We start from the raw sequence: 288242 nt of genomic DNA on the forward strand, positions 1-288242 counted from the left end.
AATGCTGCAGAGCTGCTGCCCATCAGTGCAGGCAATATAGAGCTAGATAGACCAATGGGCTGATGTTGTATATGTTCCTTCCTATGTTTCCTAGCTCAGTGGAAATGCATCTGCTTTGCATGCAGAAGGTCCCAGGTTCAAGACCCTGCATCTCCTGGTAAGACTAGAGGAGAACATGGTCTGGAGCCTCAGACAACTGATGCCTGTCAGTGTAGAAAATACTTACTGGTTTCATCTGGTATAAGGAAGCTTCCTGTGTTCCTGTACTATCATGTGAGTACCATCTCACTACTTTTGACTAAAGGAAAATCAAAGTGCTAGTTTACTAGCAAAGTTGCTTGGAGCCCTTTGTTTCCCTGTGAGATCTTAAAGACCAACGATCTTATTATGGCACAAGCTTTTGTGAACTAGAGTCCACTTCATTAAATGTGTGGAAGGTACTCCTAAATAGGCATATACTGTAGGTAGATAAATATAGAGTTTCCCCCACAGAGGGGAATGGATGGAGCGAAGTGATGTCACAGGAAAATGAAATGCGTATTCATTTATTGCACTTACACCCCCCTTTTCTACAAGAAACTCACAAAGTGGCCTACACGGTTCTCCCCCTCCGACCCAAAGTCACCTAGTGAGCTTCATGGCTGAGTGAAGATTTGAACCCTGGTCTCCCAGGTCCTGGTCTGACATTCTAACCACCACACCACATCGACTCTCCAGACAGCCCATAAGGATTCAAAATAGTTAAGGTGACCATATACAAGGTTGGAGATGCCTGTTTTTCCCCAAACTGAGGTAATTATAGGTAAGTATAAAGTGACAGAGTTTGATGGCTAGTTATGCTGGAGCACCAGATCTGTGGCACTACCATAGAGGTTGACATGGCTTCACAATCTGCTAACTTTTTCATGGCCAGCTTGGAACTACCATTTGCTTTCTCAGTTCCTGTCTCCCATCCTTATCATTTGGACACAGTGCTTATGCTGTTCCACCAGAACTTCCACCTCACCATCCACCTGAGCCTAGACCCATCCAGGTGGCAGCCTCACTTTCTGAACATGACTGTGCAGTGACCTAAAAATGGATATATAAGCTCAACTTTATATCAGAACCCTACTAAGGATGTGTATCTACATGCATCTAGCTCCCATCCAGAACATGCTACAAAATCCATTGTCTGCAACAAAGCCCTAAAGTACAACTGCATCTGCTCTGACTCATCAAAGAGAGGCTCACAGCTTAAGGATTTGCATCAGTCATTTCTTAGGCTGCAATCTCCACCCATTGATGTGAAAAAGCAGTTTAGTAAGAGCAGGCAGGTGCCTAGGAATAATCCACTGTAGCACAGACCTATAATGGAAAATGGCAGAACACCTCTCTGTCACCCACCGGCTTTGTTGAAACCACTCCAGTGAATAGTTACATGCCACCCCAGTCTCTGAGTGGCAAGAGACTCCAGGGATTCCAGTGCTTACCCAAATTTGGGTTCCTTGGAATGAAGGCCAGTAGAGACTGTGCTGTCCTTAGGATATATTGTTTTATTTACACATATATACACAACCTGATCATAAGATGGAGGGGCTCACAACACTAACACCCTGAAAAGATAATGCTTCTACATTATTTGAAGCTTTAGATCCAGCACAGAGCAAGCATGTCTGTGTCTCCCGCTTCCAGCCTGCTATCAAGCTCAGTTCACACAGCCCATGCAGGCTATTGTTCTCCTACATAGCAGCTAGGAGAGGTGGTGTGGAGGAAAGACCCATCCATTAGCTTGGAAGGCACAGCCACTTGCAACCTAGCTTATTATTTTGGGATGCTGATGATGACACTTAAGTGGCTGGCTAAGGTCATTGTCTTACAATGAAACTTGTCTGACCAGTCCAGCAATCTCCTACATTAGAGTCTAACCCTCGCTGGGTACATGACCCCAAGAACTGGAAGGGACTTAGGGCATCATTCAGACTGACCCCCCAAGCTCATAATGTCATAATCAAGGATCTACAGCCCACCCAGGATAATGATTCTTCCCTTTTATAAGCCTTTGGGGGAAGGTATTACAGATGTCTCCCCCACCTCTAACTTAAACTAGCTATTCACCAGCAACAACAGGCCACATAACAGACACACAAAGACAAGGACCAGGCCCTGCAATGGACCCAGATTCCAGCTCTGTCCACATATCTACTCTGGCAACACTGCTATAGAACCTAGCAATAGAACCTAGTTATAGAACCCACAACATCAGAGTGTTCATTCACCTGCTCATCTTCCAAAATATATGGTAGATTATATGCAATATAATCTGCCAGCAAAGCAGATTACACAAGACCAACAAGTCAGGCTTTCTGCAAAACAATAAGTGGGCACAAATCACATCAGAAAGGCAATATTCAGAAACCAGTGGGAAAATATTTCAATCTCACAGAACAGTCCAATTCGTCTCTTAAAAGAGCCACGTTAGAGCAAAGGGAAACTCCAGTGTGAAAGGACTGATTTGCAGTTTAACAGGAAATTCAATTCTGTCACCTGTGGCTTGAATGGAGATTTTCAGTTTTTATTCCACTGTTCGTGTCATTCAGTTTAGCCATGCTAGAATGATTGTGTCATCACCACCAGCATTTTGTTTATGGCGACTATGACTATTTTGCTTGGATATAATTATCATTGTCTTTTCTTTAGGCATTATGTTGTCCTCTGACCTCACTCCTCAACATTCCCTCCCTGCCTCAATGTATATCTATGTCTTCCAATTTAGGATTACACTGAATGATGAACATAAGAACATCTAGTCCAGCATCTTCGTCTCACAGTGGCCAACCAGGTACCCTAATGGGAAGCATGTAAGCAAGACAACTTTGGCTGAGGCTTTTAGTCTTCATAATGCAAAAGCTCAGTCTGCATACTCATTGCTCAGCTTCATCCCTTCCTATCCTGCTCTCTCCCAGGTACCCTCTCTCTCAGGTGTTTGTTACCCTTCTAGCTCCCACACTGTCTTCAAGATAGGTTATTGCATTGCTCTTGCTTACTAACAGCTGTCTGCTTCTACCTAGGAACCAGCTCTTGCATTTTGGTCTTTTGCTCAAGTGACGCCATGAAAAAACACCATAAAAACACAGCCCAATTCACAGGTGCCCTGAACGGGGCATTTTGTGGCACTTGCCCTCTTTAATGGATGGTATCTCTCCAGCCGAGTTTCCTTCTGGATGTGCTTCTATGGTCGTTAGATTTCTTAAGCTTCCTTTTGCTGCTGTTTGGATTGGATTATGACTCACGTAACCTTTCAAAATGCATCTCTGCCAAAACCGCTCTAGAATTAAAGGGTTATTTTAAACCTGCATGTATGTGATATGAAAGCAAATTATTTACTTGGCCATGGTATGCATTGTGGAAATTACAGATAGGCATGGATGCAGAATGGTTTCTGCTTTGACAGCAAAGCAGAAACCAGACTTTCCTTGTTTGGCTTTGTGACACCCTTGTGAGTTAAAGGGCACCATCATTCCCATTTCACAGCAAGGACAGTGAAGCTGAGAAACAGCCTTGATAAAGGCCACCAAAAAGCCTCTGGCTGTATTGGGATTAACACAGTGATTCATTTCTCTGTGGGGCTCAGGCCAGCCCTGGAAGTCTGGCTCTCCAGATGAGATCAGGGCTATGGGTGACTCTATCCAACTCTAAACTTGGAGAGCATGTTCTCCAACAAAGGGTTGGCATCAGAACTTGCCCCACTGGATCATACCAAAGGCTCATTCATCCAGCACCCTGTTATCACAGTAGTCAACCAGATACCTCTGGGAAGCCTCCAAGCCGAACCTGGAATATCAGAACCTGAACATGGAACAGAAGGACCTGGGCACAACTGTTATCTTCCCTACTTGCTATCTCTCCAGCAACTGGTACTCAGAGGTACACCACCTCCAACAATGGAGGTGGTAGATGGGCATCATGGCTCGTAGCCCTATCTTCTATGAATTTTCCAAACCCTCTTTTACAGCCACCTGAATTGGTAGCCATTACTACATATTCTGTGAGTTAATTCCATAGTTTAATTACGTGCTGTGTGAAAGAGCACTTTCTGTCGTCTGCCCTGAATAATGGGACATTAATGGGTGTGGGTGTGAGAGAGAGGAAGCGTGAGAACTTCTCCCTTTCCACTCTCCCCACACCGTGTATTATTATCCTATATCCAGAACCCTTTTCAGACCCAAGACCCACTTTTAACTCAAAAATGCATTTGAGAATCCACTTCTTAATCTTTCACCATATATTTGTATGGCAGTAGTGCTGCTGTTGAGACCAACCTTAGATCAGACCATGACCCACTAGTGAGTCCTAACCCATCAGTTGAAGACCACTGTCTTGGACACATGGCTGTTGCCCCCCCCCCCACTTTTATCTAAATTTTAAAGCCTGAATTGTTGTAATCTTTCCTCATAGGGGAGCTGCTCCAGTCCCTTGATAATTTTAGTGGCTACCGTTCTGTGTCTACAATATCCCTCTTGAGGTGCATCAACTAGGACTCCACCGTCACACCACATATAAAAAGGCATTATGATGTCAGCAGTATTATTTTCAATTTATTTCCTAATGTTGCCTAATACGGAATCCACCTTTTTTTCACAGCTGCTGCAAACTGGGATGACTGTTTCATTGAGCCACATCCATCATGGCCCCTGGTCAGTCTCTGCCAGTTCAGACCTCATTAGTGCATATATGAACTTAGGGAATATATCTAAATATATATCCTCAATGTGCATCAATGCCAGATTAATTTGTGCAGTGAAATACTTCTGCAAGAAAGGAATTGCCGTCAGTGTTTGCTCAAGCACTCACATGAGGAAAACTTTGTCTTGAGGGAGCAATGCAGGCTATGCATGCTTCCAGATCTTATGACCACAGAGGAAAAGGAGAGGTGCCTGTGAAAAAGCCTGATCAACCCAGCTGCAAGCAAGGACTTAAAGTACTTTGCGGGTACAAAGTGTTGGAGCTGACAGGCAGTCGCTCCATATTGCTCACCTGTTCCACGACCTCCAGTTGTACACCCCTTTCATTTTCTGTACCAGAACAGGGCTCTGAGTCCCAGGTAGGTCCTACTAGATGAGGGTCCCGCCTGAGCCATCAGGGTTCCTGGTTCGAGCAACAATCCCTGATACTGGTTGAGATTAATCAGTGGAGATGAGGAAAAGTCACTCTGCACATGTTCATTCCTTACTTCACATTTTCCAGGAGGAGTTCTTGACCCTGAAAAGCAATTCTAGGAGCCTGAGCCCCAGTAAGCCCCAGCTCAAATATATTAAGACATTAATTTCTATTTGCAGCTGTTTATTTAATTTAAAAATAATAATCACAATACTGCAATATCAACAAAAGCATTTAAAACGTGCCTACATGCCTGCCAGTACTCATAAGCCCCTTTGCAAGAACATTGTGGGTGTACGTGATTTGTATGGAAGTTAAGTTTTGTTGTTGTTGATTGACCTGCAATAGTCAATCAAGCCAGAAATGTGTGATTCAGCCAGGAGAAATCTGTTTGCCTTGCCAAAACTTGGTTTTCCTCAGAAAAATCCTCAGCTGCTTCACCTCAGCTGAAGCTTCTGAGTTTCAGTTTAGGAAGTTGAAAAATACAACTAGGGAGTTGAAAAGTGCTACAAAATGTTTATATTTATATACCTCTTTGCATCCCACCATTCTGAACCAACTTCTCATCACCTGAGCAATTTGTCCCAGACCCCAACATATCCTTGCTTGCTTGACCTTCAGAATTCCCAAATTGTCTCTCCTAAGACTGTGGTTGCTCTGAGATTGCCCTGCTGCTCCAGAGGGCAGGACCCAAACCAATGGACCCAAATTACAAAAAAGAACAAAGAAAAAAAGATATTCTGACTAACACTATTAGGAAGAACTTTCTGATAGGAAGAACTATTCAGTAGTGGAATAGCTTACCATGGAAGGTGGTCGGCTCTCTTTCATTCACGGTTTTGCAACAGAGGTTGGATGGGCATCTGTCAGGGATTCTTTAGCTGTGATTCATGCATTGCAGGGGTGTTGTAATAGATGACCCTTGGGGCTACTTTCCAACTCTACAATTCTATGCTTCTACGAAAGTAGAGGTTGGCAAGGACAGAGGCATGAAGGAACAACACCTGTGTCTTTTAGCTTTGCACAGAGGACTTTGCTCTAGCCATGAAGAAGACAACCTGCCTATCCCCACATGTCCCCATCCAGACGAACAAGAGGCATTGTTACATATCCAGGACACTTTCCAGTTAGGGAAAATAACTCAAGAGGAGCATGGAGCAATGTGAAGGTCACCAAGGAAGAGTTGAAAGTGGCATTTATTTTCCCAACCATCTATAAATGCTTTAGAGGCTCAGATGGGGGGAAATGGTTCTCATTGCCGGCTTGGGGTGATGTATTGTATCAGGAGCCCCTTCTGGACAGAGATAGCCTGGCTGTGGCCATAAGTGGCCTAGCTATGCTACTGCAATGCATTGTATGTGAGGTTTCTTTGAAGATGGCTTGGAAACTTCTCCTGGTGCAAACTTTGTTGTTGTTGTTTAGTCGTTTAGTCATTTAGTTGTATTTGACTCTTCGTGAACTCATGGACCAGAGCACACCAGGCACTCCTGTCTTCCACTGCCTCCCGCAGTTTGGTCAGACTCATGCTGGTAGCTTCGAGAACACTGTCCAACCATCTCGTCCTCTGTCGTCCCCTTCTCCTTGTGCCCTCCATCTTTCCCAACATCAGGGTCTTTTCCAGGGAGTCTTCTCTTCTCATGAGGTGGCCAAAGTATTGGAGCCTCAGCTTCACGATCTGTCCTTCCAGTGAGCTCTCACTTCCATACATCACTACTGCAAACTAAGGTTGCAGAACTGCTGACTAGAAGAGGTTGGATGGACCATCTCTCACCACTTTTGGAAAAGCTCTGCAGTGTCTCTGGGCAGAATGCGAAGTGCTACAAAGCCCTGCACTTCTTGGGACCTGAAGGCCTGCCTCTTCCTCTGTAAACCTGCTTTGCCATTGAGATTTCCTTCTGAGTTCAGAATGCTTTTGCTGAGCCAGGTGAGGAAGGGGGCAAGATGGGAATGCTCCCAGAGTTGCCCACCTGGTACCTACCTCGCCCCCCTGTGCACATTGCTTTGAGGCAATGACTACCCAAAGTCACCCCATATGGCTTCCTAGCCAAACTGGGATTTGAACCCATATCATTCTGATTCCTCCTAGCCCTGTGAGTTAAATCCCAGTTGTATCTGCTGAAGGAACTGACTTGCTGCAGTCTCAGCCAGTCCCGTTCTTTAATTGATTTGCTATACATCCTCTCAGGCCTAATGAAGAGAATTGTAATGCAAATGAGATGAATGAAAGGCAGCCTGAGGAGAAGGTTTGGGAAGGTCATTCTGTTGCCTCTCCTGGTCACTCTTCCCAAACATGAAGGAGGCGGCCACATCTTCTCTCTGATGAGCAAGACCAAAGTGACAGGGAAGGCTGAGCAATCATTCTGTTGGATGCTTCCCATCTCAGCCCAGCCTGGCCGATGGCATAGAGCCGCTCACTGCCCGTGTCGTGCCCACGCAAGCAGATATACCTTAGGAAGTGGAGGAAGCTGGCTTCAGGCTTCCTTTGCTGCACCCTCGAAAAAGAGCTGAGTCATTTGTCACGATGGTTTTGTCATCAGTTGCCATAATTAAGGGAAGTGTCACAAAAGCCAAACGTGTCACTAGAGGAAGCTGCAGCAAACGAAATGAAGGGAAATTACTCCCCCTCCCCCATTCTTAAGGGCTGGAAATGGCTTTCAGGGATTCAGAATTTGACATGCAAAAAAGGAACCTGTTCCCCCACCTCTCCCATAGGTCTTGGATGCTGTTGTGGCAATGTTTCAGGCTGACACAAAATCGTGGCAATTTCCTAGCTCTGAGCACTATGTTGGCCAACATGGATACCGCTGTCTGGTCACATCAGTGCTTGTTGTGCCTTATTAGAATTGTAGCAAAGGTGGAGGATGTTGTGGGTGGGGATGTGGACTTCCATATGCTGAGCATTGGCCTTAGTCAGTATGGCCAATGGTCAGCAATGATGAGAGCTGGAGTTGCCCCCCCCCCAGGTTCTCCTCCCTAGTAGATGCCAATAACTGCATCTGAAAAGGTCTTTTAAGCTAGCCAGGTGCAGCACTGAGGGGGTGGAACTTTTAGGCTGACCAGATAATAAAATATTGTAGTTGTTTCAGGCCTATGCTGTCTTTTTGCCTCAGCTTTGAGGTCGCTAGCCTTGGTTCTGAAACCAGCAACTCCAGAGCTGTCCTGACTGTGCCCCTGCTTCAGGTTAGCTCCAAGACACACCAGGCCTCCTTCCTTATCACGTTGGTCTTTGCATCTCCGTGATGACAAAATCCAAGATGGATCAGAACACCCTTAGATGCCATAGTTGTTCAATGTTGCTTTACACACCATGAATTTCCTATGAAGTAGGGACTCTATTTAGGAATCTGGACACTTGGTATGTGGACTGTCACATTTCTGCAGCAAAGCCAGCATTGGCCATGATTTCCAAGGTTTGTACAAGCTGTGCATTTGCACCCATGGTTCTCTACATGCCAGTGTCCCAGTATCTCTTTTACTGACATGGCATCCTCTTGATTGTTGTATTGGCACCAAAGACCACAGACAGTTGGCCACATTCCAAATCAGCCTTCTCCAACCTTGTGTCCTCCAGATGTGTTGGTAGGCAGCTTCTATCAGGCCCAGCCAGCACAGTGGGAGCTGTAACCAAAACTAAAAGTTGGGGTTGGTTTGGAGGCTGCATCTAGAGAACACAGTGGCTAGGTTGCTTGTGGGGAAACTACTGCCAACATATAACACATTGTCTCCAGGATTTGCACTGGCTGCCAATTTGCTACAGGGGCAAGTTCGAAGTGTTGGTACTAGCATAGAAGTTTCTGTACAGGACCAGGCCTCATCCCTTCTACACCCAGTAGATCACGGTAGTCTGTAGGCGTCTCACTCCTGCACAGTTGAAAGATCTCAGAGGCCCGTTCCACCATAACTCAGAGCAGGGCTTTTAGTGTGACTGCCCCTGTTCTCTGGAATAGCATTCCTATTGAGCACTACCTGCACTTCTGGAAACAACTGAAAACATTATTGCTCCAACAGCTTTTCTCAGCTGGATAAATGGATCTTTATCCCAAGTGTCCACTTGCTAGTGTTAGAGTTTTGTTTTAAATGTATTTGTTGTTTCTGTGTTTTTAATTATTTACTTGTCTCATGTGCAAATTGCCTCAAGATGATGGTTTGGAAGGCAATTAATAAATAAATTATAATAATAATCTGGATAGCAGAATGTTGTGGAAAGCTATTCTAAATTGCCCCATCACCTTGCATAAAAAATGGACAAGAGACAAAGCTTTGTGTCTTTTGAGATGATGCTAATCTGGTGGCTACGTAGACAATCTATGCCCAAATCTTTCAAACATTCCAAGAGTTGTGATTCTGTAATTGGCACCTTGTTTCATCACAGTCCCACTGGCGATGCAGTCCTGCTTTGGAAAGAATAATACAGTGATACCTCGAGTTAAGAACTCAATTCGTTCTGGAGGTCCGTTCTTAACCTGAAACTGTTCTTAACATGAGGTACCACTTTAGCTAATGGGGCCTCCTGCTGCCGCCGTGCTGCAGGTGTGCAATTTCTGTTCTCATCCCGAGGTAAAGTTCTTAACCCGAGGTACTATTTCTGGGTTAGCAGAGTGTGTAACCTGAAGTGTATGTAACCCGAGGTACCACTGTAGTTATTGTTAATTTATCTTGAGTCTGAAATTGTGCTATATAAGGGAGCAGGATTAAGGGTGAGGGTGTGGAGACTAGTTTCTTATACCATCTGTTTCACAACCTATAGTACAACATGTGAAAGAGCTGGATAAAGACTTCCAAAAGAGCTCTTTTGATGCAAGAAGGGGATCACAGTAGCCATAGCTCTTGATCTTTTAAGTTATGGTAGCCAGAAGGAAAGTGAGGTGCTGCTGCTGTGCCTATAAGAGTTGTGTAGGAAAAGGATTTGGGTTGGGTATGGCTTGCCACTGCAGGAATGGATAAAGGGGCAGAGCTGCAGCTCAGTGCTTAGAGCAGCTGCTTTGCATGCAGAAGGTCTCAGGTTCTGTCCCCAGCAGCATCTCCAGGTAGGGCAGGGACAGACTTCTGCCTGAAACCCCAGAGAGCTGCTGCCAGTTAGTGTTGACAATACTGAGCTTAGATGACCAATAGGTCTGACTCAGTATAAGGCAGTTTTTTATATGGCAAATGTTGAAAAATCCTGTTTTGCACAACTAGGAATGGCCTGGAGCCCTGCTAGTCACCCTATTTTATGGTCCAGAGAGATCCCATAAAAAAACCTCTTCTGTTTGAGGAGGGGGAAGGCTATGTCCTGGAAGTCAGTCATTTCCTGGCAAAAACAGGTATGCTCTTCCCATGCAGAGCTGGAGGGTTTAAAAAAGAGCCAGCATGTGGGGAGCAGGCTGAGATTTCTTTAGCTCCTTTGCTTGCAGCATGGCAGCTTAATCTTTCTTTGGGGGGGGTGTGGTTTGTGTCACTGGATGCAAGGGGATAAGTGAGAGCATATTTTGAGCAGCTTTGACACTTGATGGACAAGTGGGGGGCTCCATGTGCCTCTCTTTTCTCCCCCTTTTTCAACTGGCTGGGAGGAGGTGGAGTCCCTCCCAAATTCCTCTACAATTGGCTCCTTTCCCTGCATCATGTGACCTCAACCAGCTATGGCAAGAACTCCAGGGAGATTTCCTTGCATAATGTGCTGGAGGCTCAATCAAGCATTCGCCCTGAAGTGTGTCTGTGTGCACAAGGTCAGAGGGGGCAATACCTCCTTATCTTCAGAATGAGCTCCATTGTTCAGTGGTTGAAGCTGTAGTTTCAGGTTTCATCCTTGCACCTATTTCTATATGTATTATGGGGTAAGGACAATACCTCAGTTCTCTTAGGAACGTAAGAGTCTGCTGGATCAGGCCACTGGCCCATCTTGTAAAGCATCCTGTTCTCACAGTTGCCCATCAGATGCCTGTGGGAAAGCAGCAAGCAGAGCATGAGCACAAGAGCCCTCTCCCTTCCTGTGGTTTCCAGCAATTGGTAGTTGGAAGTGTTGCTGCCTCTAGCTGTGGAGGCAGAGCAGAGCCATCATGGCTAGTAGCCATTGACTGTCAACTCCTCCATGAATTTGTCCAATCCTCATTTAAAGCCATCCAAGTTGATGGCCATCACTGCCTTTGGTGGGACAGTGAGAGTGAGTTCCACAGTTTAACTGTGCGCTGCATGGAAGACTTCCTTTTTTCCACTTGGAATCTTCCAACATTCAGCTGCATTGAATGTCCATGAATTATAGCATTATGAGAAAGGGAGGAATTTTTTCTTCTATCCACAGGAATAGAAAAGGTTGGTGGTAACTGGATGTCTGGGGCAAAGATAACTTGTGGTGGAATTGTTTTTTCTCTTCCAGTCCACTGTCCTTCTTCACATGATGAGAGCAGGAGAAGGGAGCTTTTCAGAATACCTTGCAATAACTTTATAGAGCCTGCAATGTTGGCAGCCCCCAAAACACAGACACTTAATCAAAGGGATTTATATGTTTAGCATGCAGGGGATCATTTGAGTGTTTTAATTGTACTCACCAAGAGTGTATGACCAGTGAATTGGCAGAGAGAGAGTGTGTGTGTTCTGAAAAATGTTGACAAGGATCTCCTTCCATATGGAAGCTGTGTCTGAGCTTTATTTTTTGCCCCAAGCTTTCCCCATGAAAACCTGCTCTTTAAAGATGAATTGGAGCAACCGTCAGTTTGGGTTTTCTATGGATTGACGTTTGCTCTAAGTGAGCTTTAAAGAATGGGTTTTCATGGGGAAAGCTCTAGAGCAAAAACACACACAAAAGGGCACTGAGACATGGAGCTCTAAATCATGGACCATGCCTGGAAAGAGCAGAGGAAAGGTAAGAGTGGGTAAATCCCAGGTTAGGGAAGGCTGCCATAGATGAAAAAAAATCACTTTTGGGGAAGAAGAACAGCGTTTTCTACCTAAGCAGCAATTGCAGACCCTCTAAGTGTCCCTATTTTCCAGAGACAGTCCTGAATTTACAGAAGCCGTCCCAGTTTCAGATTTGATCCCAGAATGTTCCACTTTTCCTTAAGACGTCCCTATTTTCATTGGAGAAATGTTGGAAGGTTTGGAGTTATGCGACCCCCCCAAGTCAAGGACATAAGTAACCATACAACCTTTAGAAGACATCTGAAGACAGCCCTGTATAGGGAAGTTTTTTAATGCTTAATGTTTTATTATGTTTTCATATATGCTGAAAGCCATCCAGAGTGGCTGGGGCAACCCAGTCAGATAGACGGGATATGTCGGAGAAATGTTGGAGGATATGCAATTGCTTTCTGTTGCTGATTAGCAAGAGATTAGCAAGAGAAAGGAGACCCCTGGGTAGATTGGTTTTCCTGAAAAGGAGTGGAAGTGCTTTGAACAGATGTCGATGTCACTGGTTTCCTGCTTGTCTGGTGTAGAGGCAAGTGTTGTAATCCTGTGCACACTTACCTGAGAGGAAGCTCCTTGGACTACCACTGAGTGGCCATGCACAGAGTTGCACCATTAGCGTGCGAACTCTGAAATCCCAATTTCAAGACTCACAAATCCACTAGGTGGGCCTGATGCAAGTGGCTCAACTTTCAAACCCTGCCTTAGCTTTGCAATATGGGCTGCCTTACACGGCTGTTGTTAGGATCATTGAGACGATGTCTGTGAAGTGCCTTGAACTTTTGGAATATGCTATATACCACTAGCAGGGGGCTTGTGGCCCTCCCAGCTGCTGTTGGGCCCTAAATCCCATAATACCTGACCACTGGTCATGCTGGCTGGGGCTGTTGGGAGTTGGAGTCCAGCAACACCCAGAAGGCTGGAGCTTCCCCATCCTTATTCACACCAAGTCTTCATATGACTTACAGTGCTTCAGCAGCTCTGTGTGTGACTTCTCATCACCCGGTACTGTTGCAGCAGGTTTGTCATGGTCTTTGGCTAGACCAATAAACTTACACTGATTGTTTGATTAAGCCCCACTCATTCCCAGGCATAGGAGCCAGCTCCTAGGGGCTGAGGTCCCTTCGTGCCCCCCCAATAAAATATTTGATGGGTCTGCCCCCCCCAGTTGGTGGAAATTGCCATTCAAATAGTGTGTGCTCACCACATCTTCTGATTGCTTATGTGGGGTGGGGCTTATCTGCCCCTGCCGTATTTAATTCACATTGGCACCCCTGTTCTCAAGTAAGTGTGTAGAACAGAACTTTCCAAACTGAGTGTCATGAAACATTACATACCCTCCAACATTTCTACGATGAAAATAGGGACTTTCCATTCCATAATGATAATTTTACTGTTTATACCCCACACATCATACTGGGTTGCCCCAGCTTCTCTGGGCGGCTTCCGAAATATATAGAAACATAATAAAACATTAAATATTTAAAAAAAACCCTTCCCTATACAGGATTGCCTTCAGACAGTTTCGGGGGTTAACTCCATACTCTCCAATTTTCTTCAATGAAAACAGGGGCATCATAAGGAAAAGTGGGACATTCTGGGATCAAAGCTTCTCTAAATCAGGGACATGCCTGGAAAATAGAGACTCTTGGAGGGTCTGCATGCAGTGGCGTAGCGTGGGGGGTGCAGGGGGGGGCGGCCGCACCAGGCGCAACATCTGGGGGGGCGCACTCGCACTCGCAGCTCTCTGCCCCTACCTGGCTCACTCACTCTCTCTCACTGCAGTGCTGGCTGTGCGAATCCAATCCGAGCTGCCAGGTCGCCGCCAATTGTGGAGGGGGTGGGTGCCAGGTGTGCGGTGCGGAGAGAGAGCGAGGGACTATCTGGGGGAGGGACAGTGCAGCGGCCGCCCAGCGCAGTGCTGAGCGCGGGAGAGAACCACACCAGACCAGGCAGCAGCAAGAAGAAGCTGGCAGTGGCGGCAGGTTAGGGGTTAGGGGGCACAAATTACTTGCCTTGCCCCGGGTGCTGACAACCCACGCTACGCCGCTGTCTGCATGTTAGTGTGTTGGCTGCAATGTGCAGGTGTGTCGTGCAAATGCTCCCCGCGTTCCTCCTGAAGCTAGAAAGGGGTTAGTTTAACCTCTGGTTTGCTAGTAAAACTGAAATGCTGTGTTGTAAAAAGTGTGCCACCAGCATGAAAAGTTTGGAAAGCTCTGGTGTAGAGGATGGCAATTGCTGAGTCACTGAGATGCAGATGGCCTTCAAGGCCACCTAGTCCCCAAAAGATAATCCACAGGTTGAGGCTCTGTGGTTCTGTGCACACTTACCTGGGAACAAGGCCAGCTAGCACACAGTAGGATTTTATGCAAATCCTGATACAGAACTCCATACACCAATATGGAGCTCCCTGGTGGCCAGGAAAAGGGGTTAGATCAAAGGGATGTGTGCTTTGATCTCCATCATCAATTCACTGCTGGCCTGAACGTCTTTGTACTCCTCCAGGAAGGGGGATATCTCAACAGGAAGGGCCTTTTAGGTGGCAGGAGAGCTTCATGTCTGGAGGGAGCCTTTGTTTTCCCAAAGGACTTCTGGGACGGGGATAGAGAATGAGGTTTTGCACAGAGGATCCACAATATATCTCCTGTCTTTACACTCATACACATGCATGGTGCCTTACTTTTAAAATTGGAAAAGAAACAAATATTTATGTTTGTGTGTATGAAAACCACTTTGAATTCTAATTTGGGCACAAGCTCAATTTTTACCCCCAGATGAAGGTCCACCTCATTCTTCTGCTAGACTTTGCCATATGGTACCATCTTCTTTGCATCTCCACCATAAGGATTCTCAAACTGATTATTAAAAATACCAGAAGGATTTTTTTAAAATAACATTCTAATTTTCCTTTTAAAAAATGCATAAGGTTTTGTATTACTAAAAGAGCAAGCCCTGAAAAAGGGAAAATTCGAACCTGTAATGGTTGCAGGCCAGTGCGGTGTAGTGGTTAGAGTGTTGGACTAGGACCTGAGAGACCATGGTTCAAATCCTCACTTGGCCATGAAGCTCATTTGGTGACCTTGGACTATCTCACTCACAGCCTAACCTACTTTGCAGTGTTGTTTTGAAGGTAAAATGGGTGAGGAGAAATATGTGTGCCACCTTCAGCTCCTGGGAGGAATGGTGGAAGAAAAATTTAATAGAATTAATTTTAAAAAATAAAACTAATTAATTTAGCCAACAATTGATCCAGGCAAGCCACCAGAATAAGCTCTCCTTCCTCTTGCGGAGACAGCGTCAATCACTTGGTCAAATTCTGAAAATTCTTCCATAACTATTGACTTGCAAAAATTTGTCTTAAATTAAAAAACAATTCTTCATAGGGCACTGTTAAAACTGCCAATGGTTCCAATGATTTGAAAAGGCCATCTCCATTTTTTTCCTTACAAAAATGAAGAAGCAGAAGCAACATTTACAAGAACATAGACAGAAATTCCATTTTTGGAAGTTTCCTGCCTGGATATTTGACAGGCAATTCCCAAATGTGTTGACAGAAACTAACGTGGAAGACAGATAGATTTCAAAAGATAAGCAAGTTTATGAAGCAGATGTCTTCACATCAACAGGGTTGACTCGGTTCAGTTCTGGCTTAAACAGAAACAAACGAACAGAAAGAATCTTGGGAAACAGGGTCACAGTCATTGCAAAACGCTGTGGCACGACGGCTGAGGATATTGTCCATGCTTTGCATTCAAATAAGACAAGAAAACACTGGCATTTCAGTTTCATTTGAAAATACAAAGACAGTAGTAAAGTTGACATTTCGAGACAATACTCTTTGACATGTTTCAAAACTCTATTGGTAGTTTAGCCAACTAGCTAGAGATTCTAGAAACGCTATTCCTTTTGCAGACCAGTCAAAGAACAAACCATATATTGCACACACAGAGGAGAAGTGGCCAAAGACAGACGTCCCTCTCTTCTCCAACGAGGGCATGTGGATGTCGGAACGGATGCACCATTAACTCCGGAAGACTCGTGTCCATATATACAAGGCAATCTGGAATTCAGGACTGTGATTACAAAAGCAGAGGACCAGAAGGATTTGCCACGTCGCCTAAACATGAATGATAAACTCAGGGTTAGTGTAGGAGAATCCTGCAAACTCGTTCTGGTCCAAGTTCATGATGAAGAGCTTGTCAGTGGGCGTGAGTTCCACAGGCTGCCTCGTGAACTCCTTATCGAAGTTGGAAGTGTCGTGTTTGTCTTTCTGTTGGATGAAAAGCACAGGGTTAAAAAGGGAGGCCGAAAGAATGGAGCGGGGGAGCAGGGCAGAGAACTCCCCCCCCCAACAAACCAGCCACCAGACCCATCAGGCAGCTCAGAAGAGGAGAGGGAAGGAATAGCCATTCCGATTTCAAAGGAGATATCTTGACGTGCCATCACCGTGGACCTGCAGCAATCACTGGGAGACAGTGGGCTCTGTGTCTCCGCAGGGATAAATATCCCCTTGTTTTGGACCAGTCTTTCTACTTCCAAAAATGTGAGCAATGGTTACAATCCAAATGTGTGCACACAACAATCTAGGAAGAGCAGATTTCTACTGCTGCTTCTGCAGCCTGAGTTCTCAAAGCATTTTTAAAGGCAGGGATAGGGAACCTCAGGTCTGGGAGCCAAAGCACTGCCCCCCCAGGTCAATCTGGCCCTCAGGACTCCCCCCAAACTATGCTCTTCTTGCTGGCCCTGTTCTACATGCTCCTCGAGTACTTTTGCCGGGCTGGAATTTGTCCAAATTGTGATAATGCCTCTTGCTCGTCTGGAGTCAGTGGGTGCAAAAAACTTGTGTGCACCTGGAATGTAGCCTAAGTGTACACAGGTAACGGTCATACCCATTGCTCCTCCCACTTTTGACTCTGGTCACGCCCACCACTGACATGTGGCCTGCAGAAAGCTGCCCACAAGTAAAGGTGGCCTCACTAATTTTAAAGCTTTCTAAGCTGGTGAGGCTTGTGGTCTGATCCCAAGCATATGCTCATTTACTCAGAATGGATATGATCTTCAGTGGCAAGCAGGTACGAAGCATGAGCTGGGAGTTCCCAGCTGGACACGTCATTACGTGGCCTCAGGTATACCTTGGTTCCCGCAGCCTCAGTCGCCCCTTCTGTAATTTGGGGGCAATAATCTGCTGGAGTGGATCATTATGAGAGTTACAGAGACAATATATGTGCAGCACTTTGAGCAAGCTAGAAATTTATAGCAATAATCGCATATAAGAGTGCTACTTATTTTCTATTCGTATTAACAATACTATTAATGTAATGCATTTTTAATAGGAAAAAGTGGGCTAGGAGTTTGGTGACGAGAATTGCTGCTCAGTTAAGTGTCAGACTCACTCCCATCCCCTTGAGAGTGTGTGCACTCAACCCATTTCTCCAGCACAGCCTACAAGTTTTATGTTTTATATATCAATTTTCAAACATTCTTGGGAAAGGCCATGCATTAAATTGGACATCTTACATTCCAGGTAGTGACATATTTATGCAGGGAGTGTATTTGCAGGAGGAAACAGTGGACAACAGCAACACAGAGAGAAACATTTTTTTCCATCTTGCATTGTATTGAATATCCCTAGAACGATGCTACTGCCCTTACAGAGGGGACAAGAAGTCATTCTCCTGTATGTGGTGATGAAGATGAAAATGATAGCAGTAGTAGTAGGAATAATAATAATTATAATAATAGCAGCAGTCACAGTAGTTTCTTATCATGCAAACGTTTCATTGAAACACAGATTTGCAATACAGAGTTAGGAAATGACTTGGTGAAGGAAGCATTCCTGTAAAACACAGTAAACTAGAGCCAGAAAATAAGGCATAAATGCTTCTGTTGCAGCAAGGGGAGCATTTTGCATGGTGAGGGCAGAGCTCTCTTCTTCTGCAGTACCAAGGACAGGGAACCTGTAGCCCTTTGGGCATGGCTGGGATTCCACAGATGTTGGTCAACATCCAGGGAAAATAATAGGAACCGTAGGCCAATAACATCTGGATGTCTACAGATTCCCAGTTCTTGCACTTGTGGACAGAAGCACTCTTGTGTAACTCCCTTTCATATCAATGGCGCTGGTGCAAAAGGACATCCTAGTTAATGGTGCTCATTGCTTGTTTTGTTATGTATATACAGTCTACGAGGAAGCCAATCCAGGGATTCCTTGCCCAAATTCTAGTTATGCAATTAATAATGGTGCTGCAGTGAAAGGGGAACCCTAGATGGCATCCAACCTTGTGCCCACCAGATGTTTTGGGGAACATGCTTGCTGGCTTCCCACAGGCACTGGTTGGCCTCTATGAGAACAGGACTAGAAGCTCTTCTGATGTTCTTAGGAAAGTCTCATAGTCCATATGGCTTCCCTTCCATTAGAGATTGGGTGGACAGGATGGTGAGTGCATGCATACACACATAGCTCAGTGGCAGAGCATCTGCCTTGCATGCAGAAGGCCTCAAGTTCAATCCCTGGCAGCTCCAGGTAGAGCTGCAGGTAGAGCTTGGAGGGAAATCCTGGAGAGCCACTGCCTATCTGTGTAGACCAGGCTTCCTCAAACTTGGCCCTCCAGATGTTTTGAGACTACAATTCCCATCATCCCTGACCACTGGTCCTGCTAGCTAGGGATCATGGGAGTTGTAGGCCAAGAACATCTGGAGGGCTGAGTTTGAGGAAGCCTGGTGTAAACAATACTGAGCTAAATGGACCAGGGGTCTGATTCAGTATAAAGCAGCTTCCTATATTCCTATGCAGGAGAACCCTTGAGTGTACATTCTCGGGATCAGAGCTAGTTTGTTTAAACAAACAAACAAACAAACAAACAAACAAATATTTGCCAAACAATAATCACTTTCTATAATTTCTCTTGGATTCTATAGCCATTAAGGTTGTCAGAATTTGGAAGCACGCCAGAGGTTCTGGCCCTCCCAGAGAGGCCTCTGCTAGATGATTGCATCATAGTAGGTCTGTCACCTGCCCACATCTAAACTATGGGGGCTGGAGCAGCTGAACCAGCATTCACAGCCTCCGGCATTACTCCTGCCTGGCTGCTGATTAAATGCCAACATGGCTGAAGTCATTAGGACCATATGAATGAGCAAGCTTTTGTGGGATGAACTTCTTCACCAGCCTACTAAAGTGTGGTACAGCATGTAGCAAAATGGCCACCTATTAAGGACCCTGAGATGGGTGAAACATCCAATCACATATTTAATGTAGGTGTTTTCTGACACACAGCTGAGATGATGACGGACTCAAGACACAGCTGCGATGATGACAACTCAACTGATGTTGCAAAGGATTGACTTTTCAATGAGAAGTTGTGCAAGCCACAACTCATCACTTAAGTTTCTTTTTGTGATGTGGCCCAGGAAGTCGGAAGCTGCGATCTCACCACTTGCCTATGATTGACATGAGAGCATTCCATGCAAATGGATTGGGAGGGGCCATAGCTCAAAGGAAGAACAGGTGCTTGGCATGCTGAAGGCCCCAGGTTCAATCCCTGCCACCCTCAGGTCAAATAACCTTTGATAAAAACTAAGTGAGCATAGCAGGATGATGTTGTAGTCCAAAACATCTGGAGGGCACCAGGTTGGAGAAGCTGGTTGAAAATGACTGGCTTCCCCATGAAATTATTTCAGTCATAAAGGAGTCTTGTAACAGGGCTCTGTCCCCTGACCACATAACTTACCCCTATGAGCTCCATCCCTTTAGTAGCCAAGAGTAGTTTTCTCTTGCAGCAGGGTCCTCTTACACCCTCCAAAGCGTCATTCATGCAGTAGGAGCTGAAATACCTTGGAGGAATGTCATCAACCCCAGTAGGCAGAAAGTGGTCAGATGAGCCAATGACTTGAGTTGATTGACGGCCAAACCCATTTCTTGGTGGTTTCATCACTCTCTGGTTGACCTCAGCTATTTGTCCCAAGCCATCCCCATTACCACTAGCGCTTAAACAAGGAATTGGCTCATCTCTTTGCACATTCAGTATCTTATAAAGGTTGGATCTGGGCTGAAGCAGGCTATATTTTGATCCCCGATGAGATTCTAACCATTTTAAGGGATCCCCACCTTAGGTATAATAATCCTGTCTGACAGACCCTTAAAGAAAGAAATAAGTTTCAGGCTGGCTCTATATCTTCCCAGACTCAGAGAATGAGTTAACATATACCTTACAGATTTACCAAATGCTTGTTTAAGATAATAAGGGAGACCAAGATAAAAAGAGAAGTTTGTTTCAAAAGCGATGGCAGGCATGTTTAGGTCTTCAGTGGGTTGGCTGCACCAGGGATACTGAGGTTACTGAGGACTATTGCCCAGTAACTTTTTTTTGGCAGCACCATCTGTTTCATGTTTACTTGAAGCTGCCTTCTGCCAAGTTGAATCAATAGTCCATCTATCTCTGTAAAGTCTACACTGACTGGCAGCAGTTCCCCAGCGTTTCAGGCAGGGGAGGCTCCTAGCCCTACCTAAAGGTGCCAAGGATTGAGCCTGGGGACCTTCTGCAGTGAAAGCAGATGGTCTACCACTAAGCTAAGATTCTAGTCCTCATGATTTTGAATAGAAGGCTGATTTAAATAGGAACACTGGAAGCTACCTTATCCTAATCACCGGTCTACCCAGTTCAGTATTGTTTACACTGACTGGCAGTGGTTCTCCAGGGTTTCAGGAAGGAGACATTCCCAGCCATACTTAGAGATGCTTCCAGGGATTGAACCTGGGCCCTTCTGCATGCAGAGCAAGTGCTCTGCCACCAATCCATGGTCCTTACTCAAATGCAATGAGACTGACTCCCAGCCCCAAACTGCAATCCAAGTCAGACCCATTGACTCCTAGGTGAGTGTAAGATTGCAGCAACGGTCAGCTCATTGTATTCCATGGGAAAACCCAAGTAGCCATTTGTTCAGCTTTAAATAGCAGCTTTCATGGGGAAAGCTCTGGAGTGTGTGTACTCAGACATGGAGCTTTAAAGTGAGGACTTGTACCTGGAAAGAGTGGGGCAAAAGGTAAGTGCAGATAAGTCCATCACCAGATACATCCCAAGGCTGCTATTTGCTCACAAGGACATCTGCCTCCAGAGCAAAACCACAGGCTGCTGATGTCTCATGCAATGACCAGGTGGGACCTGATGGGGCAAACACTTTGGGGGTGCCTCCCCATCAAAAACATCATCAACAGTTTTGAAATACCTAGCAGAGGAAGGCTGCTTCCTTTGCGGAGAACGAGAGAACAAAGGTATGATATTCCATTCTTTGGCTTGAGCGAAGTTAGGCCTTATGGCAGGCATAGGCAAACTCGGCCCTCCAGATGTTTTGGGACTACAACTCCCATGATCCCTAGCTAACAGGACCAGTGGTCAGGGATGATGGGAATTGTAGTCTCAAAACATCTGGAGGGCTGAGTTTGCCTATGCCTGCCTTATGGCTTCTTATGCTGGCTGTTCAATAGTTGGGCAGGAGACAAAGTCACAGCACCTTCCCTTTCTAGTGGGAAGCCCACCCAATTTTTGCATACATTTACAGGGCAGGGAGCATAGAATTCAGTTCAGCAAAGGAGCAGGCTAATTGGACCACCCAAATCTTTCCACCTCACTCAAGAAGGGTTGACTAGTGACACACCTATTGTGCAAACCTGGTCCACTTGATTGCCAGCCTCAGAGTTGCTGCACTGGATCAATGTCAATGGTAGGGATGGAGAATGGAGACGAGAGTGTTCATCTGGATCCATCCAAAAGCATGTTAAGTCCAAGTGGCTTAAATTTCATTGTAAGATGTGAATTCGTGGCTCCCAGACCAGGCTGCTCCAGGTATGTAGATGCTACAGATAGCTTGTACCCTGTTCTGATAGGTTACGTTCTCTCAGAAGGTCCCAATGAACCCAGAAGCTCAAAGGGTCCACCGCTGTGATGAGTTTCCTGGAGGAAGGCTTTTAAAGATTGGGCTTCTCATCAGTACCTGTTAGGCTCTTCCACCCAGATTATCTAGTGTATAAAACTGCTTAGATAGACTTTCCCACAAACTGAAATGCAGAACTGAAATTTCAGTCTGGAGAGGGGAGCACTTTCCTTTCTTTTTCCTTAAAAAAACACAAACTGATCACATCAAACAATTTTATAAAAGCAGTAATAAGGCCTTGTTGAAAGAACACTTTCAAGCTCACAACATTAAGGACTTCACATGCTAAGTTTAGTAGTTTAGTTCATACTTCCCCAAACTTGTGCCCTCCCAATGTTTTGGACTACAATTCACATTTAACCCAGAATCATATGGCCATGCTAGCTGGGGCTGATGGGAGTTGTAGTCCAAAACATCTGGAAGGCACCAGGTTGCGTTGGAAAGCTGGCTGAGACCCTGGAGTATAATTCTGAGCACCCACACCTGGAAATGTTTTCAAATTTGAACTCTGTAAATTGTTTGCAAACAGATTCGAGCCGTGATTCTGCTTGCAATTTTCTTCTGCAGTAACCCCCATGCCTATCACCATACTGTCATGTAGTCTTGTTTACAAATAAATTGAGTTTTCCTCCAACCAAGATTTCTGACTCTTTATTTTATAATTGTATCTGGAAAAAAATTGGCACATGAACAACTCAAAGTGAACGGTAAGTGAAGAACCCCTCCCCACCCCCAAAGAGAGAATAAAAGGTGTCTGAGCAGCATCAGAGTCTTAAAAGAACCCATTTCATTTTCCTTCAAGGTTGCCAGCCCTACTGGCAAAGGAGAATTCCAGTGGCAAGTCTTTGTTACTTTCAGAAGATTAGTTGAGACAATAAAATAAAATAAAATAAAATAAAATAAAATACAGCTTCAGTCAAGTTACACAAATACTGTTTGGACTTTTAAATATCAGCTTCATTTTAGTAAAAATACTCAGGTTTTTGACACACGTAAAGCGCAGTGGAACAGACAGGAGTTTGTCGATTTGGCAACTGGACAGACAGCACCCCACCCCACCCCAAATACTTTTAAGGAAAGAAACCCACAAAGGTTTGATAGGGTAACGTCGACACCGTGACATGAGTGGTAGATACTAGGGTGACCATTGGTTCCAAAGCATTCACAGGAAATCCTGCCATCTTGTTCAGCTTTGCTGGACCAGATTGTAGCCGACTGATGGGTTATGAGCAGGGAATTGACTGACACAGCCCTGCCTGCATGTGATACTGTTCTTTCTTCCCGGGAGCTCAGGCATCAGTCTGCGTGTGGTTAGAAATTAGCCTGAAACTCTGGGAGCCCACGCTGAGCTGCAGCCTCTGCTTGGGAAGAAGCCCCTGGTCAACCTGCTTGCCACCAGCTCAGCATCAACCTGGGCTGAGAAGCAGGATGTCGCTGGCCCCTTTGGCTGCAAACCACGAAAAATGGATAGCGAGAAGTTCTCTCTCTCTCATGCAACCCAGAGCTTTGCAACTTAAGGAAGAGCATATGGGGCTGCCTGGCAAAGAGTCAGACCCACCGGGACCAGCTAGCTCAGAATTGTCTACACTGATCAGCAGCAGTGGCTCTCTGGGGTTTCAGACAAGGGAATGTTTCCAGCCCTTGCTGCAGATGCCATTGGCAACTGACCTTCTGCATGCCAAGCAGATGCTCTACCACTAAGCTACAGCACGGCAAATCTGCCAGTTTCAGTTCGCCTCAAGTTCTCATTTATCCAATCTTAAGACGACTTCTCCACATTTCCAAATCAGTTTGCAATTTTTATTTTTAAAAGCCCTCAAGAAAATTCACCACCATTTAAAGCCTCATCCACACTTATTTTTTACCCTGCTCTTTCCAGGCACAGCTCTGCACTTTTAAGTTACGTGTCCGAGCGTCCTTGTTTGGCCATGAAGACTTCCCTACCCAAAAACCCCTGCTCTTTAAAGCTGAAGTGCAACAAATGGCAATTAGGGTTTTCCATGGATTGTGGGTTTTCATGAGGAAAGCTCTGGAAGAGACAAAAGGACACTCAGATATGTAGCTTTAAAGTATGGACCGTGTCTGGAAAGCACGGAGGAAAGAAAGGTGAGTGTGGATATGCCTTGAGTGCTAGTATCTCCTAATATGCACATTTTTGTATGCAATTTTCCCACAGTGTGGGAAGCAGGATATTGAACTTGAGGGACCTCTGGTATGATCCAGTTTCAGGGCACTCTTTAATTTCTTATGGGCAAAATGAACAACACAGTGTCTCCAGCCATGTGTTAAAATGCAGGTCCTCTCAGATTCCTGTCAAGTTATCTCTGGGAATGCATGTGCACAATTTAAAGTGAAGCATGGGGTGGAAGTGGGGAGGTTGGACCTAAGAATGGCCTCCTGGATCAGGCCAATGGCCCATCTAGTCCAGCACCCTGTTCTCACAGCAGCCAACCGGATGCCCCTATGGGAAACCCTGAAGCAGGACCCAAGCACAAGAGTGGGTCTCCTGTCCTGTGGTTTCCAGCAACTGGTATTCAGAAGCATTGCTGTCTCTGATCATGAAGGCAGAACATAGCCATCCTGGCTAGTAGCCATCAATAGCCCTCTCCTGCACGTATTTGTCTAATCCCCTTTTAAAACCATCCAAGTTGGTGACAATCACTGTCTCCTGTAAAAGCAGAGTTTGCCTATGTGCTGTGTAAATAAGTACTTAATGCTGACTCTTTACCTTGCTCTCCCTTTCCCCAAAGCATCCTGGGAACTGTAGTTTGATGAGGAGGCTGAAAATGCTCTGTAAGAGATTATCCCCTCCCCAGCAATTCTCAAGGGTCCTTAGGGGTAATGCTCATAAGAACGCTGCTGGATCAGGCCAGTGGCTTATCTAGTCCAACATCCTAGTGGCTCATCTACTCGATTTCCCATAGGCCAACCAGATGCCTGTGGGAAACCAGCAAGCAGGATTCGAGCACAAGACCCCTCTCCCCTCCTGTGGCCTCCAGAAACTGCTATTCAGTTTGTGTTTGTGTAGATCCAGGCATGCCCCACCCCCAAATCTCCTTCACTTCATGGAGATTTATGGGGTCCTTCATCCTGGCTGTGCTTCCCGCACCCCCACATGCAAGACCACAGGGAGAAAACTCAGCACCGTCAATTTGCAATGCAAAGGCAATCTGCAGCCGTTCCTGTGCAGCTGCAGTAAAAAATGGCTGTGGGCTGCATCTGCATTCAGGCTGGATTCGGTCGGGTTGCAAGGACTCGAAAGGAAACTGGTTCACGTGTGCTGAATGATCCCTCCCCCAAAGGTCCCCCAACTTCTTCTGGAGATAGCACCCTTTGAAAAAATGCGGGAGGGATTCCGCAATGAATTTTGCAAAAGTGAAAAGGCAGTAACAGCCGGTCCTTTTGCAAAGCACGTAATAGAGGCAGAGAAGGATGGCAGCATCTGCAGGATTTTTACAAGTTATTAAATTAATCCACTGCTTGTCCCCTAATCTAAGGGTGGGGAACCTGTGACTCTTCAGATGTTGTTGGACTGCAACTCCCAGCAGTCCCACCCAGCATGGGCTAAGGTCAGAGATGATGGGATGTGGAGTCCAGCCACATATGGAGGACCACAGCCCCCCTGCTCTAAATAAGGACTAGGTGGGTTTTCTCAGGCTGATTTTGAAGCAAATTGGCTTTCTTCCCAAGCCTTGTGTCCCATCCCAAGTGTTATTAAGCCTACAGAAATGAGGATCTTTCTTTTCCCCACAGTCTTTGAAACATGGTCATTCTAGTATCACCACAAAATAAATTCAGATCATGACGGCTAATGGTTTGCAACAGAGGATGTCACCACAACAGCTGCCGGGAGCAGATGGTAATGGATGCGGGAGGGTGATGCTTATGGTCTACAATGGCTACTTAGCTCTTGACTTCAGCTTTAAAAAACTCAGAGTTACAAAAGGAAAATCCTTCGAATTCTGATTGGTCAATGTTCCTGATGACTTCCTGGTCGGGTGGTGTTAAGACAGGTGGGTGGCGAGTGAAAAACCGGTCGAAGTTTTCGGCGTTTCGTCCGCACTATGAAAGGGGAAAAAAAGAACTCATGGTAGGTGGCGAAAAGGGGGAAAGAAAAGCGGGAGGAGGAGGAAAAAAAAAAAACCAACCCAAATGCAAAAGTCGGAGGTGGTTTTTGCCACATCCCCACCCCGTCCCAGGCTCCAGCCCTTCCACCCCAACCCCTGGTGGTCGGGCAAAGTATCTCCAAATGAGCAAAACAAGGTGAACGAAAAAAGAAACAATGCAAAATACTTATGACTCCTTTGGCAGGAGGGTGGATCTGATTGCAACCGCGGAGTATTTTGTCATGGAGGTGCTGGGGAACTGATAAGCTGTCAGCCAGCCACCCGGCAAGTAATTGTAGGAGAAGGATGAGATGACAGGGCAATTACTTGCAGAACTCCACCAGCCGCATGCAATACCGTACCTGTCCCAGAATGTGCCACATGCATGGGAAGGTGTGTGTGTGCGGGGTGGCATCTCTCTTTTGGAAAAACAAACACATTATACTTGTATATCCTGCTCCTGCACAGAGTTCTCCATCGTCTCCCATCCAAGGGACAGATCAGGTTCACACCCGCTTAGCTTCAGCCAGGCTGCAGCCTCAGGTGTCCCCAGACCGCACCCTCTTGCAAAAAAAAGAGAGACTGGAATTTCAGCAACATGCTTCCGGGGACCTGTGCCCCCACTCCATTTTAAGCCCAATCAGAAGGTCGGTGGTTTGAATCCCCGTGACGGGGTGAATTCCCGTTGGTCGGTCCCTGCTCCTGCCAACCTAGCAGCTCGAAAGCACGAAGTGCAAGTAGATAAATAAGTACCACTCCAGCGGGAAGGTAAACGGCGTTTCCGTGCACTGCTCTGGTTTGCCAGAAGCAGCTTAGTCATGCTGGCCACATGACCCGGAAGCTGTATGCCGGCTCCCTCGGCCAATAAAGCGAGATGAGCGCCACAACCCCAGAGTTGGCCACGACTGGACCTAATGGTCAGGGGTTCCTTTACCTTTACCTTTTAAAAAACTGGCTGCTCAATCTGACAAGGCACCAAGGGGGTACCACTACTGAGAACCACTGCCCACTTCCGGGCACATAGGTTCATCCCAATCTCCCCTCAGCAAGGCCAGGAAATCTGCTGTGAGAACAACAGTATTTCAATTACCAAGGTGTCCAAACTAGGCACTGTGACACACCTGTCTGTTTACCCCTCTTCTCTTCCAACTGTAACATTGAGTCATAAGCCCTCATTTTGCATATTTTCCAGGCCCTTCCCCCACCCCACCTCACATGAATGGCTGCTTCTGGAAGGGAAGGAAACCAAGAAAAGGACGATGTCACACATGGCAGGGAGGACCAAACTGGTCGAGATAGCAAGCCAGGTGTGACTGCAGTTGTGCGATCCCCTCGCCCTCACAGCAGATCGCAAGTGCAGACGCTATAATGTCTACTTTGAGGCTGGGTTCCTCGGAGGAAGAGTTTGATCAACCAGTCATTACAGTGATAGCTTGGTGCATCTGCTGAGTCATTTCATTGAGCAGCACCACTTATGCAAGTTCTCAAGATTTCATTTCATGAAAACACTTACGGCACACCCATTTTGAGACAAATCAAGTTTTGGTGGCTGAGGGCCATTGCTTGTAAGAACCAATGATTAAAGAAGAATTCCAGCATAGTTTCAGTTTCCCTCTGTTTCCCAAGTTTTTCCCATTAATTTGTGATTTCCTCCGTCCCCCCAAAAGAAGTCTGCATGAAAATTTGTTTGCATTTCCCCGAGAGTGCGCATTTTTGCACATGATTCTGTCTAATGCAAGCATTATTATTTTTTGCAACCAATTTTCCCAACACAAGGTAGTTTTGAACATTATTGTCACCAGGATATGCATTTTTAGAGAACTGCACCATAAAATTCAGAGCAGTGTGGAGTTCCAAGGATAGCCATGTGCTTCAGTTTGTTCACTGGCCGGCAATTGCAAATTGAGTACATCCAAAGTAACAAGAGAACAGGAAAAAATTATCTCCCTGCCCCCCACCCAAATCCCTATAATCCAAGCCTTTGCCTGCGCCTACTGGGCTGTTTGGGTTGCGATCTATCAGCTCTGAAAAGAGGACCTTTAAGTGTCTAGCTCATACATTGCAAGCTCAGAGAGGATGCTTTTAAGGGAACACAAGAACATCTTCTATGGGATTCGACTCTGCCAATCAAAGGGCCTGTCAGTGTCAGCATTAATGGCTTTCCTTTAATGGTGACTGAACTGTTGTTCATATCAAACGGACCATCTAAGCCTTGCTCTCTTGGCGTGATGTCCTCAGAGGAAATGGAGGCGCTTAGAAGTACCGTACATCCCTCCTTCACGCACACACAGAGTTTTTAAAAAGTAGCCACTCATCCCAGGCAGTAGCTTTTTTCACCGCTTTTTTTTACCCCCTGCATGGTATTTAACTTTCATTTGCTAAGAAAAACAATTTGCATTTTTAATAAACGTAACAGCAGGCTCTTAAAAAAAATTAATTATTCAAGGCAAACACTTGCAAACTGTCAAGCCTCTTCAGCTTCTCACAACTGGGAGCTTGTAGCGGGGAAAGGAGGCTACTCTGGGGTCCACGTATTCCTTCCCCAAATCCCACGACCACCGCATGATCTTTCAGCAAAAGGTGCCACACCACCAACCTTCCTTTCCAGAGATCCAAGCAGAAATTTGTTCCCATCATGCTGAGTCCACTGGAACCCAGAAAGTGGCCTCGTACCAGGTTCCAAAATTTGCCCATCAAGCAGATTAATGCCACTTCTGAGGGGTATTGGTCCTCCAGTGTCATGGGCAAAAAAAGTCTCTCTCTCTCTCTCTCTCTCTCTCTCTCTCTCTCTCTCTCTCTCTCTAACTGGCCATAACCAGAGATTGAACTCACAACCTTTTCCATGAAAAACATAATCATTTTGTCTACCAGTGAAATATAGTCCCTCCTCATAACCATTGGAGGTAGTGTTGACTGAGGTCTGATTTCAGCAGAGACATTTACCATGGGCTAGAGTTGGAAGGTACCCAAGGGTAATCTAATCCAACCCCCTGCCGTGCAGGAATTGCAGCTAAATACCGTATTTTTCGCACCATAGGACACACTTTTCCCCCTCCAAAAATGAAGGGGAAATGTGTGTGCGTCCTATGGTGCGAATGCAGGCTTTCGCTGAAGCCTGGAGAGTGAGAGGGGTCGGTGCGCACCGACCCCTCACGCTCTCCAGGCTTCGCACACCTCTCCGCAAGCAGCGGGAGCCCAGCGCTGGGCTCCCGCTGCTTGCGGAGAGTTGCCTGCATGCTGAAGCCTGTGCGCGCTGAGCTCAGCGCGTCCAGGCTTCGCGGACCTCTCAGCAAGCAGTGGGAGCGCTCCCACGGCTTGCAGAGAGCTGCCTGTTTGGGGGCTGGGGTCGGGGGAAGCTCGAGCTTCCCCCGCCCCAGCCCTGCGCCTGGGGGAAAAATAATTTTTTCCCCTTTATTTCCCCCCCAAAAAACTGGGTGCGCCCTATGGTCCGGTGCGCCCTATGGTGCGAAAAATACGGTAATTCCTGACTGATGACCATCCAACTTCTGCTTAAAAACCTCCAATGAAGGAGAGTCCAACACCTTCCAAGGAAGTCCCTTAGATTCTTTTGGAATCTTAGGAAAGGTTGGATTTTTTTAGAACCTGCAGCTGTATCCAATCTAGCGCTAGGTTAAGGTCACTTAGCGGTATACTTGTTCCACTGGTTTTGCATCAGTGAAATGTTGTTGCACGAGATAACGCACAAGCAGGTTGCTGGCAACTTTGTGGCACAACGGATTGTGAAATCCGTGGTGCAATTAGTTTCTGTTAGCGCAGGTTTGGCATCGGATTCATCTGTTGTGCAACATTAAAACTCACTTTGCACTAGAGGAAGGGGAGTGTTGGATAGAGCCCTATGCCTGGAAAATCCAAGAGCTAATTCGCATCACCAAAGAGGCCTATCGAAAATATGAGAAGAGCAGATATGCTGTGTTTTGGCTTGTGGTCTCTGGAAGCACAGATAGCCTGAGACCTGGATATGCCCCCTGCCACAAGGAGAACCTAATTTCCTAAGGCCAGTGGGGGCTGCTAACTTCTAGACATCTGGTCCTGCTGAAATAAATAAAAGGAGAGGGGCCTTTTCAGGGGTGGTCTCTCCTTAGATAGGCTCCTAGGCAAGCCCTGGTTCAAATCTCAATCATGCCCCAATTAGGAACATGGGAAGATACCATATACAAAGTCAAACCAATGGTCCATCTAGCCCAGTGTTGTCTACACTGGCTGGCAGTGGGTTTCCAGGGTTTGAGGCAGGGACTCTTCCTAAGCCCTTCCTGTAGATGCCATTGGGGGTTGAACCTGGACGTTCTGCATGCAAAGCAGGTTGTGCTGTATTGAAGGCGAGCTGCTCCAGAAGCTGTGCTTACGCCATGTTGGCACTCAAGATAACCCTTTCATTAATCAAAAGCTGCTGTGGTTCTGGGCTCATACATCTTCAGATATGTCTGCTTTGATATACTAATTGGCTTGCTTTGATGGTACCCTTATCCATGGGAACTGGGATGTTGGGCTCCAAGCCCAGAAGAGGAACTATCTGTAATGTTTTGGGTACCGGCCACCTGCAGCCTGGCCATCTCCTTGCTGTGGAGCCTGTCCCATGGAAGGCTTTGAGCTGGGCCAAGGGGAACTGACAGGCTGCTGTGCTGTAAGCCAATGCCTTTCTTCAATAAAAGCATCAGAACTGGCCATTCTGGTGTCTTTTGGAACCTCCCGCATCTCACAAACTCCCACAAGCTTTCCTCCAGCTCTGCAACTGTGGTTTGGGTTTACAACATGGGTGCCCTGTCAATGGCCTTTCCCCAAGCTGGGCAAGCTCTCAGCCTGCACTTCTTCCCTCTTCAATAATGATCTACCAAAGAGTGTTATCGGGAAAATCTCTAAAACCATGTCAGGGAAACGCTTTGGAGATTCTGCAGCGTTCTATAGTGTGACAAGTGTCACTCTTACTCAGGGGCCGGTGGGAAAGCAAAGCATGTTTGGGGAAGGAGCAAGAGCCCCTCTTTATCCCCCCCCCCTTTGAGTGCAGGAGCCAAACAGCAATCCTGTAACGAAGGTGCAAGGTTGCTCTTGCCATTTTCATTTTGGATAGTGGAGTCTGCAGCTCACAGCTGCAAGAGGAGGAGTTTTATCAGCACGTGCACTGAAGCTTATCTTCCCAAGAAACATGCACAGGGTCTCTAAGAGCTGGATGTGCAGAACGGCTGTAAAAGGTAGCTAGCTGCCTGCCTGGATGTCTGTGTTTTTCTTTAAGCAGCTATTTTTTGGGGGGTGGTTATTAAGCCTTGGACATTTTTGAAAGCTGCTTCAAGCGCCTTCTCCACAAGCCACAAGTCTGCAACTGCGGAGAACTTCTTTTCCACATGATTCACGTCCCAGAAGACAGCTTCAAAGACATTCGTCTCCTCTAACCCGACCTGACAGCAGCAAGTCTCACGGAGAATGACATTCGGAAATCAAAATGATTGAACAGCTCATGTGCCCCCGCGCTTTTCCCAGGAGCCCTTGCTTCCATGCAGGCATGTGTGTGTGTGTGTGTGTGTGTGTGTGTGTGTGTGTGTGATATACTCATCATAATCATAGAATCACAGAACTGTAGAGTTGGAAGGGACCCCAAGGGTCATCTAGCTCAATTGCCTGCATTGTAGGAATCAACCCCCTTAAGACAGACGGAAAGCAGCTACTTAGCAGCACCATCCATGGAGCAAATCTGAACATGGGGAATCACTTCCAAGAGGTATTCATGGTGGCTCTTTATGTTTGCTTACTGCCTTGGAGGTTCACCAAACTAGCTGACCTGAAAAAGGTTTGTTGTTGTTTAGTCGTTTAGTCGTGTCTGACTCTTCGTGACCCCATGGACCAGAGCACGCCAGGCACCCCTGTCCTCCACTACCTCCCGCAGTTTGGTCAAAGAAAAAGGTTTACCTAGCAGCAAAATGGGCAAGTGTTTCTGTGGACAAGCATTTGTAGGTCGGGCTTGAAGAGTGGGAAATGAAATGCAGAATGGTTATTTACTGGCCATAATAAATGATCATCCTATAAGATTCTTTAGGCCAGTCCCCTCCAACCTATTGTCCATATTGTTTTTTTCCAGTAGGACAGCATCTACACTTTGGAACTCCCTGCCTATTGACATCACGCAAGCACTTTTGCTGTGCCCTTTCTGGTGCCTGCTACAAACATTCTTGTTTAGACAAGCCTACCCAGATGTTTCAAAAGTTGATGTGAGTTTTAATCTGTTCTCAGTCTATTGTTATTTTGTTATTTAAGTTTTACATTATTGTTAATTCTTCTTATTGTTTTGTCTTTTTTTGTAAACCATCTTGAGGTTTTTCTACATTTTAGTGGCATATAAAATTTAAGAATTGGCCAGGTGGGCTCCTCACTGCATGGGCAGGCAGGCAGACAGGCTGTGCAGTGCAGTGCAGTCTTGTGAACCCTCCACGCCTCATTCCTGTTCTCACCCAGTGTGCTGGCAAAGGACGCAGCACCACTGGATGCCCCAATGGTCTGATTCAGTATAAGGCAGCTTCCTATGGTCCTATGCTCCAAAACCACAGCCCTCCTCAGTCATGTCTTGATACTGGCTTTAGCATCCGAAACAGAAGAGGAAAAAGGCAAGCCTAGGCCAGGCAGCAGTGTGGCAGGAAGCTCTACCTGCTTCTGTAAGCCTCACACGCCTGCCAGCTCAGCCTGCTCCTGGACGTGCAGCTAAACCTTTGAAAATACACTTGTCACTGCCTATTAGCTTCAGAAGCACCTGGTGCAGCAGAGACATCAGGCAGGGCGCCTGACAACACTGGCAGTAAAGGATGAGGGCTGTGTCTCTCCTCCTCCTCCCTGTTTCAGAATGAGGACTGTACTAGGTAAGGCTTTCTGCACTTGCAACACAGCCTTCACCAACCTGGTGCTGCCCAGATGTTCTGGGAAGTACAGCTCCCAGGTGTTTTGGATTACTACAGTGCCATCATCCTGGCTGGGGCTGATGGGAGTTGTCGTTCAAGACATCTCAACAGCATGAGGCTGAGGGAGGCTGGCATGATGGTTAGGTATTCCAACAAGATCCACCATCAGTGGTTCTCAATGTGGGAGGCAGGATTACTTAGGGGGCAGGTAAGAGGCAAGGGGGTGGCCGGGGGAGCTGTAAAGGACTATCAGACTTTGAAAAGTTGGCATCACTGGATCAAGTACATGAGTCTTGTTGAATTAGTTAAATTAAATGGTTTTAGCAGTATTTTGAATAAGTGTACAATTAATTGTCACGTTTGAATTTTATTGGGTTATTATCTTCTTTAGTGGGTCATGCAAACCACTGTTCTGAAGAATGTTGGGGATGAGTTTATGGAACCGGGGTGTGTGTGAAAGAGTTTGGGAACTACTGTGATACACCCCCCACAACAGCACCTGGCATTCAGAGATGGAGTGAAGCATTTAGCTACCAGGACTTCAGCTGTTAATCCTTAACCAAACTCCTGGAAACGGCTGAGATTTCTATGACCATCTGAGATGCAGAATGTGAGGGCTGCAAGTGCACAATGACGGCTGCAGCTCCAGCGCCATTGCCTGAAATGACCTTGATGGGGTGCTGTAGTGCATATTTAAAAGAACCGGACCCCTGGGGTGTGCGCGAGCATGTTTCTGCTTTCCCACAGAATGTAATTCAGCTTTTGCCCTTTGTATGGATGAGATGTGACCACTGACCCTTGTTCCTCAAAGCGTTATGCAGCTCCATCCAGAAATAAACACTTTCACTCGCCAGCTGCACCCCATGCAAGCTGCAAACTCTTAATTGTATTGATTGATTGATCCAGCAAGCAGCAAGCCTGTCATGGACTGGTTGGTTGGGAGGAACCAGCTGTGGAAGCCCCGAGGGATGAAGGCTCAGAGCCTGGGGAGCAGTGGTGGGACAACTATGAGTGGCCAGAGGGAGAAGAGAGGGCAGACAGGGAGAAGAAGGTGTTGGAAGCTGAAGAGGTAACAGTAGTGAGTGGGGAGAGTCTGTGGCAGAGGGCAGTCCAGAGATAGAAGCAGAAGCAGAAGGGGAGGAAGACCAAGAGGCAGAGATGGGCCATGCATTGTGAAGAGGGACGCATGGCTCTCCCTCCTGCTGCAACAAGCTCCCCATTCCACTTGTCTCCCAGAAACAGAAGAGGCATGGCATTTGGTGATTAAAACAAGCTTAATCCCATGGGCTTCAATAGGTTTACTCTGAGTATGATTTCAAAGAGCCCCCCCCCCACATTCCTTCTGGAATTTTGGCCAAGATGTGGCTGTCCTTAGTTGATGGATTTCCCTCCCAGATTTCATTATTTTAGCACTGTTGCCTCCGTGATTGATGCTTTCTTGTCGGAATTTGGTTTCTTTAGTCATGTTATATTGGATTTCTTTTGAAGGCATTGCATTTCATTTTATCACGGGAGCCACTTTGGAATCGTTTCATAAAGGAAAGAGGGATCTAGGCCACTTCATATAAATCAATAAGTCTGCATATTGCTGCCTTTGGGGAGATAATTTACAAATTAATAAAAAGCCATCACTCAGTACTATCAGGTCAGGACTGTTGTGCTTTTTCTTTCTTTCTGGTGGCTTTGTAATTAGGAGTGTGCCTTTGACATTCAGCCCCCACTAATAAGAGTTTGCCCTTGCCCATTAAAATTGGCCCCTTCTGATTAAACAACTAACACATGAGTTGATTAATCTGCCCATTAAAGTGATTACAGCTTGCAGCCCCACTAATTATATAGCTGAGCAATTAAAAAAACACCAACCCCTTGCAAAGACAGAAGAAAATCTAGGGATATCTCCAACTAAGCTCTACTCAGAGTAAACCCACTGAAATTAATAAGAGGGCTTCGGAAACTTCTGCCTTCAAGATCCACCTCTAACCTTAGGTGTTTGACCAGCATTTGTTGGGGAAATGGGGGTGGGGGAAGCATTTTCCTGTTTGCAACTTTAGATGAGGTCAAAGATACCTCTTGGGATGCAAATACATGAAACTCCCAAAAGAGGATTCCCCCAACCCGGTGCCCTCCTGATGCTTTGGACCATAACTCCCATCAGCCCCTGCCAGCACAGGCAGAAGGGATCTGTAGTCCAAAGCTCTTAGGTGGGTTTCCATGCCTTCTTCCTTATGTGTGTGTGTGTATGTGTATGGAGGTTACAGTGTAAAAGTGTAAAAAAATAAGGAGGACACCAGGTTGGCTGGCACCTATGGGTTTTTGTTGATTAAGAGGCATTTCAATCTTGTGACATCAAGGAATGCTGCCAAAAGTTAGCATCCCTGGGCTGAGTCACTTCGCCCCATAACACCTAGGGTTACTCACCTTGCACCCTGACATGACCAAATCCTCCCTTTCTTCACCAGCTGCTGCCAAGGATGTAGCAGAGAAGGGAAGGGCACAAAGTAATGGAGAAAGGGATGTCAGAGCACATGATTAGTGGCCCCAAATGTTATGGGGCAGAGCGGTGCAGGAGTCAACACAGGGGAGGCCCTGTTGGCTGGGGGCTGCCTCTGGCTGCTGCCTGGTTGGCGTTCAGCACGGTAGGGTCTTCTCAGTGGTGCTTCCCACTGTCTCCCTCACTACTGGCTTTGAGGAGTAGCGGAAAAGCGTTCCTGCTTCATGGGCACGGCAGCCATGAAATTAAATAAAAAGAACTGAGGGGATGCGATAGCTTTTGATTTTCCCTACAGATGCTCTAAACATTTTGAGATGGTTTTAAATTGTTATAAAGTATGTTTTATTTTGTTTCTGTTGTACTGTACCCTGTACACCTTTAGGGAGGAAGGCTGGGGGGATAAAAATTTAATAAATCAATAAATCAATAAAAACACAGGCCTGCCATTTTCAGTGGGAGCAATTTAACATCCCACCCTTTGAAACATCTAAGCCCTACATCCAAAGAGGCCATTGCTCTGTAATGAAGACTGCAATCCCATGTTTACTTACTGGGGAGTAAGCCCCACAGAACGCAAAGGCACTTACTTCTGCGTAGACACCTCTAGGATTGCACTATATATTTTGCAATTATTTGTAAGAATGTGCTGCATCCCCCTTGCCTGAGCTTTGGCTTCAGATCACACAGGCTCTCCAAGCCCTGGCTTCTATGTAAAGAAGTAATTTGATTTTTAAAAAAAACAACCACCACCAGCAGCCCATAATTATCTCAAGGAGAGCTGGCGTCAGGTTTGCTCCAAGCCACTTGGTATGCAGGGATGGCCGCGAAAGATCAGCCATGCACGACCCTGTCAGAACAGCCACTTCTACACAAACACAACCAATCTGTCAGATTATTGGGGAGAGGAGGGGTTGGGGGTGCTTCAAGGAACAGCGCTGGCCGCTCTCAGGTGCAGCACAAGGAACCAGGCACTCAAAGTAAAAAGACTGCAGGAGCGAGAGATGCAGGGAGTGCTCGACTTGGGAACAGGAAACGGAAAAGTCAGAAAGAGGAAAGGAAGAGTCCAGCAATAACCAAACCAGCTCATGAAAAAAGAGAGAAACATAAGAAGTTGCCTTATACCTAGTCGCTGATCCAGCCAGCTCAATACTGTCCACACTGACTGGCAGCAGATCCCCAGAGGACCTTCCCAGCCCTAACTGGAAATATCAGGGTTGTGAACCTAGGACCTCCTGCATATAATGCAGATGTCCTCCACCTCTGAGACATGGCTTTTCTATGTAGGAACACAGGAAGCTGTCTCATACAGAGGAGAGCCAGTGTGGTGTAGTAGTTAAGAGCAGTAGACTCGTAATCTGGTGAACCGGGTTCGATTCCCTGCTCCTCCACATGGGGCTGCTGGGTGACCTTGGCCAGTCACACTTCTTTGAATTCTCTCAGCCCCACTCACCTCGCAGAGTGTTTGTTGTGGGGGAGGAAGGGAAAGGAGAATGTTAGCCGCTTTGAGACTCCTTCGGGTAGTGATAAAGCGGGACTCATCTTCTACAACTAACTTAGTGACTGGCAGTGATTTTCAGTTGCGAGTCTCTTAAAGCCCTACCTGGAGAATGAACGTGGGACCTTCTGAATGCATAGCAAGTACTTTGCCACTGAGCTGCAGCTAGATGACTGGAAGTTGACAATAAGGACATAAGAAGAAGCTGCTGGATCAGGCCAATGGCCCATCTAGTCTAGCATCTTTTTCTCATCACAGCCAGGCAGATGCCTGCAGGAAACACACAAGCAGGATTGAAGCACAAGAGCAACATTTGCCCCTGCTGTGGTTTTCAGCAACTGGCATACAGAAGCATTCTTGCTTCTGACAATAGAGGAAGAGCATAGCCATCCTGGCTTTTAGCCATCAACAACTTTTTTGTTCAAGAGTTTGTCTAGTCTTCATTTAAAGCCATCTAGGCTGGTGGCCAGGGACGCAGGTGACGCTGTGGGTTAAACCACAGAGCCTAGGACTTGCCTATCAGAAGGTCAGCGGTTCAAATCCCCGCAATGGGGTGAGCTCCCGTTGCTCAGTCCCTGCTGCTGCCAACCTAGCAGTTCGAAAGCATATCAAAGTGCAAGTAGATAAATAGGTACCGCTCTGGTGGGAAGGTAAATGGCGTTTCCGTGCGCTGCTCTGGTTCGCCAGAAGCGGCTTAGTCATGCTGGCCACATGACCTGGAAGCTGTACGCCGGTTCCCTCAGCCAATAAAGTGAGATGAGCGCCACAACCCCAGAGTCGGTCACGACTGGACCTAATGGTCAGGGGTCCCTTTACCTTTACCTTAGGTTGGTGGCCATCACTGCCTCATGTGGGAGCAAGTGCCATAGTTCAACTATGCACTGCATTAAGAATTACTTCTTTTTATGTGTCCCGAATCTCCCAACATTCAGCTTCAGTAAGTTCTAGTATTAGGAGAGAGGGAGAAAAACTTCTTTCTATCCACTATCTCCAAAGCATGCATAATTCTACAAACTTCCATCATGTCGCCTCTTACTTCCCTTCTCTCTAAACTAAAAAGTCCCATCGGCTGCAAACTTTCTTCCTCAGGGAGGGGCTCCATACTCTTCATCATTTCAACTTTCCCTTTCTGAACCTTTCCCAACTCTTCAGTACCCGTTTTTGGGCGAGGCAACCAGAATTGTACACTAGGATCCCAAGTGTGGTTGTACAAAGTTGGGGAGCGCACTCCCTTTCCTTTTAGAAGTTTGCAGAAAGTGCCATTTTCCGGGGATCGGGCGCAGAAACGCTGGCCGAACACCAGGTCCTCTTTGGGATAAGAATTCTCCCTGGCTTTTGGCGCCTGCTCATAAACTATTCAAGCTGCTGCCTGCCTGCCTTTTACCTGCTGAGTGAATTACCACGTCATGAATGATTCAGGCGTACAGTGCAGTTGCTGAGCTAGAGGTTCTGAGAGAGCAAAAAGGACCTTTTTCTCAGCCCCTTCTCCAAGAGAAAGAGAGAGGCATGGGAGGGGGGCATGGCTCCAACTCAGGTGCTGGTGGCAGAGATGGGACCCAGGATAGGAGACCCCGACAGACAAGCCAGTGCGAAAAGCCAATGGTGATTTGAACATTCAGAAGTCTAACAGTCTCAGTTGGGTGCCAGTTGCAAAACTCTTAAAAAAAGGAAGGACCTTTTGTCCCTGTCCTCCCCCCCCCCCCGGTGAGCAGAGCATGGATTAAGGCTCCCATGTAGCCTGAGTTAATGAAACCCCACTTCTGGTACCGGGGCTGCTCCTGCCTCTCTGCAGGCTTGTGATTTAAGAATGGCATTTTGGCCAGACGGAAACCAGCAGAGTGTTTTCCACAGACTGGCTAAAGGTTATGTTGTCTATGCCTCCCATGGGTGACTTTCAGGAGACCTTGGCATCGCCACGTGGCCTTCTCGAGCTGAACGCACTTAGAGCTAATACAAGAAAGTGATCACAGGCGCATCTTTCTCAGAGAACAGGCACGTATCAGGCAAGCTTTTCGGAGCGGGTACAGGGACATCCCATGCCTTGCCTTGGAAAAGAGAGCCGGGAACTCTGCTCCCCACATCACAGCCGTTTTGTGGAGTTGCAGAGAACTATAAATCAGCCCAGGCCCAGTTCTTGCAAACAGCAGCGGTTGAGGCCACCAACCTGCATCTCAGCTGCAGGTGGGAAGTGAATGAATCAAAGCTCATAGGATGCTGCCAGCATCTCTGACTGAAGGCCTCCCTCAAAAAGACTCCTTCATTAGGATGTCAAGGAGAAAACTAGGGTAGACCTTTTCTACTCAATATGTACTGGGGATTTATTTTATTTTATTTTTGTATGAAGGACATAGGAGCCAACTCCTAGGCGACGAGGTCCCTTCGGCCCCACCAATAAAATATTTGAGGGCCCCCCCCCATTGATGTGCATTGCCATTCAAATGGTGTGCATGTGCCGTGTCTTGTGATTGATTACGTGGGGCGGGGCTCACCTGCCCCCCCTCCAATATTTTATTCAAGTTCACACCCCTGATGGAGGATATTCCCATCATGTGAGCCCCCATCCTGCAGTCTGCGCACCCACAGGATGACCACCTCACATCCTGCATGTGTGAATCAGTCAACAGAAAGCAGCCCTTAATGCAGGACACCGACATAGTCACGGCTATAAGAAAGGGGACATGTTATTGTCCGGCTCAAGAAGGGGCTGTGATAACTGGACTCATCCACACCCAGCATTCCAAACACCCTGGTGCCCCTTTAAACAGCCACGGCTTCCCCTAAAGAATCCCGAGAACTCTAGTTTGTTAAAGGGTGCAGGGAGTTGTTAGGAAAATCCTTTGCAGAGGTGCAATTCCCAGCGCCCTTGACAAACTGCAGTTCCCAGGTGTCTTTGGGGGAAGCGTCGAAAGTGGCACTAGAGTGCTGGAAATGTATGCTGCAGATGCGAAGCGAGTGTCTCTGCTGGAAGAAGAGAATTGTGGCAGTGAGACAGGAGGGGAGGAACTTACAGCTTTGGGCTTGAAAGGAGGCTGGATCTCTTTCCGTTCAAGTTTGTCCCAATCGATGTAGCGGAAAAAGGCGTGCTCCCTGATATCGCGCTCTCCTTCAGGGCCACACCCCAAACGCTTTGCTGGATGCTTGGTCATGAGCTAGGAGAGACAGAGACGGGGGGGGGGGACACATTTATTTGTTAAATAGCGAACCATTTGAGTTAGGTAGGCGACATTCATTCCGCTTCACCTGACACTGCAATGTCTTAACTGGATATATAGAACAGTCAGGGATGCCTACAAAGCTGCAAATGCTGGGATATGGCAAATATTCTGGGCATGTTCCAAAAGCAGAAAATTCTGGGGAGATATAGCAATGGCAATGGAAGTAACAGCAGGCTATGCTTTGCCCACGGAGTCACTAGTCTTCCTATTTGGCTATGATAAAGAAACTGAATTAATAGAGGACAGGGAATTAATGCAACATCTCTTAGCTGCTGCCAGAATGATTATTTGTCTGAAATGGGGAAAAATGAAAACATAATCAATGGGAGAATGGATAACAACAATTTGGGACATAGGATGCATGGTTAAGTGAGAAACAGAGAGGGCAGGCAACAACACAATGTTTTTATCAAGAAATGGAGTAGTTTCACAATGTACTGGAATAATGTAAACCCATTTGTGTTACTTGGAACCTTGTAATATTAATTTATTATGTTCAATTTTAGTATGGAAATTTGTTCCTCTATGTTGAGTTCTAGTCATCCTTTCTTACTCTTATTTTTTGGGGGTATCTGCTATTAATACATTGTTGTGTGTGTGTGTGTGTGTGTGTGTGTGTGTGTGTGTGTAAACGAAACAACAACAACCCCGTTCTGGTTCATGAATGCTTTTAAAGAAGGCACAAGTGATAAAAATGGATGCAAACGACTCCCATTCTACAGCTGAAAGTGGATCAGAGGTTAGGGAAGATGTGGAGCTGCTTTTACCCGGCACCATGAAGAGGTAAGAAAGGCAGCTTTGTACTTTGAGGGCAATCTCTGCAAACCTGACGCTGTAAAAGCAATTAAGTGCAAAGACTGGCCACCCGGTTTAGCACGGAGCCATCTCCATTCAGAATCTCTTTTTCATTAACACCAAGAACAGGGAGGGAATTGGCAGCGTCCGGCTCCGAAGGCTTCAGTTAATGAAACGGCACGTTCCGCGAGAAAGGGACGAGGCATGAATTATTGCTCTTTATCGCTGGGATGTGCCTTCCAAGCAGCCAAGCAACATCTCTTCCCGCCCCCAACTCTCCAGCAAGCGGGGCAGGAAAAATAAAAAGTGAACCCAGAGACTCGGAAGAAACATTAATATCCTGGTGATGGTGGTACACGGCTCTGGCCCCAAGATAAGAGACAGATAGCAAGGGACGCAAAAGGCTAGATAAACCAAGGGGATATGAAAGAGAGTTCTGGTTTAAAGGCTGAGTGGGTAAAGCAAGCCTCTTTCTGGGTCCAGTGACACTTATAGGAACTTAAGTGCAGTGAAGTGGCTAAAACGACAGAGACACAAGCGAGGAGGTCTCCAGTGCAAATCTCACCTCTGCCCAAAGTGCTGTCAGTAATACATAGCCCTTGACAAGTAACACTGGAAATTTTCTATGGCAAGAGACTACAGCTGCCTCCCTTGTGCTCCCAATCTGCTGCCCTCCAGATGTTTTGGACTACAACTCCCATCAGCCTCAGCCAACACAGCTGTGCTCCCATCAGCTTCAAAATTGCTGGTGTGGCCTGATGGGAGTTGTAGTTGAAAACACTGACACTAGAACAGGTAGACGTCCAATGAAGCTGAATGCTGGAGGATCCAGGACCGAGAAAACAAAAGTACTTATTCATGCAGCACGTAGTTAAACTATGGGACTCACTTCCACAGGAGGCAGTGACAGCTGTTAACTTGGATTGCTTTTAAAGAGGATTGGACAAATTTATGGATGATTAGGCTATCAATGGCTTCTAGCTACAATGGCTATGCTTCTGCCTCTATCATTGGAGGCAGCAATGCTTCTGAATACCAGTTGCTGGAAATCATAGCAGGTAGGGGGATGTGCTCTTCTGCTTGGGTCCCACTTGTGGTCTTCTGTTGTTGTTGTTTAGTCGTTTAGTTGTGTCCGACTTTTCGTGACCCCATGGACCAGAGCACGCCAGGCACTCTGGTATTTCACTGCCTCCTGCAGTTTGGTCAAACTCATGCTGGTAGCTTCAAGAACACTGTCCAACCATCTCATCCTCTGTCGTCCCCTTCTCCTTGTGCCCTCAATCTTTCCCAACATCAGGGTCTTTTCCGGGGAGTCTTCTCTTCTCATGAGGTGGCCAAAGTATTGGAGCCTCAGCTTCAGGATCTGTCCTTCCAGTGAGCACTCAGGGCTGATTCCCTTCAGAATGGATAGGTCTGATCTTCTTGCAGTCCATGGGACTCTCAAGAGTCTCCTCCAGCACCATAATTCAAAAGCATCAATTCTTTGGCGATCAGCCTTCTTTATGGTCCAGCTCTCACTTCCATACATCACTACTGGGAAAACCATAGCTTTAACTATACAGACCTTGGTTGGCAATGTGATGTCTCTGCTAATTGGGGCATTTGGTTGGCCACTGTGAGAACAGGATATTGGACCAAATGGGCCATTGGCCTGATCTAGCAGTCTCTTCTCATATTCTTATGCTCTTAACACCTGGAAGGCTGAACTGCAATCTACATTTCAACAAGGGCAGATGATGCATAGAAGCAGCTGGTTACCAGCACTCAATTGCTCATGACTATTGCTGTGTTGCAATAGGGACAGAAATTATATTTTCCAGGCTAATTCTAGCTGCCTTACCATTACTATTGTATATATACTATAGTATGTTTGCAAGGACAGCACAGCAGCATTTTATATGCACCGGGGTCTTGAGTTTGTGTTGCTTTGTAGAATAAAATATCCTCATTGTGCATAGATTTGTAGCACTGGCACACCTAACTCAGTATTGTCAGCACTGGCTGGCAGCAGCCCTCCTGGGTTTCAGGCAGGGGGCATGCCAGGGATTGAAACAGGGATCTTCCATGTGCAAAACTTTTGCTGTGGCCCGTTCTTCAGCTGAAGATGAGGGCTGAGGGCATGAACCGGCAGCCTCATGCCAAACATGGGGACCTGAAGAGGGTTTTGGAGTCAGGTGGCTCCTGCATGTGTTTGGACTTCAGATCCCAGGGCAGCAAGAGGGAGTGGGCAGAACCATGGAGGGTGATGCATTTGGAGCCCGTGAGCTTGCAATGCATAGAACAGACACTGCATTTCGAAGATTATGGATGCCAGTTCCCTCTTGGTTGAGGAGGATGCCCTAGAGTGCCTCTAGGCTGCTCTGCTTTGTCCCCTACAGCTAACAATTTATTCACAGTGCTTTAATTCAGACTCTAACTCAGAGGCATCATTTGCCCCCTGCAAGATAGAGCCCATCCATGCTTCTGCACCACTTTGCATAGCGTCAGGAAACCAGCCCTGTTTCACCTGACAGCTGGAGCTGCAAGTCTCCAGTGCATCGCTGACTGAGTGGTGCTTGACACAGAATTCAGCATCCTTAAAGTCCTTTGTTAGAGCTCTTATGGCTCAGGAAAAAAAGCTTGCAAATATGTGGGCAGAAAGAGAGAGAGAGCGGTCAGTGTGTGTGTATTCCATTATTTTATTTAAAAGCAATTATTTATAGGCTGCAAATGCTCCCATAAGACATTCCTCATTCTCAACCATAGCTCAGGGATGTTATGTGAGACACTCTTCATGCAGTGCACAGTTAGCCTACAGAACTCTCTCCCACAGGAGGCAGTGAAAGACACCAACTTGGAGGGCTTTAAAAGGGGATTAGGCAAATTCATTGAGGAGGGGGCTGTCAATGGCTACTAGCTATGATGGCTACAATCTCCCTCCATAGTTGAAGGTAACAGTCCTTGTGGCTTTCACACTTTATGGGCCCGTGGCCTGATCCAGCAGGCTCTTCTTATGTTCTTACTCCTTGCCTGAACTCTGGAGAGACACTCAGGGTAGACAAGCATGAGTTGGGTGGACCAATGGGACTGATGCAGCATAAGTCAGTTTCCTATGACATTTCACGTGACATTAAAACACTGCTACAGATCAAAATGGCAAGGCACAAATACATGGCATCAGTCTTCATTCAGACAGGAGCCAGCCAAATGTAGCGGCAATATGAGGCCAGCACCACACCACTCTGAACTGTGTATAGCTCTGAATTTGTGTCTAGGAGAAGTAGGATACATTGCACACAACTGACAAGTAGATACAAACCAAATTAACTTGCACAATTCACAGCCGGGCCCAGGAGCTGTTTATTGGAAGTATCTGCTGCTAATTCAGTTATTCCTAGGCTAACGTAGGAGTGCAGCCTTGTGCTGATTTTGACACATGTCGCAGAATGAGGCAGTAAGAATATAAGGTTTCCCCTGCGGGATCAGGCCAAAGGGGCCCCATCTTAGGCCAGCCATCTTGTTCTCACAGTGGCAACCAGGTGGGAAGAGGCCCTCAAGCAAGCGGGCAGAGTCTTGAGACAGTAGAATGGACTGGAGTACCTGAGGAGAGATTGTGGGGTCACAGTTTTGATGCTCCCCTATACTTTATAAAAAGATAACTTCAAGTAGAAAGCTAGCATAGGCACGAGAGGCTGTACAGGAACCTGTCTCCCTGAGGTGCTACCCCCTTTCCCTCACATGAATGAGCTTGCTGGGAGTCCCCATTCCACTGTCAAACAGCTGTTAACTGCCAGAAATTTCTTCCCATGTTTAGTCGAAATCTCCTTTCTTGTCATTGAATCTATTGGTTCTGGACTGGTCCTCCCCTCTGGAGCAGCAGAAAACGAGCTTCCATCACTTTTTATGTGACAGCCTTTCAGATATTTGAAGATAGCTATCATATCAACTCTCAGTCTCCTCTTTTCCAGGCTAAACATACGCAGCTCCTTCAGCTGTTCCTCAAAAGTCTTAGTTTCCAGATAATCTTGGTCCCTCCTCAGCACAGCTCCCAACTTGTCAACATCCTTCTCAAATGGTGGTGCCCAGAAGTGGACACAGTCCTCCAGGTGGGGTCTTACCAAGGCAGAATAGAGCGGCACTATAACTTCTCTTGATCCAGACACTAGACTTCTTGTTGATGCAACCTAGAATTGTATGAACTCCACCCCCAGCCCCCTGCTGCACCACACTGTTGACTCATGCTTGTGGTCTGCTAAGACCCCTTGATCCTTTTCACATGTCACTGCAAGCAACTCTCACTTCCTCTTCTTCCCTTTTCGCTCCCCAAAGGAAGGTCAGATCTTTTGCACCTCCTGTCTCCCCTACCTAAGTAAGGCTGTGCAATCCATCACAGGAGACGAGTAGAAACAGGAAGCTGGGGATAGTCACGTTTGCTGCGGCTGCTCCAAGAGGGAATGAAGAAAAGAGTGTTTGTGTTCTCATCCAAATGTATTTGCCGACATTTCTGAGAAGCTGAAATTAAAACATCATGGGGTGGGGCTGTGATCAGCAGCTTTAGAATATCACAGATGGTCCACAGTGGCCTTGCCAGAATTAGGAAGCCGTTTCCAGCTAGTTTTGACGTAGTTCTAGAAAGGCAGGCTGCACATTGGTTCAAAGGTTGATGCCACCCAAAGGTCAGAGGCAGCCTTCAGCATCTCCTTGCCCGCTGAGATCTCCATCCCACAGCCTGCCTGATAACCGGACATCATTCCCTTTTCCTGGGCATTGTATATATTGCAGAACACATTGAGAAAGCCAGCAATTTCGTGCCTCCTGCGCGGAGAGGGGCATGCTATGTGCCAGCAATCTGTGCACCTGGAAACAGCACATTGTTCAAAGCTCATTCTAAAATCCTCACATCAAGATGAAAGAAAGTGTTTCTATTTATGTGACGCCACCAGCTCTGCTGAAAGCAGGCTTTGGAGATCTTCACAAAGGCCTCTTCCAGCAAGCAACATCCTCCGCATGATCATAAATAATGTGGGCTCGCCTTTCTGGGCACATTCCCAATATAACTGAAAGGACGTGGGAGCTCCTTCCACATGGCAGGTAGCGCCTGGAGGGAGGAGTCATGTGGGACCCAGTTCAGATGCTTCCCAATGCTGCTGGCATTCAAGAGCCTTCCATGGAGCTGGATATCTTGCCTAGAGCACCCCAGCAGCCACACCCATCATTTCTGAGTTTGGGTAAATTTTACTTGTGATTCCTGCAAAAGGGTTGGACTACACTCACTCATTCACTCACTCACTCACTCACACGCACACACACAACACACACTCAAATGGTATCTGGATGTGTTTGTAGGTTTTTCATTTTCTTTGGGTTTTTTAATACAGTGGTACCTCTGGTTGTGAACAGGATCCGTTCCGGAGGCCCATTTGCAACCTGAAAGGAACACAAACTGCATCTGCGCGTCTGCGGGTCGTGATTTCCCACTTCTGCGCATGTGCGTGACATCATTTTGCGCGTCTGTGAGCAGCGAAACCTGGAAGTAATCCTTTCTGGTACTTCTGGGTCGCTGCAGAATGCAACCTGAAAACGCTCAACCTGAAGCAAACGTAACATGAGATATGACTGTACTTGGTTTTCATGTTTGTATGTTTTTGTAAATTGCTTTGGGTCACATTTCATTTTTTTAAAAGGGACTGTCAAATGCAGATCATGATACAAGACTTGCTGGGCTTCCAGAGCCAGTGTGGTGTAGTAGTTAGAGTGTTGGACAAGGACCTGGGGGAGACCAGGGTTCAAATTCCCTGACTTGGCCACAAAACTCACTGGGTGACCTTGGGCCAGTAGCTGCCTCTCAGCCTCATCAGCCTCTCCTACCTCGCAGGGATTAAATGAGGAGTGGGGAACCATGGACATGCCACTTGGAGCTCCTGGGAGAAAAGGGGTGGGAGATAAATGCAAAGGCATTCAGGGATTTAAAGGTAAGCACCACCACCTTCTTTGATACCACTTTCTTTGAATCAAAAAATTGTAGAGGGAAATTGTAGAGGGAAGTGGGAGGAAGGAGAAAAGAATAATATGATGGATTGAGGAAATATAAATGTAAATGTTGGGGGGGATGGGGAGGAAATGGTGTTGGCTTTGGTACATTTGTATTGTAATGTAATATGTGAAAACCAACCAACCAACCAACCAACAACCAACCAACCAACCAACCAACCAACAAACAAACAAACAAACAAACAGGAGAGAGCAGTTTATTTTTTTAAAAAAACCATTTGTAGAGCTGGAAGGGATTTCAAGGGCCATCCAGCCCAACCCCTTGCAATGCAGGAGGATTTCTTCCCTATGTCTCTGCTGTCACAGTTTCTGATATCTCAGCACAATTAGCAATGAAGGAGGATTAGATTTGCTGTCCAGGGCTGCCTTGAACCCAGGGCCAGTGGCATTCTGGTAGAAGTCTTGGCACCTTGGCCTGAACTGCCCACAGTTTTCATCTCCTGCTAGGAGTCCTGGCAGGGCAGGAAGCTGGGGGCTGGCTGTGCCACTGCTCTCTGCACACACTGGACTGAGACTCCATGCTCATGTGTCACCTGTGGTTCCTGCATTGCAGGGGGCTGGACTAGATGACCCTTTTGGTTCCCTTTCCAACTCGACAACTCTGTGATTCTATAAAACCCCTCTTGACCACACACAGGCACAATGGCTCTCTATAGAACCCAAACACCGGCTTCCTTGCCTGGGTCCTTTTAAGACACAGATCTCAAGAGCCAACGCAGACAGCTTGTCCTTTGCTGTCTAAGCCTGCCCTAAATGACACCTGACTTTGGCATTCACGAGGCAAATTGGGTAGAGAGAAGCAAATCCCTCTCCAATTGTTCCTGGAACAAGGGGCTGCAGAATAAACAGGCCGTTCTGTGTTCATATGCAAAGCCCTGTCCAAAGATGCAGTTTTCATCGCCCCCTCCCTTTCCACGGGCCAATTCCCTTTCAAAGCCTGACAAACACCAATGAGGCAGTTGGGAAGCTTATTAGCAGAAAGATCTCTGCCCTTTCCCCATCCTGGATACACACACTGGCTGACACTGTTCATAACATCACAGCAAAAGCTTTCAGGAGCAAGAAAATGTCACCATCTCTGCATGTTTGTGTGCGTGCACATATAAATTTCTACCTGCGTGATTCTAAAGTACGTTGTGTATGCTACTCTAGGCTGCATCAACAGAAGTCGACTGTCTAGATCAAGGGGTGTAATAGTCCTGCTCTAGTCTGTCTTGGGTAGAATCCACTAAAGGACTGTGCCCAGTTCCGGGCATTGCAGTTTTAGGATATTGACAAGCTGGAAGGTGTGCAGAGGAGGGAGACCAAGATGACAAAGGGTCTGAAAACCAAGCCTGATGAGGAACAGTTGATGCTGTTTGGGATGTTTAACTTGGAGAAGAGAAGACTGAGAGGTGGCAGTAGAGCCACTTTCAAATATCTGAAGAGATGTCACAGGGAAGGTAGAGCAAGCTTGTTTTCTACTGATTTAGGGGACAGGACCAAAACCAGTGGATTCAAATAACAAGAAAGGAGATTCTGACTAAATATTTTTTTTGGGGGGGGGGGGATTCTGACAGTTGAGAACTGTTCTACAGTGGAACGGATTCTCCAGGAAGACAGCCTTTGGTCATCTCCCCATATTCCCCGCCCGACAATTGCTTGGTTAGCTTATCAATTGGTAGCCTTCAATCCGGGACCGATGGGAAAGGAAATAAAACTGACAGGAAGTTTTATCGCTATGCCAATCTCCAAACCCGCCTCCCTCCTCTTCCCAGACACAATGGGCAAAGTAATGACTCTTGGGTATAGCCGACTTCAACGCTAACAGCTGCCGTGAGGGGGGAAAGGTCATTCTACCCCACTCCCCACACCAAAGCATCACAGCTTAACCTCTTTTAATGGACACGGAGCAGTGCTGGCATCAATATTTGGGGGGTTGACTTGTGCAAGGCACCCTCCAGGTGGATCCGTAGCCTGGAAGAGAGGAGCAGGCGGGCAGGCAAAATGATCTCAGGCTGCCCCCTCTGACTTTCTTGGCTATTCTGCATACAAAGTCACCTGTCACTTGGGGGCAGCCATTCTGGCAGACTGCCTCAGTGCAAGAGAGATGGGGAGCAAAGCCCATTGCATCACCTTTGCTAAATGAGGAACCTCCTGTCCCTGAACTTTTGCCCCAGCTGGCCATGACAGGCGCAACTGTTTAGAAATCAGTGCCTGAGTTTAGATTTGGATTTTCTCCTTCCCGCCCAGCCTTCTCCCCTTGTGTATCATTTTGTTGTTGTTGTTTCTGTTTCTCTTTTAGCTTGCTTCATCCTCCATGTGGCAGCCCTTCTGATATTTGAAGATGGCTCTCATATCATCTCTCAGACTTAGAATCATAGAACTGCAGAGCTGGATGGGACCATGAGGGTCATCTAGTCAGAGGTCTTTTTGCCCAATGTGGGGCTGTAACCCGTGTATTCTCTTATGCAGGCTAAACATCCTCAGCTCCCTCTGCCATTCCTCATAAGGCTTGGTTTCCAGACCCTTGATCCTCTTAGTCGCCCTCCTCTGCTCACCTTCCAGCTTGTTGGGTTATGCATATGCTGGTGCTGGTGCTGACAGGAAGGAGGTTAAAGACCATTTTGAGCAGATCCAGCACCTTCTCTGCCTTGGCTTTTAAGAAAGAGGGTCATATCAGACAAGAGTCAGAACACTGCTGATGTTTAAGTGTGAGGGTTAGAGGAATTAATGCCTCAGAGGTGGAGAAGGAGGCTGAAGTAACAGGAACACGGAGACACACTTTCAGAGCAAAGTCAACTCCCAGGTGACCTGGAAAAGTACCTTCCTCCCCCTCCCACCATCCGTGGCCCATTAAACCTGGAGCAGCTGAGCAACTTTTCCTCCAATCTAACACGCAGCACTTTGGCCAAATGGCAAGGCAAGCAAAGAGGACATCAGAGATGGAAAGCGGCAAATTGACGAGGTAGTCTCAGCCCCCAGCAATGCTCCCTGGGCCCCAGAGAATAATCCCAGTTGTTAGCCTGGAGCCCTCTCCTCCACGCATCCCAAACAGTACATGATGATGCATGCAATGCAAATGATCAATCCTGAGGTTAAATTGACATTCAGGGCCCTGTGCAGCCCGAGATTAATTTTTTCAAGAGGGAGAATCACATTCTGCTTGCAAAAATTGCCTTTACACTGTGTGCGGAAGTCTCCAAAGCCAGAGGAGAGCTCAGCAGTTTTCCGGCAGTGAAAAGGCAAGGTCAGGTTGCCCTTTGTATCTCTGATTGCGAGCAGAAGGAGAATAAATTATGCCAAACGTGTGCCCCATTTGGCCGGACTTAGATGGGCTGCAGAACTACAGCCATCCTTTGCGCAGGGAGGAAGTTTGGGCAGAAGACCCATAGCCCTGATTTAAGTCAATGGGCTCAGCCCAACACAAGTAAACTTGGTTCTCAAATCAGAAAGCCTTAGAGATGTTGAGAAGGCAGCAATTTCTGTCCTGTCCCGGGTTCATTGCAGTCAGTACTGTTTCTGTTCAGCTACAGTTCAGCTTTGAATCAAACCTATTGCAACTCTCTCACTCTTCACTACAGGTGAAACTAATGCAATTACTGAAGGAATTAGCTTCAGTGCATCTCAGTGGAAGGCAAACATCAAAAACAATGCAGAAAATAATGTAATCATTTATGTAACATCTGTGGACTACAGAAACAATAGAATAATAGAACCATAGAGTTGGAAAGGACCCCAAGGGTCATCTAGCCCAACCTGCTGCAATGTAGGAGTCATGGCTAATACTGGAAATATTGCTGGCTTTCCCTTGTGTGGTTTCTGTTCAGACCTCAGATGAACATGCACACTGCAGCAATTTCAGTAGCCTGAAAAGGAAACTGCAGGCAAATTAGGATAACCTCTCTGCAACCCAGAATCTTCCTGACCCTGTGAATTAGATGATGGCAGACATCCGAAGCCAAGTTGCTACCTTGTATGAAGAACACAAGCAAAGCCCTTCTGGATCAGGCCCATCTAGTCCAGCATCCTGTTCTCACAGTGACCAACCAGATGCTTCAGTAGGAAGTCCTCAAACATGACTTAAGTGCAACAGCAGCACTCTCCCCTTCTGTGCTTCCCAGCAACTGGTATTATTACTCAGAGGTAAACCGCCTCTTTGTGCATCCAACACACCCAGAGCAGCTCTTACCCCTTTGCAGATGGCCACTGCTTCCTTGGACATAGATTTTGGATAGGCTACATTGTGCTCCATGATGGACTGGAAGAGTTCGTCTTCATCTTCACCTTCAAATGGTGCCTACAGCATTGGGGAACAGAAGGAGGAAAAGTTTTAGGGCTACTCAGTTCTGGTGCGCTGCAATCCATTTCTGTATCACGGAGATAGGGAGCTGTCTGCAGGCCATAGAACTGACTTTGCCAACCTGATGCCTTCCAAATGTTTTGGATGGCAGCTCCCATCAGCCCCAGCCAGTGATGGGAGTTGTAGTTCAAAACATCTGGAGCTCACCAAATTGGTGAAAGAAGGGCAGGTGATATAACGGGCAAAGCAGAATGTAGTAAGCAGACCAGGTGGCATGTATATGCTTCCCCCTTCTTTTTTGCCCAGACTTTCTTCAACTGATGCACCCTGATCCTCCTTAACTTTTCCTTTTAATTTCTCCTTCATCTCTTTCCCCCTTTTCCCTTTCAGAATTCAAGAATTCAGGTGGCTGCATAGTTTGCAAAGCTCCTAATGACAGTCCTAAGTGCTTACCCAAAGATGCTGGTGGGATTCTACCCAGAAGCCAGGCAACCAACACACAACCCCCATTTATCGTGATGCTGTGTCCCATCCAGACTTGGAGACAGGCTGGGGGTTTGGCTGGGACAAGACACTGACCACCAGACCTCAATCCCCAGCTTGGAAGGCTGTTAGTCTTTGCTTCACAACCCCCCCCCCTTCCACAAGCTCAACCAAACAGGCCATTCCAGAATCTGGGTTGTGCTCAATCCCTTGGACCTCACTGAAAACCCCACAACCTCTGCCCCCCCAAAAAACCCTAGTCCGATTTCCTTACCTGCCCAGCCAGCATTTCATAGAGAAGGACACCAAAAGCCCACCAGTCCACTGATTTCCCATAGGGCTGGTAAGCGATTATCTGCAAGACATTGATAACAACATCAGAGCTACAGGATTACACACACACACACACACACACACACACACACGGTTTTTGGCCCACTGTCTGTCACAAGGCAAAAATTATTCTAACTGTTGCAGCGACAACAAGCAGATTTCCTGCTGACTTCCCAGGGATTGCAAACAAACAATAGGATTAGACGCTTATCAAGAAAGACCTGAGCCATTCCTGAACCTCCAGCCTCCTTTCTTGTGAAAGACCAACGAGAAATTCACATCCATCGCCACTGCAGCCACACAGCCCACCGTGCTGCCTCTGCCATCAGCATCAGCGCCAATTTCCGGCAACATTCCATGAAATCTCATGAGATCCATCACGCTCCATAAGATCTTGTGAGATTTCGGCGAGCTCTCGCTAGAAATCGGTGCTGATTCTGGTGCTCCTTCTCTGCTGGTGGTTGAGCTGGGATGGGTGGGTCACCCATGGGGTCACCACCTCAGGGACTTCCACTGCCTGAAGCCACTGCTTTAGCCTGCTTCATGGCCAGCCCTGTCATTTGCCCACCTGCCCACAGAACTGAGTGCTTCCAGACTGCCGCTACTTCTCGGTGTGATTCAACCACATACTAGCAAATCCAGGTTTTGCAAGTATTGTTGATTGGGAGGTCTTGTGCAAAACCCCTACTTTCCCCAAAGCGTGGACTTTTTCCAACAAGAAAAGTGACAGTGAAATGCACTGGAAAGTGTGGGATGAGTACACTGGCTTTGATGCAAAATCGTCTAACCTCCCTGCAAGCAAATCAGAACAAAGGCTCAATAAGCAGGTCATCTGGGATCATGCAATATGGCAGGCGTTGCTATTTTCTGTTTAATTTCATCTCTCTCTCTTCTGTTGCAATGTATCTGTGGCCTGGTGCTGCCTGTCACATAAATTGCAATATGGGTGTTCATGTAGGAAATGTTAATGGATCACAATATGATTTTGAAAGGGTGAAGGTAGGAGCAGGAGGTGGGCGAATGTGAAAATCTACTGTTTTAACTCATTTGCCCAGAGTGGACAAATGGTTGAGTTTGGGGAGGTCACTTCAAGTGCCCACAGAGGATCCCTATTTTCTTTGCCATTGTGCAAGGAAGTTCCCATTGGGAGAAACATTGCCTCTTTTCGAGAGAGAACTAGAGTACTCCATGCAGCTGTCAAACTCTTGTGCCCAGATCAGAGCTTTTGGGCCACAATGAATGGTCTGGGAGAAGCTTCTCTTGGTGATGAAGACGATCGAGGCTGTGTATATTTTTCAGCAATTACCGTGCCATTTGCATTTATGTTTGAATATATGAATCTTTTCGGAATAGAAATCTGTAATTAGGATGAATAAACGACGAAACGGTTTTGCATTAAGTAACAGATGGCAGTGCCTCGGGCTTGTCAAACCCCATACGCTTAAACGAGGCAAACAAATGGGGAGGGGGAAGGCAGAGTCCTTCAAAATGCAGGCTCTTCCTCCTCCTTTTGTGTGCTTTGGGGCATTCTATGTTGGCCCTTAATATGTTTTCCTGGCAAAACTTTGTCTGATTTCTTGCTGCTTATTTGTGATTTCTTCTCCACTTACATAACTCTCTTTTTCTGCCCTGCAGTTCTTTGGGCGATTTGTAGCAGAGACTCGGGTCAACTGCTTTGGACATCTCAAACCTTTATTTTCCATTATTTATTCATCACATTTACCTCCCATCTCCTTCAAGGAGCTCAAGGTGGTGTACGTGGTCCTCTGCCTCCCCTCACAACAACCCTGTGAGGTAGGTCAGGCTGAGAGATACTGGCTGTCCCAAGGTAACGGCTGAGTGGGGAGTTGAACTCTGCAGGTGTTGGCAGGGGGAGGCCTCAATGAAGCTCAGAAGTAAGGCTGGGAGAAGGCACTGGTTTCCATTCCGTCCTCTGTTCGTTGCTGTGCTGGCCCGGGGGGGGGGTTACCGTGAGGCGTGGTCAGAGTCCGGTCCTGGGCCAAGGGTCTGGAGACTGTCCACCAAGGGCGAAGCGGGGTCCAAAGCAAGAAGCTGGGCATGGTTGGGAACTCTGGAAAAACAGGTCTGGGTGCTGGCAGAAACAGGTTTCCAACGTCGTTGCTCCCGCAACCTGGGACTGGGCCGACTGGCCTTTATCTCCTCTGAGGCCAGGGGCAATCCCGGCCCACAGGTGACCCGCCTCTCCTGGCCTTAAGGCAAGCACTCCTCCTGAGAGAACCCAGTTCCCTCCGCCTCTCTGCCCTGAGCCTCTGCAGCTCAGGAGAGGCTGGAGGGTTACTGGACCCAGGGGCAGCTTCCCCTTCCCCTGACAGGACTGGGAGAGGTGCACCTGCAGGCAATGGGTCCTCAATCACGTCCGGAGCCAGAGTGGATACATCTGGTGCCTGCTCCTGAGGATTCAGATTCAAGCCCCTGCCCCGGCTCAGCTGGCCCTGGAGGCGGGGACTCCTGTGCAGGCTGGGACTCCTCAGGTTCAGATTCTGAATCAGATTCCCAGGCCATCACAGTTGCATGCTGTTTTGTTTCTGTTCTGCTGCAGTCTAGCTTCTGAGGACCTTATTCATCTCCTTTCAGCATTCCCTCCATCGATGCTGAGCTGGACAAGTGTATTGGCAAGGCAACTATGGCAATGGCTCACCAGGCCTGTGTGCTGAGCACACTGCTTTATGGAAATGAGTGGTGGGAAGCTTACAACTGTCAGGAGGGACACCTCAATGCCTTCTACATACACTGCATCAGGAGGATTATGGGTAACATATAGCAGCACAGAAGTCCAAACAAAGATGTGCTCTTCCAAGCCCACATTCCCAGCATGTTCACACTCCTGTCTCAGGAATATCTTGGTCATGTCTACAGAATGGAAGATCCCCAAGGATATACTTTGTGGGGAACTGGCTTCAAGCACCAGGCCCATTGGCAGACCAACTCTGCACCACAAGGATGTCTGCAAATATGACAGGAAGGCTGGCCACATCAACCCTGCCATATGAAGATCCCTTGCTGACAACCACAGTCCCTGGAGAGACAAGTTGTGTATCCAAAGCAGTGACCAGAGGAGAAATGCCTGTTGGGAGGAGCGCAGAGAGAAGGAAGCCATGGTGCATCTGCAGCCACAAAACTGGGCACCTTCACATGCCCCAGCTGCAACAAAACATGTCTCTCCCGCAGTGGTCTCTATGGCCACAGCAGGCTCTGCAACATTCCAGCAGCTTGACCTCACTCCCAAAGGTGCACTCCTTCATTGTCTCCCGAGACAGACGGATGCCAACCAACCAATGGGGCAATTCTATGTAATTCTGTAATTAATTGCATCCTCCAACACCATTCATTTCAGTGCAAAGGAAACACAATGTAAATAGGTTGGGGAATAACCAATTATGTGTCATTCACGGACTGTAAACAACAGCAGCAAATACTGATTGTATTCGCCAGATTGATTTCCATTCTGAACATGGGATGAATAAGTGAACATCAGCAATCTCTGCTCCTGTTCCCATTGGGATTCTCCAGCTTCTCTACTCAGAAGGCAGCAGAGCTGTTTGACATTGGACTCTGATCTCAGAGGGCACCATACAACCTCTGGACTGGCCAGCTGCAAAGTTTTTCTGTTGGAGTAGCAGCATGGGCGTAGCCAGGATTATTGTGGGGGGGCATACCTTTTCTTAGGAGGAGCAGGCATTTTTAGGGTGGGGCAGAATCTCAATTTGCTATGGATTTTATTGATTTGGGGGGCAGTTGCCCCCCTGCCCCCCGGGCTATGTCCATGACCAGCAGAACAGCAGTGTGGTCCCCATACATTCATGCCTCCTGTTCCAGCTGTTTTAATGAAGCAGCTGTACTAAGTTGGACCTTCATAGAATCCACCCAGCTTAGATTGGACTGAGGGAACTCCATTGTCCAGGCCACATGGAGAGGCCAAGCAAGGATGGAGGGGGAGAGGTGTGAAGCATCATCACCTCTGCATTTCCTCGCTTGGAAGAGTTCCTGCCTCTTATCTAGCTTTGGGGGGAAACCAGGTGCAGATCTGCCCACCCCAGAGAAAAATGCATTAGAAGCACTTGTAGGAAATGGAGGACTGTTTGTACACCAGTGGGGTGTGAAGCTTTAATCCCTCCAAACAGCCCAGATAAAAGTTTATGGAGCTTGCTGCACTCCTGGCTGTCATTAGCACTCAATTTAGTCATTTTGGCACCAAGGAGAAATCCCCAGAATCAATGAGATCAAGGGAAGGGGAAGCATGAGATGCACTCATGCTCGGAAGTGCAAAACCTGTTCATTTGCTGCAAAGTGTTATTCCTGGCCGCCTTCATCTCCGGAGCACATCTGTGATGTTGGAGGAACAATGGGCCACTCTTTTGTGTGTATCAGAACAATTATTCTCCACTGAAATGAATGAAGAGAACTGAGGGGTGTGCAGTTTGGAAAACCTTTGATGGGGAGTTATAATTGCCTCTGTCTCTAGTCCCTACACCTCCAATCTACGGCAGGGTTTGGAGTAGTTGCCTACTTGCCCACCACCACAAACCCTCTCGTCCCAAACACATTTATAGTGTTGGTCCAGTGTTGGCAGAGATCCCCTCATTTGACAACCTTTCAGATCCCCAGGGTTGTCACCAACCATGTTCTCCTCAAGAGCAGACCCCTTGAAATGGATGGCTCCAAGTTACTCCTCTGCATTGATTTCAGTGGGCCTCCTTTGAATAGGACTAACATGAGATCAATGAGCTGCAGAATTGTATAGTTGGAAGGAACAAAGAGGATCCTCTAGCCCAGCGGTTCTCAACCTGTGGGTTCCCAGATGTTGTTGGACTGCAACTCCCATCATCCCTGAGCTCTGGCCTTGCTAGCTAGGGGTGATGGGAGTTGTAGTTCAACAACATCTGGGGACCCACAGGTTGAGAAAGGCTGCTCTAGCCCAACCCCTGCAAGGCAGGAATCACAACTAGGTGTCCTTTTGAAACTGATGTTTGTCTGCAAAGGTTTGGGAGATCTGAGTCCGTGCCCATCAAGGGCGTTCTGCTTGAGCTTCACAAGAGCGTAAGTATGGCATTATTTCAGAAGCTAGGCCAAAGTTTGCAATTTAGTTAGTTCCTTTAAATATTCCTAGGTCCCTTTTGCACATTGCTCCAGGTGGCTTATATACCAATTTCGCATCTACTTTCACAAACACTGCAGTCTGTGGTTTTGTTCTCTGTTCATTCCAAAGTAAAAATGATGAATTAAAAGCCAAGAAAACAAGCACTTTGGAGATGATGCCCAGTTGCTGACCAAGGGGGGGGGGGGAGAGAATGATAGTTTGTTCTACTCTGAAAGCGCATTAATCATGTGCAGAGATCCAGCCACATGCTGGCCAGGCTCCCATATTAATCTTGGCAGAACAAGGGGAAAATAATGCACATTAGCCTAGTAATTAAACGTCTCCCTGGGAAGGAGGAACACACAAAGTGGTTTAGCATTCACAGGCACTCCTCACAGAGACAGGAAGAGAGGAGCGATGTCCTGATATGCTACCAGCCACGGATATCAATATAACATTCCGCAGGAGCACAGCACTCCATATCTATAGAGCCATGGCTCCCAAATCTTTTTGGGCCCTGCCACTTTCGTTCCATAAATTCATCAGTGGTGGACTTTGAAGAAGAAGAAGAGTTTGGATTTGATATCCCGCCTTTCACTCCGTTTAAGGAGTCTCAAAGCGGCTAACATTCTCCTTTCCCTTCCTCCCCCACAACTAACACTCTGTGAGGTGAGTGGGGCTGAGAGACTTCAAAGAAGTGTGACTGGCCCAAGGTCACCCAGCAGCTGCATGTGGAGGAGCCGAGACGTGAACCCAGTTCCCCAGATTACGAGACTACCGCTCTTAACCACTACACCACACTGGCTCTCAATGTAGAAGGTCCCAGGTTCAAACACCTCCAGGTACGGCAGGGAAAGTCCCTGTCTGAAACCATGAAGAGCTGCTTCCAGTCCGTGTAGACAATATTGAGCAAGCTGGACTCATGGTCTGACTGGGTATGAGGCAGCTTCCTAAAACAGAGACCCAATGACGAATAGGAGAGATCCGGTACAGAGCAGCATCAGGCAGCTTCCTTTGTCTTCCCATCACAGAACTGTAGAATTGGAAGCAACCCAAAGGGCCATCTGGTCCAAACGCCTGCAGTGCAGGAATCACAGCTATCTTCCATAGCTCAGGGGATGGGGCACCTGCTCTGCATGTAGAAGGTCCCAGGTTCAATCTTGCCAGGGACTGGCTGGATGAGGAAGAGTTCTGGGAGCTGCCTGCCAAGAGCCCCCCAGAGAGGGCACAGGAGAAGAAGACTTAGATCCCGGATCCTGGTGGTGGGATACCGGCCACACCTCAGAGGAGGGGACAAGCTGGGAGGTACTAGAAGCAGGAAGCATGAGGGATCACGGGGAGACAGAAGCAGGCAGGTGACTCAACACAGAGCAGGGTGATGAGGTTTCCAGTTTGGATGCAGAAGGGAGCTAGACCCTGCATCTTTCCCATAGCACCAATAGAACAGCCTCTCAGCTGAAGGCTCTCTGGACCCATTGACTCCCAGAACGCAAAGGATGTTACATGTTGCCGAGCAACGGGCCAGACAGGCACAGAGAGAGGCTCCTGGGGTTTGCTGCAGCAGAAGATTACAAGAGAGGAGCCCTGACTCAGAGGGGTAGAGAGAGAAGGAGAGGCTGCACACCAATTCGAGCAACTTCTTCATGGGGAGGGGTGTTACTCTTATGAGCCTTCTTGTATTTTTTCCCTTTCCTTAATAAAGAAACTGAACTGCATGTTATCCTCGCATCTCCCTCTCTGACTTGTGAATGACCTGATCGTCCTGTCAGCCCCTTGACAAATCTCTAGCATCTTCAGGTGGGGCTGGGAAAGATTCCCTGCCTGAATTGCCGGAGAGCTGCCAGCCCGTGTAGACAATATACTGCAGGCCAGAGTCAGGCCAACAGTCCATCCAGATCAGTTCTGTCTACACTGACTGGCAGTGGCTCTCTAGGGTTTCTGGTGGGAGTCTATTCCCAGCACTACCTGGAGACACCTGGGATTGAACCTGTGACCTTCTGCATGCAAAACATATGTGCTCTGCCCCTGAGTCACAGCTACACAGAGCAACTTGTGATTCTGCAGCCAAAATCTTGGCACTTCTAACTCATTTAAAAATGAACTTTGTTGTTCATCAAGCACACATGCTTTGATAAGGAAACCATGGGCTGTAACTTCTAACAATTTAAGCATCCACTAAATTGTTGCAGAGGATCAATTGTCTTTATTCCCTTGGTAACGGCTTGTTAAGGTGCTAAAAATAAAGCAAGCCTGCTCCTTTCCTTCAGAGCACTTATGGAAATTTAACTGATGCATTGATTAAGATTTCTTCAAGCCCAAGCCTTTAAAACAAACAGCATTTGCCTAAACTATATATTAAGAAAACTGAAAGTTACAGAATCGCATTATTAATACTAAGGGTGATATCCAACACATGTCATACTCAAGAGTAGACCCACTGAGATTGTAGTAGAAAAATTTGGGGTTGGCTTCTGCAGCCCAACTCTCCTAGGGACTCTGAGTCCCCTAAGTCCATGATCGGTCAGAGAAGAATGGACGGAGGCAGGAACCAGTAGAAGGAAAGCAAGGAAGATATTTATTTTCATGCTGCAACAGAGACCCCTGTATCCTCAGCAAAGAGGACCCCGAAAAATAGTGTGTAGCACCTTTTAAAGACTTTAGAAATTCCCAACCTCTTAGCCAAAGACCACCCAAAAGCATCACACGCACATCACAGAAAGAGGAAGTCTACAACAGAAATTTGAGAGTGTGATCTGTCTCCTGTTTGTCAAGATACCTGATAATGTTTGCCCATGGGCATAGCCAGGATTCTTGTGGGGAGGGGCAGGACTTTTGTGGGGGGGAGGCAGAACCGACATGATTGATCAGTTAAGTATTTCTATTATTTTACTTGATCTGGGGTGGGGGGCAGTTGCCCCCCTGCCCCCCCTCCGAGCTATGCCCATGCAATCGCCCCACCTTGGCTGGTCTGGATCATTCTTTTTGAAATTGTAAATACCCCAAGTTCTGAAACCATCGTCACAGACCTCCCCTATTCATACACAAAATGTGCTCTTTCGGTCAGATTTGAAGGGTAAGTGAAAAGAACTATTGGGAAAGGTTTCTCCAAGATGGCTTTTGGGATTGTTCCGTGCGCTAAGTGTATTTTTCTCAGGGAATATTTCCTAAGTTTTGAAAGGTGGAGGATTGGCTTTCTGTGGAGTGTGTGTCTGCTATGTGTGTGCACCCTTAAAATTTAAAACAAGTTCAATGGATGTAAGCAAGGGGACTGGGTCTCTCTCTCTCTCTCTCTCTCTCTCTCTCTCTCTCTCTCTCTCTCTCTCTGTTACTCACCTCAGGCGCAATGTAGTCTGGAGTGCCACAGAAGGTCTTGGTGGTGACACCATCCCAGATATTCTCTTTGCACATGCCAAAATCAGCAATCTTGATATGCCCCTCAGAATCCAGCATCACGTTGTCAAGTTTCAGGTCGCTGCAACATTGAAAACAGACCGTGGTTATGAAAGCCTAATGGAAGGTAGAGAAGGCTGGCAGGTAGTTTAAGGTGGGACAGAGCAGAGAAGGCGACCCCCAGCAATGAGAGTACCAACCCCCTTGAGCTGAGCAAGCTTTTTATTTTACTATTATTATTATTGTTTGTTTATTTGCTAACAACAGCAAAAGTGCAAGCATGGCAAAAGGAAACGAAGACTCCAAAACATAAACCATAAAACAGCACAACCTGGAAGGACAAATGTGCAAAGAAACAGCGCGGTTCCAAAAGGATAATAAAGTATTAACTCATACAAAGATTCCCTATACAAATAATAAAAGCAGGGGCCAGCAAACATTTTCAGCAGGGGGCCGGTCCACTGTCCCTCAGACCTTGTGGGGGGCCGGACTATATTTTGAAAAAAAATAATGAATGAATTCCTATGCCCCACAAATAACCTAGAGATGCATTTTAAATAAAAGCACACATTCTACTCATGTAAAAACACCAGGCAGGCCCCACAAATAGCCCAGAGATGCATTTTAAATAAAGGGACACATTCTACTCATGTAAAAACATGCTGATCCAGGACCATCCACGGGCCGGATTTAGTAGACAATTGGGCCGGATCCAGCCCCTGGGCCTTAGTTTGCCTACCCATGAATAAAAGATTTATACAGTGAGTGGAGAATAAAGGTTCTAGATAGGCTTAAATGAGCCAGGCATTTGCATGTACTGGAGGCACTGAGTGACCAGGTGCCTTAATATTTGTATAAGAAATAAAACCATGCCATTTATTTGTTATACATGGTCATTCGAGCTCTGCCCTTTGGATACTTTTAAGTTCATGAGCTATCTTTTCAAGAAGGGCAATTTGCTGAGCAAACAAAACGCACCCAGCTACCCTTTGAAAGCTGCACATCTATGAACTTTGCAAAGCACGTAAAATCGAAGAGCTAGGAGGGGCTCCCCAGAGTCATTTAGTTCAACCCCCTGCAGGAACCCCTTTTCTGAACAAAAAGCGTACACCAAAAATAAAACCTCTGAAAACATAATGCCGTGGTGTAACCGCACTTGTAATGCTGTGCGCAGTTCTGGCTGCTGCACACATCGAAAAGAATGTTATGGAGCTGGTTTGGAAATAGGCAACCGAAACTGTTATTATTATTATTATCATCATCAATTAAATCTCTGTTCTGCACTTCCTCCAAAAGGAGCCCAGGGAGGCAAACCCCAAAGTGATAAAACAAAACAATTAAAAATAAAAACATATTTAAAGCAATAGAAAACATTTTTAAGCAATCTAAGCACATTTTTGATAAATTAAAATCATGTTAAAAATGATCAAGGGGTTAGAATGAAAGGAAAGGAAAGACTTCAGTGTTTGGGCTTTTAATTTAGATTAATGATTGCTAAAAGGAAAGTGAAGGAAGTGGGGGAAATTATGCACGCGTTGAGCTAAAACCCCAAAAGAGAAAAGTTTTCTTCATGTCTCAAAAGACTAGAAGCTGTGGGTGTATGTTTTTAGGACCCACCTTGATTGGAAATGATTTTAAATTGCTTTCAGTGCTGTAATCTACCCTGGCACCTTATGGTAACAGGCAGGAAATCAGTGAATGAAGGAATCATCCATTGAGTATTGGGCAACTCAGAACAGACAGAAGAAGGAACTTCTTTGCGCAGCACATAGCTAAGTTCCAAAATTCAAAACAAGAAGATGCAGTGACTGGCCCAAACTAGACACATTCATGAAGAAGGCTATCAATGGTAGGGTTGCTATATTTTGAAGAGCTAAAAAAAAGAGGACACATTTGCCAACTTCTACTTTTAACTATGGATCTCTAAGATGACTTTCATCATGAAAAAAGAGGACGTGTCCTAGAAAAAGAGGGCATATGGCAACCCTAACAATGGCTATGTGCCTCTGGATATCAGTTGCTAGGAATCACAGGAGGGAAGAGGACTGCAGTGCTCAGATCCTCAGTCCTCTGTTAGAAGGGATCTCACAGGGAAGCCATCTAGGTGAGGGTGTCCTCTACTTAAGGAGAAATAAGCCTATACAGGGAGAGCAGGGAAAGGGGGTCTTGCTCCCCACTGTGGCAGTCCCTAGTGTATTTCTGTTTAAATGTAATTTACATCTAGATTAGCACATTTCACATTTAGATTAGCAAGCACATGCAAATTATATGCAAATTGGTGCCCTTTCCCCGTCTTGGGTTTTTTTTTGAGTGACGCATTTCCGCATTTCCTCTTTTTCAGGGTTGGCCACACTGTCACCCTCCCATCCTTCAGCTTTCTCCTTCACTGATGTGGCTGTCTGCTTTGCATAAGTGAATTGATAGTTCTCCAAACTCCCTGCTGGGTTGTGGAGGCAGCACAGAGGATCCCTGGCTGTCGGACAGCTGGATTTCATACCCCTAAAGCTACATCCCCAAATTTGGGGGTGGGGCAGGGAGGAGGTCTCCCAGATGGCTTAGGGGAGACAGACAGGTGTTTGGAGAGGGAGGGGGACTGCTGGAGCCTTGGAATGATCTGCTACTGCCAGGAGGCAAGTTTAAAGGGGGAGATCATTCCCTCCTTGTTGAGAACTCTCTCTCTCTCACTCACCCATCTGCTGCTGCAAGTGCATGCAAGGCGGCAGTTATGGGCAGAGACAGCCCTTTTTAGGGGAAGGAGGAAGCAGTCTTTTTCTGCATCCAAGGAAAGTGGCAGTGAGCTTGTTTGGCTCTGGCAGGAAAGCAGCAACCATTGCTTTCCACCCGTGATCAGCTACAGGACACAGCTAAATGTGTCCTGAGTAGATCCACTTGATGAACAGCCTGAAGGACCGGACTTCCGGGTTAGCGCCAGCGCTGAATGGTGGATCTCTCCCGGAGCTCCGGGAGAGATCTGCTTCGCGGGTTCGGGTCCCGTAGCTCACGGCGGAGCAAGGACCCTCAAAAGTCACAGGCGCGTAGCCTGTGAACCGGAGACTCGGCGGGCACCTTTGCCCCCCCCGACGTTGTGAAATAGCCTTTTTAAAGGCTATAGATCAGCGGAGGGTGCGTGGAGCGGTGCTGAGAGTCGCTTTCACCCAGCCTGCGAAGCGAAGCCGCGTCGCCATTAGCGGAGAGCGCTGACTTCTTCCGAAGATTTTGGATTAAAAAAGAGCAACTTTCCGTGAGTAGGATTGAGCTTGCATTAATAATTGGACACTAAAACTAAAGAAATTGGGCACCGAGACGGATAAGCATTAAAAAGGAAGTCTGCTTTCCGTCCTGCAGCAAGATTAAAGCGAAAGGCATTTAAGCTGTAACTTTTGACAGGAGAGTTTATGAGCCAAGAAACCCAACACCAAGTAAAGAACTCCCCCCCCAGAAGGCAGGAGGGGGGGGGGGGGAAGAAGATTTTAAAGGGATTCCCTGCCTGTTTTTAAAGGAGATTGAACTGTTTACCGCTGCTCATCTACCTGGGGGTCGGACTGCCGGAGGAAAGGAACCGGCCAAGGACGGTCGTTACAAAAAAGGTTAGAAAGTAACTGTAATATAGACTCTGGCTACTCTCAACTTGAAACATCGTATTTTGCTATATAGTAAGTTACTTGCAGGACCCTATTGATTTGGATCTTTTACAAAGAAAGGGACTTGGAGGGCTTTTGCCTTTTGGAAGTGTGGGAACAATTTAAAGTTTAAGAACTGACTTTACGCCCTCTAGAGGATTTGGACAGTTTCAGCAACAAGTGGAATTTAAAACCTGAGAACTTTTATATTTTGACAGCTTAAGAGTGTGGGAATGACCTTGAGTGAAAGACTTTGTTATGGCAGATGGTAAACAGAAAGAAGATTCACAAGAAACGACTTTGAGATCTGGTAGACAATACAAAGTTGATCTTTCTATGCAAAGAAGGGCCTCTGTATCAGGGGCCTCGGGAACTGCAGCTGTCACAAAGGCAAAAGTGAAAACAATGTCTTCTGAAGAAGCGTTTGCAAAGGCATTGGGAAAAATAAATGATTCTTTGGAGGAATTAAAGAAGCAAGGCGCTGAAACAAATAAGAAAATTGAAGAAATCTCTGGGAAAATTGACTTAAATACTAAAAGCATAACTGACCTTGGGAATAAAGTGAACTCTAATGCAGAAGCAATTGGGAAACTATTGGAAGATTCATCTACAACACGAAAGATAGCTGAGGAAGCCAAGGAAATTGCTACTGCTGTTGAAGGGAAACTTCCACCGGTGTACAGGAAATTGGATGAGTATGAACTGACACTTTCTATGCAGGATATGCAACGCAAGGAGAAAAACTTAAGGATTAGACTTGTGCCGGAAAAGGAAGGAGACAACTTGGTGGATTACTTGACAAAAGAGTTTTCCGACTTCTGGAAGCAAGATTTGAAAGAAGAAGAGTTCAAAATAGAGAGTGCATTTAGGTTGGGAATAAGGCAGAGGAAGAATAGACCCAGAGATTGCTTGATAACTCTAAGATCCAAAGAAGAGAGAGATAAAATATTGAACCTGCATTACCAAACAACCCTTCGAATTGAAGATTTTCATATTGAGATCTTTAAAGATATTCCCAAAAGTATTTTGGATGCAAGAGGTCCTTATAAGGATTTGGTGACACTACTGAAGAGGAACTACATACTATTCAGGTGGGAGTTTCCCCAAGGCCTGTCTTTTAAATACAAGGGGAAGAAAAGAAGAATAAAAACAGTGAGTGATAAAGACAAGTTCCTGGGAGAACACGAAGAAGATCTACAGAAAGAGACCTATCCAGGAGAAGGACATCCTTCAAGACTAGACACGGACACAGAACCACCGACAAAGGACGAACAACAACTGGGAGCTGTAGGAGGAATTAAATAACCCCATCATGGCTTTGCAACTTCTAACCTGGAATTGTAATGGTCTAAACAATCCCCGAAAAAGGAAAAATATATTTCATGCTTTAAAGAAAGACCAATTGGACTTGATTTGTCTACAAGAGACCCACGTAACAAGAGCACACAGAAAACTATTAACAAATAAGAGATTGGGACAAGAATTTATATCTTCAGACAAAGTAAAAAAAAGAGGAGTGGTGATCTACGCAAAGGAAAATCTGCAGCCGAAACAAATTTTTAAAGATGATCAAGGAAGATATCTGGCAATTGAAATTCAATTTCAAGGAGAAAAACTTTTGATAGTGGGGATATACGCACCAAATGAAGGGAAAGCAGAATTTTTTAAGAAGTTGCATGAGACTTTAATGGACTATATGGATTATAAACTAATTATGATGGGAGACATGAATGGAGTAGTTTCAACAAATATGGATGAAGCACAAAGACAGGTAGTCACAAAAGATGGAAGACTACCAAAAACTTTTTTTGAAATGACTGACAATATGGATTTGATAGACATCTGGAGAACAAAACACCCATTAGAGAGAGAGGGAACCTTCTTTTCTGAAGCCAAAATGACATGGACTCGGATTGACCAAATTTGGGTGACTAGCAACATGGCGTCGAACATAAAGAAAGTGGAAATCTGCCCAAAAACTCTCTCCGACCATAACGCAGTAAAGATGGTGATGAAGCAAACAACAACTGGTTCCTTCAGATGGAGAATGAATGACACCTTATTCAGAGACGAGGAGATCTGTAAAAAGGCCCAAAAAACTTTGAAGGATTATTTTGAAATTAATCTAAGATCTAAAGTAGAAAAAAGAATAATATGGGGCGCAAGTAAAGCCGTGATGAGAGGGTTTTTGATACAACAAAATACATTAAAGAAAAGAAAGCAAAATGAGAGGAAAGAGAAAATTCTGGAAAAGATAAAGGAAGGGGAAAGGAAACTAAGATTGAAGCCAAAATCGCAAGTGGTTTTAAGAGAAATTAAACTGTACCAAACACAATATATGGAACTGATGAATCAAGAAATAGAATGGAAAATCAAACAAATGAGACAAAAGACCTTTGAATCTGCAGATAAATGTGGCAAGTTACTGGCTTGGCAAATAAAGAAGAGACAAAAACTCAACACGGTAACAAATTTAGAAGTGGAGGGAAAGAACATATGCAACCCAGTGGAAATTAGGAACTGTTTCCAGAGCTACTTTAGACAATTGTATACACAAGGGCCGCAGAAAGATAAAGACATACAACAATTCCTCGAGAAAAATGGGCTGAAAAAGATTTCTCAGGAAAGTAAGACAATTTTGAACCAGGAGATATCAGCACAGGAAATAGAAGATGCCATTCAAAACATGACGTTGGGCAAATCACCTGGACCGGATGGATTGACTTCCAAATACTACAAAGTTTTGAAGGAAGGGCTTATACAACCTTTGAAGGAAGTCTGTAACGAGATCATGGAGGGGAGAAGGGCACCCGATACGTGGAGAGAGGCCTATATTACACTTATACCAAAGACAGAGACTGAAAAGACCCAACTTAAGAACTACCGACCCATCTCCTTACTAAATGTGGATTACAAAATCTTTGCTGATGTTTTAGCAAAGAGACTGAAAAGAGTTTTGATGGAGGAGATTCATGGGGACCAGGCGGGCTTTCTCTCGAAAAGGCATTTGTCGGACAATGTAAGGAATATAATTGACATTTTGGAGAAGTTGGAAGTGAATATAAACACTAAAGCTGTTTTGATATTTGTGGACGCCGAGAAAGCCTTTGACAATATTTCTTGGAGCTTCATGTTGAAGAACCTCCGGGGGATGGGGGTAGGCCAAGGGTTTGAAAATGGTATAGGTGCAATATATTCTGAACAGAAAGCAAAATTAATTGTAAATAATGTGGTAACAGAAGAGTTTAAGATTGAAAAAGGGACACGTCAGGGGTGCCCTATCTCCCCATTACTTTTTATTTCGGTCCTGGAGGTTTTGCTTAATATGATTAGGAAGGACCAGTCGGTGAAAGGGGTTCAGGTCGGAGTTAAACAATATAAACTGAGAGCATTTGCAGATGATCTAGTACTTACTTTACAGGAGCCAGAAGCTAGTACGAAAAGAGTTTTAGAGATAATTCAAGAGTTTGGCCAATTGGCAGGATTTAAACTGAATAAGTCAAAGACTAAGGTATTGGAGAAAAATTTAACACAGATTGAAAAAGAAAGGTTTCAGAATGAGACGGGGTTGACTGTGGTCAAAAAAGTGAAATATCTGGGTGTGAATATGACAGCTAAGAATGTGAACCTATTTAAAGACAATTATGAAAAAACTTGGACAGAAGTGAAAAAAGATCTGGAGATCTGGTCAAATCTGAAGCTTTCCTTGTTAGGTCGAATTGCAGTTATAAAAATGAATGTATTGCCAAGAATGTTGTTTTTGTTTCAAGCATTACAAATAATGGATAAAATGGACTGTTTCAAGAAGTGGCAGAAAGATATATCTAAATTTGTCTGGCAGGGCAAGAAGCCCAGAATAAAATTTAAGATATTAACGGATTCAAAGGAAAGAGGGGGGTTTGCCCTGCCAGACTTTAAATTGTACTATGAAGCGGCAGCTTTCTGCTGGCTAAAAGAATGGCTGCTTCTTGAAAACACAGACATTTTGGATTTGGAAGGATTTAACAATATTTTTGGGTGGCATGCATATTTGTGGTATGACAAGTTGTGGCATAAAAGTTTCAAAAATCATATTGTCAGGAAAGCACTATTAAATGTCTGGGTTAGATATAAGGACTTGCTGGAAAATAAGACTCCAAGATGGCTATCACCAATGGAAGCTAAGGCAGTTAAAAAGCTAAATATGGAGTCGAAATGGCCAAGATATTGGGAAATTTTGGAAAAGGAAGGGGACAAATTGAGATTGCAGAGCTTTGAAAAACTAAAAGGGAAGGTGAGAGATTGGTTACATTATCATCAAATAAATGAAGTGTTTAAATTAGACAGTAAAATAGGCTTCCAGGTGGAAAAATCAAAATTAGAGACTGAACTGTTAGAATCCAGTACTAAGAATTTGTCAAAAATGTATGATCTGCTGCTGAAATGGAATACACAAGATGAAATGGTAAAATCAAGTATGATTAAATGGGCTCAGGACATTGGTCATAACATCATGTTTGCTGATTGGGAAAAGTTGTGGACCACCGGGTTGAAGTTTACGGCGTGTAATGCCTTAAGAGAAAATATAATGAAAATGATTTATAGGTGGTACATAACCCCAGTCAAGCTTGCAAAGATCTACCACTTGCCTGATAATAAATGTTGGAAATGTAAAGAAAAGGAAGGTACATTCTTTCACCTCTGGTGGACGTGCCCGAAGATTAAGGCATTCTGGGAAATGATTTACAATGAACTGAAAAAGGTATTTAAATATACTTTCCCCAAGAAACCAGAGGCCTTTCTCTTGGGTATTGTCGGCCAGGGGGTGTTAAAGACAGATACAACTTTTTTTATGTATGCTACAACAGCAGCTAGAATACTTATTGCAAAGTACTGGAAGACACAGGATCTACCCACACTGGAAGAATGGCAGATGAAGGTGATGGACTACATGGGCTTGGCAGAAATGACGAGCAGAATCCGAAACCAGGGAAGAGAAGCGGCGGAAGAAGAATGGAAAAAGTTCAAGGACTATTTAAAGAAATATTACAAAATTAATGACAGTTAAAATGATGTTGGATTAAAATAAATGGTTACTATTAGTATTGGTTAAGACAAAGAGAATAAGGATGATTAACATAAATTTATAGTAAAATAAGGGAAAGATTCGCTGAATAATTATAAGAATTTGGAATACAGAAACGGGAGGCAAGAGGAAGTCGAGGAAGAAAGGTTAAAGAAATTAGGATATGAAATGGTACTTGTTTTTTGTTGTTATTGTTTGTTGTTTATTTATGTATGTTTTGTTTGCATTAATATAAAAATTGTTTAATAAAAATATTATTAAAAAAAAAAAAAACAGCCTGAAGGACCCTGTGTGAAAGACAGGGAAGGAGAGATCTCTCAGTGTGAGAGGCTGGGAGAAGATAGGCAAGGCGTGTTCCCAGTTGAGAGCTGGGGACACACATCTTTTTCCATCAGGGAAAAAAAGTTAAGATACGTTTCTAGAGAAGATCTTGTATCTATCTCTTTTCCTTTCTTTTTATTATTGTTTGTGTAGATTTGTTGTTGTTGCTGCTTAGTCGTTTAGTCATGTCCAACTCTTCGTGACCCCATGGACCAGAGCACGCCAGGCACTCCTGTCTTCCACTGCCTCCCACGGTTTGGTCAAACTCATGCTGGAAGCTTCGAGAACACTATCCAACCATCTCGTCCTCTGTCGTCCCCTTCTCCTTGTGCCCTCCATCTTTCCCAACATCAGGGTCTTTTCCAGGGAGTCTTCTCTTCTCATGAGGTGGCCAAAGTATTGGAGCCTCAGCTTCACGAACTGTCCTTCCAGTGAGCACTCAGGGCTGATTTCCTTCAGAATGGATAGGTTTGATCTTCTTGCAGTCCATGGGACTCTCAAGAGTCTCCTCCAGCACCATAATTCAAAAGCAGCAATTCTTGGGCAGGTAAAGGTAAAAGTACCCCTGACTGTTAGGTCCAGTCATGGATGACTCTGGGGTTGCGGTGCTCATCTCACTCTATAGGCCAAGGGAGCCAGCGTTTGTCCGCAGACAGCTTCTGGGTCATGTGACCAGCATGACTAAGCCGCTTCTGGTGAACCAGAGCAGCGCACAGAAACGCCATTAACCTTCCCGCCGGAGCGGTACCTATTTATCTGCTTGCACTTTGATGTGTTTTTGAACTGCTAGGTTGGCAGGAGCAGGGACCAAACAACAGGAGCTCACCCTGTTGCGGGGATTCGAACCGCTGACCTTCTGATCGGCAAGCCCTAGGCTTTGTGGTTTAGACCACAGTGCCACCCTCATCCCTTTGTGTAGATTAGCTTGTCTTTTATTGTATTCTGAAAAGTGTTAATAAAACACTATAAAAAGAAGAAGAATGACCCACTGAGTTCCATGACTTAGAAACCTAGAACTGTAAAGTTGGATAGGACCCCAAGGGTCATTTAATCCAAACTCCAATGAAAGAACCACAGCTAAAGAATCCTTGACAGATGGCCATCCAACTTCTGGTTAAAGCCCCAATGAAGTAAGGTCCACCACCTTCCAAGGGAGTCTGCTCCACTGTTGAACAGCTCTTACCCTTCTGGTGTTTAGTCAGAATCTCCTTTCTTGCCTTCTGAATCCATTAATTTGGGTCCTACTCTCCAGAGCAACAGAAAGCAAGCTGACCAGTGAGGTTGGCGCCTGTTTGGTCTGTTCTCCAGGCCTCAACTGTTGATGGGCAACATCAACTCCATCTACCCACCACTCTCCCTTCTTTGAGCTGAACTTGGACCAGGCAGCCTTCTGCAAAACAGGACATTTGGCCACCCGAGTTGTGGTTTCTGGCTCATGCAAGGCTAGTTCATTGTGATAGCTTAGCGCTGCTGGTGTGTTTGATTGCTACATCACTGGCCGAAATCCAACACAGAGTCAGGCAACAACTAAACATAAATCTGTGCGGGATTTAGACCACTAGTTCCAATTTATAACTGTTTTCATTTGGATGTCTTGTGATGTTCGGTTTTTAGAATCTAAACACTTGTTTTGGGTCTCACTCATAATGCAACACGGAAAAGTTAAAAAATAATAGAAACTAAAAACAAAATGCAGAATTTGCAGGCATACTGCAGATTTATCTGGCATTTCTACAACGGTTCCAAGGGTTTAAAACATGACTTAATTTGTCTACAGTTATTTCCTTGATTCATTGGCTATTTTGCCCTGTTATTGCTTCAAAACCCAAAGGATATTGTCCAGTTCAGTAATGAAAGCCAAACAAATGCTATGCATATTTTAAGCATTCTGCAATTTTGTTTTTCTCAGGGAAAATAAATGAAAACAAGCATGAGTTATTTCTATGCACCCCCAAATAAGATTAAACCCTATATTGGCAATCAGTCATATGGACTAGAAACTTGATTTTTTAAAAAACAAGCAACAACAACACACAATTTTGCACCCAGTATTTTTAGCTTGTACATGGAATAATGGCATGCAGACAAGGCTGGGTATCCCACTTCTTCCCAGCCCAAACCACCCCTGGAATGACTCCTGCAATTCCATAATGGTTCTTTTTTAGGGAGATGGAATAAGAAGGGACTTATTTGCCCCCTAACATGCAGGCCTTGCCTTCTTTATGAGGCATGAATTCCTTCAGGATCAGTCCTTTGATCCTTTGATGTGGCAGAAACACCCTCACCACCACCACCAAACAATGGGGGCAAAAATCACAGTGGGAATGCAAGTCTCAAGGTTGTATGTTCTGCTCCGCAAAGAAATAAAAATGCTCTTAATTCTCATCAAGCAACAGCAATTGCAAAACAGAAGAGGGGACTCCCCTCCCCACATGCACATCCAAGTGCTGCCAGAGTTGTCAGTCTTTAGGGTGACAGCTTCCTCCCTGCTAGGCATCACTAGAAGTAAAATCTCTGAGTGATGGATGGGTGGTTAGTCCTTGTCTCCAGGGCCCCTGCATGCACAGCAGCAGGCAAATTAGCTAAGAACCCCCACAATTTGGAATCTCCACCAAACCTGTGCCAAAGTTTTGTAGTTTTTGTGCAGCTTTGTGCAGTGAAACATCGCATTTTGCAGTGCCCCACATACTGAGTAATTGATACATCAAACACAGGACACTGTGGTCTAAACCACTGAGCCTCTTGGGCTTGCCAATCAGAAGGTCGGCCGTTCGAATCCCTGCGACGGGGTGAGTTCCCATTGTTCTGTCCCAGCTCCTGCCAACCTAGCAGTTTGAAAGCACACCAGTGCAAGTAGATAAATAGGTACCGCTCTGGCGGGAAGGTAAATGGTGTTTCCAGGCACTCTGGCATGGTGTTCTGATGAGCCAGAAGCGGTTTAGTCATGCTGGCCACATGACCCGGAAAGCTGTCTGTGGACAAACACCGACTCCCTCGGCTCGACAGCAAGATGCGTGCCGCACCCCATAGTCGCCGTTCACTGGAACTAACCGCCAAGGGGTCCTTTACCTTTACTGTACTTAACATTAACTACGAAGCCCAAAATTTGTGCCAAAGATTTGCAGTTGTTTAGCAGCGTTTTGTAATGATAACCCTGCATTTTGAAGCACCCCACAAACTGAGCAACTGATACATCAGACATGGACAGGAACAGCTGGCCATTGCACTCATGCCTATAGCCGATGACATGGATTTTGAATTCTTGGTGCCGTTTTCTGGGACAACAACATCATTCCACTGTACCTTTAAGAAGAAAGCTTTGCCTTCAATGGGGTACAGGTCAGGGGGGAATAAACGGAGACAACAGCATACAGAAGGCAGAGCAGAGCTTTCAGAAATGTGCCTTAGGCAGCAATCTTTTTTTAAAAATGATAAATACAGGTGATACCAAAGCGTCTTTATTTTTCATCTGTCAAACATTGGGGTGGTGGTGCGATATGCTATAATGTCAAACACTTGTCTCTCTCTCCCCACAATTCCTGGTGGCCTTCCCCAGAGCCAGCCAGCTGTTTACAGGAGGGAGCTAGATGTTCTCCAAGGCTGCTGAGCACTTTTTTTGGGGGGGGGGGCTACTCAAAAAAAAAGAGGAAGGGGGGAGTGAAATCAGGGGTGGGTGGGATAATGCCTTCTGCATAGATTACTGCTCTGGGCACCCTAGCAGCCGAGAGCCTTCCAAAGCCACGTCCTGGAATGTTTAGCAGCCAAACAGCAAATGGCAGGTTTTTACAGCAAGACTCCAGACAAATCACTTCTGAAGTGCCAGCTTTATGTGTCAATGATGAGGCAGCGCCGGGCCCTCCCCGCACTGTGAGCTGCCAGCCGTGGCTTGTCAAGCAAATCGAGATTTAAGACCACGAGCAAAGGGAAGCCTCAAAGATGCTCGATCAGCCGGCTTCCCTACAGAATCTGGGACACACACACACACACACACACACACACACACACACACACACAACACCACATTTGTTTGCAAGGCACTGGCATTCGGAAGTCTTTGGCTCTGCTTGCTGGAAATGCACTCCATGGACGATGGCCAAATGGCCACCCGAAAGGCAAGCTGGTGGCTTTTTTAGAGCACCAGGAACCACGTCCCCATGCGGAAAGCCTTGAATGCACACCCTCAATGCCAATCGCCTGTCAAACAGGAGGGGAGGTGCTGCTGCTTCCTTTCTGGAAGCCGGAGAGAGAAAGCATGCCCACCTACCGATAAATGATTCCTTTGTTATGTAAGAAGAACAGGCCAATGGCTATCTCAGCTGCGTAGAACCTGCAAGAAAAGATTAGAGAAGAAGAAGAGTGATAACGAAGGGAGGCATCTGGAAACGGAAAGCTTTGCTATCTAATTACAGCACGGGGCATCCAGCATGGAGGGAGAAAGTCCATCTGCCTGCCCCCCCATAACCCAAGGGAGACCCTTTGCCCCCTGGGGCCCCCAAGCCATGTTTGACCTCTTAGCCTGAGCTTGATATTAGGGAGCATCCAACTTACACAGCGTGGGGCTCCTTAAACCGTCCAACCTGTTGAATCTGGTACATGAGATCGCCGCCGTTCACATACTCCATGACGAAATACAAGCGGTCCTAGAGAAGGAGAGAAGAGGAGAGAGAGGCGTAACAGAAGCCCGGAGGTGGCTAGTACCCATTGGGACTGGTAGGGCAGGAGGCAAGGAGGCCAGCAGCAGGTGGCGCCAGAGCGAATGACAAGCAGAGGCTGAGTGCTACAAGCAGCTACACTGAGACTAAGGAGGAGGAAGCTGGCAGCCAGGGACACCCTCTAAATGGATTGTAAGAAAGACAGCAGGCAGGTGGGTGTTGCCTGGGTGCAGAGTAGGGTTGCTGGGGCAGTGCCCCATTGGCCCTAATGTCCTGCAAATCACCCAGAGAACAGTCAGCAGATCCCTGTAAAGGTAAAGGGACCCCTGACCGTTAGGTCCGGTCGTGACCGACTCTGGGGTTGCGGCGCTCATCTCGCTTTATTGGCTGAGGGAGCCAGCGTACAGCTTCCAGGTCATGTGGCCAGGATGACTAAGCCGCTTCTGGCAAACCAGAGCAGCTCACAGAAATGCTGTTTTACCTTCCTGCCGGAGCGGTACCTATTTATCTACTTGCACTTTGATGTGCTTTCAAACTGCTAGGTTGGCAGGAGCTGGGACCGAGCAACGGGAGCTCACCCCATTGCGGGGATTCGAACCGCCGACCTTCTGATCAGCAAGTCCTAGGCTCTGTGGTTTAACCCACAGCGCCACCCGCGTCTACCTGTATTAATGAAAAACTCTCTCTCTCTCTCTCTATATATATATATATATATTAGAGAATGGTGAGAACGAGTAGTTTGGATTGAGGCAGAAGTGTATGAGTAAGGTGGGGGCAGGGGGGTTAAGTCTGTTTTCTTGATCTAAATTGCCCATTCTGGAACTGCTGTATGTCCCATGGGGCTAAACACACAGCTGCTTCTATATGTTTAGCTGCACATACACAGCAACACAGATCCAACTTTCCTTTTAGCAGCTCAAGCTTTTTGTATGTTTTTAAGTATTCACTTTCCCCCTCAAATTTATTGCTTCACCTTTTTGTAAATTGCTTTGAAAGTTTGCTTTTTTAAACAATCAGGCAGTGTATAATTTTTTATGAAACAAACAAATAAGTCAGCACACATGCCCCCCCGCCCCCCATTTTATCATTCACAGCAACCCTGTAAGGGAGGCTATGTTGAGAGATAGAGACCGGTCACTCAGCGAGCTTCAGAGCTGAGTGGGGATTTGAGGTGATTCCTCCTCCATCTCTACACTGGAGAGCTGCTGCTGCCAGTCTGTGTGGACAATACTGAGCTAGATGAATCAAGGTCTCAGGGGAAGCCAGCTCCCTGCAGTCTTTATTTTGACTGTGGAGGCTCTGATCTCCTTTTGGGGGGGAAAAGATGGTGCGCACATTTAATCCACTCTCATTTTATCCAGGATCATGAGGGTCACTCGGGAGCAGGTGGAAGGCAAATCCAGAGGCCCCAAAACACCTGGGCAAAAAAGTTAATTCTCTCTCCCTTTGAGATGAAGATTTGAGATTTTCATCCTTGCCAGCAAATGGGAAGAGCAGCTCTGGCTGAGACTGCTCTCCTCCAAATCAAAGCGCTTTGTACTCAGCACCTGATAATACCCTCTGCTACAAATTTTGATTACGTTACCAATATGATTACCGCTAAGCTACAGGCAGGTCTCCGGGAACTAATCCTCTGCCGACACACTTCAGATGTCAGAAAGAGAGACGTGCAAAAGGAAAAGCTTCGCTGCATGCAGGAGTTTCATTAGCGAGCGCAGAGAAGGGCCCAGCCCCACTTGCCTGCCACTGCAGCAAAACGCCTTTTGCAAAGCCAAATGGCTGGCTGACATTTCAGTGTAATCCTCCAAGCTCATTGTAGGAAGCCTGAAAGGATGGGCCTTGCACTGTGCCTATCGCTGCCTCCTCTCCTCTTCCTTATCTGCAGCCAGCCCCAAACAGTTGTGGAAGCAATGACTGCTCCCTTTGCAAGCGGTCCCCCCAATGCCTCTGTTTATTTCGGACCGGATGTTCCTGATGATTCATTGCTTTAGGGCAGATGGCCACAATCTGGTGCCCTTCAGCTGTTTTTGGAGTTCAACTCCCACCAACCCCAGGCAGTAGAACCATGTGGTCCCTTCTTCATCTCTTTCCCTTCTTTAGTCCTCCTTATGGCCACAGCCTCTGTCCTTGCCTTCCACCCACTCTGCCCTGGGCTCCCTCAGCCCCCACCATCTACTGAGCACCCCAACATATCCTCTCCAGCTCCTCTTCCTGCCAGCAAGACACAGTTCCTCCCATCTCTCCTAAGCTTCCCCATGTTGTCCAGTATCGCTTGGCGACATTGCCTGGGATCAAGGCAAGGATGCTCTCTGTTCAGCTGAGATCAGGGGCTCCCAAACTGTGGTCCATGGACCACGTGGTGCTTGTGGGAAGATGAGTGATTGCAGTGGCTACTCTGTGGTTCTTAGAACCTGGTGTTCCGCCCAGAAGGTGAGTTAGATGGATGGGGTGGAGGGGAGTTTGTTGGCGATATGGCAGGAGTAAGGGAGGAGGTCCTTGAAAGGAGTGGAGGGGATTAGCAGCACAGTTAATGGGAGGCTAGAACGGAGGCATTTAATCTTGATTCAATTACAAATCACCTAGCATCCAGCACAGCTCACTGCAATTTCTTCAACAGACAGAAAAACCATTAAGTGGTCCGCCAAGACCCTCAGCAATTTTCAAGTAGTCCATGTGGGGAGTGGGGGGGTTGGAGTGTGAGAACTGCTGGCTTGGAAACTGTGCAGGATCTAGGGCAGAAGTGTGTGAGCGTGTAGGGATCCTTACCATGGTTTGGAAGCAAGAATGAAGCTGTGTTAGGAAGGGGGGCTTCCCGGCCAGAGCCAGCACCCGCTTCTCCACCATGGTGCATTCCACATCGTCGTCTTGGATGACCACGTCCTTCTTGAGGATCTTCACAGCATAGAGCTCGTCGGTCCCTTTCCTTTCAGAGAGCATCACCTGGAGGAAGACAAAGGTGGTCACAAGGGAGATGGAGAATGAGCAGACCTCCTGGGCTGGTGCTTTGGCTGCTACTCTGCATGCCAAAGTAACGACATCACAGGAGGGGTGGGGAGGTCTTTGGAAGACTTGCAGGAGAAGGACTGTGAACATCATGGGAGGGGTGTTCCTAGGACCAAGGTGGAACTGTCAAGCAGCCTTGTCATTTTTGCTGCCGGGTTTATTCATGTAATCTTATTCTTTCTAGAGTCCTGAAACATTGTTGTTGTTTTGCCTGTTGTTATGTTTTCTATAGGGTTGTTGTTTTATTGTGTTATTACAAAATTGTTTTGCAGCGTTTGATTCAGAAATGCATTCCTGTCGTCTTGGTTGTAAATCCCTTTGAACGTGACTTTGTGTGTGGAAAAGCAGCGTACAAATAAAACGATAAATTTATTTTATATTTATTAACGCACAGCAGGTGCTTTACCACAGAGCTACTGCTTCCCACTAAAAGTATTGCAAGATGCTAGTCCTCATGGTTCGGATGCCATCTGGCACAGGGCTGGCATTCAGCAGCTCTGCGTGATGTTTTGAAATTACTATGACATTATTGAGTTGCATTCATTCCTTCGTTGTTTGCTTTATTTATATGCTGCTGTGCTTGATGTTATAGTGATTGTAATGCTTGCTGTTTTTTTAATGCCATGGTGAATATTGTGAGCTGCTTTGAGCTCAACATTTGTTGTTGCAAAAGCAGAATACAAATATAAAATCAACTCAAAATCCAATAAAGCAGCTCTCAGCTATAGTCCTTTCCAAAAGACACAGGAACATAAAAAGCTAAAGGGACCCCTGGCCATTAGGTCCAGTCGTGGCCGACTCTGGGGTTGCGGCGCTCATCTCGCTTTCTTGGCCGAGGGAGCCGGCGTACAGCTTCCAGGTCATGTGGCCAGCATGACTAAGCCACTTCTGGAGAACCAGAGCAGCACACGGAAACACTGTTTACCTTCCCGCCGGAGTGGTACCTATTTATCTACTTGCACTTTGACATGCTTTCGAACTGCTAGGTTGGCAGGAAGCTGCTTTATACTGAGTCAGAGCCTTTGTGCATCCACACCATTGGTCTGTCTACACTGACTGGCAGTGGCTCTCCAGGGTTTCAGGCAGGTTCCCTCCCACCCCTACCTGGAGATGCCACTGGGGATTGAACCCAAGAACTTCTGCATGCAAAGCAGGTGCTCTACTGCTCCAGCCCGTCCTTCTGTGAGTGAGATTGAAGAAGTTCACCCATGCCCATTTGGCAACCCCTCACCTGCCCATTTGGCTGCCCCGCAAGCCAGTCCACATCTCTTCCCCTGTGTGGAATAACTTGTCCCCCTAATATTTTAAACCAGTTGTGGCAAGCTGCAGATTTATTTATTACAATAAACCCGAGCCGCAGAGCTTCCTGCCAACATAATTTTCCGTCGTTAATCAAATCAAGCCGAAGGAAGGCTCCCGAAAAATGCCAACAACACCCTGCCAGTTATTAAGATACATTGCTTCAATTTGTTGTGGTATTGCTTTGGAAATCAACACGGCCACCTCCCCCCACCCCCCACAACCTGCTCACTGGCCTGTGGTGTTCAAAATGGACGTTATATTCCCTGGAAATGGATTGTTTTGCCACACAGTTGATCGCCACCTTGGTAGGGGGGATTTCTGGACCACCTCATCTGACTTTGATTCACTCTGCCCCAGGATCCCTCCGATCTGCAACATCATACCCTATGACCTCTGAGCCTGCTCATCTGCTTCTCTGGATCGGTAGTTCTAGAGCAGATTCCTGGTCTTGCCTTTGACCTGGGCAACTCTCATGCTTCATGTGGTCTGACTGGCTACTAGGCCTGGTTCCCCCTTCTTGCATTTTACTTACTTTGCAGTCTTATTTATTTATAGGAATTCGTACGCAGTCATGGAAATTGCACATTCATTCGGTAACACAAGTACGCCCTTATTCAACACCACAAGTTAATAAAAGTTAAAGACAAATGCTGAAAGAAAAATAAAACTCTAAAGCTGCAAAATAACCCCACTTGCCTGGGAGTCAGCCCTCTTGAGTTTAATACTTCTGAGGAGGCCTGGTTAGGAGTATCCCATACAGTGGGGACTGAGGGACTTGTGGCCCTGCAGGGGTTCGCAGAAGCATAGAATTGTAGGGTTGGAAGGGATCTAAAGGGTCATCTAGCCTAACCCTCTGCAAGGCAGGGATCACAGTTGAAGAATCCATGACACGATTCTTTGTTGGACTCCAGCTCAGTTGGTAAAGCATGATTCTCTTAATCACAGAGTCGTGGGTTCAAGCCCCAGGTTGGGCAAAAGATTGCTGCATTGCATGGGTTGGGCTAGATGACACTCAGGGACCCTTCCAACTCTATGGTTCTGTGATTCTGTGAACTCCTGCCAGCCCCTGCAGCCACCAGGGTCAATAATGAGGCATAATGGGAGTTGGAGTCTGACAAGATATGGAGGGTCATAGAGGTTCTGCATCTTTGCTTTAAAGCTACAAAAATCTAGTACAGTGGTACCTCGGGTTAAGTACTTAATTCGTTCTGGAGGTCTGTACTTAACCGGAAACTGCTCTTAACCTGAAGCACCACTTTAGCTAATGGGGCCTCCTGCTGCCGCCGCGCCGCCGGAGCCCAATTTCTGTTCTCATCCTGAAGCGAAGTTCTTAACCTGAAGCGTATGTAACCTGAAGCGTATGTAACCCGAGGTACCACTGTACAGTGTCAGATGAAATCAATATGCCAAAGTCCAGGCAAATTTCTGAAAACTACAGAAAACAATATTCAGTGATCTTTGAAGTGGAACAATGGGACAGTATACCAGGCTGTTAATCAGAAGGTCGGTGGTTCGAGCCCACCCAGGGACAGCTGTGGGCAGGATTCATTCATTGCATGGGGTTGGACTAGATGACCCTCAGGGTCCCTTCCAACTCTGCAATTCTATGACTGCATGATCTACAAAAACCATTTAAAAGATTTTTAAGACTGAAAAGGCGAGCCAATCTTTTAGTGCATTGCATTATGGGAAAACAAAGATGGCTGTGCAGCTGAGGGAACTACCCATCCAGATAGGAGACATGCCAGTACAGCAACCTACCAAGGGCCCCTGAAAGCTCTGGAGCTGTCTGTGGGCCCCTAAACAATTTGTTCAAAGTACAGCTTGGGAATTGCAGACAGTGGTTCACAGCTCTATAGTGGCACCTAGTGACCAAAAACAAGCATTACAGCACATACAAAAGAGACGGCCAAATGCCGCCATTGGTTATCATTCAGAAATTAAGCATTCCCCCCCCGCCGCCCTAAAACACGCACATACACTGCCAGAGATTCACTCCAAACCAACACAACAACCCACAGAACAAAAACTTCATGTATCACCTTATAAGTCTTTTGCCCTGTGGACTGGATGGCAGCTTTGGTGTGGGGGAGGTGATTTTAATGGGGGAAATAACCTGGGGGGAGGGGGGAATTATATAACCCCCTCCCTGCAACCCTAATCCAAATCAGCACTTTTTGATGTCCCGTCCTAAAGCTGGTACCAACAGCCATGCAGGTTCCAAACTCATCACATCCAGTTTGGTCTTTAGACTGTCTGGCAAAGAGATACATTCAAAAAAGAAATTGGATGTGTTGGGAGAACATTCCCCGGAGTGTAAAACACAAAAATTAAAATCGATTATATTTCAAGATGAAAGCAGTCCCCGGAGAGCAGGCTCCAGTCACTGTAAATAATTCTCTAATGGTTCCCCAACGCTGCTCAGGCAATCGAATTTGGCTCCTGAAGGGTGAACATCTCCCAACAGATGGGGAGACGGTGCCCAGGGCTGGTGTTCACTCCTTGCAACCTCTGCAAGAGAGGAAGAGGCAGCCATTTCCTGGAGTGCAGAATTAAATGGGGGGTGGGGGGGTGGGAGAGGCTCCCGAGGGCTTGCTACAGCAGCCCATGTTTCATGCAGTAGCCTTTGTACAGCTTGCATATGTGCGACCGCCATGCAGGCGGAAAGCCAAACCATTTCACACAACTGCAAAAAATGGGGAAAAAACAAAACCCTATGCTTTGGCACCCAAAGAGAGTTACTGGCGTACAGCACAGTTTACTCACGAGAAGTAACTTGCATGAGGGGAGAAGCAGGAGGCTTTGGACAAAGCTCAGTCGGTGGAGCATGAGACTCTTAATTTCAGGGTTGCGGGTTCAAGCCCCACACTGAGCAAAAGATTCCTGCATTGCAGGGGGTTGGACTAGATGACCCTCGTGGTCCCTTCCAAGTCTACAATTCTATGATTCTATATCTGGACAGAAAGCCCTGCCAGGCAGCTGCTTTTAACTTGGGGGTACAAAGGTAAGAATGCAAGAGCCTCAGAAAAGCCTGCTGGATCAGGCCAAAGGGAGCTGCACCCTGGTCTCACATATCCCAAAACTGCACCCCCCAAAAAAAGTGTGCATTAGGGGGGAAAGTGGTTTAAAATGGTCATTCCCCCCCCCAGGTCCTTTTTTAAAAAATTGCAAATTCCCACAGAAGTGTGATGAACTGAAATTTACCAGAAGATAGGGAGAAAGTGGCAATTGCAAGAGTGCGATTGACGGAGCTGCCTTGAAAACGGTTGCAAGCTGTTGCTGCAGCCTCTCTCAGCCCTTAGTCCTGTTGCAGAGAGAAACAGTGCTGCCCCCCCCAAGGGGCAATGAAAAGAGAAGAGTCTTCCTGGACCCCCTGTCCTCATCATCACTGTCGCCCCAGAAGACACTCTCAAAGCAGCTGTTGTTTCTCCTTCCTTGCACAAGACGGGAACCTCTAATTTGATTGATCCTCTCCATCCCCTCTCTGGGCCTGCGAGGCTTTCCAGTGCAATAAAATCAGTGGCCAGGTTTGCGCCATCTCCACTGAGACTCCTATCTAGCTTTGCCTGACTCTCCCCAGCTAAGTGAGGGGAATGCTAATCTTGCAGATGCAGCCTCTGGTGCCAAAGTGTTAACTGCTTGGCTCCCAAGTCAGGCTGTTCTCTGAAATATGCTCGACCAGCAGCAGGAAACAGGGGTGGGGGTGGGGGAATCAGTGAATGGAGGAGAGTCAAGAATGGGAACCTGACAGGCTTCTGTCAAATAGCTGCTGAAGAGCTTGCAAGGTGCCGCGAATTCTCAGCAACACTTTACAACATGGATAGGCAAACTAAGGCCCAGGGGCCGGATCCAGCCCAATCGTCTTCTAAATCCAGCCCACGGACGGTCCAGGAATCAGCGTGTTTTTACATGAGTAGAATGTGTCCTTTTATTTAAAATGCATCTCTGGATTATTTGTGGGGCCTGCCTGGTGTTTTTACATGAGTAGAATGTGTGCTTTTATTTAAAATACATCTCTGGGTTATTTGTGAGGCATAGGAATTCGTTCATATTTTTTTTCAAAATATAGTCCGGCCCCCCACAAGGTCTGAGGGACAGTGGACCGGCCCCCTGCTGAAAAAGTTTATTGACCCCTGATTTACATCATCTTGGAAGCTCCCCTACCTGCAAAATGGCTGTGGTCCTCTGATCTGTGCTGTCTGGCCTCAGGATAGAAGGACAGTTCATACAAGCTTGCTTCCTTGTTCTCCTCCTCCTCTCTGCCTAGCCCCCAGGACACCTTCAAACCAGGAACGTGACTTTCCCTTCACATTCCTATCCTGACCTTTGAATTGGGGGTTGTGTACACCAAGATAGCTCAGTTGGTGGAGCTTGAGACTCCTAAACTTAGGGTCATGGGTTCAAGTCTCGTGTGGGGCAAAAGGATTCCTCTGTTGTAGGGAGTTGGGCTAGATGACCCTTGCTATAAGATCCACTATCCTGCAATATTACATATGAGCCTGTTCTACTGATGAAGCCTAGGATGGCAAAACAAGGCTAATATTCCAGAAATCCTTGTATTAGACTCTGTGAAAGGATTCTGTGGAACTGTAACAACCCTTCATGTGGATTATTGGACTCTATAAACTGACAAGTGGTATAGATACTTATACATGTATGGACCTTATGCATGAACTGACTAGAGAACGAACTGATCCGCTGGGTCTTCTGCTTTTTTCGTTGAACTTTATGAGACTTCCATTGAAATCTACAATTTGACACAATGAATATTATACCTTATTTATTCAAAAGTACAGCTGGTTACATGGGACGCGGGTGGCGCTGTGGGTTAAACCACAGAGCCTAGGACTTGCTGATCAGAAGGTTGGCTGTTCGAATCCCCACAACGGGATAAGCTCCCATTGCTCGGTCCCTGCTCCTGCCAACCTAGCAGTTCGAAAGCACGTCAAGGTGCAAGTAGATAAATAGGTACCGCTGTGGCGGGAAGGTAAACAGTGTTTCTGTGTGCTGCTCTAGTTCACCAGAAGCAGCTTAGTCATGCTGGCCACATGACCCGGAAGCTGAACGCCGGCTCCCTCAGCCAATAAAGCGAGATGAGCACCGCAACCCCAGAGTCGGTCACGACTGAACCTAATGGTCAGGGGTCCCTTTTCCTTTACCTTACAACTGGTTACGTATTGTGTGTTTAATGTGCAAAACCCACAAGCAGTAGTCGAGCACAAGAACCCTCTCCCATGCTGCAATTCCCAGCAACTGGGATTAAAAAGCATTGCCGCCTCTGACTGCAAAGGCAGAGTATAGCCATTGTGGCTAGTAGTCACTGATAGCCCTCTTAACCTCCATGAATTTGTCCAGTCCTCTTTAAAAACCATTAAGTTGGTGGCCATCCCTGCACATGGCTTCCCCCAAAGAATCCTGGGAACTGTTGTTTGCTAAGGCTGCTGGGAACTGTAGTTCTGTGAGGTGGTAAACTACAGTTCCCATGATTCTTTGAGGGAAGTCATGTGCTTTAAATGTGTGGTGTGGACTTGCAGCTGGCGCCTCCACAAAAAAAGTCTATGCCATGTAGCTGCAGCGCTAAAATTCTCACGAGACTTTATTCGTGAAAGGATCTATCAGATCTTAAAGCTTTGTGGCATGACTGCAGTTTATACAAACACAGGAAGCCACGTTACACTGAGTCAGGTCATTGATCCATGCATCTACATATTCATTCATTTGCTCTAAAATTTATATTCTCCTTGTTAGGCTCCACCGGGCTCTCGAAGCCACTCGTATGAAAATTCATAATCAAGCATCAAATCACCATTAAAACCCAAAGCATCATCAGTTAAAACAGTCACTCAACAATGATTACAGTACAGCAGAAAGAATATTTAATTGCCTCACTCCTCTCCCCAAGCACCAAAAGCCTTCCTAAGCAGAAAAGGGCTTTTGAACCTTTTAAACCAGCTTTCTTGAAGCCAGGAGACATCCGACCAGGCAGAGGTCCTGGGAACATCCAGCCACGCACCTTTCCAAAGCTGCCTTTGCCCAGCACCATAAGGAAATTGAAGTCCGACAGTTTCATCCGATCGCGGCTGCCGTTGTTGTCAAATTTGGAGATGGCATTGGTTGCTTTCTCCTCTGCAGCCTTTGCTCCTGGGCCGATTCTGGCTCTCTTAAGGGGGAAAAAATGGAATTTATTAATTTACTTCCTCTCTCCAAAAGGGCAGTGAAAATACGAGACAACCTTGGCTTCCCGAATATTTTGGACTAAACCGTCACAGCCATCTTGGAGGAGATTGGCAGTTTCACTGCAGCTTCAGTGAATTAAATTAAAAAGGATCATTCAAGTGATCTATACAAGCTAATCTCATGGATGCAAAGTCAAATGATTTCACAGGCAGCCTTGACTGCACCTAGCTGTGCCTGCTTCTCCTGGGCGGATTTTTCATTCATACACTGTACAAATTTTCACCTCAAAACATTCTTGTTCCATCCCTGCTCACTCAGACTTTGACGACCGCTGACAACCCGTGTCCGAGAGAGCCGAACAGACAAGCAAATCACTACTTTTCAGTCAACCTGGCATATTCTCATTGCACAGGCAACATCGAAAGAACATGGCTAAAGGCCTCTGAGAACACATGACAACTTGTGAAATGATACTTTTGTTTAAAAACTGCAATGACGTAAAAGCTAAACGTAATTAAAGAGACGTTTCGTGCTTCTGTGGTGAGGATGGTTGAATATTGATGCCTGCTTCTTGTATAAATAAGTGGCAACAATAAAATATTTGGGGAAGAAATAATATGATGATTGCAGCTCATGTACACATGATCCTAGCCAGTGCTTTTTTTCTGGGGGGACGCAGGGGTACGCATATGCCTAAACATTTTGTGGATCTAAGTTTGGCCTCATTGAGGGGCAGTATTTCTATACGAGTAGGAAAATGTGAGTACCCCTAAACATGTTTTTAAAGAAAAAAAGCACTGATCCTAGCTCTTTGCATTATCCTGCACTGATCCTCAGCTGCAAGTTCTTTCTTGGACATAAAGGCTTGTCCCACAATGGCAAAAAGGTGGTGATTCCTCCTTTGAAAGAAGTTTGAATGAAAATGTGTGTGTCTGATATGGATGGCGGTTGATCATGCCTGCTTTGCAAAAGGGACAAACAATGATTATTCCGTGTGCAATTTCCAATCCCTGCCGACTGTTTAAAAGGAGCTTTGCCGGAAGAATGGTGAACAATCACATCCCTCGTGCAAAGCCTTCCCTTCCCCACTGCAGTCTGGTGGCTAACTAATTCACCGGAGCACAATTTGTTAAACAACACACGCGCACAGAGACAGAGCTATCTCACAATTTATTCGTTTTAATGTCTGAAAAAATATGTCACATTGGAGGAGCCTGCCCAGAGCTCAGCCTAGCATGAAATTCCATTAAGCCGATTCCAGTGGTTTAATTGGGGCAGCTGCTCTGAGCGCAAGAGAGAAGGTTTGCATGGCAGCCGCAAAAGAGGCTTCCTGGTGTCACCTGGTGGGGGGGGCAAGGCTCCCTCTGCTACCAAAAACACCGTTGGAGAGCTGGAACGCAGAGTAAAATTGGCAGATGCAATGCTCCATTCCTGCAAAGAGCCAGTAGCAGGGTCCAATTCATTCTAGAATCCCCTTGCCCTGGGGTGTTTTCACCTGGAGCTAACAACCTGGGACTAGATTACCTGTGAGATCAGATTACTGCACCTGTATCCCCTTGACCACTTCAATCTGCAGACCTGGCACTGTCCACAGGTGCCACATAATACCCATTCCACATTTGTAAGAACTCCATCTTTGAGTGTGGAAGCACCTGAACTTTGGAACTCCCTGCTGATTGATAGCAGGCAGGCACCTTCGTTGTATTCTTTTTGGTGCCTGCTAAAACCATCTTTGTTTAGACAAGCCTACCCAGTTTTTTAGAAAGTTGATTCATGTTTTAATCTGTTTTGGTCTACAGTTGTACCTTGGAAGTCGAACGGGATCCGTTCCGAAGTCAGTTAGTCTTCCATAATGTTCGGAAACCAAAGCTCCTGCAGCAAACTGGAAGCCACGGAAGCAGCATCGGATGTTTGGCTTCCAAAAACCATTTGAAAACTGGAACACTCACTTCTGGATTTCGATCACTCAGGAGCTGATTTGTTCAACAACTAAGGTGTTTGACAACCAAGGTACGACTGCATTGTTATTTTAACTTTTTGAAAGTCTTAAATTGTTATTACTTCTTCTTGTTGATAATCTTATTGTTGTATCTTTTCATTTTTCTTGTAAACCGCATTTTTCTTCCCAATCAGGCATACTGAGATACTGGATGAAGGAACAGATCTGAGATATTGGATGAAGGAACAGATCTATCCCAAGCATCACACAAAAGCTTCCTGTTCCTCTAAGCACGGTGCTAAGAGCCAAGGTCTTGTGCTGCAAGTCCACAGTTCCTTACTTAAAAGGAGTGTGGCCCTGAGTCACATCTCTTGTCCACCACCTTCCGAGGGAGTCGGTTCCCCTGGCAAACAGCTCTTACCATCAGAAGGTTCTTCCTAAGGTTTAGTGGGAATCTCCTTCCCTGTCATTTGAATCCGTTGGTTCAGATCCTCCCCTCTGGAGCAGCAGAAAACAAGCTCGCTCCATCTTCAACATAACAGCCATTCAGATATTTGAAAATGGCTATCCTGTTGCCTCTCAGTCTTCTCTTCTCCAGGCTAAACAGACCCAACTCCCCCAACTGTTCCTCATCAGGCTTGCTTTCCAGACCTTTGAACAACTTGGCTACGCTCCTTTGCACACCTTGCATCTTGTGAACCTCCTGTGGGATGTAATCCACTGGGAGCAGTCAAATACAACATTCCTTGTTTTGCTAGAGTTGACATGTTTGGTCCAGCCAGTTGAAACTTCCTGTTCCTCCTGGCCTGGAGCATCCTTCCTTGCATGTTACTAGTGGGTGGGCGTGACCTTTCCAGACCTGGTAAAAGGCTAAGGCATGCTGCCACTCTCTCTCTTTTCCATCTTCCTTTCGTCCTCTTGACCACTTCAATCTGCAGACCTGGCACTGTCCACAGGTGCCACATAATATATTCGTCCTGCAAACTTCTTGGACTGTTAGCTTGCAGTCTCCCCAGGTCAACTCCCATATGGGGTAAACCCGTTTGTATATGCTTGTACAGTGGTACCTCGGGTTAAGTACTTAATTTGTTCCGGAGGTCTGTTCTTAACCTGAAACTGTTCTTAACCTGAAGCACCACTTTAGCTAATGGGGCCTCCTGCTGCTGTCGCCACGCCACAGGAGCACGATTTCTGTTCTCATCCTGAAGCAAAGTTCTTAACCCAAGGTACTATTTCTGGGTTAGCGGAGTCTGTAACCTGAAGCGTATGTAACCTGAAGCGTATGTAACCTGAGGTACCACTGTAACTTTAAGTCTAAAGCCTGCCTTCAGGATCACACTGTGCTCTGCCTGATCATGAGTAAACCTTCTTCTTATTGCTTATGAATAAGACTGTGGTGTCTTTATTCTTTTAGGAGGGATTTAAAAGGGGATCTTACCAGGATCATACAATTCAATCTGAGGCAGATTGAATGGCATAATAGTAAGAGGTTCTAACGAGTCTGCAACCAGCTTTCTCCTGTGCGTGAGAAAGGGAATGTAAACTCTGCTAAGTAAAGGGCAATTTAGGAAGGATATTAATAAACAATATATCCTCTCCTGCCACCCTGAACATTCCCACACCTCCTTCTCCTCCACTTGGAATGCCTCATTCAGGGGAAGGATGTTGGGGGGTTGGTCCTTTGGAAGGGCTGCTCACCTCAAACTTCTGCCTGAGCTCTTCATTCCCCTCTTCGCCTTCAGGGGGCACGGGGACGTTGAAGTACTCCCCCTCCTCCTGGCTCAGCAGCTTAAACCTAGGCAGGGGGAAATTGGGTAAGCAAAGCAGAACCAGAGTCAGAAGCTGCAACCCAAGCAGGGTGAGGTGAGAACAAAATGGCTGAAGGGCCCAAATGAGCTCTAGAAAAACAAGCTCTGGTCTAGAGCCTCTAGTCTAGTTGGAGGCAGACTCAATTCCAAGGCAATGGGAGAGGGGAGCACCCTGCTTCCATGAAACTATTTATGGAGTCCTCCACTGCACAGGTAATTGCTTTACTTTTGTTATTTATATTCCATATTTTTTAAAAAATGATCTGAGCATCCATGTACACTCAAGGTGGCATACACGGTTCTTTCTCTCCACATTTAATCCCCACAGCAACCCTGTGAGGTAGGTTAGGCTGAGAGGCAGTGACTGGCCCAAGGTCACCCAGTGTCAAGAAGCTATCAAGCGAAACCAGGTCATCCACAAGGCAGAAAAGCATGGGAGGGGAGGGGCTTATTCTCTGGGCTTGCAGGGCTCATTGCTCAGCACCGTACAGGACTTTCCTCAAGCGGGGTGTCAGAGGGGGGAAAGAGCCAGAAGGACTGGGACTGTCCTGCTGCTGTGTAGCAGGGACAACCTCTGACTCAACTCTGTCTGAGTCTGCACTCACACTGTAACTCTCAGCCTCTAACCCTGTCTTGGAACACCCTCCTTCGCCTGACTTCCCTTGATCGCTCAAAACCCCTGCTTCTACCTCCCAGCTCGTCCCTTCCCCAGACTGCTCTTCAGTGTCCCACCACCAGGATCCTGGATCTAAGTTGTCTTCTTCTGTGTCCTCCTTGCAATGCTTTTGGGCAGCTGGCTCCCACCACTTTTTCTCATCCAGCCAGTCCCTGACACCCAGAGAGCTTTATGGCTGAGTGGGGATTTTGAACCCTCGTCTCCCAGGTCTTAGTCCAACACTCTAACTGCTACACCATACTGGCTCTGTAATTTTCAAATCTCCAAGGCTGAGCAATCCCAGAACAGTAGCTCCATCACCCTTTCAGGAAGAGCCTTCTACAAAGCAAAGACCCCCCCCCCCCTAGGAGAAGGGAGGGGAGCAAACAAACAAACAAACAAAATCTAATAAGCAATTACGGGGAATCATGGAATTGTCGTTCAGCTGTGAGTCAGTTTCTGCCGCTGGAGGCGAAGCTCCAGTTCTGTCAATGAGATCTTTTCAGCGGAGAGGAAGAGTTTATCAGGGGGCCATTATCGGCTGAGCGCGGCGGTGCGCCTGACTGGCAGGGAAGGAACAAAGCAGGATTTGCATAATGCAAGGATGGACCCTTCCCTTCAACTCCGCGCCTTCATTTGCTGCGGCTCTTTAGAGATGAAAAATGCACTGGAGACTCCCACCTCCCGGAGTTTACTTTAGCCAAACACTGTGACAAGGAAAATTACTTAGATCTCCACTTAACGGTTTTTAAAAATGCAGCAAGGAGCTGTTTACCATATTTTACATGCTCTTTAATGTGCGCCCATCTCCCCGCTGGAGACGGCTCCACAGGTGGCAGCGAGGGCTTGGAGGAAATTTGCAATTTGTTTTCCTTCGGAGAGCTTGCGGCAAATTCAGAGGAGGAGTGGCCCGTCGCGCTTGCCTCGAACCAACGCCCCTCCGGCTCATCGCTGCCAACCCTGAAGATCTTAAGCTCAGCTCCTCAGACTGCAGGGACGGGTCCTCAGCACTGAAGCAGACTCAGATGTGACATGGATCTGCTCCTGGGGCTTGAGCAATGTCTAGTTGGCAGTGGTGGCGGTTGGTGCCAACCAGAAGCGGCGCCCAGACTCATTTGCAACCCTGCTCCACTCACGCCAGATCCAACTGCCCCATCCCTGCTTCGCCTTGACAGCCTGCAGCAGAAAACATATGAAGATAAGAAGAGTCTGAAGATCAGGCTAATGGCCCATCTAGTCCAGCATCCTGTTCTCAAAGTGGCCAACCAGATGCCCCAATGGGAAGTCCTCGTAAGCAGAACCCAACCACAAGAGTATTCTCCCCTCCTGTGGCTTCCAGCAACTGGTATGGCTGCCTCTGATCATGGGGGTAGAACACAGCTTTTGTGGCTAGCAGCCACTGATAGCCTCCCCCTCCTCCATGAATTAGTCTGATCCTCCTTTAAAGCCATCTCAGTGGGTGGCCATCACTGTCTCCCTGGGAGCGCATTCTGAATTGGTCCATGATTGACTTACTGCTAATGTCCTTGTAGCATTTTGGGAAAACCATTTGGTCAATGGAACGCTTCTCTGTCTGTCTGCCATGCAGATGGACAAACATCCTGCTGTTTGCCTATGCTTTGGTCAGGTTTCCATGGGTAGTTCCTTTGAAAACTCAGAAAACCCAGACCTCCATACCCCCTAAGCAAGCCCACTGCCCTCAGGTGCTATAGAGAAGGCTGCTCCATCATCAGAATCAAAGGAGGGTTCAAGTGGGCAGAAAGGGGTGTGTGTGATTGGAGAAACTGAGGTAGGTGTGTGTGTATATGTTTGTTTGTGTGTGTGTGTGTGTGTGCCCCATCTTCACCTCAGGTGACACAATGTCTTGGTCCAGTAAGCACAGCGACTAGTGGATTTACAACTGTGTGTGTGAATCCATCAGGAGACTAAGATGGTAACACAGATAGCGAAGACAATCTAGCTCTGTATTGTTCACACTAACTGGCAGCTGGGCTTCAGCTGGGGTGTCTTCCCAAGGCTTAGCTGGAGATGCCACTAGGGCAAATTTAACCTGGGACCTTCTGCATGCAAAGCAGGTGGTCTACTGCAGAGCCATGTCCCTTTCCCAAAAATAAAGTCCTTGTGGTTCTGATTTAAATGGGAACATAGGAAGGTGCCTGATATCGAACCAGACCATTAGACCACCCAGCTCAGTATTGTCTATTCTGACCGGCAGCAGCTCTTCAGGGTTGCAGACAGGGTGCCTCTCCTAGTCCCACCTGGAGATGCCATCAGGGGGATTGAACCTGGGACCTTCTGTATGCACAAAATGTGCTCTGCCACTGAGCTACCACAGCCCTTCCCCATTTGGCATCCTGGAACAGAGCAATCCATGGGATTTCAGGACCTGTTGCCATTAGCCCAGGATGTCAATGGACCTAGAAATCACCCTTTTGACTTCCACAAATATATTTCACAAGCGCTGACTTGGTCAGGATTGCATTAACTTTCTCCCTTGGCTATGCTCTGCCCTCACAGTTGGGGTCAGTGAAGCTTCATAATACTAGTTGCTGGAAACCACAGGAGGAGAGAAGGCTCTTGTCCTTGAATCTTGGTGGTGGGCTTCCTACAGGCATCTGTTCGGCCACTCTGAGATGTGCCATTGGCCTTATCCAACAGACTCTTCTTCTGTTCTTCTGTTCCCCTTGGTTTCAAAACAGCACCTTCCAGGATGAATCCTCAAATCCAGGTGTTGAGTTTGACAAGGAAAGAGTCCCCCCTCCAGCTCACAGAAGGATCAGCTAGATCTGCTACCTGCCGCACGCACAGAAGTTTTATAGGCATTCTGGTCTGCTCGCTAAGGTCACCCAACTCTTCAGCACCAGGAGCGGGAAGGAAGAAAATTAAAATCCTGTTTCCTGCTGAGGGAGATAAAACAGAAACAAACAGGCCCTACTCCTCTGGGAGTTGATAGGCCCACGCTGCCCGCCTCGACTGACAGTAATTAACTGCTCTGGACAGTGTTTCATTTGAGGAAACAGGGAAGCCTCAGCAAGTAATCCCATTCTTCACATCCACAGATTAAACTTTCATCCTGGGGAGGGGCAGGAAGCCTCTTTGCTGGGTTCTCTGCAACCAACTCTGCCTGGTGCCAATGCAAACTTGGCTCCTAAGGATCAGATCCCTCCCTGGCAATACACTCCCACTGTTTTGTTTCAGCAAGGCCTCCTGCCACCATGGCCTCCAGATGTTTTCAACTACCTCTCCCATGAGACCCAGCAAGGACAGCCAGTCTGGTGTAGTGCTTGGAGTGTTGGACCAAGCAAGACCTGGGAGACCAGGTGTCATGAACCAACTGGATGTGGAAGCGTGGTGGGAGGCACCATCTGGAGAACCCCCAAAGGAACCCTCAGGGGAAGAAGGCTCAGAGCCAGGGAGATGTCGGTGGGAGGATGACAAACGGTCAGAGGGAGAAGAAGGAACAGACTGGGGGAAGGAGGCATTAGAAGCTGAAGAGGCAACAAGGTTTAGGGAGCAGGAAGAGGCTGTGACAGAGGGCAGTTCAGACTCAGAGGCAGGAGAGGAGGCTGGAGGGGAGTGGGCCCAGGAGACAGTGATGAGGCAGGCTGCTGAAGAAGCTAGGGAGTCTCCCCCTCCTGTTGTGACCAGCTCCCCTTCCCCCTGGTCTCCTAGAACCTGCAGGGGAATGAGGAAGGAAGAGCAAAGAGAGAAAAGATGACGGAGATTTAGGCTGCTAGGAGAGGAACCGGGAGGGAAACCTTACAGAGCGGTGGGAAGGCGGGGACCTTCAGTCCTCACAACTGCTTCATTGGGGCAAGACCTACTGGGAAGGGTTGCTGCAACCACTAGGACCGAGCTGTTTGGGTTTCTTTGAATCAAGAGTTGACGTCACTGACATCGGGTGCTTTATGGTTTTCCTTGATGATGTACGCCTGACTCCAGTTCCTGACACCAGGGCTCAAATCCCCACTCGGCCACCATGCTCTCTGGGTGTGACCTGGGGCACCAGTCACTGCCTCTCAGCCTAACCCACGTTGCAGGGTTGCTGTGAGGATAAAATGGGGAGAACCATGTTTGCCACCTGAGCTACTTGGAGGAAAGGTGGGACAGAAATGGAATGAAATAAATAGATAGCAAAGACCTGGAGGGCACCAGCTGGCTAGTGATTGCCCTGATCCAAGCCCCTTCAGAGGCAGGTCCACCTTACCAGCCATCCACTCCAGCTTTCAGCAGCTCTGAGATCCCAAAGGACAGCGACCCCATGAAATCATTCCGACTGGTCAGGTCCCAGTCCCAGATCTCCACAGATAGCCTCCTGTCCTTGTCAGACTCTTTCAGTTGGCTGGTAGAAACAAAAGGGAGGAGGAAAGAGATTTTAAAAGGCATCTTCTTTTTGGAGGGAGCTATATCTGCAAGCTGCTTCCACGCCTTCCAGGTGGGCACTCAATCAATCAGCAGCTATGAAATGAAGCCACGGTTTTCGGCGGACGTGCCTCCTCTAATGCCTCATTTCCTGACAGGGTCCCCTTCAAATGGAGGACCTCAGAGCGCCTGGCGATTGAAATGCAAGGCTTTGATCAGCACCAACCCGGAGCGTGAGATGGCATTCTCAGCAGTGCTGACAGGATGGGTGCGAGGGAGGAGAGGAGCTGAAGAAAGGAGCCTGCCGCTTCGCTCTGAAATCCGCTTAGCGTTTCTCAGCAATTAAAGCACAGCATCATTTGCAACCCATTCATTCTAGGGAAGCACCAGCCCTGCAAGGAGGGACCGGTGGGAGGAAACTGGGCTCAGCAGGGGTGTTGCTATGGGTGGGTCTCTGGGGGGTCCCAGGCCCTGGGTGTTTCCAGGAGGGGGTGGGAATTGGGGGGGAATTGAATTGGAGGGATGTGTTGTAGTTTACTGGGGTAATGAACAGGGTAACTGAAGACAAATTGAATTGCTTTGGAGCAGGATAATAATAATAATAATAATAATAATAACAATTTATTTGTACCCCGCCCATCTAGCTGGGTCTCCCCAGCCACTCTGGGTGGCTTCCAAGAAAGATTAAAAATACATTAAAATGTCACACATTAAAAACTTCCCTGAACATGCTTTCAGATGTCTGTTGGGAAAATAATCTGGGGTAAATGAATGAAAGAAGGACTGATGTGGAGTTGAGCACAAGCAAATCAAAGCATTTATCTGAGGTGGCCTGCGTGTGAAATTTGTCGCTTTGCCTTTTGAGACATCTAATTTCTAAATCTGCATCTATACATAAGAATCAGCACATGCCTGTTTTGTGCAAACTGGTGCACACAGACTCTTCGCAATGGTTTCAAGGTTTAGTCCCAGCCACAGTAGGGTCTCAGCTGGGGTGTAGGGTCTGAAAAAACACCCATGACCTATGAAAGTTCCTCATTCCTTGCTTAGGGAATAGCTGTCATGTGACACCTTCCTATACGCCAAAGGTAACAATCAGAAGCTCTGCTGCCATGCAGTAGGAGCCCACAAGGTGGCTCCCCCTCCACACCACTGTGGCACCTGCATCCAGGTGAGGCACCACAGTATGGGCATCTCTCACATGGTTGGGGCTCCTGCTATTACCCTAAAGGTGTGAAGAAGGAGTCATCATGGCCATTCCCTGACCCTTTGAGTCAAAATCTGGAGCAGCAGCGAAGGAGAGGGTCACCAGCCAGCCAGCCAGCCAGCCATCTCCACCCCACCCCACCCCTTCTGTTTCAAGTTGGAGTCCCAGGAACCCGTCAGAAGATGTCAAAGGTTGCCATTGAGCCGTACTCACAATTTAAAGGTCTCATTCCACTCAGGGTTCAGAGAACATTTGATGGTTTTAGTCTTCTGTTTGCTTTCACTTTTCGGGTCAGGGATGAGCTTGAGTTTCACATACGGGTCTGACAAGCCGTTGGGATCCATTGGAACCAGATTTCTGGCATCTCGTACTGGAAAGGGAAGAGAGAAAAGACTCAGTGGGAAAGGGCCAGGGCATCCTGTAAGCCACCCAGAGTGCTATAAGCTGCCCAGAGTGGCTAGGGAAACCCAGCCAGATGGGTGGGGTAGAAATAATAAAAGTATTATTATTATTATTATTATTATTATTATTATTATTATTATTCACTCTCTATCTTTCATTTGCATACTGGAAACACCAAGGATAAAGAAAAGTTTTTCTCCCTCTCTCATAACACCAGAACTCATGTGAGAACAGGATGCTGGACTAGATGGGCCCTTTTTGGCCTGATCCAGCAAGCTCTTATTATGTTCATATGTTAATGTCATACCTTGTTTATTCCTGAAAGGCAGGATGGACTCTTGGACTCCCTTGCTTGCAAAAAGACTCTTTGGAAGTTTCACTGCAGCCGGGGCTTCCAAAATGGAAGCCACTCAGCGTAGTTCTTTGAAATTATGTTCAGGCCAACCCTGAAGATGCAGCCACTAGAGATTCTGCACGAGAAGATACAGGGAAAAGAAGAAATCATCTACCTGATGCCAAGCTGACCTGTAGAATTGCCCACAATTTGGTTGTCAAAAGCCTCAATTAAGGTAATTGCCGCCTAACTGGATTGACAGCTGAGGCATGTTTGGCATCATTAAAATATAAAGACAGGCAGGAGAGCTTGAAATTTCCAGGAGCGACCGTGATGGTGCTGCAGTACCTGGGAAAGGTCCCTGCACTCCATGTTATCCGTGGGCTGCCTTGTGAACAAGAACCTAAGGACATCCTGCTGTAACATAAGGCCAGGCATAGGCAAACTCGGCCCTCCAGATGTTTTTGGACTACAACTCCCATCATCCCTAGCTAACAGGACCAGTGGTCAGGGATGATGGGAACTGTAGTCCCAAAACATCTGGTGGGCCGAGTTTGCCTATGCCTGCATAAGGCCAATGGCACATCTGGTCCAACATCATTTTCTCACAAAAGCTGACTAGATGCCTGAGGGAATACAAGCACAATAGCATGTGGACAGGCTGCTTGGACGCGTGAAACCAACCACCTGTCTCCTTGATCCTTGCCCCTCCTGGCTAATAAAAGCAAGCCGGGAAGGGCTGGGCGATGGGCTCTGCGGGGTGGTGAATGCTTCCCTCTGTGAGGGAACATTCCCAGATCCGCTGAAAGAGCGGTCATTAAACCGCTTCTTAAAAAACCATCTTTAGACCCGGCCAGTATGGCCAACTATCGCCCAGTCTCAAATCTTCCATTCTTGGGCAAGGTGATTGAGCGTGTGGTTGCTGAACAACTCCAGGCACGCCTGGAGGATGCGGACCATTTGGATCCCTTACAATCAGGGTTCAGGCCTCATCATGGGACTGAAACTGCCTTGGTCGCACTCGTTGATGATCTCCGGCGAGCTAGGGACAAAGGTGAGAGTTGTTTCCTAGTTCTGCTGGATCTCTCAGCGGCCTTTGATACAATCGACCATAACATCCTTCTGGACCGTCTAGAGGGGTTGGGAGCTGGGGGCACTGTTATACAGTGGTTTCGCTCCTTCCTCCTGGGCCGTGTTCAGAAAGTGGTGGTGGGGGATGAGTGTTCAGACCCTTGGGCCCTCACTTGTGGGGTGCCTCAGGGTTCCGTCCTCTCCCCCATGCTTTTTAACATCTATATGAAGCCGTTGGGAGAGCTCATCAGGGGGTTTGGACTGGGTGTGCATCAATATGCAGATGATACCCAGCTCTACCTCTCTTTCAAATCAGAACCAGTGAAGGTGGTGAAGGTCCTGTGTGAGTGCCTGGAAGCGGTTGGAGGATGAATGGTGGCTAATGGATTGAAGTTGAATCCTGACAAGACAGAAGTACTGTTTTTGGGGGACAGGGGGCGGGCTGGTGTGGAGGATTCCCTGGCCCTGAATAGGGTAACTGTGCCCCTGAAGGACCAGGTGCATAGCCTGGGAGTCATTTTGGACTCACAGTTGTCCATGGAGGCGCAGGTCAATTCTGTATCCAGGGCAGCTGTCTACCAACTCCACCTGGTACGCAGGCTGAGACCCTACCTGCCCGCGGACTGTCTCGCCAGAGTGGTGCATGCTCTAGTTATCTCCCGCTTGGACTACTGCAATGCACTCTACGTGGGGCTACCTTTGAAGGTGACTCGGAAACTACAGCTAATCCAGAATGTGGCAGCTAGACTGGTGACTGGGGGCGGCTGCCGAGACCACATAACACTGGTCTTGAAAGACCTACATTGGCTCCCAGTACGTTTCCGAGCACAATTCAAAGTGCTGGTGTTGACCTTTAAAGCCCTAAACGGCCTCGGCCCAGTATACCTGAAGGAGCGTCTCCACCCCCATCGTTCTGCCCGGACGCTGAGGTCCAGCGCCGAGGGCCTTCTGGTGGTTCCCTCATTGCGAGAAGCAAAGCTACAGGGAACCAGGCAGAGGGCCTTTTCGGTAGTGGCGCCCGCCCTGTGGAACGCCCTCCCATCAGATGTCAAAACGATAAACAACTACCTGACATTCAGAAGACATCTTAAGGCAGCCCTGTTCAGGGAAGTTTTTAATGTATGATATTTTAGTGTTTTTTGGTTTCTATGGAAGCCGCCCAGAGTGGCTGGGGAAACCCAGCCAGATGGGCGGGGTACAAATAATAAATTTTATTATTATTATTATTATTATTATTATTATTATTATTATTATTATCCCTCTCATGCAGTACCCAGGAACTGGTCTTCAGAAGCATTACTGCTGTGGAGGCAGAGTATATTCACCAGGGCTAATAGCCATTGAGAGACCTCTTCTACCTCCTCTTTTAAAGGTATCCAAGTTGATGGCCATCACTGCTTCCCATGGGAGCAAGTTCCATCCTTTAACTATAGGCTGCCTGAATAAGTCCTTCCTTTGAACTGCCTTCCTGGACCTTTCAGCCTTCAGCTTCATTGGATGTTTGCTAAGTTCTAGTGTCAGGAGAGAGGGAGAAAAGTTTTATTCTCAATCCACTTTCTTCATGCCGTCCACAATTTTATAAACGTCTATCATGTCACCTCTTAGTTGCCTTTTCTCTATAACTACAAAGTTGCCTTTTCTCTATAACTACAAAGTCACTCCACCCCCTTGACCATTTGGATTGCCCTTTCCTGGACCTTTCCCAACTCTGCGATATCCTTTTGGAGGTGAGGTGTCCAGAACGATATGCAGTATTCCCAATGCAGTCAGATCCACAGAATTGCATAATGGCGTTATGATAGCGACAGTCTCATTTTTCAATTGCTCTCCCAATGATCCACAGAGTGGAATTTGCCTTCTTCACAGCCACTGCACACAGGGTCTTCATTGAGCTATCAACTTATGACCCCAAGGTCTCATTCCTCCACAGTCACCTCCAGTTTAGACCCCATGAGTGTAGATGTGAAATTTGGATATTTTGCACTGACATACCTGTTTGCAGAGGATCAATTATCTCCTCCATTCAAACATACAAAGTCCAGACACATGGATGGAAAATTGGACACAGAGTGGGGATGCAAACCCCAGTTTAGCAGGTCCTCTCTGACTGGCTCACAGCTGTCAGCCTCAGTTTCCATTATGGAAATAGAGACTAGTTGGCAGTTTAACATGAACCATATTTCCTCTTCTCTTCCTGACCACTACCAGCTGAATTGAGGCTGCCTTAATCTACATCATTGCCTTTTCTTCCAAAAAACAGAGGAGCCAGTGCTTTCCAAATCTGCAACTTCTAACTCCCCAGGGTCAACTTCTGCTTAGTGCATCATGAAGTCAATCACATGTACCCAATTTGACAGCCTCCATCAACAGGCAAGGAAAAGCACGTCACAGCACACCTTCATTACTTGGGGCAGTTATTCCCAAACTGTGAGGCAGCTTCCGACTGCCACCTTGGGGCAACTGAAGATGATGGTGCAAAGTCCCAGGGAGGGATAAGACCCTGAAATGGGTCCAGAAAAACAACAACAGGAGATAGAACTCAGCCAATGTAGTCTATCGCCTTCCCCTTCTTCCTAGCAGTGGTATTATGTGAGGGTGGCCCCATCTGGGCATTGAAGATTGAGTCAGTTCCATGAAGCAAGTGGAAGAAAGATTAGTGCCACCATTCCTTATAACATGTAATTAATACACTGCAGAAGAATAAATTTGCACATATATTTATAATGGAAAATGCACCGCCCTTCTTACAGCAGCATCTTCCTGGGCCGGTGCACATTAATTAATGCATTTCTAGCTTGTTTATCTAATTGCTGCATAATTTGTTCCAGTTTGGGCCAACGACTCACTTCATCAACTCATTCAATTAGCAAGTATCAGGTCTGTGCAGGAAGAACCAATCCCACGTGAGAAAGGGACAGATTAACCTTGAACTGCCAAATGGATTTGCCCTTCAGAATGATGCTGGGTGGCAAAATGGCCAGCAACTTAGGAACACGGGACAAAAACAAAGAGCGATGCATTTCTTCCATGTGTTGCTTCAACCGAGCTACAGTTTCATGGGATCAACCTTGGGATTTGTGGAGTAATAAGGAGCGACTCCAGGCTGTGTTGGTGACATTTTGGTGGAACTAGAATGGACTGGATGTTCTGCAGCTGGATTCCCTTCCCCTGAAACATGGATTTCAAACTGTGTGGCTGAGCAGTCAAGGAGCATTTTCCAAGATGGTTTCTGGATTTGTGTATCAATATTTTAACCCTGACCTCCTTTTCCTATATAGAGCACTCAAGGTGGCTTGCAATAACTACAATTCACAAAAGACCTCAAAATACTAACCATTTGTAACAGAGCAACAGAGCAAATCCAAATCTAATACAATTAGGGATAAGTGAGAATGGCCAGCTGATCCTCCATTTCAACTGGAAATGAGCCAACTCCTCTCCCGATACGTCAAAGTGAAACCAACTCATCACTTGAACCAATCTTAGGAACTTGGAAAGTGAGACAGAGTGGACTCTCACCCATCCCCAAAGCCTCCTCCCAATCTTCTGCTTCTGCTTGCATTTGGAGGATGTGCTGGCAAAGGCACCAACGAGAATCTAGAGAAGGAGGAGACTTCTCTCTCTCCATCACCACAAAATGCTGCACAACGCACCAGAGCACCCACTGCAGTATCCCTTGGGATTTGTACATCTCCAAGGTGAAAGAGGGTCCTTCTCTAACCTAGACCATGATCCAAACTAGAGAAGGGTTGGAAGGAATCCTTAAAACCACACTTTGAGAAGAACCTTAAGGGTTCGTTTCCATGATTGTTTCCACACACCTAAATAAAATTAAATGGAAATGGAGCCAAATGCTTGCATAAACTAGGCTATCCCCTCCTGACCATGAATGGGGGCGAGAGAAATGGCCTAGGCAGGTGTCAGGAAGGAGACAGGGTCAGGCTGAAGTTGCAGGAAGTTGGACAGCTCCAAGCAGATAACTTGCTCCAGCAGCTGACTTTGGGATCACATGCAAAGCACATCCCCCCTCAGAAAGAATCCTGTGAATTGTAGTTTATAAATTAGGCATAATCTGCACAAACACACATAAAGGGAAAAATATAATTCTGAACCTTTCAAAACAAGCACACTTGGTTCTGTTTGTCTCAGATTTATTTTGGGGGCCAGTAATAGCTATAACGTCCTCTGAAAAGCATGATAGCAGAGATCTCAGGGAAACTGGGAATGACTCAAGAAGGGAACAAGGCACAGATCATGGTTACTGTCCAGGGTCCTGAAGAATGTGCAAATGATTCCCAGAGAGGTGGCCGCGTTAGTGGATTGCAGCAAGAGCAAGAGATTTCATAGCTTCTGCCACAATAAGTTGAGTCATCTTTAAGATACCACAAGGCTCTTTGTTATTCATTCCCTGGTTTAGTCTTTCCCCTCTGAAGTCAACAGATGCAGCTAAAACATTTTCAAATGCTGATCCGCGACCTTCAGGGGCAGGAGGAAGCCGGGGATTCTGACAATGTAGATACCACATTCTATATTTATGAAGGAATTGGCAATAAGGAATTTGTAACAAGAAAAGCAAATCAGATGACACACAGGCAAGCTTAGAAGATTCCTCCCCGGCTGATCTTAAGTCACCGAGAGAAGCTGCCTGCATCAAAGAGATGGTGGGGGTGGGGTTATTTCTTTCCAAAGCCTTACAACACGACCTTGATTCTCGCTATAACACCAGCCATTTCTGGTGGCTTTTGAAATCAAACGCCAGGCAATCAAAGCCCTAAAAAATTCTGGAAGTCAAGCACTGCCATCTACGGGCTGATATTGCGACTGCATCACAAAGTGAGTCATTTTCTTAATCACAAATGTTGGGCATTCAAGGTCACCCCTTAATTAAGTCATAGGGACTAGTGGCCAATTAAGTAACTAGTCAATGGTTAGATATTCCTTAGCACGCTGTGTTATTTTGTTTTCACACTCAGGCTTGCTAAAGGTGGCGAAAGGGCCTCTTTATTGCCCCTTTTTCAGAAGCGATGAATTTATTCCCCAGCGAAAGCTGTGCATGGAGAACCAGAGGGGGTTCTGAATTGTCAATGGCAGCCTTCATCAACCTGGCATCCTCCAGATGTTTCGGAATGCAATTTCCATCAGCCCCAGCATTGTCCAGCCACGTTGGTTGGGGTTGGTCAGAGTTGTATGTGTTCCCAGGGGCAGCCTGTTCCCATTTTGCCACCTGAGATGAAACAGAAATTGCTGTCTTCTGCCCCACTCACTGCTGCACCCTACTCCCACTCCCGCTGCTGTACTGCACACCTCACTTCTACTGCCGGAGCACCCCAGCTCTTGCCATACAGCAATCATTCTAACCCTCACCCTTTAGCCACATCAGTTGATGCAACAAAGCAGAAAGATGTACAATTTCTTACTTTTGAATTAAAGAAAATTTAATCCCACTCACTACGATAACCTGCTGATCAGATCATTGCAATGCACTCTACGTGGGGCTCCCCTTGAAGACAGACTAGAAGCTGCAAGAAGCGTAGAGTGCAGCTGCCTGAGTTTGGCGCATCACAGCTAATTGCATCATATAACACCAATTCTTTAGTTGTGATTCCAGCATTGCAAGGGTTTGAACTAGATGACTCTTGGGGCCCCATCCAATGCTACAATTCTATGAGTCTATGAATCCTGCAGGATGGAAGGTGTTTATATTGGAACTGGATTTTTTTTAGTGTTGGTTACCTGATTCAGGAAGGGGGTTGCACTGACTCCTGACAAGCTGGACAGAATTTGACCCCTGCTCATCAGCAGATGATACGGGTGTGTGTGTGTGTGTTAAAACAGGCTGCATTGACTGAGTGCACCAGTTTCCTGTGGGGAACTGGCACATGCAGCTAAAATAGAACTGACCCCAACCCTCTGATCATCAGCTGATGTCACCTGCCCATCTGAGTGACATCAGCTGATGGGCAGGTGGGTGTGACTTGGATCAAATGGGATACAATCTACACTGTGGTGTCTCCTCATTTATGGAACTCCCTGACTTCAGACATGTCTGCTGCCTTCCTTATTTGGTTCGGTGCCCATTAAAAACTTAGCTCTTCACCCAGACCTTTGGTGGGGAGAAATTATTTGTGATCAATAGTGTCATTAGTAATAATGAAATCAGCCTTACACTGAGCGAGACCATTGGTCCATGTAGCTCAGTACTGTCTGCACTGACTGGCGGCATCTTTCCAGGCTTTCAGCTAGGGGGTCTCTCCCAGCCCTTCCTGGAACTGTCAGGGATTGAACCTGGGACTTGAGGCATGCCATGCAGATGAGCCAACTGTAGCTGATGGATATTCATCTGATGCATTGATACAGCTTGACTTTTAATTTTGGTTTCAAGCTTATATTGAATTTTCTTGCTTTAAAACATGATTGTAAATCATGTTCAGATCTCTGTTGGTTAGGGGTGGCTTAGATACCATGCTATATCTGCAAGTCCCAAACTTTCCCTCCCACAGACGAAAATCGCTGAGGCTCTGGCTGGACCACTTAATGATTTTTAAATTGTAGCAATTGTACTGCACTGTGCTAGACGCTTTAACTGTATCTTTACTGCTTCTTTTATTTGTTATATTGTATTTTATTGCATGGGACGCGGGTGGTGCTGTGGGTAAAACCTCAGTGCCTAAGACTTGCCGATCGCATGGTCGGCGGTTCGAATCCCCGCGGCGGGGTGCGCTCCCGTCGTTCGGTCCCAGTGCCTGCCAACCTAGCAGTTCGAAAGCACCTTCGGGTGCAAGTAGATAAATAGGGACCGCTTAACAGCGGGAAGGTAAACAGCGTTCCATGTGCTGCGCTGGCTCGCCAGATGCAGCTTGTCACGCTGGCCACGTGACCCGGAAATGTCTGCGGACAGCGCTGGCTCCCGGCCTATAGAGTGAGATGAGCGCACAACCCTAGAGTCTGGCAAGACTGGCCCGTACGGGCAGGGGTACCTTTACCTTTACCTTTTATTTTATTGCATTGCAATTTGAATCCCAATACTGATTTGTATCCAAAACAGCACCAAGTAACCATTCCCCATCAGTGCAAGGATTTCTACTTGTGCAATGGGACTGCCCCCCCCCCGCCCTGCACATTCCTTGGCCTCCCCAAATCTGCTCTAGAGGATTGGGGGAACCCCCTAGAACAGTTTTAGGGGGTGCATGGGGGAAGGAGTCAGGGGAAAGTCCTGTTGCACAAACATAAATCCTTGCATTAATGGGATGGTAACTCAGTACAGTCATACCTCGGGTTAAATATGCTTCAGGTTGAGTGTTTTCAGGTTACGCTCTGCGATTCACCGCGTTACTTCCCGGTTTCGCCGCTCACGCATGCACAGCTGCTCAAAATGACATCACGAACATGCGCAGAAGTGGTGAATCGCAACCTGCACACGCACAGACTCGGGTTGTGTTCTACTCATGATGTGAACGGGGCTCTGGAACAGATCCTGTTCGCACCCAGAGGTACCACTGTACATCTGTTCTCACTGTGGCAAGCCACATGCCTGTGGGAGACCCACAAGCAGGACTCAACTGCAAGACCATAAGAACCTAAGAAGAACCTGGTGGATCGGGTCAACGGGTCAACTAGTCCAGCATTCTGCTCTCACAGTGGCCAACCAGAAGCCCTGGGGGAATCCCACTAGCAGGACCTGAGCACATCAGGACTCTCCCCTCCTGCACTTTCCAGGAACTGGTATTCAGACCTTCTCAATTTCTAGTGCCACAGATTTCTTGGGCTGGCTTCCAGTACTAGGGCTAGGCTGGGAAACGCCCTTGATCTAGGCATCCAGATTGGCCACATGACTAACCCACAAATCCCTCTGAAGGTTCACCATATAGGAGACATGCTTTCTGTCCTTTTGAACAAAGGCTTTTGGATTTCCTGGCTTTACACATGCTCTTTGCTTCTGATGCCACAAGAGAGCACTCTAGATACATCTGTGCCTTCCAGAGAGAGGCTTCGTTCTGCAGAAGGCAACCTTGTGTTTTCCTGGAAAACAAAATTCCAAAAGACCAGAGGGAACGCTTGTGAAGAGCCCTTCCCCAACCTGGTGCCCTCCAGATGTTATGGACTGCAGCTTCCATCAGTCCCAGCCAGCATGGAGTTGTAAATCAAAAATATCTAGAAGGCAGCAAGCTGAGAAAGGCTGCTCTGGAAAGACAGTACTATTTGTGTGAAATAAACCCACCCTTCCCAATCAGCTCCACAATATGGAGGACTAAACACAGGAAGGAGCCGCACACAGAGCCATTGTTCCATCTGTAGCTCAGTACTGTCTACAATGACTGACAGTGGCTGTCCAGGATTTACATTCAGCCTTACCTGGAGATATGGGAGATTGAACTTGGGAAGGCATTAATGTTTAATGTTTTACTATGTTTTTATATGATGTATGGAAGTGAGAGCTGGACCATAAAAAAGGCTGATTGCCGAAGAATTGATGCTTTTGAATTATGGTGCTGGAGGAGGCTCTTGATAGTCCCATGGACTGCAAGAAGATCAAACCTATCCATTCTGAAGGAAATCAGCCCTGAGTGCTCACTGGAAGGACAGATCATGAAGCTGAGGCTCCAATACTTTGGCCACCTCATGAGAAGAGAAGACTCCCTGGAAAAGACCCTGATGTTGGGAAAGATGGAGGGCACAAGGAGAAGGGGACGACAGAGGATGAGATGGTTGGACAGTGTTCTCGAAGCTACCAGCATGAGTTTGACCAAACTGCGGGAGGCAGTGGAAGACAGGAGTTGGACATGACTAAACGACTAAACAACAACTACAATGTTTTTATATGTATTATTATTATTATTATTATTATTATTATTATTATTATTATTATGCATGCAAGGCAGATGCTCTAACTTATGGCACCTCCTTTTTTATTTCATTAAAAAATGAGGTGTGTGGGTGGATGCATTTGTGGTAAACCAAGGGACTTCCTGAAGGTAAGAGCTGATTGACTACCTTGGAAGGTGGTGGATCACCTTCATTTGAGGTTTTTAAGCCATGGTTGGATGGCCACCTGTCTGGGAGTCTTCAGCTGCAATTCCTGCATTGCAGGGGGTTGGACTAGATGTCACCCTTGAGATCCCTTCTAACTCTACAGATCTATGAAATTACATGCTGGAATTTCAGATGCACTGAAAAAAGGAACAGCAGCAATTGCTGTATAATTCAGCAATTGCCAGACTTACAACTGCCATTTCTTGGAGATGATTCAAGATGAGCCAGCCAGCCTGCTTTGCCTTAACTCGGCAATTCATGACTCCTCCCTTGGCTTGGGTACAGCACTACTACCTCAGAAACATGCTTTGCAGCTTTTGTTTATCGTGTTTGCCCCCCCCCCGAGATGAGCCAAAACTCCCCCTTTCAATGACTGTTAAGCGTTCCTTGTAAAATATTTGTTTCCTGACTCACAATGCACTCGCCCGCCCTCTGGGAGCTCATTGCACAGCAAATTATGACTGTGCCAGCACTCCATCACAGCATGGACCTTTCATGGGTGGTATTGAGGGATGGACCCACCCACCTCAGAGTCATAGGCATTTATTCATAAGTGTATTGTGTAGGTACCTAAGTATGCATTTTACCATGTGTATCTCAGTGTATGCCTTTAAAAACATCTATTAACCTAAAACACACATTTCATAGCATTTTGGTATCCATATTGCAAAATCTGAAGGATAATTATGCTCCAATCTGTGTATTAGTCTGGGAGGTGCAAATTGTGTGCCTAAAAATAGGGACCAAATGAAATTCTTCTCCATGCCTCCTCTAAGAAGGAGGAAGAAGTAGAAGTAAAATAAGTAAAATAATACCCCAGTACCCCAGTACCCCAGTAATAAGATCATTAAGTTCGCAGATGATACAACGGTGGTTGGTTTAATCACGGCTGGAGAGGGGGAGGCGGCCTATAGGAAGGAAGTTGAGCAGTTGGAGGAGTGGTGCAGGGAAAAAAACATAGTAGTTTTATGTAGTTTTTATGTAGTTTTATGTAGTTTTTAAATTTCATTGTTCTGCATGGGACAATGACAATAAAGATATCGTATATATCGTATATAAAAAAAAGGTGCCAAAACAGCGCTCAGGACCAGGGAGAAGTAATGGAACAAAACATGATTGGCAATGGGCAAGTGAATGTTTGGACAACTGAAATGCTAAGTTTCTACTTTGCTAAAACAAATAGTTTTCACCCTCCAAAGAAATTAAAGTGTAGAATATTCAGTATTGCCATCATGATGCAGTTCATCAGGGAGTGGCCTGCTTTTACCTGCCTTGCCCCCCGCCCTCCAGCTCTGAGAGACGTCGTAAGAGAGCCTTCATCCAGAAGAAGAACTCTTGAGAGGACTTGCTGGCTGTTGAGGTTGAGGCATAAGAGGGCTTCTTGTTATCTTTTCTGACAGGGGAGAATGGCTAGGTACTAATTTCAACTTTGGAGCTACTTTGCGACGTGAAATGATTGGGTTATTTTTTCTTGACCCACTGGTGAGTTTCATGCTCGTTTAAATTTTGATGCATGTCAAATGAGCTGTCAGTCCTTGATTACTAGCATTGTGTTCAGAAGCGTAGCCACAGCCATGCCCTTTCTAAGATTATGCAATACTCTGAGATGACGCAATAATGTTATAAATATACAATAATAATAATAATTAGGGGTGCCCTGCAAAGAACAATGCAACTCTCCACATTTTCTGTGCACATCCACAGGCAAATTATTTGGAATGCTCCAATATCAAATTTCAGAGACACTTCAAGTTGTGTTTTGCTTTGTAGCAAACAGAATTTGCACCCCATTCACTTGAAGTTGAATCTCCTCATCTTTTTGGTGTTCCTAGGTGCTTAGCTTTGGAGCATACACAACAACTCCTCCTTGGTGTTCTTCCTGTGCACCTTCTCCAGAGTGACCCTAGGAGCCCATCCTCAGTGGTTGACTCACTTCCTTTCACTCCGATTGGCTCCAATGGGCACAAAGGGTGAGAAAACTTCTCATTGGCTAAAAAGCTCCCTTTTCATGCTGACTGGGCAGCTCTAGGAAACAGGGGCCCCATTGCAGAAATATTAATGGTTATTTGACCCCCTGAACCTTGACACCACTGGTTATGTTTGTAGTGATAGTACTTTTTAAAGTACTAAGTATCATTATTGTATATCTGTGTGGCATTTGCCCTAGGTCATAAGGAAAGGGTTTGCTGGGTCATAAGGAAAGGGTTAAATGAGTGTGAAGTGATTGGCCAGTGGGAACCCAAGGGGAGGAGTTAGAGTGAGAGTTAGTGTTGTTGGGGAGTCAGTCGGGTGTTAGAGAAGAGAGAGGGAGGATAAGTCGGTGGGTTGGGATAGTTTGATGTGAGAGAGTGAGAGAATCTGTTAAGAGGAGTCAAATAGGCAGTTCGGATAATCAGTTAGAAGTTATTAGGAAGGTATAGGCCGGTAAAGAAACTAAGATTAAGAAACTGACAAGAAACATTATCTGAAACCATAAACTTGTTAATGCTTATAAAATAAACTTGTTTATTTGGTTTAATGTTAACAACTGTCTGGACTCCGTGTGTACCCGAGGGAAACGGGTTGGTGGCAGCGGGGAAGCAATCACAGTGGTGGTACAGGGATCAATAGACTGTCAAACGTCCAGGGACCCTGTGTGATCGCCACAATCTGCATTTGGGGTTTTTAAAAAAATGTAAACCACATACAGATTTATATTTGCGGAAAATGTGATTCAGACTCCTCAGGGTGCTCTCTCACTAATTCCCACTGAGGACAGGTGTGAAATGGTGAGAAACAGGAGGGTGGGAATTAGCTCCTCACTTCAAGAAGCAACAGCACCTCAAACTGAATTCCTCTGTGCAGTAGTCCTAAAATACTTTTCCTCTGTGCACTTCATACCACAGACCCAAAGCTCAGAAGAGCAGTGTTTGGTTTGGGTGAATGAGGAGCGGTAGTCCACAGTATTTGTCTAAGACAAAACATCTGAAACATGCTAAGGTCATTTCAGGACACCAAAACCCCAGAGATCACAGACAGTAGGCTGGAGCAATTGCTCATGCAGCTGGGAGGAAGAAGCAGCTGTTGAGAGGTGGGGAAGACTAGGAGCAATAAAACACCCTTATTCTCCTACTTGAAGAGGCATGAAGTGGTTAAATGTATCTTCTGCTCAGAAAGAGAAGCTGGAAGCTGCAGGAGGGGGAAATGCTCTTGAGATTGAATTCTGCTTGAGGGTTTCCCACAGCAATGGGGTTGACCATTGTGAGAACAGGATGCTGGACAGGATGGGTCACTGGCCTGATCCAGCAGGCTCTTTTTATGTTCATATATGTGGAACACATACTTCCAAGGGGTTAGTGCTACCATATAAAGCCCTAAATGGCTTGCAGCCCAAATCCCTAAAAGAGCATCTACCCCTGTACCAACCATCTCGAACCCTGCGATCAGCAGCTGAGCCCTTCCATAGGGGATTCTCTTGGTTGGTGCTGACTCATGGCAGGGCCTTTTCAGTGGTGGCTCCCCGGTTGTGGAATGCCTTCCCCTAGGGAGGTGTGCCTGTCTCCATCATGACTAGCTTTCAAAAGGAATTCAAAAACATTCCTGCTTACCCACACATTTGGTGGTGGCTGAAGAAGACTGTTCCTGGCAACCTCGAGGTTAATGGGTAGAAGAATGTTTCTAATTCTGCTTTTAAATTGTACATTTGTTTGCTGCCCCAACCTTGTGGGGAGGAAGGGCACGCTATAAACTCAACGATTATTATTAATAAAAGGTAAAGGTAAAGGACTCTTGATGGTTAATTCCAGTCAAAGGTGACTATGGGGTTGTGGCGTTCATCTCACTTTCAGGCCAAGAGAGCCGGCATTTGTCCACAGACAGCTTTCTGGGTCATGTGGCCAGCATGACTAAACCACTTCTGGTGCAACGGGACACTGTGATGAGTGCCGGAGTGCATGGAAATGCAGTTTACCTGCCCACCACAGCAGTACCTATTCATCCAGTCATGCTGGTGTGCTTTCAAACAGGAGCTGGGACAGAGCAACAGGAGCTCACCCCGTCATGTGGATTCGAAGTGCTGACCTTGCAACCGGCAAGCTCAAGAGGCTCAGTAGCTTAGACCACAGGGCCACCCGGGTATTAATAATACTCTGGCAGAACCCTGGGTGAGAATCTGAAACTCCCAGCATCGTGCACCAGTCAGAGATCTGGGGTGGCATGCACTCCAAACACTTTATATGATGTAGAATTCCTTTATTACATATACAGCGGAACCATCATTTTCAAGAAAAACCCTTGTCATAAGTGAGGCAAATCTAAAACCAGACTTGCTAATCTGATAATGCTGATATTTTTTTACTTGGACTTTTGTTATTTTATCGCATGTACAACTGTACTCATCCTACATGCCTATTTTATAGTTTAATTTTACCATTTTAATTTTCAGCTGCTGCTAAAATTGTTTTGCCTGTTTTAGATACATTATAAAATGAAATTTAAAAAACACACACCAACCCCCAACCTGGGGCTTCTTGTCATTATGGTGCTGGAAGCCTGCAGCCAATAGAAGGAAAGATGCGCTCGTCACAATATATTGAGGTTCTACGAAAGAGAGTTATTCCAGATCTGGAAAAGAGGTATCCTGGCGGTACTGGGATATTGCAGCAGGACCTAGTCCCCTGTCACACAGCAAAAGTGGTGAAGAAATTCATGACAGAGCAGCAAATATAGGTACTTGATTGGCCAGGGAATTCCCCGGATGTAAATCCCATTGAGAATTTGTAGGCTATATGCAAAAGTCACCTCCGTGCTGTAGACTGTGTGACTATGGAGAAGCTCATTCAGGCACTGATTCAAGTGTGTTACAGGAATCCGAAAATCAACAGTGACTGTTCAAAACTAGTAGACTCCATGCCAAACCGTGTTCAAATGCTGCTTAAAAATAGCGGAGGTCATATCCGTTACTAAATGTACATATATGTGAGTTTTGTACATGTATATTTGAGTTTTGTACAATAAACTACATTGTTGGTTTAAACTAATTTGTACAAGGGTGTACACACAAACAGTTCAATGCTAGTTTTTGAAAGCTCTTTGGAAGGCAAAGAGGGAGGCAAGACGTTTTTGCCCCTGAACTTTCCCTCAAGGAACAACAAAGCAAACCACCCACTCCCAGACTCACCTACGACGGTGAGGACCTCGTTTTCAATTTCTGCCGTGATGTGTATCCTGCCCCGGCGCTCAGTGTGGTCCGTGCCACAGAGACTTGGTACGTTCATCACGCAGCGTTTGTGGACGTTCATCATGCAGGCTGGTGGAGAGAGAATCGGAAGGAGAGATTTCAGGTCCCAGAATGGGGTTCAAGACATTGTGCTTCGCCTGCCATCAGGATATCATGCATTCCACCTCCTTTAATGGGACACCACATAGGTTTCTGCTGCTGTTTATTTCTGAACACGTACTAGATTCTCCCCTGCCTTCTGCCTGAAAAATTATATTTATTTCTTTGTTCTTTGGTTGCATTAATATCCCACTTTTTTCTCCAAGGAGCTAAAGGTAGCACACATGGCTCTCCCCCTCTTCATTTAGTTCCCACAAGAAACCTATGAGGTAGGTTGATAGGCAGAGACTGGCCCAGGGTCACCCAGTCAGCCTCATGGCCAAGTGGGGATTTGAATCCTAGTCTCCCCCAGGCCCCAGTATGACCATCTAAAAACCCCTGCATGCCACTGGACATCTAGAGGATTGTGGGCTTGAGACCTGATGGGTTCCTGTCCCGCCTCATTTACATCCATCAACTCCTCTAAGATCTCTCCTTCCACCATCTCCATTGCAGTGGTCCCAGAGAGCTACTCTGCAGTATTATTATGATTAAGTAGATCCATTAGCCGCCATTTTTTGCCATGGCAACTCTAAGCGACTTACAAAATAACTTACCCAAAACAGAAACATGCAAACATTAAAACCAGGAGGTAGAATGCATTAGAGCATCCCACCCACTCTAAAAAGCCATGGATAGTTAAAAAGTTGGGATATAAATTCAATAAATAAACCATTTAAGAGGATGGTTGTAATTTACACAGTGACCATTAGAGGTCTTCCTATGCCCGATCCATGTGATCCCCCCCACCCAACAGCAATTTCATCCTGAGAGGGAACAGCATTTCTTCCACCCCCATGAGAACCTTCCACACCCCTCTGAAAAGTCCAGCTCTCACTTTGTACAAAAAAGTCACTTTTTTCGAGCGTTCCTTGTTGCAGAGTGAAAGCTCAAAGGGCAACTCAGATGAATCTGGGAAGGGCAAACCAGGGCAATAGATTCTGCTGTTCTTTCTGCTTATTCTTATTTATTTATTTATCGCTTGCATTTATACTCCACCTTCTCCCCCCCCCCCCACGGTGTCCATGGATCTCCCCATCTCATTTAACCCCCACAACAACCTTGCAAGGTAGGTTAGTGAGGCAGTCACACCCAGTGAGCTTCATGGGCTGAGTAGGGATTTGAACCCTGGTCTTCCAGGTCCTAGTTTGGCACTCTAACCACGACACCACACTGGCTCTGTAGCTGCCTTGGGAACTGGATCTCCTGTATGCCATATTTCTTGTGCTCCAATTGTATTGTTGGAGAGGCAGCACTGGAACCCTTCCTTCCCTATTCCCTCCCTGTAACTGAGGAAGGGGGTTGGACTACAGGACCCCTGAGGGTCCGTTGCAACTCTACAATTCTATGATTCTATAAATCCTGGATCTCCTTGTTCCTCAGATGTTCAATTATCCTTAAATTCAGCTGGGCACCATCACTGATGTGTGCCTGAATTCTGCATCCCTTTTTAATTCTCTCCTCTCCCTTCCTTCCTTCCTCCCTTCCTTCTGTACTCCTCCCTCCCTCCTTCAGTTGTCTCCTCCGCTCTTGAATTCTGAATTGCAAGGGGCTCAAGACAAGGACATGTCTCCTTTGCTTGTGTTTTCTTCTGTGTCCTTGGATGGTGCTATACAAACAAACACCAGCAACCATGAGGCTGCAACATCTTCACGGCTGCCTGTTCCATTTCTTGCAACTGAGGCTTCACTCAGATTTCCTTTTCTTGTAAACACAGCAAAGCCTCCGCTGGTGGATTTGACCACACCAGCTCTGCACAAATAAGGAGACTCGTGGCCTTAATCAAAGGGTGTGGTAGCATTGAAAGGAAAAGGTCAACATACGAGATTTATTGATCCAGCAGTGGAGGAGGGTAGCAGCTGCGTCCTGGTGAGAAAGCAAGCAAACCGGCTCCTGCTTCTGTCACTGTCTGGGGGAAGTGAGAGGTGGCAGGAAGGCCATAGCCTAGCGGTTAGAGCATGGGTAGGCAAACTAAGATCCGGGGGCCGGATCTGGCCCAATTGCCTTCTAAATCTGGCCTGCAGACGGTCCAGGAATCACCATGTTTTTACATGAGTAGAATGTGTCCTTTTATTTAAAATGCATCTCTGGGTTATTTGTGGGGCCTGCCTGGTGTTTTTACGTGAGTAGAATGTGTGCTTTTATTTAAAATGCATCTCTGGGTTATTTGTGGGACATAGGAATTCATTCATATTTTTTTTCAAAATATAGTCCGGCCCCCCACAAGGTCTGAGGGACAGTGGACTGGCCCCCTGCTGAAAAAGTTTGCTGAACCCTGGGTTAGAGCATCTGCTTTGCATTCAGAAGGTCCCAGGTTCAAAATGGTTTAAAATTCTGGAGGGACACTGCTGGGAGATGTAGAGAGCCAGTAGCCAAAGCAGTGCTTGCAGATGCTGCGGAAGACAACTGCCACCATCCTTGTCTGCAGGACATGCTGGAGGGGTCTGATGGGAGTTGTAGTCCATAACACCCAGAAGGTGCCTCATTGGCATGCTAAGCTAGATGGGTCAGTGGTCCTGACTCAGTAAAAGGCATAGCAATCTAGCTCAGTATTGTCTACACTGACTGGCAGCAGTCGCTCCAGGGTTTCAGGTGGGAGCTCTCGCAGCGCTACCTAGAGATACCATTGGGGATTAAACCTGGGACCTTCTGCATGCACAGCAGATGCTCTACCATAGAGCTATAGCTTCACTCTTAAAAATAAAGCAAGATTCCAGTCCTCATGGTTCAGAATTATGGGCTGACTTGAATATCAAACCAAATCTGTCATATGCAGAGGCAGACTTTAGTCCGTCTAGCTCAATATTGTTCACACTGGCTGGCAGTGACTCTCCAAGTTTCGGACAGGGCTGTCTCCCTTTCTGGCCTGGAGATATCACTGGGGATTGAACCTTATGGGGCTCCCCAATAGCTCAAGAGTGCCTCTCCCAACATGGACCCTGTGTTCTTCATCGGAGGCCCTTCTTTGTGTGCTGAGGGTGGCAACATGAGAAAAAGCCTTTTCAGTAGTGGCCCCTCATTTGTGGGATGCTCTCCGCCCTGCCATGGAGGCATGCCTGGCAGCATCACTGGCTGTTTTTAGGTGCCAGGCAAAACCGGTCCTTTCACCCTGGCCTTTGGGATCTTAATTTTAGGAACATATGAAGCTGCCTTATACCAAACCAGACCATTGGGCCTTCTAGTTCAGCACTGTTTGCACCAGGGGTTGTCAACCTGATCCCTACCACCCACTAGTGGGTGTTTCAGGATTCTAGGTGGGCGGTAGGGGGTTCTATGGCACAAGCTGAATCCTTCTTCCATAGAGGACTGGTGGGTGGTAAGGAAATTTTACCATCAAGAACCGCGTTAGTGGGCAGTAGGTATAAAAAGGTTGACTACCTCTGGTCTACACTGACTGGCAGCAGCTCTCCAGCATTTCAGACTGTGTTCCCTACCAGCCCTAACTGGAGATGCTGGGGATTGAACCTGGGACCTTCTGTATGCAAAGCAGATGCTCTAACCACTAGGCTATGACCCTTCCCCAATTGAATTTTAGTGGTGTGGTCTGGAGGGTTGGGTTGGTATATATATATTAATTTGTGTATTTTAGGCTGTTTTATCCTGTCTTTATACTCATTTTTAAATGTTCGGTTTTTTGTAAATTGCTTCAAGTTTCTTTTTTGGAAAAAAGCAACGGTTTCCTTCACTAGGATGATAAAACCAGCCAAGTCTAGCACCGGGTGCATTAAATCCCCACTCTCCCCACCCAAGCAACACAGTTAATCCACAATACTCTGGAGTGATAAAGTGGGATCATAAGGACTTTGCTGCATCCACAAAGAAAATTGTGAATCAGACTCCAGATGCTGCGACTGGGTCATATATCTCTCAATGCAATTGGACTTACTGTCACATTTCATCCCCTGGTGGATGAGTCCATACAACAAGGATCCACAGTGGTCGCAGAAGGTGGGGCTGGAGTATGTGTGGATTTTGAACTTGTGTTTGCTCCGTGGGTCCTGGAGAAAAGAGACAAAACAGAAGAAAGGAACGATTGGTTAAGTGCTGGGCTTTGCCTATAAATGCAAGTCACTGATATGCATCAAGAGCATTACATATATATGTGTCGTTCTGGACTGAGGAGGAATGGTGGGGGCTGCCCCACCCCTTCTCCTGAACCTTCCTGAGAACAGGAGGACAGTATAGATTTAGAACAGTGGTTTGCAGAAGGGCATAGTTCAGAGGCTGCAGAGGGGAGAAGCTGGGAAATATTGGAAGAGGAACAACAGGAAGAAGAAGAACCACCAGGAAGAGACAGCTGACAGTCTCAGTGTCCTGGAAAGCATTCCTGGACCCCCTGCCTCCCCCAGGACCAGGCGAACATTGAAAGTAGTAGAACATAAAGCTCAGAGGCAGAAAGTTCAGATTAGCCAATGCAGGGGTGGAGTAGAATAGGAGAGATTGGGGGGGGGGCGTTACTTGGATTAACGCTAATTAACCCCTCCCTGAAAAAATCTCAACAACTTTGGCTTCACCCCCCCATTGGTAGATCACTTCCAGAATTTTTATAGTGGGAGTAGATTGTAGTCTCTTGGGAGTTGGATGTGCCTGATCTAGCGGATACTGCACTCCTTCGTCTCTCTGTGTGAATATTGAATAAATCACCATATTTTTCTGTGTATAAGATGCCCCCGTGTATAAGACGCCCCCTATTTTTGGGACTCAAAATTAAGAAAATGCACTATGCACTATCCGTGTATAAGACAACCCCTTATTTCAAACTTCAAAAATTTAGGAAAAATTATAGTCTTATACACGAAAAAATACAGTACTTGGTGAGAACGCTTATCGTTTCTCTGCTTCTTGGCTGCCACTGTGGGAGGGATCTGATTCCCTGAAGCCTGACAATATGCCCCCTTGACTGTTTCCATCTGTGGAACTGGCACTGCTGAAAGTGCCACATAAAATCAGTTTTACGCCTACACTTTGGAACTCCCTGCCTGTTGACACCAGGCAGGCGTCTTCGCTGCCCACATTTTTGTTTAGACAAGACTGCCTAGATATTTAGATGGCTGATACTTTTTCAGTCTATTGTTGGTTTTACTAATCATCTTACTGTGCTATTCTTTTGTAAACTGCTTTGAGGTTTCCTAAAATCAAGAGCGCTGCAACCCCAGAGTCAGTCACAACTGGACCTAATGGTCAGGGGTCCCTTTACCTTTACCTTTACTTTGCCTTCCATAATGTGAGGCACATTTTTGCAGATGCCAGATTTCTTCTCAGGAGCTTGGGGCTATTTTATTTCCCCCGCTCCCTCACAATCACCCTGCGAGGTAGGCTAAATTGATTACAGAGCAAAATGATCAAGGCCACCAAAAGATGCTTTAGCGGGGTATCTGAATTCAGAACCATTCCCAATATTCACTTCCAAACTAACAAGGAGGAATATTACGGCCAATTAGCGACTTTGTCAGAACATCAAAGACCGTCCCAATGAATGAACAGTGCCAAATCAATGCACAAACCTCTGCAATATATCCTCCGCTCCTTTTTGTTTTTTTACAAATGGGAAACTGAGGCTAAGAGGCAATATGGCATCCCACAGTTGCACAACACCAGACAAGAGCTCCAGGCAACAAAACCCAAATCCAGACCTGGAGGAGATCTTCTAAAATGCCTTTTCATAGAATCATAGAACTATAGTGTTGGGAGGAATGCCAAGGCTGATCTAAACGGCCTCGGTCCTGTATACCTGAAGGAGTGTCTCCACCCCCATCATCCAGCCCAGACACTGAGGTCCAATGCCAAGGGCCTTCTGGCGGTTCCCTCGCTGCGAGAAATGAGGTTACATTACAGGGAACCAGGCAGAGGGCCTTATCGGTAGTGCCTCCTGCCCTGTGGAAAGCCCTCCCAGCAGATGTCAAGGCAATAAACAACTATTTTACTTTTAAAAGACAACTGAAGGCAGCCCTGTTTAAGGAAGTTTTTAATATCTGACGCTGTATTGTTTTTAATATTTGGTTGGAAGCTGTCCAGAGTGGCTGGGGAAACCCAACCAGATGGGCGGGGTATAAACAAATTATTATTATTATTATTGTTATTATTATTATTAGTCCAACCCCCGGCAATGCAGGAATCACTGCTAGTCCTGCCCCCCATTGCTCTCCAAATGTCTCAGACCATAACAGAGCTCTCATAACTACAATTTCCAGAGTTCCTTGCAAAGAGGGATTGATCATTAAACCACTGAAGCTCTGGGAGGGAACTAGGGATCTCCTAACAAGCACCCTTTACAAACTACAGCTCCCAGAGTCCTTTGGGGAAACCACAACTGTGTATAGTGGTATTTTAGTGCTTTAAATGTCTGGTGTGAAGCTGGGCTCTATTAACTCATTTTTCTACAGGATGGCATCCCATCAGCCCTGGCTAGCGGTCAGATGCTGCTGTGAATTGTAGTCCAAAATATCTGGAAAGCAACAGGTTGGTGACAGATGCCTCAGGCAATGGGCTTCCACGTATGTGTGTGTGTGTGTGTGCGCGCGCATGTGTGTCCATTCAAATTCCCATCTAGCGGACCATTTGGGCTGGCTGCCCAGCCAGGAAGCTCATATTGGAAGAGCCGCTATCTCTCAACCTAACTGAGCACACAAAGTTGTTTTGAGGATAAAATGCAGGGCAGGCAGGGGGAATTAGCAAACATTGCAGACATCCCTGAGGCTCCTTGAAAGGAGGACAGGATACAAATTCAACAACAATAATAAAGACTTCATGAGAAAAGTGAGAAGGAAGGAGGGAAGTGAAGCAAGGCACCAATAATAATAATAATAATAATAATAATAGTAATAATAGTAATAATAATAATAATTTTTTATTTATACCCCGCCCTCCCTGGCTGGAGCTGGGCTCAGGGCGGCTAACACCAGTAAAATTACAATAAAACTTCATGGGGGGGGGGAAACAATTTAAAATACAGGTTAAAAATACAATTTAAAATGCAGCCTCATTTTAATAATAGCCCACAGATCAAAACCATAAGGGGAGGGAAACATAAGGGTCAAACCGAGTCCAAACCAAAGGCCAGGCGGAACAGCTCTGTCTTGCAGACCCTGCGGAAAGATGTCAAGTCCTAAACTAAGAACAGAAGGACATAAGAAGATCAGGCCAATCACTCATCCTAGTCCAGCATCCTGTTCTCACATTGGTTACCCAAATGACTGTGGGAAGCCAGTAAGCAGGACCTGAGCAGAGCAGCCCTCTCCCCTGCTGCGGTTTCCAGTAACTGGTATTCATTACTGCCTCTGATTGTGAAGGCAGAGCAGAGCCATCATAGCCAGTAGCCCTCAATGGCCTTCTCTAATCCCCTTTTAAAGCCATCTAGGTTGGTAAGCAAGGCTGCTCTTGTGGCAGTGAGTTCTGTAGTTTAACTCTGCACTGTGTGAATGAGGACTTCTCTCTCCCAAATCTTCCAACATTCCGCTTCACTGGATATCCATGAGTTGAACGGAGTCCACTCTGTGGGGTCCTCCATGCTTTTCAACCTCTTTCTTCTCCTGCATTAATCAGTGTAATGCACTGCGCTCTCTCCCCGCTAACGAGCGACATTAGGGAGATGGGGACTAATGGAACTTCACTTAATTCAACCTGCTTAAGTGCAGCGTATCGGGCACGGGCAGCGATGAAAGTTAATTGCATCGGAAAACTCAGAGGCTTCACCCCAAAGCAAACCTCTTTCAGATTCATAAATGCTCGGAAGATGCTCCTTTTAACGACTGAGCTAGCAGCTGGGTAATGAGACGCCTGAGAAAATGGGGGTTAACAACAATTAACCTGTCTTCAGCAAACCTTCAGATACAAAAAGCGCATTCATTAAGTCAGAACATACTTAGAGAAATCTCCGCTTCTAAGGGAGATAGTATTCTTTTTTAAGGCAAGTGATGTGCTTATAATTGAACCTGAGTTTGGTGAAAAGGTCGTAGGTCAATACTTGGGGGAACCACTGATGTAGCCCTCCCTAGCCCAGAATCAGATAATCATAGAAATATAGAGTTGGAAGGGACCCAAAGAACCATCTAGCCCAACCCCCTGCAATGCGGGAATAGCAGAAAGAAAGGAGATTCTGATTAAACCTCAGGAAGAACTTTCTGATGGCAAGAGGTGTTTGTCAGTGGAATGGACTCCCTTTCAAGATGGTGGGCTCTCCTTCACTGGAGGTTTTCAAGCAGAGATTGAATGGCCACCTGCCAGAGATTCTCGAGCTGAGATTCCGGCATTGCAGGGGGTTGGACTAGAGGACCCTTGGGGCCATTCCAACTCTACTATTCTATGACACCTCACACAAGAAGCAAAAGGTCTGCAGCTGCTGCTTCGGTGTCCTGATTCCCTGCAGTTCCCACTGCCCAGGTAGGATTGGGAGTGGGCAGGTGTGGGGAGAGAACCTTCACCCACCTGCCTCAGTAGAGGAAAGTACAGTGGTGCATCGGGTTACAGACGCTTCAGGTTACAGACTCCGCTAACCCAGAAATAGTACCTTGGGTTAAGAACTTTGCTTCAGGATGAGAACAGAAATCGTGCTCCGGCGGCGCAGTGGCAGCGGGAGGCCCCATTTGCTAAAGTGGTGGTTCAGGTTATGAACAGTTTCAGGTTAAGAACGGACCTCCAGAACGAATTACCACTGTAACAGGATGCAGGCAGGTGGACTCCCTCTTCCCTTGTTTTCTGAACCCAGTTTCGCTCAAAAGCAATCTGCTCCCCCTGTCTCTCTCTTGTGGTCTTCCCACCCCCCTCCCCTCCACAACAACTCCCTTGAGGCTGGCTGGCACTCGCTTTCATTTGGCCTGATTTGCCCTGATGCTTCCCATCACAGCTTTTCATGTCTGTTGTGACACTGAGTTATTTATCTCCTTGGCAGCAAGGGACAAGGGGAGGGGGAGGAGAGGCTCCTTAAGATGGCACACCACCCCTCGTTCATCGACCATGAGATCGAGATTCCCATCTATGCAGCCTCTCAGTCAGCCGCCCCACTCAACCTGGCGCTCTCCAGGGCTTTGGGGGGCTGCAGCTCCTCTCAGCCGCAACCCAACGACCCCAGGGCTGGCGGAAGTTGCGGTTCAAAACAGCTGGAGGGCACCGGGTTGGGAGAGGTTGATCTGGAGATGGACAGGCTCTTTCCCAAGAAAGCTGGCACATCCTGGTTGGGATGTGATCTGAGAAGTGATGCTCCTTTGGGAGCAGCACCACAGCTTGCTTTCAAAGCCAGGTTCTGCCTTGAGTCTAGCAACCTCATCATAAAAGCAGAGCCAAGGAGATGGGCATTCCACCTCCACTTTTGGGTTTGAGGGGCAGTGCTTCTCACTGGGGGAAAACCTGCACTCTAGATAGGGGCATAGGAAGGGGGTGGTGGGGTGGACCACCCCTGGTGCCCTCACTGAGGGGGGGTGGCATTTGGCGTAGCGCCGGCCCGCAACTCCCAAGCCTACCCCAAGCCGTCGGGGTAAGGGGCGGAGCAGCGCCGCTTTGCTGGTGGCATTCCCCCTTCCCCCTTTGTTTTGACAGCTTGGGGGAGGCTTGGGAGTAGCAGGCAGGTGGTGCGCCAAATGTCCACCACGGGCAGCTCACTCTGACCCTGGCTGCAGGGCGCGCGCACCACTTTGAGCACCTGAGCAGCTGTCCCATGCCTGGGAGGGCACCCTCCGTGCCATGCCGCCCTCAGGAGCGTGCCCGTCCTGGGCAGTGTGGGCATATGCTCTGCCGCTGACTCTAGATCCGCTGTAGCAAATGTCAAATGTGCACTCCAGGCATGGGGGTCGCCAAGGGACGGGCGGGGGGGCAGCTGCCTCCCCCCTAGATCAAATAAAACAATAGAAATACTTAACTAACTGTCCCATCAGGTCAGTTCTGTCCCCCCCCCCCCGCTAATAAAAGTCGTCCGCTTCCCAACAAAATCTTGCCCCCTAACAAAAATCCTGGCTATGGCCATGACTCCAGGCACCCCATTGGCCCAGGAGGTACAGCAGCATTTGCTGCTTCGATTCTCACATCCCCTTTAAGGTCCCCCAAGCCCTACAGTCAAGACACGTAGGAGTCTAAGAGATGGAGGTGGTTGTGCTCAGTCAGAAGGTAGCTGACCTCTCCCAGGAGACGGGTGGGGAAACTCTGGCCTGCAGGGCTAACTTCAGCCACTTGACTCCCACAGGAGACAAGCAGGTGCCTGTGGGAAATCAGCAAATAGGACTCGAGCACAAGAGACCTTTCCCCTCCTGCAGTTTCCAGCATCTGGCATTCAGAAGCATCGCTGCCTCTGACCACAGAGGCAAAGCATAGCCATGATGGCTAGTAGCTGTTGATAGCTTCATCCTCCATGAATTTGTCTAATATATATATATATATATATATATATATATATATATATATATATATTCTGAATCTTCCAACATTCAGCGTCATTGGATGGCCGTGAGTTCTGGTGTTATGAGAGAGGGAGAAAAACTTTCCTCTTTCCACTTTCTCCACGCCACACATCACTTTTTAAACTTCTTTTGCCTCGCAATTCTGCTATCTTTCAAATGATGCCCAGCATTCTGAGCTGCCACAGAGAAAGACAGGTAACTCAATTCATGTGTGATGGCTGTCTCAAATTAAGAAGCTCAATTCCACATGATTCGTTCTCTACTGGGGGTGGGGAGCGAGTGTGCGGAAGTGCTTTTAATATGATCATTCTTCCAAGGGACTATTTATGGAACGCATTTGCTATTTGACTGACAGAGTGCCAACCGGAGACTGACAAGGGAGGCAGGAATAAAAAGGAAGACAGAAGGAAGTGTGCAAGACCCATGGGAGCAGCTGAGATATGTGGGCCCACTTCCCCCAGCATGTGACGAGGGGGGATGTGCATGCTGGAAGCAAGACAATGCAAATGTATGCAGATCTGCTCATTTGCATAAGGCATTCCAGGCACCACATTATCATTTATTTGTTACATTTTTCTAGGGGCAACTTCCCAGATGGGTTCTGCATATCACTCATGGTGGGAGGCTGGTGTTTTCACACCTGAGGGCTGTATCCAATGTTCTTTGTCTGCTCATGCAAGGACTGGACACAGCGAGGGATCATTAGCAGAGGAATGGGAAATAAAACTGCCGATATCGTAATGCCATTATCATACCCTCCAACATTTCTCCAATGAAAATACGGACATCCTATTCTATATCAGGAAGCTTCTCCCGTGTTTGGTCTCGCTGCACACATAGATGCCATTTATACATCTACATCTGTCACCCTGAGCCAATTACAACCTCTCTGCCAAACCTGCCTCGCAGGTTGTTGTGAAGAAAAAAATGTGTCAGGGAAGGGATCGTGTACAAGACCTTCAATGGATAAATGGAAGGTAGTGGTGGCCATGAATCTAGATGGCTTTAAAAGAGGATTGCTAGAAAAATGCTACCTGTGCCGTTGACAAAGATAGTACAACTCGTACAGCATGATGGCGACAAATATTCACACAGTTGTTCATGAATAATTTTGCATCATTTATCAAATATGTGAAAAAGAGACAATTACTTGCAAAGTGCCATGAAAACTTCCAAACTACGTAAAATAAAGTGAACTTGCAATATCAGATTTTACTAGATTCTTATGAATTCTTGACTCAGTTTTTTGTTTTTTCTTTTTAAATACAGTGGTACCTCGGGTTACATACGCTTCAGGTTACAGACTCTGCTAACCTAGAAATAATACCTCGGATTAAGAACTTTGCTTCAGGATGAGAACAGAAATCATGCTCCGGCAGCGCGGCGGCAGCAGGAGGCCCCATTAGCTAAAGTGGTGCTTCAGGTTAAGAACAGTTTCAGGTTAAGAACGGACCTCTAGAACAAATTAAGTACTTAACCCAAGGTACCACTGTAAGTTCAAGAAAATTCAAGAAAAAGGTAAGTTCAGCGTTGTTCCTGGTAGCTGTGAGGTGCTGATGAACCAGTGTATGAAGTTTCACCCTAGCTAAACTATTCAGTCTTTTATTCTTAAGCCAAGAAATTGTCTCTTCAAAGATATTCAGCACTAGTAGACACATCAATAGCACAAGACAACTGAAGAAGCCAAAAAAACTGTGCTCAGGGAGTGTGCTATCCGCAAACCCCAACAAATCAGCCCCACCGGGGACGAAACAGCAGCCTCTCAACTGTACAGATTGCTAGGGAGAAATGGGGATAGAACGCTCTCACCCAGTCTTCTTAAAAGAGGAATGGGCAAATCCATGGAGAAGAGGGCTACCCATGGTTACTAGCCATGATGGTAATGCTCTGCTCTCTACAGCTGGAGGCAGCGATGCCTCTGAATACCAGTTTCTGCAAAACACAGAAAGAGAGAGTTGCAGTTGTCCTTATGCCCTGCTGGTGGGTTTCCCACTGGGGCATCTGGTTGGTCACTCTAATAACAGAATGCTGGACTAGAAGGGCCATTGGCCTGACCCAGCAGGCACTTCCTATGTTCTTATAGGGAAGCCTATCATTGCAGACCCTCCAAGTGTCCCTATTTTCCAGGGACAGTCCTGGATTCACAGAAGCCATCCCAGTTTCTGAGCAGATTGCAGAATGTTCTGCTTTTCCTTAGGATCTCCCTGTTTTCACTGGAGAAACGTTGGAGGGTATGGAGTTATGTGACCCCTGAGCCGAGGAGATAAGTAACTTTAGAACCTTTAGAAGACATCCTAAGGCAGCTCTGTATAGGGAATTTTAAAAAATGTTTAATGTTTTATTATGTTTTTATATGTGTTGGAAGCCGTCCAGAGCAGCTGGGTCAACCCAGGCACATGGGTGGGGGTAGAAATAGTAAAATGATGATGGCGATGATGGAATGAAAAAAGGTAAAGGGACCCCTGACCATTAGGTCCAGTCGTGACCGACTCTGAGGTTGCGGCGCTCATCTTGCTTTAGGGAGCCGGCGTACAGCTTCCGGGTCATGTGGCCAGCATGACTAAACCACTTCTGGCGAACAAGAGCAGTGCACGGAAATGCCGTTTACCTTCCCACCAGAGCGGTACCTATTTATCTACTTGCACTGTGACGTGCTTTTGAACTGCTAGGTTGGCAGGAGCAGAGACCGAGCAATGGGAGCTCACCCCGTTGTGGGGATTCGAACCGCCAACCTTCTGATCGGCAAGTCCTAGGCTCTGTGGTTTAACCCACAGCGCCACCCGCGTCCCGATGATGGAATAGGACGTCCCTATTTCCATTGCTGAAATGTTGGAAGGTATGTCACTGGTCAGGGGACTGGGCTGTGCCAACAGCAGAAAATGATTTAGAATTTGTACAAACAATGAAAAACAATGCCAGGCTTATGCTCACTCCTGAAATAACCAAAGCCCATGTTAGGGGTCAGACACCTGGCATGAAAAGTGCTCCCTTAAAAATTCAGAGTGCTCAGAAGCAACCCCTGGAACAATGGACAGGCTCCGTGGCCTCTAAGCTCCTGCTGGCTTCAGACAATATATGCCTCCTATTCAGGCTTTCATAGCTGGCCTTGGCAAGCTGTGTTGGCAAGGAAAGCTCACAGCTGGTGACCAGCTTTATAGGGCCACTGCTCTAAAATGGGCAGCGTAGGTTTGGCCACAAAATTAATCAAAGCTGCTTCTTGGAACCAGCAGCCACGAAACAGGCTCCCTCTGGTCTAGAAGGCACCCAGAAGCATGCACCCACCAGCTCAGCATTCTGGAGCACATGTTGTGTGCCTACGGAAAGCAGAGTTGCACCATCTGTTTGAGGCCTACTAGTAGCCATTGCGGCTGCATTGTTGAATATCAAAGCAGGAAGCCAATTAATGCAGAGCAATTCTTAATGGGATTAAAAACGAGACGTGCTGGTAACATTCACATTACAGCATGTCCCCGTCGCACGGAAAGCAGTAAAACAAAATATTATATCCCCTTTGGAAACAACAAACTGCCCACATGCCCATTTCGGAGCAACCCGCTTCCCATAATAATCCATCCTGCAACAAAAACAGAAAATGAAGTTGACAACATATTTAGCCCAAGAGAGAAACTGTCAGCAGTGGAAGCCACAGAAAATATTGCAGCTGAGCTGAGGAGTATTTCAAAAAGCCTGACATCAATTCTCTCCGCGACCAAAAAAGACTCCTCCCCCCACCCAAAGCCTTTGCCACATAAATTAGATTTGCAGATTGTTCTGATTTCAGTAACCCTATCATTTTTAGAGAGTGCACAATTGTTATTTCAAGAGGTGAGAGATGGGGAGCAGGTTATCCCATTTGCATTTTGAATAGCAGCTCCCACTTCCCCAACCAATCCATGACCAAAACCACAACAATCTTCTTTTTTTAAACCCACTTCTCTTGACTTTTGCAATGCAGTTTTCCAACAACAACAAAAAAGTGCATCAAAAAGCATGTACGATAGGGCAAAGGGTGCCCAAATTAAACTAGTAAAATATATATTAATGAAAATAACACACAAGAATGCATTATAAGGAAATCATTTGCAAAGATGTGCCTATTAAGATACATGCATACATGCATACATTGACATTTCATGCATTTCAGTTTTTTTAAAAGTTTGCAAACTGATGCAGAAATAATTGTGAATTGTGAACTGAAGATTGGAAAAATGAGAAAGTGAGGGCAGCCAAAATTGGCAGATTCATTCATTCTGTTTAGGAGACTGCAATGCATGCTTCATGGGGCAGCCTCATGAAAATGACCCAGAAGAAGAAGAAGAGTTTGGATTTGATATCCCACTTTATCACTACCCGAAGGAGTCTCAAAGCCGCTAAGATTCTCTTTTCCCTTCCTCCGCCACAACAAACACTCTGTGAGGTGAGTGGGGCTGAGAGACTTCAGAGAAGTGTGACTAGCCCAAGGTCACCCAGCAGCTGCATGTGGAGGAGCAGAGGCACGGACCCGGTTTCCCAGATTACAAGTCTACTGCTCTTAACCACTACACCACACTGGCTCTCACAGAAGCTTCTGTTTGTCCAAAACAGGTGTCCAAAATGGCTAACCGGGACTGGGCATTTCGATCATGTCACTCCAGTACTTTTTCAGGTGCACTTCTTGAGCCCAACTCAGGGGCAGGGGACTAAGGAACCCGTAAAATCGCCTTTCCCCAATCAAATCACTACAGACCTTGAGATCCTCTTCAAGAGGCCCTGCTCCAGTTGCCATCCTTTTTCATGGACAAAAAGGCTATGGATGGCTACTAGTCATGAAGGCTCAGCTCTACCTCCATTGCTTGTGCTCAGGTCCTGCTTGTCGGTTTCCCTTTGGGGGATCTAGTCAGGCACTGTGAGAACAGGATGCCAGACTAGATGGGACATTGGCCTGATCCAGCAGACTCTTCTGATGTTCTCACTCTGCAGTTCAAGTGCTGAACGTGCTTCAAAGCTCAGCCTCTGATGTTCATGTCCCACCCTCTGCCTAATGCAGGCTTCAGTGAATTAAAGCTTTTCCCAGAACAATGTCACAGTAACCATTGTATACACACACACACACACACACACACACACACACACACACACACATGTTCCAAATTCGCCAGGCACATTTTGCACCTGGTTATTGGCCACTTGCAACCAAGTGAAGATGCCCAGGTGCCAGTATGGCGCCTGACCTCTCCACCACCTGGAGGTGCATGCCTGGGGATCCTTGGAACTTGACTGGTTTCACACACTAGCAACACATCCTGTAGAATTCTATCCATTGCATTATATTTTTAAAAAACAATTTTTCATTAGTTTTTAAACAAATACAGTAACAACAATAACCATTGAACATCCAGCAGTACATCTAATAGTGTTTGTTCTTTCCATTGACTTTAGACATAAGCTCACACATTCAGTGTGGGGTTTTTTAAATATATTGATTTCCCAATATCGTTCTAATAACAGCCTCATAATAACAACTCCAATTGTATCCAATTAATACAATTATTAATGCCAATTATTCAAATGTTGAATTATACAATTTAACTAAACTGGCCCCCTCATATACTAGAGTTCATTCTCCTACATTTTTTTCTGCATTCCAAAATGTTAATAATTTCCATTACATTTGATTCAGATATAATAATCTCTTATATAACAGCAGCAATCTTGTGATTTCAATTCATGTTGGTATAACAGGGAATTTATAAAGTTTCCAGTGAGGAACTTTAGCTGTAATCCTTATTCTTTCCTGCCTGTGATAATTTTTCCCACGATGTTTTCCCGTCCATATATAGTGTTGCATCCTTTATTCCTGCAACCATTGATGGTTCCCATCATGTCTCAGGAGAAGCTGTTATCTCACAGTTTCCAAGATTCACTGCATCACTTTGTCCCGTGATTTGGCTTCCAGCAAACAAGCAGTCTTCACCATTTTTCCAGCCTAGGAAGAACGGTCTGAATCCAGACTGAATCCAGACGGTCTGAATCCAGATAGTTAATCAAAAAACTTCTATTCTCTTGCTGGTAGACTCCTTCCCTCCCTGCCACTGATTTATGGCCATTTATCCTTATCTCAAACATATTCCTTTGTGGATAATGGAGGTCAGGAAGGATTTTACTGTATATTTTCAAAGCATAGCATTTCTTACCCCTTTCCCTCTTAGTTCCTTTCTCTTATACATGCAGTTCCACTAGTTTTGTTAAATTCCATATTATATTCCAATTTCCTCCATCCTCACTTGTGCAGATATTTTTTAAATAAAACTTGCATTCCTGGGGGGGGGGGTTGCCTTATCATAAATGTAGAAAAAAATCTTAAGTAAGCGAACTGTGGGCTCCCCTCCCGCTTTTGTCTCTTCTACCGAATGAAATCCACTCTCAATCCAAACCTTTCACATCCTTGTAGCTGGGTTGTTTTTGCAGTTTCTTATCTCATTGTCTCTGGCACACGCCCGTAAAGGTAAAGGGACCCCTGACAATTAGGTTCAGTCGTGGCTGACTCTGGGGTTGTGGCGCTCATCTCGCTTTATTGGCCGAGGGAGCTGGCGTACAGCTTCCGGGTCATGTGGCCAGCATGACTAAGCCGCTTCTGGCAAACCAGAGCAGAGCACGGGAAAGCCATTTAACTTCCCGCCGGAGCGGTACCTTTTTATCTACTTGCACTTTGACATGCTGTTGAACTGCTAGGTTGGCAGGAGCAGGGACCGAGCAACGGGAGCTCACCCCGCTGCAGGGATTTGAACCGCCGACCTTCTGATCGGCAAGTCCTAGGCTCTGTGGTTTAACCCACAGCACCACCCACGTCCCTGGCACACATCGTCTCTGGCACACACCTGTAGTTTACTCCAATTAAAGTTCAATTAACAGGATAAGCTGTGCTTCCAGGAACGCGGCAGTCGGAGTGCTCCATGTACCCAGTGCTTTAGCCTCCCCTCGCATTCCATGGGGAAGCAAGTGCCAGACCACCAGGCCAACTGCAGATGAGAGCCTGGTTCCTCTTCCAACTGAAGAGGAATACAGATGATGAAATCCCCCCATCATTATCTGATTATCCCTGTCTGTCTCTCTCTCCTGCAGGGTTGGTGGAGACCCCATTCCTGGCGTACCGGAAACAGGAAGCCCCCACATTCAGTGTTCAAACCTATTACTTAACATAACCTCTCTCCCGAGAAGATTGAATCCCTTGTATTTTATCTGCTCAATCAGAATGAAATTCAGGAACCAAAAAGCCGTATTGAAAAGTACAACTCTCTCTTTTTTAAAATTTTTATTAAATTTTCCGTTCAAAATTTTTACATCCTTAAGATATCAAAAATTCAACTTTCAAGCCGTCTGGCCCCAAAATGGCAACTAGGCATTCTGTTTTGGCGACTGTAACCTTAGTTTAAGGAGCCATTTGGCACCTAGCTTATATACCTGAGTTTCTAACTCTCTCTCACACACACAGAGAGATATTTTCCTAGTCAGGTTTCATGGCCACTAGTCTGACCTGTGGGGATCCCAGGGCTTCCCCTGGCACTGAAGTGTCACCTGGGTTCCTCCCTGTCCGAAGCCAACCTTTAGCTGCTGGGGAGGGCAGCCTCCAGGGCTGTTCTTTCCTTCTCTCTTCTTGCTCAAAAGGACGTTGATGGAGTGACTTTGATGTGCCGAATTAGGGAAAGTGTTTCTCAAAAGGTCTGAGCCCTGCCAGGTGGCATAATGGAAGTGACAGCCTGTCTAAGCCACTAAGCTTCCAAAGAGCTACAGGCTTGCAGAGCGTCCACAAGGCAACAGGTCCAGGTAAGGAATTTAGTAATTTAGCCTCAAGGTTTCTTCAAGAAAATAAAAACATGCCCCCAATATTGCACCACACGTTTTCAACGTAAAACAATTTGCTGCCCTATGATGAGGGCTGTGCAGGTTATCTCTCTGTTTTTCAAAAGGAGTTTGCCAGCTTGCCATTTCTTTCTGTGCATGTCAGACTCCGGAGCTCTGGTTAGAATGAAGGATAAGTGACTCCATCGGCTTTGATTTCTAGAATCATAGCATTGTATTGTTGGAAGGGACCAAGGGGTGACCTAGTCCAACCCCTTGCAATGCAGGAATCACAGCTAGTTTCTCATTTTTTCAAACTTCAGTTCTTCACATTTCCCTATCAGTTTGCGTAATATATACCATACTTTTCTGTCTATAAGACAGACTCACCTAAGACATGTATAAGACGCCCCCTATTTTTTGGAGACTCAAAATTAAGAAAATGGGGGTCGATGGCACAGAGTTGTTGAGCTTTTTTTTAGGGGAGATTGCCGAAAATTGCATTGCTCACCCGCATGCGTCGGTAAATCCACCTCCTGTCTGTCCCATCACCGGCAGAAGCTGCCAATCGCCCACCAATAAACACCCCCCCCCCCCGTTGTTGCAGCAACCAATAACACGCACAACAGCTGCTGACAGCCTCGGCAGCAACCAATCAAACGTCCACCCTATGCATTACCCATGTATAGGACGCCCCACACTTTTTAGCATGATTTTTAAAGGAAAAAACATAGTCTTATACACAGAAAAGTACAGTATATTTGTGGATGCAACTTCACCTAATATACACAGTTTTACAAATTCCTCTAATGTAAGGCTCTTTGCATGTTATTTTCACTAATATCAACACTATGAGCACGTTACCCCCGTATGTGCAAAGTTGTACCCATTACTTGGCCGGAGAACTGCATTGCAAAAATTGGAGAAGTGTGAATTTTGAAGGGTGGCTGCTGCAGTCCCAGTTTGCTTATCATTTCAGAAGGTGTGAATTAAGTAGGCTTAACCTTTACATGCAAAGTGGATGGGATTTCTCCCCCCTCCATGACTGGGATGATGTAATTTGAGACTGGCCAGAGCTGAGTCAGCTAGCCTGGGGGAGCTAAGAGCCTCTTTCAGGTACAGAAGAGAATGGAGGTGTGCAACTTCAACCCATCTGTTTGGCAGAGGGCAAGAGCTCTGAACTGGCCACAATGTCTTTGATCTCCCACGACTGTCAGAGGCAGTCTCTTAATACCAGCTGCTTGAAATGAGAGGCTTCAAAGGCGAATCTGCACAGATTCATTTTCCCGATCTGCCCATTGCTGCATTAAAACCAGGCCACTTGCTCACCACAACAGCTTATGATCCCTCCCCCAGAGGTTCTTGTTGTTCTAGCAAACCCAAGGCCAAAGCGTCTTGAGTAGCCGAGCAAACCAGATGTCAGAGGCTGCTTAAGGACATGGGGTATAAGCAGCAGCTTAAGCTGCCCACTCTCATTCCTCTGGCATGGAATTCAGACCAGCCAGCAAATCCACAGCTGCCCACAGCGCTAAACATCTGCACCGCTCTTGGACCTCAATGTGGTTTGTGTATTTATGACAAGCTCATATTAACGACACCTTTTGTACCAAATGAATGGCGCATGACTTGGTGGCAAGTGGCTGAAAGTTCCCATAACAGACTTCCACAACTTTGTGCCCTCCAGATGTTTTGGACCAGATGTTTTGGGTGTTAGCTCCTAGGGCTCAAGCACTTTTGGCCCCCTCTATATTTTGGGAGTAGCATCTGGGCACACACACCCCATTGGCATGAAGCCAAAGTGTGGAGCTGAGCACAGTGTGTCTCCAATAGCTGGCTCCTTCTCCCCTTCTTCTGCCACAGAGGGGAAGGAGAGTCAAAGCAGCATCCGGCCAGTGACAGTGCCAGGAGGAGGCAGCGGAGGGGCCGCCGGCCATTAAGATGTGTGGCTGCTGTGTTTGGCTCCTCCCGATGTCCTGACATCACACACACAAAGCTCCCACCCTCCACAAATCACCCTTGCAAGATGGCACCTCTGTTTTGGACTACAATTCCGATCAGTCCCTACCCACACAGCCATTTTGGACTACAACTCGCCTCAGCCAGCATGAACATGGTTAGGACTACCACTCCCAGGATGCATATGGCCATGCTGGCTGAGGGTGATGGGAGCTGCAGCCCAAAAGATCTGTGGAGGACACTAGGTAGGGGAAAGCTGTCCTAGACCTACCCCCAGACTCTTCAGCAGGAACCAAAAGCAATGTCAGCCAGGAATCCTCTTTGTGCCTGTAGGGGTAATCCAGCAACACTTTCCGAGACAGCTGCATCCTAACCTCAACACAGCTGCACAGATTTGGGCCTTGACTGTGCTCCCAGTTGGAAGCCACTCAGGTGCCTGACAGCAACCCCTCCTGGCTGCATTGCATTGCTCAAGCCACACTTGAAAGGCTTTTTGCAGTGCCCCAAACTACCTCTGGCTCTCACGACTAAGCTGGGATTGTGGGGAATTATTTATTTATATTTATTTTTTAAAAATTGCATACCATTATATCATTTTTTTAAAAAAAAGTCAAAGCAGTTTACAGCACTAAAAGCTAAAGGGACCCCTGACCATTAGGTCCAGTCGCGGACGACTCTGGGGTTGCGGCGCTCATCTCGCTTTACTGGCCGAGGGAGCTGGCGTACAGCTTCCGGGTCATGTGGCCAGCATGACTAAGCCGCTTCTGGAGAACCAGAGCAGCGCACAGAAACACCGTTTACCTTCCTGCCAGAGCGGTACCTATTTATCTACTTGCACTTTGACGTGCTTTCGAACTGCTAGGTTGGCAGGAGCTGGGACCAAGCAATGGAAGCTCACCCCGTCACAGGGATTCTAACAGCCGACCTTCTGATCGGCAAGTCCTAGGCTCTGTGCTTTAACCCACAGTGCCACCTGCGTCCAATAAACCCATTAAAAAGGTAATCATTGTAGAAGGCTTGGTTTCTTGTTGTCAAATGAGCCTCACTTGCTCAGGGAATGACCAGTGATGCTCCTGCAGCTGCTCTTAGTGACTGAGCTGGGATATTATAAGGGTACATGTGACCCCTGAGGTACCCTTAACCTAAGTTGTTCAGGGCTTTGTAAATTAATACAAGAACCTTGAACATGGCTCAGTAGTTGATGGCCGCCATTGGCAAAGCAGACAAAGCTAGCGAAAGGAACTCCTAGCTAACCCTCAGCCTGAAGGGCAGGCTCTCCGGCTCAGAGATCCCAAGGCCTGAGCATGCACACACCTCACAAAGCAAGGGTCCAGCTCTGAGACCCCTGAGGATTAGGGCTGGGTGATATATTGATATATTGTCCCAAACCAGTTTGAAGGCCATATCGTGATATTGGTGTCATAAATTTTGGCCTGGCAATATATTGCGAATCCTGATGTCTGTGTGTGCTATGCCAAAATCACAATGTGGGGGAAACTGTGAAGCCAGCCCATGCCTCTACATAGCTCCACCCTTATTTCAGACATTGTGATATATCCGTATATCACAATGTTTAGCTGGTGATATATCGCAATGTTGTTAACCTGATATTGCCCGGCCCTACTAGGATCCAGGTACGAAGCCAAGAGCTGCCAACACTGTTGAAGGCTGCAGACTTTTCTCTGCACTGTTAACAGCAACCCAGCAGGCAAAGCATCACTTGTCCCTTTCTTTGCATGCTTGCAAATGCTTTTGCTGCTTCAGGAAAGGAGGCACAGGGAGAGCCAAACACTTTGGAACCCCCCTCTGGTTCACAGCTCTGGGGGATCTGCGAGACCTTCTGCAAACATCACTGTGCCCTGCTGTGCCACCCAAGCCCTGCACACGTCAGGCAAGGTGACCTGGCAACACCAGTTGTCCCTCAGCCAAAGGCAAGAAGCAGCCCTGAGGCTTTTCTGGATGCCTTCCTTGAAGCTCTCAACTTCGCTCCCTGCCCTTTGATGCGACTAATTTTTATTTAAAGAGACATTGCCAAGTTGGCATAATTATGCTTTATCTGCTCGACAAAGGAGCCTTACGCTGAATAGACCTCGCACAGATAAGAGGGCCTATTTTCTTCAAGGGCGTTGACATGAAGTGGAGCAGACAGATCAAAAGAGAGCACAAGGCTGAGGAATGTGGGGCTTTATTTTTTTAGATAATTGGAAAAGGCTCCATTCTTTCCTTTTTTCCTCTTAATGCTCTTAGAAAAAAAGGGAGCTTAATTTTCAGATTGATACCAGCTCTGAGAGCAAAGAAGGCACAAACTGATCCCTCTTCCCTGTAAAAGGAAACTACGGTATCTATTGAGCAGCCCAAATACAGAGAGCTCCTCTTCTGATCTCCAAAGACCCTCACTCCCACCCAACACGAATGAAGAGAAAAAAGACCTGAGAGAGCTTTGAACGCATCCAGAGCAGACCTCAACAAGCTGGTGCCAATCAGATGTTTTGGATGACAGCTCCCATCAGCCCCCAGGTAAAAGAGCTGTTGAGAGCTGTAGTCTGAAAGATCAGGATGGTGCCATATCGTGAAGGTTGATTTAGATCAGAATTTCCTAAACATATATTAAAAGCAGAGATGTTGGAGATGTTGTCTTGCCTGAGTTTTCATTTACTGAGGTTCCAAACCAGCTAAGGCTGTCAAAGCAGCTTAAGGTTGTACACAATGTGTTTTCATCAATTGCAGTCATGGCTCTCCCCCACCCCATCCGCTTCCCAAGACTTGTGAAATGCTGTTCTCAAAATTGCATTGTTTCTCAGGACAGCAGGGTTTTCCGTCGTAGTCACAAGTGGCCCACAGCAGTTTGACTTCACCCCTGGAGGCAAACTCCATTGTCTCTTGAGACAGACAAATGGCAACAACAACTGTGTGACTACAGATTCTAAAATTTGGCTGAACCCCATTTTCTCCAGTCCTGAATCAAGCACATTCTACTCTGTGCTGGCAAAGAAACAGCTGGAGTGTCAATGAAAGTTGGAGGTTTTTAAACAGAGGTTTGATGGCCATCTAGCAGAGATTATTTAGTTGCGATTCCATCCTTGCAAAGGGTTGGACTGGATGCCCCTTGGGGCCCCTTCAAACTCTACAGTTCCATGACTTCTATGAAGAACCTCAGCTGAACTTTAGGTTTGAGGTCCTTGTGATCCTGATTGTTGTAAACCCTGGTTGAAATGTGACACGTAGGTCTCATCCAGGCTTCCTTTTGTGCTGTGCTTTCCAGGCACAGTTTGTAGATCATATCCAAGCTTCTTTTCCCCCCTAAGAAGGCTTGCTATTTATTGCTGAATTGGTACAAACAGCAATCAATGGGAAACCCAATTGCTGTTGTTCTGATTCAGCAGTAAACAGCTGGAGAAAAAAAATAAAATAAACAAAAAACCCATTGCTCGGGCATAGATCTGGAAAGCTCAGAACTGTGCCTGGAATGCACAGTGCAAAAGGGAGTCTGGATGAGTCCTAAGTGTGATTAAACAGCAACAACAATAAACAGACCTCTCTGCAACTCTTGATGCATTTAAAACCAGATTGCTGGTGTTCACACAGGCAATGTTCACGTGCTGGTTCAACAGCCTTCCACAACTTGTCACAAGCCTCCAGAGGTTTTCAATTGCAGTAGAGCAGGGCTGCCTGGGGCTGCTGGCAGCTGCAGCCTAAAATATATTGAGGGCACCAGGTTGGCAAAGGCTGATCTAGACCATGGGTCTGCAGAGTGCAAAGGCTGAATGTTGGTGCATAGGTAAGTGTGTTGAGGTTTTTTGCATGGCCAGTGTTCAGCTTAAACCAGGCCAACTGACCTTTCTTTACTTGCAAACAAAGGAGCTGTAGTGGGTTTGGAAATGCAGTCTGATGTCACTACCAACTGCTGCTCCCAACTGGGGAACTCCCAGCCCCGAAGTCAGGCTTCTGCATTGCTGGTTTGCTGTCATCCCATTGAGCACGTTCCACTGGGAGCCCATCCAGGCTGAAGTGCTCCTACTACCCAGGCAAATGTGTTTCCCCAAGCCCCATCAAAACGGAAAGGAACTGCTTGAGAGCACTAACACAGCTAATGGAACTTCTTCCAGCAGATTAAGTGGTCTTATCCTTATGTGGCATAAGGAGGAGATGTCTTCTTAAGCCTTCCAGCTGTTCACTCCTTGCAGAAGGCAAAGGCACTCTCGAGAGTGAGCTGGGGCAAAAAGCAACAGAGTCTTGCAGCACCTTAAAAAGTCTAACAAATGTACCAGTGAAGATTTTGTGGACTGCTGACTACCTCCTCAAAAGACAAAACGCTTTGGCAAAGATGGAGATTAAGCTTTTCCCCTGATGCTCCAGAGGGAAGGACCCAAATCAATGGATTCAAATACAAGGAAGGAGATTCTGACTAAACATTAGGAGGAACTTTCTGATGGTAAGAGCTGTTCAGTAGTAGAGCGGATTACCTTCACTGAATGCTTTTTTTGTTGGGAGCCACCCAGTGTGGCTGGGGCAACCCAGTCAGATGCATATACATCATCATCATGATAATTATACTTGATTCATTCCTAACTTAGCTGTTTTCAACCAAAGGTGGGAAAATGCACTGTTATAAGCTGGAGAAGATTTAGTAAAGGAATCAGTGAAAGCATGGGGCCTGACCCACAAAAAGTTCTTGTGCACATGCCGCATTGGTATTTATTATTAAACTGGTATTGTTATTATTCCTAAAATTGCTGCACAAAAATTCAGCACAGCAATGCAGGCCATGCCTGAAAGCTTGCAATCTGCAGCAGCCTCCCTCAACAGGGTGCCCTCCAAATATTTTGGACTACAACTCCCATCAACCCCAGTGGCATACAGCTGTGCTGGTTGAGTCTGTTGAGAGTTGTAACCCAAAACATCTGGAGGATATAAGGTTACAGAAAGCTTCCCTAAAGTGAGAGATTTTTTTGAAGTTTAAGAAAAAGAGAGAGGGTGGGGAGAAAGAAAGAAAGAAAGAAAGAAAGAAAGAAAGAAAGAAAGAAAGATCCTAAATCTGACAGAAAGTCCACAGACCAGAGGGTATATTTTGGTCTCCTCATCACAAAAAGGCTAATAATAGCTGCTGTGGGAGCAAGGAGGTTCAGTAGCGTCTCAAAATCAATCACCCGGCAGCGCTAGAAATTAGCCCGTTTCCATGGTGAAGGCAAATTGCCAGACAGTCCCAAGGCAAATTGCCCAAAGTCGATGGGCAAGGAGGAGGCTCCTGTCCTTGCAGGTGCAAAGAACTGCAGACTGAGCCAAAGAAAAACAAGGTGGAACAGCCCAGCTCAAGCTCCCTGGACAGGCCAACAAAAGTGAGATTTAGCAGAGAGAACGAGCATTTCAATGGGGTTAGTGGGGGGAGATCACAAGCTGCTCCTGTTCCTCCCCACCCCTCATTGAAAGAACATCTGCTTGGCATGCAGAAAGCCCTAGGTTTAATCCCCAATGGCATCTCCAGGCAAGGCTGTAACAGCAGGGCACAAATGAAATAAATAAGTAAATAAAAGGTAGGTAGGTAGCTACATTTATATCCCACCTTTTTCCAGCTCCTCATTTAATCACCACAACAGCCCTTTGAGGTAGGTTAGGCTGAGAAGCAGCGACTGGCCCAAGGTCACCCAGGGAGCTTCATGGCCAAGTGCTACCTCCCAGCTCCTAGCTGGACACTCTACCCATTATACCACACTGGATCTCAAAAGCAAAATAACAAAAACAAACAATGTAAGAAAAGCTGTAAAACGCAGCCCATCAGAGACGATTTGCAGAATGAAAGAAGGGAGGCTCACAAGCACCCGGCAGCCACCTCAGAAGTAAGGTAAGCAGAAGAAAACCCCCAAAACCTGGAGTGAGAATCCCACCAACATGTTGTCTCTCCTTTGATCATTTTTGGATGCACTTCTTTTCTCATTAACGGAGGGCAAAGGGTCCGGGATGCGGGGAGGAAGTGCAGAAGGACAGTTTGCCAGGGTGCTCTTCCAACCTGCCCTCACTGTTTTTAGAACATCGCACCTACCTCCCCCCGCAAGACGGAGCTTAGTTGAGGAGTTTACTTACATCTGAGGCAGGCCCCTTGTCTGCACCAGGGCAAGTGAAGGTAACAAATTCATGGCACCTCTTGTGGACGACGAAGCAGCAGACTGCAAGGAGAGAGCAAAGAAAGCAGAATTTAATGGCGAGCTAACTAAGCGGTGGTGGAGGGCTAAGATTTGAGGGACCCCTGCGCGGTCAGGTCTTGCAATCCCCCAGCAGGCCAGATATTTATTTTGCACTTCACATGGCTTTGCAAGGCATGACAGATTTGTTTCCTATTCTTCTTCAAGCAAGGAAATTAATTCTCAATTAAGGGTTGCTTAATGGGATTATTCATCTCTTGTTTTGCTTTCTGAGCGAGGCACTGAAAGGCTGGTCATTCACAAGCAGACTGCTGAAGAACATCAAGTGGAAACCAGAAGTCTTTTATTGGTTTATGGCAACAAGGCCTATGGTGGGTAAGATCGTTAGGTGATTAATTTGAGCCTAAGACCAAGAAGCCATTTACAAGTGTATCAGCCTGGAATCTGCAAGGGTGGAAGAAGTATTGCATTTTGTCTGTCCTGGGTCATTCATTCATTCATTCATTTATTGCATATAAATCCCATCTTTCCTTCAAAGTGGTATACATGGTTCTCCTCCCTCCTCATTTAATCCCCACAACAACCCTTTGAGGTAGGGTTAGGCGGAGAGACCGTGACTGGCCCAAGATTGCCCAGTGAGCTTCGTAGCCGAGTGGGGATTTGAACCCTGGTTTCCCAGGTCCTAGTCTGACGCTCTAACTACTACACCACACTGGCTCTCTGTGGGAAGCTGAATCACACAATATTTAGCTTCACTGGATGACACTGCTGGACCCTAGTGTATTATGAGAGAGGGAGAAAAAAATATTTCTCTCCATTTTCTCCATATACTTTTATACACTTCTAGCCTGTTATTCACATTTTTTACTAAACTAAAAAGTTCCCAATACTGCAACCTTTCTTCACAGGAGAGTCGCTCCAACTGCTTGATCATTTTGGTTGCCCTTTCCCACATCTACAAGATCCTTTTCGAGGTGAGGCAACCAGAACTGTACATGGTATTTCAAATGGGGTTGCACCATACTTTTGTATAACAGCATTATGACGACTTTGGCAACTTTACTTTTGAATCCTTTCCCAATAGCCCCTAATACGGAATCACCTTTTTCGAAACCGTCTCAACTTGGGGAGCAGATTGCAGATGCAAAAGAGCCCAGCAGAGCTCCAGAGCTGCTTGCATTCATTTCAACGTGGCTTGCTGTGCAAGAGAACCACTTGGCTGGATGAGGCCTCATATTACTCAGAACAGGATCATTTGCATTCCTTGCCAGACACCAGAAGTCTTCTGAGACAGCCCAGAGCAGGCATAGGCAAACTTGGCCCTCCAGATGTTTTGGGACTACAACTCCCATCATCCCTGACCACTGGTCCTGTTAGCTAGGGATGATGGGAGCTGTAGCCCCAAAACATCTGGAGGGCCAAGTTTGCCCATGCCTGGCCCAGAGCAACAAGGCTGTGTAAGAACAGGACAGCCCAGTGTCTGGCTGCAGCTGGATCAGGTCAAAGGATCCCATCGAGTCCAGCATCCTGTTCTCACCAGATGCCCCAAGGAGATGAAGCCAACAAGCAGGACATGGAGAGGGAGCAACCACAATAGAAACCTCTCTCCCCACTTGTGCTCCCCAGCAATTGCAGTGGGGGGCAAAAGGCCACAAGAGGCAGAGGGCCCAACATTTCTGTAAGGGGCCATGTCAAGGAGGGAAACACAGAGGGCAATTCCTTCGGCCAGGTTCAGCCATTCCCAAACCAAGACAAGTTCTCTCTGCTGCCTCCCCCCCTCCCATGGCACACTACATTTCCCTGGCAATGGTGTAGCCAGACTTCAAACATGTGCAGCCATAGTTATCCTTTACTAGGATTGTAGGAATCTGCCTTATCCAGATCATAAGTTCATCTAGCTCAATCTTGTCTACATGGACTGGCAGCAGCTCTCCAGGGTGAAGGCATGAGTCTTTTACCCCCATCAACGCTACCTGGAGATTCCATTGGGGATGGAGATTCCATCGGGATTCCATTGGACCTGGAACATTCTGCATGCAGTGAAGATGCCCAAGGTCCACCAATCAGAGCCCAGTGCAATAGAGTAGCATAGGGTGGGGCTGGATACATAATTTAAGGACCAGAATGCCTCCAAGCACATGCTCAGATCTGTTTTGAGCACTAGCATTGAGCTCACAGTCCAGTCACACACAAAAAACCCCCCAGTTTCTTCTCCTCCCAAGTTTTCTTCACCTCAGCAGCCTAACTGAAAGGAGGAATATTTTTTGGGTTGCTACTGTTCTTAAGCAATTGGAAGTCAGAAAGTCATGGTGATCACCCAGAGATCCCAATTTGCCTTTTGCTAGGGATTATTTTCTGGCCTGTGTCAATTATGGATGTGTCTTTACATAAGTCGATATTGAAGTGAATACTGTAGCACAAGAAATATATTTAAATCTGTATTTCATCTCAGTGTATGCACCCCACGTGGTTTTTGAGCCAGGAATTGTATTGCAAAGTTCAGAGCTATACAAAATCCAAAGGACATTGACATTCTGATCTATTTAGTAGTTAGGGAGGTGTAAATTAGGTCGCTTCATTTTAAAATGCAGAGCAAATGTCAGTTCTTCTCTATCTCTCCCTTCCACCCACCCTTGCCCCAGGGTGTCTTTAAATATTAAAGTCAAGGGCGGGGGTACACAGGGATTCTAGAAGACACCTCCTTTCTCTGTTGACCAGAGGACGGGGAGATGGGAAGGGAATGAGCCATTTTGCCCTTGGAGAGAGCCCTGTTGCTCAGACAGCAACGACGTGGCCAACGAGAATGTAGCAGGAGTCAAGCCTGTTGCCAGAATTCCACCCGGCCCTTCTCTGATATGACACCCTCTCTGATCCTTGCGCTTGAGGTTCTGTTTCAAAGTTTAATTATTAAGTAAGGCATGAAATATATATCACGCACACACTTCACACCTTCCCAGTAGCATCCTGGAGTCTGCAGCTCTCATTCACCAGGCAGCAAAATAATTAGGTGCCAAATGTTACACAGTGCAGAACTAGGCAACCATATCAAAATAGATTGCAAAAAGGTGCAATTTAATAAATTGATTTTTTAAAAAATAAATAAATAAAGGAGTACATTCCAGTTATGGAGGACTGCAAACACATCACAATCCCCCAATCCCGCCACCATCACCAGAGCAGGCTCAGCCACCCGCCGCCTTGGCCAGCCATCCAGTCTAGCTGCCAGACCAAAGTTGTTCTTCCTGTTTCTACCAATGAGCAGCAGAGCAACCATTGCGATGGCCACCTCCTATTGACTGGGAGTGCTTGGCCTTTTCAGCGATCGATAGGAACACAGATTGTTCTATCCATAACATAGATTGCTGTGAAAGGAAGTCGTTTCATTTACAAATGAGATCCAATAGCAAAATGTGAGTTTTGGCCCATCGCCTGCCTCTGGGCTGGGGAAATCTATGCAGGTCATTTCGGTTGAGGCTGAAGGACCAGGCAATAGAAACTTTGGGGCAACTTGCTTCCAAGGAGCACCCAGTGGCCACATGCACACCACACATTTGACACACTGTTGTACCACTTGCAACAGTCATGGCTGCCCTCAAAGAATCCTGGGAACTGTAGCATGTTATGGGTGCTGAGAGCAGTTAGAAAACCCCTTTATTTTCCTCACAGAGCTACAGTTCCCAGGGTGGTTTATCAGCTGATCCCTCTACCCAGGTCAGGGGAGGAGGAAGGGGGTGCAGTGGGGGCGGTCCGCCCCGGGTGTCACCACTGGGGGGGGGGGACAAAATGCCAGGCAGGACTCACTGTGGGGCCTGCAGCGTGCCCGAGCCACACATCTCTCCTGGGAGTGACACAGTCGCTTGGGTGCCTGCAGGCTCCGCGCTGCCCTAAACGGTCCGCCCATCACCTCCCCCTCAGCTGTAGGGTGGCTGAGTGGGAAGAGGCAGGCAGACTCCATGGAGGCCCCACAGAGCATCCTGCCCCAGATGGTGCTCCCCTTGGATGGCTGGCCCCGCCTCTGGGCACAGGGCACACACGCCGCCCCAGGCGCCCAATCGGCTTGCTCCGCTGCTGACCCAGCAAACTCTGGGAAAAGAATGGGGGCCTACTAACAAGTCTCAGCATCCTTAGCAAACTATACTTCCCAGGATTCTTTGGGGGAAGCCTGTGAAAAATGGTATAACAGTGCTTTGAATACCTGATGTGAATGTGGCCACTGCATAAATTATGGCATTTGATCTCACAAGATGTAGTGATGGCTTTAAAAAAGGAATAGACGAATTCATGGAGGAGAGGGCTGCTGAAGGCTACTAGCCATTATGGTGATGCTCTGCCTCCGCGGTTGGAAGCAGTAATGCTTCTGAATGCCAGTTGCTGGGAACCACAAGAGGGGAGAGGGCTCTTGTGCTTGGATCCTGCTTGTGGGTTTCCCATTGGGGCATCAGGTTGGCCACTTTGGGAACAGGTTGCTGGACTAGATGGGCTACTGGCCTGCTCCAGGAGGGTTCTTATGTTCTTAAACTCATGGAGGAGAAGACTTTCAAAGGTTGCTCCTACTAGTCCTGCTGGCTATGTTTTCCTTCCACTGTTGGAGGCATTATGCCTCTGAATACCAGTTCCTGGGGAGAGATGCTGTTGCATTCAAGTACTGCAGAAGCAACCCCCCCCCCGAACTAGAGTACTATAACATTAATTTATCTTCAGAAAAGTCACCCCACAACCAGCCTACTTTCAGGAACTGGTTGTTTTTCTTAATTGGAGCATTGCACACCAACCCGTAAAAACAAAATGTTCCAAGAAAGAATATGCGAAGGCAAGGAACATCTAACAAAAGGAAACTGCAACATATAAGTATGCTTAATTCCAGGGTGGAAATTTAAAAAAATTAAACCTATCCCATTACAGCTTTTTGTCTTCAGACAATGTCAAGCTTCAAGAAAGATTTATATGCTGGAATTTATCTGCAGCCCATTCTTATTTTATTCTGCTATTCATAGGGGTTCCCGTAATGCATTTGGCCCTAGCCAGGAATTTGCTAAAGGTGGGAGGGGGCTGGGGCAAGCCCCCAGTGTCCACACACACACACACACACACACACACACACACAGATCCACCTTCTTGCAATGATGGTATGAAAGCCAAATCCAAATGCATTCAGCTAAGGACACTTGAATCTCTCTTTGGACCTTCCTTCTCAATGTACAAAGGTCTGAAGTGGAGCCAGCTTCTGTGTGGATGTCTGGGGGCAAAGCCACATGAGCACCCCAGGGACAATCGCTGGCTTTTAGCCCACCTGCGTTCACTCAGAAGGCCTGCAGAGGGCAACTGGCTGTCTTTCTACTTCAGCCTTCCCCAACTTAGGACTCAGCTAGACCGGTAAAGAAAAAGCGATTGATATGTCTTGCATGTGCAATATAATGTTGCGCCGCCGGGTGGAGTCCCGTTTTTTCTCTACCGGTTTTCCCTGTTTAAATTTACAACACTTTGAAATGAAACGCTTCTTTGATGAGTCTAGATTCAGCCCTAGTGTCCCTCCAGAGATCGATGAAGCCATTGTGGGGCCTTTTCTGGCATGAACAACATGAGATGCAGATGGACCTGAACTGGAACCCAACCATTCATAAATAAACCATAAGAAAACAGAAGAAAAGAGCCCTGTTCGATCAGACCAGTAGTCCATCAGATCCAGTGTCTGTTCTCACAATGGCCAACCCAATGTCCCAATGGGCATCCCACAAGCAGAATTTGAAGGCAAGAGCCCTCTCCCCATCTGTGCTTTCCAGCAACTGATATTCAGAAGCATTGCTGCCTCTGACCATGGAGACAGAACATAGCCATCATGAGTAATAGCCATGGACAGCCCTCTCCTCCATGAATTTGTCCAATCCTCTTTTAAAGCCATCCAAGTTGGTGGCCATCACTGCCTCCTGTGGCAGTGAGTTCCATAGTTTAAATCTGCTCTGCGTGAAGAGATCCTTCCTTTTCAGTCTTCAGTCTTCCAGCATTCAGCTTCATTGGATGGCCATGCGTTCTGGTGTCATGAGAGGGGGGTGGGGAAGCTTTTCTCTATCCACTTTCTGCAATGCCACGCATAATTTTATACATTGCCATCACATTGCCTTTTCTCTAAACTAAAAAGCCCCAAATCCTGATTAAACTCTGCTTCCCCCTTTTTTTTCTTTAGTTTTTATAATAACACTAACACACTGCCTGTTTTAAAAGAAAAACTGGTATGATTACTGATTTTCTAGAACGTTAACATTTGCCCTTATTGCTTTTTCGAACCAACCGGATTAGACCCCGGGAAACCAGGGGCCAAATCCTCACGCAGCCATGAAACTCATTGGGTGATCTTGGACCAGTCACTCACTCTCAGCCTAACCTACTTTGCAAGGTTGTCGTGGGGGGGGCAAAGGGGGATGAGAACTATGTAGGCCACCTCAAGCTCCTTGAATATAAATGCAAATAAACAAGTAAATAATACATGTCTGCTGTGGGTGGGTCATAAGCCAGAGTAAAAAGTAGGTGGGGTCACCCCTCTCTTTTTGCCCCCATGCCTTCATTCCTGTTCTCTCTGTGCCACTCAGTTTGCCAGGGAGGGACAGACTGTGCTTGCTAGGGGTCTGAGTCATGACAGGCTTTCTTTTCTCCTCCTCCTATCTGTTTTGGCTCCTCCCCCATCTCCTTTTCCTATGGTCCAACCTGCTCTAAGCCCTTTGGCCCTTGACTGGGCCATTTTTGGTGCACTGGGTCTTCTGCAGTATCACAAATTGTGGTCCTCCCTCCATCACTCCCAGTTGCTCGTAAACAGTGTCATAAAACCCTGTCATTGGGGACACGGCTGAGTTTGCACCCACCCACACATGTCATCTGTTTATCTTTCATTCCACAGAGATCCCTGCAGCTCTCTGCTTTTGAATCCCAGGAGGGGGCGGAGGGCGGCTGAGAATAGCTTTATCCATTCCAAGTCCTGAGCACAAACTTGCTGGGTTCACACATCTCTGACTTCAACTGTACTTGATGTTCCCATTCTTCCAAGCATTGAAATGCAACTGCCTGTCACAGGCTCTGAGCCCAAGAGCCCTGTCACCTCCTGTGGTTTACAGCACTGCTGCCTCAAACTGGTGCAGGCAGAGCATAGCCCAGGGGTAGGCAACCTAAGGCCCGGGGGCCGGATGAGGCCCAATCGCCTTCTCAATCTGGCCCCCGGATGGTCCAGGAATCAGCGTGTTTTTACATGAGTAGAACGTGTCCTTTTATTTAAAATGCATCTCTGGATTATTTGTGGAGCCTGCCTGGTGTGTTTACATGAGTAGAATGTGTGCTTTTATTTAAAAGGCATCTCTGGGTTATTTGTGGGGCATAGGAATTCGTTCTCCCCCCCCCAAAAAAATATAGTCCGACCCACCACATGGTCTGAGGGACAGTGGACCGGCCCACGGCTGAAAAAGGTTGCTGAACCCTGGTATAGCCTTTCCTCTGGGGGTTCTCCAGCTGACCCTTCGGACTCCCCAAGGCCACAGCCCTTCCCCCTTGCTTTGTACCCTGCTGAGTGTTTTTGCCTGTCTAGAGCATGGCTTTGAATTCAGATAATACTCCTTGGTGGCTTGGATGGAAGCTTGAAAAATGGATGTGTGAGCAAATGAACATTCATTGCTCTGCTCAGGCTTGCTCTTGGCCCTGCCTACCTCTAGCATGAGGCCCCTGGAAGGTGGTGTAGAAAGGAAGGTGGCCCCTCCAGCTGAAAAATGCTCCCCTCTCCTGCCATTCACTCTTTCTCTGTGGTTCCTGCATTCCAGGGGATGGACTAGAATCAGTGGTTCTCAACCTGTGGGTCCCCAGACGTCGTTGGACTACAACTTCCATCATCCCTAAGCTCTGGCCTTGCTAGCTAGGGGTGATGGGAGTTGTAGTTCAACAACATCTGGGGACCCACAGGTTGAGAAAGGCTGGAATAGATGATCCTTTGCCCTACCTCCTGGTGCCTCCATTTCCTCTGATTCAGCCCTTCTCATGCCTCTATTTTTCCAGCCCAGTTCTCCCTCACTACACCTCAGCTGAATTCCAGACAGCCGGCTTGGGCAGGGAGCCAATCCATTTTGGCGTGTCTCCTAGACGTGTCGCAACAACACATTTATTATTATTGGTTGTTGTTGTTTATTTACAAACATGAACACACACACACACACATATGTTGGCAACACTGGTCTCGGAAACGCAAGAGCAGTGCCTTAAGCAGATCCTTTGGCAGCCAGCTTCAAAAACTCCACATTGTGGGCAAATTCAAAGCTGCCTGCATGGCGTGAGCCCTTCTCTGGGCTTGGCTTTCTGTAGTTAGCATGATCAGAAATTGAGGTGAAGAGAGGTGCTGAAAGGTGAGCCCTGAAATTACACAGTTAATTGCCAGCTTAGAGTGGAGTCATCTGAGATGCCTGACAGCCTCTAGTGATGAAATGAATTTTGACATGAGGGTATGAGAAGCAGGCCTGGCCTTCCAGCCACCCTTGCTGAGACTCCGTCACAAACGTCTCTGAAGAAAGATCCCCATTGCAAGTGCTTCTAAGAACATGAGAAGAGCCTGCTGGATCAGGCCAATGGCCCGCCCAGTCCAGCATCCTGTTCTTGCCGTGGCCAGTCGGATGCCATGGCGAAGCATGCAAGCAGAACCTAGGTAAGAGGGCCATTCTGGTTAGGTAAAAAGGTAAAGGTACCCCTGCCTGTACGGGCCAGTCTTGCCAGACTCTAGGGTTGTGCGCTCATCTCACTCTATAGGCCAGGAGCCAGCACTGTCCGCAGACACTTCCGGGTCACGTGGCCAGCGTGACAAGCTGCATCTGGTGAGCCAGCGCAGCACACGGAACGCCGTTTACCTTCCCGCTGGTAAGCGGTCCCTATTTATCTACTTGCACCCGGGGTGCTTTCGAACTGCTAGGTTGGCAGGTGCTGGGACCGAACGACGGGAGCGCACCCAGCCGCGGGGATTTGAACCGCCGACCATGCGATCGGCAAGTCCTAGGCGCTGAGGTTTTACCCACAACGCCACCCGCGTCCCATCCTTGCTAGTAGCCATTAATTGTTTCTCCTCCACGAATTTATCTAATCTCTGCCACCTGTGGGAGTGAGTTCCACAGTTTGGCTATATTCTGTGTGAAGAAGGACTTTCTTTTATGTATGAGACCACACCTCGAATACTGTGTCCATTTCTAGGCACCGCAATGTAAAAAGGATGTTGACAAGCTGGAACGTGTGCAGAGGATGGCAACCAGGATGGTCAGAGGTCAGAAACCAAGCCTTCTGAGGAGCGGTTGCTGGAGCTGGATGTGCTTAGCCTAGAAAAGAGGAGACTGAGAGGAGATATGATAGCCATCTTCAAATAACTGAAGGCATGGAAGATGGAGCAAGCTTGTTTTTTCCTGATCTGGCAGGTAGGACAACCAAGTACTTGGTGTTACAATAAAGATTCCGACTAAAGATCAGGGAGAACTTTCTGACAGTAAGAGCTGTTTGACATTTGGAACGGTTTCCCTCGGGAGGATGTGGACTCTCCTTCCTTGGAGGTTTTTAAACAGAGGTTGGATGGCCATCTGTCATGGATGCTTTAGCAGAGATTCCTGCATTGCAGGGGGTTGAACTGGATGACCCTTGTGTCCCGTCTACCTTGAAGAATCTAAGATTCTATCATTCTATTATTCTGTGTTCTGAATCTCCCAACATACAGTTTCATTGGACATTCATGAGAAAAATTCTCTGTCTACTTTATCAATGCCATTCGTGATTTTTAAAACTTTTATCATGTCCCCTCTTCCCTCTTCTCACAGTGGCCAACCAGATGCCCTGATGGGAAGCCCCCAAGCAGTTCATGAATGCAACACAGTGCTCCTTGATCCTCCATGAATTTCCATATCCCCTCCTCAAAGCCATCTGAGCTGGTGGCCATCATGAAATCCTGTGCAAGCAGATTCCATAGCTTAACAGTGCGCCGGGTGAGAAAGTCCTTATTCCCATCCATTCTGCTTCTCGCACCCTCCAGGGAACCGGAGCTTTCCGAGAAAGCAAATAGCTTCCGACAAAGGCTGTTCAACATCCACCAGCACATGCAACATCCCAAAGGATCTCTGAGGAATCCGCTGGCAGTTACTCCCGTTGGCAATGGATTGATTCATGCTGGAAACAATTACATCTCCAGATAGCAGTTTTTTCTCAAAGCTAGGAAGGGTGGTTTTTCTCACTGCCTGCAAATACCGGTTTAGAAGTTCCGCTACTTCTCTGGGTTAATACAAGAAGAGATGTGGAGCAGTATGTCACTTGCCTACTGATGACTCTTCAGCCCAAACATCTGGATGAACTCACCCAGCTGTTTCATGTTGGTTGATAAATAGCATGAAGGACATGGTGGAACCAGTGAAGGCTGTTCCATGAGGGCAAATGGGGCACTGCCCCACCAGTCTGGCGTCAGCCAGCCCCACCAGCCTACTTAAAGCCAGTTCAGGGGGCGGAGCCTGACTTTCAGGTTCCTCCTCCTCCTCTGTCTCAGGTGTTGCCCTTGTAGAAAGGAGAGGAGGGAGGAGACAACATGAGAAGTAGTTGGCTCTGCTTGTCATTGGCTCTGGCGCCACCTAATGTTGGTCTCCTTGCCTTCCACCCTGCCAGGCCTGGTGGGCACCAGCCACCATAGCATGGAGCCCTGCTAAACCCCAGAAGCCAAAGGGGCAGAGCTGGAGTCATGACATAGGTTATCCACTAGGGCACCCAAGATTGTCTTCTCAAGACCTGCAAGATCTCCTTACCGCATACATGCCCACTCAACCGCTTTGAACCTGTGGAACTAGCATGGTTACAAGTGCCACATCATATTCATTCTGCATTTGTGTATATATATAAAAAGATCTTTTGGTGTGGCAGCGCCTACCCTTTGGAACCCCCTGCCTATTGATATCAGGAAAGCGCCTTCACTGCCACCTTTCTGGTACCTGCTAGAAACACTTTTGTTTAGGCAGGCCTACCCTGACATGTAGAATGTCGATCAATGTTTTAATCTGTTTTTACTTTATTGCTGACTTACGTTGCAGCTGCCCAGAAACCTGTGAGTATAGGGCGGTATACAAATTTAATAAGTAAATACATAAATAAAGATTTGTTTTTTACCGATTTTGTTTTGTTTTGTTCTCTTTGTGAACTGTGTTGAGGGCTGGGTCGTCGTCCCCCCATCAATCTGTGTTATCAATTTTATGAAATAAAGAAAGAAATAAAGTTGGCTGAATTGTTTATATGGCTTTTGTTGCTTTATTGTAAAACATTTTGAGAGGTGGAGGGCTTACTTGGTCAGGAAGCAGCTTACAGATTTGAGGAGAAGAGACTGACAGTTTTCTAGTTTTCTCTGCTGCTTCCTGTCAACAGGCGCCACCTAACAAATACCCAAGGGAGCAACAGGTGCTTCCTTCAGATTCTCCTTTTGCTGTAGAGGCAAAGAAGGGTCCAAAGGACACTTCAACTGTTGACCCTGGAAGGGTTTAAAGAAATAAATAGTCCACTGTAGGATTCTTGGGCGGAAAGCTATGTGCTCCAAATGCATGGCTTGTACCCAGCCAGAGAAAGAAAGAACTCTAAGGCACTCACAGACAGTTTCAGTCACTGACCAATTAGCAAGAAAGCAACATTGTTCAGACTTGCAAATGCATGAACACCAACACTATCCCCTTGGGGAAACTCCACCTGCGGGAAATGAGAACATGTTGACTGTGAAGACCCAAGAGCCGTCCTGTAACGTGCAAAAAAACCCAACAAAAAACAGAAGCAGGCAAAGGTGCTGTGAGCGAGTGTGATCTAGTGGGCAGAACATTGCAGTTTGGGAGAGAGTAATTTAGAGTTTCTTTTTCTGCCCTCGATTTGATGTGGGGATTATGGGCCACTAGCCTCTCCACCTCTGCACAATAGGAAAATGAGCAGTATTGGGACTTGTTACAAGAGCAGCACACAAAAGCGGCTAGCTGCCCTGAAAATCCAAAGTGCAACAGTGCATAGCTAAACTATGGAACTCACTGCCACAGGACGGAGTGATAGCCCCCAACTTGGATAGTTTTAAAAGAGGACTGGAGGAGAGGGCTTGTTGCCATGAGGGCTATCCTCTGCCTCCATGGTCAGAGGCTACAATGCTCCTGAATCTCAGTTTCTAGAAACCACCAGGAGGGGAGGGGGCTCTTGTGCTTGGATTTGCTTGCGGGTCTCCCAGTGTCATCTGGTTGGCAACAACGAGATGGGCCATTAGCCTGATGCAGCTGAATGCCCTCCCATCAGATGTCAAACAGATAAACAACTTTTTAACTTTTCGAATACATCTGAAGACAGTCTCGCTCAGGGGAGTTTTTAATGGTTGATGTTTTACTGTGTTTTGAATATTTTGTTTGGAGCTGCCCAGAGTGGCTGGGGCAACCCAGTCAGAAAGGGGCATATAAATTAATTTATTTTATTGTTATTATTTCTTTATGTCTCTTGAAAGCAAGGCTCATTTTGCTCAATGGGCCTTAGTAAATGTGCTTAGTACGTTAATCCACATTTTCTTCCCCTCCCCCAATCCCTAAGTACATCCTCCTCACCCCTCAAGGCCACTCAGGGACCTGGAGAGTTTCACAAGCATCCAAGAACGTGAGTCTCTTTGCTTGCTATGACTCCTAAGATGCAGATCATGGTATCAGGGGACACACTGCCTGGTTTCCTCAAACTCAAGAGCTGCTAACCAGTTGCTTCATGCAAGCTTTTCTCTTCATCGACCCACGCAAGCAACATTTCCAGACCATTTCCCCTTTGAAAAAGATGCTGAGTAAAAAGTAAAAATGTAGCAGTTTCCCCCAAAATTAAAAGGACTGAACAGACTTCTGCTAATTTCAGAGTCATAGCCAGACGCCACCAGACTATCCAATGCTTGATACAGGGCTGGGGAAAGAGGTGCATATTTGCAGGGTATAAATTAACAGATTTGCACTGCCACAAACATCTCACTCCCAAAATGCTGAGGCTTTCAGAATTCAGCAGGCGCCAGAAAGGTTATCAGCCCAAGTTGCCAAAGCAGATGGAAATGTAGCTCCGAAATACAAAGGGGCCAGGGATCTGAAAGCAGGGACATAATTTTAGGTTTGAGACAAATCTCAAAGCAAGATTCATAGGCCTGCACCTGGATATATGAGCATACACCCACAATGCATTTTTCAGAGCATTTCTTAAAGTTATCCATCCAAGTCCACAGCTGGGTATTACATTGCAGAGGACCAGCTAAAACATCCCCCCAAAGTGGCAAGTTTCCAACTTCTGCAGAACTCTCAATCAGGAGAGATCTTACAACACAGCAGAGAGTGGTGGTTGCTTGAAAGGCCAAGGTGATAAAAAAATAACAATTAGGTGGGGTGTTATGCTGTGAGGTTTGCTTATAGACTGAGTTCCTGAATGGAGATTGCAAGCTGGATGCGTCCCTCCCAGGTGCTGAGATATCACTTGGGGTTCTGGGATGATGAGGCAACAGCTGCTGCCCACATTTCATTTCATTTTATAGAAAACCAAGACTGGTTGTATCCTGTACACGCGGTCCTAAGCAGGCAGACAGCCTTGATCTTTCTTCATTAGGAAGTATAACAGTCCTAAGTTCTGAAGTGCCTCACCATACCTTAGCATGGCCTTGAGCCCTCCGGATTCAACATGGTATGCCAGTCTTCCCAACCCAGGTGGATGCCAGATGTTTTGCACTACAACTCCCATCAGCCCCAGCCAGCAGTCCCAGCATCATACAGCCATGCTGACTGGGAGTAATGCAGGGAAGGGCCATAGCTCAGTGGGAGAGCATCTGCTTTGCATGCAGAAGGTCCCAGGTTCAATCCCTGATGGCATCTCCAGGTAGGGCTTGGAGAGAGATGTCTTCCTGAAACCCTGCGGAGCCATTGGCTTGACTCAGTAGAAGGCAGCTTCCTGTGTGCTTATGTTAATGACTGTCGTCGTCCAAAATATCTAGAAGGCAACAGGCTGGTCTGGGTGCTCAGTACCTACGTAAGGGGCACGTTACAGGCTCTGGTGGAGATATGGTTTGATGGGTTTGCGTATTGTTGATTGATGAATGGAAAAAGCAAAGGAGGGTTGCCATTTGCTGCTGCCACTGCTGCCCCAAGAGAAGGTTTTCAGGTTTTTGTTTCTTGTTTATCTCTGCTGCATCAGAGATGAAGCAACAGCACATGGACAGAGGAAAGTTGCTTGGTTGCCTCTAATGGTTATTTCATTTGTGAATGGCTTCCTATGAAGCATCCGGAAGTTATTTGCTACATAATAAAAACAGTTGAATATACTTTCCGCTTGTACCAAGTATATTTATAGGCACAGGTCTAAGCGGTTTTTCATTTCTCACCACTTTCCCTGGGAAAACCCACTGTTTACCTCTGAATCAGAACAAATGTCAATCCACAGAAAAACCAATTGGCATTTGTTCTGATTCAGCAGTAACCAGCGAGTTTTCCAAGGGGAAATGTTAGGAGAGGCTCAGAACTTACAGGGTTAAGAGTTCTGAGTGATGACGCCTCACATTCTGAGGGCGGGCTTAGAACACTGAAGGGAGTGGTTTACTGTGTTCTTTCAGTGTGCGTGTTAGCTCCGTTGAGAGAGCAAGCGACATGTCCGCTCTGTCGCCAGGAGATTTATAGCTGTTGTGTTTTGCTAAGGAATAAAGACTTTAAGATAAGGAGACTGCTGCGTTTCAGCCTGAGTTATTACCACACGACAGAACGTTCCTGCTTCTGCTTCCGCTGTGTTTTACGAGCTCTGCTGAGTCAAAGGTCCCGGTGGGGGGAAGACCAGAGCGCAAAGGAAGTGTGCCGGACCCCCCGGACTAAATTGACCCCCAATAGGTTATGGAGGTCAGCAATAAAGATAAGCAACGTTCGTGCGTGTGAGAGGACTGCAGCCAGAGGCCAGCCGATGAGACGCTGGGAAGTGAAACTGCAGGCAAAGAGGCTGAGGAGCAGCCAAAGGCCAGCTAAGGAGTAGCTGGTGCCAGCCAGGAGTTCGCTGGGAGGAGCTGTGATCTGCTGGACCGGGAGGTACTCGTAAGTAGGCCGAGCCCCGGGGAGAGATGGCAGACAGCCAGGAGTCGTCAATCCCTTTTGATAAGGTGGACGGGAGCAAGCCCTGGGCCGAGAGAAGGCAGGCACTGAAGAAAGCAGTGGGAGCCAGGCGAGAGGGGGCTGAGAACTGCTCTGAGGAAGCACCAAGAGGCCCAGAGGGGGCTGGAAGTCCAAGAGGGGCTGAGGAATGCCCAGAAGGCCCAGAGGGGGCTGGGACTGTGTTGGAGGGCTGCCGGAATGCCCCTACGTATGTGCTGCGTGCTGGGGAGCAGCTGAGAGAAGAGAAGAGCTTTGCACCTGGGAGTGGGGATGCAAACCATTCCAAGGGTCTTGAGAGTGCCCAGGCTGTTTGGCAGGAGCTGGAGGGGGTTTGCAGAGAAACCACAGCAGAAGCCAAAGGCCATTTTCCCAACGGCAGAAAAGCCTCAAGGAGGAGTGCTGCTGGAAAGGTTGGGGGGGCAAAGAAGACCAAAGGCAAGTTTGCAAAGTTTTCCACTAGGCGATGTTTTGTTTGTGCTTCGACTGAACATCTGCGTCGCAGCTGCCCACAGAGAGCAAGGGAGCCAGGGCAGGATGGTTCCAAGGTCGTTTCCCATGGGAACCAGCCGGGTTTCCATGGCAACAGAGGGAGCAGGCGTGAGAAAGCTTATCAGCTGACTGCGTCGATGGCTGTTTTGGAGAACACCTGCAGCGAACGCCCCAAGGTCGGGGGCAGCAGGAAGTCAGTTGCTAAGGCAACAAAGAAGGACAACTCCGGAGGGGGGAGAGTCCTACGTTGGGTTGTTGACTCGGCTGCGAATGCCCATCTGGTCACAGCGCCACCTGATGGACAAATGTGGAACTGCAAGGCTGTTTCAACGGAGAAAACAGTTAAATTTGCTACAGGTTCACAGGGACGTGTAACCCATGTTTCTAACATGTTTGTCTCTTTCTTGCAGGCTGAATTGAAGGTTTATGTTCTCCCTGAGATAAAACATTGCCTGCTATCTGTACCGTGCCTTTTACAGGAGGGATATTCAGTGAGTTTTGAAAAAAATGTTTGCACAATTTCCAGAGGTGGAAAGCAACTGGTACGTGTTGAAAAAAATCAGAACAACCTTTTTGTTCTGGAAACTCCACTGGAGGAAAAGGGAGTGGGGAACACTCATGTTTCATGTGCATGTGTGTGGCACAAGAGGATTGCACATGGGTCTTGTGAAGACTTGCAGATGTTATCAGAGTGCACCAAAGGTTGCAAGGTAAAAGAATGTGGTCAACCTTTGAATTGCAAGGCTTACAGAAAAGCCAGAAACAAGGGATTTAATCATCCCAGGGTGGAGAGAATAACCACAAAGCCTTTTGAGCTTGTGCATGCAGACCTTTTAGGTATGCCTCAGCCAAGTCTGGGCAAAGCCAGGCATCTGCTGATTTTGATCGATGATTTTACTAGGAACTCCTGGGCTTTTTCTCTGACAACGCAGGAGGAAGCAGCGCAACTGATCAAAGATTGGGTTGCAGAGGTGGAACAGAGGTTCTCCACCAAGGTGCAAGGTTTCCAGTTTGACCGTGGTTCAGAGGTCACTGGGTCTGCTCTAAAGAGTTTCTTTCGCCAGAGGGGGATACGTCACAAGGTGACTTCTCCTCAGGAGAGTGGCGTGGCAGAGCTTAGGAGTAAAGCTCTGGTTTGAGCATCCAAAATTCTACTGGATGACTCTGGTTTGCCTCACAGTTTTTGGGGGGAGGCGGTAAAAACGGCCAATTTCACGATGAACAGGTGCTACAATGCAGTGGTAGGTGACACCCCGTATTTCCTGCTTCATCGGCAGAAGCCGCTTGTGCATTTCTTTCGCACTTTTGGTAGCAGAGCCATGGTGCCTGTACCAAAGTTTCTGCAGCAGGAGGGTGGCCCAAGGTACCAGGAAATGATCTTCTGTGGATATGAGCCTGCGACAAAAGGGTGGAGATTCGCATACCCAGAAGGTGATCAGACCAAGCTTCTGGTCAGTAAACAGGCTGAGTTCTTTGAGCAGGATGGTTGGGCAAGGCGCAAAGCGCGCTCTAATGTTCACTCAGATTGTCTGTCTGACTCTGAGGAAGGAGAGCCAGAGCCTGAACCTGCTGGTGGAGACCAGGTCCCTGAACAGAGTAGGGCGTCTCCACAGGTTGTTAAGGGAGTGTCCAAGAGTGAGCCCTCATCTCCTGTGCGCATAATGGAGAAAGCTCACAGACGTGTCAAGTCAGAGGGGGAGTCTTCTGATGAGGAAGACGCAAATGCTGGCCCCAGTGGGTCAGGAAAAGGAGCACCCCAGTTTGGCCCAGGCGGTCATCGCGGGCAACAAAGGGAATTCCACCTGAGAGGTTTCAGGTCACAAATGCGTGGGTTGGTTTCGCACAGTGCGAACCTGAGGTTTGTGAGGTTCAACAGGTGCCTAACAACGATGCCAGGAAGGGGCGGAAGGCAATGGGGAAGGTGTTGAACACTCAGAGGTCCTCTCAGAACGTGATTCGAGAGGGGGTGTTAGGAGAGGCTCAGAACTTACAGGGTTAAGAGTTCTGAGTGATGACGCCTCACATTCTGAGGGCGGGCTTAGAACACTGAAGGGAGTGGTTTACTGTGTTCTTTCAGTGTGCGTGTTAGCTCCGTTGAGAGAGCAAGCGACATGTCCGCTCTGTCACCAGGAGATTTATAGCTGTTGTGTTTTGCTAAGGAATAAAGACTTTAAGATAAGGAGACTGCTGCGTTTCAGCCTGAGTTATTACCACACGACAGAACGTTCCTGCTTCTGCTTCCGCTGTGTTTTACGAGCTCTGCTGAGTCAAAGGTCCCGGTGGGGGGAAGACCAGAGCGCAAAGGAAGTGTGCCGGACCCCCCGGACTAAATTGACCCCCAATAGGAAAGTGTTGGGATAAGTGGCAGTGTGGATGAGGTCTTAGTCCTTAAAGTGCCATAAGAGTCTTTGTTGCTTTTGCTGCGAGAAACTAGCTCAGCTGCTGCTCCTCTGGAAATCTTCATCGCCTGGCAACGAAACAAGTCTCTGTCTGTCCACATAATGAACCCCTGAATTGGCATGGGGGAGAAATTTGGTTCCATTCACCGTTTAATGGGAACTCATCTGATTGCAATTCCCCAAACAAAACAGAATGAAACACGGCGCTCCTCCAAAATTCACTCTGCAGTGAGAATTTTTCAATGTGGTTTTCTGAACAAAACGTACAAAAATTTACACGTCAAAGGTGTATGTTAAAAAGCATTCATGGGGACTTCCGGGTTAGCGCCATCAGCTAATGGCGGATTCCCTCCAAGCTCCGGAGGGAATCGGCTCCACAGGATTAGGGTCTTACCGCTGCGGCGATGCGGGGACCCTTAAAAATCACAGGCGGTGAAGCCTGTGAACCTGGTGACTCGGCGGGCACCATTTGCGCCCCCCCCGACCTGCGAAGGAGCCTTTTTAAAGGCTTCGGAACGGGGGACGGGGTGAGCGGCGCGGTGCTGAGAGTCGACTGCTTCTCCTGCGGAGTGAAGCCGCACTGCCATGGCCGGAGAGCGCTGACTTCTTCTTGTGATTTGGACTTTAAAATAACAACCCGTGAGTATTACGGAAATTGGATTTCTAAGGAAATTTTTCTTTTGTGAATTAGGCACGATCGGGGAAGGCGTAAACAGGAAGTCCGTCTCCCCGTCCTGTAAACAATCTAAAGCAAGGACCTGCTAACTAAGGTCGATAGAATTCTTTCTTTTATTATTGGGTAAAAGACATTAATTTCACGATCTGGCACTAGAAGAAATTTTACTGGAGGATAAGAGCTAATTTTGGGAGCTGAAGTACCACCCCCCCCCCGGACCCGGGAGTGATCCGCGAGAGAGCCTGTTGAAAAGATATCGAAGAGTTTGACAGCTGTCAAATTAGCTGTCAAGACGGAAAAAGAGAACTTTGTTTCTGCTGCTTCTGCTGGCTATATTTGTTACAATTTGACTATACTTTGTTGAAAATAAGGAAGAACTGATACAAACTAATTTGACTTTTGGGTTTGAACTGGAAGGAATACTAAGTAACCAAAATCCCTCTAGAGGGGATTTTGGGACATTACAAGAATGGCTGAAGGAGGGAAAATCCAGGCTGAATTGGACAGAGTGTTTCTTCTCTTGGGAAAGTTACAAGGCCAAATTGATGTTTTGGCTACAAATGTTGCAACTCTGGACTTAACAGTAAACAAATCCATTGAATTTGATAAGGACTTGACTCAGGAAGCCCATGCAGCTGGACAAGAAGAGAAACTTGAGAGTTTTGAGAGTGTGAAGAAAGAGATATATGTTGTTTCTGAGGAAAAGGAAGGAGGAGATGTAATGTTGCAGATGACAAAGGAGAGCCAGAGGCCTGACATGATGGTTACAAAGGAAAATAAGAACTTGATGGGGAAAATTTGGTCTGAATTGGAGATTGAAGAATGGAGAGATCTCCTTATGTGGAGATCGGAAGACCCAAGGATTACAAATTTGATTAAGGTGGAAGTTGGAGCTTTCGGGACATTTGGACTTAAAAGGAGTAAGAAACAAGATTCGGGCTCCACTTTTAAGTATGGAGGTCTGGCTGGAAGAAACATGGACCCTATTGGGACAGAGCTTCTCCGAGATCTGGTGTTTAATACTAAGGACTACCAAAAAAACCGGCAGAGAGGAATTGAGAGAGAATTAAGAGCCTCGGATGTGAGGTCTCCAGGCTGATAGTAGACTAAGACTGATGGACATTTGTTGGGGATTGAAACCGGGAAAGGGGGGTGGAGTTTGGGAATCCAAAGGGTGTATAATTATAATCTGTTTTGTTTTTACTTTTGTTATCTGTTTGAGAATTGAGGAAATCGTGGAAGGGAATTTAGGCCAACTTTAGAAAAAGGTTTTAAGAATAAGCATTGATGTATTATTATTGATGTTTATAAGGCAAAATTGGTTTTTTAAAATGAACTAAATATAAAAAGGTTAAAAATTAGGGATAAGAACTTGTTGAACCAACAATTTGAACTGGAATACAAGAGGGGGAGGTGTGGGGAAGTCAGGGAAATATGTTATTGAAAATAAGGATTGTGAATTCTATGTGTTTTTAAACTTTTTTGTTTTTTGTTTTTTGATTTTTTAATGTATTACAATGGAAAATCTTAATAAATATTTTTTTAAAATAAATAAAAAAATAAAAAAAGCATCCATGGGTGTAACCAGCTTACAAAAATGCATTATACTGGAGAAAACTGCTTGCAAAAAAAATTGTGTATTTCAGGACACACACACACACACACACATACATACTGACATGTCTCCAGGAGTACCTTTGATAAATGCTTGCAAACTGATCTGGAAATGTGGCAAAACTGAGCTTAAGAACAGAAAAAAATGGGAAACTTAAAGAAGCCCAATTCTCCCTGTATTGTCAGAAACAACATGTCTCTGAATACTAGTTACTGGGAATCACAGGCAAACAGAGTGGTGCTGTTGTGCTTGGGTCAGCTGCTGGAAGATTCAGGCCAGATTAAAGAAAGTCCCTCTTCACAAAGTGCATTGTTAATCTATGGAACTCACTCCCACAGGAAGGCAGTGATGACCACCAACCTAGATCTCTTTAAAAGGGGATTAAACAAATTCATGGAGGAGAGGGCTATCCATGGCTACTAGCCGTGATGGCTATGCTCTGCTGCTACAAGTTGAAGGCAGAAATGCTTCTGAATACCAGTGGCTGGAAGCCAAAGTTAGGATGCTGAGCTCAGACCCTCCAATAAATAATAATAATAATAATAATAATAATAATAATAATAATAATAATAATAATAATTTATTTATACCCCGCCCATCTGGCTGGGTTTTCCCAGCCACTCTGGGCAGCTTCCAACAAAGTATTAAAATACATTAAACATTAAAAGCTTCCCTAAAGAGGGCTGCCTTCAGATGTCTTCTAAATGTCTGGTAGTTGACATCTGGTGGGAGGGCGTTCCACAGGGCGGGTGCCACTACCAAAATCCAAGTGTCCAGGGACAGTCCTGGATTTACAGAAGCTATCACGGTTTCTAATTTGATCCCAGAATGTCCCGCTTTTTCTTAGGATGTCCCTATTTTCATTGGAGAAACGTTGGAGAGTACAGAGTTATGCGATCCCCAAGCCAAAGAGATAAGTAACCACACAACCTTCAGAAGGTATCTGAAGGCAGCCCTGTGTAGGGAAGTTCTGATGTTTTACTATGTTTTTACAGATGTTGGAAGCCACCCAGAATTAGAGGGGAGTCCTCTGGAGCTGCTTTCCCTTGAAGACCCTTCTGCTCTGCGCTTCCAACATGCTGCCCTTGGTGGCTGAGGCTGCTCATCCTTCAGCGCGTATGTTTCTGCTACCACACTCCCCAAAGAGGGGAGAGAGAAAGCAGCCATGCAAGTCAAGCACACAGCCGCCTGCTCAGACCCAGAAACAGGAACCGAGGCGAAGCTCTGCTGGCGAGTCACCCAAGGACAGCTGCCAAGCAGGCAGTCGTGCCGACTTCGGAAGCTGAAGCCTCCTGCCCTTTGCAGAACTTGAGAGCGCCACGTCTCCCGGGAAACAAGATGCCTCTCCGAGATGAGAACTTCCTCAGTCATATCGTGTTCCTGTAAGGGAACCATCTTGCAGACACACACTTCAGATCTCGTGTCATGGTGAATCCACCTTAGCCGGGAACAGGGAAAATCATGGCAAATTCCAGTCTGGTGAGATGCTGCAGGCCAGAGTGTTCTTAAACTTAAACTGCAGGTCCTTTGTAATTCTGAGACAACCCCCCACTCTCCTTACTTGAGCAACCACAAGAACATCAGAAGAGGCTGCTGGGTCAGGGCAGGTGCTCATCTAGCCCTGAATCCTGCTCCCACAGTGGCCACCCAGATGCCTGTTGGAAGCTGGCAAGCAAGACCCTCTCCTCTCCTGTGTTTTCCAGCAACTTGCATTCAGAAGCATTGCTGTCTGTCATTGTGGAGGCAAAGCACAACCATCAGGGCTAGTAGCCATGAAAAGTGGGAGGGAAGCTGCCTTATACCAAGTCAGATCATTGGGTCCACCTAGCTCTGATTTGATTTACCGTATTTTTTGCTCTATAAGACTCACTTTTTCCCTCCTAAAAAGTAAGGGGAAATGTGTGTGTGTCTTATGGAGCGAATACAGGCTGTGCAGCTATCCCAGAAGCCAGAACAGGAAGAGGGATCGTTGCTTTCGCTGTGCAGCAATCCCTCTTGCTGTTCTGGCTTCTGAGATTCAGAATATTTTTTTTCTTGTTTTCCACCTCCAAAAACTAGGTGCGTCTTATGGTCTGGTGCATCTTACAGAATGAAAAATACAGTAGTATTTGTAATCCACTTTTCCAACAACAAACGTTGAGCTCAAAGTGGCTTACAATAATCGCAACAGCATTTTTTAAAAAAACAACCCCACAAATGTTGCATTCATTATAATATCAAACACAATAGCTTAGGAATAAAGCAAACAACAGCAACAAATTCAACAAAACAATTAATACAATTCAATAAAGTCTGCACCGTCCACACTGGCTGGCAGCAACTCTCAAGGGGCTAATCCACACTTAACTTTGCTCCTCATTTCTAGGCACAGATCTGGGCTTTCCAGGTCCAGGTCTGACAACTTTTTTTCTTTTTTGCCCTGGTGCTTTCTTTGTGAAAATCCATTCTTTACTGTTAAATAAGAGCAAATTGCAATCTGCAGAAAACCCAAATTGTCATTTGCTCCAATTAAACAATAAAGAGTGGGCTTTCCTGGGGAAAGCTGGGCGGGGGGGGGGGAGAGAATTTGGGCATGGACTGGGAAAGCGCAGAGGAAAATATACCGTAAGTGTGGTTGAACCCCAGGGTTTCATCCAGGGGATTTTTCCTTGCCCTACCTGGAGATTTGGAACGTGGGTGGTGCTGTGGGTTAAACCACAGAGCCTAGGACTTGCCGATCAGAAGGTCAGCAGTTCAAATCCCCATGACGGGGTGAGCTCCCATTGCTCGGTCCCTGCTCCTGCCAACCTAGCAGTACCGCTCCGGCGGGAAGGTAAACGGCGTTTCCGTGCGCTGCTCTGGTTCGCCAGAAGCGGCTTAGTCATGCTGGCCACATGACCTGGCAGCTGTACGCTGGCTCCCTCGGCCAATAAAGCGAGATGAGCACCGCAACCCCAGAGTTGATCACGACTGGACCTAATGGTCAGGGGTCTCTTTACCTTTACCTTTTACCTGGAGATGCTATGGGGGTTCTATCTGGGACCTTCCGCATGGAATGCAGATGATCTACCACTGTGCTGCAGCTTTGAGCTTGGAAGATTTCCAAATTAACAATCAAATGCTACCCCTGCGCTCTGTCACCAAGACCAGAGAAAACTAAGTGCCTAAACATAATGAGGAGAATGCTACCTGCAGGGGTGGGGGAATCTGTTCAGTTTTTATTGCAGATATTTCCATCCATGGGTGCAGCCAGGATTTTTGTTGGAGAGAGAGGCCTTTTGTGGGGGGGGCAGAACCTCAATTTGTTATGTATTTTATTGATTTGTATTGATTTAGGGGGGCAGCTGCCCCTCCCTGCCCCCCTGGCTACGCCCATGCTTCCATCATCCAAACAGAAAGATCCACTGTGGGTTGCTTCTGCCAAACACCCAGCAGGTACTTCAAATAAATCTTCGGTGTTTTCCTTCTTATTTCCACTGTGGGTTTGGTAACAAACAGATCAATTGCGCTCTCTCTCTCTCTGTGTGTGTGTGTCTTGTGCTGATTAAGCAGTCACATAAAAACTCAGGCCACTTATATTTTCCAGATTCAAGCTCCCTGCCCCAGCAAAAATATTTTTAAAATCCCACACCCATTGCTTAAAGAACACTTCAGTGGGTAGGATGATTAGCAAAAGGACATTAGGAACATAAGAAGCACCTGTTGGACAGGCCAATGGCCCATCTAGTCCAGCATCCTGTTCTCACAGTGGCCACCAAAATGCCTCTGGGAAACCAGCAAGCAGGATTGGAGCACAAGAAGCCCTCTCGCCTCCTGTGGTAAAGGGACCCCTGACCATTAGGTCCAGTTGTGGCCGACTCTGGGGTTGCGACGCTCATCTCGCTTTATTGGCCATGGGAGTTGGCGTACAGCTTCTGGGTCATGTGGCCAGCATGACTAAGCCGCTTCTGGCGAACCAGAGCAGCGCACGGAAACGCCGTTTACCTTCCCGCTGGAGCGGTACCTATTTATCTACTTGCACTTTGATGTTCTTTCGAACTGCTAGGTTGGCAGGAGCAGGGACCAAGCAACGGGAGCTCACCCCGTTGCGGGGATTCGAACCGCCGACCTTCTGATCGGCAAGTCCTAGGCTCTGTGGTTTAACCCACAGGCAGCATGTATGCCACTTTAATGCCCCCGCCCTCCCCCATTTCTGTGCGAAAGAAGCTCCATTCTCCTCCCAACCCTATATTTCCTCCTCCTCCCTGCCAGTTCCCACTGCCCAGCTAAAGTGGCTCCTTGCTCTGAAATTCCACCCACCAACTTACCAAACTGTTTTGCTCGCTGGGGGCTTCTGGGTCTCCCAGCCTACACAAATCCTGCTGCCATTGCTTCTCACAGGCAGATGCTCCCTCCGACCATCTGATGCACCTGTTTACCCACCTACCTATTTGGCCTCCCACCGATCCTGATGAAATAGCCAAGTTAATAGCTCAGCTGAAACCGGGCAAAGCCCCTGGGCCCGACCTAATCCCTGCTGAAGCCATCAAACTACACCCAAAATGGTGGGCCGGCATCTTGGCCAAAACCTTCGATGCAATCAATGCTTCCGGTCTCACCCCCAAAATATGGAAGGAGGCCATAATAGTACCAATTCATAAAAAAGGTTCTCCAACGGAGCCGGAAAACTACCGTAACATCAGCCTCCTTTCGATCGTAGGGAAAATTTATGCCAGCTTTTTGCTGACTAAATTATTGCGATGGGTAGACGAGACTAACCAGATTGGCCATGAACAAGCAGGGTTCAGAACTAAACGCTCTACAACCGATCATGCGATAGTTCTTTATCACCTGGCACGGAAGTACTCCTCCCCTCCCCGGGGCTACCTCTGTGCTGCCTTCTTAGATCTAAAGGCAGCCTTTGACAGCGTTCCTAGAAATATTCTTTGGGAGAAACTTGCGAAACAGGGCATTGATAGAAGACTCTTATGGCTCATAAGCCAGCTCCACGAAGGTACCCTTGCCAGAGTGAGACTCACTCCTGCGGGCGACCTCACAAATTCGATACCAATAAACAAGGGAGTGCGCCAAGGATGTATATTGGCTCCCTGCCTATTCAACCTATTCATCAGCGACATGCGAGCACCCCTAGTTAACTCATCTCCAAGTATACACGCGCCTAGACTAGCGGATTACCGCTGTCCACTCCTCTTATATGCGGACGACGTGGTAATTCTATCTTATACACGTGTTGGACTAACCAGAGCTCTGAAGATCTTTGCCACGTATTGTCAACTCAATCAATTAACCATCAACCATGCTAAGTCCAAGATTCTGATTTTCTCCAGAAGCCGGAGATTATACAAATGGAAGCTTGGTGGAGCAAAAATAGAGCAAGTCCTAAAATTTCAATACCTAGGAGTTATTCTTCAATACAATTTGGGGTGGAAAGCTCAAATTCAACACCTACTTAACAAGGCCAAAACCCTGTCATATGCGCTTCTCCGATTCTTCTTTTCAGACGGAGCTTTGCATGTTCCCTCGGCCCTAAAGGTGTTCAAGGCAAAAGTGGTTGCCGTGCTTGCTTATGCTGCCCCGCTCTGGGCCGTTATGACAGATCTTGCTCCCCTTGAGACTCTGCAAAGCCAATTCCTACGTCGGCTCCTAATGCTCCCCCTGTGCGTAAGCAACGCAGCCATGCGACTAGAATTGAAGATCGCATCCTTAGAAACTTGTCTGTGGAAGCAAGTTTTCAATTACTGGTTATCATTGTGGCATAGATTACCAAACCATTACCTTGTCCAATGCTTATGGCGAGATGAATTCTCTAGTCTTTGGACTAGTAGAATTCATGCCAAACTCCTGAGTTATGGAATCTCTCCCTCAGATTCCCTAAAACTAGACCAAATCACTGCTCAAAGATTGATCCGCCGAAGACTGGATGACATCGACTTACAGCGAAATTATACGCTGGGGGGAGGTGTTTGCTCGCCCCAGAACATTGGTATCACTTTAACTTACTGCGTTCCATCATACCTCTCCTCCCTTTCGACTGTTGCCCATAGACTGGCCTTCACCAAAGCGAGGTTTAACGTTTTTCCCTCTAACGTCCTGAGACATAGATTCTCAAAGGGCCAAGCCCCCGCCGTGTGCGAATGTGATAAGGTGACGCCGGAGTCGCTCCAGCACATTATGTTCATTTGCCCCTTGTTCAATGTGCCACGGGCAAATTTGTTGGGATCAATCATTCAGAAACTAGAGGGTACCCCACCAAAATTCCACCTTGCCCAAATCTTGCAGGACAAGGATACCCACACGACCCTGAAGGTGGCTAGGTTCCTGGTCGCTGTCCTTTCCCAAAAGCGACACCAAGGAGCACTACAAGCTAATTAAGGCGTAGTATGCCTCTCCATCTTATAGTATTTTATTGTTATAGTGGTGTTTTAGTGGTTTTTCCCTACGGCACAAGCTGTCACTTATGTGTTGTTTTTACCTGTATGGGCCTATGGCCGTAATAAATGAAATGTAAATGTACTTGCACTTTGACATGCTTTCGAACTGCTAGGTTCGCAGGAGGAGGAACCGAGCAATGGGAGCTCAACCCATTGCAGGGATTCGAACTGCCGACCTTCTGATCAGCAAGTCCTAGGCTCTGTGGTTTAAGCCACAGCATCACCCGCATCCCTCCGCAGTGAGTGGTACAGAGAAGCATTTCTGCCTGCAACTATGGAGGCAGAGAACTGCCATCATAACTAGCAGCTATTGATAAGACCTCTCCTCTTCCATGAATTTTCCCCATTCTCTTTTAAAGCCACCCAGGTTGGGGGCCACCACTGCCTCCTGCGGGACGGAATACCACAATTTAACATTAAGGCAACAGCAGTTCTGAAGCTGCAAAAGCAATGTCTTTGTGGGGAGCCAAGTGTGAAACTCACATCTAAGGAGGGTCCTTGCCAAATGACAGACACCCTCACATTTGAGCTGAGCCCCCAGAATGCACACACCTGCCTTCCAACTCACAAAATGGCCAAATGATTTGCTGCAGATCGTGCCAGGAAGCCCAAACACTGGACAGCAGAGAGTGGAAATACTTCTGTATCCTCCGAAAGCACCCCTATTTTAGACCACGGGTGGCGAAGCTTTTTCAGGCTGAGGCTCACATTGGCCCATGAGTCAACACTGAAGGCCCCATGTGCCAAACTGGAAATACTGAAGGGTTTTTTATGATACATTAGGGAGGTGGATGCTTCCAGGGTGGGTGGGTATCACAGAAACATTTTGGCATCATATCAGGGGAACTGCAGGAGTGCTCCATAAAAGTATTTTTTAAAATGATGGTGATTTAAAAATGGGAGCAGTCTGGAAACAAGAGGAGATGCCGATGAAAGAAGAATGGCAAACAAAATTAATGGACTATGCAGAATTGGATAAAATGACAGGAAGGATTCGAATCCTGCAGGACCAGAGACTTACAGAAGATTGGAAGAAATATACAAACTATTTGAAGAGCAACGGTAACCAACAAATTACGCTAGTAGGGCTACAAGGGGAAATCTATGAAGCATTGGAAATTAGAAACAGAACAGTGATATTAGTTATGAATTAAATGTAATTGAAGAAGTGGGAAATGTGTATTTAGAGATTAGATTGGAAAATTTTCAGATGAGATTGATGGAAGTCAAAAAAATTGTATAAGATGTCAAAATATGTTTAATTACTGTTGAAAATGATACGTTGAAAATTAATAAAAAATTATAAAAAATAAAAATGGGAGCAGTCAGTAATTTCAAAAGCATTTTTTTTAAAAAAACTTAAAGTTGAGGGTTGGGGGAAAAGAGAAAATAGCTTCAAAGCAGGGGACCCATAGGAGCAGTCAAAACTTGCTTTAAAATATGATTATTTTAAATTACAAATAGGGGGTGTTGATGGGAGACGACTAAACCCCCTTGGTGGCTGTAGGCAGCCTGTAGCCTATGAGTTAGCCAGAGCAATCAGGGATTCTTCATATGTAATTCCTGAATTGCAGAGACCAATTCTATGATCCTAGATCCTAGATGTGGGAGATGAAGCAGCGTCTACAGAAGCCTGCTCCAACCTGGTGATCCCTCCATATGCCTTGGATTACAGTTCCCCTCAGCACCAGCCAATGCAGCTCAGCTCCCATCTGCCTCGACCTGCTACAGCCCAAAACATACGGAGGGCTGAGGACATGGCCAATTCATGCTCAGTGATTTTCTGAGGACTCCTGGAAAGGATGGAGCCGATATCAGAGCTGCAGTGGAGAATATGTGAGAACGAAACCCAAGGCTGTATATACTGCATGCATATGAATTTGCCAGGCATGAAAAAGAGCAGGAGGCTGTGAATTATTTACACCTGTCACAGCTAATTAAGACTTATGGGGGGGGGGGGAATAACACTGTTGTGGTATATACTGAGCAACAGATGGATCTCCACACAGTCCTTTGGGTGGAAGCTGGTACGTGTGTGGAAGGGGGCGCTCTCTACTCAGCAACACTGTCTCCAGTCACCCTCTCCTCTCCCCTCCCCAAGGAAGACATCTGGGATGCCTCCTGGCAGCACAGTGAGCACAGCTACATGATGGGAAGCAGAAGGAGAAGCAGGAGACAGGCGCAGAGGTGAAGCCAAGAGGGACACATCTTTGGTTGGGCTCATGTGCTGCTCACAGGAGACACTGTGCAAGGGGAAGTAGTATGACTTGCTCATCCAGGGCCAGGGAAAGAGAAGGACAAAGTCAGATAGCTTGAACGTAAGAACATAAGAGCATCAAAAGAGCCTTCTGGATCAGGCCAAGGGCCCATCTAGTCCAGCAATACCGGAGTTGGTACATAGACATTTATCTGTAAGCCACCTTGAGTCGTGTCAGGGGGAAAGTTGGATAACAACAACAACAAGTAGCCATCAATAGCCTTGATTTTTTCTCATTCTCTTTGAAAGCCATCCAAGTTGGAGCCCATCACTGCCTACGCTGGGAGCCTATTCCATAGTCTCCCATTCCCTCCTGTGGTTCCCAGTGACTGGTATTCAGAAGCATTGCTACCTATTACTATGGATACAAAGCATAATCACTGCGGCTAGTACCCATTGATAGTTTCCTCCTTCATGAACTTGTCCAATCCTGTTTTAAAGCCATCCAGGTTGGAGGCCATCACTGCCTCCTGTATGTCAAGGAGGACTTTATTTTCTCTGTCCTGAATCTCCCAACATCCAGCCTCATTGGGCGGGTTCTAGAATCATGGGCAGGAGAAGAGAACATCTCTCCATCCATTTCTCTACACCAGGGGTCAGCAATCTTTTCCAGCAGGGGGCCGGTCCACTGTCCCTCAGACCTTGTGGGGGGCCGGACTATATTTTTTTTTGGGGGGGTGAATGAATTCCTATGCCCCACAAATAACCAGAGATGCATTTAAATAAAAGAACATATTCTACTCATGTAAAAACACGCTGATTCCTGGACCGTCCATGGGCTGAATTTAGAAGGCAATTGGGCCAGATCCAGCCCCCGGTTCTTAGTTTGCCTACCCATGCTCTACACCCTACATGATTTTGTAGACTCTGCAGCCATGTCCCCCTTCCTCAGACCCCCCCCCCCCAACTATAAAAAGTCCCAAATATTGCAAACTTTCCTCAAAGGGGACCTGCTTCAACCTTTGATTATTTTGGTCGAACTCTGTAGCTCCTTGGAGCAAGAATAACATGTTCTGAGCAGCAGAGCCACACGCTCAATAAAAAGAGACCCTTCCACTAATCTACTCCGAAGTATGTCTCACCGAGTTCAATGGAGTCACACAGGAACAGCTTCTGCCTCCTCCACTTCTGTGTTTCAGGCTGCTGTGAAAGGAGAACAGCAGGACCCACAAGAAAAGTTGCCAAAGGCAGCTAATGGGATTTAGCATTTTCCTCGACAAATACGCAGGCACAGCAATTTATTTTCTGCCACATAATTGTTTTTAAGTGCTTTCCGTAAAAAGCACCTGCAGGTGCAAAAGCAGCACCTAAATCCCCAAATAAATCAAATATCCAAAATCTCAGAGTGTCAACCAAATCCTTGATTTCAAAATGCCAGGGTCAAGGAAGCAAATAATAATAATAATGGCCTGCAGGGAGGTAGTGGAGGCCAGGATCTACTGGCCATATTTAGGACTCATCCAAACACTGCTTGTTATGTACTGAGTTGAATAGGATCCAAAAGGCAGCAGTCTGATTGGTCCTAGAACAATGCAGCAGTAAGTGAAGGTAACATGGCATTGGGGATATGGTTAAAAGAGTTATGAAAAGAAGAACTTTAAAAAAGGAGAAGGGGGATATGACTAGAATAATATTATGTCAAAGTATACAAGGTGGAGTAAAGGACCAAGATAAGGGAAATTTGAGACATAATAAGTGGAAATATACAATTATAAATGAGGTTTGAAAGAGGGTTAGAATTTGCTGAATTTGACGGAATAAAGAGGAACACAAAAAAGAGAGATGTGAGGAGGTCAGGACAGAGGGATATGGAATTTTGAAACTTAAAAGTGGATTTTTCTTTTTTCTTCTTTTTTTTCTTTGCTAAGTGTGTATTTTTATTTGTTTTTCTGTTCTCTGTTTTGTTATATGTGATTGTTTGACTTATGTGATTTGATGATTTCTATGTTCTGTAAAACCCTAATAAACATTTATTAAAAAAAAAAAAAGAACAATGCAACAGTATGATTGGTTGGCAGGAACTACCCAATCATGCTCCAGATAGAAGTGAATCCACAACCTGATTGGCTTACAGTAGAATTCCGGAATTAGCCAATCATGTGCAGCCCATTGTGTAAATAATGTATATAAAGCAGGTACTTTGAGGGGACATTCATTCATTCCTCCTCACCACTATGAGCTGGATAAAGAGCATGAAATCACTTTGCGACTCTGAGTATATTTCACTGCTATTTGTCCAATGATTTCTCCCAGATTTGTCCTGTGACTTCTAGACATGGATCTGAGATGTTTTAGCTTTGTCCCACCACTTTCCCTAGGAAACCCTGCTGTTTACTGCTGAATGGAACAAACCTGATTGATATTCGTTCTGATTCAGCATTAGAAAGTGCAACATGGTAAATAAGTAGATACAAAAATGTTGAATGTAAGAATTTGTGTTTTATTTAATTTTGTTTAGGAAAACTAATAAAAAGCATTTTTTTAAAAAAGAAAGTGCAACTAGAAATCACCGAACAAACAGAACTGTGGAGGAGCCCTCAGTTCCTCACCCCTGACCTTGCAAACCAAACCTTTGGAAAGCTTGCCTAAATCTCCACATAAGTAGTTTGGGGAGTCTCTGTGGAAGCCAGTTTCGTCTGGAAGAAGCTGTGGGACAGTGGGGGCCAGAGGGAGGGAGGAAGCAGGGTGGCAGGAGATCAAATTGCACAGTGGGAGGAGAAGGGATCTCAGATAAAACCTCTCTAGATCAGATCCCTTCTGCTAAGGGAGGAAATAAGCCAGCCTGGAGAATGTCTTATGCCCAGGTCTTCTGGTTCCACAATGGTACCATTCTCATTCTCTCTCTCTCTCTCTCTCTCTCTCTCTCTCTCAGAAGGGGGCAGGCTCTGAAGAATGGAAGAGATTGATTTACATGCCACTCTGCAAAGAGAATTTTTGGCTGGTTTTCCAGGTCTAGGAATGTTTTGGCATGTGCCACTGTCCTAATGAAAAATGTGGGGCGGGGGGCAGCTGCCTCCCCCAATCAAGCAAATCAATAAAAGTAATTAAATAACTGAGTTTCTGGTCCCTGTTATGAGGGGGGGGGACTGCTCCTTTTCCCTTCTGGGGTACCCAAGAGCCCATATAGAGTAGGTTCTCTAGGTTCTCTATCCAATATGAAGCCTGCTCCCCCTAATGTAAATCCTGGCTATGCCCATGCCGCTCACACCAGCTAAAAGGCCACATAAGAACAGGGAAATGTTCTCATTTTCTCTCTCACACACAAACACACACACAAGATCTTAAAGGTTATTGGCTGTAAGGGCTTAGCTTTATCGTGTTCCAGAATTCCCCATTTCTCTTGGGAGATGTCAAGGGTTCCAAGCTGGCAAGCAAGGATCAGTTGATCATTAACGGGGCCTGCAAACCTCGCTTATTAGGTTAGCTTTGGGCAGGTGGATGTGGTGAAAGTGCCCCCTAATGAGATCCAGGGGCAGAGGGACACAGTCACTTTACCCCCTGTAGCAGGTAGTCTAAAGGAGGACTATAATCCTAAATGGAAGAGGTGCAGCTTAGTGGTAGAGCACCTGCTTTGCATACAGAATGTCCCAGGTGCAATCTCCAGGTAGGGCTAGGAGAGGCTCCCTGTCTGAATTGAGAGCCATTGCTGCCGGTCAGTGTAGGCAATACTAAGCTGCGTAAATGGACCAAGAGTCTGACTCCATTTAAGGCAGCTTCCTATGTCTAACTTAAAGGAAGGAGCACAGCTCAGGGGTAGAGCACCTGCTTTCTATGCAGAAGGTCCCAGGTTCAATCCCCACTGGCAGGCACTCCCCACTGGTAGGCCTGGCAATGTCTCAGTCTGAAACCCTGGAGAGCTGCTGCCAGTCAGTGTAGACAGCACTGGACTAGATGGACTGTTGGTCTGACTCTGTATAAGGCAGCATCCCATGTTCTCCTCAGCCTATGTTTTGCTTAATCAGCTTTTTTGCTGGTTGAAGCTGTGACAGCCCTGGCAGAGAGGAAGGTTCTTATAGTTCTTATTAGCAGCCATTATATATCAAGTCTAATAAAAATGCATCACCCATTTGGTGGTGGGAGAGAAAGAGAGAGAAGCTTTTCCCCATCAGCCCTTGCAAACACTCCTTAAACATCAGCCTCCCTGAAGCATAAACAGCCATTTCCCAGCAGGATTCTTATGCAAAGGAAGAAGGGAGGGGGGAGCCAATAAGGACCCCCCCCCACCTGCTCACCCACCAATAAGCTCCTCTAAGCTGCGCTGAGACTGTGCAAGCCAGAGAGAGAAGTTACAGGCTCTGGGTAGCCAGGAAGGGGGGGGGGCGTTCACAAAAAGTGACAGCTTCATCTAGCAGCCCCTGATACACCATGGCAGAATGAGGAACATTTCTGAGCTCGGAAGCACCTGGAAACGAAGCCATCAAACCGAAATAGCTCAGGAGTCTGCAGTACAAAAGACTTAAGTGTCGAACGATCAGTGCAATTTTTCTAAAGGGGGATCTATTATTTCATAGAATCATAGAATTGCAGAGTTGGAAGGCATCCCCAAAAGTCATCTAGCTCAACCCCAGCATTGCAGGAATCACAGGGTCAAAGAATCCCTGGCAGGTGGCCATCCAACCTCTGCTTTGAAACCTCCAAGGAAGGAGTGTCCACCACTTTCCCGAGGCAGTCCGTTCCACTGTCGGACAGCTCTTACTGTCCGAAAGTTCTTCCTGGTGTTTAGTCATCTTTCCAAAGGAATAGAATAAAAAATGAAAGCAGATTTCAAAAGCAATACAGTGGTACCTTGGGTTAAGTACTTAATTCGTTCCGGAGGTCCGTTCTTAACCTGAAACTGTTCTTAACCTGAAGCACAACTTTAGCTAATGGGGCCTCCCACTGCCGCCACACCGCCAGAGCACGATTTCTGTTCTCATCCTGAAGCAAAGTTCTTAACCTGAAGCACTATTTCTGGGTTAGCAGAGTCTGTAACCTGAAGCGTATGTAACCCGAGGTACCACTGTAATGAAATCTCTAAAGCAAATTTAAGAACAGATGTGTGCCTGGACAGAGCTGTCAAAACAGGGAGGGGGGAGAGTTCTTGAGGAGGAGAGGGCTATTGATGGTCACGATGGCTCTGCCTCCGCATCTGGAGACAGCAATGCTCCTGAATACCAGTTGCTGGAAACCACAGGACGGGAGAGCCACTCTTGCGCTTGGGTCCTGCTTCTGGGTTTCCCATAGGGGCATCCGGTTGGCCGCTGTGAGAACAGGGTGCTGGACTAGATAGGCCATTGGCCTGATCCAGGAGGCTGTTCTTAGGTCCAACCTCCCTGCTTCCACGCCATGCTTCACTTTAAATTGTGCACATGCATTCCCAGAGATAACGTGACAGGAATATGACAGGGCCTGCATTTTAACACATGGCTGGAGACACTGTGTTGTTCATTTTGCCCCTAAGAAACTAAGACGTGCCCTGAAACTGGACTACAGTGGTACCTCAGGTTACATATGTTTCAGGTTACATACGCTTCAGGTTACAGACTGCTAACCCAGAAATAGTGCTTCAGGTTAAGAATTTTGCTTCAGGATGAGAACAGAAATCGCGCAGCGGTGGCGCGGCGGCAGCGGGAGGCCCCATTAGCTAAAGTGGTGCTTCAGGTTAAGAACAGTTTCAGGTTAAGAACGGACCTCCGGAACGAATTAAGTACTTAACCTGAGGTACCACTGTACATGGGTCGTCTTTGGGTCTGATCCAGCAGCCAGGTGCTTCTGGTGCTCTTCCCCACAACTCAATCCTCTGGTTTACTGCAGGCAGACCCAGCCAAAGGCTTCCATGAAAGGAGAGGGCGGACACTTCTGTGAAGCAGGAAAAGCAGCCCCTTGGAAAGTTTTGAATAAAGAAACCTGTGCAGAAGTTCTCACTTTTAAATAGTCAATAATCTTGACCCCCCACCCACCCACTAAGTTCCTTAAAAATAGCACGCTGGCTGCCTTCCGCTATTCCAAATCTGAGCTCCCCATTAGCACTGCAAGCTGAGTTCCTGCCGCTGAGGCCTCCCTCTATTTTCACACAAATAAGGCGTTGTTGTTTGGGGTGCGGGCAACAGAGATGGCCGTTTCTTTCTTTGCACAATTGCAGCAACCAGCAAACAGGAGTTCAGGAAAGCAGTGGTGCATGGGGGTGGGGGAAATAAGGGGGCTGAATTGGCGGGGCCCCCCCGCTTCCCGCCAGTCGAGCATCCTTTGTTGTCCATTGAAAAAAACGGCAAGGGAGGCGGGATGCCAGCAAGGCACATCTGTGGGGGAACCATCAATCATTGCTCCACCCACCCCACTTTCTGGTCTCATTAGACCCAGAGGGGCCGCCCTTAGCCAAGGAGAGGCGATGAGAACCATAAGTCATTGGGCAGCCCATCCCAAAGCCTGGGCATTTCTATAGCATCCCCCCTACCCCCTTCAAGGAGACCCACGCCCAGCACCTTCACACTTGGCTCCTTGGCGCTTTTGTTTTATTTACATCCCTCCCACACACCCTCAACAGAAGCAACCCCCATCTTTTCTGGAAAACTATACATTTCCATAATGCACACCTTCTGTTGGGCTCATTTGTATGGCCACCACAGGGGACTCGGAAATTATACCTCCGTTGGAAGAACAGCCCTTTCAAAGGGGACAAAAGGACCCTTTTTTGAAGAAAAAAGGAAGTGGAGGGGGGTTGTTTAAAAAGGGAGCAAGTGACACGTTTGGTCTTTTCACAGCCCAAGAACCAACCCAGCGGCAATGGCAGCAGGATTTGTGTAGGCTGGGAGACCCAGAAGCCCCCAGCGAGCAAAACAGTTTGGTAAGTTGGTGGGTGGAATTTCAGAGCAAGGAGCCACTTTAGCTGGGCAGTGGGAACTGGCAGGGAGGAGGAGGAAATATAGGGTTGGGAGGAGAATGGAGCTTCTTTCGCACAGAAATGGGGGAGGGCGGGGGCATTAAAGTGGCATACATGCTGCCTGTGGGTTAAACCACAGAGCCTAGGACTTGCCGATCAGAAGGTCGGCGGTTCGAATCCCCGCAACGTGGTGAGCTCCCGTTGCTCGGTCCCTGCTCCTGCCAACCTAGCAGTTCGAAAGAACATCAAAGTGCAAGTAGATAAATAGGTACCGCTCCAGCAGGAAGGTAAATGGCGTTTCCGTGCACTGCTCTGGTTTGCCAGAAGCGGCTTACTCATGCTAGCCACATGACCCGGAAGCTGTCTGATGACAAACGCCGGTTCCCTCAGCCAATAAAGCGAGAGGAGTGCCGCAACCCCAGAGTCAGCCACGACTGGACCTAATGGTCAGGGGTCCCTTTACCTTTACTTACATGCTGCCCGATGCAGAGGGATCTAACGTACCCCTTTCTCTATCAAGACCACCTGAGCCCTGAGACTGGCAGAGGGGCTCACTGTGCAGGAACCAGAGCAGGGCCTCTCCCTTCCCTTGCAAGCACAAATAGTCCCAACATTAATAAGAAGGTAAAGGGAGCCTGATGGATCAGAGCAGTGGCCCAGGCAGTCCAGCATCTTGTTCTCACGGTGGCCAGTCAGGTGCCCCAAAGGGAAGCTCACAAACAAGACCTAACCCCAACAGCGCTCTCCCCTCCTACAGTTTGCAGCAACTGGACTCCAGAAGCATTCCCATTCATGGTTAGTAGCCATCGATAGCCTTGCCCTCCCTTAATTTGTCCAATCCTCTTTTTAAAAATAGGCTTTTGCTATGCCGGGGGCAGATGGCAGACGCAACTCATTACCTGGTTCTCCCCCTGTATTTGGTGCCAATCAGAACAAAACTGTATATTGATTATAATGGATGTTTTAATTGTACTTTACATTTTACTGATTTTTCTTTCCCTATGTGGTAGCTAGGGCTGTGCACTAAGGTAAAGGTAAAGGGACTCCTGACCGTTAGGTCCAGTCGTGACCGACTCTGGGGTTGCAGCGCTCATCTCACTTTATTGGCTGAGGGAGCCGCCATTTGTCCGCAGACAGCTTCCGGGTCATGTGGCCAGCATGACTAAGCCGCTTCTGGCGAACTAGAGCAGCGCACGGAAATGCCGTTTACCTTCCCTCTGGAGCGGTACCTATTTATCTACTTGCACTTTGACGTGCTTTCAAACTGCTAGGTTGGCAGGAGCAGGGACCGAGCAATGGGAGCTCACCCCATTACAGGGATTCGAACCACTGACCTTCTGATCGGCAAGTCCTAGGCTCTGTGGTTTAACCCACAGCACCACCCGTGTCCCTGGACACTAGATCAGGCCAAATCATGGATCCCAACCCAAATCTGATTTTGGATGGTCAGCAGGGGATTTGACTAGATTTGGGCATGTTACGCACCTAGAGGGATCTGTCTGCATCCATCTTCACTCTGCCTGACCCCTCCCAGCAGTATGTATAATTAAGGCTTCACAAAGAGAGGGTGGAGCAAGGCTCGGGAGGGGTGTGGCTGGGGAGAGGGGGCCTGGCCTAGGAAGGGAGGGTTCGGGGCCACATAGAGACTACTAGAGAGCTGTATTTGCTCCCCAAGCGTAAGGTTTCACACCTGGCTCTAGCCCCCAAACACCTTTGTTCTCTTTCCTCACTATCCCCACTACACACACACACACACACAGAGAGAGAGAGAGAGAGAGAGAGAGAGAGAGAGAGAGAGAGAGAGAGAGAGAGAGTTTGAGGCTCTGAAAAGGAAGTGGCTCTTCAATTCTATCAAAGGCTATTTTAATCTACAGCATTTCCGATTCCTTTGCTGTACTGTCAACTCTCTTTTTCCCTTTGAGGGAGAAAAGGCTCAAAGTGTATGCAAAACAGTCCCCAGGGAGGTTCTGCATTGTCAGACTTCAGTGTGTGTATGTAGTGAGGAGCTCTGTGAGCCTCAGAAATGGCCACCTTCCTACCCCAGCAGCAAACTCTTCTAATTAAACTTTTCCATGCATTGAAGTTTATAACAGTGGTCACCTGTTGAAATGCAAGCCCAGAGCCAGTAAGGGATGGTCAACTGAGTCTTCCACCTTTTCAGGCACAGGACAACGTCTCCAGTTCAAACCCAACTTGTAACAACCACATTTTACTCAAGAACAGAGCACTTGTTTGCATGCAGAAGGTTCCAGGTTTGAAATGAGGGGTGTCTAAATGTGTATTGTTGTTGTTGTTTAGTCGTTTAGTCGTTTCCGACTCTTCGTGACCCCATGGACCAGAGAACGCCAGGCACCTCTGTCCTCCACTGCCTCCCGCAGTTTGGTCAAACTCATGCTGGTAACCTCGAAAACACTATCCAACCATCTCGTCCTCAGTTGCCCCCTTCTCCTTGTGCCCTCTATCTTTCCCAACATCAGGGTCTTCTCCAGGGAGTCTTCTCTTCTCATGAGGTGGCCAAAGTACTGGAGCCTCAGCTTCACAATCTGTCCTTCCAGTGAGCACTCAGGGCTGATTTCCTTCAGAATGGAGAGGTTTGATCTTCTTGCAGTCCATGGGACTCTCAAGAGTCTCCTCCAGCACCATAATTCAAAAGCATCAATTCTTCGGCGATCAGCCTTCTTTATGGTCCAGCTCTCACTTCCATACATCACTGCTGGGAAAACCATAGCTTTAACTATACGAACCTTTGTTGGCAAGGTGATGTCTCTACTTCTCAAGATGCTGTCTAGGCCTGTCATTGCCCTTCTCCCAAGAAGCAGGTGTCTTTTAATTTTGTGACTGCTGTCACCATCTGCAGTGATCATGGAGCCCAAGAAAGTAAAATCTCTCACTGCCTCCATTTCTTCCCCTTCTATTTGCCAGGAGGTGATGGGACCAGTGGCCATGATCTTCGTTTTTTTGATGTTGAGCTTCAGACCATATTTTGCACTCTCCTCTTTCACCCTCATTAAAAGGTTCTTTAATTCCTCCTCACTTTCTGCCATCAAGGTTGTGTCATCTGCATATCTGAGGTTGTTGATATTTCTTCCGGCAATCTTAATTCCGGCTAGGGATTCATCCAGCCTAGCCTTTCGCATGATGAATTCTGCACATAAGTTAAATAAGCAGGGAGACAAAATACAGCCTTGTCGTACTCCTTTTCCAATTTTGAACCAATCAGTTGTTCCATATCCAGTTCTAACTGTAGCTTCTTGTCTCACATAGAGATTTCTCAAGAGACAGATGAGGTGATCAGGCACTCCCATTTCTTTAAGAACTTGCCATAGTTTGCCGTGGTCGACACAGTCAAAGGCTTTTGCATAGTCAATGAAGCAGAAGTAGATGTCTTTCTGGAACTCTCTAGCTTTCTCCATAATCCAGCGCATGTTTGCAATTTGGTCTCTGGTTCCTCTGCCTCTTCTAAATCCAGCTTGCACTTCTGGGAGTTCTCGGTCCACATACTGCTTGAGCCTTCCTTGTAGAATTTTAAGCATAACCTTGCTAGCGTGTGAAATGAGTGCAATTGTGCGGTAGTTGGAGCACTCTTTGGCACTGCCCTTCTTTGGGATTGGGATGTAGACTGATCTTCTCCAATCTTCTGGCCACTGCTGAGTTTTCCAAACTTGCTGGCATATTGAGTGTAGCACCTTAACAGCATCATCTTTTAAAATTTTAAATAGTTCAGCTGGAATACCATCACTTCCACTGGCCTTGTTATTTGCAGTGCTTTCTAAGGCCCATTTGACTTCACTCTCCAGGATGTCTGGCTCAAGGTCAGCAACTACACTACCTGGGGTATACGAGACATCCATTTCTTTCTGGTATAATTCCTCTGTGTATTCTTGCCACCTCTTCTTGATGTCTTCTGCTTCTGTTAGGTCCTTTCCACTTTTGTCCTTTATTATGGAAATCTTTGTACGAAATGTTCCTTTCATATCTCCAATTTTCTTGAACAGATCTCTGGTTCTTCCCATTCTATTGCTTTCCTCTATTTCTTTGCATTGCTCGTTTAAGAAGGTCTTCTTGTCTCTGCTTGCTATTCTTTGGAAATCTGCATTCAATTTCCTGTATCTGTCACTATCTCCCTCGCATTTTGCTTGCCTTCTCTCCCCCGCTATTTGTAAGGTCTCATTGGACAGCCACTTTGCTTTCTTGCATTTCCTTTTCATTGGGATGGTTTTCGTTGCTGCCTCCTGTATAATGTTACGAGTCTCCATCCATAGTTCTTCAGGCACTCTGTCCACCAAATCTAAATCCTTAAACCTGTTCCTCACTTCCACTGTGTATTCATAAGGGATTTGACTTAGATTGTATCTTACCGGCCCAGTGGTTTTTCCTACTTTCTTCAGTTTAAGCTTGAATTTTGCTATAAGAAGCTGATGATCTGAGCCACAGTCAGCTCCAGGTCTTGTTTTTGCTAACTGTATAGAGCTTCTCCATCTTTGGCTGCAGATAATATAATCAATCTGATTTTGATGCTGCCCATCTGGTGATGTCCATGTGTAGAGTCGTCTCTTGTGTTGTTGGAAAAGCGTGTTTGTGATGACCAGCTTGTTCTCTTGACAGAACTCTATTAGCCTTTGACCTGCTTCGTTTTGATCTCCAAGGCCAAACTTGCCAGTTGTTCCTTTTATCTCTTGACTCCCTACTTTAGCATTCCAATCCCCTATAATGAGAAGAACATCCTTCTTTGGTGTCACTTCTATAAGGTGTTGTAAGTCTTCATAGAATTGGTCTATTTCAGTTTCTTCAGCACCAGTAGTTGGTGCATAAACTTGGATTACTGTGATGTTAAAAGGTCTGCCTTGGATTCGTATCGAGATCATTCTATCATTTTTGAGATTGCATCCCAGTACAGCTTTCGCCACTCTTTTGTTGACTATGAGGGCCACTCCATTTCTTTTACGGGTTTCTTGCCCACAGTAGTAGATATGATGGTCATCCAAACTGAATTCACCCATTCCCGTCCATTTTAGTTCACTGATGCCCAGGATGTCAATATTTATTCTTGCCATCTCATTTTTGACCACCTCCAACTTACCCAGGTTCATGGTTCTTACATTCCAGGTTCCTATGCAATATTTTTCTTTACAGCATTGGACTTTCCTTTCGCTTCCAGGCATATCCGCAACTGAGCGTCCTTTCGGCTTTGGCCCAGCCGCTTCATCAGCTCTGGATCTACTTGTACTTGCCCTCCGCTCTTCGCCAGTAGCATGTTGGACGCCTTCCGACCTGAGGGGCTCATCTTCCAGCGTCATAACTTTTATATGCCTGTTGTCTTTGTCCATGGAGTTTTCTTGGCAGGGATACTGGAGTGGCTTGCCGGTTCCTCCTCCAGGTGGATCATGTTTGGTCAAAACTCTCCACTATGACCTGTTCATCTTGGGTGCCCTGCTCAGCATAGTTCATAGCTTCTCTGAGTTCTTCAAGCCCCTTCGCCACAGCAAGGCAGCGATCCATGAATGTGTATTACTGGAGGCTTTAATGTGGGGAAATTCCACTGGAGTATACTAAGTGGTCTCTGAATTCCTTGATGGGTTGATAATTAACTATTGTTGTTTTCTGCTAGCTAACAGGTGAGTGTTTAACCTTAGATCAGGTGACGAAGGTATTTGTTTGCAAATCTCCATTCTGAATCTTTGTTCTCATGCTCTGTGGAAGTAAGGATGAGTAAATGACTCTCCAGTGAGCAAATACAGCTGCAGGCAAAATGGAGACTGTAAGGAGAGACAGACCTGTGATTTTAGATCTGTTTGGAGTACAGTCATACCTTGGAAGCTGAATGCCTTGGCTCCCGAACAAATTGGCTCCTGAACAATCGAAACCCAGACGTGAGTGTTCCGGTTTTCAAACGATTTTCAGAAGCTGAAAGTCTGGCGCAGCTTCCACAGCTTCCGATTGGCTGCAGGACACTCCTGCAGCCAATCAGAAGCTGTGCTTTGGTTTTCAAACAGTTCTGGGAATCGAACGCATTCTGTTTGAAAACTAAGATACCACTGTACTTCATATTTTATAGGAAACTGAGCCTGTGCTGGACCTCATCCAGAACCCCTGGCCTACCTGGCAGCAAGTCAGTATGTCAAGTCCCCATCCAGGGTCAATCCACATGTCCAAAGTCCAAACCAAAGCTCCGTCCCACAGAGATCCTGGAGCATCCAAGTTGAGGTCCATCGCCATGGGCAGTTGAGTAGGCTCAACATCCCAGCTCTGCTGCCCTTTTAAAGTTTGCATGCTGATTGCAGCAAGTGGGCTTGATCCCTAGCTTGCTCCGGTGTGTCCTGCTCCCAGCTACATCACTTGCCAGGATCCTTTTCCGACTCCCCATTGTCCTGCCAGTTCATGACAAACTTGCACGTGATCTTACGGATATTTTGAATGCATTGTTTACTGTTTTTGTTCTGTTTTGAAGAAAGTTCTGCAAGTAAAGCTGTAATTAAATTTATGGGCCTTGACAATGTTTTAAAGGAGTCAGTTTTTTATGCATCCAGTCTCTTCAAGCGGCACAATATTAATATCTGCAATAGACTCCAACACCCATCAGCCCCAAATGGCCATGCTAGCTGGGGCTGATGGGAAATGGAGTCCAAACCTGGAGGACATCAGGTTGTTGGGAGGCTGGGTCTGACCCGCCTGGCCGTGGATTTCCATGGCCTCTGCTTTCCTAACCCTCTTGCCTGCAGTCCTTGTAACTGAGAGCTTCAAGCATGTGTTTCATCACTCAGTTGTGTCTCCTTCCCTATAAAACCAGCACAAGCCCTCTCCACCCTGTAGGCTACAAACGTGATAAACGAACAGCTGGGAGACTGGGTCTAACCAGCTGTTTGACCAGCCCAGAGCCTCCTAGTCAGCCTCCAAACACTGCAGAATCCTCCTAGGCTCTCTCTCTCTCTGTCACCCTCTGCTACCCACCCACTGCCCTGGCACTTTCGCAATCCCACCTGGGGCTCACATCATCTTGCCACATCATCCTGCTCAATCTCCCATCTGTTAGATCTGCTCCACCAATCTTCACCGTTCTCTCTGAAACTGCATTAAACGGTTCCATTAGCACTGGGTGAAAGTGTGCGTGAGAGAGAGGGTTTTTTTGGGGGGGTGGGGAGAGAAGAGCCTGATACACTTTGTTCAATTTGCAAAATCATCTCCTGAAATATTACCTCCCCCGTCAGCTGCAGTTCTAAGTGACACTCTTTGACACTTGCACATTCTCATCTTTTGACAGAAGAGGGGGCTGCTGCTTCCCCTCACCCTCCCCCCCAAAAAAAATTCCAATTCCTGCTATTAGAAGTTCTTTTAGTCATAGCGCTCACTCCAGCTTCGACAATGGGGAGAACCTAATTTAGAAACACACAACATCATTTAAGTCAGAGGAAAAAGAGAATCGGAGGGGAGAACTCTTGCCAGAACATCCTTGCAGTTCTCCTGCTCAGAAACAGAAGCTGCCTTGCTATGGAGGACAGCAAGGAGGACAGTTTGGAGGTGTTGTTTGAGTTGACAGAGTGCAAGAGGCAGATGGATAGATCTGGCTCATGTGGACTGATCCACCTGGACACATCTGCACAGGACTCATTTCAAAGGGAAGGACAGCAGCTCAGGGGCAAGAACACCCACGTTACCTGCAGAAGATTCAAGGTTCAATCTGCATAAGCATCTCAAAGTAGGGCTGGGAATGTCCCCTTCCTGAAACTCTGGAAAGCCAGAATAGGCCAAATAAAGTCCTTCACACAGCACATCATTAAACTATGGAACTCACTCCCACAGGAGGCAGTGATGGCCAACAACTTGGGTGGCTTTAAAAGAGGATTATCTGTAGAAGGTCCCAGATTCAACCCCCTCCTCCCCATGGGGTCTCTTGGTAGGGTGGGAATGTCCCAGGAAATGAATGAAATCCTGGAAAGATGCCAGTCAGCATAGACAATACTGAGCAAGATGAACCAATGGTCTGACTCAGCATAAGACTGAGTGGGGATATGAACCTAGGTTTGCCTCGATTCAAGCCCAGGATGCAAACCCTACACCTCCCTGGCTCTCCTAGAAGTGCATGTAGGATTGCTTTCTCATGGTGCCCTGCCAGTTTGATCAAGGCAGTGCAGAGTTTGGCAGTGTGGATGCACACAACATCCACACTCTCCTTGCAGCCCTTGGGGGTCTCCACATTCACCCCATGCCCTCCAGGCAATGGACAACTCCTCCTTGCCATTCTTCTCATGCTCAAATTTGTTTTCTGTTGCCCCAGAAGCTACGTCCTGAACCGATGGGTTCAAGCACCGAGAAAGGGAATTCTGACTAGGCAACAGAGCAGGCTCCCTCACAGAAAGCGGTGAACTCCCCTTCGTTAAAAGAGAGAAAGGCTGGCCACCTCTCAGGGATGCTGCAGGAGCATGGCCAGAAGGTTGGACTACAAAACCTCTGAAGTCCCTTGCCACTCATTCTAGCCTCTGATCCAGCCTAGTAGGTGGGAACCAGTCAAGAGCTAAACCACATTAAGGGTTCTTTTATCCAAAGGAACCAGTAGCGCAGGCTTCCCTAGTTAAAGGTAAAGGTAAAGGGACCCTTGACAATTAGGTCCAGTCGTGACCAACTCTGGGGTTGCGGCGCTCATCTCACTTTATTGGCTGAGGGAGCCAGCGTACAGCTCCCGGGTCATGTGGCCAGCATGACTAAGCTGCTTCTGACAAACCAGAGCAGCGCTTGGAAACGCCGTTTACCTTCCTGCCGGAGCAGTACCTATTTATCTACTTGCACTTTGAGGTGCTTTCGAACTGCTAGGTTGGCAGGAGCAGGGACTCAGCAATGGGAGCTCACCCCGTTACGGGGATTCGAACCGCCGACCTTCTGATCGGCAAGTCATAGGCTCTGTGGTTTAACCCACAGCGCCACCTGCGTCTCTGCAGGCTTCCCTAGCCTCCATCAATCCTGGGCATTCCTGGTATTTGCAGTCCAAAGTTTCTTGGATGGGAAAGACTGCTGTATACTGGAGATGCTGGGCTTTTAACCTGTTGCACACAAACAGTATGGCCATTTGACCACCACTTTGTTGGGAGGAGGAGGAGGATAGGAAGAGATAGAACCCCCCTCAACCGCCCCCCACCATACAGACAAGGGCAAAAATTAAGTTTCATTTAGGGTAAAAAACCAGACTGAGCTAGGTGCTTTTGGACAGCCAAGCTTTAGTCTAAGAGCTCCTACTAGTTTGCTCTTTGAAATCTATAAAGCCCCACATCTGCTCAATTCATCATCATTATAAGCTATTTTTGAAAGGCTTTCAATAGGCATAATGCTTTATAGATTGATACGAACATAAAAGCGGGTCCCCCGCTCACCCAAGAGGCTCACTTACAATCTAAAACAGCCTGGTGGGAGTTAAAGAGTGATATGAGAGCCATATTCCGATATCTGGAGGCCTGTCACGTGGAAGAGAGAGCAAGCTTGTTTTCTGCTGCTCCAGAGGGGAAGACCAAGGGATTCAAATGATAAGAAAGGAGATGATGACCAAACCTTAGGAGGAATTTCCTGACAGTAGGAGTTCTTCAACTGTGGAATGGACACCCTCAGAAGGTGGTGGAGACTCCATCATGGGTTTCTCAACAGAGGTTGGAAGGCCAGCTCTCTGGGATACTTTAGTAGTGATTCCTGCATTGCAGGGTTTGGAAAAGAAGACCCTCACAGATCCCTTCCAACTCTACGATGCTATAGGCATAGGAGGAGCCAGAGGAATTTCCTGGCTCCCAAGGCGTTCTGCCAAGGTCCGCTCCTGTTTCTTGCACTCACCGGGTAATTACATTCGCGTTCATGAGAGGAAGTTGCATCCTCGCACTGTCAACAAGGACTGCAAGCCTTCACGGAGGATGCTAATTGCGTCACGAGGGCAGCTCAGAGCCTGGCGCGGTTCCAGGCTGCAAGGATGGATTGAGAAGCCAGCCTGTTCAGCCACACAACATGGGCATAGATCTGCAGTCAGGTATGAGGACGCCTCATGACTGACCCACAGCATGGGAAGCCGGTAGAATGACATTTATACAGCAGTTATACACAACAGGCATAAATGGGAGGTGAGCCAAATGCAGCCAGGAAAATTAGACTGGACCAAAGACCATGACAGTTGCTAAGGACATCAGGAGAGCCCTGCACCTGCATTAGGGATGGAAGAAGGCAGAGATTCCCATTGCAACCCTTCTTTGCCTCAGCCAGAGCTGTTTCAGTTCTGCTGCAGTGCAGTTTCCATTAAATGCTATGTTATTGGTCATGCTGTCTGTTATTTAATGCTAATGAGCAAAAAGAGACAGAGTAGCTAGCATAAAGCACCAGTTTCCAAATACATCCTTCATCAGGATGGTATACTGAACAGATATTAATTATTGTTTTATGTGTTTGGCCTTACAGCAATATGTATGTACACTGATGAAGGATGTATTTGGAAATGGGTGCTTTATGCAAGCTACTCCGTCTGTTTCTACTCATTAGCATTTGATGCTGAATACACTACAATTCACCTAAATTGAATTTTCAAATCAGCCTTTTCATGCAAGTTTTTGTTTTTTTGTTTTTTGCTTTAGCTTACACATGCACGCTTGGTTTTTTTGTGCAGTCATCCAGGGGGGTCACAACACTTGTCCCACCTCGGGTGCCAGCAACCCACGCTATGCCCCTGCAACTTATTTGCCCTTTTCTGAACCCTTTCCAACTCTACAATAATCCTTTTCAGGAAGACAGGAAGTCTTTCCCAGCCTTACCTGGAGATGCTGCTGGAATTGAACCTGAGACCTTCTACCTGCAAGGCAGGTACTCCATCACTGAGCAATGATGGTTCTTCCCAGTTCATCCAGAATGCACACTAGATCCTCATCTTTACTCCTGATGAATACAGATGTTTAACCTGCTCCCCAGCTGTGCAAGGCGAGCCCTCCCAGCCACCCTCTATGAGAGAAGGAGGATATCAGAACGTGATGTTTACGTTCCTCACTTAATGTCACAAATCTGTGGGTTTTTAACTTTGCAAATGCAATCTGCTGTGGTCATCAGAAAGGAGAGACACCACCTGGCCTAACCCCTGCAGCAATGCTTTAGGACAGCAACCCGGATGTTTCCACTTGTCACAGACTCTGCCAGTTCTACTGAAGGATGTATACAACTTATTACAAGGCCTGTGACTTTCAACTGCTACAGAGTCAGAAGGGAAGGGACTGACACACACACACACACACCAAACTAAATCAACAGCCTCCACCGCCCACTGAGGTGCCAAGTTTTTGTTATTTAGTAGAATGGCCACTTGAAATGCAATAGGGAGTCTTTGCAAAACGAAGCAGCGGCAAAAACCAGCCAGAAGAGTCACTGGAGTGGAAGGTAGGGAATGAATCACACCAGGAGGCTTCAAACCAACCCAAAAGCCAGAAGACATTGGCAAGCGCATTTTAGAACTGTGGAGTTGGAAGGGACCTCAGGGGTCATCTAAGTCCAGCTCCCTGCAATGCAGGGATCACAGCTGAAGAATCCCTGACTGATGGCCACCCAACCCCTGCTTAAAAACCTCCAAGGAAGGAGAGGCCACCATCTTCCGAGGGAGTTCGTTTCACTGTCAAATGACTCTTACCATCAGAAGGTTCTTCCTAAAGTTTAGCTGGAATCTCCTTTCTTGTCATTTGAATCCATTGGTTCAGGTCCTTCCCTCCGGAGCAGCAGGAAACAAGCTTCCTCTTTGAATCTTCAAATCTTTGATTATAAAAAAAGCAACCACAACCACACACACACATCTGAGACCTTAAAAGGATAAGGTAGAGCCTTGAGATTCCACAGGCAGCACACCAAAAACTGTAAAGCCTGAGCTTGGGGTTATGGATGAAGATTTGCACAACCTGGAGGTGCAATCTGGAGTTCTGTGTTCAGCATCCTGCTCTCCCAGTGGCTGCCCAGAGGCTCTACTGGGAAGCTGGCAAGCAAGACCCAAGCACAAGAGGACTGACCCCTCCTGGGGTTTCCAGCAACTGGTATTTAGAAGCTCAGGTCATAAGAAGGCATCCTTTTCCATTCTGCCCTGCATTTGTCACCTGCAGCACCATTTCCCTTCTGCTGCAGTGCATCTTCCACCCCAAACTACGTTCTTCCTCTAGCTGTCCATTGTGACAAAATTGCTACACTTATATGATTAATGATGTGAGTTACGCCATCTTTCTGCTATTCCACTCCACTATTTTTCATGCAAAGGAAATGCATTGCAAGGGGAAGGGAGAAGGAAGTAATTAATTGTGTACCATTTGCAAACTGGAAGCAAGAATAATAGCAAATACCAATTGCAGTTGCTGGATTGATTTCTGGTTTTAGACATGCGACGGATACGAGAACACCAGCAATTTCTGTTCCTTTTCCATTTCCAATGGAATTCTCTGACATCCCTAAGCACAGCTGAGGAACAGTTCACCTCAGGAGGAGATGGGCTCTCCTTTACTTGAGGTATTTAGGCAAAGGCTGAAGGGGATACTGCAGCTTCAAGGTCTGTGCAGGAAAGCTTGTTGGTCGCCTAAGCTTTGCAAAACCTGTGCAAGCAGTGAGCTCCTTACAAGACCTCAGTTCTTTTGAAAGCCCTCTCTGATCTAACATCACACAAGATTCTCTGTGTATCCTGCTTCTCTTCTTTTGCACATGAGGCAAGCCTTTCAAAAACCTGGATATACCCGACTTGCAGTCCCACAATCAAAGCTTGGGCGGCGGCGGGAGAAATTATATGTATTCTTAAGCCCAAACCAGAACTAACTTGGCCACATGGTCAAGGTTAGCATGAGAACAGGCTCACAAACAAAGTAGCCCTTACTCACTGGCGAAGGAAAAGTATCCAGGCAAAATTCTGTGTTCCTTGAAGTCTAAAGCAAAACATGTTAAGTCACCATTTTCTCCATTTTGCAAGCCACGCAGAGTACTGTATTCCTCAATCCAGTCCCGCAATAATAGCTGGATGAGAACCCTCAATAATGCCTCTGCAGTTTGAAAGTTCATTGCTGTTGTGAAAGCTGCAGTGGCTCTAAAAGACAGCGACTGTGACAGCATTAGCCAAGAGACCTACTTAAACTACGGAACTCATTCCTGCAGGAGGCAGTGATGTCCACCAATCTAGATGGCTTTAAAATAGGATTAGACAAATTCATGGAGGAGAGGGCTATTGATGGCTACTAGCCAGGATGAGTTTGCTCTGCCTCCACAGTCAGAGGCAGCAGTGCCCTCCAAATTTCTCCGATGAAAAAAGAGACGTTCTATTCTGCACCAGGAAGCCAGGCTCTCGTGGTTTGGGGTGGTTAATAGGGAAGCAGTTTCCGCCATAAGATCTCCTCTCCTTAACTTTCCCCCACACAGGGGAACGAGGTACAGAAAAAAGAAACCCTGAAGGTGAAAGGGGTTAAAAGCAATCCCTCCCTGTGCATACCCCTACCAACTTTGTATTGCCTTTATGGCTAGATTTTATTTGACAAAACAAAACTCTGGAGGTTTTTAAGCAGAGGTTGGGTGGTCATCTGCCATGGATGCTTTAGTTGAGATTCCTGCATTGCAGGGGGTTGGACTGGATGACCCTCTAGGTCCCTCCAAATTCTGCAATTCCAGGAGTCCATGAAAACAGGGAGGACGCTACATCCTGTCTAGTTTGTTGGCTGTAAAGTGAGAGAAGATGTTGGTTCCCTCCTGCAACGTGAGAAGCTCTTGACCTGCCTTTTACCTAAGAACAGAGGCATCTGTCAATTTCAGTTTCTCTTCTTTTCTCCTTTTTCCAGGCAGCATCTGTCAGTTTCAGTCTCTCTCACTTTCCAATCAGTTCACCACATTTCCACATCTTTATTTTTTAAAGGCTTCACAAAAAATCACCAGCATTTTAGTGATTTCCTCCCTCTTCTCACAGTGGGCTCACCCATACTTCTCTTTGCTCTGCATTTCCAGGCACAGGTCTTCCCTTTGAAGTTTCCTGCTGCTTTCCCTGTGAAAATCTGCTCTTTACTACTGAATTGGAGCAAACAGCAATCCATAGGAAACCCGAATTCAGTGTCAGAAGTGCAGGTTTCCATGGGGAAAGCTGGGAAAGTACAGACCTCTGGGGCAAATGGTAAGTGTGGATGAGCAACGTTTCTTAATGTAATGCATTTTTTCTATGTTCTCACTAACACATGAATCCTTATGCATATTACATCCTCCTTCTTGTACACAGTCCCCCCCCCAAAAGTTGGAGAACTGCATCACAAAAATTGAACAAGTGTGAGCTTTGAAGGATGGCTACGTTTTGGTTCACTAGTGCTTGAGGGAAGGGCAAATGAAATAAGTTTGCCTTAAAGAGTGCTGAATTTTCTCCTCTAGGTAAAAGAAGAAAAAGGGGGGTTCAGAGATGCCCGACTGAATCCTGTTTTGCAGCACGCTCTGGATGAGTGGGGTGCATGTTTAAGAGAGACAGAGAGCACTGTGTGCTCAGTTGGGACTTCTCCAAGGAGGGCGATGCGTTCTGAGTCTGCCTGGGCAATCCAGAGATGAGCTGGGGGGTAAGAGGGATTTCTGCTTGACAGGCCTCTGAGCAGCATTCGAGAGGGGTGGGGGAATTAAAAAGCAATGAGGAGGGAGATTAAAAATTAAACTTTGTAATAAGAAGGCCCACTCTGCAGAGCAGTTACACAACACTCCTGGGAATGCCTGCCCGGGAACGAAGCAGGAGAATCTAACAAGAATTCAACAATTACGGTGCACCTCATCAATTCACACGGAACCTGTGGGAAAGAGTTCCTTTTTCTCCCCGAATGCACACGCAGGACTGCACTCTTGCTCTCTCGCCATGGAGACTGGACCTGTTTGGCTTCTTTTCCTTTGAAGGGAGTCAGCGGCGCAATCCATCCCTGAAGGCCCTCATTGTTTTCAACACATTCTTTGCGGTCGCAATGTGGGTCACTCTCAAGGAGATGCAATGCAGCCTCTTTTCCCTCTTTCAGAACACCATTCCACCCCACATACCCCTGCAAAGTACAATAAAGTGTTGGGAGGGTCCTCAGTCCCTGTGACCTTCCTTCCTTCTCTTCGGCATACGACTCTGCAGCAAACGTCACTGTGACGAGTGGCAATTGCACAGGAAGTGGGTGATTCTTGAAGGATCACTTCCCCGTCCTTCCTTGGATGCCTCCATATACACCTGTACAGGTGGTTAATGCAAGTTAATGGGCAAATTGATCTCTCCATTGCCTTGTGTGGGGAAAATGAGAAGTTGTACCCCAAGAATAGGGACACGGGTGGCACTGTGGGTTAAACCACAGAGCCTAGGACTTGCCAATCAGAAGGTCGGCGGTTCGAATCCCCATGACGCGTGAGCTCCCGTTGCTCGGTCCCTGCTCCTGCCAACCCAGCAGTTCAAAAGCACGTCAAAGTGCAAGTAGATAAATAGGTACCGCTCCGGTGGGAAGGTAAACAGCATTTCCGTGCACTGCTCTGATTCACCAGAAGCGGTTTAGTCATGCTGGCCACATGACCCGGAAGCTGTACGCCAGCTCCCTCGGCCAATAAAGTGAGATGAGTGCCACAACCCCAGAGTTGGTCACGACTGGACCTAATGGTCAGGGGCCCCTTTACCTTTACCCCGAGAAATGGCTGGTGGTAGGGGAAAACCTCAGCAACTTGGTGGGCCTGAGCTTCTCCCTGAACTAGCTGTTCTGGAGCTGTGGTCATTTATTGCCCCCTACGCAAGTCAGTTGAGTGACTGATCCCTCCATTAACCTGCAAGGGAGAGGGAGAGATGGGGATACACCCCAGCAATGGGGTAGAGAAAGATAGACCTGTAGCTCACAACACAATCACGTTCCACCCACAATCACAAATGTTCAGTGTTTGGGGGGATGTTATTGACTTGTATTTGTTTTTGCTATGTATTTTGTTCTTCTTAACATGTATGATTGTGTTTATGGCCATCTAGGTTTATGGCCATCATTGCCTCCTGCAGGAACAAGCTGGACCTGAGCGCAAGAGTAGTTGTGCTCCACCCTTTCCGAATCCAATCAATCAGTATTTCGAGACATCCCACCTCTGACAGCAGAGGTAAAGAATATTTAAGTTCAGAGAATTCACACTTCTGAAAAGGTGCTAGTTTCGAACCCAGCTCATCACTCTCTACCTCCCATCCCTCAAACATACAGCCTGAAATACTTTGATCTGTTAGCAGTTTGGGAAAACCTACAGCTTTTGTGTACTGTATTGGGAAACCACTGTTGTTGATGTCAATAAGCAGATTGTTTTTCATATGTCACTCTCACATGCATACAGTGGTACCTCAGTTTTCAAACGTCTCTGTTGACGAACATTTCAGTTTTCAAATGCTGTAAACGCTGAAGTAAATGCTTCGGTTTTCAAACACGCCTCAGAAGTCGAACATGCCACGCAACTTCCGTATTGAGCAGGCATAGGCAACCTAAGGCCCATGGCCCAGAAGTGGCCCATGGGGGTCGTTTAACCAGCCCATGGACCCTACCGCCCGCTCGGTTGGCTCCCATGCACCACGCTAAACCAGTGCGGAGCAGAGTGGGGACGGCCTTCCACAACACTGGGTGGCTTCCCATTGGCTGCAGGAAGCTCCTGCAGCCAATGAGAAGCTGCACATGCCTCCTTTGTGCTGGAAATGGTGTTTGTGCATGCGCACGCGCACACACATGTGCACACTCCAGCCCACTGTAGCGTCTGCAGGATCACGAACTGGCCCGTGCCCCAAAAATGTTGCTGCCCCCTGGTATTGAGTTTTCGGTTTTTGAACGTTTTGGAATTCGAACGGTCTTCCGGAAAGGATTACGTTCAAAAACCAAGGTACCACTGTAGTTGCTTTGGGTATATCATATAGAAAGCATAGAATTGTACAGCTAAAAGGGACCTGAAGTATCATCTAGTCTAACCGTATGTAATGTAGGAATCACAAAGAATCCCTAAATTCATCCTGTCAGTGCTTTAAGGGAGGCACCCTCCTCCCCCCAAGAAAAACCTCGTTAGAACTTCTTGACACAAGAAGAGTGATAGATCCTCAGGGATCCAGCACATCAGCCTGGAGAACTAAGTGTAGCATCTTCCTGCCATCAGCCCACCCAAACCCAGGACCTACAGGGAAAAAGGATAGCGAAAAAGAAGAAAACTAAGGGGGGGAAAGAGACTTCTCTTAAGTACAACCTGTCCATCCCACGCTGTCCCTAAAGTATTCTGCAGCAAAGAGAACATTCTGTTCCTCATGCCAGCCAGGATAATGTTATGCGAAATTTCCCACGCATTTGAATCAATTTGCAACCCTCTACCCTACCCACCACCCTGCAAGGTAGACTGCCGTTGATCCCATTGCACAGTTGGGAATAGGCAGAAGAGTCATTTACCGCAGGAGAATGAGAACAAAAGACTCCATTTTCTACCAGTCATTTGAAGGTTCAGAAGCTTGCCTCCTTTCCCACTGCCTGCAGGTGCAGAACTCGAACCCAGGATCCTTACAGTCTCTCTCTTTCCACTGAGCCACACTGCCTTCAGTGCACTTACATCGCTCATTCTCAGGGGGGAGTGTTTTTGGGAACAAAGAAAGGCAATGGCCAATGAATCAGCAGTTAAAAGGGAAGTGGGGGAAAGTTGGCCATTTAATATTTAAAGGTAAGCCCCTTTCTCTGCAATTCTTAAAATCTGCCAGCCCCCTGAAAGTGACTAAATACACACACACAAACACTGGTTCCCAGGTGGAAATTGGGAAAATGTCTGGGAAAATCCAGATGTATGACAGCCATGTTGGAAGTGCCAGGCTGGAGCGGAACACCTTCCTTGTTTTGTATTTAAAGTTTCATTGTTCTTATCGCTTTCAAAGCTATTTCCTTTCATCACATTTGTTTGTATTTACAATTCTGAGTTGTCACAAGATAGCCAATTATTGGTAATAGCTATTGATTTTCTTATAAATTAGTTACCGTACATCTGTGGCAAGTGAAGGTTTATGCATGTTTGGTCAGTAGCTATATGTAAATATTTTATGCTTCGAATTTCCTCAGCCCTTAAGTTTTTGTTAGTAAGGATGAGTAAAAAGATTTATCCTGTCATTTTCTTTGCTGCATTTTCTATTTCTAGCTATGAGGTTAGATCAGAGCGTGTATTTCTTTTTGTGTGCATCAGTGTCACACCCTTGCGCCTATAAATTTAATTAAACTAAATCATTTTAACTGGATTTTGAAGAAATATGCATGCCTTCAAAGAATAAATTAATGGTTTTGAGTTTTATTGTGTTGTTATCTTCCTTAGCGGGTTGTGCAAACCGCTATGCTTTTTATAGGGCAAGGTAGAGGACAGTGGATTAGTTTATGGGACCAAGGGGGCAGTGGACCAAAAAATGTTTGGGAATCCTAGTTTTGAGGTCCAGATCAGGAGGCTGTCCTTATAAACGTAAAAGACGTGATCAAAAATCCCCCAATCTTATAGTTTCATGATGCCAACAAGCCTACAATGGCTATCGCTGAAGCAAGCACCTACGTACTGGGTAAACCTTCTGCTAACCTGGCATCCTTTGCACACCTTATACTAGTGGCTGGGGCTAATGGGAGTTGTAGTACACAGGGTGCCATTACAACTACAGTATTTTTTGCTCTATAAGACACACTTTTTCCCTCCTAAAAAGTAAGGCGAAATGTGTGTGCGTCTTATGGAGCAAATGCAGGCTGCACAGCTACCTCAGAAGCCAGAACAGCAAGCAGGATTGCTGCGCAGTGCTCCCTCTTGCTGTTCTAGCTTCTGGCTTAGCTGCGCGAAGCCTCTTCAGTGCAGGGGGAGCCTTCATCCCGCTGCCCTGAAGAGGCTTCGCGTGGCTATCCCAGAAGCCAAAACAGTGAGAGGGATCACTGCGCAGCGATCCCTCTTGATGTTCTGGCTTATGGGATTCAGAATATTTTTTCCTCCTCCAAAAACTATGGTCTGGTGCATCTTATGGAGCGAAAAATACAGTGCATGGTTCAGAATGCATGCAAGCTGCATCCTGCTCCCCTGCTCTTAGCAAAGCAGAAAACATGCAATGCACAAATAAATGGAAGGCCTTGGTAGTGTTTGGGCATATAAAAATGAAAACAGGCTCTGACCAACTGCAACTTCTTCATTTTGAAAAATTCAGAGAGACAGCTTCACGCATCGCATACAGCTTCAACCATGTCCTGAAGAAAGCAGAACTGCTCCATTTTTAGTGTGTGTCAAAATATAGCCCCCTCCCAATCCAATCTAGCCCCTTGAAGGTGGGTTGCTGAAAAGAACATTCCTTTGAGGAGGAGGAGGAGATTTTGATCTGGAAAGTTTGAGGTTAGAGTAAATTTACGCTAATGGCTAAATTCAGCCACGCTGATGCATTTCCAAGGAGGGGGAGATCACCCATGTTTCTTTCCACTCCTACATTATTTAAAGGAGGCTACTGCAAATGTCAAGGAGAGCTGATGTAACACTAAACCACCTGACTGGGGAGGAAAGCAAGTCCCTGGCCTGAAGGATGCTACAAAAGTAAAGACTTGCCTCTTCTCACCCAAGTCTGGTTGAAAATTAGCATGGATGCATGAACAGAATATGCCAAGCAAGCTACCCACCACTGAAAGCAAAATGGCCTCTGATTTCTGGAGGGTCCAGCAATAGTTTGCAGGCGGCTTGCATGTTGAATGCCACAGGAGCAGTCCCTGGCAGCTCTGGGAAAGAGATCTGCTGTGGATCAGACATAGCAAGACTTGGGACATGCCTGTAATAGTCTCCTAACTTTAAAAAATAAAATAAAAATAATAGCCACTGTTCAGGTCATACACATCATCCCTAAAGCTGCTACCCCAGGTGTATGGGAAAAGGTACAAGCAACCTGCATCTCCTGTTCTGGCTGGGGCTGATGGGAGTTGTAGTCAGAGGCCACATAATACCCACTCCACATTTGTAAAAACTCGATCTTTCATATGGCACCACCTACACTTTGGAATTCACTGCCTATCGACATCAGGCAGGTGCCTTCGCTTTAGTCTTTTTGGTCCCTGCAGAAAACATCCTTGTCTAAACCAGGCCACCCAGATGTTTAGAAAGTAGGTGCGAGTTTTAATCTGCTTTTAGTCTATTGATATTGTAACTTTTTCAACATCTACAATTATTGTTGGTTTTTCTTATTGATAGTTTTTTTCGTTTCACCTTTTTTGTAAACCACTTTGAGGTAGGTTGGGGGGTTTTTAAGGTTGTTGGTTTTTTTACAAGGTGTGTAAATTTTATGAAATTAATAGTACATAAATAGTTCAAAACAGCTGGAGGCGCCCAGCCTAGGGAAAGCTGGTCTGAGCGATGGAAGCGCTGCCTAATTCACAGATCTTCCCCTTTCTGAGAATCATCCCTGGGTCAAGTTTACAGTCTGCAGCCCCATGAACTAAGAGAAGGAAGAGGCCATCATGGCACAGAGTGGAACTGAGCCTGGGCCCCCAGATGTTAAACCATTGCCTACTGGTCTGTCTTCTTCCTCTTAAAGAATGCATATTTCATGCACACTTCAAGTCTCCTGCAAGCATGCCCTTTAGTTCAACATCCTATCACACAAAAGTGCTCCCTTGTTTTTGAAATTTCGAGGGCACAGTACTAGGACAGCATGTCTCCTCCAGGGCAGCAAATTGGGCACAGGGGCCCTTTTAAGCTTCACAGAAATTGCCTGAAGACAAACTTTGATTCTTCCCAGAAGCAGGTTATGAGACAAAGAACGAGAGGTGGAGTGAGGAAGGGAGGAACGAAAATCATAGTGCTATTTTTAAAATGTCCCTCCAGAGGAACACAAAGATAGGAACAGGCATCTGAGCTGGCAGGATTTTCACTTTGCTGCAAAAGACAAGATACCTGTAGGTCAAAGATATCACCTTCTTGGAAAAGGCACTTGACAAAAATCCATCCGACGTAGAAAATGGCCGCCACAAGGCCAAGACATAGTCAGCCCTGCAGAAAATCAACAGTAGGGTTGGAAAATACTACGCCATGGTGGCCATTCCTCCAGAATCATGAAATAATGGAGGGAAAGTGTTTACTCCCTCTCTCATAGCACCAGAACTTGGGGACATCCAATGAATGAAGCTAAATATGGAAACATACAGGACAAAGCGATGGACTTCTCCACAGAGCCCAGAATTAAATTATTGTTACACACCACTCCAATCTCTGAGCAATGTGAGATTCCAGGGGTACCAGGTGTGCATACCGGGGTCTAGGTTTCCTTTTGGGCAATAAGGCAGAGCAGAGACTGTGGTGCCTTTATGATATATGGTTTGTTTACACATTTATCCAACAGAACATGCCTTTTTTTCCACTGCCAATACTATACAGATATATGAGCTAGCTTCATCTCGCCTATACTACATAAATTTCCAGGTCGCACAGAAGAACTTTCTACCTCCCTGCTACTTCAAGATGAAAACACAAATGTTACATACCTAGTTGTAACAGCTGTAACCATCATCGAAGGATGGTTTGCGCCACAAACTAGACCCAAAATGCAAGACCTGTGCTCCTTCATGCTCCCTCCCTTATAGTCACTTTTAATCGTTTGTCCTTGTCTCTAACTTTTTAAAGTTATGTATGATACAGTGGTACCTCGGGTTACATACGCTTCAGATTACAGACTCCACTAACCCAGAAATAGTACCTTGGGTTAAGAACTTTGCTTCAGGATGAGAACAGAAATCGCGTGGTAGCGGCGCGGCAGCTGCAGGAGGCCCCATTAGCTAAAGTGGTGCTTCAGGTTAAGAACAGTTTCAGATTAAGAACGGACCTCTGGAACGAATTAAGTACAGAACCAGAGGTACCACTGTATAATCACCTCTTAACCTGTTTTAAGTCTAATGTGTTTACTTTATCCGTATGTTTTCTCTTATGCTGGTCTGTGACCGAAAAAAGTTTGATATATAGATGAAGAAACCCGAAACATTGACCCTCTCTACAGCATAAAACAGACAGCCTGCCCCATGCTCTGCACCCCCATTCTCCAACTTGCAAAAATGACACTTTTTTCCTGTTTGTTTACCTCATCGCCCCCTATAATTCTGCCCCTCCCTCCTGAAACTCTGGCCTTTTGTCTCTGTTAATTATTTCTCAAGTGTGCATTCACACAAAAGCTTCTACCCAGAAACAAACTTAGTTGGTCTATAAGGTGCTACTGCACAATTTTTTTATTTTGGCTGCGTCAGACTGACACAACTACCTACCTGAATCTAGACTCAGGGAGAGGCTCTCTGTTAATGGCCTTCTTAATGGTACATCACCCATTTCTTTTAGCTCTTTTAATGGTCCATCTCTGCAGGCGATAACTTCACCAGGAAGCCAGCCTGGCTTATATTTTAGCATGCTAAATTCAATGTTGGGCATCCCAGAATTAGAATGGAAGTCCAGGTGCCCCACACACCTATGGAATTCACTCCCACAAGAGACCCCTGCCTTGGATGGCCTTAAGAAAGAATGGGACCATTTATGGAGGGTGAGGCTATCAATGGCTACTTGCAATGATGGCTAGATTTCACCCCCCCTTTCAGAGGCTTGGAATGCCAGTTGCTGGGAAGATAGGGCTGTTGTGCTCGGGTCCTGTTTCTGGGTGTCCAAATGGGGCGTCTGACTGGCCACTGTGAGAACAGGATGCTGCCCTAGATGGATCCCCTTTGGGTCCGATCCAGTAACCAAGCTCTTCTTACGTCTAAAGACACCCTGATCACTAGAGTCCCCTAATTAGGTGTACAGCTGGGTGAAATCTGGTTTTCAGCATCACAGTATATCACCAGCTAAACATCACGATATACTGATATATCACAATGTCTGAAATAAGGGTGGAGCTATGCAGAGACATTGACTGTCTTCACACATCATGATTCGCAATATATTGCCAGGTCAAAAATTACGAAGCCAATATGGCAAGATGGACTTCAAACCTGTTCTGGGCAATGTATCAATTTATTGGCCAGCCCTAATTAGGTGTCAATAGACACCTAATTGTCTAATCCAACAACAAGAACAGAAGCTTCTCCCAGATTCAATGCTGGTATTTAATAGTGCCAAAACAACATAATGAAGCTTCCTTGCTGGAGCTAAGGAATTTGGGACTGTTCAGTTCCTGTATGGAGACTAGCTGAAAAGTGCTCCCCTTCTATCCAATGGAAGTTATTCTGAGCTCCATTACAGAAGAACAGGTAGATATAATCTTTTTTTAAAAAAAGATTGTTCCTAGATTTCCACACACCCCCTAAGAACGCTGCTGCCTCATATTTATCAGATATTCTAATATTCCCATCTGTATTTGACATCCAGCTATATCTGACAGAATTTGACAGTTGGTACGCAGTAGCATTTAGCATTTGACAGCAAGTTTATTTTTTATTTTTTATTGTTGTGATGATGATCTTCTGAGGTTTCACAGCAGGTACCTGCCAAACCTCAAAATAATTAAGAACAATTAATTAGTGTTTGCAGTAGATTTCATATTTAAAGTTTTGCCGGCTGAAATTGAAACTTTTGGCACATCTTGAATATTTGTTGATGTTTTCTCTTTGATTTAGCATCTTGCCTGAAGTTTCTGAAGCACTCCATCCTTTTACTGCCAATAGGTGCTTTGCGGAAACCTCAAGGAGCCCACCCCAAACTTTTAAGAGTTTTAGAGGCTGAAATATTCCTCCCCAACTCCCCCTTTTAACCCCATTAGCTGACGTTGGTTTTCAAGCTCCTCCCACCCACCTGCACTATGATTTACTCTTCTTCCTGGATTAACCGTGTAGATGGATCAGGTAAAATTTGAGATACTGTAGCTTATCAGACTTTGCCGCATGCTGACCTGTTCGACACTCTAACCACCTTGCCACACTGGCAGGATCTAAATATAATTAAAAATGAATATCTATATATCTCTTGTGGCTACCCCTCTAAAATTATTACTTTTTAGAAAGAGAAGTTGTACACAGGCCAAGCCCAGTCAGCAGAAAGAGAAGGGAAGGGAGGATCTAGAGAGACGGGCAGCAAAGATCAAAACAATCTGCAGTCAAGTTTCCAATGAAGTGGTTGCTGGTGCATCCAGCCTCAAAATGATTAATACTCTGCAGTCCTTTTGCTGCAGCCAACAGACAATGCCTCTTGCAGTGGAGCAACCGCCAAGATGTAGAAGACAAAGGAAGCCCAGTTCATGGGTGCCAACAGCAGAAGGCAACTGACTTCTCCAGAGATACAGAGGCTGCAGTGCTAGACACACTGTCTTGTACTGCAAGAAGGAACTTAGACTTGTCTTTCTTCCACTTTTAAAAGTCTCTCCATCGTTTCAGGGAATCTAACTTAACCCCTTGATCTAGCTCTGGAGCTTTCAGCTGGAGAGCTTGGTGCCAATTCAGTAGTTGTTGTTTTTTAAGTATTGTTCCATTAGAGATTTTACTTTCTTGGGCTCCATGATCACTGCAGATGGTGACAGCAGCCACGAAATTAAAAGACGCCTGCTTCTTGGGAGAAAAGCAATGACAAACCTAGACAGCATCTTAAAAAGCAGAGACATCACCTTGCCAACAAAGGTCCGTATAGTTAAAGCCATGGTTTTCCCAGTAGTGATGTATGGAAGTGAGAGCTGGACCATAAAGAAGGCTGATTGCCGAAGAATTGATGCTTTTGAATTATGGTGCTGGAGGAGACTCTTGAGAGTCCCATGGACTGCAAGAAGACCAAACCTATCCATTCTTAAGGAAATCAGCCCTGAGTGTTCACTGGAAGGACAGATCCTGAAGCTGAGGCTCCAGTACTTTGGCCACGTCATGAGAAGAGAAGACTCCCTGGAAAAGACCCTGATGTTGGGAAAGATGGAGGGCACAAGGAGAAGAGGACGACAGAGGATGAGATGGATGGACAGTGTTCTTGAAGCTACAAACATGAGTCTGACCAAACTGCGGGAGGCAGTGGAAGACAGGAGTGCCTGGCATGCTCTGGTCCATGGGGTCACGAAGAGTCGGACACGACTAAACGACTAAACAACAACAATTGTTTCATTACCAAATGGCGCCTTATACATTTAACCAAATCAATTGCCCATCCTTTTTCCTGTACCATTTCCAGTTGTGGGGGTGGGGAGTAGGCCTGGTCCATCCATCCATCCATCCATCCATCCATCATCTACCTCACCCACCCAGCTACAGACCAAACTCTGAAGCATGGTTTTGGACACTTGGCATGTCTGTTTTTTGCATATTTCTGTGATTGCAAGTTGTTTAAAGCTACTTTTTAATATTGTGTTTTAATTGTTGTGACCTGCCCTGGGACCTTAGGGTGACTTTTCTTTAAATACTCAAAGTTCTTAAACTAGCTCAAGGTTGTCCTCTGAACCAGCCAGATGCTTAACTGAGAATCAAACACAGTCAATCCATCTTTTGAAAAATAAGTCTTTAGAGCTGCCTTACCCCAAAATGGCACCTAGATATGCCGTTCTGGCAATTGCAACCTTGGTCTGAGGAGCCATTTGGTTCCTAGGTCACATATCTGAGTTTCTAACACTGCTCACAAGCATACCTGGAAATGCCTGGGTTTGAACCTGGGACCTTGTGCATGCAAAATAGATGCTCTACCATTGAGCCACAGCCCTTCCCCAGCAGCAGTAAAAGGAGGAAGATGAATCTCACTTGTGCAGCAAAAAAAAAATAAAAATTAACCACTGGGCTTGCCTCCCTGCTCTGCCAGTTTTCAAACCCAGAGAAGGGAACAGACACATGATTTCCCTGCCCCCCCCCGTCACTGCTGAAGAGATACAACCCAGGAAATAGCCTTGCCATGGGCTCCAGCTGGTTGCCCAAGATAGCAGATATAAACACACTTCAGCATTTGAATGTGCTGGCTGAAGCTGATGGGAGTTGTAGTCCGAAACACCAGGCTCGAGAAGGCTAGACTAAACAAAAACTCCCTTTATTAGCATAAACTTGTTCTATTACTTCAGTATAATAATACTGAAATGATGCATATCAAGGGCCAATCCAGAGAAGCCGGGACTTTGGCTCTCTCATTGCAAGGGGTTGGACTAAATGGCGCTTTAAGGTCAAACTCAATAGTTCTATGATCATATAACACTAAAACTCAGGGATCGCCAATGAAGCGGAATGTTGGACGATTCAGGACAGACAAAGGGAAATCCTTCTTCACAGGCAGCACAAAGTTACAATATGGAATACGCTCCCACAAGAGGCAACGAGAGGCACAAGAAGAGTTTGGATTTGATATCCCGCTTTATCACTACCCGAAGGAGTATCAAAGCGGCTAACATTCTCCTTTCCCTTCCTTCCCCACAACAAACACTCTGTGAGGTGAGTGGAGCTGAGAGACTTCAAAGAAGTGTGACTGGCCCAAGGTCACCCAGCAGCTGCATGTGGAGGAGCAGAGACGCGAACCCGGTTCCCCAGATTACGTGACTACCACTCTTAACCACTATACCACACTGGCTCCCAGAGCAGAGCAGAAGGCTATCAAGCCTGATGGATACATTCTCCCACCACTGTTAGAAGCAGAATGTCTCTGAGTACCAGTTGCTGGAAACTACAGGAGGGAAAAGCGCTTCCCCCCCATCCTGCTTTAGGTTTTTTCTTTTGGGGCATCTGGTCACCCACTATGAGAACAGGATGCTGAGCAATGATGGACCCCCCCCCCTTTGGCCTGATCCAGCGGCAGGGCTGTTCTTACACTCTTAGGACTATCAAGCACGTCCTTTTCGTGTTTCTAGTCTCCAGTTTGGTAGCAGTGGCAGGAGGGAGGCACACCCATCTCCCCTGGTTCATGCTCATCTGCTAAACCTATACTACATTTCTCTTCTTCAAAATCCTGGAGAATTGTAGTTTGAGGTGCCTGCCCATAATTCTCTGACCCCCCCCCCTTCACAGAAAAAGGCAGGGTTTTCTGGAGAGAAGGACAGAGGAGAGAGCCTGTTGATGTCTACCGCTGAGTTCTGCCCACGAGATGAGAGGGGTTTGTGCAGCTGCCCTCACATGACTGGTTCCCCTGAGTGTGCAAAGCAAAGACAAAGAGTTCTGAACAGAAACATCAGATTTCCGAAACCCACTTTTTCCTGCCTCCCCCACCCAGGGGCCTCCAAAGAGGAAGAAGCCAAAGACACAAAGCATGTTGAGTTCCTCAGACGGCCATCGCTCAGGGGCACAGTGTCTGCACTGCATGCTAAAGGCTCAGATTTAATTCCTAAACCTGGGAACATTCACATTTCTGAGAAACCAGAGAGACACTGCCAGTCAGCGTGAACAACACAGAGCTATATGGACTTGTGGTCTGACTTGGTGTAAGGTGACTTCACGTGTTCTCCTAGAGAAGGGGTCAGCAAACTTTTTCAGCAGGGGGCCAGTCCACTGTCCCTCAGACCTTGTGGGGGGCCAGACTATATTTTGGGGGGGGGGGGGATGAAGGAATTCCTATGTCCCACAAACAACCCAGAGATGCATTTTAAATAAAAGCACACATTCTACTCATGTAAAAACACGCTGATTCCCGGACCGTCCATGGGCCGGATTTAGCAGGCGATTGGGCCGGATCCGGCCCCTGGGCTTTAGTTTGCCTACCCATGTCCTAGAGAAACATGGGGTCACCATGGAAACCACGTCCAAAGTGGTACCACCAAGGTCAAAAGCTTCTCTGTTGACAGCATCCCATATTCACAGTTTTAAGAGCAAGAGCCCCTTCCCCATCTAATTAGTTTAGAGAATTAGCAAGTAAGAGGTGGCATGGTTGATGCATATGAAATTACTGTATTTTTCACTCCATAAGACACACTTTTCCCCTCCTAAAAAGTAAGGGGAAATGTGTGTGCTTCTTATGGAGCAAATGCAGGCAGGAGGCAGGCGGGAAAAGCCCGCAAGAGCCGCACACACGCTTCGCGCGGCTCTTACGGGCTTTTCTCCGAGGAGGGAGAAGGAACTGATGTGGCCAGTCAGTCCCTTCTCCTTCCTCGAAGAAAAGCCCGTAGGAGCTGCATACCCTTTAAAGAGTGCGCGGCTCTTGGGGGCTTTTCTCCCTCCTGGGGAAAAGCCTGCAAGCACTGCAAACACACTCCACACGGCTCCTGAAAGGGAGTGCTGAGCAGAGCCTGGGATGCATACAGGCTCTGCTCAGTGCTCCCTTTAAAAATAGTTTTTTTCTTGCATTCCCCTTCTAAAATCTAGGTGTGTCTTATGGTCAGGTGCGTCTTATGGAGCAAAACATGTGGTATGTATGGCAGGGAGCAAATGAACAGAGAATAGTTTTTCTCCTTCACCCAGAACACTAAAACTCACAGACATTCAATGAAGCTGAATGCTGGAAGATTTAGCACACATAAAGTCCTTTACGCAGCACATAGTGAAACTTTGGAACTCACTCCCACAAGAGGCAGTGATGGCCACCAACTTGGACGGCTTTAAAAGAGGATTAGACAAATTCATGGAGGGCTATCAATGGCTCCTAGCTATGATGGCAGCTATGCTGTGCCTCCACAGCTGGAACTGAAACCAAAGGAGGGGAGAGTTGCTGTTGTGCTGGTGGTCCTGCTTGCAGGTTTCCCATTGAGGCATCTGGTTTGCCACTGTGGGAACAGGATGCTGGACTAGATGGGGCATTGGTCTGGTCCAGCAGGTGCTTCTTATGTTCTTCTTGGTATCTGGAAGGAGCCTCCAATGATGAACAAGGGGTACAGGCAGCCCTCAGTTCCCTTCTGCTGAAGTTGCAGAAGTGAGACAGAGAGGTGAGAAGACATTTGGACCCAGGCAGACTTGCCCCTGAGTCAAAACTCCTTCCACTTGGCTGCACTGGTTTTGTCACCCACTCAAAGGTGCCAACTAGAATAAAATATTGGGGGGTGCGCAGGTAAGCCCCACCCCACATAATTGGCCACAAGATGTGGCACACACACCATTTGAATGGCAATGTCCATCAACATTTGAGAGGCTACCCCTCAAATGCTTTCTTGGAGGGTGAAGGGACCTCAGCCCCCAGGAGTTGGCTCCTTTGCAACCACTACTGGCCCCAGCAAGTCAAGCGGTGGAAAGAGGAAGAGGAAGCAGACAGAGCCAGTTGGAAACATTTCCAGGTGGCTTCCAATTCTGCAGAATTTAAAGCTTTCTTTCCCTTCAAAAAGGGAAAAGTCACCTTCATCAGGAAAGCAGAAGATGCTTAACAAGCATCAAGCAGAACCATCTCATTCATAGCCTGCTTAAAACAGGAAGCAATGGGGTGGGTGAAGAGGAGCAGCCGAGGGGAAGCAGGCACTGCTGTGCCCCATTGCACTCCTCCAACTAACTCAGCCTTACCCAACCCTCCAGATGTTTGGGGCTACAACATTGTGGATAGGCGTCATGGTGGTTCAAAGGAAGTGGAGGAATGTAGGAATGCCTTTTACTAGATCGGCCCATTGGAGCATCTGTGACAATATTGTCCACCCTGACTGGCAGCATCTCTCCAGGGTTTCAGCCAGGGAGTCTCTCCCAGTCCTACATGGAGAAGCCATTGAGGATTCAGCCTGGGACCTTATATATGCAAAGGATGTGTTCTACAACTCACCTGTATTCCTTCTCCTTTAAAAAATGTCCTCATGGTTCTTCAGAAATGGCTAGTCTAAACAGGAACTCAGGAAGCTGCCTTATACCAAGCCAGACCATTGACATACCCTCCAACATTTCTCCGTTGAAAATAGGGGTGCCCTATTCCATAATAATGATAATAGTTTTATACCCCACCCATCTGACTGGGTTGCCCCAGTCGCTCTGGGTGGCTTCAAACATAATTAAACATTAAAAACTTCCCTATACAAGGTTGCCTTCAGGTGTCTTCTAAAGGTTGCATAGTTACTTATCTCCTTGGCTTGGGCGTCACATAACTCCATACCCTCCAACATTACTCCAGTGACAATTGAGATGTCCTACCATACCCTCCAATGTTTCTCTGATGAAAATATGGATGTCATAAGAAAAAACAGGACATTCCAGGATCAAATCAGAAACTGGGACAGCTTCTGTAAATCTGGGACTGTCCCTGGAAAATAGGGACACTTGGAGGTTCTACATTGGACCATCTACTCAGTTTTGTCTACCTTGAGTAATTTTGCCTCACTGGAATGTGCCCTTGAATGCTGATGGAGAACAGAGAGGGTGAAGGAGTGTGAGTAGAAAGTAGTCTTCTGCTCAAAGCAAAAAATACATACATACATTGCTCCGCCCACTTCTGCCTCTGGCTCCACCTACCAGTGACATGTGACACACCCACACGGTTGCCTAGAAAGGAATACGGCCTTCGGCCTTAAGTTTTGCCTCTCCATTCAGCATCCTCAGCGGAATGCTTTGGACTCAACAGTGCACAAACCTAGAAATCCCATCTGCCCCAAAATGTGGCAGTGCGAGTTTTCTCCCGCCCCCGCCTGTGGGATTTGTGGCGTACGTAAGGAAGGCTCGCCCGCTTGCCGTCTGTGGGCGGGAGGGGATCTTGCCAAAGAGGATTGTTTGGGTGGGTTCTTCCCCCTCTCTGAGGAAAGCAGCTGTGTCAAAAAAAATGCAACGTGTTGTATATTAGCACAGACACGGCTGTCAACCTGCCAAGGCCCGAGACGTGGGCTGAGAGCATCTCAGGCATGCGCCGACGCTCTGGAACGAAGGATGAAAACAAGTGAGCATTCGAGGAGGCCTGGCTGGCTGGCTGGCAGGCGAGGCGAGGCTTAGCTTCCGCCTCGCTACACGACCCCTCGTCTGGCATGCCAAAAAAATTAAGGCATTAGTAGAGGGAATAATGAGGCAACTCAGGACCTCCTAACTGTTGGGATTGGCCAGGACCCTTAAAGCAGGAAGCTGCTTGCTAGCGCAATTGGAGAATCACTCATGGATGCAGAGAAGGAGGAGAAGAGGCAGATTTGCCGCGGCCTTGGCATGACTCCTCTCTGGCTAAAAATACTTGTGGTTCAGGCTTTGGCCTCTATACAGATGGCAGCGGCACTCTGCACATGTGGCTCCCCAGTCTTGCTCCAGACCATCTGTTCTTCCTGTGGCTCAATAGTAGAGCATCTGCTTTGACTGCAGAAGGCCCCAAGGTCAATCCCTGGTAGCTCTAGGTTCTGGTATGAAAACCTGGAGGGCTGCTACCACTCAGTGTTGACAGTACTGAGCTAGATGGACCAGGGATCTGAGGCTCTCTTCCCTTTCCTAAATGCACACTTACCTCATTGATATATATTTTTTTCTCACAGTCCTCCTTGGACAGACTTCCTCTGCACATCCTGATCTGCTATAGACCATCCCTCAATTGATGCCACCTTGCCAGATGAAGATCTGCCTGTAGGAGCCAACTCCTAGGGGCCAAGGTCCCTTCACCCGCCCCCCATAAAATATTTGAGGGGGCTGGGCCTCCCCAAAGTTGATGGGCATTGCCATTCAAATGGTGTCTTTGCACCACGTCATGTGATTGATTGTGTGGGCAGGGCTTACTTGGCCTGCCCAATAACTGGTTCAAGTCAGCACCCCTAGAGCAGACATAGGCAAACTCCGGCCCTCCAGATGTTTGGGAATACAATTCCCATCATCCCTGACCACTGGTCCTGCTAGCTAGGGATGATAGGAATTGTAGGGTCAAACATCTGGAGGGCCAGAGTTTGCCTATGCATGGCCTAGAGCTTCCCCAGCATTGACTTCAACTCTGGTCCCAATCCTGCTGGGACTCATGCTTCAGCTCCCCACAGCATCAGCTACCCATAGTCCAGCGACCCACAGAAACAAATACAGTGGTACCTCAGGTTACATACGCTTCAGGTTACATACGCTTCAGGTTACAGACTCCACTAACCCAGAAATAGTGCTTCAGGTTAAGAACTTTGCTTCAGGATGAGAACAGAAATCGTGCTCCGGCGGCATGGCAGCAGCAGGAGGCTCCATTAGCTAAAGTGGTGCTTCAGGTTAAGAACAGTTTCAAGTTAAATATGGACCTCCGGAACGAATTAAGTACTTAACCCGAGGTACCACTGTATGGCACTTTGGTTCCAATGCGCAGCTTAGACTACAGATCTTTCCACCCCTTCTCAGACATCTCTTATCAACTCACATACTCAACAAGCTGGGACCCCAGCATTTTATTTTCAAAGTTGTGTTGATATGGCACAACTCACAGGAGATCATAGGTGAGATTCTGCTCACAGGCAGTGCAATCGCAGAAAATTTATGGACGCCAACAGCATGGTAGAGGCAGAGAACTACTTCTTTTACTGCATTTGAAATGGAAATGAAATTCATATTGGCATTGCCCTCAATACCACAAAGCCCCCTCTTCCCCCCCCCCCCAAAATCCTGCAGTTTCCACACTTTACCTGGCTCACTGCAAACATGGGCTAGCAATTAGCGGCAGCCCATTAGCGCTTCCAATTACTTCCGTTCCAACCCAATCTGCTCCAGCGTTTCAACTGAGAGACTTTAAACAGGTATTAAGAGCTAATTAGCAACCTCATTATTGACAAGGATGTCCCAGAAAAGCAAAACGGGAAAGGAGAAAAGCCTTAGGACCCAGGAAACTGCACCTGAAATCTTACCCGGGGGTGAATGAACAAGCTGGAAGTCAAAAGGAAGCAGATTTGGTGGCCGGGCTAGAACAACAGAAGGCTCCTGGAGGAATTATACCCAGCCTAACTAGCCAAAAGGTTTCTACTGCCTGTCAATGGCGGGGTGGCTGATGCTGCACACTCCATTCCCCTCCATGTCTGGAGAGGGCGCTCCAACACTCCTAAGGTAGCTGCTGGTCTCAGGTCTCAGCTTCTGGCACCAATTGAGGGTGCATCTAGATAAGGACCTAAGAAGAGCTCTGCGGCTGAATCAGGCCAAATCCTCCTGTTCTCACAGTGGCCAAATGCCCCGAAGGACCTAGGAATCTAGAAAGATTGCCTTGGACCTGGAGGTTCCATGAGACTTCAGTTATTTTGAAAAGGATGATTTTTCTCTTTTCAAAGCAGAGAACCTGGTGAGTTCTCTGTAAAGCAGGTGAGAAGCAAAAATATCACAGCCACCAGCAAACTCTAACACAGCCTTCCCCAAACTAGGATGCTCCAGATGTTTAGGACTACAACCCCATCAGCCCTGGTCAGTTAGGGCTGGGGGACATATCGATACATCGTGCAAAATTGGTCTGAAGTCCACATTGCGGTAAAAGTTCCATAATATTGGGCATGTGATATGTCGTGGATCACGATGTGTGTGTGCATGCTATGTAAAAAATAAATAAATCATGATGTGGGGGAAACCGTGAAGAATAAAATATAAAATATTGATAGATGCACAAGGGAGAGGAGGTTTCTCCCTGCCAGAAAAATGTATCCATTTTAGATTTCTAAGTAGCGGCAGTTGCCAGGATATTACCCAGTTCACCTCATTATTTCTACCCTTATTTCGGACATTGTGACATATCTGTATAAAGTATTGTGATATTTAGCCAGTGATATATCATGATGTTGAAAACCAGACATCGCTCAGCCCTACTGGCCAGCACAGCTGTGCTCCCCTCAGACACATCATTCCACCACCATGCTGACTGGGGCTAAAGGGAATAGTACAGTCATACCTCGGGTTACAGCCGCTTCAGGGTGCGTCTTTTTGGGTTGCGGACTGCCGAAATCCGGAAGTACTGGAATGGGTTATTTCCGGGTTTCAGCAGCCGCACGTGTGCAGAAGCGCTAAATTGCACTTTGTGTGCATGCGCAGAAGCACCGGATCACAACCCACGCATGCGCAGATGCACAGACGCAGGTTGCGAACGCTGCGGGTTGTGAACGTGCCTCCCACAAAGATCACGTTTGCAACCCGAGCGTCCACTGTAGTTCAAAAGTTCTGAAGGGAAAGCGCTCTAACAAAGCTCCCATTTTCAATTCCTCAGATGTAATTTCTTCATACCCCACCTAATGAAGCAGAACGTCGGAAGGTCCAGGACAGATAAAAGGAAAGACTTTTCAGTGCAGCACATAGTTAAATTATGACCTTTCTCCCACAGGAAGCATTGATGGACACCAACCTAGAAGGCCTTTTTAAAAAGGATTTGACAAATTCATGGAGGAGATGGCTATCAATGGCTACTACCCATGGCGGCTCGGCTTTGCCTCCACAGTCAGGGGCAGCAATGCTTCTGAATACCAGTTGATGGAAACCACAGGAGGGGAGATTTGCTCTTCTGCTTACTCATTTCCCATGAGCATCTGGTTGGTCCTCGTAAAAAGAGGATGCTAGACTAGATGGGCCATTGGCCTGATCTAGCAGGCTCTTATGTCAATCTCCCACCCACAGAAGGCCGTTGAAGGTATTGGGTCCCCAAGGACCCGAATCTCTACAAGAAAAGGTGGAAAGCCGAGTTTGTTTTCTGCTGCTCCAGAAGATGCAAACCAATGGATTCAAATTACAAGAAAGGAGATTTTGATTGAACGTTAGGAAGAACTTTCTGGTGGTAGGAGCTGTTCAGCGTGGTGTAGTGGTTAAGAGCGGTGGACTCGTAATCTGATGAACCGGGTTCACTTCCCCGCTCCTCCACATGCAGCAGCTGGGTGACCTTGGGCTAGTCACACTTCTTTGAAGTCTCTCAGCCCCACTCACCTCACAGAGTGTTTGTTGTGGGGGAGGAAGGGAAAGGAGATTGTTAGCTGCTTTGAGACTCCTTCGGGTAGTGATAAAGAGGGATATCAAATCCAAACTCTTCTTCTTCAACAAAGTGGAATGGGCTACTGTGGAAAGTGATGGACTCTCCTTTGTTGGAGGTTTGTAAACAGAGGTAAGGAGGTAATTTTTCAGAGGTGCTTTGGTTGTGATTCCTGCACTGCTGAGGGTTGGGATAGTCTACCCTTGGGGTCCCTTTGAACTCTACCATTCTATGATTCTATGAAATTCTACAAGGTTTGCACCCCATCCAGCCTCACCATTCCCGTGACAGCATAGCCCTTGTCAGCAACAGAACAGTCTCAGAGCAATAATGTGCACATGCTGTTTTCTGACAACCCCAATATTGCTTTTTCATTTGACCGATTTCACCACACCGAGACCTCCCTGACCACTCCACTTAAAGCTTCTGTGAGATGCACGGGTTAAACCTCAAAGCAAGCTCACATTCTTATCCAAAGTAAGCTACAGCCTTAATGGCTCCAAAATGAGAATTTAAAAGCCTCAAAATGTTAAATGAGGCTGGGCCTTCTGGTTGAGAGAGAGGCCAAAGCTCAAGCAATTAGAAAAAGGCATAGAAAGATAGTGTGCCCCTGGTGCCAACTGAACTCCTGTTATGAAAAATATAACATGTGATATGAAAGAAATACAGCCAAAATTAATAATAAAATATGGATTGAGAAAAATAGTTTCGGGGAAGTGCGGGAACAACATGCCTCTCTAGGTAATCCAAGGGCAAGGACCGGCTGAGCTGCTGTGATGTCATGGAATGTTCACAAAACTCTGCTGGAGGGATCATGACACTGCCAAGACCACCATGTTTGTGAACCGTCTAGGCTTTTACCAGGGAAGTGAATTGTCAGTTTGGCTGGGTTGGCATGAAAGCCTCACTCACTTGGGCTTTATGGACAGGCAGTGAGATGGAGGGCTGGAAATTGTGTAGGAAGAAGTCCCAGGAGGTGGGGAAGCAATTGAGTAAGAAGCAGGTGGACTAAGTAGGCAGGAAATGGAACTTGAGGGAAAGTAGACAGTGAAGCCTTCAGGAAAAGAAGCTGCAGGGAAGACATCAAGCTGAGGAAATGAGGGACTATCAAAGGCTGGGAAGAACCTCGCAGGACACCTCTGGAGCTGGACCCCTTTCCTCTACCCAGACAGCACTCGTAGCTAAGCATGGACAACTGTTTCAGTTTCTCGTTTTCCCCCCAGTCTAAAGTTCAGTTCTGCGCATTTCTGCATCAAATTGTAAGTTGCTGTTTTTCAGAAGTCCTCATGAACATTTGACAGCATTTCAGTGCAAATAAAAACCTTTGTATGCAATTCAGCCTAATGCACACATTTTCCCCAATACAATACACCTGATAGGTTATTTTCCTGAACGGATGCATTTTTGCACACATTCTTTGGTTGGAAAACTGCAACACAAAATTCAGAGAGGGGTGGATTTCCAAGGAGAGCTGTGCTTTGGCCACTGGCTGGGCACCGTGAGAACAGGATAGTGGACTAGATGGGCCACCGGTCGGATTCAGCAAGCTCTTTGTAGGTTCTTAATCTTTAGTTTGCATATTGTTCAGAAAGTGTGAAAACCAAAATTGCATTAGCAGCCCCACCATCTTCCCACACCTGTGAATAAACGCAGCTCCTCTTCCTTTCCTCTAACCAAGGCCCCCGTTGCTTAATTCCTCAAAAGGTAAAGCTCAAAAGCTGACACCATAAACTCTCTGGTTTTAAATTGATGGCTAATTGAATGATTATAGCCATTCAGATTCTTAAGGCGGCTTTCCCCAGCCTAGTGCCCACCAGATGCTACGGACTCAATCCTTGCTGTGCTTGACCCAGGCTGGTGCAAGGAGGCAACCCATGGACTGATTCAAGTGCCTGGTCCAAGGCATTAAATACAGTTCAAAGGAAGATATACAGAGATATGTGCAGAAATTGGGTTGCACCAGCTTTCCACTCAACTGACCCCAGCTGGAATCGTTTTGGCATTCATGTTCTCCAGAAGATGTTTGGGAACCATCAGCTCCCTGATCCATGGCTTTTACTTCAGGGACAAATGGCAGCACCAGAAAGGAGCTACACTGAGGCAGGCAGCAAGACAGGCACTCAAAAGACACAGCCTGTTTCCATTGTATTAGCTCACGATCCTTTAAATTAACTGTGTTCCAAGGTTCCATTTAAGATTTTGGAGATGAAGAGATTTTTTGGGGGGCGCGTGCATGATTCCCTCCAAAGGGTTTCATTGCAGGGCTGACTTATGCACACTCAACCACTCTGAACTGCGGAACTGGCACTCTTACAGATGCAACGTAACACTTATTCCACGGCTGTAAGATCATTTAGCACGGCAGCACTGAAACTTCAAAATTGCCCGCCTATTGACGCTTTTTGACACTTGTCTGATTTCAACTGGAAGGGAACACCAGTGCTTTTTTTCTGGGGGGCCGCATACCCCTAAACATTCTGTGAATCTAAGTTTGGCCTCATTGAGGGGCAGTATTTCAATATGAGTAGGAAAATGAGAGTACCCCTAAACACTTTTAAGGGGGGGAAGCACTGGGGAGCACCATAAAACCATGCCCATGATCCTGGTGGGTATAAGCCACGCATTTGAGCCACGGGGGACCACTAACAGTGACTCCCCTGAAGACTCAAGTGATTGGAGTGGAATATAAGGGATTAGGCAGTTCATGGGGTATCCTGGACCCAACTGTATGGGGTGCAAGTTTCTGAGAATTGTGTCTGTGGAAAATGCACAAGGGTTCAGAAAGTTGAGCAGGAAGGTAGGGGACAAAATACAACACCCACCTTCTTATCTCAAAGCCACCCACAACCAGGCTTCAATTGTCATTCAACAGGGATGGGTCAAAGCTATACAAAATCTCAAATCAGGTGTGTGTATATGGGCGAGGGGAAGTGAAGCCAAAAGGAGCCCCAATACAATGCATCAAAACTGTAACTGGATATAAGAAGGACCCCACCCCCCAAAAAAATCAAATTCAGCTCCTTTCACTGAATAAGGAAGATACAACATCAATCACGGAACACATGAAAAACTCACAGCCATATCATTCAAAGAGATGATAGTTCTGTCATTTAAAACAGTAGAAACTCTTCTTATTTTTAAGCATCAGCAGACCTTAATCTGTCGAAATTTAATATGCCTTTCAAGTCTTTAAAGACTGCATGAAGTGGAGGTAGGACAGCATTGAGTTATTTAATCCACAAAGCATCTTATTCAGACCCAGTTTTGTACACACAATCTATAAAGTGCCTCAGCTGCATTCATTCAGCTCTAGTAACAAAAACTGGAAAGCTATTGATTTAAAAGCATTGCCCAATCTCCTTAAACACCTGGTGGGGTGGGGGAGAATAGATGAAAACTATTTACTGTGTTTAAATACAGCATTCTTACTGTCTTTGTTTAGACGAGAACCTCGATTTCCTCCATTTTGTGGCTAAAGCAGTATTTCCAAAGTAGATTACATATGAAAAGAGAAACCTTCTGCGACCTACAAATTCTTAATTCATGACTATTCTTCTTCCAAGGGATATACTGTTAAATGGCAACAGCACCTCCTGACAAGTTATCGCACAGATCACTCTGCATACTTTGACATGTTGCGTCTTATTTAAACCCATGATCTTTCTTAGATAAAATAGGGTTCCACACCCTCTGTATGCATCCAGATTTATAATAGGCCGCTTTTTTCTGGATCAACCACCCCTCTGCAATTCCACACTTGCAGACACTCGCTCTGATTAAAATTCATACTTCATCCATGAACTTGCAGTTGGGAAATTGGAGGAAATCCATCCCTTTATTTATTTCCTGAAAGTATAGCCTGCCTCTCACCCACATACCATTCAAAAGCAGCTCACAACAGAACAAAATCATCACCTTGCAATGAATCGGAGACGAACAGCAGGCAAAGTGAAAGCCACATAAAATAAACTCACCACCTTGTGAGGATTATCAGGAGTTGATTAAGACAGCCAGGTCCCTCCAGATGTTTGGGGCAAATGGGAGGTGCCGTCCAAAACATCTGGTGGGCACCAGGTTGGGGGTGGTTTGATTAAGGCAAAAAAGAGTATAATGAAATAGGATTAATCTGCATTGTGCACTGCACAGTCTAAGGATATACACCACATGTTTCCTCTGGTGTTGCACTCAACTGCACCTTGAACGCTACCACAAAACAATCGGAACTGGAAATCAGACCTTTGGAAAGCAAAACGAAAACCCAAAGGGTCACTCCGACCCGTGCAAGCTGTCAGTTTCTCTTTTGAGACTTTTATCAACCTTCAGTTTGGACCCTTTCCTCCGCAGAACGGAAGGAGAATCGCCCATTTCCTCATGAAAGACCGATAAAACAAAAGTACAACACGTTCAAAGCAGCCCACCCCCACCCCCCTTGCAACGCGATTTGACACCGAGAAAAAAGGAAGCCCAACATTTGGACTGTCACATCAACACATCACCCACTTCCCCCTTCAGCCTCACCACCCGCCTCCCACATCCTGATGGGTGTCGGCAGCCAATCAGTCACTTCTTACAGCCCAGGAGCTGGCAACATGGAAGGTGCAGAAGAATGGAGGCTGCCGGTTGCCATGCAGGAGAGCTCAAGGGGGTGGAGGGGTGCCCCAGCTTGCAACCCGAATCTCAGTCAGGCCAACACTCATAAAAAACAACAACATTCAAACAGGTTCCAGGGCTAAGTCCAAACAGCTAGATGTGGGGGGGTGGTTCCACAATCTAGTTACTCTGCAAACCACTCAATTTGGATATGGTGCCGAGGGGTCAGGAAAGCTGGCTCAGGACTCTTACTTATTTACATACCTCCAATATATATATAGGGACGCGGGTGGCACTGTGGGTTAAACCACAGAGCCTAGGACTTGCCGATCAGAAGGTCGGCGGTTCGAATCCCCGTGACGGGGTGAGCTCCCATTGCTCGGTCCCTGCTCCTGCCAACCTAGCAGTTCGAAAGCACATCAAAGTGCAAGTAGATAAATAGGTACCACTCTGGCGGGAAGGTAAACGGCGTTTCCGTGCGCTGCTCTGGTTCGCCAGAAGCAGCTTAGTCATGCTGGCCACATGACCCGGAATCTGCACACCGGCTCCCTCGGCCAATAAAGCAAGATGAGCACCACAACCCCAGAGACTGTCACGACTGGACCTAATGGTCAGGGGTCCCTTTACCTTTAATATATATATACTGCAATACGAGGGGGGTGTACAACACACTAGACTTCCAAGACGCAGCACCCACAAAGTGGGTGCCCCTTTTGCCACAGTAAGAAGACAAGTGGTCATGTTATAGGGTAGAAACAAATGATGTAACACGGAGACACATGCACACCAATCATACTTGCAGAGGCACTCAGCATCTGGAATGGATGAGTCCCTCCTTCCTAAGAGGCAAGACTTTGACTCCAAATTACAGGGTTATGGGGGCTTGCATCTGCCTTACTTCAACACCTGAGGAGCCCCACCACTTAAAAGAGGTTTGGGGCTCTGCCTCCAGCAAGCCTGGACTTGAACTCAGGTCTTTCGGGAACACCACATCCAAGACATGCACTCACTCACTCACTCACTCACATATACATTTGGTGTGTAACTCACCTTGACACTGAAACCCTTGCTTGCCAAACCCCCTGCAAGAGAGAAAAACACCAAGTTAGGGAGTGTGTGTGTGTGTGTGTGTGTGTACAAACCCACACAACCCAAACATTCACTTTTCTACCACAAGCACTGCAGTCCCAGCCTCTGTAGCTCCAGGCCTTCCAAGCAGCAACTGCCCTCCCCACTCCAAAAAAAGGGAGACCTGTTGTTCCCTAACAATGCCCAATAGAAGTTCTCAAGCTCTAGTGACACTGATGGTGGGATGGGGAGATAAAGAAGATGGGGCAGAGGATAGAAAGAAAAGTATTTCCTCACTAGGGGGCTTTAAAAAAGAAAGAAGAAGAACCATAGTGCCTGGTTTCCCACGCTCACCAATAGATCAGAGTCTCCAGGTAGGTTGAATGCCCCAGAAAAGGACTGTGCAACTGGATTTGCCTTTAATAACATAAGAATGGCTTGTTGGATCAATCCAATAGCCTATCTTGTCCTGCATCCTGTTCTCACAGTGGCAAAATGCCTCTGAAAACCTATATACTGTACCTAGATAGACTGCCTCTGAGCCTGGAGGTTCCAAAAGAGCATCAGAAGAGCCCTGCTGGATCAGGCTGGTGGCCCACCTAGTCCAGAAACCTGCTCCCAGCAAGCAGGATTTGAGTACAAGAGCCCTCTCCCCTTCTGTAGTTTCCAGCAACTGGCATTCATAAGCATTGCTGCCTCCAACTACGAAGGCAGGACATGGCCATTGTGGCTAAGAGCCACCTATAGCCTTCTCTTTCTCCATTACTTTGTCCAGTCCTCTTTTAAAGCCATCCAAGTTGGTGGCCATCACTGCCTCCTGGGGCCTTTGCAGGGTCTGAAGTCTATCCAGAACTGACAGTCTTTGCTCCAGAGCAGAGCTGGCAGGAGCAAAACTGAGGACCACTTGCTAGCCTAGCACACCTAGGAAACTGCCTTCTGCCAGGTCAGAGATGATGTTTATGCCAGCCTTCCACAACCTGGTGCCCTCCAGCTGTTTGGGACTACAGCTTTCATCAGCCTGAGATACTCTGGCTGGCAGCAGCTCTCCAAGACCCTGTGCAGAGAGAGAACCTTGTTCCACATTACTTGATGGGATCTTTGCTAAAATAAGACTCACATTCACACCCAGCAATATAGACCACAAGCTTAACATGAGTCAACAGTGTGATGCAGCAGGAAAAAAGCTAATGCTATTCTAGTGCTTCATCAACAGAAGCATAGTGTCCAGATCAAGGGAAGTCATAGTCCTGTTCTATTCTGCCTTGGTCAGACCACATCTATAATACTGTGTCCCGTTCTGGGCACCACAATTTAAGAAGGATATTGACAAGCTGGAATGTATGTAGTGACCGGCGACCAAGCCTCTGGAAGCCTTATGAGGAACGGTTGAGGGAGGTGGGAACGTTTAACCTGAAAAAGAGGAGTCTGAGAGGTGATACAATAGCCTCCTCAAATATCTTAAGGGCCATCACATGGAAGATGGAGCAAGCTTGTTATCTGCTGCTCCGGAGGGTAGGACCCAAAGCAATGGATTCAAGTTACAAGGAAGGAGATGCAACAGTGGAACAGGCTCCCGGGAGAGGTGGTGGATTCTCCTTCCCTGGAAATTTTAAAGCAGAGGACGGATGGCCATCTATCATGTATGATCTAGTTGAGATTCCTGCATTGCAGGGGGCTGGATGATGATCCTCAAGATCCCTTTCAACTCTACAATTCTATGATTCTGTGAGTGGTGGACCTTGGTGTTCTCCATACTTAGGTTCACTGAGCACAGCTTTGTTATGCTTTAACTGCCACCATATCCCAAATATTCATTCTTGCTTTGCAAATACACCACACATTGGTGGAGCATGAAAATTCTAGTGTAGGTGATTTTTTGTTTGTTTGTTTTTTTTTAAAAAAAGAATGAATCCTTCTTACAAGACTGAAGTCAATCTGCCCCTGCTCCACAACTGTTCTCTCCCTAGTCCAAGATCCTTGTGAAGCCAGGTGCCATTACTTGGTGGAAAGCTAAAGGCACTCTGGACATGCTCAATAACACCCTGCTCCCAATTTCTGCATACCCTGCCTCCAATGGCCCCAAAGCCTCTCCCTTCCCTGCCTTCCTCCCAAAGTGGGACTTTCACCCCACAGAATTCAGGGATACCTGGAATCTACAAAGATGGAGGGCAGTTTCACTACCCCCAGAGATGGGGCCCCAGATAAGCACCTTGGCCATTGTGATTTACTGAGGTTGGACTAGATGGCCCGCTGGGTCCCTTCCAACTCTACAATTCTATTATTACATTGTATGGTGTTTTAGAGTAGCCAAAGTGTTCACACACACACAATAGTGGTGTGTCCCCAACAACCACCCTATAAAGTAGGTCAGAGTCATTACTCACATATTGTGTGTGTGTGTGTGTGTGTGTGTTAAAGGGAGTGGCCTGCCTATGGCTGGCCACCTAGTGAATTCATGACTGAGAGGAGACCTTGTTAACAGATGGAGAGAGGTAGAAAGTGGATGGGATTCACCATGGCTAGCTACTTGTTGGCCACTGGAAGTTTCTCCATGGGGTGCATGGAACTGTGGAGTAGGATATGGGGTGGAGCATCCAGTAATGATGGAAGGGTGGGGGCCTTATTGCAGATATCCTGTCAGGTCCAATATCATCAGAGAGGGGATGCCCTCGCATGCTGAAATGGGAAGAGGGGCACAAATGAGGCAGGAAGGCATTTTATGGAATAAGTCAAGATTGTGGGAAATGTTCTGTGGTGCGGATGGGGCAATAAAAATAAAAAAAACCTGGGTTGCTCAGTTCTCAGTGGTATCTGACAGAGCTCTCTGCTGAGGTCTTTTACGCTGGGACGGGATGCGTGTTTTGAAAACGATGATGGAGGGGGAGTCTCTCAACAGAAAGAAGAGGGTGGGGGGCTTACAATCTACTTAGGGGGTCTTTGCCAGTGAACATAGTCACAGAGACTACACAATTCAGAGGCGGCTTGCTGCATTCATGCAGCTGGTGGAGGTGGTACCTCTCTGAAAGGGGCCCCAGGCAGCAAAGGTAGGTAGGTGGGTGGGTGGAAGGGACTCCTCTGAATCCTGCAAGAAGGGGGCCCTCCAGGGAGAAAAACTCCAGCTAAAGGTTGCAACAGGAAGGCGATCTCCCTTTGACAGGGTGTGAAACAGAGACAGAGAGAGCTTGGTGCTCATCTTCTCATATCTGGGGAGGAGATTTTAGGGACGGGGGGGAGGCACTCCCCCAACCCTGGAGTACAAGGACTGGTGCAAGTTGGGAGGAAGCTCCCCACCTTCCGGAAAAGGAGCTGGCAAGGAGAAATGATGACTAAAAGCTGCAAGCGAGGTCCGCTGGGTGGGGGGTCTGAGGCGCATCACACGGCTCGGGGGCTGCAGCCCTGAAAAAGGGGACAGGGGAGATAGGGGGAGGATCCGAGACCGGGCTAAGTGGGGACAGGAGCTCGCTTGCCCTGGGACCGCGGGGAAGAGAGGAAGAGGAAGCCCTTCTTCACATCCTCCAGGGTGCCGGGTGCCAAGGGGGCGTCCCTCGATAGGGGGAGGGGACCCCGGCTCAGCAAAGGCAAGGGAGGGGTGGCGCAGCCCAAGATCGGGAGGGGTGAGATGCCGAGCAAGTGGGGTTCCCCATCCTCCTGCCGCCCTGGCCTAGGGGGTCGGTTCTGCTCACCAGATGAAGTCGGTGCAGTGGCTGCAGAAGGTGGGCTGCTTGAAGAAGCGGGCGGTGAACTTGTGGTTCTTGACCTCGTGCACGTTCTTCTGGCGGAGCGCGCCTTTGCGGGCGAAGCGCACCGGGCCCTCTTCACCCTCGGACCCGGACGGCGCCCCCGCCGTCGCAGCCGCCGCCGCTGGATCGGCCATGGTCCCTCCCGCAGCCCAGCCTGCTGCCTCCGCCACCGCCGCTGCTGCTGCAAGGATGCCGCGGCGCCTCCTCTCCGCGCTGCTGCTGCTGCTGCTGGTGCTGAAGCTGCTGCTGCGGCGCGCGACACCTCTGGCCACAGCTGGGCAGAGCCAGCGCCGGAGCCAATCGCGCCTGCCGGCCCCGCCCCCTCCTCTGCATGCCGGGCCCCGCCCACTCGCTCGCTCCCTTTTCGCTTTTTGTGGGGCTGGCGTCGCCAGGCTCCGCCCCGCGGGGCCCGAGGACACGCCCACCCTAGCTCTAGGCGTGCCGGCCCCGCCCACGCCCCCTCGCTACGTTTTGCTGATCGTCCTCCGGATGCGCGGCGGTGGGAGCCCCTTCTTGTTTTATCTTCCTTCTCCTCCTCCTCCTCCAAGGCCTGTTTCTCAAAGGCTCAAGATATTAGGATGCCCAGAAGGGGCAGGGCGTTGGAAGACCTCGAGTGCCTCTGAGCACATGCAGAGTGCACCTCTCACAGCAGCAAGGGCTTTGGGGAAGGAGAGAGGGAGAGTGTCTGCGTTTTAAGCCCTGGGATCCGAGCTTCTTAGAATGTGTCTCTTTGCAAGAGGGAACAGCAACAAAATGTGGCAGTGCGGCTATGTGCTGCCTCCCACCTTGGAGGTGCCATGGTTCCTCCATTGCAGGGGGTTGGACTAGATGACCCTTGGGGTCCCTTCCAACTCTGCAGTTCTATGATCCAATGCCTCTGAAGAGCTGGAGCTGCGAATCACAAGTGGGAAGATTGCTGTTGTGCACAAGTCCTACTTTAGGACTTCCCATAATGAGCATCTGGTTGGCCACTGAGAACAGAATTCTGGGCTACTAGCTGGACCTGTGTTCTGATCCAGCAGCCAGGCTCTTTTGATGTTATTGCTGTTCACTGTTCCACAGACATGGCCTTTCCAGGATACTCCATTCCATCTCCCACATCACACACAGTTTTTCTTTTCTCCTTTTCCTTCTCCCAACAGCCAGTCCGCATTCCATTCCACTTCCCTTTGCAGTTTGGGTTTTCTTTCTCAATATATTTTAAACTACTCTAAACACCGCAACTGAGTCTGCTAGTGCTGGATCTGCACAACCCAACTCCAACTCTGGCCAGAGCTGGGCAGGACCGAGCTGGGCCTCTCATGCCAGCTGGGCTTCACCCACTCTGCTGCATGCCACTTCTTGCGAGAGGGCAGAGCTGTTTTGGCTGCCTAAGCAGCGAAACATTCACACCCCAGACATTGGCAATGGAAGGGAATGATTTACAGTGGGTAAGAAATCTATCTTTCAGACTAGCAGCACGCACACTTGGGAACTCCCTGCCTACTGACACCATTTTTTATTGTTTTAGCTTATTAACAATTTTAATTAATTACTGACAAGTTCACTGTTTCATTATTTTTCATAAACCACTTTGAGGTATCTATTTACAATCAGATGGTACATACATTTTATGAAACAAATAATAAATAAAACCGTTCGCCCTTCAGACAAGTTCCCAGAGCAGCTTACACTCCCCCCCCCAAAAAAAACCCCAACATAACTGTTGCACCTGCCTCCCCTTTGCCATGTGTGAATGAGTCCTGGGTCTCATATGAACCACATTTTCCACTTTGGCCGTGTCCAGCAGGCCCTTCTAATATTCCACTTGCTGGCTATCGCTCATTGTGCTGCTCTGCCACTGGTGCAGGATGCTTCCCCCCTCCTGTTCCTTGCAGACTACACAGGAGACCCACCCATGAGCAGCAGCAGTGCCCAGGATGTGCATGGCTGTTTTTCATTGGGGATGCCAACCTACACTCTGCACCCTGGAATGCTTCAAGACAGACAGTTATGCAACAGGTGATGTTGTCTGTAGCATGAAGTAATTAAAGGGGGCAGGAGCACTGCACCTGTTTACCCGGCTGTCTGGGACACCTGGTTGGCAACCCCTTGAACAGAAACTCCATCTGATTCTGTTACAGTACTGTGCAGCAAAAGCTACAACTTTGCCACAGGTCTTGTTTCTTAGTTGCAAGAGAAAAGTATGTTTCCTTAACCCTGTGACCCAACTTCCACTGGTCTCTGGATGCTGGAGGGTTTGGTAGGCTCAAAGGCATTACAGTGGTACCTCAGGTTAAGTACTTAATTCGTTCTGGAGGTCCGTTCTTAACCTGAAACTGTTCTTAACCTTAAGCACCACTTTAGCTAATGGGGCCTCCCGCTGCTGCCGCGCCACCAGAGTCCTGTTCTCATCCTGAAGCAAAGTTCTTAACCTGAAGCACTATTTCTGAGGTACTATTTCTGAGCTAGCGGAGTCTGTAACCTGAAGCGTATGTAACCCGAGGTACCACTGTATCCCTCAATCCCTATTCATATCACAATAAGAACTTTTTTCCCCCTTTTTACTTTGGTAACATTTTATTGATTTTCCAAATATAACAAAATGAAAAAGGGAAAGGGAAAGGGGGGGGAAACCCAGAAAAAAATCATAACCATATTAAACCATAAATTTCTGGTTGACTTCCTTCCACTCCCCCCTTGGTTCCATTATATGCACGTCCACAAATCCTTATACACTTAACAATCCAGTTTTAAAATCTTCATCTTATTTCAAGTGACTTTCAAAAGTTATACCAAGGTAAGAATCTATACACAAAGCTTTAAAAATATGCATTGCACAGTTGCCCCTTTTTGTAATAACTTGTCCTGCAAAATTCAGTATGTTATTTTGCCAGTCTTCTTCTTTATCATCTGCTTTGGCTGAGGCTTCTTCCTTCCATAAGGGCTGACTGATCTTGGCCTGGCATCCCATCTCACGTATTGGAACAAAGTCTTTCTCTCAAACAACCCATCAAGTCCTATACATCTCAATATCAGCATAGGAACTTAACCTGCTGGACCAGGCCAATGACCCCACATAGTCCAGCATCCTATTCTCACAGTGGCCAACCAGAATCCCACAAACAGGACCTGAGCACAAGAGCAGCTCTCCCCTCCTGTGGTTTCCAGCAATTGATATTTAGACGCATTACTGCCTCCAACACTAGAGGGAAATCATAGCCAGCATAACTAGAAGTCATTCAGAGCTTAATCCTGCATGAATTTGTCCCATCCTCTTCTAAAGCCATCCAGGCTGGTGGCCATCGCTATGGAGTTCCATAGTTTAACTAGGCACTGCATGAAAAGGGACTGTCTTTGGTCTGCCCTGAAACTTCCTACATTCAGCTTCATTGGATGACTGATGTTATCAGGAGCAAGCTAAATGCTTAGATTATCTGCATGTGTGAAGCAGGTCCCATTTTCATCTAGCCTTGTGGGCTAGATGTGCATGTGCAGGGAGTGCACATGTGCGTGTCCACCCCTGGTTCTGCAAGAAGCCCATGACCTCCATGTGACAAGCGACAAAACAAAAATTGGATCGCAATATGCTTATTGAAAAGCAGCCATCTGTTTTACAAGAGGATGGAGAAGAAGGCCATTGATGGCAACCAGGAGGCGAAGGCTCTCGTTGACTCCTCCTCTGCTGCCAAGCCATCATGTCTCCACATACCAGTTGCTAGGGACTGCTGGTGGGCAGAGTGCCCTTTTGCCCAGGTCCTGCTGGCAGGCTTCCCTTTGGGGCATCAGGTGGGATACTGTGAGAACAGGACACTGGACTATATCAGACAGGTCACCCTTGGCCTAATCCACCAGGGCAAATTCTTATGTTCTTATGAAGGTCCCCAGGTGTTTTACTGGCCTGTCCTGTCCAATTTTCACAGGTAATGAAGATTATCACCATGAAGAGGTGCATTTCCTGCTTTATGAAGATTGAGCTGTTGCTTAGAGCAGGGGAGCGAGGCAGACCACAGACTCTTCTATTTTCCAGGGCCAGTCCCAGATTTACAGAAGCTTTCCCAGTTTCTGTTTTGAACCCAGAATGTCCTGCTTTTCCTTGAGACGTCCCTATTTTCATTGGAGAAATGTTGGTAGGTATGGAGTTATGCAATCCCAAAGCCACCTAAGGCAGCCCTGTAAAGGGAAGGGTTTTTTAAATAAAATGTTTTATGTTTTTATATATGTTGGAAGCTGCCAAGAATGGCTGGGGCAATGCAGTCATCTGAGATGCAGTCATCTGAGTGGGCCATGAAGAGTAAAGAAAAATTGTTGTTGTTACGGAATAGGACGTCCCTATTTTCATCAGAGTAATGTTGCAGAGTATGAGCAGTGGCGGAGCAAGCCGATTGGGCGCCTGGGGCAGCGCACGTGCCCTGCGCCAGGGGAGGTGCCAGCCACCTGTGGGGATGGGGCCAGCTGCCCGCAGGGTGGGGCCAGCCAGGGCAGGATGCTCCTCAGGGCCTCCGAGGAATCTGCCTGCCTCCTCCCACTTAGCCGCTCTACAGCTGGGGGGAGGCAGCAGGCAGACTGTTTGGGCAGCGCAGAGCCTGCACACACCCAAGCCACCGCGTCACTCCCAGGAGTGTGGCCCGGCATTTTGTCACCCCCCTCAGTGATGACACCCGGGGCTACCTGCCCCCACTGCACTCCCCTTCCTCCACCCCTAGGTATGAGACCATATTTTGGGTGTGAGGGGATAGTTGGCAGCCCTCCTCCTTCAAACACAGCTCTGCTTAGAGGTGTCCTAAGGGGGGGGTGCCTAAAAGGATGAAGAAAGAGGCTTCAGCAAGATTGACCCACCGTGCCTGAAGCAGCCTTCAAGACAAAAGACTGAGAATGACAATCGTGGCATTATCACAGAAAAGCACACTCATAGATGCAAGAACTCTCTTGACAGCTCCACTTTGCTGAGTGGGAGTGAGAGATAATTTCAGCCTACGAGATCTTCTCTTCTCCTCACTGCCACCATCCCCACCATTGATCCGCACAGCAGCGCCCATGTGCCCGGGGAAGGAGAGACTGTTTGTTAAAAGAGCAAGCGCTGTTTGCCATCTCATTGAGGCATTGTGATTATGCCTTGGGTTCAGCTGCTTCCATCCTAGTCGATAAATAATGAAGGGGCCTTTCTAGCAAGCTTCCCTTGAAAGTTGAGAAGGAACAAAGCCGACTCGGGCGCTTGCTCTCTTTCGAACAAACCGAATCCGAAAGGGGGTCTTGGAGGGACGTTTGCAAGAGAGGGGTCCCTGGATAATCTGGAATGCAAGAGGTTTGCCTGCTGATCTGGCAGCGTTTTGCTGGAGTCTAAGCACCAGGGACAAAATTATAATGGTACAATTGGTGCTTGTTGCTCAAGAACCCATTGCTATCCCACACTGACTGGTGCCAGAAAAATCTGGCATTTAAGAGCATGCTCTCAACTTCCAACTGCAGATGCACCAACACTGCAACCTGATTGCTTGCCCAAGGATATGAGGCAGTGGCGACAGCAGCAGCTGCATGCCTGTAAGGCAGGAAAGCATCAGCAAAGACAGCACATTTCTTCCATTATAATGGCCACCAATACTTGTCCAGAAGCAAAGCAAAGGTGCTCAGCAGCCCCCTATGGCTCAAACTGTGGCGGCTGGGAGGAAAAGAGGAAGGTCAGGATCCCTTCAGGATCAGAGGCAGTCTTACCTCTGGAGACCAGTGGCTGCGGAGGATGAGTGGGGAGAGGTCTTGTGGTGCTCAGGCCCTGTTTGTGGGGTTCCCATTGGGGCATCTGCCTATGAGAAAAGGATGCCAGACAGATCCAGCGGGACTTTTACTAAGTTTGTCTGTTCATAAGGTTTGCTGTTGTAGGAGAAAGGGAGCTGGATTAGGCCGGCTCTTCTTATGATAAGAACTAGGTATGTGTGATGGGATGGTGAGCTGCTTGTGCGTAAAATCCTAGTCCCTCAGAGTTTGGCTAAGTCCACAAACCTCTGTCTGTGACGGAGCTCCTTAAGCATGGCTCCATCAGTCGCTCGTTGAATCGGACAGTGGGCGTTTACGGAACTTCTTCCAGCATAAAAGCTCCTTAACGGAAACGCGTCTTCTGGACTCTCGGCGTGACAGTTTCCGGCGAGGAGTGGGTGTCCCTACAGGAGGTCCTGAAACCTCCCCACTGTTCTCACTTGAAGTGTCTCTGAGCCCTCCCTCCGACTCACTTTCCCTTGGAACTCCACTTCTCCCCCTGCTGGTCCCCTCCTCAGCTGAATGGTCTCTCTCACCCTCCGTGAGCCCTTTCACCTCCTGCGTCTCAGATGGCAGTTCCCTGACATCCACCTCCCCTCCAGGGCCCCCTTCACCCCCTTCCCTCCCCTCCTCTGCGGGAGGCGAGGGAGCAAAACCCCTGAAGGAACCTCCCTCATCTTCCGAAGTTTCGAACACTTCCCTCCACCTCTTACTGTTTCCGGTTTCCAAGTACTCCTCCTCATCGGAGTCTGTTCCTCCTTCCAACTCCGATTCCCTGAATCCTTCCAGTTCCTCCTCATCGTCGGTGGTGCCAAAGTACTCCCTCCGGAACCTCGCTACTGGCTGAGGTTTCCTGGGGAACCTTTGGTGGAACGTTTCGATCAAGATCTCGTCACGGACCTCCTCTGCCATCACCCAGGTGTTTTCCGACTCCGGTTCCCCTTCCCACGCGACCAAATACTCCACCTGATTACCCTTCCACCTGGAGTCGATGATTTCCGCCACATGGTTGCTGCTTTCCCTTTCTTCTATGGCTGGCCCCCGTGTGGATACCCCTCCACCTTCCCCCCTATATGGTGACAGTAATGACCTGTGGAATACTGGGTGCAGTTTCATGTGGTTCGGTAACCGGAGTCTGAAAGCCACTGGGTTGACCTGTTGGATGACCTCAAATGGTCCCAATCTTTTGGGTCTCAATTTCTTGCAACCCCCCTTGAACGGCAACCCTTGGGTTGATAGCCAGACCTGACTCCCCACCCTAATGGTTTCACCTTCCCTTCTGCTCTTGTCTGCCTGCCTCTTATATTCTTCTTTGGCCCTTTCTAAGTTGAGTTGGAGTTGACGATGGATCGCTTCCATTTCTTCTACAAAATGTTCAGCGGCCGGGACACTCCATCTCTCCCCTCCTCCCCCTGGAAACGCCCTGGGGTGGCACCCATAATTAGCCAAAAAGGGGCTCATCCCGGTGGACACATTCTCTGCATTATTGTAAGCAAATTCCGCTAGCGCCAACTTTTCGACCCAATCGTTCTCTCTGTCATTGACATAACACCTCAGGTATTGTTGGAGGATACCGTTTGCCCTCTCCGCCTGCCCATTGGTCTCAGGGTGCCTGGCAGTCGAAAAGTTGACCTCTACGTGCAACAAGCTCATAAGTTTCCTCCAGAATCTGGACGTGAACTGTTTCCCTCTGTCGGAGACCACCCTCAAGGGGGCGCCATGCAGCCTAAAAATATGTTCTACAAACAATTTCACTGTCTCTTCCGCCGTGACTGCATGTGAGCAAGCTACAAAGTGACCCATCTTAGTTAACAGGTCTACTACGACTAGTATGGCGGTTTTCCCCTGGGATTTAGGCAGATCAGTCATAAAATCTATCGATACCGCCTCCCACGGTCGTTCTGGTGTGGGTAACGGTTCTAATAACCCCGCTGGTGCCCGCCTTTCTCCTTTGGCTCTCTGGCATTGGTCACACCTTCTCACATACTCCCGTACATCCTCCCTCACCTTGGGCCACCAAAACTCCCTGGTCACCAACCACATGGTCTTGTGTTGCCCAAAATGCCCCGCTGTGGGATTGTCGTGCAGCTGTTTGAGTACTCTCCCCCTCAATTCCCCTTCGGGTATATATAGTGCCCCTTTGTAATACAATGCCCCGTTTCTTTCTTCAAAACCTCCGGGGTCTTCTCCCTCTCTCCTTAAACCTCTGAGCTTATCCTGGGCGTATTCATCATTTACCGTTCCCTCTACCAGTTCTCTTTGCCCCACCCAGGCCGCCCCACACACCCAGTGGTCCTCTGGGATAATATGTCTCTCTTCAGGCGCTCCCTCCCCCTCCAAATATTCAGGTTTGCGAGAGAGAGCGTCCGCTCTGATGTTTTCTGGACCTGGCACATAGCAGATTTCAAAATGGAATTTGGAGAACTCCTGGGCCCATCTCACTTGTCGTTGGTTGAGCACTCGTGCCGTTCTCCAATACTCCAAATTCTTGTGGTCCGTACACACTTGCACCTTATGCTGTGCGCCAATTAGTAAGTGTCTCCATCTCCGGAACGCTTCGTGAATGGCGAGTAGTTCTCGGTCATATACGGTGTAGTTCCTCTCGGATTTGTTCAGCTTACGCGAAAAGAAGGCACACGGTCTCCATTCCGACTTATTGCTCCCTGGCTGAAGCAGCACCGCCCCCACCGCCCAGTCTGAGGCATCAGTTTCCACTCTTATGGGTTTTTGTAAATCCACATGCAGGAGTTGTTCTTCCGAAGCGAATGCCCTTTTCAATTCCTCAAATGCTTGCTCCGCCTCCGCCGTCCAAACGAATTTCTTCTTGCTGCTTAGACAGTCCGTGATGGGAGCCGTTAAGTGGGCAAAGTTCTTGATGAATTTACGGTAAAAGTTCCCAAACCCTAAGAACCTTTGCACATCCTTTTTCGTTTTCGGTGTCTTCCATTCCAGCACCGCCTGGACCTTGCCTGGATCCATGGCTAATCCCTTGTCTGATAAGCGGTACCCCAGGAATTCCACCTCCTTGGTGTGAAACTGACACTTCTCCAATTTCACCCACAGCTGGTTTGCTTGCAGCTGGCTCAGCACTTCCCTGACATCCTTTACATGCTGCTCCTCATTCTCTGAATATATCAGCACGTCATCGAGGAAGGCCACGCAATTCTTGTAGAGCAAAGGTCCCAGGACATGGTTCATGAGCGATTGAAAACAGGCGGAGCCTGATTGCAATCCGAATGGCATAACGAGATATTCAAAAGCCCCCAAAGGGGTGAACATGGTGGTTTTCCATTCATCCCCTTTCTTTATTCGTATCAGGTTGTATGCCCCTCTCAGGTCCAGTTTCGTGAATATCTTTCCCTTCCTCACCCTGGTCAAAATGTCATCAATCCTGGGCATGGGGAAAGTCACTGGTTCTGACACGGCATTTAGCCGCCGGTAGTCCACTACAAGCCTGGGTTTATCCGTGTTTTTTTTGTCCACAAAAAACACTGGGTTCCCCCCACCGCTCTGGACTCTCTGATGAAGCCCCTCTTCAGGTTTTTATCAATAAACTCCCTTAACTCCTGCATTTCCCTGTCTGACATGGCGTACAGCTTGCCCACGGGGAGCTGGGCCCCAGGGACCAGGTTAATTTGGCAGTCAAAGTCTCTATGCGGTGGTAGTTTATCTGCTTCCCTTTCGCTGAAGACCTTGCTCAGGTCAGCGTATTGTTTGGGCACCTTCCCTTTGTCCGCCACTTCCGTCCCTGCTAGAAAGGCTTTTGCCCCTTCTGGCACCTTTCCCTCTCTGCAGTGTTCCAGGCAATGTGCTGACCCAAAGGAGACCACTCTCTGATGCCAGCCCACTAGCGGGTCATGCAACGCTAGCCAGCTCATTCCCAAAATGACGGGAGCCCCTCCCAGGGTGGCCACATTGAACGCTATCCTTTCGGTGTGCCTGGCCACCCTCATAACCATTGGGACGGTCTGTAGGCTAACTTCTCCTCCCAACAGCTCCCTCCCATCGATCGTGGTCACCTGCAGGGGGTTGCTTAAAGGGAGTGTCTGTATCTGGTGTTCAGCTGCAAACTCCTTACTCATAAAATTACAGGAGCTGCCTGAGTCCAACAGCGCCTTTGTCTTTAGTGGGTATCCATTTGCCAGCTCTAGCAACACCTCTATTACTAGGGCTGGTCTTGGAGGTTCCGGAGTGGGCACTTTTACTGCTCCTTGGCCTGGCTGCAGTGCCCTGACGGTGGCAGCCAGGCGTTGGCTTTTACTGGCTCCTGGACTCCCTCCTCCTTCCCCCCAACAGCTCCCGCCATCCCTTGCCATTCCTTTCTTTGCGGGCAGACTCTGGCAAAGTGACCTGGCTGCTGGCAGAGATAACATTTCTTGGCGCTCTTTCCCTCCTTCTTCCTCCCTTCACTGGGATTTGAAACTGCGCGCGCGCGCGCTGTTCCAACTTCCATCGGCTCTCCTGGCGGGAAACTTGGCTCTGGAATCTCTGGAATGCGCAAATCCCTCCAACGCTCTCCTTTCCCCTCCCGCTTCTCCAAGGCTCTTGCCTCCTGGCGCGCTCCAATGGTCAGCGCTGATTTGGTCAGCTGGTCCATAGACTCCGCCCTGGGCGCCCGGGAAAGTTCGTCTTTCACCGCCGAAGAAAGCCCCTCTTCAAAGAGCATTTGAATGGGTTCCGCCGATAGGTCCCATCCCAATTTATGTATCAACATTGTAAACTCAATCCAGTACTCACGAACCGATCGGCTCCCCTGTTTGCAAGCCATCAATTGTCTGCGCACCAGTCCCTGTTCAATCTCGCTGGAAAACATCAAATCCATGGCGCGAAAAAACTTCCTCGTGTCCTTCAGCATTTCACTATTCCCTGCCATCAGGGGTCTAACCCAGTCTCTCGCCCCCCCTTCGAGATGGCCAATCACAAACGCCACTCGCGATGCCTCGTCGGGAAAGTCGTTAAACTGCAGTTCGAGAGCATACTGCATCTCTGTCCTAAAGGCTTGGTAGTTCCTGGGGTCCCCCCCAAACTTCTGCACCAATCCTGGCATCTTCCTTGCTAGTGTAGCGCCTTTTGCCTTTTCTGCATCCTGCGCCCTCCTTTCTTCTAGCCTCGCCGTTTGCAGTGCTAGCTGGACTTCCAACACCCTGTACCTTTCTTCCAGGCTTGGACCCTCTCCAGCTCCTCCTGCTCCCCCGGCTCCGGCTGGGTTGCTCATGATGCCTCTCTGCACAAGCTGCTTTCAGGGACTGTCCGATTGCTGTGATGGGATGGTGAGCTGCTTGTGCGTAAAATCCTAGTCCCTCAGAGTTTGGCTAAGTCCACAAACCTCTGTCTGTGACGGAGCTCCTTAAGCATGGCTCCATCAGTCGCTCGTTGAATCGGACAGTGGGCGTTTACGGAACTTCTTCCAGCATAAAAGCTCCTTAACGGAAACGCGTCTTCTGGACTCTCGGCGTGACAGTTTCCGGCGAGGAGTGGGTGTCCCTACAGGAGGTCCTGAAACCTCCCCACTGTTCTCACTTGAAGTGTCTCTGAGCCCTCCCTCCGACTCACTTTCCCTTGGAACTCCACTTCTCCCCCTGCTGGTCCCCTCCTCAGCTGAATGGTCTCTCTCACCCTCCGTGAGCCCTTTCACCTCCTGCGTCTCAGATGGCAGTTCCCTGACAGTATGAGAATTCTGTTCTTTTATTTATTTATTTTTTAAAAATAAATAAGGCCATTAAGAAGATTTGTTTCTAAAATAGTTGATTTCTGATTTTGATTGTTCACATTTAATTAATACTGGCATGCAAATGTTTTATGAACAAGGCAATTAAGAAAATGTATTTCTGTAATAGTTGATCTCCAGTTTTGAATCTTTTACGTGGTTTTTATTCTCTCTCTCTCTCTCTCTCTCTCTCTCTCTGGCTGTTGTAAACCACTTTGGTGTGTGTGGGTGTCTGCAAATATGTTTATAAATAAAATTAGTGGCAGTGTCATGACTTCCATTACATCTAGTTCTATCCTGAGCAGCCTTGTGTACCCATCGAAGAACAGGAAGGGAGAAAGTGAGTAGAAACAGGAAGGAGACATGGCAGATCTCACAGGGGAAGGTCAGGATAAGGCATTGTCTCTCACCATCCTCTTGGGGAACGTTGAGGGAGAGAGGGGAGGCGGGGGAGATAATAGGAATAAAGGGTTTGTCATCTCAGATGAAGCTATTGATCCATCTAGGCAGGCTTCTTCCTGCCTCAGAAAACAACTCATACATGATTCTTCAGAGGAAGACATAAACACCAATAGATGAAGCACAGGGCAACTATGGACTTGGGAGGTGGAAGAAGATGTGGGAGGGGGAATAAACCTCATTCAGTGCCTGATGTTGTTGACAGGGTGTTCTTCAGCTGAAATATTCCCCATGAGCAAATGATCTCTCTTTCTTGTGCTGTTCTCCAAGTCTGCAGTCAAGGCAGAGCAATGCTAGGATCAAGAGCAAGCACCTTGCACTGCTCCGATATTGTGTCATGCTGTTGGGCTGCTGCATCAAATAGGGGTGGAGGAGGAAGTCAATTCAGTCTGCAATTTTTCAAGGCGAATCTTCCTAAATTCAGAGTTTTCCAAATGACACTTGAAGTGAAAGAGAGCCATTGATCGAAATCTGCACTTCTCTGAATTCTGCAGTACAGCTCTCTTGCAGGGGAATGCATGTGAAAATGCATATATGGTGGAACCCTGGTTCTTGAACGCCTTGGTACTCAAACATTTCGGCTCCTGGATGCCGAAAACCCAGAAGTAAGTGTTCCAGCTTTCAAACATTTTTTTGGAAGCCCGATGCAGTTGTCGGCTATTGTTTCCAGGGTGCCTGCACCAATTGGAAGCTGAGCCTTGGTTTTCAGAAGTTTTGGAAGTTGAATGGACTTTTGGAACGAATTACGTTCAAGAACCAAGGTACCACTGTAGTAGAATAAGGTGTCCTTGAAATGCATATAATAGTGAAAATAACATCCCCTGAAATGCATTATATGAGGGGGAATTACTTTGCAAAATTGTCTATAGCAGGTGGTGTTGTATTAAAAAATGTGTACATGAGATATTGCCACTAAAAAGCTACTGAATTTTCACGAAGACTTTTTAAAAAAATCAGAAACGGATGGGGAAAACAGGAAAACTGAGAAATTAGAATTGACAGATTTGCTCATTCATAGCAGTAAAGTACCCTAACATATGCCGGCAATGAGATCTTGCATTTTTGGCAGCCCTCAGCAATATTTGATGTGCCCCCCCCCCCAAGCAGTTGCACTGCCTTTCCAAAGCCAGGTAAGCAAGGTGCTGGGCTTTGGGAAGGAAGCATAGGGGCTCTGGCATTGTCCTTGAGGCCTCCTGCCTCCTTCCCAAAGCCTATTAGCATTTTCTCAGCTTTGGGAAGGAGGTGGGAGGGCTCTAGGACCCTGCCAGAGCCTTGCGCCCACTTCCCAAATCTTCCCAAAATATTTGTTTTGAAATTCTTAATAAGTTTTTTATTAAAAAAATATTAATAATAAAAAACCAGACATGAAAGGTTGGTTGCATGCCCAGCAGAAATTCTGTCCAAGCAGCCCTTGGAACTGGACTCTTAGAAAGATGCAATTGAATGCTGCCTTGGTTCCTCTCTTGATCAGCTTCCAGGCTACACTGTGAGGAAGGGATCCCAGTTTATTTACATTTCACAGATGCACTAAGAACTGATGTTAAGAGAAGGCACTTGGCTGTGACCACTCAGCGCAATGTATGTAGTCCCCCTGCGGGAGTTGCTTTAACCAAGGAAGAAAATGAAGGGGAGGATCAAGAAAGTGACATTTCAAAGTACACCAAGATTTCCCTCAATTCAAAATGTCACCTCAAACATTAATTTCCCTCTGAAAATGTCAGTTTTTACATTACCCGATACTGCAGCAAAAAGGCCCATGATTGTTGTTTCTGTATTTAAGAAAAGATTTAAAACATTTCCGTTCTACTAATTGAAAACATGGCAATTTTGCATCCTGGCATTTCTGAAGAGGGCTTTCTTTTTCTCTCTCTGTTTCTTTTCTGTTCTGCAAAGTACACAAGCAAGCGTGTGCTCCAATTAAACTGGGGGCAGTGGGAGAGAGAGATGCTGCTGCTGCTATATCAGCAGAGCAGCCAGCCTCCACCCACCCCGCCCCAATATCTGGGGCTTGCTCAGCCTGGGATGTTCATCACAAGGTGTCTGTCACTTGTCAGCGCTCAAATAATAGCACACCAATTCCAGTATATAAATGCCACCCTGGGAGAGAAGAGAGTGACAGGAAGGTGCTCTATCTTCCTGGCCCCAGGGCATGCGTAGAGCATAGAAAGGAGAACTTCGCTGACATAATGGGCATTCCTTAGGCAGAATATTTTATGTCCCCTTCAGCAGCAAACCATGAACATAGAATCACAACCTGAAAGTTTGTGGCCATGGACTTCTTGTTAACCAGCTTGCTAGAAGATGAGTCCAGTCATCATCATCATCATCATCATCATCATCATCATCATCATCATTTTATTATTTATACCCCGCCCATCTGGCTGGATCCTCCCAGCCACTCTGGGCCGCTTCCAACAAAACACTAAAATACAATAACCTATTAAACATTAAAAGCTTCCCTAAACAGGGCTGCCTTTAGATGTCTTCTAAAAGTTTGGTAGTTGTTTTTCTCTTTGACATCTGGTGGGAGGGCGTTCCACAGGGCGGGTGCCACTACCGAGAAGGCCCTCTGCCTGGTTCCCTGTAACTTGGCTTCTTGTAAAAGGGAAGGTGAGAGATTGGTTGCACTATCATCAAATAAATGAAGTGTTTAAAATGGACAGTAAAATTGGCTTCCAGGTGGAAAAATCAAAATTGGAGACAGAATTGTTAGAACCCAGTACCAAGAATTTGTCAAAAATGTATAATCTGCTGCTGAAATGGAATACACAAGATGAAACGGTTAAATCAGCTATGATTAAATGGGCTCAGGACATTGGTCATAATATTTTGTTTGCTGATTGGGAAAAGTTGTGGACCACCGGGATGAAATTTACGGCATGTAATGCCTTAAGAGAAAATATTATGAAAATGATATATAGGTGGTACATAACCCCAGTCAAGCTTGCAAAGATTTACCATTTGCCTGACAATAAATGTTGGAAATGTAAAGAAAAGGAAGGTACATTTTTTCACCTTTGGTGGACGTGCCCGAAGATTAAGGCATTCTGGGAAATGATCTATAATGAACTTAAAAAGGTATTTAAATATACTTTCACCAAGAAACCAGAGGCCTTTCTCTTGGGTATTGTCGGCCAAGGGGTGTTAAAGACAGATATAACTTTCTTCATGTATGCTACAACAGCAGCTAGAATACTCATTGCGAAGTACTGGAAGACGCAAGACTTACCCACACTGGAAGAATGGCAGATGAAGGTGATAGACTACATGGGCTTGGCAGAAATGACGAGCAGAATCCGAAACCAGGGAAGAGAAGCAGCGCAAGAAGATTGGAAAAAGTTTAAGGACTATTTAAAGAAATACTACAAAATTAATGAGAGTTAGAATGATGTTGGATTGGAAAGTAAATGGTTACTATTAGTAATGGTTAAGACAAGGAGAATAAGGAAGATTAGTTTGAATTTTTATTAAAATAAGGGAAGATTTGCTGAGTAATTGATAAGAACTTGGAATACAGAGAAGGGAGGCACGAGGAAGTCGGGGAAGAAAGGTGTAAGAAACTAAGATATGAAATGGTACATGTTTTTTGTTTTGATTGTGTTTTTTGTTTGTTTATGTATTTGTTATATGTTTGTGTTGTTATAAAAATCTGTAATAAAAAATTATTATAAAAAAAAAAAAAGTAACTTGGCTTCTTGCAGTGAGGGAACCGCCAGACGGCGCTCAGCACTGGACCTCAGTGTCCAGGCAGAATGAAAGCATCTATTTCTGCCAAAATTATTCACTATGACCATTTGGCACTTTGATGTCTTCCCTCTGCATTTTCCAGCCACACTCTCAGCCCATGCCCAAAGCTCAGCCAGGCGCCAGGCATAGGGAATGGACTGGCCTCTCCTCATTCACCACCTCACAATTTACCATCAGGGATTATCTCCGTTTAAAGGGCACTGCGTGGGAAACATGCAGCCCTTCAATCTGCTAAGGAAACATCTGCTGTTATCAGCCTGGGAAGAATTGGCTGGCGGTCAGCCTTGCCTGCCTGCCTAAGGGTAACAGGGGCTGGACATACCCAAACCCACACTGAAGGGGTGGGACTCTCTCCAACTTGTGCTGCCTGAAGTCATCTTGTTGGCACTGGAAGGGAAAGGCTCCTCAAGTTTGAACCAGATTTCTCCAACCTGGTGCCCTCCAGATGGTTTGGGCTACAGCTGTGCTTCCTGGGCCTGATAGCATTTGGAGAGCAGCAGGTTGGTGTAAGCTGGTTTGCAGCAGAACTGGCTGATACAGAGGCTTCATACTGCCTCCTAATAATCAGGGCCAATGATGGACCCTATGGTTCCTTCTGCTCCTGAATAGGTATGAGGTTTTTTTGCAAAAAATGAGGGGTCATTGGGGTGAGGTTCAAGGGCATTTGCTGCTGCTATGGGGCTAGATTCAGTAATAACAACTACTACTACTACTACTACTACTTATTATTATTATTATTATTATTATTATTATTATTATTATTATTTATACCCTGTCCATCTGGCCTTCCCAACCACTCTGGAAAGATTCCAACAGGATATTAAAAACACAATAAAACACCAAACATTAAAAACTTCCCTAAACAGATGTCTTTTAAAAGTCAGGTAGTTATTTATTTCCTTGAGATCTGGTGGGAGGGTGTTCCACAGGGCGGGTGCCACTACTGAGAAGGCCCTCTGCCTGGTTCCCTGTAACCTCACTCCTCACAATGAGGGAACCACCAGAAGGCCTTTGGTGGTTGCTCCCTCATTTGCAACATGTGCACCTGCAACTCTGCAGCTATGACAAAAAAATCCATGAAATCCTTCTTTCTCCTAAAATGGAAAATGGTTCCCTTAAGGTTCCCTTAAGTGGAACTTCCTCAGGGGAGTAGAGTGCGTGGAATATTGCATTTGGTACATGACATCCGTAAAAGGCAAACTAGCATGACCAGGTGGTCCAGTCAGGTGCAATTTAAGGGTCATTTGACACTTATCCCATTGCACTAAATTTTGAAGGCAAGCCACCCAAATTCTCAGCTCAGTCAAGTATGTGAGTGTCCATCTGCTCCTCCTTGTGTTGCCAAATGACTAGGAGAAAAACTGGCCTGGCCTGTTCCTATGCCTTTGATGAGAGGCTTAACTCTCAATGCATAAACTTTTCCTGGCATTGAGAACAACCTCAGAATCATCTGCTCAGGCTTGCAGGTCAAGCTGCAATTCAATGAGCTGCACAGGAAGACAGGCTGGTAAACAAAACAGGGGAAGAAAGTTGGCAACCTTTGCTCTTCTTCAGACCTTTGTTTGCATTTCAAACTGCCTCCCATCCTCTCTCTCCGGCTCTTGGTGAAAATGCCTGGTGAATTCCTCTCTGCGGGAGTTTGTTTATAATTAAATCATCCTGTTGCTTTTCGTCAAAGTGCCGGGAACTTTTGTGCCTGACCCGCTTCTGATGTGAAGGCGGCAATCTGACAAAGGCAGCATGTTGCACTGGTTGTTAGGGGAAAGAGAAGCCATCCCGCCTGCCTTCAAGAAAAATCAGCCATGCTTTGTTTTCCAGCAAAGATCTCTTATAAAGATCTTCGCTGACGCTCTGGGTCAATAATTAAATAAGGGAGTTAATTCTCTAATTACCTGCTCTTTCTAGGAAACAGAGGAGAGGCCAGAATTAAAAAATCAGAGGTGGGAAGAGGGTGTGTGAGCTGTAATAATAGGAAATGGCGAGGGAGGGATGGAACCTGCCTTCCCACCATGCAATGAAAAAATTAAGCTTGCCTGGGCAATTATCATCTGAGCATCAGAAATCCCATGACATGACATAAGCAAAACAATAACAGCCACATGTAGATTGTCGAAGACGGGCAACCTGGGACCAATTAACGCCCTCAGTTGAGGTGCTCGTTATGGCTTGATTAGTTTGCCTTCACTGACAGGCAGGACAGTCACAATACCCTCCATGAATGGTTTCTGATATTCTTCTTTTGCATAATGCCTGTGATCACAGGAGAGTTGCAAGTGTTTGGAGTGTTACTGAAGACTCGAACCTTACTCAAAGTTAGGTGTGCAGCAGCAGACTATTGTCATTAGACATGGCACGAGAGTTACCCCATATATGCCCACTCAAGCAGCTTTGATCTGCAGAACTGGCGCTGCCACGGGTGCCGCATAATCCTCATTCCACATTTGTAAGAAATTAGTCTTTCAGCGTGGCAGCACCTACACTTTGGAACTCCCTGCCTGTTGACATCAGGCAGGCGCCTTCACTGGACTCTTCTCGGCAGCCGCTGAAAGCATTTTTGTTTAAGCAAGCCTGTTCAGAAGGTTGATGTGGTTTAAATTTATTCTTAGTTTATTGTTATTTTAAAAGTTTTAAATGATTGTTGTTAACTTTTCATATTGATAACTTTATTGCTTTGTCATTTTTTTTGTAAATCGTTTTGAGTTTGTTTACGAGAAAGCAGTGTATAACTTTTATTAAATGAAGAAATAAACTAAGATGGGAAAGTCACCCAATTTGCCTGCTTTAAATTGCACACCCTAATCTGCTTTCTGTCTGTCTGTCTGTCTGTCTGTTTATGCATCTGTATCCCACCTTTTTCTCCAAGGGGTGAGAATGAACGTTCTGCTTTCCTTCCATATCTAAAGGGAGCTGCCTCACTTCCTTCCCACTCCTGGATCAGGAAGATTATGCATTGTACTGAGTCAGATCTCGAGTCCATCTAGACCACTGCATTGCGTACACTGACTGGCAGCAGCTCTCCAAGTTTTCAGGCCGGGAGTCTTTCTCAGCCCTACCTGAGGATGCCATTGGGTGGCTACATCCCAGGGATCCTTTAGCTCTGATTCCTGCCTTGCAGAGCATTGGACTAGATGGCCTTTGGTGTCCCCTTCCAACTCTATTATTCTACCATTCTATGCCTAATCCAGGCCCCTGACCTTCATCCTCTATTGCTGTAATCTCTGCTCAGAAATTACAAGCACGCATCCAAACATTTGAAACCCTGGTTTTACTTGCATTCATGACATTGCCATCTCCATAGCAACAGAAGCGCTTCATAAGGAGGAGGGTGGTGGAAAAGGTGGGGGCAGAAAAAAGACTAAAAGCGGGGGGGGGGAGAGACCCAAGGGAGGCGTTGGCACAGGGGAAGCAGCACTCTGGGCAGGGAGTGGTTTGGCCAGGCTCTCTTTTGGTCAACTTGCCTCACTTCCAGATGATATGGAGGCATAGGCGTAGCCTGGGGGGGCAAGGGGGCAGCTGCCCCCCTAAATCAATAAAAATACATAGCAAACTGAGGTGTCCCCCCAACAAAGGCCTGCCTCCCCTAACAAAAATCCTGACTACACCCAAGTATGGAGGTCTGCTTCTGAGAGGAGTGGGGGCTTGGGACAAAATCTGGGCCAGGAAGACTTAAACTGTGGATCTTAAACATCACTGATCAATTTAGAAGTCTGGATTGTTGGGGCATGATGAACCCCCCTTTCAGACACAGATGGCCCTGTGACAGGCACAATACTAACAATAATACTTGTTGTTTACACCTTTTAGTTTTTGGGTATGGAAAGCCTTTCTCCTGTGTTGCCTCTGTTAACGCCTGCAAGTACACCAGGCAAGTTAGGTCAGTCTTATCACCCTCATTGCACCAATGCTGTGCTACATCAGAAGCAGCTAACTAGGCTGCTCCAAAGTGTATGCAGAGAAATGAACTCCCATCAGTTATCTTTCAGGTATGCTTCTCTCTCCCCCCCCCCCCAGTTTCCAGTTTGTGGTCATTTGCTGCAGATGAAAATCAGCAGAACACAGCTCTAGCCCAAGGCGACGACAACAACAAAAAGGAAAACATCTCCTTCAACATTACCAAGGATTACAAATGCTAACTCTAAGCTTTATAAATTAAGAGAGGAAAGAAAGCTTTAAGAGGCAAATTTTAGCATTGGATAAGGTTTTTTATTTATAACTCTTCCTTTGTTGTTTTCAAAAGACAAGCATACAAACATCGTGTCCATATTAGGAAGAAAGAGAACGCTATATTGAAATCAGAAACAATTGTCTTGAACGGATAAGGAATGCTATCTTTGGTTCAAATAATTAATGAAACCATTTCACTGCAAAACAAACTTTGTCAGAGCTGTCAGTCTCCCACGTCTAAAATGACAAATGGCAGTTAACACGTTATTATCATAACCTGGCAGGGAAATGAGATAACTTCTAAGAATATGCTCTATTTCTCTTTTATTGACACAACAGAAAAATGAAAGTGCAGTATAAGGCAGTACAAAATGAGCACTCATAAAATCCTGGGGTAAAATTTGAGTAAGCCATGGGTGGATGAGGTAAAATAATCATAATCATAATCAGGGTAAACCCTGTTTTAGGATAAGTTCACGAATCCTGCAATCCTACACAAACTTCAAAGCTTGTGAAACTCCCCGTGGACCAGACCAAAGGATGTCTGGACTAGGACATGTTCTGATGGAACTATGGAACTCACTACCACAGGAAGCAGTGATGGTCACCAACCTAGATGGCTTTAAAAGAGGGCTAGACAAATTCATGGAGGTTACATGAATGTAATTCATGGAGGTTGTGCATGAATGCTGTTTAAGGGTTTCCCACTGGGGCATCTGGTTGGCCATTGGGAGAAGAGGATGCTAGACCATATATCCATTATCCATTATTTCCATAGGTGCTGCAACACGACAGGGGGAAAGGCACAAGCCATTTTTTCAATAAGATAAATATTTCTGGCCAGCCACATGCCTACACCTTTCTCTTGCCATTGGCAGGACTATTTCTCACTTCGTAGACTATGCATATTGCTCCATGAATTGCCATTTTAGGATATGCAACATGCATTATTAGTACTATTAATACTATTAAGTAATTATTAGGACTATTAAGTATAAGGGATGTGGGTGGCACTGTGGTCTAAACCACTGAGCCTCTTGGGCTTGCTGATCAGAAGGTCGGCGGTTCGAATCCCCGCAACGGAGTGAGCTCCCGTTGTTCGGTCCCAACTCCTGCCAACCTGGCAGTTCGAAAGCACGTCAAAGTGCAAGTAGATAAATAGGTACCACTCTGGCGGGAAGGTAAACAGCATTTCCGTGTGCTGCTCTGGTTTGCCAGAAGCAGCTTACTCATGCTGGCCACATGACCTGGAAGCTGTACACCGGCTCCCTCAGCCAATAAAGTGAGATGAGCGCCGCAACCCCAGAGTCGGTCACAACTGGACCTAATGGTCAGGGGTCCCTTTATCTTTATGGTCATTCAGCCAGTGATGGCATCCTAGCAGGGCTTTTTCCTTCTTCTCACTATGGACACACCAACATTGCCTTGTGACCCTCCGGAAAATTACCCATGAGGGAATGTGGCCCTTAGGTTGAAAGAAGTTCCCCACCCCTCCTGCTCCACAGAAGCGGCAGCTACCCAGGGCTGGCGTCCAATGAGAAAAAGAAAGGAAGGCTGCCAAGAAGAGCAAGATGCAAAGGATTCTTCCAAGAGCTACAAGTGTGACTAATAGCTCCTTTTTTATTGGTTGTTCCCATCATTTGTACATCTTTGTTTACATTCTCAAGGATGCTGTGTTCTTCTTTGGCAGAGTGATGGTGCAGAGCCTGGGGACGCCTCTTTTCTGCACGTGGATCAGTGGGGGGACCTCTGGATCAAAGACTTACATTTTTCATCTCACTCTCCATCCAAGGAGCTCCAGAGGTCCTCCCTCCAGTTTGTCCTCACAATAACCCTGTGAGGTAGAACAGTGGGGGGGTGCTGCCCTACGGTCACCCAAAAAGCTGAGCAGGCCCTTGAAGCTGTGGCCAAAATCCAACATGCGCCTTTGCAGCACACCAGCTGTCAGTTGTAGGGAGGCTCTGAGATCATGGCTCGAGGGACAGCCCTGTCAGCCTTTAAGCTGCCAAATTTCCCCTTCATAAGTGGGATCTCTGACTCTCGTCCTGGTGTGCGCAGCATCAATCATCCAGCCAGGGTGCTCCTTTTCATTTCCCAAATTAGGAAGCTGCGCTGTAAATACTGTGCAGTAATTAAAAGGGCTCTTTGCCATTTGGCATTTGCCAAGGAGGAGAAGCTCCTTGGACTTTCTCCTTTGGGGGACAGGCTACCACTAACAGGCAGAACCTGCAACTCCGCACACAGAAGGTAGCACGTTCAATTTCTGGCATCTGAAGAAGAAGAAGAGGAGGAGGAGGAGGAGGAGGAGGAGTTTGGATTTGATATCCCACTTTATCACTACCATAAGGAATCTCAAAAGGACACGGGTGGCACTGTGGTCTACACCACAGAGCCTAGGACTTGCCAATCAGAAGGTCGGCGGTTCAAATCCCCACAACGGGGTGAGCTCCTGCCAGCCTAGCAGTTCAAAAGCACATCAATGTGCAAGTAGATAAATAGGTACTACTCCGGCGGGAAGATAAACGGCATTTCTGTGCACTCCTCTGGTTCGCCAGAAGCAGCTTAGTCATGCTGGCCACATGACCCAGAAGCTGTACGCCGGCTCCCTTGGCCAGTAAAGTGAGTTGAGCACCGCAACCCCAGAGTCATCCGCAACTGGACCTAACGGTCAGGAATCCCTTTACCCTTTACCTTTTTAAAGAGTCTCAAAGTGGCTAACAATCTCCTTTCCCTTCCTCCCCCACAACAAACACTCTGTGAGATGAGTGAGGCTGAGAGACTTCCGAGAAGTGTGACTAGCCCAAGGTCACCCAGTAGCTGCATGTGGAGGAGCAGGGAATTGAACCCGGTTCACCAGATTACAAGTCCACTGCTCTTAACCACTGCACCACACTGGCTCTGCAATTTCAATCTGCGATTGGAAGGGTTGCGTAATGGAAGAGGCCCCCTGCCAGACACTCCGGAGACCAGTCAGATGGGCCTTAATAAGCCTGGGGAAATCGAGCTTAGACTGTTGCATGCCATCCTAATCTCTGAGTGGTGTGAGAATCCAGAGGTTCCAGGTGCTTCCCCAGGATCCATGTTTCCTTTGGAATAAGGCACAGTAGAGACTGTGGTGTCCTTAGGATATATGGTTTATTTAAACATATATACAAGTTGAGACTACAATGGAGGGGTTCATAGCATCTACACCCCAAAAAGGTATTGTTTCGGCAGGTGCAGGGAGAAGGCAGCATGGTGGGCAGAGGGATTCCCAGGATTTAGATGAGAAGGTGTTGGAGGATATGGAATTGTAGAGTTGGAAGGGGTTCTCACGGTCATCTAGTCCAGCCCCCTGCAATGCAAGAAAATGCAGCTGTGCCATACAAGGATCGAACCTGCAATCTCAACATGATTAGAACCATGCTGTAACCGACTGAGAAAATTTTAAAAGTAGTTCTGAGGTCTCCATAATACATCACAGCGATTTTCTAACATATGGACCAGTCCCTAGACCCTGGATAATATAGTTCCAGGCTAAGGGCTGGTGTGGAGGTGCCCCACTCATGCTATGGTAAAGCCCTGCCTCTGAGCAACACTAGGTCTCATGCCAAATCTCATGCCAAATCTCCCAATAGCTGTGCTCAGGTACCTTAAGAACACAGGACAAGCCTGCTGGATCAGGCCAATGGCCCATCTAGTCCAGCATCCTGTTGGAAACCAGCAAGCAGGACCCAAACACAAGGCCAAGTCTCCCCACCTGTGGTTTCCAGCAACTGGTATTCAGAAGCGCCCGACTGTGGAGGCAGAGCAGAGCCATCCTGGCTAATAATCATCAGCAACCCTCTTCTCCCAGAATATGTCCATTCGTGGAAGCAAAGCCACCTTATTGCCGACAAGCTTGGTTTCCAGGCCTGCTGTGTTCTGGGAGAAACCTCCTGTGCCTGCATCTTGCTAGCTCCATTCATCCGTCTTCATTGTGCCTCTATGCTAATTGAGGGAAGCTGCACTGGCAACGGCTCATTAGTATTCCTGGTACCCGAGCAATTCCAGCAGCAAAACCCTGCATAATTCAATGCCTCTCCAACGGCACACGCTGTGATGCGCCCCTGGCTTCTCTGGAGGGTCAAGCTTCCCTTCCCTTTCCACATGTGTCTGCTCACACTTTGCACACCTGCTGGCTTCACAGTTTGGGCTGACCGACAAGCAGGAAAACTCGTAGGCTGCTCCCCCACCTCTCACCCCTTTTCAAGAAAGGTACAGCTGTGCATGTGAGAGATCTCAAAAAGACCATTACGGGCCGTGCAGTGATCTTTCCTGCTCATTCTCTTACTCCACTCAAGCAAGACAAAGTCTGGAACATCCCAGCATTCCTTGGGGGAAAGAAGCATCCCACAATGCTTCTTTTCGGCTCCCCCGAGGATAATGTCTGCCAGCAAATATCTTTGCTCTCCCCTCTCATATTGTTGGCTTATTTGAAACACAAGAAAGGTCGTTTTATGGGACTATAAAAATGCATTTGTCTCGCCTGGACAACTATTGCAAAGATGAATCCCTGGAGATTTGCAGGAGACATGAAGGCAAATAGACCTGTTTCTTGTGGGACTGATGCTTCTAGAAGGAGGTAACACTTTCTTCCATTAGTCATTAGAAAGGCGGACAACTTTTGTCCTGGTAGGACAACATCCTGTGCACACCTGCATACCTACCTGCCTTCACAGCCAGGCAAAATTTCAGCCATGAAAAGCCACCTTCTGCCCATTTCCATCCCCTGGAGAAGGCCCGGCTCCTGGATTTCTGAGTCTAGATGGTTCTTAAAGGAGACCTTGCTGAAATAAAGCAGGACATCCAAGTTGCAAAATGGTGCTTGTTGCTGACTTCCTGGTCCCAGGAAGTTTTTCTTTGCAATGTCCTTGTGATGAGGGATGGGCAAATTTGACGACAGTCATACCTTGGTTGTCAGACGCCCTGGAACTCAGATGTTTCGGCTCCCGACCACCAGAAACCCAGAAGTGACTGTTTTGGTTTGCGAACATTCTTTTGGAACCCAAACATCTGACAGGCTTCCATGGCTTCTGATTGGCTGCAGGAGCTTCCTGCAGCCAATCAGGAGCTGCAATTTGGTTTTTGAATGTTTTGGAAGGCGAACGGACTTCCAGAATGGATTCCGTTCAACTTCCAAGGTACAACTGTATTTCCATTTCTCTCTCAGTTTCTTTTTCCATTCTTAAGCTAATGAATTTAACATAGATAAGATAAACTTTATTCACATTAGCCAACGGCCATAGTAACATAAAACAAGGAATATATACAAATAAAATATATACAAATAAAAAGACAGCAATGGGTAAAAAGGGCAATCAAATGACCAAGATTATCATTCAGATAGGGGCCCTTAATCTCATTGCACCCTCGATGAATTTAACATAATAACATAATTGTTGCCACACTATTTCTAGTGTAAAGGAAAACTTCAAGACTATGTTTTTTAAAGTCATTAATTGCATATCAGTGGTATGTTGTTGTTGTTGTTGTTTTAAATAAACCATTGCTAGCAAATGCCAACTGCCCACAGGACCCAACATGAGAGCATTCTCATGTGAGCAGTTGGTATTCTCTAGCATTCTCTAGCAATGTTGCTTTTTAAAGAGAAGAGGGAGCTCCCTGCTCTTTCAGGAGGCAAGTCAAATGGGGAGGCCATCTCTTCTCTCCCTCCTTCCACACTGAGCTGGCGAGGGAGCAGAAACCATCTGCAGTGTGTGGCGCGTCTAGAGGCAAAGACCCATGCAGGGGGAATGGCAATTCCAACGGCTTCCCCCACTAACACAAACGTGTGGTACTTATGGACTTATGGCACCTGTACTAGAGTAGGGGTGCAGAAGCTCAGCATCAGGGGCTGAATGTGGCCCTCCAGGCCTCCCTACCTGGCCCTCAGATATCATTCCAGGCCATGCCCCTTGTGGCTCTTGATTAACATTGTTGGAAGTTTGGGTGCAACTCAGCTTGCAGAAGAGGGGTCTGCATGCGGGTAAGACAGAGGGAGTGAGGGACCACCACCTTCCCAGACTATCCCTGTATCTTTAACCTGTCAGCTGACTTCTCTATTGCCTTGTTGTTTAGACTGATACATCTTAGGTTGCATCCTGTTTGCAAGCTCTTCCTCTTCCACCCATGTATCTGCTGGACCCAGAGATACATGGAGTTGCCCTCTGAGAGAATTAAGGAGCAGGCATGACTGTCTTCTTCTCTAGATTAGCTAGTTAGGTTAAAACTAGATATTTTCCTAACCAAGTTGTGTACGTCTTGCAATAAAGTACTTGTTATTCTTCTTACCCTGCAAACATCTCTGTGTGTGCGACTGAAGGTCTACTTTCTAATGATGATTCACTACCAAATGCTACTCATACCAAAGAGTTTCAATAGGAATTGAACCATATTATTCCAATACACATCCTCCTTGAGTCTTTTGCCTGGCTGGAATAATGATAATGATAATGATGATAATGATAATAATAATAATAATAATAATAATAATAATAATAATAATAATAATACAATTTATTCTCCGCCTTCACTCTAAGGTCCCAGGGACGTGGGTGGCACTGTGGTCTAAACCACAGAGCCTAGGGCTTGCTGATCAGAAGGTCAATGGTTTGAATCCCCACAATGGGGTGAGCTCCCGTTGTTCGGTCCCTGCTCCTGCCAACTTAGCAGTTCAAAAGCACATCAAAGTGCAAGTAGATAAATAGGTACCACTCCAGTGGGAAGGTAAACGGCATTTCTGTGCACTGCTCTGGTTCGCCAGAAGCAGCTTAGTCATGCTGGCCACAGTGACCCAGAAAACCTGTCTGCGGGCAAACGCCGGCTCCCTCAGCCAGTAAAGCGAGAGGAGCGCCGCAACCCCAGAGTCATATGCAACTGGACTTAACAGTCAGGGGTCCCTTTCATGTCCCTAACATGAAAATGCAGTCTTGTACAATGTTAAGAACAATTTGCAACAACTTAGAACTACAGAAATAAGGTGGTTCCTAAAAATATACCTCTCAAGTGTCACAAGAGAGGGCAAAGAGGTGCATCTTCAACATCTGTCCTTGAACTCTTTCTTCCCCAGATGGAGGAGAGAGAAAGTGCATGTAGGAACTAGCTTACAGTACGCAGATAAAATTTACATTCCAGGCCCCTCTGGCAAAAATTAACCCCTTCCTTTTCCCTTTATCAAGGAGAAGGAGATGACAGAGGACGAGATGGTTGGACAGTGTTCTCGAAGCTACAAACATGAGTTTAACCAAACTGCGGGAGGCAGTGGAAGACAGTAGTGGCTGGCGTGCTCTGGTCCATGGGGTTACAAAGAGTCGGACACGACTAAATGACTAAACAACAACAACAATTTCCCTTTATGTTGGAAGGGCTGTGGAAAGCTTGGTTCATTTATTCATGTTTAGCGGGAATGCCCCCGTGTAAAGAACTATTGGAAGTCTCCGTTATATCTGCCATTACAGGCCAACCCTTTCTCCAAATCCTGCCTAAGCTCTACTAACTTTGGACATAGACTTGGATTCCACCCTGCAGCTTCTTACTGACCGCAGCGAAATTAGCTCAGTATGGGAGAATAATATCTGGGATGCAGCAATGTCTGAGCATCTCACCAGACACAGGAGGGCAATTAGAGGCATAACAATTAGAGACACCTTGCAAGAAACATGGACCCCCTTTCTTTAACTATGTTAATGACCCAAATCAAAACCTGGTTATACCAGCCGCTCAATATTCTCAGTGGAGATGTTACGCTAAGTGATATTTTTGACGGTTGAATGTATAAGTGTATGTCTAGAGACAATGGATAAAACGAACACCATTAGATGTACTGCTGGATAAGTGTCTAATGATTATTATATTTGCATTTGTATTTTTTTTAAAAAAAAGCAATAAAAGATTTGTTAAGGAAAAATGCTTTTGCCTCTGTCCAAGCTCACTACTGGAATAATAATAATAATAATACCCTTTGGGTATATGGCCAAATGAGATTGTGCAGATGGTAACAGCTCCCATTTCCCCCCCCCCCCCAGCTGAAGGAAGAACAGCTGTGCTGCTGGATAGAACTGATGGAGGTTGTAGCCCAAAACATCCCCCAGGCCTGGAGAGAAGGCTGGTCTAGAATCCTTGCCTGTCCATCTTTCTCTCTCCATCCCTGCCCCTTTGCTGGTTCTCTTGTGGCAGAAAGAATTCTTCCCCACCAGCCCTTGGAATGCCAAGCAGCAGCTCAGCTCCCAGGAAAAAAACAACGACTGGAGATTGCTCCTCCGCCTTAAAGGGACTATTCTGAGCACTTTAAATAAACGCAGGAGCGGGAAGAAAAGAGGGCAGTTCTCTGAAAGGAGTTACATAACAGCTCCGCTTCCTGCAGATGTCCGCGGCAATCTGTTCTCACCCATCAGAGGGAAAAATTGCATCACTCTGAGCTGAGATTAGGAAGAGCGCAGGATGGTCACAAGGCAAGGCGCAGCCAAGAAGGCAAGGTGGGCCCCGAATCCATCACGCTGGGTCCTTTGCCATGCAGGGGAGTAGAAAGGAATGTGTATGTATTTGGGATGGGCGGTAGGGGGTGACTGGCTGGCTGTACCTTTCAGGAGTCTCCAAGCAGCTTGCCGCACAAAGAGTAGGCTGCAGCGTGGCAATGCTTGGAATACTGCGTACAGTTTCGGTTGCTGCACCTCAAAAAGGATGCTGTGGAACAGGGAAAGGTTCAGAAAAAGGCAAGCAAAACAATTAAGGGTCTGGACTCTGGAGCAGCTCTCCTACGAGAGAAGGTTGCCACATTTGGGACTTTGTAGTTTGGAAAAAAGGTGAGGGAGGGGGAGACATGATTGTGGTATATAAGATGGTGCAAGATGTGGGAGAAGTGGATCGGATCCCACACTCATAATATTAGAAGCCTGTGCAGCCATCCAAGGAATCTGAATATTGGATGATTCAGGACAAAGGAAAGTCCTGCACACAGCACTAGGGCTGGGCAATATCTGGTTTTCTGCATTGTGATATATCACCAGCTAAGCATCGCAATATACCGATATATCACGATGTCTGAAATAAGGCTGGAGCTATGTAGAGGCATTGGCTGACTTCACAGTTTTTCCTGCATCATGGTTTTTGCATAACACACACATAAATCACAGTTGGTGATAAGTTGCCAGGTCAAAAATTATGAAACCGATATTATGATATGGACTTCAAACCGGCTTTTGGATGATATATTGATATATCGCCCAGCCCTACAAAGCATATAATTTGCACCTGCAAGAGATAGGGATGGCCATCAACTTGGACAGTTTTTTAAGGCTTCTGGAGGAATTAATGGAGGACAATGCTATCAATGTGCTACCAGACGTGGTGGTTGTGTACCACTTCCAGTATCAGAGGTGCTATTCCTCTGAACACCAGTTGCTGAGAGGCAAGGGCAGGGAGATGGCTGTTGCTGGACATAGAATCTTAGAGTTGTTGGGTTGGAAGGGACCCTGAGGCTCATCTAGTCCAGCCCCCTGCAACGCAGGGATCTCAACTAAAGCATCTGTGACAGATGGCCATGCAGTCCATGAGCACTTAGAAAAGGATGCTGTGATTACTGAGGTCCTGCTCACAGGCTTCCCAGTGTCATCAGGTTGGCCACTGTGAGAACAGAATGCTGGAGCAGATGGGCCTTTGGCCTGATCCAGCTGCAGGGGGATTCATTAAGAACAGTCTTGCCTGCCAGTGGTATCCACACCAGCCTTCACCATCCTGGTGCATCCAGATGTTGTGGACTACAGCTCCTGCCTACCCTAGCCTGCACAACTGCATGATGTCAGGGTTGATAGCAATGGTAGTCCAAAACATCTGCATGGCACCACATTGGTGAAGGATGAACTCACACTCAAACATCATGGAGCAAAGAGAGACAAACAATCGAAATCCGGAAGGGATTGTTCCAGTTTTCAAATGATTTGCGGAAGCGGAACATCTGGTGCGGCTTCCACTTGGCTGCAGGAGGCTCCTGCAGCCAATCAGAAGCTGTGCTTTGGAAGTCAAATGCTTTTGAAGTCGAACAGACTTCTGGAACAGATTCCATTCAACTTCCAAGGTGCAACTATACTCTTAAAAATACAGAATGGGGAAAATGTAGGGTGCAATCTCCACTCTCTGTTTCTCATCCTGGGAGGGCTAAAAGAAAAATAGATTCCTTTATTGTGTGTTTTAATTATGCATGCTGATGTGTTAATGTTTGTGTAATTGGTTTTTTGTACTTGTGAACTGCTTAGAAGCCTATTTTGGCATCAAGGGGCATATAAATGTAGTAATTGGTGTGTACGTTCCTATACACAGGCACCCACAAGGACCTGCAGATCCACACAGGATGGAACATAAAAATGCCCCCCCCCCCAATAAAAGTCCAGCAAGGTGACACAAGTGAGTTCTCTTGTGCATTTTGCTGTTGGAGCAGGTGTGAGAGCCTCTTGTCCATTACACCGCCGGCCCCCAGTTTAATGGGCTCTCCTAACCAGCTGTAAGCGCCAGGCTGTAACTCAGCCCTGAGCTGGACCTTCTCCTCCTGCTGCTCTTTGCAAACAGCCAGGTGAAAGGAGAGGCCCACCCATTCATCAATTAGGGCCATTGGCAGGCAATAGATCACAAGGGCAGGATATTTTCCCTGCTGCCAGGCTGGAGAAAAACAGAAGAATAAATAGCAGGATGGCTTTTCTCCTCCTGCACCTTCCTGTTCCATCTCTCTTGCTCTCCCTCCCTCCATACCTGGGACTTGCTCTGCAACCCCCACAATCTCAGAGGAAAAGTAATTTGCTTCAAGGCTGAAGCTCTTTCTGAATAAAGCAGGGCCCCAGAGACCTTGGACTCCTTTTCCATGGGGCCTGAATGCGCATCTGGGAATGCAATTGAAATAGGGCCAGCAGCAGAAAGATGGAGTCTGAGGCATCCTACTGTGGTCCTGTGCAGATGGCCATGTGATGTAGCAGCTAAAGTGATGGACCTGGGAGTTGAGGGTGCAAGCCGCACCTCTCACCTGTCTTTGGGCAAGTTTGTGCAGCACAAAAATCTCAGTTCCCCATCTTTGGAATGGGAGTTTTGTTTGAGCCACCCTGCAAGGAATTTCCAAAACAACGGAGGCAAGCAGAGTGCTCCTATGACTGCACTAGGGCAGAGGACCCTTACCATTGTCAGGACCCCATACACAGAAAGGGAAATGGTACTGAGCGTGGACAGGGCTGGGCTTTGATTTTCCTGCTCCAGGCCCCCAGACACTGGAGGGCAGCTGCGTTTTCCTGAGGCTCAAGGTAGCAGGTGGTTTTCAAACTGGCGCAACAGGAGGCTGCATTTACTGGCTCATTAAGCCGCCCGTCTGTGTGCCTCTTGCAAGCGGAGAATCTGTTATTTGATGAATGCTAAACAGCCGTAACAAAAACAAGGCCCCGTCACCAGGCACCTTGCTGCAGCAAAAACAGACAGGGGCACAATCAGGGCTAGCTTAGCTCAGCCTTCCCCAACCCGGAGCACTCTAGATGTTTTCAACTACAACTCCCATCGTCCTTAGTGCTGGCTGAGGCTGCTAGGAGTTGTAGTCCAAAACACCGAGTTTAGTGGTTCCCAAACCTTTTCAGGTCACTTCCCCCCTGGTCCCATAAACTCATTCCCACTATCCGCTACCCCTGTAAAAATATTCAGAATAGCAGTTTGCACAACCAAGGAAGAGAATAGCACAAGCCCATTCAAAACAGTTACAATCAGTTGCACACTTATTCAAATTCCAATTAAAACTATGTAGTTCAATTCAAGGTAGTTCAATAGGGTTGTCATATTTTGAAGAGCAAAAAAGAGGACACGTTTATCAGCTTCTACTCTTAACTATGGATCGCTATGACGACTCTACCCATGAAAAAGAGGACATATGGCAATGAACTTGATAAAGTCATAGTCATTTACATTTCCAGTGCTCTCTGCTATCCCACAGCCCACTCTGAGAAACACTGATCTGTAGGGTGCTAGACCAATGAAGCAGGTTTGGTCTAATACAGGGGTCAGCAAACTTTTTCAGCAGGGGGGCAGTCCACTGTCCCTTAGACCTTGTGGGGGGCCAGACTATATTTTTTTTGGGGGGGTGAACGAATTGCTATGGCCCACAAATAACCCAGAGATGCATTTTAAATAAAAGGACACATTCTACTCATGTAAAAACACACTGATTCCCAGACTGTTTGTGGGCTGGATTTAGAAGGCGTTGGGCCAGATCCGGCCCCTGGGCCTTAGTTTGCCTACCCATCATTTAATATTTTTAGCCAGCTTGGATGGGTATCTTGAGATACTGAGCATCAGTGATGCTACTGGAGCACCACCTCATGCTTTAGAAATGCCAAACCATTTTTTCTTGCAATGTTGACAAAGGCAGATACGCCGTTCCGGAGACCCTCTCCATTCATGCTAACTGGGGTTTGGGGGGAGAGTCTGCAATTGCCTGGTGCTAACAGAACAGCACTCAGCGCATGCCCAGAGGTATCTTTGGTATCTTTGGGCTGCATGCAAATCAGAATGGGCCCACTGAAATGAATGAATGTAAGAAACCCTTACCCTTTGATTTTAATAGGTCTGCTCTGAGTAGGATCCTAGAGTCCTATTGCAGGCATGACCTTAATTTGGGTTGCCATACGTCCGGGATTTCCCAGACATAAACGGAATAGGCAGAATATAGCAGTCAGAAGCAGTTTCTGGGCAGAAATTTTTGAAATATGGCAACCCTATGCAGATATCCCAGCCTCAGTTTAAATGTGGCACCTCTGTTCACACACCCTGGACTGGGAGGCAGATTGCAATTTTATTTTCAAATCAGAAACATTGTCAGTCCCTACTCTCTCTCTCTCTCTCTCTCTCTCTCTCTCTCTCTCTCTCTCTCTCTCTCTCTGTCTCTGAGCAGCCATTCATGTGTCAGATTAAATGCCTGCCTATCCTACTCCAGAGTGCTATTACAGCATCAGGGTAGTGGGTAACAGCAAAGACATGGAGACGTGTGATGAATAAAACACAAGCACATTCAATCTGCTTATTGCGGAAATGGATTCTAGGAGAGACTGTGTTGGGGGATGATCCATGGGGCAAACAGGGCACTGCCCCATCAGCAGGGGCAGAGGAAGGGGTGTGCGGTGGGGGTGGTTCACCCCGGGTGTCACCACTGAGGGGGGTAACAAAATTCCAGGTGGCACTCACCACAGGGCCTGCAGCGCACCCAAGCCATGCATCTCTCCTGGGAGGGACGCGGTGGCTTGGGCGCCCGCAGGCTCATCACTGCCCCAAATGGTCCACCCACCACCTCCCCCTCAGCTGTAGGACGGATGAGTGGGAGGAGGCAGGCAGACTCCTCGGAGGCCCCACGGAGCGTCCTGCCCCAGCTCACCCTGCCCCATAGCCGGCTGGCCCCACCCCTGGGTGCAGGGCATGCGCACCACCCCAGGCGCCCAGTAGGCTTGCTCTGCCGCTGCTCACCAGTCTCAGTCAGCCCCCTGCCAGCCTGCTTTCTTGCTTACAGCCTATTCAGGGGGCAGCACTGCCTGCCGACTTCTTCCTCCTCCTTGCAGAACTTGGCAGGGAGAGGAACACTAGAATGAGTTGGTTCTGGCGCCACCTACTGTTGGTCTCCTTGCCATTGGGCCATTGGGCTGATCCAGCAGCCAAGCTCTTCTTATGCTATGGAAGAGAAGGATAAGGCTTCATGTAGGATAAGGCTATCAATGTCTACTACCATCATGGGTACACTCTGCATCCATGGTTGAAGGCAGCAGTGCTTGAGAATACCAGTTACTTGAAACCACAGGAGGGGAGAGGGCGATTGTGCTCAGGTCCTGCTTGTGGGTTTCTTCCATTTGGGGCCTCTTGTGAGAACAGGATGCTGAACTAGATGCCCCCCTCCCCTTTCGCCTGACCCAGCTGCTTCAGGGCTCTTCTTTGTGTTTTATGATTCCTAAAGTGAACCTCCTGGGACAGAGCAAGTCTACCTTAGAATGCAGGAGAGTGGCAGAAGGAGAGTGGCAATTGCTCTCGCCTATTGCTTTTGGGCTTCCTGTTGGGGCATCTGGTTTGCCACTGTGAGGACAGGATGCTGGACTAGATGGGCCCCCTGCAAGCTCTTCTGATATTCTTATTTCCTACTGTGTGGGCAGCGCAGACCTTTCTCCTCTGTCTCTGAGTCACTGCCTTCCTCCTGCTGCTGCAGAGGATAAGGCAGCCTGCCACATCTCTCAGTGCCTTTGGCTGATGTCAAGGTGCGTCTCTCCTCCAATGATGCAGCCTCAGGTGCACCCACCCACTGGCCCATTGGGAGCAAGCCTTTCCCAACCTGGTGCCCTCCAGATGTTTTAGACTAGAGCTCCCACCAGCGCCTTGAGACAGCACGGCCTCCGGGATCTTGTGCTTCTACCTTCTTGCCAGTTTGGAATACAACGTCTTCCTTTTCATGTTCAGATACCCCGTGAACTTTGATTTCCTTTGAAGTGAATGGATGTTCTCTTTTAATCGAAATGCTGTGCTTGGGGGGTTCACAGCTTTTTTTTTCCTGCCCACATGTTACTGCTTTGGCTTTCACTACCAATAACCAGATGAATTAGATGAAAGATGACTTAAAGCACTTACCATTGGGGGGGAGGCAGGGGTAGTTTGGGACCCCCTGGAAGCTCTTTGGGTGAGCTGCAGTGGATTGGAAAGGCTTTCGGACTCCCAAGAGCTCAGGCAGAGCAACGACGACAGCAAAACGACTTTCCCCACCTAAATTATTGTCCTTGATTTATGCTGTTACATGCCACCCCTGATCTCCATTAGCAGTGCAAGAATCCAGGGAGTTTCAGCTGCTTAGTCAGGGGTTGTGTTTCCTTTAGGACAATGAGGCACAGCAGCAGCTGTGGTGTCTTTATGATATAGGGTTTATTTATGGTTCGAATCCCCAAGACAGGGTGAGCTCTCTTTGCTCTGTCCCAGCTCCTGTCAACCTAGCAGTTCGAAAGAATGCCAGTGCAAGTAGATCAATAGGTACCGCTGCAGCAGGAAAGTAAATGCACTCTGGTTTCTATCACGGTGTTCCATTGCACCAGAAGTGATTTAGTCCTGCTGGTCACATGACCCGGAAAGCTGTCTGTGAACAAACGCTGGCTCCCTTGGCCTGAAAGCGAGATGAGCGCCACAAGCCCATAGTTGCCTTTGACTGGACTTAACCATCCAGGGGTCCTTTACCTTTTACACATATATGCAACATGAGTCTAGATGGAGAGAGTGCAGAACATTCACATCCCAAGATGGCACATCACCTTGGCTTTACTGGTGGCATATCTCCCTGTCTTTCGTTAGGTTAATGATTCGGCCATTCCGGTGATTACCTCTCAATGGTTCCTTCTTGATGGTTCTTCCGCGAGGCACGGAAAAAATGGTTTAAACACCAGCCTCAAGTAGACCCAGGAATTTAGGGGTTTTCTTAAATTCTAACCCTTTCCTGAATCCAGAGATTTTAGGAGACTCTTGCACCTCCCCAAGTTATAACAATGCATTATTACATTGACACTCCACCTCCTTTACTCCAAGCAACTAAGGGGGGGCATAACATAGCTCTCCCCGAAGCCTTCATTTTAGCCACACAACAGCCCTGTGGAGTAGGTCAGACTGTCAGGTTTCAGTGACAGTAATTAGCCAAGGAGATAGACAAGAAGCTCTTACCCAGTCTTTATTCAATATTCACAGTGAGAGGCCTCTGTACGCTGCCTCTTAGGTTAATGGTGTTGCTCCAACTGAGCTCTGCAGTTCTTTGCTCTTCCACATTCCATGCACTTCGGGTTCTGGAGGAAGGAGGGGTCAGAAATACTCTCCAGTGATAACATGTTGTCTGGCTGCTCTGTCTCTGTCTCCCCCTTCTCTTCTCCCAACAACTCCCAACTCTTCTGTTCGCCTGTCTCTAAGCTGTGACCATCCTCAAACCACTGCTGTAATTCAATACTGCCTTACTCTTCTCTGTAAGCTTCAGGAGGAGGGGGGCGGTCTCCAAAATTCCTTCTCAGTCTCGCCCCCCTCAGTCCAGTCCCTGACACAGACTGAAAGAGAGACAGTGGCTGCCCCCCAACATTGGTCAAGTGGGGGGATTGGGACCCTGCTTCCCAGGTTCTAGGCCGACACTTTAACCACTACACCACACTGCTGAAATGCAGCCAGGTTTCCTAGAGCGGACTTCTGTGTGAAGGCAGCGAACGCTCAGCTGGCCCTGAAAACAATTCCCTGTGCTCAGAGGCACCCTGCTCTTTCATGATAACTTTCGCACCTGATCGGTGGGTCTTGAGGTTCTAGTTTAAAAGACAAAGTACAGTGGTGCCTTGAGTTAAGAACTTAATTCGTTCTGGAGGTCCATTCTTAACCTGAAACTGTTCTTAACCTGAGGTACCACTTTAGCTAATGGGGCCTCCTGCTGCCACCCCGCGATTTCTGTTCTCATCCTGGAGCAAAGTTCTTAACCTGAGGTACTATTTCTGGGTTAGCGGAGTCTGTAACCTGAAGCGTCTGTAACCTGAAGTGTCTGTAACCCGAGGTACTACTATAGACCCTAGAAGCCTAGAGTCTGTCCAGTGCTGACCTTCAGGGGTCTTGAAGGTCTGTCGTGCTGGGGGCAATCTTTGAGAGCATTGAAAGGGTGAACTCTGCCTAGGGACAAGGTGAAGAGGGTCCTTCATCTCCCCTCTCATTTCTTTGCAATCCTAGTCTGGGGCTACCTGTCAAGAAATCAAGAGCTATTCCTTTGTAAGGGAGATGGGGGCAACCCTTTCCAGCACCAAGGACACACTGTGGGAAGATGCTAGCGAGCGAGCTGGATGCGTTGCCATGGTGATGCTTTTAAAAATACCGTGCCAAAAAGACTCGGATCCTAGCCACGCTCCCTCCGGGATCCCCCTCAACCTGACGAGTGAGGGGTGGGAGGAGGAGGGGGAGAAAGGCCACATTAATGTATTTGGTCAACTGAATGAGGAAGTGTTTTTGTGCACACATAAAAAGCACGCAGACTGCTGCAATGCCAGTTTGGAGAGGTTGCGACAATAACATCTAGGAGAACCTCCTGCCTTCACGGCATCAGCTGTGCAGATGTTTGAGCTGGTGGCCTCAGTGCTGTCCTCAGCTGTGGAACAGAGGGGCATGGGGTCAGGATGGGGGGAGCCCTATGGGGAAAGAGGGAGGGAGGAAAAGGGGGGGGAGAGAGAGAGGTTTATCTCTCTGCCTGGAGCAGGAAATCCACATAAAATTGTATCTCAGGAAACAGAGAGCTGACCAGTTTTCTGCCTTGAATGAGATAACATAGCCCTGCTGCCTGAGACAAGCTGCCCCATCCACCTAATGGCAGGACCTCTGCTCTGTGCGTGGACTGGTTCTTGCACATATGTTGGAAGCCAGCTGGACCTTGAGTGTGGCAAAGGCAGGCTATCCTGTGCTGGCCTGAGTTTGAATCTTGCTTCAGCCATGGGTAGTGTTGAAAGAGCCCTGGACACCTGGTCTCATGGTCAAAAACATGATGGGGCTGTTTCCCCAGAGGGCTAGAGTGAGGGGCAAGCACTGTAGGTGGACTAGGTAAGGGTAACGGGACCCCTGACCATTAGGTCCAGTCGTGACCGACTCTGGGGTTGCGGCGCTCATCTTGCTTTATTGGCTGAGGGAGCCGGCGTACAGGGTCATGTGGCCAGCATGACTAAGCCGCTTCTGGAGAACCAGAGCAGTGCACGGAAACGCCGTTTACCTTCCCGCTGGAGTGGTACCTATTTATCTACTTGCACTTTGATGTGCTTTTGAACTGCTAGGTTGGCAGGAGCAGGGACCGAGGAACGGGAGCTCACCCCGTCGCGGGGATTCGAACCGCCAACCTTCTGATCGGCAAGTCCTAGGCTCTGTGGTTTAACCCACAGCACCACCCGTGTCCCTTGTAGGTGGACTAAAAGGGATATAAAAAGGGGTCTAACAATTATATTATATTCCCATGCTGTATTGCTGCTTAAACCCTGTGACTGTTTTAAACTTTGCTGGGGGCTCTCTCCCACTGGAATGTGAGCAGAGCCCTGTGTTTTTGAATCCAGGTATCGGGCTGATTCTTTTGTTAATTACCCACAAATGGGTCACACGGATCTCATTCCCCCCTCACATAGATCTACATTGGGATCTGCTGCCCCTATGAATCCTGCCGCCTGAGGCATTCGCCTCACCTTGCCTGATGGGTGGGCTGGCCCTGTCTCAAGCAATAAACAACCCCAGGAGCAGCAGACTTTTCTGGAGTCTGTTTCCCCAAGAAGAGAGGCAGAGAGAAGACCTCTTGCTATGATCTGTGGGCTAATGTATTTAATTGCCAAAATCCAAATTGAGCAGGGAGAAGGAGCTGAGACACACAGAGACACGGGAAGTGAGATCCATGAACACAGTGTTTGCTGTCATACGTAACTCATTTTTTAAAATTAAAAAAAACACCTCCAGAAAGCCTTTCTCTAGATTCCCTCACCGATCCCGGGCCCCTTCCTTCCAACCAGATGCTCTTTCTGGCTTCATCCCAGCTGCCAGGCTGTTTCTGCCCCAATCAGGCAGGATATTTTCCATAGCCAGTTGCCAGCAGCAGTCCAAGGCTGTCAAAGACCATTAAGGAAACAAACCTATCTATTAGCTAGTCTAGATGAAAAGTCATCTCCTCATGAGACAACTCATTAGCTCTCTCCCTCTAGGTGATTATAGGTGGGTCTTAGGCATGCCCCACCCCCTTGGTAGTGTTGAGGTTCTGGGTAGGGAGAGAAATGTGCTCACATTGCATTTTAAGGTGAACCTTTGCAATTCACCCGTAAGCAAACGGAGACAGAGCCGTGCTTTGAGATTAGCACTTTGAACTTTGTGAAACGGTTCTCCAAACAAAACTCGCACACAGAAATGCATAAGCTTGTGAAAACAGTGTGTAAAACTACATTACATTTGAGGAAATTGTTTGAAAAAATGCTTAGGCTATGCAGTTGGAAGAAATGGGCAGGTAAAGGCAAGCAGATTTTCATGCAGACTTTCTTTTTAATAGAAGAAATGTCTTGGTCCCAGGCACCTTCCTTTTGATCAGAACTTCCCAAAAAAAGACACTTTCTGTGTAAATGTAATCTGGGTAATTCCACCTCAGGCAGTCTAAAAGCTGCACACACACCCCTCACTTTCCTCCTTTTGCTTATTCAAAGAAACTCAGCTGCTTAGGTGAACTCGCTCTGCATTTGTTTGGAAGACATGAACAGGATGTGCATTTCTGGACTGCATTTATTTATTTATTCAGGCTTCTAAGTGGTTTACAGGTGCAGGTAAATGGGGAGGGGGTTTCCTCCTTCATTTATTGATTTATTTTTCCCCCACCCACACAAAGCTGTGATTGTGTAAGTAAAATAAGCATAAAATGCAAGTTTCCTGTATATAAAATAAATTCAGCGAGGTTAGAGCCAGGGCATCTGTTTTGAATACAACGGCTCTGCCTTGAAACATGGAAAATGATGATCATGTCAAAGAGTGCCTTTAAGCATGAACAGAATGCTTTTAACTCACCGTATAGAAACCATGACCAGCCACCCCATGCCTGGGAGTCAGGAACTGACCACACATATCTCAGGCTTGGAGCAGAAAAGTGCCTCTGCCCATATCAGAAGTGCACTCTCCTCTTTGGTAAGCAGCCTAGGGTTTTCTATGTGCCCACCACTGCAGTTAGGGCCTCCCATGCCTTTAAACAGCCAGTTGCCCATTCAGTTGCTGAAACCTTTCTGCAACTACGATCTCTTTACTCGGAGAAGCTGGACCTGTCAGACTGATGCCTCTCAGGCAGTTTTGTAAGGCATAGGAGAATTTTAGAGGCGTAATCTGGGAGCAACCATCGTCAGCCACCAGACCACTGATCGAGGGCTCAGAGCTTGCCACTCAGAAAGTGGCACAATTTCAGGGCAACACGAACCCCATGATCTTCCCCATGCCTGTTGAAGGATTCACCAGTGTGGTGTAGTGGTTAAGAGCGGTAAACTCGTAATCTGGTGAACCGGGTTCGCTTCCCCGCTCCTCCACATGCAGCTGCTGGGTGACCTTGGGCCAGTCACACTTCTCTGAATTCTCTCAGCCCCACTCACCTCACAGAGTGTTTGTTGTGGGGGAGGAAGGGAAAGGAGAATGTTAGCCGCTTTGAGACTCCTTCGGGTAGTGATAAAGCGGGATATCAAATCCAAACTCCTCTTCTTCTTCTTGCATTGCACCTAAATGGTTCTGAGGACCGGCTCATTTTTGCCGGGGGAGGGGAGTATTTCTCCACCCCCATCTATGAAGCAAGTGTGTAACACTGAAAACAACAACCCACAGAAAGCCCGGTTGCAGAATTACCCACAACGAGGGCTGGGGTGGTGGGGCTGCTGCTCCCCTCTATGAGGCTGTTGCAAATCCAGATTTCTTCACCAACTCCATAGTGGTGCCTGATTTTCAATGGTCTCTCTCCCCCACCCCTGGATTTCGGAAATCAATTAGCACTGTCACTGAGGATGATTTATAATCTGCACGCCTTGGGCTCTGCTTTGATTCACCTTATTAGGCTTACAGCTGCTGTCTCTGAGCAGCTCTTGGCAACCAGCATGGAGGGAGGGGTGAAGTGCTTTGGGGAAGGGCAGAGAGAGAAAGAGACGGGTCTCTGGGGAAAGTGTTCCCTGTTGTGTCCTCCCCAAATGTGATCTGCCCTCCAAGGAAGTGGAGAGCCTGAGTCTCTGGAGGAAGAAAGCTTAGAAGAGATTTCTCCCTCTCTCTCAACTTCCTGACCATCAGGGCACCCTGATGCATCTGTAGTTCTCTTGTATAGGGACAGAAGAGAGCTTTGACTCAGTTTCCATTTAAAAAGCAGACTCACCTAATTCGTACTTTGCAAAACAAGATATGAACAGAAACACAGCCATCCTTTGAAATTTGCACTTCTCCAAATTTTGCAAGCCAGCTCTCCAGCCAAGTCAAGTGTACAAAAAAGGCATACACTTGATTCAAACTGATTTGTTGTATTTCATTCAAATGAATCTCAAAGCAGCTTACAAACAGTAACAACAATAACAATAACAAAACATACTGGAACATCACAAATACAACATAACTCGTATGAAATGGTTAGCAAATCATCAATAAAGCAATATGCTTGAGTAAAGTGTGCATAGGGATGCATATAATAGGGGAAAAACAACATACAAAAAATGTATTGTATTGGGGGAAATCGCTCTGCAAAAATGTGTACATTAAGCAAAACTACATACAAACATGCTCGTTAGGAGAAATTCACACTAAAACGCTGGTGAATTTTCATGAGGACTTTTTTTAAAAAAAAATGCAGATTGATTTTGAAATGCAAAGATCTGAATTAAAAACTGGAGAAACTGAGAGACACCAAAATGGACAGATTCAATTATCCCTTGAAATTTGCACCTCTCTTAATTTTGCAGTGCTGTTCTGCACCGTATACAATAATGCATATGCTATATTACAGTGAAAACATCACACATAAAAACATATTATATATGGGGAAATTGCTTCCCGAAAATGTGTGCAGTGGGGAAAATTCATACTAAAATTCACACTGATCAATTTACACGAGGCCTTGTGCAAGCCCCAGTGGAATGTGGGTGAGCTGGGCTAGCAGATTCCCAGATGCTGCCCAAGAGCTCCAGGGTATTCCAGTGGAACTTGCCCAGAGGAGAGCAGCCCTCTGGATCAATGAGGGCGCTGATGGTGTCTGTGTCCAATATCCTAACAGCGTTGAGAGCATATGACTGTAAGAAGTGCCCAGCTCCTGGGTCAGGCCGACAGGGGCCACCTAGCCTAGCATCCTGGTCTCACTGTGGCCGGCCAATGCAGACCCTGGGCCCAACAGCAGCAACTCTCTCTGCTTGGGTTTCCCTAGCAGCAATGCACGGGGAGAAGGAGCCCCCTTGCTTTAAATAGTAGAGAGCAGCACTCAACAGAACGGTCCAGGAGCCTGCCTGTCTCCTCCAGGTGGGGGCCGCCCAAGACTTTGGCCACGAAGGAAACGGGGAAGCAGAGGTTGAGAAGTGGAGGGTTGTTGGAGAGCTCTGGAGCAGCGGTCTGTTGATGTTGTGCTGCCCAGCGCTGGAGCCTGCTCAGAGGATGCTCACTTCAGGAAGATGCGGGTTTTCTTGTCCCCAATCAGGGTCCTGAAGGAACAAAAGGATGAACCACTTAGAATCAGTACTTTGGGGGGAGGGCATTCCTAGGCTCCATTTATAGCCACTGGAGAGGATGTGTAACTCTAAACATAAGAATCTAAGAACAGGCTGCTGGGTCAGGTCAGTGGCTCAATGTCGTGGGCTGGCTGGATGTAGAGGAGCGGTGGGAGGGACTGGTTAGGGAACCCCCAGGGGAGGAAGGCTCAGAACCAGGGGGTTGGTGGTGGGATGACGATGAATGGACAAAGGGAGAAGAGGTAGCAGACTGAGAGGAGGAGATGTCAGAAACAGAAGAGGCAATGGTTTAGTGAGCGGGAAGAGTCTGTGGCAGAGAGCAGTCCAAAATGAGAAGCAGGAGTGGAGGCCTCAAGAGATAGAGATGAGGCAGACTGCTGAAGAAGCCAGGGAGTCTCCCCCTCCAAAGGGGGCCCATCTAGTCCAGCCTCTTGTTCTCACAGTGGCCAACCAGATACCTAAGGGAAACCAGCAAGCAGGATTTGAACACAGAGCACCCTCCCGTCGTGTGGTTTCCAGCAATTGACATTCAGAAGCATTGCTTTGGCTTTGCTTCAGGGGCCTGATGGGAGTTGCAGTTCAGCAACAGTTTCAACTTCTAAATGCCTACTGAAAACTTTTCTATTCTATCAGACATTGGCAGGCAGCTAAGAATACATCTTTCCATAACAGCTGGCTAATTTTCCCATTTTTACTTTTTATATGATATTTATTGTCTGGTTTCATGTAGAATTGTAGAACAGCAAACTGCTCTTTTTTGTTGTTGTTTTGTTTTAACAAAAGTCAGAGCACTTCATAAGTATGTTTATAAATTAAATAAAATAAATCTGAAGGGCACCAGGTTGGGGATGGCTGGGCTGCACTATGATTGTAGAATGGAACTCAGCAGTCCAGTGTGGCGAAATCTCTGGTGAAGGTGGGAGCATGATGTGGCCCCCAATGAGTAGCTGGTGACATTGATTCAGAGGCCCCAAGCTCTGTGAGAGAGAGCCAGTGTGGTATAATCAGAACAGGGTAGGAGACCAGGGAATCAGCTACATTAGTCAAAAAACACTTTGAATGCATTAGAAACATGCAACACCAGATGGTGCCAGAGAGCAAACAATTTTTTTCTATGCGATTTTTACATAGGTTTTTTGTTGTTGTTGTTACAAGGATTTAATTTCTGACTTATTTATAGCATTTTTTCCCTGTGTGTAGATCCAACCCAGGGTTCAAATCCCCACTCTGACATGGAACTCACTGGGTGTGACCTTGGGCCAGTCACCGCCCCTCAGTCTAGCCTACTTCACAGGCTTGTTGTGAGGATTAAATGAGGAGGGGGAGAACCATGAGGTCCTGGGGAGGAGAAAGGTGGGATATAAATGCTATTATTATTATTATTATTATTATTATTATTATTATTATTATTATCATCATCATCATCATCATCATTATCATTATTATTATTATTAAAGACTTGCACTCCTATCTCAACACAACAAGAGCTTTCCATCCACTCACATTACCACCTCCCCCCTCACTTTGGGAAGTGGAAACACACACACACACCCATCTACCTACCTTATCAATGCACCAACAAGGAGTCCGGCCACCATAGGGCCGACCCAGTACACCCAGTGGTAGTCCCAGTAGTTGGCGACCAGTGCAGGACCAAATGCTCTGGCTGGGTTCATGCAGCCTCCTGAAACACCTCCCCTGCGTGGCGGGAAAAGAAAAGGAGCAGCCATGTATCAAAGGTCAATGCTGAGCAAACATCCCATAATATATCCCAAAGCCTCCATGAAAGCAGAGCTGACATTTCCCAAGAGGGGAGCACATTTCAGGGCCGGGTGCGAGAGCTCCTTACCATTTGCCGACAACCGTATGTGACGGGGAAGCCGCAGGATTTTATCCCTACACCCATCTGTCGGCGACAGATCAATCCTGGTGTCTGAAGCCCTTCTCAGTGTTTAAGCAAAAGCCTCTTCTCTCACTAAAGATGGGGAGCAGGGCTGGTGGCTGAATAACCTTTTTTGCCTTGATAACTGTCAGTTCTGGTTAGCGGATGCAAGCAAGGCAAGGAGACCCAACAGGCAATCTGCTGCTGGCTGTCAGGATTCGCATGAAGGACACTGGCACTGAGCATGTGGTGTCAGCACTGAGGCTGGCTTGAGAACATAAAAGTGCATAAGGAGCCCTGCTGGATCAGGCCAAAACAGTCCCGTCTTGTCCAGCCTCCTGCTTTCACAGTGGCCAAATACTCCTAAGAACCTCAGAATCAAGGTAGACTGCCTCTGGACCTGGGGGTTCCATAAGAAGAGCCTGGCTGCTGGATCAAACCGGGGGAGGCATCCCATTCTTACAGTGGCCAAGCAGATGTCCCAATGGAAAGCCCATAAGCAAGGCCAGAGTGCAAGTCCCAGCAGCTAGGACTGAGCAGGATCTTGCCTCTGACAGTGGAGGGAGAACACAGCCCTTGCTGATAGCTTTCCGCATTATCAGCCAGGAACAGATCCAACCCTAAGTGTCTTTGCAAGGAATGTGAGCAATGAAATGCAGGTTGAGGAAACCATGAGCTGAATCTATCCAAACACACCTTACAACTCATTCTCAAGCCAGTATTTCGGTGATGAATCAATCTGATGCTTTTTTATAAAAACAAATGCATTTTGGTATGTTCTTTTGAGAGGAGAATTGCACCTCAAAATTCAGAGTATTGTGAAATCCGAAGGATAATTACGGTACATTCCAGTCCGTGTGTTGGTCTGGGAGGGGTGAATTACATCAGCTCCCTTTGCAGGAATGCCAGCTAAACTCACCCTGCGAGGATGTCCGCCGTCACGGTGAAGCCGATACAGAAGGGAGCCAGCGGGGTCTTGGTCTTCTCGTTGATGGCCCCCATGCAGACCGTCATGACCAGGAACATGGTCATCACAATCTCACCCACCAGAGCTGCAGGGATTTGGTCATCCGAGGTGATGGAGGTGAACGCCGCTCCTGTGGCATTGTCGTACCTTTCCCAGACGGTCATCACCTGCAACAGATTTAGAAGTTTCCAAATTTAATTTCAGATGCACAAGGGATACAAAAGTAGATGTGGACATATTGGGTCCCCCCCCCACACACACATTTTAGTCCCATCATGTATGGCATGCACTCCGTCTCTAAGACCAGTTGGTTGTTTTTCATACCGTTGCCACCTTAAGGCAGCCCTGTTCAGGGAAGTTTTTAACGTGTGATATTTTACTGTATTTTTGGTTTTTATGGAAGCCTCCCAGAGTGGCTGGGGAGGCCCAGCCAGATGGGCGGGGTATAAATAATAAATTATTATTATTATTATTATTATTATTATTATTATTATTATTATTACTGGAAGTCCTTTGACAGTGGGACAAACAACACGAGAAATGAAATACAGAACCATATTTCCAAATCTGCACTGATCCAAATACTGCGATGCAGTTCTCCATACAACTGATGTTTGCAAAACTTACGTCTGGGAAATCCCGGACATGCCCTCTTTTGGGGGGCCAATATGACCATCTTGGGGAGGGGAATTTTCACATATGAAAGTAAATGTCCGGGATTTGGGGTTTTGCTTTTTTAAATTTTTGTATTGTTTTGGCGGGGCTCAGGCAGCATGGGCTTGGGGAGGGTGTGGGCACAGGTGCAGGCATAGGCAACTTGGGCTCAGGCTCGGGTGCGGGTGGCTTGGACTTGGACTGCTCTGCATGCCACGGCTGCTGCCAGCCTGAGCTGGGGAAACAGGCATGTAGGCACAGCAGCGGCCCCGTGCACCTGCACCCATGTGCCTCATTCCCCAGCTCAGGCTGTCCTCTTTTTTGCTAAAACAAAAAAAAAAAAATTCCTTCCAGTAGCACCTTAAAGACCAACTAAGTTAGTTCTTGGTATGAGCTTTCGTGTGCAAGAAACACTTCTTCAGATACACTGAAACAGAAGTTGCCAGATCCTTCTATATAGTGAGAAGGTGGGGAGGGGTATTACTCAGAAGGGTGGTGGGAATGGGTGATTGGCAGATAGCTGTGATGAGCCTGTTGACGACTCTTAACGACTGCAATAGGTCTTACAGGAAAAAGCAAGGTGAAAAATGGCTTTGTCATGTATAATGAGATAAGAATCCAATGTCTTTGTTCAGACCAGGTCTCTCCATGGTTTTAAGTTTGGTAATGAGTTGCAATTCAGCAGCTCTTCAAGATATGGCAACCCTACAAAACTGCACACATTAAGGGAAAGTATGCATAGAAGCTAAGACACTGGTGAAAATAACATGCATTATACTAGCAAAAATGTGTGTCAAAACTGCATTGAAAATGTGTTTATTAGGATAAATTTGCAAGCAATTGCTGATGCATTTTCATGACAATTTTTCTTTAAAAAAAAGAAATTCACAAATTGCTGCAGAAATCTGGAAAACAGAACTTTAAACTGGGAAAATGAGAAAGTGGGAGAAGGAAAACTGAAGGGCCCTTCCATCCTTAGCTGTGAGTCCTAAGCAGACGCCGCCCCAGCTCCTGCTGCATTAACAGATATCATAATTGATGTTCTTTGGGCATTTTTCAGCGGGGCATGCTTGGGAGAACAATAGAGACCTGCCATTCGCTGCTGCCTCTGATTATGGCAATGCCATGCCATCCCAAGAAGCAAACCTTCACACATGCCCATTGACAGATACTGTCCTTCCCCCTCCCCTGTCCAGCCCCATCACCGATCATACCTTGGCCAGCCCGGCTCCGATGAGCCCACCACACAACTGGGAGATCCAGTAAGGAATGACCATCACCATGTTCAGCCCACCCACGAGCCAGGCCCCGAGGGAGACCGCAGGGTTATAATGACCACCACTGTAGGGGGGAGAGAGCATTGTTAGAGGCCTCCTAGGAAAGAATAGTGTACTCCATGGGTAGGCAAATTAGGGCCCAGGGACCGGATCCGGCCCAATCACCTTCTCAATCCGGCCCGCGGACGGTCCAGGAATCAGCATGTTTTTACACGAGTAGAATGTGTCCTTTTATTTAAAATGCATCTCTGGGTTATTTGTGGGGCATAGGAATTCATCCATATATATTTTTCAAAATATAGTCCGGCCCCCCACAAGGTCTGAGGGACAGTGGACTGGCCCCCTGCTGAAAAAGTTTGCTGACCCCTGGGGTACTCTTTTCTACTGCACAGACAGATGCACAAATATAGGAGAGGGGGGAAAGACCTAGGGATCTTAGTAGGCAACAAGCTTACCAGTCTGTTGCTGCAGCAAAAATATCTCATGCTGCATCCAAATGTATTTGGTGTCGAGATCAAGGGAAGTAATAGTAGTACCACTCTATTCTGACTTGGTCAGACCCCATTTGAAATCCACTGCATCTAGCTCTGGGCACCACAGTTTAAGAAGGATATTCACAGGCTGGAATGTGCGCTGAGAGGGGCCCAATGGACAACCCCCCACCCTGCTCCTCTGAGATCACAGCGCACTCTGCACATAACGTTATCATCACCAGCAGTTACTTCTGAGAGGACATGAACAGTTTATAACCTGAGCTTTCACCTCCCCTGCTGTGAGGCCCAAGAATCACTTCTGCACTAAGTCCCTTCTGCACTGATGTTACCGACTAATATAAAGAGGGAGGGAAAAACAGATCATAAACTACAGGTGACTAGGGTTTAGGATTGCCCCAAGTAAAAGCTTTTTGGGGTGGGGACCTGAAAATGATTGAGCTTTTTTTTAAGACAAATCCCAAAGTTATTGAGCGGGTTTCCCCCCCCAAAATGCCAAAAAAAGTGATTTTTTTATTTTTATTGACTAAGATCCAGTGGCATAGCGTGGGGGGTGCCAGGGGTGCCAGCCGCACCGGGCGCAACATCTGGGGGGGCGCGAGTCCAGAGGGAAGGGACAAGTTCCTTCCTCCACCGGGCTCCCCGCCGCCACCACCAGCCTTGCGCCCTAGCGCGCGCGTGCCCCCCTCCGCCGCTGCGGCTGTGCTCCACTCACTGCTCGCAGGAGGAGCAGCCACTGCAGCAGCGCCGCCGCTGCCACGACGCCTGGCCGGGCACGGGCAGCCTCCACACCCTGCCGCCGCCGCCATCCCCTCAGCCCAGCCACAGGCGGCGGCTGCTTCTGCCGACTGGGAGGGAGGAGAGCTCCGAGGGGCCTCGACGCGCCCTGCCCTCCCCAAAACCCTCTGAGAGGAAGCCGGCGGGCGGGCGAGGGTCTCCCGGCGGAAGGGGGCGCCACTGGCTCCGGCTCTCAGCGCAAGTCTCAGCCGCGGGGGGGGGGGGGTGAGGATGGAGCGCGGCTGGAAGCCCCCAGACCCGGCCGGGAGGAGGAGAGGCGCTCGCCAAGCCCGGATCTGGAGCGCCTCGGAGCGCGGGCTCCACCTACAGCCCAAGGAGAGGAGGGGCGGGGAGGTGCCCGAGGGGAGGGGGCTTCGGCTGCCTCAGCCCGCGGGGGCTCCGCAAATAATAAATTTAATAAATTCCCGCTAAGCCTTTGGGGGGGTCCTTGGCTCCTTCGCTCGACCCCAGCCCCAGTGGCGTAGCGTGGGGGAGTGCAGGGGGGCCGGCCGCACCGACCGCAACATCTGGGGGGGGCGTGCTCGCACTCGAGTGCTAAAATCCACGGGTTAGGGTGCGCAAATTACCTGCCTTGCCCCGGGTGCTGACAACCCATGCTACGCCACTGCTAAGATACAGGACAAAATGCCACCTTTTGAAAAATTCCCCCCAGGTGTCAATTCTGCCTTTGAAATCCTGGTCATGTCTGGGAAAATCCGGACATATGGCAGCCCTACGTCCTGATTTAAAGGGACTTGTTTACTCCATTAATCAAGGAGAACAAAGTTTTAAGGGCAAATGTCCCTTGTATCAAGAGGCAAAAAGATTAACCCTTTTTGGACCAGTCACCCTACTGCCATACCAGCTGGGGAGCTAGAGTTCGAATTGGAGTCATTTGGAATATGACTGTCCCCATTCCAGAACGCAGCCTCACCTCAATCAGATTCAGAGGTGACCACAGACCCTTCCAAATTAGCTCCTGGCCTCCTATTGGGATTCATCGGTACCCAACCATCTCAAGGTTGCCTCATAGGCAACACTTCCTCTCCTCTCTGCTTAAGACCTTGGAGGCAGGGTTGAGCATCTTCTTCTTTTAAAAGAAGGATGTCTCTGAGCACATTCTGGACCCTAAGGATATGCTTTCAGTGTCGGAACTGTATTGAGTTCACAGAGCTTTCACACAAAAGTCCATTCTCCCTCTCACTTTCTTCATTTTGGCTGCCTCATTCAGGTGAGGTGAAAGTTATTTTGTTGCTGCTGCTGTTCAGTGGTGGATTTCTATGTTCCTGTGTTTAAGATGGATCTACTGAGAATCACCCAGAGATATGCCAGGAGATCCCGACTGGACGTCTGCCCCTGCTTTCCTTCCATCCCACAGCCAGAAGCTGGTTGCTGAAGGATGGCTTCCCACATCAGGGTCTGCAAACCCCTGAGAGATCTGTCTTGGCTCCTTTCAGTTAAGCTTCGCCTGGAAGGCGGGTAGGGGAAGAAGGAACGCCATCCCTGCTGCCATCTCAGGACATAGAAGTAAGAACAGAACCGTCCTCTCACTGGCAGGCTCAGGTTCCCACAGGGGCCAGACATTCAGCTCAGCTCACATTTAAGGGTGAAGCCACCTAATTCTCACTTTGTGAAACATTATATGAACAGAAGCACAGCGACTCTTCAAAATTTTTACCCTTCTCTGGATTTTGCAATGCATTTCTCCAGCCTAACAGTGTGTGTTCAGAAATGCACGACTGAAAGTGACATGAAAAATGCATTCTATGACAGGAAATCACTTTTCCATTAGGCAAAATTGCAGGCAAATATGTGCATATTCGAATAGATTTGCCCTAAAATGCTGATGAATTGTCATGAGGTTTCCTTTTTAAATTGCAAACTGATAAGGAAATGTGGAGAACTGACGTTAAGATTGGAAAAAAGGAGAAACAGAAATTGACACATCCATCCATCCCTCCTTTCACTCCCCACCCCACCCCAAAAAAGGTCTGGCTGGAGACGCCTAAGCCTTGCAAAAACTCCCAGAAGCCTTTGCAGGAACAGCCACCTTCCCTGGGAGCTGAGAGAACCCAAGAGTCCTGTTCCTGCCCCTCTCCCCCTGCTGCAAGTCCACCTTCCCTCTTTCCTTCACCTGATGTTCCCCAAAACCGCAATGGTGAGCCCCAAGGCCAGTCCGTGTGCCAACGCCGGCTGCAGCCTCCCGGTGCCATCCGTGTTCTCGATGACCGATGCACAGCCAATGAAGATGAAGAAGGCCGACCCCACCAGCTCTCCGATGCAAGGCTGGGCGTACTGCTCAAACCAGTGGGGCTGCGGGGGGCTGCTTTTGCCATCCAGCTCCAGCTCCTTGACGGACATCCGGCCAAATTCCACGTCTGTCATGCCTGGGCAAATCTGGAAGACAACAGCCAGGCTTTGGTGACCAGCCAGCACCTGGTGAGCCCTCCCAGGTCAGCTGAACGGAGGTTGACCCTGGTGTGTGACACAATGAAGACTTAAATCCAAATGCCACTGTATGTGCCGTTCCCATGGGGCGCTCTGTTCTGGACTCGGGGCAAGGACTTGGCAAGGCTGCATCCCCATTGTTCCCTCTCTGGCTCCCACCACACAGGAGAGCTGGCCTTCCGCAAGGGAGAGGGAAACTTAGTCACCCTCCTCTTAATAATAGGGCACAACAATTGCCTCCATTGATAAGGCCAAGGTCCATCTGGCCCTGCATTCCGTTTCTTCAGAGCAGCCAAGCCAGAGTTTCGGGAAATGAGCAAGAGGAGTTGCTTTCTATCATGTCAGCCCCTTGATCCATTGAGCTCAGAACTGTCTGCATTGATAGGAAGAAATTCTACAGGGTTTCAGGCAGGGGACATTCCTACCTGGAGATGCCATTAGGTAAAGGTAAAGGGACCCCTGACCATTAGGTCCAGTCATGGACGACTCTGGGGTTGCGGCTCTCATCTCGCTTTATTGGCCGAGGGAGCCGGCGTACAGCTTCCGGGTCATGTGGCCAGCATGACTAAGCCGCTTCTGGCGAACCAGAGCAGCGCACGGAAACACCGTTTACCTTCCCGCTGGAGCGGTACCTATTGGTCTACTTGCACTTTGACGTGCTTTTGAACTGCTAGGTGGGCAGGAGCAGGGACCAAGCAACGGGAGCTCACCCTGTCATGGGGATTCGAACCACTGACCTTCTGATCGGCAAGTCCTAGGCTCTGTGGTTTAACCCACAGCACTACCCACGTCCCTTTTGGAGATGCCATTAGCAGCTATTAAAGCTGACACCTTCTGCACGCAAAGCAGAGGCTCTGCCTGCTACAGCCCTTCCCCTAAATGAAAATCAAGATTCCAGTCCTCATGTTTCTGTCTTATACAGAGCAAGACCGCTGCTCCACTTGGCTCAGGATTGTCAACCCTGACTGACAGCAGCTCTCCAGGGTTTCAGGCCGGGGACAGTCCCAATTCTACTTGGAGGTGCCATCATGGAATGAACTTGAGACCTTCTGCATAAAAAGCAGGGTCTCTGTCACTGAACTACACTTCCCAAGGCTATCAGATTCACACATGCACATTGAAGCTGTGGAGGAAGGCTTAGGGGAGCGCCACTGGTTTCGTCGCATCAGGCACAGAGCCTCAGCAACATTGCAGCTCTGATTTACAATGGCGCAAGGCGGAAGGGCGCCAAATTTCGGTGTCACACAGGACACCACTGAAATTTGAGACGGCAAGATCTGCCACTGGTCTCACTTGCTCTCCACGCTTGCCATTGCCAGCAGCTTGTACTCAGAGACATGCTGCCTCCAAAAGAGGAGGCAGAACATTGCCATCATGGATAGCAGTCACTGATTGCCTTATCTTGCATGGATTTCTCCAATCCCTTTTTAAAGTCGATGGCCATCGCTACATCTTCTGGGAGTGAATTCCTAAGAACATAAGAAGAGCCTGCTGCATCAAGCGAAAGGCATATCTAGTTCAGCATCTCACTGTCAGGAGGTCCTACACACGAGTAGGAGTCCAGCAGAGACACATGCCCGACTGGCATGTTCTCTCCCTCCTGGTTGGTCGTTCGGGAGATTCAAAATCTTTCTCCAGCCCAAACATCACAGTGAATGTTACCTAAGGGGCATCAGCACACTTCAGGATCAGCAGAGTATAGGCAGTCAGCGTTCAGACTCAGTAGCGCAGCAATTTGGCTAAACTAACGTTCTTAACCTGAAACTGTTCTTAACCTGAGGTACCACTTTAACTAATGGGGCCTCCCGCTGCTGCTGCGCTGTCGCCACGCGATTTCTGTTCTCATCCTGAAGCAAAGTTCTTAACCCAAGGTACTATTTCTGGGTTAGCAGAGCCCATAGCTGTCAACTTTTCCCTTTTCTTGTGAGGAATCCTATTCGGAATAAGGGAATTTCCCTTTAAAAAAGGGAAACGTTGACAGCTATGGCGGAGTCTGTAACCTGAAGCGTCTGTAACCTGGAGCATCTGTAACCCGAGGTACCACTGTATTTACATACACACACTTGCAGCATCATTCCACACTTAGGTACTATTTGCTGTGATGTTTGGGCTGGAGAAAGATTTTGAATCCCTCAAACAACCGACCAGGAGGCAGAGAACATGCCAGCCTGGCATATGTCTCTACTGGACTCCTACTCATGTGTAGGACCTCCTTACACTCACGGTGGCTGACCAGATGCCCCAAAGCGATGCCCACAGGCAGGATCCGAGCACAAGAGCAGCTCTCTACCACTGTGGCTCCCAGCAACTGGCATTTGGAAGCATTGCTGCTTCCAAGTATGGAGGCAGAGCATAGCCATCATGTCTATTAGCCATTGTTAGCCCTCTCCATGAATTTGTCCAAAACTCTTTTAAAGCCATCCAAGTTGGTGACCATCCCTGCCTCCTGTGGTACCTCGGGTTACAGACGCTTCAGGTTACAGACTCCACTAACCCAGAAATAGTACCTCGGGTTAAGAACTTTGCTTCAAGATGAGAACAGAAATCGCGCGGCAGCAGTGGGAGGCCCCATTAGCTAAAGTGGTGTCTCAGGTTAAGAACAATTTCAGGTTAACAACGGACCTCCAGTACGAATTAAGTTCTTAACCTGAGGTACCACTGTAAATTAATGGGGGGGGGGAGAGACTTCCTATACTCTCCAACAAGCCCTCTCCTCTCTAACATTTCCATCCATTCCCAAGGCAAAAGGTTTGGAGAGGGAATTCCTGCCTCCCCCCTTCCCCATCCATCCACTGTTGCTCACTTACCAGCTCCAACTATTCCAGCTGTCTGTTCCTGAAAGAGAGAGCAGAGATGCCTGCTTAGCCACCAGCAAGTCCTTTCTGCAGAATGGTTCTGTTTCCTCAGCGCCAAACGCTTTACTATCCCCGTAAAATATTGGCACACTCCCTGCTTGACCTGTGGTATAAAAGAAGTGTAAATTAAACAAAAAAAAAGGTGTGGGTGGGGTGAGTGGAAGGGATTTGTGCAGTTAAAAAAAAGCAGTAAAAGTCATTGAGTGTGTTTCAGCTGACAGAGAAATAACAGCTCTTTATCTGGGTGGTTCTATGGTTCAAGGATTTGTTTTGCGGGCCTGAGCCAAGTCTGGTTGCCTGCCTGGACTGAAGTGCAGAGTGCAAAACCCCTGGCGCAACAAGGGGGAAGGGGAGGGGAGGAAACAGGTCCTCCTCAGAGCATAGGCACTTTCCCTGCAGTTGCGGTCTCTCTACACGTGTGGAGGAGAGAGTGCTCCTGTGCACGTGCAGAGTGTCATCATCGGTGCCTTTCGTCAACAACTAGGAAAGCCTCACCCAGGCCACCTACCAGGAACTACCAGGTGATGCCCTAGAGCCTGTTCGCACTGCCGCGGAATGTGCAGAGTATTACTAAGGAACAGTGCCCCTGAGCATGTACAGAGGGTCTTTCATTATGCACCATCAGTCAGTCTTTGGGGAAGGAGGACTGGAGGAAGCTGGGCATCTATGGGATGGAAATTGCCTGTAAAGTTTTGTTGTTGTTTTTTAAGCCTTTCTGGAAATGTCAGTGTGGTGAGCAGAAATTGCTGTTAGGCATTAGGAACGGAACTGAAAAACAAAACAGTTATGTACAATGTTATGCCATTATTGCGGCCTTGGCCAATCTGGCATCCTCCACATTGTACAGATCTCTATAATGCAGCCTTTGCCAGACTGGTGCTGGCTAGACCTGATGGAAGTTGTAGTCCAAAATGACTACAACTCCCATCAAGCCCAGCCAGCACCACGCTGGCAAAGGCTGCCTTATGGAGATCTGTACAGTGTGTCAGAATATAGAGGACTGCAAGCAGCTCTGGTCTCAGACAAGGGACCTCTTGCCCTCTAGGATGGCTCAGTGGCCTTACTGGAACCGTGAAGGTATCTTTAGTTAATATAATAATACAGTGGTACCTCTGAATGCGAACGAGATCCGTTCCGGAGCCCCGTTCACATCCTGAAGCAAACGCAACCCGCGTCTGCGTGTCTGTGCGTGCACGGGTCACGATTCACCGCTTCCACGCATGCGTGTGATGTCATTTTGAGCGTCTGCACATGCGCAAGCGGCAAACTCCGGAAGTAACGCATTCCGTTACTTCTGGGTCGCTTCGGAGCATAACCTGAAAACGCTCAACCTGCAGCATATTTAACCCAAGGTATGACTGTAATTTATTATTTATACCCTGCCCATCTGGCTGGGTTTCCCCAGCCACTCCGGGGGGCTTGCAACAAAATATTAAAATACAGTGGTCTGTTAAACATGAAAAGCTTCCCTAAACAGGGCTGCCTTCAGATGTCTTCTAAAAGTCTGGTAGTTGTTCTTATCTTTGACATCTGGTGGGAGGGTGTTCAACAGGGCGGGTGCCACTACCGAGAAGGCCCTCTGCCTGGTTCCCTGTAACTTGGCTTCTCGCAGTGAGGGAACCGCCAGAAGGCCCTCAGCACTGGACCTCAGTTAATGGGCAGAATGATGGGGGTGGAGATGCTCCTTCAGGTATACTGGACCGAGGCCATTTAGGGCTTTAAAGGTCAGCACCAACACTTTGAATTGTGCTCGGAAACGTACTGAGAGCCAATGTAGATCTTTCAAGACCAGTGTTATGTGGTCTTGGCAGCCGCTCCCAGTCACCAGTCTAGCTGCCGCATTCTGGATTAGTTGTAGTTTCTGGGTCACCTTCAAAGGTAGCCCCACTACCTTTCGTAAATGCAGTCCTACAGCTTAAAGGTGATAAAAGACTTAAATGCCTCAGAAAATAATAAAAAGTACCTAAACAGTATGTGCAGAGGGACTGAGTTAACCTGGATGGAGAGATGTATGACAAAACCTCCTCGTCTTTGGCACAGCTAGAATAAAGGCCACTGCAGAAAGGTAATGGTCTCATCCATTGGCCCACTGGAATGAGGCCCTCCAGTCATTTCCCTGGAAAGGAATGTGGCCCTTTGGTTGAGAAAAAGTTCCCTTATGCCCGCCCTAGGACATCTCAGCCAACTGATCTTTTATTTGTTTTGTTTAATCAGAAAGGCATGGATTGCAAAAGCACCATGAATATTATCAGGCTTCAAAGACACAGAGATCAAAGCACGCAACTCCTAAGATATGGAAATAACCCAGCATCCAATTACAAAAGTGTGGAGATTCTAGTACTCAATTAAATCAGTGTATTCTCATTATGAAACACATCATTTGCTTTTGTTTATGTAATAAATTTCTATCCCACACCTTCAACAGCTACAATCCCCAGGGTGGCAAGCAGTTTAAAAAATACAAAAAATTAAAATCTAAAAACATGTTATAATTAATTACAATAAAAATATCATCCTACGGACGGCAGAAAGCAAATCACAGCAGCTGTCGTAAATGCAGTCCTACAGCTTAAAGGTGATAAAAGACTTAAATGCCTCAGAAAATAATAAAAAGTACCTAAACGGTATGTGCAGAGGGATTAAGTGAACATCCTTGGCAAGGGTACCTCAAAAAGATAATTTGGGAAGAGTGAATCTGCCCAGTTTAGTTTCCCAAATTCAGTTTTGCACATTTCACAGCAATTTGCAAATTTCTGCTCTTTAAATCCTCGCAGAAATTTGTTAGTATTTTAGTGCAAATCCTTCCCAACAGACACATTTTTTGCGTACACATTTGACTCATATACACACATTTTTGCAAGCAATTTCCCCCGATAGAATGCATTTTTGTATGCTATTTTCTCTAACGCATGCATTTTATATGCACGCTTCCCTCCAATAGGTTTTTTTTTTTTACATTATTTAGTTGGAGGACTGCTCTGCAAAATTCAGTGAGAAGTGTGAATTTTTTAGTTTCCAAGTAAAATGCAAACAAAAACCAAATCTCTCCCCCCATCCTTATCTACAACCCAAAAGATAACCACCCGTCACATCTCAGAAGTTGGGGGCATTTTGCAGGCAGCCTCCCATACACGTCTCACTGGCTGGGCAAGGTCTGTGCAGGACAAGATGGTGTAGCGAATTAATCATTATTAACACAGTCCCTGAACTATCTTTAAGCCTCCCAGTGGACAGAGATTAATGTGCTGGAAGCAATTGCTTAAAACATCTTTCCCCAACCTGGAGCCCTGCAAATGCTTTGGACCCGAACTCCCAGAGCCAGTCAGGATAGCTGTGCGTCCATCAAACCTGGCACCACACAGCTGTGCTGGCTGGGACTGATGGCAGTTGTGGTCCAAAACATCTGGAGGTCACAGGCTGGGGGAGTCTGGCTTAAGCGACACCAATCAATTCACCGGTCGGGCTCAGTTCTTGGACTTAACAGCAGGGCTTTCAGGACGGAGAGGAAATCTCAGGTTCTGGTGCCTGCAATAAAGTGAGTAAGTCTTACACAGGATTTTCAGCTCAAAGGAAATAAGTCTGCAGTGCTGAGAGAAGTTAATTACCCTTCACTTGTTCTTCTGAACCTGGAAAAAGAGGATGCTTTGCTGGTGCGAGTGATTCTAGCGGTGTAGTTGCAACTCCTCATTGATGAGACACTGCTCCACGACAGCCCCCTCCAAAAGATGCCTTTTTATCCTCCTTTGGAGGCTGGGGAGAGGTCTTGCCCTCCTTGGTGCTCATTGGCTGGTGGACAAGTAAGAGTTCTTGGCCTGCTCCTCCCTCCAGTATCTGACAGGTGGTGCTAGTCTATTGCATACCCCCATTTTCCTCTGGAGGGGAGGAGGACCTCAGAGGTAGGTGTTGTAATCTCAGTACCAACAGCCAGCATCTTCGGGCAGTTGTTAGGGCTCTCACATCCTCCTGATAGGTTCACCAGCACCAAGGCTTTGCCTTGGCCCCTTGCACCAGGTGACTGGGTTTCTAAGCCATCATTTGAAAGGCCCAAAGTGTCCCAGAGAGACACAATGTCAGGCATTGTGGGAAAATGAGATGGTGGACTGGAAGCTAAGTCGCCACTGCTGCAGTGATGTGTATGGCCCAGGAAGTCCACTAAAGTAGGCAAGAGCCTGCCAGGGGGTATCTTGTCCAGGACCCCCTCAAACCCAGAGCCAGCCCTGTATGTACTATATATCATTGATTTGTTTTGCTCTTCAGCCAACAAGAGGCTCCCAGAGTGGCTGACAGATCACTAAAAAAGGAAGAGAGGGGCATTTTTAAAAGACACAACAGAAAATGAAACTGGATTGGGATGGAGGAGGAAATGAACAAACTCAGGAACAAGTTCATAATATTAATTTCATTTATTAAATTTGTATACTGGCCTTCATCTGAAGGTCACTGGGCAGTTCACAATATGACGCATCTTATTAATTTGGTCACCCAGAAACGTTATGCAGTTTCTTGGTATACTGTGGGATCCATTTTGTCTGGCTAGATCCATTTTTACTTGGGAATGGATATAAGGTGAGAGAAATCCAAACAATGGGGAAACTGGAGCACACCAGGAGAGAGGAAGCAAAAGAATTTGCCAGGCAAAAGTGGGTGGTTGATACCCAACAGAGAAGAAGACCCAGCCTGAAGGGTTGCCACTCAAGATCACCTAACAGCCTCAGGAAACACCTGGACTGGGCCTGAAATTGGCCTACCAGCCCTGCCCTCCAAAAGTGGCCTAAGGATGGTTTGGCTTGAACCGCGCCCATCGGTCCATCACCTGATACTATGTGGCATCAGGGACAGGACAAGTAAATGGCAGGAAGAACAAGAACACACACACCACTTCAGTGCCCTCCCGATTCTTCTTTTCCAATGGCTGGCATAGGAGTTGACACTCTTGGACCTGACACTTTTCCCCATTGCTCAGTGACAACCAAATTCAAAATGTGCTGAAATAAAGCTGGAGAGAAAGACTAGAAGACCCTTTTGTGTTCCTTCCAACTCTACAATTCTATGGTTCTATTAAACGCTTTCTCATTCAAACCACAGCTGCAAAGGAAGATGGTTGTGCTGGCCCAAGGGGCTGCTGGGAGTTGTAGTGCAATGCATCTGGAGGGCACCAGGTTGTCGTTCTTAGCTGGGAACATTCTGTTCCAACTTCCCGTGTCTCTTCAGCTATCCCTCTGAACTTGCACAGGAGATTCTCATTTCCCGAAATTTAGGAATGCCCATTTGCTGTTGAGTCCTTGAATTAAGATACTGGGCTTTGTCTTTTCCTTACCTCAATTGATCATTAGCCAGGTGAGCTTCAAGGACAGAAGCATCCTCATCACGTTTTTATGTTCAAGAGAGCTCAGAAGGGCTTACTCTCAAGGGCTGCACACGCATGCAAGGTTTTTTGAAGTGTGATGTCAGCATCCTCAAATTTCATCCCCTCCCCTGCCTCAGTTTAATCTGGATTTGCCATTCCCGTACTTCATTTTGGGGTTTTTTACTGAGTTTTCCACAGAAACAGCAAATCCGGATTAAATGAGGAAACAATATGAGACAGCATTTTAATGAGCACAACATCTTGTGGACAAGGTGTGAGATGCATAGGCAGAAGCAGCATGGAATGTGCAATCAGCTGTCTTGTGGAAATCCCCAAAATACAAACAGATGTGTATAAAAAAAGGCAAATGAGGAAAGATTGGGAAAGAAGTATGCGCAAGATTCTGTTTTGGACAAACGAATGTTTAAACCAGTGGTTCTCAAACTTTTTCCGGCCACTGTCTGCTTGGTTCCATAAACTCATCCCCAGTGCCCTTACCCTATACCTCAAAAAACATTATTCAGAATAGTGGTTTGCACAACCCACTAAGGAAGACAGTAGCACAATAAAATTCAAAACAGTAACAATTAGTTGCATATTTATCCAAAATCCAATTAAAGCTATTTAGTTTAATTCAGCAAAACTGATTAAATTTATCCAGCAATGCCAGCTCTTCAAAGTCTGATAGCCATTTGCACCTCCAGCCTGCCATCTCTTCCCTCTTAGTGCCCCCTAAGTAATCCCCCTTCCCCCGGGGAACAGTACCGCCCACTTTGGAACCCGGTACAGTGGTACCTCAGTTTTCGAACGCAATCCGTTCCAGAAGACCGTTCGCCTTCCAAAACGTTCAAAAACTGAAGCATGCATTTTGGAAGCATTTACGGCTTCCAAAAAGTGTTTGAAAACTGAAGCGGTTACTTCTGGGTTTTCGGCATTCGAAAACCAAAAGGTTCAACTTCCAAGACGATAAAAAACTGAGGTACCACTGTGTTTTAAACAGCTAAGCACAATGTTTTTGAGCTGCTCAGAAGTGCTGACAGGGCCTTGCTCTTGTGAGTCTGACTATGGACGGGTGGAGAAATTCGATTTAAACAATTGAAGCAACATTCAAACTCAAAGACAGCCACCCTTCAACATTTGCATTTCTCTGACATTCTCAGTGCAATTCTCCAGCCCAGTAATGCGTATAGAAATGTATGTATTAAGGTTAAAGGGTGCACGAAAATCCATCTATTTGTGAAAACAACACACAAAAGTGTGTGATATTAGGGGGAAATTGTATGACACATATGTGAACATTAGTCAAAACTGCACACAAAATTTAATAAGAGAAATTTGCACTAGGGTGCTGGTGAATTTTCATGGGGATCTTCACTAAAAAACAATTGATGTGGAAATGGGAAGAATGGATTGAAGGAACAAAAAACTAAAGAAATTGAAATTGAGGGATTCACTTATTCCTGGTACTGGTGCCCTGCAAGATGTCCAGACTTGCCCCAGTACTCAGTCTCTGACAGTGGCAAGCAAAAGAGTCCAGAAATAGAAACTGATTACATGTCATTACAGATTAATTTGTTGCAATGCACAAAGCGTGTGCATGTGTGAATATAATTAAAAGACTTGCCCAAAAGAATTTCATGTGCCAAAACTAATAATCACAGGAAGCCAGCAATTAAAGGTCTCCTTGGAGGGAGGATGGGAACTATTAAGGGCACAATTAAGAGAAGCGCTTCAAGTGGCAGCAACAGGCTGAAGGATCGGGGATCCTGCTTCTCTGCTTGAAAAGGAGCAAGTGAAGAAGCTTCTCTTACTTTTGTATAGGAGGCTGAATGGGGGGGCTTCCCTCGTGCTTAATCCAGAAGCTGCAGGTAGTGCAGAATGCTGCTGCACTATTGCGGACAGCAGTGAGGTTTTGTCACCTGTGCTCAGATCTGCACTGATTGCAGATTTGCTACTGGGTCAGGTTCAAGGCGTTACTATTAGTATATAAAACCCTTAAGAACTTGGAACCAGGGATCGCCTTCCCTACATGTCGGCGGGGTGGGTGGTGGGGAGGGCAGAGGGCATATTTGCAGGTGGGAGGCCAATCTGTTTGGGACCCCCTCAACATTGGGGGTGCTCTGCCCCTGCCCACAAATATTGAAGGGGCCAAAGTCCCTTCTATCCCCTATAGTTAGCGCCCCTGCAGATTCCCCAAAGATCCTATTCAACAGAGCACAGCTGTGAAATTCCTCACTACAGAATGGGGGCAATGGAAACAGATAAAAAAGTCTGGACAAATTGCAGAGGAGACATCTTTTCCTGGCTGCTAGCCAGAGTAGTCCCATGAACAGTGGTACCTCTGGTTGCGAACGGGATCCGTTCCGGAGGCCCGTTCGCAACATGAAAAGAACGCAACTCGCAGCAGCATGTCTGTGCACGCACGGGTTGCGATTCGCCACTTCTGTGCATGCGTGTGGTGCCATTTTGCGCATCTGCGCATGCGTGAGCAGCGAAACCCGGAAGTAACCCTTTCCAGTACTTCTGGGTCGTCGCAGGACGTAACCTGAAAGAGCGTAACATGAAGCAGATTTAACATGGGGTATGACTGTAAGCCCTGCAAACAGAGTTGGTCTGCTCTGAAGAGCAGATTCTGAAGTCAAACAAGAAGAGGGGACCATGCCTTGCACACCCAGTTTGTGGGCTTCCCAAAGCCATCTAGCTGGCCACAGCAAAAGCAGGATGCTTGACTGATAATGTCCTGCAGCAACAAGTCGCAGAGTTTACTTGTTTGTTGTGTATCTGTCCTGAACACAGTACCAGTGGCTTTCACTGGATACAGCAGGGGCAGGGATGTTGCTGAACAAAAACTTTTATCACCCCTGGCCATTGGCCATGCCTGCTGGGGCTGATGGGAGTTGTAGTTCAGCAACATCTGCAGGACCAAAGGTCCCCCACTCCTGCGAGAGAGTAACGGAAGAAGTGAATTCAGCAGAGAGACATGATAGGGTGTAGCATTCAGAGTGGCCTGCTGTGACACTGCAGTGCATCACAGTCGGGGTGGGCTCTGTCAACTCACCCACAGTCGGGGTGGGTTGACACAGCGGCTAGAGAGAGCTCTTTGGGGGTGCAGTGAGCAGGGGGTGGCCCTTGGACCTGGAATGCCAATCCTTTGGTCCTTCCGCTGTGTGATCAATCATTCATCTGGCTTTATTTCTGTGTTGGGTAATTAAGAGGCCTTGTTTATAGCTGCTGTTGTTCTCTGTCGGCTGAAGGTAAAGAAGCCCGCAGATGTTTTTATTATGTTTTCCCAAGGCTCCAGGGATGGCAAGGAAATTTCCACTGGCTCATCTTAGCAAGACTGTCACACAGGTTGCATGAGACAGCCACAGGGAACCAGGGTCCATCAGGTAAGGAGGAGGAGGAGGAGAGCTTAGCTGGTGCGCTTTCTCCTCAACCAGCTCATTCTTCAGAGCAGAAGGCCAGCATGGAGGTTAAGTGAGCTTGCAGATGATGCTTAGCTTTAAAGTCGAATGCAATCCCCCAAAAGCACACCATATGCTTGTGGAGTGCACCTCCCTCATTTGCTGGAAGTGCCATTAGGCGGAGTGTGGCAAATGCCTCAGGCAGCAGATACAGCGGGTAGGCAGCAGCGGCAACCCCCCACCCGAGCGCCATTCCAGTGCCAGTGTCAACAGTCAACTTCTAGCCCAATCAGCTTCTTGCCCTTTGCCCTGGGCAGCAAAATGTGTGGGGCCAGCCCTAATTCCTGACTGAATCCCTTACAGCCAGGTCTTTTGCTCCAGCTGCTCCCAGAACCAAGGGGTGTCACAGATGTCAGTTGCTGGCAAACACAAGCCATCAAAGGCCATTAGCAATGGCCATCTTCACTTTGCCTAAGGGCCGTAGCTCAGAGGCAGAGCATCTGCTTTGCATGCAGAAGGTCTCAAGTTCAATCTCCGATAAAATTTTCAAGGAAGGCTAGGAGAGAATCCCTGTCTGAAAAACATGCATGCCGCTCAGCTAACCCTAGGATGAAGAACTAACTTGGCCTTTCCCCTGGATACCTGGTTTAAGAAGGTCTTGTTTATCACAATAGCTAAAAAATTCATCGATTCTTTAAGAGTTTCCAGGGGTAAAGCCAAAGCTATGGATTATGCAGGTACATGATGGTTGTTCATGACTTATGCCAAAATACATACTCATGCCTGGCAGATACCTACAAAGTATGGTTTTTTCCTGGATTTAATTGTATTCCAGGATTTATTGTTGACTGATCCATTGCACTTCCATTGAATCATGATCTTATCATTTAGTATTGTTTACATCTTTCTGTAATAACCATTTCTCCACTCTGCATCAAATGTTCATTTCTTAAGTTGTGGACCATTGGATTTTGACAAGGCAAGCCACTGTTTCTTTCTGTATCTCTCAAACATTTGTATTGTTATTTGAAATAAAATAATTAAATGTTGGCAAGGGGAGTTACTCCCACTAATAATTCTGTTTAGGGACTGTGAATGTAACAACTCAAATTTCTTTTGTGTATATGTTTAATTTTAATTTTAACTTTTAATCAGTTGTATTGCCTTCCTTCCTTCCTTCCTTCCTTCCTTCCTTCCTTTCTTTCTTTCTTTCTCTTACATTATTGAAATGTATGTCCTTTCTTAAATAAATTTATTTGGGGAGGAAAGCACCCTGGAGGGCTGCTGCCTGTCATTGTAGACCAGTGTTTCCCAAACTTGGGTGTCCAGCTGTTTTTGGACTACAACTCTCAGCATCCCTAACTTGTAGGACCAGTGGTCAGGGATGATGGGAATTGTAATCCATAAACAGCGGGCCACCCAAGTTTGGGTAACACTGGTAGACAAATTACATGGGGAAACCAATATTGTGACTCAGGATAAGCAGCTTCTTGTGTTGCTATGAATATGGACAGAGGAGTGCAAGAACTTCCTAAGGCTTTGATGCAGTGCTAGTCCTGCCAGCCTGGATGGCTGAATGGCTGAATGGAATCAACATGCAAGCACGGGTCTGGAAAGGGGGGGGGTGGAGAGAGAGAGAGAGAGAGAGAGAGAGAGAGAGAGAGAGAGAGAGCGCTCCAGGATGAGAATCTACCACCTGGGGGAACCAATCTTTCCACTCCCTGACACCAACAGCCTGTAAACACAACCTTGATAAGGTGGCCTTGCCTCTTGCTCCAAGGAAGGTGGCCAACCTTGATGCCTCTTAACAGCAGTTTGATGTTCAGACATCAGCAAGTGGACTTTTTCCCAGGAGTGACTATTTGGCTGGTGAAAAGCATCGCCCGTCAATACCTGCAAATCCAGCTGCTGTTACGAGCATAGCTGCAGCAAGTCATTGAAAAATTGGCTACCTGAGCTCCAAGCTGGGAAGCACCTCCTTCAAAAAAAAGCCTCTTGGGGCCCATAATGGCAGGATGGAGATGGATGGAGCTGATGTCTCATAGAGAAGAAACAGGTCCAGAAGAACAGGGATGGTGAAAACTGGTACCTTCCAGCTGTTGTTGGACTCCAAATCCCATCATCCTTGGCCATGCTACCTGGGGATGGTGGGAATTGGAGTCCTACAAGCATCTGGAGGGCCGCAAGTGGTCCCCATCCCTGCCAGCTGCTGTCTCAGACCTCCAAGAGCCACCTCACTGTTACCCACTCTTTGCAGACTCCTCCCGCTGAACTCCTTCCTGGCAGACTTCCTGTTGTCTTAACTTTCCTCATTGCCTAGGAATTGGGGTGCATGTGCACAAACGTATCTAATTCGCACTCCCAAAAAGAATATGCAAACGAAAAAGCAGCTGTCTGTCAAAATCTCCAAATCTTGCTGTTCTCTAATTCCAAAATGTCTTTTAAAATGTGTCTATTCTAGGAAAGGGTGCCTAAAAATGAGACCTGCGGGTATAGGGCAGTATGCAAATTTGTTTGTATAATAATAATAATAATAATAATAATAATAATAATAATAATAATAATAATGCTGCATCTATTGGTGAAAAAAAGTCCACAAAATGCATCACAATGGGGTAAACTGTATGCAAAAATACGTAGCTTAGGCAAAGTTGCACACAGAAATACACTGAAATATTGTGCTTGATGGACCAATAGTCTGGTCTAAAGCATCCCTAAGGAAAGGGATGTGGCTCAGTGGTGGAGTACTTGCTTTGCAGGCAGAAGGTCCCAAGTTCAATCCCTCACATCTCCAAGCGGGGCTGGGAATGTCCCTTGCCTGAAACCCTAAAGAGCTTCTGCCAAGTCTGTGTAGACAATGCTGAGCTAGACAGACCGCTGGTCTGACTCAATATAAGGCAGCTTCCTGCATTCCTCATTAAATCAGCTCTGTTCAAAACCATGACGACTGGAATCTTAGCCTGGTGGTAGAGCATCTCCAGACAGGACTGTGAAAGACTCCTGCCTGAAATCCTGCAGAGAGCTTCTGTCAAGTTAGACAGTACTGAGCTAGATGCATCAACTGGTCCAACTAAGTAGAAGGCAGCCTCCAACATTCTTATGCTCATCCCCCTCTGTGTTGTCAACCTCTCCTGCCTCCTCGCCCCTGACTCTATCTCTTTGTGGCATCCCAGCTTAGCAGTGCCCAACCAAGCCCCCTTTGCAGCCCCCACTATTCCAAGAGCCTGATACCTGAGAGTCTGGTCCGTGACGAAATTACGTCTTTCTGGGAGCCATTTATGGGAGCGACCACCAACAGGATAGAAGACAATCTATGCCTCCTCTCCAGCGGAGAATGTGGAATAAGAAACAGACAGAATGTCATCAACGCATCCGTTAATGGGGATGGCTTAATTAGGACGTGGCTCTGCTCAGCTGACAGCACAGCCGTCATTGCCAGGCCTCTTGAGAATGGGTCTCCAGCTGCTCGTTCATTTTGTTTTATGCTCCCCTCAGGTGGGGCATTTGAGTTTTTATCTTCATTATTTGGAATGAGAACTTATTGATCAACTCCAAAGCCTGCTGGGGACTTCAGGAACCTTTTGGGCATGCCATCATTTGCATCCCCAGGTGCCCATTGTTTGACTTTCTACCTCTGGGGCTTCCAAGCCAAACTGCCAAAGTCAACAGATGTCAGTGTTGTCTCTGGCAAGCTTCGGCAGGTCGTGCCAAGCGCATCTCTCCAGTTCCGGCATCGCGCCTGAATGTGCTATCAGTACAAAAGAAAAGGTGGTGGAGGAACCTTTTAACCATCCACTTTGCATTCTGAATATGGTACTTTCACACACACACACCCTTTTCCTTTCTTGAGTAAAGTTTTATAAAATGTGTTAGAAGGTTCCACTGAATACCCCAAGACAAATGTACAAATAAAACCATAACCAAAAGAAACAAGTATAAAACCATGCTTTTATTCAACCATGTCTGTTGAATAAAACAGTCAATAAACATGAAAAGGGTTCTACTCTCATCATTCTCATTATTGGAAGATGTGGGTTGCCTAGGAGGAATTTGATATTTATTAACTAATGAACGGAAACAAGGTAAGGTTGAAATGATCCTGTTTCGCTTTACAGTGGTACCTCAGTTGTCGGATGTAATCCATTCGGGAAGACTGTTCGACTTCTGAAACGTTCGACAACCGAGGCGCAAAAGGCAACCAGCAAAGTAAATGGAAAAAATAGAAAAACATGCAGCAGAAGCCGTTTGATTTCTGAGGCATGTTTGAAAAGGGAAGCAATTGCTTCCGGGTTTTCGGCATTTGGGTTCTGAATCGTTTGACTTCTGAGATGCTTGAAAACCAAGGTACCACTGTACTGTCAATGACTTGCCTATGTTGGGTCAAACACTCCAATAATGCAGTCTGCCCCCCCTTTTTTGTACCATCCCTCCTTTGTGGACACAGAACCTCCCTTCCAACTGCTAGCTAGTTGCAGCTGCACTGCAGCCAGTAACATTGCTGTTAATTATCTGTATTGAATTCCATGATTATTACCACTTTCAATGGAGGGGAATCGGATCTAGTTAGAGCAGGGGTTGTCACCCTGGTCCCTACCACCCGCTAGTGGGCGTTTCAGGATTCCAGGTGGGCGGTAGGGGGTTCTGCGCCACATGTTACTGCAGCACTGGTGGGCAGTAAGGAAATTTTACCATCAAGAAAATTGCATTAGTGGGCGGTAGGTATAAAAAGGTGGCCAACCAGTCCATGGCAGCCAGTGACCCCCACAGTGAAGATCCAAAATGTCCACCACAGAACATTCCCCAGAATCCTCGGTGGTGCATCAATGTTCCTTGGCAAACAAGCTGATGAGGATGAAGACTGAAAGACTCAAGGGCAAAGAGAAGAGTCCTCCTCTTCCACCTGTAGGCCCAACCTCTCTATTACAGCCTTGTGCAACATGTTCTGTTCTTCAGGCATGCTAGCCAAATTCTAAACTCCAATTTGAGTTCAATAGCTGACATATTTCCCTTTAAAGAGCTATGCTTTAAAAGGCAATAAAGAAGGAAAAACTTGCCTGGAAAATCCTTATCTTCCTGTAGTGTGATCTTTGGTGCAGTTATTGGCCAGTCCACAACGCGGAATGAGAAGGTTACACAACAGTTGTTTAGAGTGAAACGGCTCAGAAATATCTAGTAGCAGTTATATAGGTTTTATATGGTCCCTATGAAAATTTACAGGTGCTATTTTGAAACCAATTGATTTTTACAGGGCTACTAAAATATAGGTGGAATTTTCCAAAAGAATGCTGACAAATGTCTGGCTGTTTACCCCTAGGTTAGTCTTCCCCAACCTGGTGCCCTCCAGATGGTTTGAACCACAACCTTTGCTGCAGATGTGGTGCATGGACCATGCATTTTGGACCATGCTCCTTGGTTGTGGGAGTCTGTTGACCTAGGCAATCTGAAAAGGAATGTGGAAAAAAATCCCTGGAAAGCAAGGCAGTTTGGATTGCCACAACATTATTTTATAAGCAACACCGCAATATTTGCTTGTTTGCTCACATTCATATCCAAGTAGAGCAAAGTGGCACACATGGTTCTCCTCCTCATCATCCTAATCCCCCACAACAACCCTGTGAGGTAGGTTAGGCTGAGAGGCAGTGACTGGCCCCCCAAAATCACCCAGTGAGCTTTAGTGGCCAAGTCTCAACCCCAGTCTCCCAGGTCCCAGTCCAACACTCTCACATAACACATTACACTGACTCTCTGGTCTTTAACCATCAGTGCGATCTATCAACCCTTTAACCACAGATCTTATTAAATGTACCAGCTAATGTGGGAAGTCAGTTCCCGTGTGGAACAGATGTTACAGGGAGGTTTCAAGGACTGAGCAAATGCTTTGCTTCAGAAGGCCCCATAGCTACCGCTAGACTGTGCCACTTCTTATTTAAGACACCACCCTTGTTAACACATCCCACTTTTCTTTTTCTTTTTACAAAGGCTCATCTCAAAAAGGATATTGGATACCAGGATGGTTAAAAAGAGCCCTGCAGTGCTGAATTAGGCCAGAGGTGGTCCACCCATCCCAGCATCCTGTTCTCACTGCGGCCAGCCAGGTGTCCCTTTGGGATGCCCATGAGCAGGACCTGAGTGCAATCCCACACACCCAATCCTCATTTTGATATGTGATTTCCACTAACATGTTTTTGTGCAAACTTCCCATCCATGTGCACATTCTTGTTACGCGTTATTTGCTTGGAGAACTGCATCACGACAGGCAGAGAGGTGCAAATTCCCAAGGATAGCTGTGTTCCTGTTTGCAGACTGTTTCAGAAAGTGTGGATCAGGAGAGTTCACAGCAAAATCTGAGCCAAACCAAATTTCTCTCCCTCCCCTCCCCTGGTTATCCTCAAGACAGCGAATGGTACAGATGGGCATCACGACAATTTTACGTATATTTAAGCTTCAAGGTAATCAAGACCACCGACTCCCCATTTCCCTCTAATTTCATTGCTTTCTTGTCTCTTCCCACCACCACAGGTGCCTGTCCGCTGAGGATGACATTTCAGGGACCTGACGTGGTCTGCAGTCCCCAAATCTCATGCCATAACAAACTTGTCAGGCTTTAAGGTATCACAAGGCACTTGGTTGTTTCCCTTGGGAATTATGTAATCTCAGGCTTACAGAAGGCAGGGCTTTGCTGGGGAGGATGCCTGCTCTCTGCAGTGCAGCTATTTTTGGAGCTGATAAGTACGGGGGCTCACAGTGAAAAATGCAGCAGGAAAAGAGATGTATTAGGAGCGTAGCAGCGGGGTATGAACAGCACTGACTGGAGGATGCTCAAAGCAGCAGAGGCAGGCTGGAACACTTTGGAACGGCTACAGAGTCCCTGGGATTCCAGAATTCTATTGGGTGGTTTTGCAAGCGATGCTGTGGAAACCCCCTCTCTCTGCCCCTCCACCCTAGCTCCCGTATCCTTGAAAGGTCCTTGAAGGCTTAAAGTAGCCGCACAGCTGATTGATTTTATTTATTTTTTTGGATTTTTTTAAAGGAGGCCACCCTTTCTCAAGGAAGCACACAGCAAAAGAAACTCCTGCAGGTTCCAGCAGAGTGTAAAGGGAACTTTCGGGCAGGAGTTGTCAGGGTGAATCTGGGAAAGGCGGCCCAGGAGCCAAATCCAGCACATGCCAGGGGGCCGCCACAGTTCCCCATGGCAACTGGGAGCTCAGTTTGCTCAGCGCTACAGACTCTCTAAACCTCAAGCACAGGAAACTCCGCACCTCTTGACCTGCAGCTTGGATTGAACGCCCCAGTTAGGGGCAAGTCCAAAGAATCAGTTTGTTTGCCCACAAATAAGCAAGAGGGGCAATGTGACTTGGCAGGCCACATTTTGTCAGGATGGCAAAGGCTCTATTGTAAGTCCTGGGTCAAATCCAGGACGAGAGTGGGCCTCGCTGAATTAGTGCTACCAGGAGCCACTCGGGACAAAGCCCAGTTTGACGGGAGTTGGGGAGGCACCACAAAATCCTGAGCCACACCCAACAGGGACTACGGGTCAACCATCCTGGCACCTTCTAAATACTTCGGACTACATATTACACAACGCACCTCAGGTGGAAAGCTCCCCCTCCCCCAGACCCCCCAGAATCAGGGAATAAAATGTCCTGTATTGGCTGGGTGATATGCACTCCTTCATGCCCTCAAAGTTCCCCAATTTTCTAGGGACAGTTTCAGAATTACAAAAGCTTCTGATTTGATCCTGAGATGTCCCCCACCTGCAATTCAATTTGCACTGAGGTTTCTTTGCTTTTCTCTGAAGCAAATTGTATGTGTGTGTCCATCAGAGAGAGAGGGGATGTTGCATTTGGCTTTGGCTCCAGAAACACCCGCTGCTGGAATGCTGCACCCAAAATACTATCCCTCCCCACAAGGGAATTATTCAGCCATCATGATGGGGGGGGGGGTTCTCTATCACAACTTACAACTTGAAGAGCATGTGGTTAGCATGCAAAAGGACCCAAGTCTAGTCCCTGTTATCTCTAGCTAAGGGAGGATGAAAATAGCTCTCTGAATCTGGAGATCCTTCAGCATCTCTGCCTAACAGATTAGACCGGCTTGGAATACAACACACCATACGTTCAGAAGATCAGCTCTGTCAGTAGGGCAACTGAGACAGCATGGGAGTGAGGGATACCCCAAGTCTGATGGACCCTGAGGGCTACCCAACCTCCGTGGTCCTGTTGTCAGCACATTCAACACCTCCAAGCACAGCTGAACAGTCATTTGTGCTGATAGCCTGTCTCCTCTTTTACGTAAAGACCAGCTTGCCAACACAAGTTGCTGATGTGTCGTCCCCAACTACTTCCCTGAACAGGTAAGGGCCTCCGATAAGTTCACAACCTCCTTATACAAGTCAAGGAAAAGAGATTAAAGAGCAAGCAGTAAATCCAGCATGTGCAGCCTAGATTTTAACACAGATAAAAGCCTGAAGAATTTGGCAACAGCTGCGCTGTCCAAATAAGAAAAGGAGTTTTATCAGCACTCTTAACGCTTTGCGAAATCTCTCCTTGAAAACAATGGGGTTAGCTTTCCTGACTAAACAGATAGGTGACAAATGTCACGTTTGCGGTTCAGACCCCAAGCCAATTTGACTAGTGACTTTTTGACAGTAAGCAGGGATTCCGACACTGCTGAAGTGGTCGTGTACTATTCATGAGGACTAGCTTCTTTTACAATATTTACACACACTCTGAAAACTTATAGCACATGGCTGGCTTCATATCCCAGCACTTCCACCTTTCCCCAATAGGAATGAATAGTGGATGGGCCTTTTCCATAGGAACATAGGGCGCTTGGGACTCCTACACGCTTGGAAGCTGCAAGGGTTGGGACACAGCGGGGAACTTCTCAGATAATTCCTATATATTTTGTTTGCCGTGCATTTGGACCTCTCTTAAGCAGTTTTGCATGATGGTCCCTGAGATCAAAGAGCAGCTGTCCATCAATGTTTGGGTACAATCGGACACCATTTTGAATCAAGATGGTGGACTAAACCTTTCAAAACTACGCA

General features: G+C 47.1%; 2 protein-coding genes, 1 long non-coding RNA gene and 1 other non-coding gene across 5 annotated transcripts; 2 read left to right on the top strand and 2 right to left on the bottom strand.

Moving 5' to 3' along the window:
- Positions 1-15592: 15592 nt before the first annotated feature.
- Positions 15593-217259, bottom strand: PRKCB (protein kinase C beta). Of its 2 annotated transcripts, none has more exons than XM_053365909.1 (17): positions 216990-217259; positions 213289-213320; positions 137107-137189; positions 114756-114867; positions 110672-110800; positions 94890-95046; positions 93315-93449; positions 88343-88439; positions 84542-84688; positions 76990-77163; positions 74120-74211; positions 73836-73898; positions 60509-60647; positions 52019-52099; positions 51151-51258; positions 39948-40088; positions 15593-16288 (listed from the first exon to the last, which is right to left on the bottom strand). In XM_053365909.1, the coding sequence occupies exons 1-17, from the start codon at positions 217178-217180 to the stop codon at positions 16136-16138; spliced, it is 2034 nt and encodes a 677-aa protein (XP_053221884.1). In that variant the 5' UTR covers positions 217181-217259; the 3' UTR covers positions 15593-16135. The 2 variants fall into 2 exon arrangements, with proteins under 2 accessions (XP_053221884.1, XP_053221883.1); XM_053365908.1 differs by lacking the exon at positions 15593-16288 and adding an exon at positions 25319-26010 and having other exon boundaries at positions 216990-217258.
- TRNAA-UGC (transfer RNA alanine (anticodon UGC)) lies at positions 150969-151039 on the top strand. The gene has a single exon. It is a non-coding gene; the product is annotated as a tRNA-Ala (tRNA).
- Positions 172731-179272, top strand: LOC128402087 (uncharacterized). Its single transcript, XR_008327601.1, has 3 exons — positions 172731-172965; positions 178706-178871; positions 179057-179272. It is a non-coding gene; the product is annotated as an uncharacterized LOC128402087 (long non-coding RNA).
- A 40625-nt stretch (positions 217260-257884) lies between the features above and the next one.
- Positions 257885-271288, bottom strand: AQP8 (aquaporin 8). The gene is made up of 6 exons (XM_053365199.1): positions 270395-271288; positions 267274-267536; positions 263809-263935; positions 261893-262107; positions 260655-260789; positions 257885-259064 (listed from the first exon to the last, which is right to left on the bottom strand). The coding sequence occupies exons 2-6, from the start codon at positions 267522-267524 to the stop codon at positions 259022-259024; spliced, it is 771 nt and encodes a 256-aa protein (XP_053221174.1). The 5' UTR covers positions 267525-267536; positions 270395-271288; the 3' UTR covers positions 257885-259021.
- Positions 271289-288242: the final 16954 nt, after the last annotated feature.

The sequence above is a fragment of the Podarcis raffonei genome, chromosome 14 (genome assembly GCF_027172205.1).
Source record: "Podarcis raffonei isolate rPodRaf1 chromosome 14, rPodRaf1.pri, whole genome shotgun sequence".
In the NCBI taxonomy this organism is placed as follows: domain Eukaryota; kingdom Metazoa; phylum Chordata; class Lepidosauria; order Squamata; family Lacertidae; genus Podarcis; species Podarcis raffonei.

Excerpts from the sequence above, each read along its gene's own strand:
- PRKCB (XM_053365908.1), bottom strand. The coding sequence starts at position 217,180 with ATGGCCGATCCAGCGGCGGCGGCTGCGACGGCGGGGGCGCCGTCCGGG. Across the intron at positions 60,648-73,835 it reads AACAAAGGAATCATTTATCG|CGACCTGAAACTTGACAACG; the intron begins GTAGGTGGGCAT and ends TCAATGTTGCAG. Across the intron at positions 51,259-52,018 it reads ATGAAATGCTGGCTGGGCAG|GCACCATTTGAAGGTGAAGA; the intron begins GTAAGGAAATCG and ends CCAATGCTGTAG.
- AQP8 (XM_053365199.1), bottom strand. The coding sequence starts at position 267,524 with ATGACAGACGTGGAATTTGGCCGGATGTCCGTCAAGGAGCTGGAGCTG. Across the intron at positions 260,790-261,892 it reads ACGGCGGACATCCTCGCAGG|GGGAGGTGTTTCAGGAGGCT; the intron begins GTGAGTTTAGCT and ends CCCGCCACGCAG. Across the intron at positions 259,065-260,654 it reads CTTGTTGGTGCATTGATAAG|GACCCTGATTGGGGACAAGA; the intron begins GTAGGTAGATGG and ends TTGTTCCTTCAG.